General features: G+C 32.7%; 25 protein-coding genes, 2 long non-coding RNA genes, 3 other non-coding genes and 4 pseudogenes across 48 annotated transcripts; 18 read left to right on the top strand and 16 right to left on the bottom strand.

The window, feature by feature from the left end:
• The first annotated feature begins 1,120 nt into the window (after positions 1 to 1,120).
• LOC114393367 lies at positions 1,121 to 7,182 on the top strand (annotated as a pseudogene).
• A 2,024-nt stretch (positions 7,183 to 9,206) lies between these two features.
• On the top strand, positions 9,207 to 11,439 carry LOC114393685 (pentatricopeptide repeat-containing protein At3g06430, chloroplastic-like). The gene is made up of 2 exons (XM_028355079.1): positions 9,207 to 9,598; positions 9,932 to 11,439. Exons 1-2 carry the CDS (start codon positions 9,266 to 9,268, stop codon positions 11,063 to 11,065), a joined length of 1,467 nt encoding a protein of 488 aa, XP_028210880.1. The 5' UTR covers positions 9,207 to 9,265; the 3' UTR covers positions 11,066 to 11,439.
• A 958-nt stretch (positions 11,440 to 12,397) lies between these two features.
• Positions 12,398 to 12,592, bottom strand: LOC114394308. Its single transcript, XR_003662713.1, has one exon. It is a non-coding gene; the product is annotated as a U2 spliceosomal RNA (small nuclear RNA).
• Positions 12,398 to 13,418, bottom strand: LOC114392872. The gene is made up of 2 exons (XR_003662405.1): positions 13,262 to 13,418; positions 12,398 to 12,829 (listed from the first exon to the last, which is right to left on the bottom strand). It is a non-coding gene; the product is annotated as an uncharacterized LOC114392872 (long non-coding RNA).
• Positions 13,419 to 14,041: 623 nt separating this feature from the next.
• Positions 14,042 to 26,025, top strand: LOC114392871 (pleiotropic drug resistance protein 3). 2 transcript variants are annotated; one of them, XM_028354118.1, is made up of 24 exons: positions 14,042 to 14,613; positions 14,995 to 15,118; positions 15,238 to 15,323; positions 15,493 to 15,577; positions 16,624 to 16,783; positions 16,869 to 16,945; positions 17,746 to 17,799; positions 17,910 to 18,000; positions 18,109 to 18,410; positions 18,494 to 18,775; positions 18,874 to 19,187; positions 19,514 to 19,674; positions 19,752 to 19,855; positions 20,214 to 20,364; positions 20,464 to 20,601; positions 20,818 to 20,891; positions 20,982 to 21,314; positions 21,409 to 21,699; positions 22,250 to 22,333; positions 22,464 to 22,597; positions 23,341 to 23,568; positions 24,497 to 24,668; positions 24,940 to 25,194; positions 25,695 to 26,025. In XM_028354118.1, exons 1-24 carry the CDS (start codon positions 14,222 to 14,224, stop codon positions 25,959 to 25,961), a joined length of 4,359 nt encoding a protein of 1,452 aa, XP_028209919.1. In that variant the 5' UTR covers positions 14,042 to 14,221; the 3' UTR covers positions 25,962 to 26,025. The 2 variants fall into 2 exon arrangements, with proteins under 2 accessions (XP_028209919.1, XP_028209920.1); XM_028354119.1 differs by lacking the exons at positions 14,042 to 14,613; positions 14,995 to 15,118; positions 15,238 to 15,323; positions 15,493 to 15,577 and having other exon boundaries at positions 16,653 to 16,787.
• Positions 15,888 to 16,083, bottom strand: LOC114394296. The gene has a single exon (XR_003662702.1). It is a non-coding gene; the product is annotated as a U2 spliceosomal RNA (small nuclear RNA).
• Positions 26,026 to 26,890: 865 nt separating the features above from the next.
• On the bottom strand, positions 26,891 to 36,167 carry LOC114392870 (pleiotropic drug resistance protein 3-like). Of its 2 annotated transcripts, XM_028354117.1 has the most exons (24): positions 35,402 to 36,167; positions 34,944 to 35,067; positions 34,699 to 34,784; positions 34,209 to 34,293; positions 33,805 to 33,964; positions 33,632 to 33,708; positions 33,500 to 33,553; positions 33,301 to 33,391; positions 32,734 to 33,035; positions 32,253 to 32,534; positions 31,850 to 32,163; positions 31,593 to 31,753; positions 31,406 to 31,509; positions 31,167 to 31,320; positions 30,943 to 31,077; positions 30,768 to 30,841; positions 30,348 to 30,680; positions 29,962 to 30,252; positions 29,552 to 29,635; positions 29,187 to 29,320; positions 28,805 to 29,032; positions 28,096 to 28,267; positions 27,748 to 28,002; positions 27,043 to 27,355 (listed from the first exon to the last, which is right to left on the bottom strand). In XM_028354117.1, the coding sequence occupies exons 1-24, from the start codon at positions 35,740 to 35,742 to the stop codon at positions 27,089 to 27,091; spliced, it is 4,308 nt and encodes a 1,435-aa protein (XP_028209918.1). In that variant the 5' UTR covers positions 35,743 to 36,167; the 3' UTR covers positions 27,043 to 27,088. The 2 variants fall into 2 exon arrangements, with proteins under 2 accessions (XP_028209917.1, XP_028209918.1); XM_028354116.1 differs by having other exon boundaries at positions 26,891 to 27,355; positions 31,593 to 32,163.
• A 12,591-nt stretch (positions 36,168 to 48,758) lies between these two features.
• LOC114392084 (S-adenosylmethionine synthase-like) lies at positions 48,759 to 50,932 on the bottom strand. Its single transcript, XM_028353117.1, has 2 exons — positions 50,781 to 50,932; positions 48,759 to 50,197 (listed from the first exon to the last, which is right to left on the bottom strand). Exon 2 carries the CDS (start codon positions 50,179 to 50,181, stop codon positions 49,003 to 49,005), a length of 1,179 nt encoding a protein of 392 aa, XP_028208918.1. The 5' UTR covers positions 50,182 to 50,197; positions 50,781 to 50,932; the 3' UTR covers positions 48,759 to 49,002.
• A 1,467-nt stretch (positions 50,933 to 52,399) lies between these two features.
• Positions 52,400 to 54,526, bottom strand: LOC114392083 (S-adenosylmethionine synthase-like). The gene is made up of 2 exons (XM_028353116.1): positions 54,395 to 54,526; positions 52,400 to 53,795 (listed from the first exon to the last, which is right to left on the bottom strand). The coding sequence occupies exon 2, from the start codon at positions 53,777 to 53,779 to the stop codon at positions 52,601 to 52,603; it is 1,179 nt and encodes a 392-aa protein (XP_028208917.1). The 5' UTR covers positions 53,780 to 53,795; positions 54,395 to 54,526; the 3' UTR covers positions 52,400 to 52,600.
• A 3,348-nt stretch (positions 54,527 to 57,874) lies between these two features.
• LOC114391966 lies at positions 57,875 to 60,546 on the bottom strand (annotated as a pseudogene).
• A 3,128-nt stretch (positions 60,547 to 63,674) lies between these two features.
• On the top strand, positions 63,675 to 71,946 carry LOC114394241 (calmodulin-binding transcription activator 2-like). 2 transcript variants are annotated; one of them, XM_028355913.1, is made up of 12 exons: positions 63,675 to 63,912; positions 64,400 to 64,519; positions 65,093 to 65,208; positions 66,002 to 66,090; positions 66,681 to 66,726; positions 67,034 to 67,310; positions 67,832 to 68,130; positions 68,505 to 68,909; positions 69,014 to 69,702; positions 70,080 to 70,647; positions 71,077 to 71,385; positions 71,580 to 71,946. In XM_028355913.1, exons 1-12 carry the CDS (start codon positions 63,873 to 63,875, stop codon positions 71,619 to 71,621), a joined length of 3,000 nt encoding a protein of 999 aa, XP_028211714.1. In that variant the 5' UTR covers positions 63,675 to 63,872; the 3' UTR covers positions 71,622 to 71,946. The 2 variants fall into 2 exon arrangements, with proteins under 2 accessions (XP_028211714.1, XP_028211715.1); XM_028355914.1 differs by lacking the exons at positions 63,675 to 63,912; positions 64,400 to 64,519 and having other exon boundaries at positions 65,095 to 65,231.
• A 387-nt stretch (positions 71,947 to 72,333) lies between these two features.
• On the bottom strand, positions 72,334 to 84,670 carry LOC114394240 (kinesin-like protein KIN-12C). The gene is made up of 33 exons (XM_028355912.1): positions 84,165 to 84,670; positions 83,944 to 84,099; positions 83,371 to 83,454; positions 83,150 to 83,269; positions 82,908 to 83,021; positions 82,712 to 82,804; positions 82,445 to 82,605; positions 82,286 to 82,360; positions 82,074 to 82,161; positions 81,894 to 81,952; positions 81,730 to 81,793; positions 81,509 to 81,574; positions 81,252 to 81,413; positions 80,623 to 80,858; positions 80,467 to 80,536; positions 80,306 to 80,359; positions 80,161 to 80,219; positions 79,663 to 79,714; positions 79,499 to 79,558; positions 77,246 to 79,031; positions 77,062 to 77,135; positions 75,615 to 76,916; positions 75,414 to 75,521; positions 75,060 to 75,220; positions 74,751 to 74,835; positions 74,569 to 74,643; positions 74,163 to 74,402; positions 73,602 to 73,700; positions 73,440 to 73,514; positions 73,307 to 73,365; positions 73,042 to 73,153; positions 72,849 to 72,956; positions 72,334 to 72,754 (listed from the first exon to the last, which is right to left on the bottom strand). Exons 1-33 carry the CDS (start codon positions 84,522 to 84,524, stop codon positions 72,617 to 72,619), a joined length of 6,555 nt encoding a protein of 2,184 aa, XP_028211713.1. The 5' UTR covers positions 84,525 to 84,670; the 3' UTR covers positions 72,334 to 72,616.
• A 4,964-nt stretch (positions 84,671 to 89,634) lies between these two features.
• Positions 89,635 to 91,554, bottom strand: LOC114393060 (annotated as a pseudogene).
• A 1,057-nt stretch (positions 91,555 to 92,611) lies between these two features.
• On the top strand, positions 92,612 to 92,684 carry TRNAA-UGC. The gene has a single exon. It is a non-coding gene; the product is annotated as a tRNA-Ala (tRNA).
• A 98-nt stretch (positions 92,685 to 92,782) lies between these two features.
• On the top strand, positions 92,783 to 102,798 carry LOC114393977 (importin beta-like SAD2 homolog). The gene is made up of 21 exons (XM_028355507.1): positions 92,783 to 93,030; positions 93,109 to 93,284; positions 93,475 to 93,642; positions 94,007 to 94,117; positions 94,198 to 94,275; positions 95,730 to 95,926; positions 96,017 to 96,077; positions 96,392 to 96,466; positions 96,613 to 96,690; positions 96,810 to 96,872; positions 96,948 to 97,031; positions 97,110 to 97,288; positions 97,943 to 97,982; positions 98,074 to 98,217; positions 98,363 to 98,482; positions 98,574 to 98,801; positions 99,382 to 99,558; positions 100,246 to 100,927; positions 101,357 to 101,562; positions 101,703 to 101,841; positions 102,185 to 102,798. Exons 1-21 carry the CDS (start codon positions 92,862 to 92,864, stop codon positions 102,340 to 102,342), a joined length of 3,333 nt encoding a protein of 1,110 aa, XP_028211308.1. The 5' UTR covers positions 92,783 to 92,861; the 3' UTR covers positions 102,343 to 102,798.
• Positions 102,799 to 104,348: 1,550 nt separating this feature from the next.
• LOC114392860 (YTH domain-containing protein ECT4-like) lies at positions 104,349 to 109,516 on the top strand. 3 transcript variants are annotated; one of them, XM_028354105.1, is made up of 8 exons: positions 104,349 to 104,641; positions 105,597 to 105,660; positions 105,809 to 105,953; positions 106,036 to 106,109; positions 106,183 to 106,641; positions 107,231 to 107,776; positions 107,918 to 108,130; positions 108,564 to 109,516. In XM_028354105.1, the coding sequence occupies exons 2-8, from the start codon at positions 105,613 to 105,615 to the stop codon at positions 109,161 to 109,163; spliced, it is 2,085 nt and encodes a 694-aa protein (XP_028209906.1). In that variant the 5' UTR covers positions 104,349 to 104,641; positions 105,597 to 105,612; the 3' UTR covers positions 109,164 to 109,516. The 3 variants fall into 3 exon arrangements, with proteins under 3 accessions (XP_028209906.1, XP_028209907.1, XP_028209908.1); XM_028354106.1 differs by lacking the exon at positions 104,349 to 104,641 and adding an exon at positions 104,784 to 104,805; XM_028354107.1 differs by lacking the exon at positions 104,349 to 104,641 and adding an exon at positions 104,834 to 105,087.
• A 2,685-nt stretch (positions 109,517 to 112,201) lies between these two features.
• On the top strand, positions 112,202 to 123,611 carry LOC114394136 (probable inactive DNA (cytosine-5)-methyltransferase DRM3). Of its 2 annotated transcripts, none has more exons than XM_028355731.1 (11): positions 112,202 to 112,355; positions 113,644 to 113,756; positions 114,738 to 114,834; positions 114,964 to 115,010; positions 117,142 to 117,246; positions 118,552 to 118,650; positions 119,320 to 119,419; positions 120,020 to 120,135; positions 120,907 to 121,006; positions 121,232 to 121,311; positions 122,021 to 123,611. In XM_028355731.1, the coding sequence occupies exons 2-11, from the start codon at positions 113,649 to 113,651 to the stop codon at positions 123,356 to 123,358; spliced, it is 2,190 nt and encodes a 729-aa protein (XP_028211532.1). In that variant the 5' UTR covers positions 112,202 to 112,355; positions 113,644 to 113,648; the 3' UTR covers positions 123,359 to 123,611. The 2 variants fall into 2 exon arrangements, with proteins under 2 accessions (XP_028211532.1, XP_028211531.1); XM_028355730.1 differs by lacking the exon at positions 112,202 to 112,355 and adding an exon at positions 112,659 to 113,145.
• An 828-nt stretch (positions 123,612 to 124,439) lies between these two features.
• LOC114392756 lies at positions 124,440 to 125,461 on the bottom strand. Its single transcript, XR_003662386.1, has 2 exons — positions 125,070 to 125,461; positions 124,440 to 124,826 (listed from the first exon to the last, which is right to left on the bottom strand). It is a non-coding gene; the product is annotated as an uncharacterized LOC114392756 (long non-coding RNA).
• Positions 125,462 to 128,592: 3,131 nt separating this feature from the next.
• LOC114393870 (hydroxyproline O-galactosyltransferase GALT3) lies at positions 128,593 to 134,083 on the top strand. 9 transcript variants are annotated; one of them, XM_028355337.1, is made up of 9 exons: positions 128,594 to 128,886; positions 129,794 to 129,984; positions 130,070 to 130,883; positions 131,076 to 131,311; positions 131,385 to 131,678; positions 132,397 to 132,525; positions 132,909 to 133,085; positions 133,172 to 133,279; positions 133,711 to 134,083. In XM_028355337.1, exons 2-9 carry the CDS (start codon positions 129,961 to 129,963, stop codon positions 133,915 to 133,917), a joined length of 1,989 nt encoding a protein of 662 aa, XP_028211138.1. In that variant the 5' UTR covers positions 128,594 to 128,886; positions 129,794 to 129,960; the 3' UTR covers positions 133,918 to 134,083. The 9 variants fall into 9 exon arrangements, with proteins under 9 accessions (XP_028211143.1, XP_028211138.1, XP_028211140.1 ...); XM_028355339.1 differs by having other exon boundaries at positions 129,800 to 129,984; positions 133,711 to 134,015; XM_028355344.1 differs by having other exon boundaries at positions 129,794 to 129,969; positions 133,711 to 134,015.
• Positions 134,084 to 137,502: 3,419 nt separating this feature from the next.
• Positions 137,503 to 139,949, top strand: LOC114393416 (probable protein phosphatase 2C 47). The gene is made up of 2 exons (XM_028354768.1): positions 137,503 to 137,848; positions 138,408 to 139,949. The coding sequence occupies exons 1-2, from the start codon at positions 137,705 to 137,707 to the stop codon at positions 139,404 to 139,406; spliced, it is 1,143 nt and encodes a 380-aa protein (XP_028210569.1). The 5' UTR covers positions 137,503 to 137,704; the 3' UTR covers positions 139,407 to 139,949.
• A 1,457-nt stretch (positions 139,950 to 141,406) lies between these two features.
• LOC114392256 (leghemoglobin reductase-like) lies at positions 141,407 to 144,537 on the top strand. Its single transcript, XM_028353307.1, has 2 exons — positions 141,407 to 141,778; positions 142,987 to 144,537. Exons 1-2 carry the CDS (start codon positions 141,527 to 141,529, stop codon positions 144,235 to 144,237), a joined length of 1,503 nt encoding a protein of 500 aa, XP_028209108.1. The 5' UTR covers positions 141,407 to 141,526; the 3' UTR covers positions 144,238 to 144,537.
• A 1,444-nt stretch (positions 144,538 to 145,981) lies between these two features.
• LOC114391856 (craniofacial development protein 1-like) lies at positions 145,982 to 148,442 on the bottom strand. Its single transcript, XM_028352849.1, has 5 exons — positions 148,304 to 148,442; positions 147,646 to 147,726; positions 147,409 to 147,533; positions 147,127 to 147,312; positions 145,982 to 146,833 (listed from the first exon to the last, which is right to left on the bottom strand). Exons 1-5 carry the CDS (start codon positions 148,314 to 148,316, stop codon positions 146,468 to 146,470), a joined length of 771 nt encoding a protein of 256 aa, XP_028208650.1. The 5' UTR covers positions 148,317 to 148,442; the 3' UTR covers positions 145,982 to 146,467.
• A 1,067-nt stretch (positions 148,443 to 149,509) lies between these two features.
• Positions 149,510 to 153,116, top strand: LOC114393677 (30S ribosomal protein S1, chloroplastic). The gene is made up of 7 exons (XM_028355067.1): positions 149,510 to 149,878; positions 150,543 to 150,818; positions 150,937 to 151,017; positions 151,244 to 151,525; positions 151,603 to 151,713; positions 152,361 to 152,447; positions 152,867 to 153,116. The coding sequence occupies exons 1-7, from the start codon at positions 149,582 to 149,584 to the stop codon at positions 152,969 to 152,971; spliced, it is 1,239 nt and encodes a 412-aa protein (XP_028210868.1). The 5' UTR covers positions 149,510 to 149,581; the 3' UTR covers positions 152,972 to 153,116.
• An 841-nt stretch (positions 153,117 to 153,957) lies between these two features.
• Positions 153,958 to 172,525, bottom strand: LOC114393676 (E3 ubiquitin-protein ligase UPL6-like). 2 transcript variants are annotated; one of them, XM_028355066.1, is made up of 26 exons: positions 171,978 to 172,525; positions 170,278 to 170,375; positions 169,992 to 170,119; positions 168,994 to 169,105; positions 168,206 to 168,386; positions 167,112 to 167,294; positions 166,190 to 166,372; positions 164,249 to 164,324; positions 163,170 to 163,288; positions 162,778 to 163,061; positions 160,772 to 160,868; positions 160,339 to 160,482; positions 159,631 to 159,714; positions 159,457 to 159,543; positions 159,137 to 159,277; positions 158,892 to 159,017; positions 158,554 to 158,652; positions 158,304 to 158,371; positions 157,535 to 157,601; positions 156,885 to 157,055; positions 156,558 to 156,647; positions 156,100 to 156,180; positions 155,796 to 155,869; positions 155,638 to 155,709; positions 155,381 to 155,481; positions 153,958 to 154,332 (listed from the first exon to the last, which is right to left on the bottom strand). In XM_028355066.1, the coding sequence occupies exons 1-26, from the start codon at positions 172,134 to 172,136 to the stop codon at positions 154,295 to 154,297; spliced, it is 3,063 nt and encodes a 1,020-aa protein (XP_028210867.1). In that variant the 5' UTR covers positions 172,137 to 172,525; the 3' UTR covers positions 153,958 to 154,294. The 2 variants fall into 2 exon arrangements, with proteins under 2 accessions (XP_028210867.1, XP_028210866.1); XM_028355065.1 differs by having other exon boundaries at positions 155,392 to 155,481.
• Positions 172,526 to 195,434: 22,909 nt separating this feature from the next.
• LOC114392459 (transcription factor MYB108) lies at positions 195,435 to 197,930 on the top strand. The gene is made up of 3 exons (XM_028353605.1): positions 195,435 to 195,785; positions 196,278 to 196,407; positions 196,810 to 197,930. Exons 1-3 carry the CDS (start codon positions 195,626 to 195,628, stop codon positions 197,486 to 197,488), a joined length of 969 nt encoding a protein of 322 aa, XP_028209406.1. The 5' UTR covers positions 195,435 to 195,625; the 3' UTR covers positions 197,489 to 197,930.
• Positions 197,931 to 209,011: 11,081 nt separating this feature from the next.
• On the top strand, positions 209,012 to 214,288 carry LOC114392565 (alkaline/neutral invertase A, mitochondrial-like). The gene is made up of 6 exons (XM_028353750.1): positions 209,012 to 210,104; positions 210,845 to 211,010; positions 211,216 to 211,427; positions 212,272 to 212,765; positions 213,057 to 213,105; positions 213,643 to 214,288. The coding sequence occupies exons 1-6, from the start codon at positions 209,310 to 209,312 to the stop codon at positions 213,967 to 213,969; spliced, it is 2,043 nt and encodes a 680-aa protein (XP_028209551.1). The 5' UTR covers positions 209,012 to 209,309; the 3' UTR covers positions 213,970 to 214,288.
• Positions 214,289 to 217,325: 3,037 nt separating this feature from the next.
• Positions 217,326 to 222,487, bottom strand: LOC114393113 (gibberellin 2-beta-dioxygenase 2-like). The gene is made up of 3 exons (XM_028354375.1): positions 221,902 to 222,487; positions 218,627 to 218,987; positions 217,326 to 217,813 (listed from the first exon to the last, which is right to left on the bottom strand). The coding sequence occupies exons 1-3, from the start codon at positions 222,273 to 222,275 to the stop codon at positions 217,559 to 217,561; spliced, it is 990 nt and encodes a 329-aa protein (XP_028210176.1). The 5' UTR covers positions 222,276 to 222,487; the 3' UTR covers positions 217,326 to 217,558.
• An 11,371-nt stretch (positions 222,488 to 233,858) lies between these two features.
• Positions 233,859 to 237,255, bottom strand: LOC114392341 (transcription initiation factor TFIID subunit 9-like). Its single transcript, XM_028353430.1, has 2 exons — positions 236,850 to 237,255; positions 233,859 to 234,379 (listed from the first exon to the last, which is right to left on the bottom strand). Exons 1-2 carry the CDS (start codon positions 237,111 to 237,113, stop codon positions 234,110 to 234,112), a joined length of 534 nt encoding a protein of 177 aa, XP_028209231.1. The 5' UTR covers positions 237,114 to 237,255; the 3' UTR covers positions 233,859 to 234,109.
• A 1,296-nt stretch (positions 237,256 to 238,551) lies between these two features.
• LOC114392317 (beta-glucosidase-like SFR2, chloroplastic) lies at positions 238,552 to 244,033 on the top strand. The gene is made up of 10 exons (XM_028353395.1): positions 238,552 to 238,910; positions 239,382 to 239,712; positions 240,181 to 240,319; positions 240,505 to 240,671; positions 241,634 to 241,855; positions 242,192 to 242,360; positions 242,439 to 242,672; positions 242,768 to 242,917; positions 243,005 to 243,134; positions 243,512 to 244,033. Exons 1-10 carry the CDS (start codon positions 238,739 to 238,741, stop codon positions 243,709 to 243,711), a joined length of 1,914 nt encoding a protein of 637 aa, XP_028209196.1. The 5' UTR covers positions 238,552 to 238,738; the 3' UTR covers positions 243,712 to 244,033.
• A 1,267-nt stretch (positions 244,034 to 245,300) lies between these two features.
• On the top strand, positions 245,301 to 248,955 carry LOC114392319 (serine carboxypeptidase-like 33). 2 transcript variants are annotated; one of them, XM_028353396.1, is made up of 10 exons: positions 245,302 to 245,637; positions 245,789 to 245,896; positions 246,065 to 246,160; positions 246,244 to 246,336; positions 246,422 to 246,510; positions 246,789 to 247,070; positions 247,171 to 247,328; positions 247,416 to 247,511; positions 248,116 to 248,221; positions 248,618 to 248,955. In XM_028353396.1, exons 1-10 carry the CDS (start codon positions 245,367 to 245,369, stop codon positions 248,765 to 248,767), a joined length of 1,449 nt encoding a protein of 482 aa, XP_028209197.1. In that variant the 5' UTR covers positions 245,302 to 245,366; the 3' UTR covers positions 248,768 to 248,955. The 2 variants fall into 2 exon arrangements, with proteins under 2 accessions (XP_028209198.1, XP_028209197.1); XM_028353397.1 differs by lacking the exon at positions 247,416 to 247,511 and having other exon boundaries at positions 245,301 to 245,637.
• A 1,886-nt stretch (positions 248,956 to 250,841) lies between these two features.
• Positions 250,842 to 252,721, top strand: LOC114393487 (annotated as a pseudogene).
• A 1,665-nt stretch (positions 252,722 to 254,386) lies between these two features.
• LOC114392320 lies at positions 254,387 to 255,194 on the bottom strand. Its single transcript, XM_028353398.1, has one exon. The coding sequence runs from the start codon at positions 255,000 to 255,002 to the stop codon at positions 254,508 to 254,510; it is 495 nt and encodes a 164-aa protein (XP_028209199.1). The 5' UTR covers positions 255,003 to 255,194; the 3' UTR covers positions 254,387 to 254,507.
• A 4,266-nt stretch (positions 255,195 to 259,460) lies between these two features.
• On the top strand, positions 259,461 to 264,330 carry LOC114392481 (ER membrane protein complex subunit 6-like). Of its 2 annotated transcripts, none has more exons than XM_028353629.1 (5): positions 259,461 to 259,571; positions 261,195 to 261,347; positions 261,712 to 261,907; positions 263,081 to 263,100; positions 263,914 to 264,330. In XM_028353629.1, the coding sequence occupies exons 2-5, from the start codon at positions 261,232 to 261,234 to the stop codon at positions 263,942 to 263,944; spliced, it is 363 nt and encodes a 120-aa protein (XP_028209430.1). In that variant the 5' UTR covers positions 259,461 to 259,571; positions 261,195 to 261,231; the 3' UTR covers positions 263,945 to 264,330. The 2 variants fall into 2 exon arrangements, with proteins under 2 accessions (XP_028209430.1, XP_028209432.1); XM_028353631.1 differs by having other exon boundaries at positions 259,463 to 259,571; positions 261,214 to 261,347.
• A 793-nt stretch (positions 264,331 to 265,123) lies between these two features.
• Positions 265,124 to 270,718, bottom strand: LOC114393735 (protein REDUCED WALL ACETYLATION 2-like). Of its 2 annotated transcripts, none has more exons than XM_028355162.1 (16): positions 270,340 to 270,718; positions 270,015 to 270,106; positions 269,411 to 269,551; positions 269,237 to 269,293; positions 269,077 to 269,149; positions 268,630 to 268,788; positions 268,218 to 268,367; positions 267,884 to 268,139; positions 267,683 to 267,804; positions 267,426 to 267,512; positions 267,254 to 267,342; positions 267,087 to 267,149; positions 266,840 to 266,896; positions 266,204 to 266,300; positions 265,975 to 266,133; positions 265,124 to 265,637 (listed from the first exon to the last, which is right to left on the bottom strand). In XM_028355162.1, exons 1-16 carry the CDS (start codon positions 270,370 to 270,372, stop codon positions 265,632 to 265,634), a joined length of 1,641 nt encoding a protein of 546 aa, XP_028210963.1. In that variant the 5' UTR covers positions 270,373 to 270,718; the 3' UTR covers positions 265,124 to 265,631. The 2 variants fall into 2 exon arrangements, with proteins under 2 accessions (XP_028210963.1, XP_028210964.1); XM_028355163.1 differs by having other exon boundaries at positions 269,411 to 269,548.
• Between the last annotated feature and the right edge of the window lie 688 nt (positions 270,719 to 271,406).

Here is a 271,406-nt window from a genome sequence, read left to right as displayed (position 1 = left end):
CCTTTTTCCGATTTCTATCAATTGCTCAGACCCACGTGAAGATATGTAGCTTTCATTTGCCTTTTAAGGCTGGACACAAACAATTATGATTTATGAGTTGAGTTCATCTACTACGTACGAAACTGTAGGATTAATTGCTTGGATAATCATCCGTTAATAGTTGGTGTACATATATAAGCAATATTGCTCTTGCAAAATTTAACAAAATTGAGGTGATTTAATCCAGATTCAATTATGTAGTTTATAATTTATTTTTTAAAAAACTTTTCAGCTCCTGTATGAAAACCTATTATCATAACCCTTTGAATTTAAGGAAGATCTGCTAAGAATGTCTTTACCCCCACAATGTGTAAAATAGTATCAATTAATGTTCTGTTCAAGATATTTTGAAAAAAAAAATACTAGACCGTGAGATATTTATTATCTCTTTTGCGTTTTTTATGATATCTTTCACACTCTGAGCTGAAGAGTTTAATGACGCGTCTCTAATTAACCACAAGTATTTTTAATACGAATTGAATCTATACGTTGTTGATAAAATTGGCTTATATAGTAATTAGTAACTCATAAAATTGGCTAATCTCAATTCTTTTTTTAATTATATTTTTTTTATTCATCATAATCGGAAAAAAATGTTAACAATATTAACATATAAAGCCATAAAATAGTTTATGATCATTAATATTACAATAAGACTTTGAATTTCAGTATTCTAAATGAAAAGTATATAATTAAAAAAAATTTATTAAAAATGACTGGTGAAATAAAAATTAATCATTAATAAAACTAGTGATAATTTGTTATATAAAAAAACAAAAAAACTATTGTGTGATACTATGTCTTTATTTTTATTTTTTTAAGATAATGTGATACTATTTGTATGATCCCACTCGTGCAGTTTTTTCATAACTGCTGGTCCGTGACCCCACACACACATATTATATATATATATAATTTACTTTTAGAAATTTAACTATGTTTCTCAATTTTCAACGATCCAGAAAAGTAGTAAATGGGTTTGGGACAGTGGAGATTCCTTAAGTTTTACCAAACCACGAGGCATGATGACAATGAGGTCACAGTCACACTAAATATAAACACTAACTGATTCATCATGAGTCTTCAGTATGAGCAGTCAGCACAGAAAAGAGACATTTTGATGTCACATAATCTGTTCCTTATTTCTCTCTTGTCTCTTTTTAAGTCCCACATCTTCTCTTTTCTCCCTACTTCCTAAAAACACAAAACAATTCTTATTCTCATCATGTAAATTTTCACGCTTTGTGAAAATGCTCCCTCAAGTTTCAATTTTTCTGTCTGGCCTGCCACCCTTTTGAGTTTTATTATTAGTTGATGTGTTTTTTTTGTTGCAGGTGGGGTTGGAATTGGAATTGGTTATTGGACTTTGTTGCAACAAGTTAGATTTTGATTGATGGAGGCTGAGTTTGGAGCGAAGAATCAGTACTTGTATGGACCTGTGGTGTCAGGAATGAAGAAAGCTGTTGTTGGGAATGGGAAGAGGAGTTTGGAATGGGATTTGAATGATTGGAGATGGGATGGTGATCTTTTCACTGCTCAACCACTCAATTCAGTGCCATCTGATTGTAGGGGTCGCCAGTTTTCCCCACCTCATCCTGAAATTCCTGCAAAAAATGCTAATCCATCTACCACCAATTTGTCTTATTCTGTTTTCATCTCAGGTGAAGGAAAGAGGGAATTGGAGAAAAGGAGGAGGGGTGTTATAGGTGAAGGTGAAGGTGAGGGACTGAATTATGAGGCTGGTTCTCTTAGTTTGAACCTTGCGGGTCAAGGTTACCCTCTCATGGTGGAAGAAGAAGAAAAGAGTGGAAAGAAAACAAAGGTAATTGGGACCACTACAGCTAGTACTACCACTGCCTCTAATCGTGCTGTTTGTCAGGTGCAAGATTGTAGGGCTGATCTTAGTAATGCCAAGGATTACCACCGTCGGCATAAGGTTTGTGATATTCATTCTAAGGCCACTATGGCACTAGTGGGAAATGTTATGCAACGTTTCTGTCAGCAGTGTAGCAGGTAAGTTAGGTTGCAAACTGATAATTTCTCGGGGGTTATATTATACATCTTCATATGTGTGATGTGATCATCAAATTAATATTTTTTGTGGAAGTTCAGAAAAGGGAAGACCCTTTATTTCTTGTAGTTTAGTCCTAAGTGGAAGTTGTTTAAAATATATATATTTTTTATTTTTAAATAAAATAGAATTTCACAGCATTTACCTACCTTTGTACTCAAGTTGGATGCAATCTGTTAATTTTTTTGACAGGTTTCATGTTCTTCAAGAGTTTGATGAAGGCAAGAGAAGTTGTCGAAGGCGTTTGGCAGGCCACAATAGGAGGAGGAGGAAAACTCATCCTGATGTTTCTGTTGTTAATGAAGGCTCTCTGAACGATCAAAGGGGCAGTAACTATCTGTTGATGAGTCTGTTACGGATACTGACCAATTTACATTGTGAGTATTTGTGACATCAGAAGTTTATCTGCTAGGCATTCTTCATGATTTATTTATTTGGCTGATGCACTATGTAACTGTAATGATTATGAATCCAAGCTACTGATGGTTACTGTTTGATAATTCTTTTTAGTTGCAAAATCTTAATAAGGTAGCTGTCATCCGTGTTGATGCTAATTTAGAGAATTTGGACACCTGAAAATGGTATTGTTGTACTTTTATGGTGCAGTTGTATTTAATATGACTTGAAAAAGAAGAAAATTGCTTATGATGTCTCTGGTGTTGGAACATTTTTGCATTTCACCTTCATCCAGGATGACTCCACAGATTATGCCTTGTATAAATTGCAGCAAATGGCTCAGATCATACAAGGAACCAGGATATTCTCTCTCATCTGCTGAAGAACCTGGCAAGTCTGGCTGGTCCAAATAATGGTGGAAGGTTAGCACCCTTACTGGAGGAATCGAAAGACTTGGTAAATGCTGGGACGCCCGGAGCTGCTCAGGATAAACCCAACCTTAACTCAAATGCTCCTGAAGCTTCCAGGCCTTCTTCTTTCATCAAGACAGACAATGTCATCATCACTCAGGACCCTACAATGCCGGTGGCGCAGTATGAAACACCTGCTGATGGCAGGACACAAAAATGTATAGCTTCAGGTGATGGTGGAGTAGGAAATTCAAAACCTCCTTCAAGACCACTGTTCTCAAATGTATGTCAACCAAGGGACAGCCTTCCATCCCAATTAACTACAGCAGAGACTAAAGTAGGAAGGGGAAACTTGAATAACATTGACCTTAATAATGGTTACAATGATATACAGAATACTGTTGAGAATCATAAGAAGCCTTATCCTCCTGTGGCTTCAGTGATGGGGTCTATTGACCGTGCCTCATGGTTGCAGCGTGATTCTCTCAAATCAAGTCCTCCACAGACAAGTAGAAACTCAGATTCAACCTCTATCCAATCACCATCCAGTTCCAGTGGAGAAGCTCAGGTATATTCTTGATGTCATTTAAATCCATTTCCTCTTTTCTGAATAATTTAATTATTCTTCTATTTACCTTTGTATCAAAATATTTAGATTGTTTGAATGATTGTATAGATATCTTTACTGATAAAGATACTATTTTGCCAAGGTGCAGCGGTAAAGTTGTGTCTTGGTGACTTGTTGGTCATGGGTTCGAATCCGGAAACAGCCTCTTTGCATATGCAAGGGTAAGGCTGCGTACAACATCCCTCCCCCATACCTTCGCATAGCGAAGAGCCTCTGGACAATGGGGTACGAAGTTTTACTTAATGATTTGGATAGAAGTATGGTACTTGATAGAACATTATGGCGGAAGTTGATCCATGTAACCGACCCCACCTAGTGGGATAAGGCGTTGTTGTTGTTGTTGTTGTATACTATTTTGCCAAGGTCATTATTTGAAGTCCCTTTTTCAGGTTCTTTGCCTTTTCATTAGTGTGTAGGTCTACTTTTTTGTGGCTGTCTCAGAATGACATGTTATTTGTTTGCTGTTTACAGAGTCGCACAGATCGAATTGTTTTTAAACTCTTTGGCAAGGATCCATCTGATTTTCCCCTTCTTATCCGATCACAGGTACTTTTTTGTGCCATGAAGTTGCTATAGACAATTTTACATCAATGTTTCTTTGTGCTGTGTTTGACTTACAGTTCTTGTGTTTCAGATTCTCAACTGGTTATCCCACAGTCCCACGGAGATGGAGAGCTATATAAGGCCAGGTTGTATAATATTAACGATATACCTCCGTCTTGAAAAATCTGCATGGGAGGAGGTATTGTTTGATATAATGTCACAAATACAGGCTACTGGATGAAATCCATTTAAAAGGGGGAAAGAAATCTAAATGTACTTATTACTATTTTGATATTGCAGCTCTACTGTAATCTAGGATCAAGCTTGAGAAAGCTTCTTGCCGAATCAAATGATTCATTTTGGAGAACAGGATGGGTATATGCAAGGGTGCAGCACTCTGTAGCTTTTCTGTATAACGGTTTGTTCTTCCTCATTCTGTGTGTTGTGTGACCATTCCTCTAATGTAATTGTAATTTTTTTAGTATCATGAAGAACTTATATTGTTCATTAATTTGGTTGCTAGAAACTGTTTTGATTTCGTGTATCTCTCCTGCAGGTCAGGTAGTCTTAGATGTGCCCTTGCATCTCAAAAGCCCACAACATTGTAGGATTTCATGCATTAAACCACTTGCTGTTCCTGCAAGTGCTAGTGCTCAATTTATTGTGAAAGGTTTCAACCTTTTCCAGTCTAGCACAAGGTGAATCTCTTTACGTCTAGTAATACTTAAAATTGTTGATTTGAAAGGTTCTAGTATATCATGCTGCTGGATATACAATTTCATAAGAAGGGATTAGAAAAAGGCAAAAACAATAATGTATTTCTTTTTCCCAGGATGTTAGCACCTTTGAATATAATTGGGTGGAATTTTGAAAGAAAGGTGGCTTCACATGCTAAATACTGTGCATTGGATTTAGTTATTCATTTTCTGTATACGATTTGGATATAGGGAGGATCCGAGTTCTAATTTTTATTTGTTGGGATTGGCCCAGATGTTGATCTCTTGCTTATGATTTCCAGGTTGCTCTGTGCACTTGAAGGGAAGTATCTGGTACATGCTAGCTGTCATGGTTTGATTGGTGGAGCTGATGCACCCATTCAGCATCTAAGCTTCTCTTGTCATATACCAAATGTAACTGGGAGGGGGTTCATTGAGGTGGTATCAAATTATCATACTCCAAAATTTCTCTAAGAATTTGTTTTTTGGGTTTTTCATGTCAACAAAGTGAAACATGCTTTAATTTCATTTTGTAATTTTAGATTGCATGCTGCAAAATTCCTGAAACTAACAGAAGAACACAAATCTCTGTTGCTTGTTTTTGAAATGTCATTGGTGAATAACTCCTTTGTTAATGATTCAATATCGCTGTTGTTAATGCCTCCCCCATTTGGTTACTTATAGCTTTTGTAACCTTTTAGTGAACTTTGGTCCCATATAGTTCAGATTTCCTTATAAACTCTTTAGTCCCATATTGTTCATTACGCCAAACTACAGATTTAAAAATCTAAGAAAATTAAAAGAGTGGCTGAATAGAGGCAAGCTATCCCAAGAAAGAAACCAAAGATAGTTCCTGCATATAAAGCAATACATTTAAAATAACTTTTTCTATTCTGCTATCTTCTGAAGCTATATTTTGATAATTTTTACTGTCAGGTGGAAGATCATGGTCTTAGCAGCTGTTCCTTTCCATTTATAGTTGCAGAGCAAGAGGTTTGTTCAGAGATCTGCAAACTAGAAAATGTGATTGAGGCAGCTGAAACCACTGATGACATCCAGATAAAAAAACAACAAATGGAAGAAATGACTAGAGCTTTGGATTTCTTGCAAGAAATGGGTTGGCTTCTTCATAGAAGTCATGTGAAAGTTAAGCTTGGTCCCATGGCTCCTTTCCGTGATCTCTTCCAATTCAATCGGTTCGCTTGGCTCGTTGACTTCTCCATGGACCATGGCTGGTGTGCTGTGATGAACAAACTCTTGGACATTATATTTGAGGGTGGTGTTGATGCGGGAGAGCATGCCTCCATTGAGCTTGCATTGTTAAACATGGGTCTTCTACACACAGCTGTAAAGAGAAATTGTAGACCTATGGTAGAACTACTGTTAAGATTTGTGCCAGTTAAAACCTCAGATGGTGCAGACAGTGAAGTGAAGCAAGTTGACGAAGCCTCTGACAGATTCTTGTTTAGACCTGATACTGTTGGGCCAGCTGGGTTGACTCCTCTTCATGTTGCAGCAAGTATGAGTGGCTTGGAGGATGTGTTGGATGCATTAACCGATGATCCACGAATGGTAATCCTTTGTTGTCTGTTTGCTTTATGTATTTCAGGCTTTTAGAGCAGTGTCTCCAAGATTGAAATGAGATTGCTATATTTTACTTAGATCACTGTCTCTCCCCCTTCTCAGCGAGTGTGTTCTCTAGCGTGCAGGAAAATTTGCATGGTTTTCATTATATTTACACTGACCCTGATTGAATTACTGATCACAACTTAGAACACTATGTTTTGAACCTTATGTCTGTTGTGTTCAGTTAGGAATTGAGGCATGGAAAAGTTCCCGGGACAGTACAGGTTTGACCCCTAACGACTATGCATGCCTTAGGGGCTATTACTCCTACATTCAACTAGTCCAGAAGAAGACCAACAAAAAAGGTGAAAGACAGCATGTGGTTGATATCACTGGCATTGTTGTAGATAGTTACACGACGCAGAAGCAATCAAATGGACATAGGACATGTAGAGTTTCAAGCTTGCAGACTGAGAAGATTGAAACAACAACAATGCCACGTCAATGTCGGGCATGAGAACAGCAATGGTTTATTGGCCAGTTATGCTCACCATGGTGACCATAGCAGCTGTGTGTGTCTGTGTGGCTTTGCTCTTCAAAAGCTCACCTAGAGTTTACTATGTGTTCCAGCCCTTCAACTGGGAATCATTGGAGTATGGGGCAATGTAATGCTGTATATAAGGTGTTTTAATTTCTGCTGTATAGAGTATAATGGTGAGGTCACCATAATGATATTGATGTATAAATATTTGTACAATATGAGACGAATGGGCTTTCAAATCTTAAATAGTAAATAATTTATAAATATCAAAACTTATGAACTTTTTTCTAGAGACTCACAAAAATATATAGAAGGAAGTGGTAAAATTACTTTGGCTCAAAATTACTCAAAAAATTTAATTTATCTTTTTTCTAATTAATCATTTAAAAAATATATTTACGGTCTATTAATTAAAAAAATATTTATATTTTATATTTATAGATTATTTACACTTTAACAGTAATTTAAGATTTTAGCTATAATACTATTGTAAAATAAACATTATAACAAATAAAAAAAATTATAAAAGAAAAACTAAAAATTGACAAAATATTTCAAAAAAAAATACAATAAATTAAAAGAAAATTTATTTATTGATCCTTTTTTATCCTTTGAAATAAAAGATAAATGCTAGAGTGTTTATAACAATTCACCTACTTGCTTGTTCAATCAATTAAATTAAAATTTTTAAATTTATTTACTATTCCTATATCATTAAATACATTTGACTAATTTCACTATGTAATCAAATCGAAATTTACAATTTGGATATTGAGTTGAGTTTGTTTAATTTTATTGTTAAAATCAAATCAAACTAACTCAATCATACACGAGTTAGTTAGAATTGGATCAATAAAGTCTAAATAAAAATAAATGTAAAAATTATAATATTTTAATAACAATTTATTTTTACCGAGAGCTTTGAGTTACGATACAGATGACATTATCACAATAGTTTGGTACTAATCCAATGCCCAAACATCCATATATAATGGAAAATATATTTATTATAATTTATATTTAAAATAAAAAAATAAATTTTAATTCAATAAAATAATTTATTTATAATGCTTTATAGTTAGAAATTGATATATCTTTAAATACATATTTTATTGGTTTACATAATGTACTTTTAATTCATGTTATATATTACCATTATTAAAGTTAGTATTATAGTAGTAGTCATAAAGAATGTAATTATTACTGTATGATTTTTTTACTTTCAGTGCTTCTCCGGTGTCACACAAAACATACTAAGCAAAAGTAGTAGTCTACAATAACAAGTTAAATAGTTTACCATTCTGTTTTCAAAGATGAAAATGCTTCGCTTTCCAACCCAATGAGAGTCATTGAAATAAGCATTCTTCACGAGTGCTTCCAAATAAGCATCTTCACCACTCCACTTGATTCAGTAGTAGCTTTTTATCTCCCTTTCATTACATTATTATATGTCTAATCATATTTATTTGTCTTCTCTTCCTTCTGAATGTGTACACTCGCATCATTGCTTAGTATTGGAAATTATAAACAATAATAACCAACATAATTGTTGAGGCCTAAGGGATTAAGAGTAATAATAGTAAATCTACTATATGGAGGAGTGTGGTTTGGTTGTTCGAAGAAGGATATGAGTTATTGTAAATTTTTTAATCATAAATCTTTTATTGTATGTCTTTGATTTGTACTAATTAAAAAAATGTGAATAAAAATTAATGAAAATCGAAAGTAGATTTTGTAAAAAGATAAGAAATTAAGAATATAATTTATTAAAAAAATTATACGTAAATGTTATGTTAAATTCGTCAATGATATGATAACTTACATAATTATTAACGTGGATGTCAGGTGGTTATCACTTAACAATAAGTAAAGTTAGATATGTATATAAATCCGTTTATTTCCGTATTACGTGAAGCCCACAATTAAAATGAAATTTATTTTAGCAAGTTCGCGATGACACATTTTAGCCAACGGGTTAAATGGGTTGACTCTCGTTTAAAAAAATTAAAAATCTAAAATATAACTCATTTTTTAAATTGAAATGAAATCTATATTTTAGTGACTCCAAAATCGCATCTTTTATCCCAGTGATTAAATGAGTTGATTCTCGTTTGGAAAAAAATCAAACTTTTAAAATCTAAAATTTAACTTATTTTTTAATAGAAAACCGAAAATTACATAATTCATAAAAATATAAGGAGATAAATATTGCATTTTAACTTAAAAATAATCATCTAAAAAAATCAAATTAAAAAAGGTGACTAAAAATCCTTTTAAAATCCGTTTAATTGTCATTTGGAGGAGAAAATGGTGATTTGAAGTGCAGTCTTGTTCTATAGCTATCTGTGGGTGGCTATGGCTTCCATGTCTTTGTCTTTTTGTTCTTGCATCGTCCCCTCTCGAATTCCCCACGACAAATCCAACAAAACCCACAGCCATCATCAGCCTACTTTCCCTCTCATTCGCTTTGGCATTTCAGCTCCCGCCGTCAAAAAGCGACACTGGAAAAAAGGGGAGTTTCCTGCTACTTCCCAACCATCCTTCCCCAACGACACTAGGAGGAAGACCCCTCTTAAGAACCTCAAGAAGAAATTCGACAAAAAGAACGATGCCAAGGCATGGGTCAACACTGTCACCGAATCCTTATCCGAACGCATCCACAACAAACACTGGCTTCAGGCCCTCCAGGTTCCTCTCTCTCTCACTTCACCCTTTTCACTATATCTATATGAAACCAATTTGAGGTCATTTTGGTTTCTTATCGGTTTTAGTTTGGTATCCCAAGTTTAAAAAGTTTTAATTTTGCCTCTTAAAGTGCTTCCGTTAGACCAAAATGGTCCTTTACGAATAATGTTAATTTTTCAATGTCTCACCTATTGACCAAATTGGTATGGTAAATTGATGGAAATATCAACTTTTGGTTTAATGAACACAATTTAAGGGACCAAAATTAAATGTTTAAAACAAAAAATTCAGATGACGGACTGTGCCTATTGGTAAGAAATCTACTTAAATGTACAGGTATTTGATATGCTTAGAGAGCAAACCTTTTACCAACCCAAAGAAGGGACTTACATGAAACTCATTGTGTTGCTTGGAAAATCTGGTCAACCCCACCGTGCCCATCAGCTTTTTACCACAATGATTGAAGAAGGTTTAGAACCTACTCCTGAACTGTACACAGCGTTGCTCGCTGCGTATTGCAGGAGCAACATGATTGATGAGGCGTTTTCAGTTCTTAATGAGATGAAGAAGCTTCCTCGTTGCCAGCCTGATGTTTTCACTTACAGTACCTTGATCAAAGTTTGTGTCGATGCTTTCAAATTTGATTTGGTTGAGTTGCTGTATGAAGAAATGGCTGAAAGGTCTATCATGCCAAACACAGTCACTCAGAACATTGTTTTGGGTGGTTATGGCAAGGCGGGCATGTTTGATCAGATGGAGAAAGTACTGTCCAGCATGCTGCTGAGCACTACATGCAAGCCTGATGTTTGGACAATGAACACAATCATCAGTGTTTTTGGTAACATGGGTCAGATTGATATGATGGAAAAATGGTATGAAAAATTCCGTTATTTTGGGATAGAACCAGAGACGCGCACTTTTAATATTTTGATCGGTGCCTATGGGAAGAAAAGAATGTATGACAAAATGTCATCTGTTATGGAGTATATGCGTAAGTTGCAATTTCCATGGACGACCTCTACTTACAACAATGTGATTGAGGCATTTGCAGATGCAGGTGATGCGAAGCACATGGAATGTACATTTGATCAGATGCGTGCTGAGGGTATGAAAGCAGATACCAAAACTTTATGCTGCCTTATCAATGGTTATGCAAATGCTGGTCTCTTCCATAAAGTAATTAGCAGTGTTCGCTTGGCTGGAAAGCTCGAGATACCTGAGAATATCACCTTTTATAATGCGGTCTTATCTGCGTGTGCAAAGGCAGAGGATTTGATGGAAATGGAGAGAGTTTTCAAGCGTATGAAAGATAGCCAGTGTCAGCCAGATGACACAACATACACGATCATGATCGAGGCATATAGAAAAGAGGGTATGAATGACAAGATATACTATTTGGAGCAGGAAAAGCAGACGATGATGACTGATGATAAAAAAGTTAGCCAGTTTGAGAATGAAATCTTGATTTGATTTTTGATTTATAGTTCAGACTGCTAATGCATCTGTATTCTATACCTCCATTTTCCGGGAGCGGCTGTTAATTTTTGTTTTGACATGGAGTGACCAGTTGCTGAGTTGTGCTATCAAACTTCATTTTTCACGATGAATGACAGCTAGTCCTGCCTAACTTCTGTATGTTGTTCAAGTTAAATTTATGTTTTAGCATCCATTTGATTCGCAGAAAAGAACTTAACATCTGCAGCTTTTGGTGTACAGATTTAATGAACTGATAGTAGAGTTTATTAGTTTATTTTTGTCAATTTAGAGCTCATGTTATATTGAAGTGCTGCCTTTCATTCCTGCTGCTTACCAGCCTTGTCTGAAGGAGGCTATGTTTGATGACAGGATTAGAAAGTGTTGCTAGTGCTCCAAACTATACATGGGTACATGCTTTTGTAATGTACTTAATTATAAGATATCTAGATTTCAGTATTATTATCGAGAGAGAAACTGAAATTAGTTGCATGGATGACAACCTTTGATCTGTCTAAATCACATTAGCGATCAAGTTTATTTAGGCTAGGGTGTTCATTGAATTTTGAAGGTCAAGAGTAAGAGCGGTGCTGTGGAAATACTGAATTTTCAACTTCAAACTGAGCCAAATTAAGTTGATGTTTGGATGACATAGGTATTCTGTCCGAGTCTCAGTGGATCCTCTTCTAGCACTTCAGCCGCCCACCATTTATTTTTACTGGTGGTTGTTAGGCAAAAAGACCAGTGTTCCTCTTGTCAAATGCAGTACTGGCAACTGATTTTCAACTGGTTACCAAATATCAATTCCTTATATGAATTTATGTGCATCATGTGACAAAAGATGTATTTTATGTTTTAATTTTTTGAAGAACATAGAACCAAGTGAAATACCAATTGACCGAGTTTATTAGAGATCTCTTTTACCGATAAATCTCATGCACCACACAGCACTAAAACCTACGGTAACTAAAGCAAATTATGGGTTATTGTCTCCGATTTGGACGCCCAATTTTTTGGCTGAGTCGTATATGCCACGATGATGCAAAGAACTAATAAAATTCAGTATCTTACTTTGTACTAAAATAGGTTTACCTTTGTATTTGATCTACTTTCATCCTGTTTTAACAATATCTGATGGCTCATGGAAAGGGTTGTGTCCGTGTACCATTACTATACGGTAATTATGACTTTCACTAAAATTGTAGACCTAGAAATGGGTTTTAAGATTACTACCTTCAGAAACATAGTTCTCTATGACTTAATTTTTCATTCAGCTTGGCCATATAAACAGAAAAACAATTAATTCAGTGCACATCTTTAAACTGAGAAGTAGGGTGTGCCAGGCCCGTGCTAAAGTGCAACGCATGGCGACACACGAGAGACCCAATAGCAAGCTACTGTGTTGGCCTCTCCCCTTAAAAAAAGTAATTTAATATCGTGTGGACCAATGGCCCACATATCAGATATTAAACTGATAAGAACAGATACTACACTTGATCTTAGCCAAAAGGCCGAGAAAGGTATGAGTTGTTAAGGCTCCAGAGTTGTGTTTTATAATAAAATATCAGGTCATTGTTTTCTCTTCTCAGCAATGTGAGACTTCATCACTAGTATTTCTGCAACAGCCTTTCTCTTCTATTCAGATTTTGCTCTTGTTCAAACGTTGGATCACGGATTCATGACCCAGTTAACACACGAGTAATCTGAAGCTACCTTCCTCAGCTCTCCAAGTCTTAAAGAAAAAGATTCCATTCAAATTCACTGCAAAGATGCACACATGAAGGATCATGTCAATTTGTTTACCTCAAACCTTCTACAGTAGCAAATTTGACAACAAAATCAAATACATTGATATCAAGCATGCTGTTTTTGGACTTAATACAAATCATTTTCGCCACACCATAATAATCAATGTTACATTTTGTAAATGAAATATTTGTAGAAATAAAAAACCACAAGCTAGCTAACATGAAATTAAATTTTGCACGGACAAATTCTTTTCAACTAATACACCATTTTTAATTAAATTTTGCGCTAACAAATTCTTTTCAGCTAATACAACCACAAGCTATCATTTAAACATTTGTAACTTTTTCACTATGGTAGAACGGGGGATTCTCCCTTTCTTCCTCAACAAGACATGCAACACATCATAAGTGTCAGGAACATAAAAAAACATTAACGGATTCCAACCTCTCATCTACTGTTATGCATTAAGTAGCTACTATGTATGATAGGTAGTCTCAAGGATACTCTTCTAGTTGAATAAAACGGAGATGTATAACGTAACCAAGTGAAAATCCAAATAAAGACCAAGTTTGATTTGACTTCTCTTTTAATGAGAAATCTCGTGCCCCACATAGCACTTTTTTATTTTTTTTCTTGGTCCAGTGCCCCCCACATTAGGTAGCACCTAAGCCTACTGTCACTAATAAAATTTTGGCTAGTATTCTTAGGTATTATGTTACAGCTTAATTATTACCATGAGTCACGAGTTCAATGTCGTTTTGAAATCCATTACGCAACAAATTTACATAATATGTATGTATTCCTTCAAGAACCAAGGGCAAAGGGACCACTATATAATATAAATATTCTACCTTAGACTTCCCTAACAAGACACTGGAATTTTATTATTAAACAGCATGATATTCCATAAAATGGCCCCTATTCACATTGGAGACAATAGAAGGGAGCTTGATAGAGTTTAGAACTCAGATCTTTTGTTGTATATGAACAACAGGCTAGAAGCTTGTTGCTTCACAAAATGAAGTAGAAAAGGAATGAACCATGCCACTTTGATATATCCTTGCGTGCTCTTATTAAATTCTGACCACGTATACCTTCCTGTTTCTTACTAAAATATTTTCAATCATGTCTCAGCATGGACTTTGGTGATTAATTAATGTATCAGTGAAAGCTCAGTTACAATAATAGTATAAAAAAGGTTTGTAGTTGTATTCCTTTTCATTAGATACCTTAACAGCATGTTCAATTCCCCATTCACATGACAAAATGCATTGCATCATCAAAGAGGCCAATATCAAGCTTATAAACACAGCATGGAAGTTTCTATATAATGTTCAGAAGAGGATCAAAATATGATGCATTCCACACATATCTGAGTTTTAATCCCCTTAGTGTTGTGTTGAGATGGCACAGCTGGCAGGTGCGGATGAGATAGAGTCTCTGAGAAATGAGTTAGCAGAGATAGGAAGGAGCATAAGGTCCTCATTTAGAAGTCATGCCTCTAGTTTCCAGAGCGTTTCAAGCATCAATCCTGTGCAACAAGAAGTTGATAACAACGCCGGAGAAGCGTTACAATGGGCTGAAATTCAGAGGCTACCCACCTTTGAGAGAATTACTTCAGCTTTGTTTGATGTTTATGATGGCATGGAAACAGGTGAGAAAGTTGAAGGGAAACAGGTTGTTGATGTCAGCAAGCTTGGAGCTCAAGAACGGCACATGTTCATAGAGAAGCTTATTAAACACATTGAGAATGATAATCTTCGATTGCTGCAGAAATTCAGGAACAGAATTGACAAGTAACAATTTCTCTTAGTTTCACTACTCTTTCTCTTTCCCTTTATAGCTCGTGTTGCTTGGAGATGTTTCACTAAGTTTTATTAAATTATTAATCATGTTAGAAGTCAACCAAATTATTATTTATTTACAATATAAGTCTAGCTCAAATGTGTCATGGAAAAGGATAAAATAAAAAGTTAAATATAACGGCACAGAAAAAACACATTTTCATCTAGTTAAGTATTTGGCGTGTAAGTTTCATGTGTTAATAGATGAATTTTAGTGTCATAATATATGGTGGAATGGTGTTCACTAAACCTCTAAATACCCAGCAGAGTGATAATTTATCTTGTAAATTTGAATATGGTTAATAAACTTTTGTTCATTATTTTGCTCTGTAGAGTTGGTATTAATTTGCCCACAGTGGAACTGAGGTACCAAAACCTGTGTGTGGAAGCTGAGTGTAAGATAGTCCAAGGCAAGCCCATACCTACACTGTGGAATACCCTAAAAGAATGGATCTTTGTAAGTAACTTCCTTTATTTTTTACTCTGAATAACTTTTCTTAAAATTATCAATATTTGGATATACTTCTTTTCTTGTCTTTTTTGTTTATTACTTTGCTTCTCTTATTTTCTCGAAAGGACACCACTAAATTGCCAGTTCTGAAATCTCAAAATTCCAAGATAAGCATCATCAAAAGTGCCAATGGAATTATTAAGCCTGGAAGGTATGCTATACTAAGTTTAATACTGCCAGTTAGTATTTGTTGCCTCATTTGGAATTTGGAATATTTATTGACTGTATTTGATGTTAGCTTATATTCAGTATGGTGTAAAGATTGGAATGTAACAATTCATGTATAATGATTCTTTTGCTGTGCTTTTATTCCGTTGCAGGATGACCTTACTGCTTGGCCCACCGGCAAGTGGTAAAACAACATTATTGTTGGCGTTGGCAGGAAAACTTGGCCATTCTCTCAAGGTTCTCAATCTCACGGTTTTTTCCTAGTAAATTTAAAAATCCTGACTTAAATGCGTGCAGGATGCTACTGTAACTTCTAACATTGTAGCATTATAAATAGATCAACTTACTCTAAATATTAGGTGTTCAAGAGAGGTACCTAAAGAAAGAGAATTGGATTCAATGCACATCTACCTATGACTAGTTTTTATGCTACTAAAATTTCATTTTCAGAACACCCAACAAACTAAGCCACTCACGTCAAAGCCTAGTTACAAACATATACAATGACTACCTAATAGTAATCTAAATTACAAAATTTTGACTAAACGTAGGGTGTGCCAGGCCCAAGCTATAGTGCAACGCATGGACGACACACGAGAGACCCAATAGCAAGCTACTGTGTTGGCCTCTCCCCTTTAAAAAAGTAATTTAATATCGTGTGGACCAATGGCCCACATATCAGATATTAAACTGATAAGAACAGATACTACACTTGATCTTAGCCAAAAGGCCGAGAAAGGTATGAGTGTTACAGCTGCAAAAAGTCTTTTTTATGATAAGCCCTGGAGTGATTGTCATCTCTTCTAGACGATATGGGGCTTTGTCATGGATGGAGTCTTCGGGCACAAATGTTTCAATCTAGATTCAGTATAACACTGATAATTCTAAAAATGAGTGAATTAAAAAGGAAACAACAACTTAGTGATTGAGAGTGGACATTCTTTCTCTGCGGGAAAGAGAGAAACCTTAGTTCCACTTCTCAAAAATTGAGTTAAACATTCAAAATTTCCAATGAGAAAACCGTGGGCATATATATTCAATGCTCATTGCTCATTACTATTAGATATTTTTATTTTGACTTCTTGCCAATATCCAATATTAAACTAAAGATGAAGTCATCCCAAGTTCCCAACAAGGCTACCCCCGTCCCTTGAATTCATAATGAAATTATTTATGCATGAGACAGAATAAACTCAATATTTGTATTTAATTTATTATACATTTCAAAAATTGACTACTGCTTCAAGTTAGAAAGAGTTTTTCCCTTTATTGCTTTTTGATAGGTTCAAGGGGAAATTTCTTACAATGGACACATGCTAGAAGAATTCATTCCTCAGAAGTCCTCAGCATATGTAAGCCAATATGATCTGCATATTCCAGAGATGACTGTGAGGGAAACACTTGATTTCTCAGCACGTTGTCAAGGCGTAGGAAGCCGATCCAGTAGGTACACTTAAAGTTAAAAATTAAATAAATTTCATAAATTGGCTTTAGAGATGAGTGATGAATTTTGCTCCATGTATGAAAGAACTCCTGATGGAAGTCAGTAGAAAGGAGAAAGAGGGAGGAATAGTCCCAGACCCAGATTTAGATGCATATATGAAGGTACTGTCCTGCACATCTTTGCTTTATCCACCTCCAAGTTTTATTCAATTTTATGCTTCAATAAAAAATATCCCAATAATAACGAATAAAGCTTAACTGTTTTCATTTGTTTATTATAAATAAATAAATGCAGCTTATCCTGTTTCTTCACTTGATAAAATATAATAATTGTTAGAAAATATTTGCCAAAGTAATAAATTATTCTGCTATATTATAGCAAAAGAACATTTGTTGGTCACGCAAACATGACAGAAATGATGGACTCCTTAGTAATGTCAGCATTTTCATCTAACTAAACCTTAATACACCAAATTCTATAATAAAAAATTATTAAAATGAGAAACTTATTGTTGGAAATCTACTTTAATTGCAGTCACTCCTAAGTCCTAACCAGCCTTAATTGTGACCTCTTGGGGACTGCCTTAACTGCAGCCTCAAGGGTGGTATTTAACTCAATACTACAAAACTAACTTATAAAGATTGGGCAATGCTCACCTTATAATTTAGTTTTGTAGTGTTGAGTTAAGCCCTAAGTCCACATTTAAAACTTATCTAGCTTTAGTTCTGAGAAAGTTATGATTGTTTTCTTTACCCAATTTCACTCTTTTAAACCTGAATTCCAGTATGATAGGTGTCTATTGTTTTCAGAAAAACTTACAATAGTTATTTTTGTTTATACTGTCAGTAGGATAACTGGGGCATGACTTTGTAATTCAATTTAGTCCTTCAAAAGCCTTTGTGCAAATTTGTTGTCCCGAGTCTTGATGACTATTACTTCAAAAGCAATGTTTTTTGTACAGGCAACATCAATTAACGGACTCAAGAGCAGCCTTCAGACCGACTATATTTTAAAGGTAGTCTACTCATTTTCTCCATGAAGCTACAGTATCACTGGCTTGTAAATCATTTTCTCCACTACATATTTGTTCAATTATTGTTTATTGACTATTACAATGACATGCAGATACTTGGTCTTGATATATGTGCTGACACATTGGTTGGAGATCCTATAAGAAGAGGTATATCTGGTGGTCAAAAGAAAAGGTTAACTACAGGTATTACTGCTATATACTGCAAAATAATAGCTTATCAAACTTATACACCTTTAGAGAATTAGTTGATGTATGAAGTTATCATGCTTCTGATTCTGGAGTATTGTACAGGAGAGATGATTGTTGGACCAACAAAAGCACTCTTTATGGATGAAATATCCAATGGTTTAGACAGCTCCACTACTTTCCAGATTATCTCTTGTCTTCAGCATCTGGTGCATATCACAGATGCCACGGCATTAATTTCACTCCTTCAGCCAGCACCAGAGACCTTTGATCTCTTTGATGATGTTATTTTGATGGCTGAAGGGAAAATTGTGTACCACGGACCGTGTGATTATATACTTGAGTTCTTTGAGGACAGTGGGTTTAAATGCCCACAAAGAAAAGGCACTGCTGACTTTCTTCAAGAAGTATGTTAAGCCCAATTGTGTATCTCCATTTCTAACATGATATTGTATACATTTTGACCATATGAAATGCTTGCAAAATCCAGGTTATCTCTAAGAAAGATCAAGCAAAGTATTGGAATAGCACAGAAAAACCTTACAGTTATGTTTCAATTGACCAGTTCATTGAGAAATTTAAGGATTGCCCTTTTGGTCTAAAGCTGAAGGAGGAGCTCTCGAAGCCATTTGATAAGTCTCAGAGCCACAAGAATGCCCTTGTATTTAAAAAATACTCATTAACAAAATGGGAATTATTTAACGCTTGCATGATGAGGGAAATTCTTCTAATGAAAAAAAACTCTTTTGTTTATGTATTCAAGTCAACACAGGTATTTTGTCTTCCTTTTTTTTTACTTTCATGACTTCATGCCATGATAACTATACAAAACTTCTCAAAGTTTCTAACTTGTATTCTTTATCAATGCAGCTTGTCATTGTTGCATTTGTAGCAATGACTGTTTTCATTCGAACACGAATGACTGTTGATGTGCTCCATGGGAATTATTTTATGGGTTCATTGTTTTATTCACTCATCATACTTCTCGTTGATGGATTTCCAGAACTATCTATGACTGTATCAAGACTTGCAGTGATTTACAAGCAAAAAGAGTTGTGTTTTTTTCCTGCCTGGGCTTATACAATTCCATCTGCTGTTTTAAAGATTCCTCTTTCATTGTTGGAATCTTTCATTTGGACAACACTTTCTTATTATGTCATTGGTTACAGCCCCGAGATTGGCAGGTTAGTCTTCGATGGAATGCTAACTTTGTTCCCAGATTTTTCACTTGTGTCTTGTTAGATATGTGAGTAAATTTACATACATAACACTTGATACTCATTAATCATTAGGTACAAGAAAGTCCTACATTTAAAATTGCCTTTGTCTCTAGAATTTAACACAATTAATATGATTTGTTTACAATGATGCTAAAGGCTTCTTGTTTATTCTTGGTTACAAGAAGACTGACTCCATGGAGAATCTATGGGATATAGTTGATTTGTGTTGTTTCTTTACTATAAAAACTCTGTTTTGGGATTTCTGGCATATTAACCAATTTTTTCTTCAGGTTCTTTCGCCAGTTCCTTCTCTTATTTATCATACATGTGACTTCGGTATCCATGTTTCGATTCATTGCCTCAGTTTGCCAAACTGTGGTTGCTTCTGTGACAGCTGGTACTGTGACCATACTAGTTGTTTTACTATTTGGTGGCTTCATCATTCCAAAACGTAAGAATCCAGAACTGATTTACTTTTAACAGAGAATTGTGTTCAGAAGATAAAGATTAGTTGCTTTTCCATTGCAGCATATATGCCATCTTGGTTGCAGTGGGGATTTTGGGTTTCTCCTTTGACATATGGAGAGATAGGCTTAACTGTGAATGAATTTCTTGCTCCTAGGTGGGAAAAGGTAATCATGTATAACTCTTAATTTTTGTGCTTCAAAGAACATACATTGCATGCAACTAAAAGTGGTGGCATAGCTACTTTATCCCTTTTTGTTTATGATATGAGTTGACCAGTTAGCTTCATTTGGTCAAGAATAATTTAAAGGCTCAAATTAAAACACCTTTCCCCTCTTTTACTTCTGCTAAGTTTTCTGATTTAACTGAGAGTACTCAAATATATGAAGGCATACAAAAAACTGTCAATAAAGTTATATGTTATGTAGTTTTGGCAACTCAATTCAATAATAAAACTCCTCATCTTTATCACTTCTAGAAAATGTGACTCATCTAATCACTTTGGTTTATTTGTTCTTATTGAAGATGTCTGGAAACAGAACATTGGGCCAGCAAGTACTTGAAAGTCGGGGACTAAACTTTGACGGCTACTTTTATTGGATATCAATTGCTGCCTTAATTGGGTTCACAGTGCTGTTTAATGTAGGTTTTACCTTGATGTTGACTTTCTTGAATTGTAAGTTCATCTATCATTGTTTACTTGGGCATGTCAAGTGATGAATAATAATGCCTTTAGACCTATATGTTAACCTTCACTTTGGCATTCTTCCATCAGCTCCTGCAAGATCTCGAACTCTTATATCTTCTGAGAAGCACTCAGAATTACAAGGACAACAAGAAAGTTATGGTAGCGTTGGTGCTGACAAGAAACATGTTGGTTCTATGGTTGGAAGTACTGTACAAACCAGAAAAGGTGAGCAGCTGTCTTATCCAAGTGTGATTTTTTGGTTCAGCTAAACATGTAATCTACCAATGACATTATCTTTTATATTTTGATTTACTATTAATTGTAAATCTTGAATATATATATATATATATATATATATATATATAGACACACATACACATGCACAAGTTCTTCGGTTAAAACAATGCTTATTCTTCTTTTCTTTCTCTCTATTTTTCCCAGGAGGACTGGTTCTACCATTCCAGCCACTAGCAGTAGCATTTCATGATGTCCAGTACTATGTTGATTCCCCTTTGGTAACTTATATGATTTAAAATATTGCTAGTTCTTAAGTATGAAGTTACATCCAAGGACATGGTTGGGTAATTATATGATATTGAATGCAGGAAATGAGAAATAGAGGTTTTACTGAGAAAAGACTTCAGCTTCTTTCTGATATCACAGGTTCACTCAGACCTGGCATCCTAACAGCATTGATGGGAGTCAGTGGAGCAGGGAAAACAACTTTGATGGATGTCCTGTGTGGAAGAAAAACTGGTGGTATTATAGAAGGAGAGATTAGAATCGGCGGCTACCCGAAGGTTCAGGAAACATTTGCTAGAGTATCAGGTTACTGTGAACAAAATGACATACATTCTCCAAATATAACAGTAGAAGAATCTGTGATGTTTTCTGCTTGGCTTCGGCTTCCTTCTCAAATTGATGCAAAAACTAAAGCTGTATGATTCTCTTCCCAATGCCGCATTGCTATTTTCAATTTTTGAGATTGTTCGCTGTGATTCATTTCTTCTTATGGCTTCCATCATTTTTCAGGAATTTGTAAATGAAGTCATTCATACTATTGAGCTTGATGGAATCAAAGATTCTTTAGTAGGCATGCCGAATATTAGTGGTTTATCGACTGAACAAAGAAAACGGCTGACCATAGCCGTTGAGCTTGTTGCTAATCCTTCAATCATATTTATGGATGAACCGACTACAGGTCTAGATGCAAGGGCAGCTGCAGTTGTAATGAGAGCAGTGAAGAATGTTGTTGGAACTGGAAGAACTGTTGCATGCACCATTCACCAGCCAAGTATTGATATATTTGAGGCATTTGATGAGGTAAAATACAATCCCTTAAGATTTTGCATATATAATGAACCAAGAGGTTATGAAAGTCCCTTTGAGCCCATTTATTGAATTTCTCACAGGTCAAATAAAATGTATTTTTTTCCAGGAAAATGTTTGATAGTTACAAAATCATGTTACTATGCAACATCTTAAAAGGACCCTTTGTAGTTCTTTAATATTATCTACATCCTTAATTAGATAAAGAACCTAACATCAATTTGGGAGACATAAATCATAATTTTGTGGCATTTAAAATTTCAGTTCCTTGATGATGTATCTCAATTACCTATAAATGCTCATTTAATAAAGAAAGAATGGGATTTAGTAGAGCCACTTCTAATATCCATGAAGCTATGGCTTTCTATATTCATCTTCAGCATACATTTATTATGCAATAAACACTGAAAATGTGTTATGCTTGAAGAAAAAGTCTATACTTTAGCATTTAGAATGCTTGTCTTATTGTTCAATCTCTTAAGGGATGGTACAATACTAATTCATAATTATACTAATTATGGTTCTTGTCTTGTAATCCTTTAAGCTTATTCTCATGAAAGCTGGAGGTCGCTTAACCTACGCTGGCCCACTTGGGAAGCACTCAAGTAGGGTCATTGAATACTTTGAGGTCAGTTTTCTTATAAGTTTATCATACCCAACTTTTTTTCGTCACAAATGTTAGTTTTGGTACTACTCTTCAGGAAAAAATGAGTGATTGCAAAATCTTGGTTTACATTCTTGCAAATTTTGTTATATAGAGTATACCAGGAGTGCCAAAGATTAAAGACAACTATAATCCATCAACATGGATGCTAGAAGTTACTTCAAGATCTGCAGAAGCTGAACTCGGAATAGACTTCGCCCAAATTTATAGGGAGTCAACCTTATATGAGTAAGTAATCACAGAGAATTTTATTTATGTGCCACTGCTTGAAAAAATTATTTGATTATAGTTTGTTGTTCAAAATAAATCTAGGTAGTAGTATATAGTATATATAACCAGCACGAACAGATTGATGGATTAATATTTTATGAGTTTATACAAAAATTTGAAACATAAATCTTGGTGACTACTAATTTCCTCCAGTTTTTGGTCCTATATAATATCTCTATTAAGCCCAAACTCGGTAAAAATAATGCAAGCAAACGATATTCAGTTATCATGCTAGAATAAAACAATCCAAGAGAATTCTTCTTCACTATGTACTTATTCCCTTGATAAACTTAGGGGCTAGGGTATTCAATTAGGATAATTGCTCCTTCGACTCTTTCAATAAAGGAAATTCAATATCACATAACAATAAAAAATCTCTTAATTGTTTACATTGAAAGTTCATTTATAGACCAACGTATCCAATCACCCTAATGACTTATTCTTGTTTTATGCTAGAATAAGATAACCCAAGATACAATAAAATTTCCGATCAACAAACAATCTTGAATTGAAAACCTAAATGTGAATTTAAAATCCTAAATAAATAAGAAAACTAATAGCTCAATCTACATAACCATGTATATCCAATATCATATAAATCCTGGCAAATGATGATCCTAGGAATTTAAAATTTGCCTTTTAGTGGAGTATTTATAATGTATATGATCTTACATGGTATTTATTTACTCTTGTGAGTGCAGACAGAACAAAGAGTTAGTTGAGCAATTAAGCTCACCACCTCCAAACTCCAGAGATTTATATTTTCCATCTCATTTTCCACAAAATGGTTGGGAACAGTTTAAAGCATGCTTGTGGAAACAACATTTGTCCTATTGGAGAAGTCCTTCATACAACTTGATGCGCATCATTTTTGTGGCTGTCTCATCTCTTCTGTTTGGGATACTGTTCTGGAAGCAAGGAAAGAAAATGTTAGTGATCATAATTTTATTCTACTTATGTCTCCATTAACAAAAAAAACAAACAATTGTTCATAATAATTTTTTCCTAACATGTCAAATGAATTTCAGGTTGTAAAACTAAAGCTGCATTATACTAATCATTTAAGAAAAATAGATTGTTTTGTTCATACTAATTTTTTCCTAACATGTCAAATGAGTTTCACGTTGTAAAACTAAAGCTGCATTATACTAATCATTTAAGAAAAATAGATTGTTACTCTTAACATGATTTGTATTTCCTCTAAAAAAATGATTTGTTTTTATTTATTGAAAAATCTTGTGCTAAAGGGGCTGATTATTTATTTTTTAGTAAATAACAATAAGCACATAGTGGTTTGTTTTTTATTACACTGGACATCATTATTTTTTTAATCCTAAAAAAGTATCCTAATTGTTAATTTTTCACTGATCACCCTTTGATATTTTTAGATATGAGAAATGTTAGTTCGAGACTGTGACACGAGGGATACATAATTTTTAATGAATTTTCTTTGTCCAAAATGTATTTATTCATTCCTTTTAACTTCATAATCGCCACACCTTAAAATGGCTGCTGAGAAGTATTTGTGTGTAAAATAATTCACATTAAAATTCAACAAGTTGAGTAAGATTTAAAATTCAATTAAGTAAACCTAAAAAATTACATGTAATTAAATATTAGAATGGCTGCCAACAAAATTCTTCATGTCACTATTTAAATATCATTTTCTTTTGCTTTTGTTTTTTTTCTTTCATAAATGAATGTTTTTTTCTGTTATTAGATTTACTAACGAAAATTTCATGAAATTAACAGATGAGATTAAAAGTAATGTAAAATAGAAAAGATCACCAATGTAATAAAAGTAAATTACAAAAATGTTGATAGTAATTAACTCTATTTTTTTTTCTTATTTCACAGAAATAGCCAACAAGATGTGTTCAATGTATTTGGTGCAATGTACTCTGCTGCACTATTCTTTGGGATAAATAACTGCTCAACAGTTTTACCATATGTGGCAACAGAGCGCACTGTTCTGTACCGTGAAAGATTTGCTGGAATGTACTCTCCCTGGGCCTATTCTTTTGCACAGGTTTAGTTCTCTGTAAATTATGAATTCACCATTCATTTCCAAATATTTTAATTCATCAAGAAAATGTTGTCCATTTTTTCTCCTAGCTAAATAATACTGCCTCCAGTATACATAACTTGTTTATTTCTTATATATAGAATGGTGGTAGTATTATATTTTCACTGTAATTGGAGCACATTAAGGATTGCATTTACTCAAGGATTCTATTGCTTATGCTTTCAGGTGACTCTTCCAATAATTTTAGGGTAACTTGGATTTATTTCTTTTGTAGGTGCTAATTGAGGTTCCCTATATATTCATTCAAGCTGTTGTATATGTGATAATCACATATCCTATGTTGAGCTATGATTGGTCTGCTTATAAAATATTTTGGTCATTCTTCAGCATGTTCTGCAATATCTTATATTATAACTACCTAGGGATGCTCATTGTCTCATTGACGCCAAATGTTCAATTGGCTGCTATCGTGGCTTCATCTTCCTACACGATGCTTAACTTATTTTCTGGGTACTTTGTACCACGACTAGTAAGTTTCATAAAATGCCATTTGTATTCTGTTATATTTGCATTCATGCAAAATACACATTTTTTTGGTTTAGCTAGCAAATGACTTAGACTAATTGTTAAGAAAATTTAATTTGTATAAATGCCTTCAAATTTAACATTATATAAGTGATACTATATAGTTAATATAACTCATCATCAAATATACATACAGTCAGTGTTGGTCGCTATGGTAATTGTCATAAGACAATGGCGGTAAGGGCCAGAGTTTTGAGTCTGATAGACAAAAATTAATATCAAATATTCAATTTTTGAAATTTTCTTAGGGTGGAGAAGAACAATTGGATTGATTATAGGTCAATAACTGTTTAGCACCTAAGCCTAAGTATCACATCACTACTTTTTTTCTTGTTGATATGGTACCATAAAACCTGTACTAATTATGATCGTTTGCATTTTTTTTTATTCCTTTCTTATATTGCTTGAACCTAACACTGAAGGATGATGGTTTTCTCATTGCAGCGAATTCCCAAGTGGTGGATTTGGATGTATTATTTATGCCCCATGTCTTGGGCACTGAATGGGATGCTTACTTCCCAATACGGAGATGTAAACAAAGAAATTTCAGCCTTTGAAGAAAAGAAAACAATTGCCAAATTTTTGGAGGATTATTATGGGTTTCACCATGATTTTCTTGGTGTAGTTGGTGTTGTTCTCATTGTCATCCCCATTGTAATTGCCATTCTATTTGCTTATTGCATTGGAAACCTCAATTTCCAGAAGAGGTAAAATGATGTAACTTGCAAAGGTATCATTGTGAATCATTCGATGAAATAAAACAATTTCTTGTAAATTTTAGTCTACAAGAGAATCTTGTGCAAACAAGATGCATGCATCACAGTTTACTCCAACCATAAAAAGGAGGAGAAAGAAACGTCTCCATTCACTGGACAACAAGCAGGTTGTTGCCTTCTGCACTTCTCAAGTTGTTTCTTGTACTTTTTTGGAATTTTCTTTTTTACCTTTCGGAAAGAAAAAAAAATACATTCTAGAATGTAATTTTACTTTTTTGGATTCATCATTTAAAAAATAAAAGAAAATGTAAAAAGTAACTAGAAAAAAAATGCAGGAAGCAATAGCCCAATAAACATGACCACACCTGTCAAAAATGGACCAGCCCAACAGTCCATCCAATTGGACCTAAGATAGTATTAAGGCCAGTCCAGTAAACAATTGTTCCAACTTCTCCCATTCTTTTTTTTTAGTTTTTATAATGAACTTCTCCCATTCTTTGATTTGATATAATTTATATAAGACAGCTCCTAGCATGGGAAAGCGTAGATTGTGTACCATACGAAAGTTTTTTTGACCCTTGGATATGATCTGTTACTCGAAGGGGTGGCAGAATACTGTGATCTCACCCGTAGCTAATTTTTTTTAGAAAATAAGTATAGTTTAGAGGGAGATGCGGTGGAGCAGATCTTAGACTTTGAAAAAAAATCCAAAAAAAATTAGAAAGAGAGAAGAAGTGAAGCGGATCTGACCTTGAAAAAAAAATACTCAGATGCATGAAAGAAAGAGAAGAGTGGAAAAAAAAAAAAACTAGAAAGAGGTAGAAGAGCGGCAGCAGCACAGGGAGGTTGTGGGTGTGGTGGTGGTGGTGGTGGGTGTTGCCACCGGCGGCGAGGAAGAGACAGCGAGATGAACAAAAATTGAGAGTCCCGATAAAAAATTTAAAATATATTTTTTTTCTTATGAAATGAGTCTGGTCACAGAACCACTGTTATTTTTCTGTAGAGAGAGAGAGAGAGAGATCTTGCTAATCTATGTAGCCACATATTTCTATATTTCTATACATGAACATTGAAGCCAGCATACTGCAGAAGAACCAAACTGTGTCTTTGTCTGTGTCTATCTTATCTCTTTTGGTAATTCATTTTCTTTATGAAATAGGCAAACAGAGAAGCGTAGACAATTGGGTACACAATGAGCACCACAGCCACAAGGCTTAATCTGTCATGCCGGAAGCCATAGTAATCTCTTAAAAAGGAACCAACTGATTTTCGTTCCCCAAATACGAGTACCTCCTTCTCTATGTCTCCATATTGTGAAGTTAGGAGGCCATTCAAGGACCAAGCAGTAGGACAAATCCAGTAGCACCAAACCCACCATTTAGGAATTTTCTGCATAAAAAAACTTAGTTGTTATGTCAGGCTTTAAAGCATCTTTCTTATCCTTATTTTCCAAATTAGTGTTGTTTCTGTGTGCATCATGCTATAAAGAAAAATTCAAGTAATGATTATCCATGATAGTGGTTTTGATTATGAATTTGATGTTGATAGACTCTATGATCTTTCAACAATGGAATGGATTACATTTTGGGAAAGGATAAAATTCATCTTTAAAAGTAAGCATTTGACTGGGATTGGATTACTAAAAACTTGGGTTTTGCATCAATTTATGCTTTTCTCAACATGTCAATTTTGGATCCAAATTCCCCAAAAAAAATCTTGGATGCAAATATAATATAATTAAGGTACAAATTCAAGCCCTTATGGTGCTATAAAAGACTTACCGGTCCTGGCATGAGAAATCCAGAAAAGAGATTGAATATGGTGTAGACTGCAGTCGACAATACAGAAGCTATATCGAGATTTGAGCTCATCGACATTACCATCATTCCAAGATATACAAAGTATAAAAATGTACAGAATGTGGTGTAGAAGTACCAAAACACTTTCTGAACTGACCAATGGAAACCTATCATTGGATATGTGATAGCCACATATAAAATTGATTGCACCAAGATATATGGTATTTCAATGGCCACCTACATTAACAAAAGAATATCACTGATTTAATAACATTACTGATTTTCCTATCAAAGAAGTATCACTTGAATTTGCTTGAAGTGACTGCAAACCTGTGCAAATGAATAAGCTGTGGAAGAGTACATTCCAGCGAATTTTTCTCGGTACAAGACAGCACGCTCAGTAGCCACATATGGTAGAATTGTTGAACAGTAATTTAGACCCAAGAATATTACAGCAATATACATTGATCCAAGTACGTTGAACAAATCCTGCTGATTGTTTCTTTAACCATAGAAAAGGTATATATCAGCACTTTCATCTGTACAACTTCAACACTACACTAGAATCGTGTTAACACTAATGTTGTCTGCATCATGAAATTCACAGTTTAAGAATGCCTTATGCTGATTGTGCCTAATATGTTTTTGATATAAAATATATGCTGTCTTATGTTTTCAAAATGTATTAATAAGGCATGCTATATTGCTATTCATGGAACTTGGTAGAGTAATTTACTTGTTTCTATCTATGGTTATCACAATGAAGAAGCTGAAATTACTGTTTTATGGATTTCAACTTCTCTCTGTTGAATGAACTTATCAAAACTATAAGAACTTCATATATGTTAACTTTTTTCTGCCTGATTCAGTTTGCTGAAGACAGACAGTGGAACAGTGGACATATTTGGATAAAATGTTGCATCTACATTGTCTTGAGTTAGAGGTTGTGGAGTTTCTTTTAACATACATATTTATTTTTCCAGATAAAATGAAAGAGTCATTTTCTGTGCAAATTATAAGTATAACAAAACAAACTTACATTTTATTCCCTTTCTGCCAGAATACTGCTCCAAACATGATTGCACAAACAATCATGAAAATGAAACGAGTTAAGTTGTACTCAGGACTTCTCCAATAAGACAAGTGTTGCTTCCAAAGGCATGCCATAAACTGTCCCAAACTATTTTGTGGGAAGCGAGTTGAAAAGTGCAAGTCTTTTGTACCTGGCGGTGGTTCACTCAACTCTCTCACCAATTCAAGGGTATCCCTAGAAACAGAAACAGCAATTCAAAACTTGGGATCAGTGTTTTCTGAAATGTGTGATCATTACCATTACAACTAAAACCAGATATGGCATGTAAATCCTGAAAAACAGAAGTTAATAAATTTGTTAAATGAATAACAGTTGATTGAATTCTCACCGGCAAAGGTGTGACTCTTTATATATTTGTGCAAAATCTATTTTAAGTTCTGCTTCTACAGATGCAGAGGTAGCTTCCAACATCCAGGTTGCAGGATTATAATTGTCCTTGATCTTTGGCACCCCAGGTATATTCTGATGGACAGTGAAATTAGATACAAATTTCAACAACATAAGTGAAGAAGTGAGAGATAAAGGTAAATACTCCCCTAAGGGCAGTTTTGAATATTAGTCTTGTGACCAGTTTGATAGCAGTCACTTGCATGTCTAAGACTATTGTAAGAAAAGGACATTTGAAAATAAGACGATCATTGATTTGTCCAGAATATAAAATGCTGTGTACTTTACTGCTGGGTTTGAGCATACCTGAAAATATTCAATCAGTCTACTTGAATGATGGCCTAGCATTCCACTATAAATAATCCGTCCTCCAGATTTCATTAGAATCAACTGCATGAAAAATAACTTCTTTTTAGTTGCTGACCTGTATATTATTTCCCTTTTCTACATGCTAAAGAAGGTAACATCATGCATTTTATTTCTACATTTGCAAAGAAGGGAAGTCAGCTTTTGCTTCTTGCCACTTCCAATTCTAGAAGCAAAAAAATCAAGATATTTACTAAATCACAGAAAGAGATGCATGCATTTATTTATTTTGTAGGGTTTTAGACTTCAGTAAATATACTATCTTATTCTGTACGTAAGATAGAGACTTATTATAAATTTCCAAAGCTGTTATTTCACAAATATTATCAACAGAAGGCACTTTGGACTACCTCATCAAAAGTCTCAAATATGTCGATGCTTGGTTGGTGTATAGTGCAAACCGTCGTCCTGCCAGTGGCAACAACATTCTTCACTGCACGCATAACAACTGCAGCTGCTCGAGCATCCAAACCAGATGTAGGTTCATCCATGAATATTATTGATGGATTGGAAACCAGCTCCACTGCAATGGTTAGTCTTTTACGTTGTTCGGTAGACAAGCCACTTTGGCCAGGGATGCCAACTAAACAATCCTTTATACCATCAAGTTCAATTGTTTCAAGGACTTCTTCAACAAATTTCTGCTCAGTAGATATACACAGAATTTAGAAAGTTACAAAATACATCTGTTATCTGGGAAAGAGAAACCACAGTGCAAGTGATAAGGACGTCATACCCCTTTCGTGACAGAATCAATTTCTGTTGGCAACCGCAACCAAGCTGAGTATGTGACAGATTCTTCAACGGTTATATATGGAGAATGTATGTCATTCTGCTCACAGTAACCTGAAACTCTTTCAAATGTCTTTTGCACTTTGGGGTAGCCTCCGATTCTTATATCTCCTTCAATGATACCTCCAGTTTTTCTTCCTGAAAGAACATCCATCAGAGTTGTCTTTCCTGCTCCACTGACCCCCATCAGTGCAGTGAGAATTCCTGGCCTAAAGGCTCCTGTGATATCACAAAGCAATTGTAGCCTTTTCTCATCGGAACCATGTTTTTTCATCTCCTGTTCAGAATGACAGTTAAAAATCTAAATTGACAACATTTTCAAATGACATCAAATCATGAAAAACAAGATAGGTGTGCTTATTACCGGAGGAATGTCAACAAAATACTGAACATCCTTAAATGCTATTGACAGTGGCTCAAAGGGCAAGACCATTTTCCCTGCATGACCAACCATGTAAAAGATACCAAAAATCCTTATTATTTTTGCTTGAAAGAAAGAACTCTTCTTTGAGATAATTTATCATAGAAGCTTTATTCACCTGTGCTTTGATTTTCCCTTGGTGTGTGGCCAACATCAACAGTAACTGACTTCAGTTCCACACTATTGCTTGTTTCTCGTTCCCTTAGTTGAGAGAGCCTCTCTTTTGAGACTAAAGCTCGAGACATCTTAGGCTCTGAATACATTTCCCATAAATTCAGTGGATTGAACAAAATAATATAACTGTTTGATTTGTTTCCTTGTATTAACTTAGACAGGGCTTACGTTTTATGTATGATAATGCCAAGACAAATCCAAAATCAAATAGTATGGTGAAACCAAGTAGGGCGCCAACTGATATCCAATAGAAGTGGCTGTCAAAGTCTAAACCATGACTCCTAAGAACCTCCCTCCCTTCAGTGACATTTCCCACTTTGATCTGCAAATAAAAAGGAAAGTAATATAGATATATACATAAGACTGACCTATCATGAAGCTGAATAAATAATTGTCTTAGAAGATACCTTTTGCCAGCGAGGAGCAAGAAATTCATTTAGTGTTATTCCTATTTCCCCATATGACATGGGAGAAAGCCAAAATCCCCACCTCAACCACCGTGGTAGTGATGCTGCAGTAAATATAACTCCATGAGACATGAGTAACTTTGTAATTAGTACAACATTTATAACTAGGGACTATAAAATTGCTTACGCCGAGGAAGAATAAAGCCTCCAAACAAGAACATCAGTACTAAGACCAAGGAACCAACAGTTGTAGCTGCAACATCAGTTTTGAAAACCGAAGCAAGGCAACGACACATGGAGGTTGATGACATATGCAAAGTGACAAGCAAAAGAAACTGGCGGAGGAACCTAATCCAATAAAAGAGAGAGAGATAAGAAAAACTTTGCAAAATAAAAGAAAAGAAGGCTATTTTGTGTGTGCATGAAATTAAACAATGTACTTGCCTTGTTATTTCAGGGCTGTAGCCTATAACATAATATGTTACGGATGTCCAAACTATAGAATCAAGAACTGAAAATGGAATCTTTAGAATGGCAGATGGAAGGCAGTAAGCCCAAGCTGGATAGAGATAGAATTCCTTCTGCTTATCAACAACAGGGAGTCTAGTAATAGTCATGATCAACTCTGCAACTCCATTAGTCATGAGGCGGACAAGAGTATAGTACAATGAACCCAATAAATAGTTTGCACCTATCAAGTCCACAGTCCGCTGAGTACGTATGAAGACTGTCATTGTTATGATAGCTGTGATTGTAAGCTGCAAAATGAGAAAAGGAAACAAGTAAGATCAAAGTAACTGGTTGAAGTATTCGGGTGTCACTTAGCTGGGTTGAACTTGATACTAACCTGTGCAGTTTTAAAGACATAGATAAATGAGTTCCGTTTCATGAGAAGAATCTCTCTCTTCATACAAGCTTTAAACAAATCCAATTTTCCCAAGGAGTACTTGCTAAATGATAAAGCATTTTTATGGGATTCAGATTTATCATCTGGCCGTGAGAGCTCATCATTTAACATTCTCCCCCAATAACTTGATTTGAATATTTGAGAGAATTCATCCACTGAAACATATTTGTAAGGAATATCATTGCGGTACCAGTATTGCCTTTGATCCTTCTTAGAGATTACCTGTACATAGTTGAAAATTTTCATTTGTGAGGCTATGCTATGAGGACAAAGTGGATTAAACAAGAAGGAAATTTCTCTTGAGCTTCGGCTCAATGGTAGCTAAGTACTCAACAAAAGTTAAGGTCCAGTTAGCAATGCCTGGCTCCCTATGACACACACAAAAAAAAAGGAGAGAAGAGGGGATCATTTGTTATCTCACCTCTTGAAGAAAGTCTGCCACTCCTTTTCTTTCCGGGCACCAGAAACCACAATCCTTAAAAAATTGGAGTGCTTGACTGCGGGGGCCATGGTATACTATCTTCCCCTCTGCCATTAATATAAGATCATCAAATAACTCATAGGTTTCTGGTGCTGGTTGAAGGAGTGAAAGCACTGCAGTTGCATCAGTGATGTGCACCAATTGCTGGAGACATGTAACTATTTGAAAGGTTGTGGAGCTGTCCAAGCCAGTTGATATTTCATCCATAAAAAGAGCTTTTATAGGACCCACAATCATTTCTCCTGTCATAGGATTTTGAAAGAAAAAAATTAAATGGATACATTGAGGGGAAAATATTATGAAGATGAAGAATAAATAGTTTATTTGCAGCCTAAGCAGAAGTTTCACTAGCCTTCAGTTTATCAGTGATCATTGGTCTAGTAAAGAGGTGAGGCATTTCATATGTTTTCAGCCAGGAGTTCTTATAGTTACAAGGAGAATATTGAGTTCTGAATTTTTCAATTACAACAAAGTGGCATATAAAACATTATTTATCATTCCTCATACCTGTAGTTAGCCTTTTCTTCTGTCCACCTGAAATGCCTCTATCTAGAGCATCACCTACCAGTATGTCAGCACAGATATCCAGTCCAAGAATCTAGGATATCAAAAGTTTGTATTCACGTGTCAAAAAGGATAGAAACATACTAAATGAACCACTCAATAACTATGTACTCTAACTCAGCCCTGCTTGAAGCAGATTTACCTTTAAAACATATTCAGTTTGAAGATTTTCACTTTGTCCTTCAACTGAAATTGCCTGCAAAAATATGGTTATTTTATTTGTAAACTGGTTGTTTGGTAATTATGACATATGAGTTTTACAAACTAAAATTACCTTCATATAGGTATCAATATCTGGGTCAGGAATGATCCCTTCTTCTATTTCTCTCCTGCTGATTTCAGCCACTAGATCTGCAATACAAAGGATATATATGAATGACTGCCGGTACTGTATTAGTTACAATTTCGTGGATAATCAAGGATTGAGTAAGAACTAAGAAACATTACCAGCTCTGCCTCCAACACCCTGGCAGCGTGCCGAAAAGTCAATCGTTTCTCTCACTGTCATCTCTGGAACGTGCAGGTCATACTGGCTTATGTAAGCAGATGTTTTTTGGGGAACAAATTCACCTAGCTTGTAACCATTGTAAGAGATTTCTCCAGAAACCTGAAGATAAGTAGAAATAGTAGAATGTCACAGGGATTGCAGTATAGGGAAATTCAGCTTGCTCAATTACATTAGCTTCTGAAGGACTTTTAGAATTCCTTCATATAAGAAGAAGCATTAATTGTAGTGCTAGGCATAATCCTGATTAGTTTATGTTATGCTCAAACAAGTTTCTATATGATTATGATCAAACTAAATGAATATTGCCAATGATTTCACTATATATTGTGTTTAAAATGCAGACCTTGAGAGATTGCTCTAGTTTTCCAGCAAGTGCCTTTAACAAAGTGGTTTTCCCACACCCTGGTGGACCGAGAAGAAGAGTAAGCCTGCACTCAGAAACATTTTTTATTACTTAGCAATTTGGCCCCTTTTATTGTAAATTTTATCATAATATTTTTTTATGACAATACAATATCCATGCTTAATAGAGTTTTCACAAGTGAATTTTAAGGGACTGAATTTTTAAAGACTGAAAACATGTGCTTGAGACACATTCATGTGCACATGAATACTTATTTTGTCAGTAACTAGCTGAAAATGAGAAATACTAATAACACTCTTTACTATTGTTTAAAATTCATTTGTAACACATTAAATCATGTGGGTCTCACTCCCAGTCTTACTCTAAATGAGTTACAATAAATTTCAACCAATAATAAAAAGTGTGTTGTTAGCATTTCTAAGTTATCTCGTGTTCTAAAATAACATACACACATAACATATTCACCTACCTTGAGGGCTTTATGATGCCACTGACATTATTCAGAATGCTTATCTCTGCTCCTTGAGAAGTACACGATATAGTCTTCATGAAACCCTGTTCAATTGATAAGTTTCGCCCATTTTAGCATGAACGGATGCAAACATTTCTTTCCTTTTTTTTTTTTTTAAGCTTGTGTCTCTTAACATTGCTTTATATAGTATTAGGTGTCATAGGAGAGTGGCCAGCTTAGGTTCAAGGAGGAAGCGTACTTACAGAAAGTGAGCTAGAAAAAGAGTTCCAAAGAGTTGGCAGTGCCTTCCCTTGAACAACCTCACATTCTGCTCTTACATTCAGGTTCTTGTACTTGACCTCCACAGTAGGTAACTTCACATTGACTCTGAAAACAACCAATTTGTCAATTCTTGAAATAAAGTGCCTACATCAACTGGTACCCCATCTATGTCTCTACACAATCAAAGTGGGAAACTGAATAAAAAGAAAACCAATCAATGGGGGAAACACAAAAAGGAAGTCTCTAACATCAAATAGAAACTTGAAAGCAGGTCAAAAGCTATCCTAATTTAGAATTGAATCCATACCAAGAAGACAAATATGTCAATACTCAATACCCCACTCTACCAATTACTCTAACAAAATGTTACCCCTATTTTGTTTGCAACAACAGAAAGAACATCTTTTGCAGGTTGATCAAGGCAAGTTTAAATAAATACCTGTCCATCCTTTCTCTTAGTTTCTGCAGCAGTTGGAGGTTATCATTCTCAATGTGCTTGATGAGCTTGTCAATGAACAAACGCTTTTCCACAGCTCCAAGCTTGGAAACATCAGCCACCCTTTTGCTTCCGCTTCTCAACGTGATGACGGTGCTGCTGCTGCTTGCACCCTCCTCCTGACTGACATCAACAAAAGAAGTCTTAATCCTTTTGAAAGTTGGTAGTTTCTCTATAGCAGCCCACTTGGACTGAAGCTCCTTATCTTCCTCCACAAAGGAATCTGCATCTCTCTCAAAGGTCAACACATGACCTTGAGTTCTTCCTCTTGGAGTTAACTCCATTGGAAGAATTGAACTTAGCTTTGCTTGAAGCAGTAGCTATTATTGCTGGAGCTGTTAAGCCTCAAGCTCCTCACAATCACTGATATGATCTCAGAAGTTGCCAATGATTGTTACAGATTGTGGGGGGATGCATGGAAGGGAGAAAGAAAAGTCTTCACTCAGAAAGAAAAAACTAAAGTGTGTGTTTTTGTTTCTCCTTTTAAACAAGGAAAGCTCTTGTGTGAAGAAGATCCTATAGTAGCCACCTCTTGTGTGGCCCCCTTGACGGGGAAACAATCCAATCTGGTCGTATGATTGTCAAAGGTGCATTCAATTGCATAAAGAGAGAGCTGTTTTGTTACATCTACAAGACCAAAGAAGAGTTGTTGTGCTTGTTTAATTTGGGGTGCCTCTCTCTCTCTCTCTCTCTCTCTCTCTCTCTCTCTCTTTCATTTAGTTATTGTTTTTTAATCTCCTCATTCATCATTGACCAGCACAGAAAGTACTTGTGCAGATTGGTTTTTTCCCATGAAAGCATGTTTTTTAGTTCATATTATAATAACATGTTGTCTTTGAATTGAAGGTAGTAATTGGAAAAGTGATTACTGCAAACGGTTGTTATATCTTTTACGTTAAACTATTGCTCTTGTGATTTTCTCTATTTTAAGTTTTTTTTATAATATTATTGTTATCAAACACTTATCAATTTTATTAATCATTAATTTTTGTTAAAAAATCTAACTGTTCATTTTTAATATTTTATTCATTCATATGACTCAAATTTAAAATTTTATTCAAAAATAAATAAATTTAATATCATCTAACTACTTGTTAATGGTCTATTGACACAAATTTTATTAGTGAATTAATATTTCAGAAAGTATTTATAGTAATTTTATATTTACATATAAAAACTAAAACTTAAAATGGGATCAATTTTACTTTTGTCTAAGCTAAAGTTTTTCAAGCGTAAGTGGTGATAACCCAAATGTGTCTCTCCCAAGAGCACTTTTGTGTTGTGATTTTATTAAAAAATATTAAAAGTTAACTTCAATCTAATCAGCGTTCGTTTAGCTTGGGTCCGCCAAAGAATATAATATATTTATGAAATTACGATGCGTAGCTATAATAAGTGCTTTTCTGGATGAAGACGCCGAAGATGCATATCACTTGGCATTTTTTTACTGACGGTGGAGCCATGCACTTTCCATGAAGACGAGGAAAGAGGAAGGAAATAACCATATAATATAATATTATAACTTTCAATTATTAATAACGTCAAGTTATGTGCCAAGGAAAATGTGATGTTATTTATTTTTTTTAAATTGATAATTTTTATTTTGTTCAACAAAAGATCAAATTTGAATTTAAATCCTCTTTAGTCACACCAAATTTTCTTCAGCAAATTCACGTAAATTCCATTTCCAGCATGAATTTGTTGAATAGCTAATTAATATGATAATGCATGTGGACTTTCAAAGATCAGTGGCGGCTGGATGAATAAAAAAATATATTGAAAATAGCCACTGACTTGTTTTCAAAGTTGTGACTCATCTAGATATGATATGAGATCCAAGAATTTGCTGGACATATAGTACCTGTAATGTGAAAAGCACATGATGATGTATTCTATCCTCTAATGCTGCTTGGTTGGTATTACCTGCACAAATTTCTAAAATCATTTAACAATTAAAAGTTAAATCGGAGGATGATTCTTTTATGTAACAATAAAATTAAAATTTAACTTAAATACCCTAACAGTTTAAAAAATTACACTATTGTCCAATAATAAATTAAACATGTTCAGTAAAATTATTAATTTTTATAATAATTAATTTGAAAGTTATATATGGTGATTTTTAATTAATTGATAGTAAAAAAAACTATATACTCAAAATACATGCAAATTAAACTAATAAAATTATTTTTAATGATATAATTTATATTATTTTCTTGCGTATGCATTTTTCTTTTTCTTTAAATCTCGGGTATCATGTGAGGGAATGATTACAATTAGATATATAGACATTTTCATATAAAAAATTACGATTACAATATACACAAATAAAGTGTTCAATAGTTTAAATTTTTAATTGTTTATGTTATGTACAATTTTTTATGCTTTCATTTAATGAAAAACCGTCATATATAATAAATGTATTAACTCTTAATGTAATTATTTCTCCCGTTGATTGTACGATTTAAATAAATTATTTCACTTCATTTCCGTGCTACATGGAATTATCATATGGGCATCATGACCGCATTGGCCAGTGGCCACCACAATAACTAACTTTGACTTTTTTTTCCAGCGCTTCGTATTATGTAATTATTTTTGCTCGAGCATTCTTTTTATCATTTATTGATAATTTAATTTCAAAATACATTTGATATATTTTTGAAAATTTAATTCTAAAATTGGTTTATAAATCACATCTATAAACACTAGTTCAAATGTTTTACAAATCACTTTCTAAAATTAAATTTATGGAAAAATATTTAATATATTAAAAAATTAAATTAAAATACTTTTTTAAATTAAGATTGAAAATTTTAATAAAATAATTGAAAGTAACGTAAAAAAGATAGCGTGGGTACAAAAAATAATTCCGGGCTTCCTATCAGGATGGATGAGTGTCTTTGTCTTTCAGTCTCCAGCAATGCAGCGGTGCCTGGCCTGTCTTGTTTTGGAACTTTCTTATTTTCTAATCACAACTTGTCACACAGTAATTGAAATTTACAACAAGATTTTACCACGCACAATATGTGCTGAAAACTGTATCTAATACACTAGATTCAACCCCATTCACATCTAAGTATAAAGCAATGTTTGTGCAAACTAACACATCAAAGTAATTAGCTATCTAATGTAGTCTTTAACGTGACTTTCAGCATAAACTTTATAATGATTTTAATATATATTAAGCTTTCAATTGATTATTATATGATTCAAGAATTAAAAATAAAAAAAAATATTCGAATGTATAAAATTATAATGCATGTGATTTTTTTTATGTTTTACATAATAAATATTTTTTAAAATTTTTTTATTCAATACTCTAAGGACACTCATTAGCAAAATTCTTATTATATTTATAAACATTATGTTCGTGTAAGAATTACTCCTGCGTGTAACATTAAACAGAGAAAGAGAGTGCAGTAAGGGGAAAAAAATCAAAGTGAGGATAAGACACCCATTCAAACCAAAGGAGAAAGAAAGAAATTGAGCACCTGCTGGTTGTAGTGGAGTGAGGTTCTCTTACAAGCTGAGCCAGTAAATCTCAAATGGAAGAGGATCGTATGGCTGGTAATAATGTAGGTCTTTAAATGTCATAGCTCGGTTACTATTTATGGCTAATATTTTATTTTTTACTACCTATTTAATGAATCATATTAAATAATAGAACATTTAATACAAAATGGGTTTTAAATGTGCATTTATTATTACGTATTGAAAAAAATATAAAAAATTTAATGATATCATTAATGAGTATTTTAATTCGAACATTCATTTACTATATGTTCATTTATTTGTTACTTTTATTATTACCTATTTCTTTTGTTGGTTCACCACTATACATGAGTAATGTAAATAATTGGAAATAATTGAAGTGTCTCCGATCAACAAATTTTCAACCATTAGATTAAATTGAAGGCTTAGATTTGGTCATGTTTTTAATTAATAAATATTGTTGTTTTAAAAAATATATTAAATATTTCTAATATTCAATCTCTTTCGCGCACGAGACCAAAATTCCTTTCTCATTCCTACAACTACTTCTATCAACACGGTCGATGACAGACGACTGGTGTCAAACATCGACAAACGATGGGTGTCGAACATCAATGGATGACTCCTCTCCTCTCTCGCTTTTTTTCAACATGGTTTAAATCCAACTAGGTCATCACTATCACTTCATATGTTTTTCGACGAGGTAGTTCTTTTCTCTCCCTTTAAATGCAGGATTTAAACTTTAGTAGAAAGAACACAAAGAGATATTAGTTTTAAAAAAATGAAGAAAATTGAGACAACTAATAACAAAGTTAAGAAACAACAAACTTATGAATCGTTAGTTATCACTTTTAACCATGAAATGTGAAAAGCCAAAAAGGCAAAAACACACAATAGAAACTCAAAAAAAGGGCGAAAACAAAAATCGTGTCGAAAAGGACACCTTACCTGAACGAAAACCCATAAAGAATGTGATCTTGCCGAAAAGCACCAAAAAAGGGAGAGAGAATAGCTACCTTGCCAGAAAATGTGTGTGAGAGACCGTGGTGACCTCACCGGATTTAAACCACATCGGAAAAAAGTGAGAGAGGAGAGAAGTCATCCGTCGACGTTTTACACCCATCGTCCGTCATCGGCCATGCTTTGTCCGTCATCGGCCATGCTTTGTCCGTCATCGGCCATGCTGGTAGAAGCAATCACGTGAACGAGGAAGAGATTTTGGTCTCGTGCATGAAAGAGATTGAATATTAGAAAAAATTAATATATTTTTTAAAACAACAATATTTATTAATTGGAAACGTGATCAAATCTAAACCCTCAATTTAATCTAATGGTTGAAAAATTGTTAATTGGAGACTCTTTAATTATTTTTAATTAAATAGAATCTGGATCCGCTACATAAAAAATATTATTTTTTTATTTTTAAATATAAATAAATTTCAATTATTTTTATCTCATTAATGAAATTATCTTTAAAGCATTTGTCATTTAATAGGAGATTTATGTTTGATATGAAGTTTCACTAAAAAAAATAATTTATTAGAGAAAAAGATTGTTTTTTAATTCAAATTGATATAATTTAATAAAGTTGACTAATTTTTTTATTAAACATGAAATTAGTTTTTTTAATTATAGATACGAATAGAATTATTATTATTATTTCACTCTCATAAATAAAAAAATATCCTCCAAAAACTCTCACACCTTTTTTTAACCTTTTTCCCCTTTTCTTTTGTTTTTTTAATTTACTTTTCCCTCAATCCTCTGTTTTTTTTTTTACGATAATCCTCTATCATTATCAAAATGTGAGATTCATCCTAATTTATATTACTATATATTTTATGTATTGCATATATATATATATATATATATATATATATATATATATATATATATATATATATATATATATATATATATATATATATATATATATATATATAATCTGTTGAACCTCAATTCTTATTTATGAGAAGTTTTTATGCATTTTCTCTCTCTCTCTCTTTCGTTTAGGTTGTTTCATCGTTGTACATAGTATGGAGTTTTTGCCGACTTGGCTACTTATTAGTACTTTCTCAAGTCTTAAATATTAAAAAAATTTGATTTACGAATTAATTAATTATATTTAATTATATTAATCTCAATTAAAAACAACTTATTTGTCTTTGTTTGTAAAATATAGTTAATAATTTTTTTATCCCTTATTATAAGATTATATTCGATAAAACTAACTCAAAAGCTAACAGATACTTGAAAACTAAAAATAACATATTAAATTATAAGTATTTGATAAATTTAATTATTGAAGTAGTTAAAAAATATAAAATGACATAAAAATGATAAAATACATTGAGTATAAAAATTTCCATCCAAAAACTCATTGTCTTTCTTCTTGTTTTTCTTTTCTTTTTCTTTTTTTTAATTTACTCTTCCCTCCATCCTCTACTTCACTCGCTATGTCAGTTAAAAAAAACTAGCTTAAATAATAAAATCTAAAAAATAAAATGATAATTGAAAATAGTCGGTGTCTTATTTTTAAAGTTGTTTGCACTGTGTATATTATGTAACCGAAACACAGTTCTGACAGGAATATTTATGGGACAAGCAGCAAACACAATATGGGCTGAGAAAAAACGGGGGTAGGAATAGCAGCCTGATACAGTGTGTAAGAGATTGATTATTGGGACAAGCAGCAAACACAATATGGGCTGAGAAAAAACGGGGGTAGGAATAGCAGCCTGATACAGTGTGTAAGAGATTGATTATTGGGTTGTTCACAACTCGAGCCAATAAAGTTTTCGGGCTTAATATTTTGAGTGCTGCTAGGTGCACCTAGCATTATTGGTGGTGCACCCAGCATTAATCACAAAAAGACAAAAATATTTCTTACCGATCAAGTTGATCCGTAAGTTAATTTTTAAAACTTACGGATCAACTTGATCCATAAGTATTTTACGGATCAACTTGATCCGTAAGTCTTTTACGGATCAAGTTGATCCGTAAGTTGATTTTTAAGACTTACAGATCAAGTTGATCCGTAAGTCTTAAAAATCAATTTACGGATCAACTTGATCTATAAGGGGAGAAATTAGTAAGGACAGTTTTGTTATTTTAAAAGAATGCTGGGTGCACCAGCAATAATGCTGGGTGCACCTAGCAACACTCTAACATTTTCTAGCCTAGCCACACTTCTTGTCAGGCTAGCTCAAAAAGTATTCAAGCCCATTCACATCTAAGTATAAAGCAATGTTTGTGCAAACTAACATATGAAATTAGCAATCTAATATAACAGTTAAGTAACTAACTTAACGTGACTTTGAGCATAAATTTTATAATGATTTAAATATATCTTAAGCTTTCAATTGATTATATTTATAAACATTATGTTCGTGTAAGAATTACTTGTGCACGTAACATTAAACAAAGAAAGAGAGTGCAGGGAGGGGGGAAAAAAGAAGCAAAGGAGAAAGAAAGAAAGTTGGAATAAAAGAGTTGAGCACCTTAGAAGCTGAGCCAGTAAATCTTAAATGAAGGAAGATATATACTATATAGTATGGCTGGTAATGGAGATCTTTAGATGTCTTATTTAGCCAGCTACACCGAAAGCTCCATCTATTTTTATAGTTGCAACAAATCTTTTTTTTTTTTCTCTCTCATATTCCTCCATTTCACATTGTGTGTGAATGCATCTTTTTTCTTTTTCTTTCTTGATCATAGGTTTGGTAGGTCTCACTATTTTTGTGGTTTTGGAAATTGCACGCTCAAAAGTTAGTAAAAGATAGTAAATTAGTAATAATGATGATAAGGTCATGTCAAGGCAAGTCAGTTCAATTCATTTTTCTCTTTTTTTGTTATTTTTATTCAAATTTTAAATAAAGAAAAAATAGCAATATTTATTACAAAAAAGTGAATATTGTTTGATTTGCATTATATATATATATATATATATATATATATATATAAGACTCGCTTATAATGAACTTGGCTTTAAAGTAAATAAATGTGTTTATTATAAATTTTAATATATGCATCAATAATTTTAATGCACTAAAATTTAAATATAATATATTTCTATTTAATTACTTTAGAGATCTATTTTAGTTTAATTAGATATCTTAAATTTGAATCTAAAATATATAACGACGCTAAGCTAAATTCTCAAAGGGATAACTTTTTTGCTCCCAATAATCGTATCCTATTAATTTTGAGCAAAATTATCTCTGCATAAAAAATAACTGTGTTCTATAAAAATAAAAAATAGTTTCACTTGATTCAAAAGAAATAAGCCATCTGATCATATATGTGTTGAGATGTTGAAATAAAATCATAAATATATTGTTCTTGAGTGAAAAAATATATTATATAAAATAATAAAAGTTTCTTTTATCTACACACATAATAAACCTTATAACTAGTTTTATGTTATTTACTTTTAAAATAATTAAAATTATATCATATTATTTTCATTTTATTTCAGTTTTTAATATTTTCTACATGAAAAATAAAAATAAAGTAGAATTTTATAATCATTTTAAAAAACGGGTTACAAAATAAAATATTTTATCAAATCAAATATATTTTAATAATAATTATTTTATATGTTTGCTTCTCATTGACATGTCTTATATTTTATGTCCTTAACCTTTTTCAAGAAATGTATCATAAATCATTTTTTTTTATTGAAAATGAGAAATTAAATGTATCCTTTTAGGGAACAAAATTTTTCAAATTTATATTATTATTTATAAATTATTTAATTTGATAAAATATTTTCATCTTTACAGATAATTAAAAAAATATTTTTCTTTAATTTTAATTTTTAAATGTCTGTAGCAGAAATTATTAAAATATTTTAATTGCTAAACCGTGTGACACGATAAATAAAAATTAACAATTAATATACTTAAAGCTAAAAGCAAGCATGTTCCCAGAAACTCACTTACTGGTCATAAAAAGTTAAAATTTTCCCTTTATGTTGTCTGACATAATCCAATGATCCAAACACATGTTCCAGTATGAATGGAAATTTTGCTTCAAGGCGATATAAAGACGAAGATAGAAATTAGAAAGTAGTGTCCTATTTTCGTTATTTGCTTTTACCACTAAACAAAGTGGACTTTGATGTCAGAAAATGCTTTCGATGGATCATGACATGTTCCTCGTCATGCCCAACAATTTTTTTTTTTTTACAGCATATATCTTCTATTAAAAATATTTTTATTCAAATCATATTTGAATAAATTTCTTTCTCTAAATATTAATTTTTTTATCATATTTTCTTTTAACATAAATACTTTGTCAAATTTAAAATACTAGAGAGAGAAAAATTATGTATTAATAATATAAATTTTTTTACACACACTTATCTAATCATAATTTATTATATATAATAAAATTATTAATTTTTAAAATAACTATTTTAAAATAATTTAAACTGTAATTTATAATTAAATAATTGTGTTAAACAAAAGAGGAAAAAATATATTAGTTATAGAATTAAAATTTTCATTTTAAATCATATATTTTATTTTATTGAGTGAAAACATAAAAGAGAATTATTAGTTATGGTTAACTTTATTTTATGACTTTAATGGTAATGATGGTATGAAATTACATTTTTATTCTATTACAATTCTTGTTATAATTTTAAAGATAATTATTATAAAACTTAATAAATTTATTATATATATAATAATAATTTGTAATGAGATGATGACAACATAAAATAAAATAAGATAAAAGAATAATACACTGACTGCAAAAATGTTTTAGAAGGTTAATATATGACTATTAAACTCACAAAAATAATATATAATCTTTTTTTCCTCTTATTTTATCTTAACATTTTCATTGCTTAAAATAATTTGATATTAATGAAATAAATTATGTGAGTGCATCTTCTTGTATTCCTTCAATAATAGTATCTGATAAAAAAACACGACTAATATTTCAAATTGGGGAGACAAATACTGTATAGAATATCAACGGAGTTAAATTAATCTGTTTAAATTTCTAAAAAGTAAAAACTTGTAATTTCTTAAAATATATTTCCAAAAAAAAGTAGTTAAAACAAACATAAGACTATTTTTCTTTAAAAAAAAAGTATAGACACGAGATAAAAAAAATTGACAGGTGAAAATACAGTAGTGAAAAGTGAGAAAAAAAAGGGTGTTTGATTTTATTTTTAATTTTTAGTTAATCATCTCAAAATTATTAAATTATTTTATATTTTATTTGAGAAAATAAAATATACACTCAAAACAATTTTACATAATGATCCTAATCATATTAATAATAATTTATAATTGAATAATAATATAAAATTATTTTACACTATTAGTTTATGATTATTAATCTCATTTTATTTTTTCAATAATTGCAAAGAAAATGAAAAAAAAACTTATTTTGATATTTTTATTAAAAAATATTAATTAAAATTTTATTTCATTGCTATCTTATTTTTATATACTTTTCTATCACATCTTTATTTGAGTATTATAAATAAATAAAAAAATGATCTTGATGAAAATATTTAATTATATTCCTAATAGAAATGAGTTATTAGGAAAGGAAAGATAAAAAAATAAGTATATTATTTAAGTTTAACACCAATAAAGAAAAATTAACACCGGTAAAGAAAATAATTATATTCCTAAATGTTATTCAAGTATTTAACACCTGTAAAGAAAAAAATAAGTTTAATAAGTTAATGATGTGATAAAAAAAAATTAAGAAATATTTACAGAATATTTAAAATTAAATGTAATTGGTATATTATTTACTCATTAATAAAATGAATAAATAATCCGCAGCAAATGATACGATTATTAAAAAATGACTGTTTTGCTCCATTCATTGATCATTCCCTTGGCACTCATCCATGACAGAAGAATAGAAGCACCACACACGTGTTTTCTTTCAAAATTTGCAATTTCATGTCACATTGGCACTTTCCAAAAGCAATCTGTGCATCACGCCATTACCCCAACTGTTCATGGTGAATTGTTTATCTTCACCCATCCCACATAGCACTTAACTTTCATCATTTAAGTTTTCTTCAAAATTTTCGTCAAATTGTTCATAATCACAGTAATGAAGAACCAAGTATTATTACTTTCTTCTTTTTTTTTTACAGCAATTATTATTATTACTTTCTTCAACTTAATACACGTTCATGACCAAAAAATGCGACACTAAACGTGCGGGTAATAAACTGTTGTAACTTGTAAGCAGCATGTATCGGATGAATTTAATTCAATGCGCTTGTAAAGTTTTTTTTTCCTTTAATTATTGTACAAAATTTTTATATTGGTACTACATTATCATTAACTCATTAAGCTTATCTTCGGCAAAAATAACAAAAAAAAAACTAATTGAAAATTAGAAAGTTAATTGAAAGTTGAAAAACTAGTAGTTGAAAAATCAGTTTATTAAATTAAAAATATTTAGTAAAATTAATTATTGAAATAACTAAAAAATACAAAATGACAGAAAAATAATAAAATCATGATTTATTTTAAAAAATAACAAATAAAATGAATAAATATATTAAGAATAAAAATAAAAAACTATAAGTTAGAAACCAAAATTTTAAAAAACATTAGAAACTATTAATTTTTTTTACCAAACAATCAAATGAGTTTTTTAGTTAATAAAAAAATTTAAAAATTAACTAAAATATCTAACTGAACATAGCCTAACTTATAAATCATTTTGAAAAAAAAAAAAATTTTAATGTTAGTATAAAAAAATGACATTATCCAATATTCATCAATTAAAAATGACCTTAAATATAATTTTTTAGGATAATTATCATAATAGTTAATAATTTCACTGTAATTGGTAATCCATGATTAAATGAAAATGTAAAATATCTTTAAAGTGTTACCTAATATTTTTTTTTTATAAAAAATAACACATAACTTTCTTAAAAAAACACATAACTATATAACTAACTACCAAAAGAACAAATGCTGCTATTTAAACGAAAGAGAATTTTTTTTGTAGTGATGTGTTGTTTTTTTATTAAAAAAATAAATACATAAAAAGTGATTTTATTCCATAGATATTATATTTATATTAAATATCTTTTATGTTTTGATTTCATAAAATTAATTTCTCCTTGTCTGGACATATGAATGAATTGTTGATACTTAATAGTAGTCCAATGTGTGGATTGGGCTACGTGAAATTGCTTACTAGTGGCTTAAGATTATATATCAAAAGTTCAAAATCGTTATGACAAAGGCAACAGCATTATTTCTCGAGAGATCAAACATCTTTTTGTTCTTTTGCTCTTAATCAATCAAAGGATAGGGTTTCTATGGCTCCACCTGTTCTTATAAGATGACCCGTTGATGGTTTCCCCTCAGTGTGCCGAAGAATTTTTTTTGTTCTTTCCTTTTCATTGTTATTCGGATCAGATTTTATTTTTGTTTTTTCATTTTTGGTAAGATTTTAGTTGTCCAATTATCATTTTTGGTCGATAAGAATTTGTTGTTCTCAGACACCATGGGTTTACATGACTATCTTGGGCCGACTTGATGAACGGAAACGTTGGTTGTCGGACTCAGATATATGGATAGTCCAAATGACTCGTTGTAGTTTCTTTTTTCGAAGGGGGAGGGAGCTATTGAGGACAAAGTGTAAGTTGCAATCACAGTCTAAATTCAAAAATTAATGGTGGAGATTTTTTAACTTTTTTTTACACTTAATGTGAGAAAGAGATATAGTATGATAAATAATATGATGTCATATAAAGAAAGATAAAATGAAATTATGAATGCTATGGAATATTTCTAGAACAGTAATTTTTTAAGCAATTATATATATCAAAACTTGTCTAAATTAAATATTATGATCATATAATAAAAGTATATAACAATTTATGTAATTTTTTTTTCTATTTTTGTCGCATTATTTATTTGTACAATAATAGTGTTTTTTGGTTCGAATAATAGTGTTTGATACTATCTAACATACTGTAGTAATTAAAAGGCTCATAAATGATGAATTTATTAGGAAAGTAAATGTTAAAATTTTAATTATAAATAATTATTTTTTGATTTAAGTTTAGAATTAATTTCATATATTTATATATTTTATTGCTCATTTGAAAATATATATTTTATAGTCTTGTTGCTTACCATTTTTTCAATATTCTATTCCTCCCTAGCCAAATCCTAAAGACTAGTATTATGGTTTTGTTTCAATAAGTTTTTCTGTAAACGGAAAAAAAAAAAAGAAAAAGAAAAAGTAAGATATATAGGGGCCATAGCAGCACGATGGTGTACCAATCAATAGATTAACAAATGTTAGAGAAGACTTCCTATTTTTTGGACAAAAAATAAATCATAAAATTAAATGAGAAATAATCAATTATTACTCACTGAACTTTGACACAGCACTTAATCAAGTTGTCCTTGTTCTCGAAATGTGCACATTGTTCAAACTTGTTTTCTCAATACCAATGGTGATGAAGACGGGAAGGTAAACAAAAAGCAACATAACAAGATACTACAATAATTAGCAAGTAAAAGATGCCAGTAGCTTTGTTTCTGGAGGACGTGACATAAAATATGATTTACTTTGTTTTCTTTTTTTGAAAGGTTTTACTTTGTTTAATAGTGTAACTATTATTTACTACTAACTATAAACTTAGAAAACAATATCTTACATGACCAGTAATATTTAACACCTTAGTTTTAGCAGTTTTTATGTATACAACAACACACTTGCCTAGCATTTATCATATGACCAAATTTGCAGCTCGAACTTCATCGAGAGAAGCATTGGAATCCAAACATTAACTTGAACACTCTCTTTTTGATATTGATATTAAGAGACACATTGGTAGGGCATACATACAAACAGAGAGTACATGTTTTTAGTTGATCACGTAAAAAATTACAAAAGAACATACAAATAACAAAATAGGAGGAAGAGGAGAGAAACACACAGAGTAAGAGACGTGGAAAGTTATGGATATTAGACATATTATAAGGGCAACGCTCAAAAAACTTCCAGCATAGAGCAGTGGAATGAATTACTTAGGCCTTCTCCCACTTGAGGGGTTTGACCACTTCCCATGTGAAGTCAGGGTCTTCTCTTCCAAAGTGTCCATAGGCAGCAGTCTTCAAAAACCTGTTATTTCCACCCCTCTTGAGATCAAGGTTGATGGAGATCATACCAGGCCTGAAATCAAAGTTTTCCTTCACAATGTTGAGAATCTCCTTATCATGGATCTTCCCAGTGCCATAGGTGTCAACAAACACAGACAAAGGCTCAGGCACACCAATGGCATAAGACACTTGCACAATGCACCTTCTGGCAAGTCCACTTGCCACAATGCTCTTAGCAGCCTGTCTCACAATGTAAGCACCACTCCTATCAACCTTGGTAGGGTCCTTCCCGGAGAAAGCACCACCACCATGAGCACCCCATCCTCCATAAGTATCGATAATGATCTTGCGGCCGGTGAGACCAGCATCGCCATGAGGGCCACCAATGACAAAACGGCCTGAAGGGTTCAAGTGGAAAATGGTCTTCTCATCAAGGTACTTCTCTGGGATCACAGGCTTGATCACATGCTCTTTGAGGTCAGCAGCAATTTCGTCATTGGTGACAGTCTCGTCGTGTTGGGTGGAGATTAGCACGGTGTGTACACGAATAGGAACCCTGGCACCATTGTCATTGTAATACTCAACGGTCACTTGGGTCTTCCCATCAGGCCTCAGCCAAGGGCAGGTACCGTTCTTGCGAACCTCGGTGAGACGAGCACCGAGTTTTGTTGCAAGAACATGGCTCAATGGCATCAATTCAGGGGTTTCATCAGTGGCATAGCCAAACATGTGACCCTGGTCACCAGCACCAATTTCTTCAGGTTTTTTGGTAAGGTGGCCGTGTACACCCTGAGCAATATCAGGGCTCTGCTGCTCAATGTTGACGAGGACCTTGCAGTTGTCGGCATCCAGTCCCACATCATTTGAGACGAAGCCGATGTTCCTGCAGGTGTCACGCACTATCTTCTCGTAGTCAACGTTGGCCTTGGTCGTGATTTCTCCGAAGACCATGACCAAGTTGGTTTTGGTGCATGTTTCGCAGGCAACTTTGCTGTCTGGGTCCTGCTCGAGGCAAGCGTCGAGGACAGCATCGGAGATTTGGTCGCAGAGCTTGTCAGGGTGTCCCTCGTTCACCGACTCTGAGGTAAATAGGAATGTCTCTGCCATCTTTATACTTTTAAAACTGCAGACACCAAAAATGGAATTAGAACTACAAAAAGGAAGTTCACAAAAGGGAGGAAAATATATGCATAAAATTCAGCAAACGAAAGCTTGCAGAAAATTAAAACACAATTGCCTTTCTTTAACCATACACACAAGCAGCAAATGATAAAATCAGTGTTAGAGCCCCTATTGAGGTGTTTATATTTAGTATCAGACAGACTCTCAATACATAATTTCCTTCACCTAACAATAATAGATGTGAGAAACAAAAATAAACAGATACAAGCATGTAAAACTTCAAAAATTTACGGAAACCCTCTAATCACCGAACCAATTCTCAGCAAAAGGTCAATTTCTTATTAGAAATCCAAACTCCCCCTAAAAGTGCAATACGATTTCAACTAGATCTGAAAGCCTAACACGTATTCCAGAGTAATTAAACAAAAGAAGTAGTGTTCACATTCGTCTAAACCGGTTTAGGGAAACAGAAATCAACCCAGTAGAGGAAAAAGCAAAGCAAAGCAACCCAGAGGTGCAAGATCCGAAATTGAGGCAATCTTAAAGAAAGAGAAGGTTGCAGCAACAGAGGGAAAGAAGAGTACCTTGAAAGGTAGAAGAAGAGCAGAAAGGGGTAGCGTGAACGAGGAGAGGTGTGGTGGTTGAGTGGGGCTTGCCTGGCCTCAAATCAAGCGCTGCGAGTTCTAAGGGGGGCATTGAGTTGCCATTTATAGGGAGAAGGGGGTAGGTGGTGTCATTTAATGACGGAAAAGCCCCTAAGTAACAAGATTAGATTGTGGGTTAGGTTCATCCATTTGGAATTGCATGTGCCTGAGGTGGCATTTGAATCCACGGCTGAGATCGGGGAGTCAGATTGAATCTGAACCGTTGAGGTGAAAATGAGAGATGAATGTAAAAACTAAAATGGGCCATGCTTACCTACTACAGCCTTTGGGGTTGGCCAACTCTGATTTTGACTTGATTGCTTACTTCCATGCCATCTCTATTCTCTCAGTGCCTCCCTCCTGCTACTCCCATTATTCTACTAATAGTATTAAATACTAATTATTTAATAAATGTTAAAATATGTTGTAAATATAAAAATGTTCAGAGATTTAGTCCATACAAAATTATTAGTTTGATTTAAATCGATGTAAAGTGAAGACTAATAAAGTCATTTGATTGAAAATGTAATCATTGATGGTCTTTTAAATTGCAATAATGGATTAAAAAGGAATATCATTGATACTCAAATATTTGTCTAAATTGGAAAAAAAAGCAATTATCTTCAAAGATGGTAAAAAGGAAAATATAATATTTGTAAAAAATATTAATTATCTTCATCATAAAAACTATAAAAAAAGTAATTAAAAAAATTGTTAGGCAAAGAGATAAATAAAACTTAAATGTTATTGTTTTCAGTTTCCACAATCAAAATCACATTATGTTATGTTTTCCGAGTACAACACATACTCGCTTTCTTAGATTGTTGTCCATTTAGTTTTACATTTTTTTTTTATACTAATAGTTTGTGTCAATCCAAATGTCCCTCTTATTGATTATTGATACTTCTTCAATCCCTACTATTAATTAGGCAATAACCTTTTTTGTGAGGGTGGATCCTTCTCATTCTCAACATGATTATAAGTTCACTAAACTATTGGACTTTGTTTATTCCACTTACTCTACTTCATTTGCTTGTTTTCTGACTTCTATTCACAGCTTGTCTTGAGCCATTTTCCTATCAAGAGGTTACTTCAACTCTTTATGGCAACAAGTTATGGCAAATAAACTTTTCCAACACTCTTATATCTCCAACACTTATTATGAACAAACACTCTTTGGCAACAAGTTATGGCAAAGAAAACAGATAAGTTGGAAGCCTAATGTTACCCAACGCACGAGGTTAGTAGTAAGGTTTGAAAGAGAGAAGGTTGAATATTACCAAACACCGTTGTTTAGTTTGATCAGTGTGAACTGCGAAGATCAAACCAGCAGCATGAAAACGACAAACTATTTATTGTTATTATTTGTATGATATTTGCAAAATCTCTTGCAGTTTTACCAACTAATTGTCGCATTTGTGTGCACCTGAACTAACTGATAAACGGATACCACAGAATTCCAACCAAGCTGACACACATATAAAAGTAAAACGTCCTATATGTATGTGTAGACATAGACATTCAAAAGTAAAGGGACTAGAAACAAGGACACGTGCTAATTAAGAATAATTTTGTATCACGTTTAATTGATCATGTAAAAAAATTACATATGAGGATAGAAGAAACAAAATAGAATGGAGAGGAGGAAGAGAAAGTGAGAAGCACACACGAATTAAGTAAAATAAATGAAACAAATTATAGATATGATAAGGGCAAAGCTCAAAAAACTCCCAGCACACAGCGGTGAGGAATGAATGGCCTTAGGCCTCCTCCCACTTGAGTGGCTTGATCACTTCCCATGTGAAGTCAGGGTCCTCTCTTCCAAAGTGTCCATATGCAGCAGTCTTCAAAAACCTGTTATTTCCACCCCTCTTGAGATCAAGGTTGATGGAGATCATACCAGGCCTGAAATCAAAGTTCTCCTTCACAATGTTAAGGATCTCCTTGTCAGGGATCTTTCCAGTGCCATAGGTGTCAACAAACACAGACAAAGGCTCAGGCACACCAATGGCATAAGACACTTGCACAATGCACCTTCTGGCAAGTCCACTTGCCACAATGCTCTTAGCAGCCTGTCTCACAATGTAAGCACCACTCCTATCAACCTTGGTAGGGTCCTTGCCGGAGAAAGCACCACCACCATGAGCACCCCATCCTCCATAAGTATCGATAATGATCTTGCGGCCGGTGAGACCAGCATCGCCATGAGGGCCACCAATGACAAAACGGCCTGAAGGGTTCAAGTGGAAAATGGTCTTCTCATCAAGGTACTTCTCTGGGATCACAGGCTTGATCACATGCTCTTTGAGGTCAGCAGCAATTTCGTCATTGGTGACAGTCTCGTCGTGTTGGGTGGAGATTAGCACGGTGTGGACACGAACCGGAACCCTGGCACCATTGTCATTGTAATACTCAACGGTCACTTGGGTCTTCCCATCAGGCCTCAGCCAAGGGCAGGTACCGTTCTTGCGAACCTCGGTGAGACGAGCACCGAGTTTTGTTGCAAGAACATGGCTCAATGGCATCAATTCAGGGGTTTCATCAGTGGCATAGCCAAACATGTGACCCTGGTCACCAGCACCAATTTCTTCAGGTTTTTTGGTGAGGTGGCCGTGTACACCCTGAGCAATATCAGGGCTCTGCTGCTCAATGTTGACGAGGACCTTGCAGTTGTCGGCATCCAGTCCCACATCGTTTGAGACAAAGCCGATGTTCCTGCAGGTGTCACGCACTATCTTCTCGTAGTCAACATTGGCCTTGGTCGTGATTTCTCCGAAGACCATGACCAAGTTGGTTTTGGTGCATGTTTCGCAGGCAACCTTGCTGTCTGGGTCCTGTTCGAGGCAAGCGTCGAGGACAGCATCAGAGATTTGGTCACAGAGCTTGTCAGGGTGTCCCTCGTTCACTGACTCTGAGGTAAATAGGAATGTCTCTGCCATCTCTATACTTCAAAAACTACACAACACACACAAAATGGAATTAGTGCCAAAGAGGAAATTCACAAACAGAGTAATACACATGCAAAAATTCAGCCAGAGAAAACGGTAAAACAGAAATTAAACCAAAAGTGCCATTTTTTTTAACCACACACACATGCATGTTGGATTTAGGGGAAGGGATGGACTAATTCCCCTGCTCAAAGTTCGAATTCCTGTTAACATAGATGTCCATATACTCAAACAAAATTGGCTATATAAGAAACAAATAAACAAAAACTACATAGAAGCAAGTACAGTTACAAAATTCGCTAAAACCCCATCTCAGTCAGCTCAAGGTCAAAGTTTAATGAGAAATCCAAAATCCCCGGCCCCGGGAAGTGAAATTTTTATTCATAAGCTACATAAAAGAAAGGGCATTAGGATATGATTTTGACTAGAACTGAAAGCCAAATGCGTATTCCACAGCAACTAAAGAAACAAAGTGCAGTTCATATTTGTGTAAAAGCTTTTGGGGAAACAGAGATCCTAGATCAACCCAGTTGAGGAAAAAGCAAAGCAAAGCAACTAAGAAGTGCAAGATCCGAAATTGAACGAGGGAAAAGAATGAGTGAGTACCTTGAGAGGTAGAAGAGAACAGAGAGATATGAACGAGTTGAGAAGTGAGGATTGAGTTGCGATTTTATAGGGAAACCGGGTGGCAGGGGGTGAGTAAATGATGGAAAAGCCGCTAAGTAAGGAGATTGGATTGTGGGTTAGATTCATCCACGGCTTAGATTGGGGAAGTCAGAGTGAATCTCAACCGTTGACTGATTTGAAAATTGAGATGAATGTGGAAAGTGCCACCACGCCTACCAACCAACCCCAGTCTTTGGTCTGGTGTTGGGCAAACCTGATTTTGACTTGTTTGTTGCATACAATTAATTACATGCCATCTTCTGGTTTTGACTCTCATTCTCTCGTTCCAATCCCTGCTTGCCTACCCCTACTCCTACTCACAATATTCTACCATCTGTATTAAATATTTTTAATGGCATAAAAATCCATATATGATTAATCAAATGTTGAATACTTTTGTAAACAAAACAAAAAATTAGTCTGGTTGGTAGGAAAATATTCATGTCTTCTTTGGACGTGAGTAAATGGGAGAACTTCTTCAATATGTATAGATATTTCTATAAGCTTTTTTTCATGCCATGAGGCATTCTAACATGAAACTGTTGTTTAAAAAAAAAAATAAGTATTGGTTTTGGTTTCTCAAATTAAAAGAAAATAATATTTTAGTCTATTGAATTTGAAAATTACATTTTTCATCCTTCAGATTTACTGTTTAGGGATTAATAACGGGTTTGAAAAAAAATATAATTTTAGCTTAGTACTTATGGACTAAAAATGTATTTTTTAAATTTAGATAATTATTTTATTTTTTAGATTTGGGGGACTAAAACTGAATTCATCTCAAATTTTAGGGAGTAAAAGCATAATCAAGCAAAAAGTATTTTAGTTTTTATACAACAAGAATCAATATATTTTTTTAACAAAATAAAATAAAATCACGCACATATGTTTAAGTTTCCCAAATAAATAATGTGATATGAGTGAAACTTAATTTGAATCCCTTAAATAAAATCTTAGATTTGTGTTTAGTGGATGAAAAAAATATAATTAAAAAAAAGATGTCACTAAAAAGAGGTTAGTTAGATTTTATGAAGAAGATTAGTTATAAATAAAATTGATGGGTATTTCATACTCATACGATGAAAAAAAAGAAATTAATATTTCATACAAAATAAAACAAATTATTATCTGCATAAAAATTAATTAAATGAATCAAAACATAAAATTTAATTAATATTTAATTTATAGAATAAATGAATATCACATGTATATTTAATATTTTTTGCAAAAAAATATTAATATTTAAATTATTGAGGTAATAATTGTTCCTAGATTTAATATTTTTAATATATTTATCTTGATTATGATCTTTTACTTATTTTGTTTGCTTTTAGTCATAATAATTTAAAAATAAATAATGTGCTATGATATTATTATTTATTTTTTAAAATAAGTAGTTACATATTAAATGTGACATTAGCATAACAAATAAATTTTACAATAAGATTGAACATGGTATTAATTGACACAAGATTTGTTTCAGTGTTTAACTAGTCCTTAAGGGAGAAAGGAGCGGGAAGATGTTGATGTTGTTGGTTGGAATTTCCGGTTGGTATTTTTGATTAAAATTAATAAATTAATATTTATTGATAAAAAAATGATAATATTGAGTTTGAATTTGAATATGTAACTTTATTAAATATTTAGATTTTTCTCACATTAATTAAACAAAAGTCACCCATTATTTCGATTTCGTGGACCATTCAAATTAAGTGTTAACTGATAAATCGAAGTAGTATATGGGAAGGAAAAAAAAAACTCTGATAAGTTGAAAGTCTAATGTTACCGATTACCGAACGCACGAAGTATGAAGTTTTTTTTTTGATAATACGAAGTATGAAGTTTTGAAACTTGAAAGTGATATGGTTGAATATAATTAAATCCCCACCAACTCTGACCCTGGTCTAGTTGAAGTGCAAAGAATGGTCCGTAGGAGAGTTCTATGATGCCACCACATCCTCCTCAGACCAACACCATGAAAACGACAAATTTTGTTATTAATTTTTCTGAAACATATTTGTAATTTTTTTTTTTTTGCAGATTTACCAACAAATTATCACATTTTGTTAGATGTAGATCAACTAATACCAAATTATCTCAGTTTAATCATAATTAGTAGTTTCAAGTTTTAAATTAAATATAGAATTGTATTAAACACTGACAATTTGCACCAGAAAGAAATCATAAACAGATATAATTTTTTTTGTGACAGAGAGCAAAGAACTGGGAAAATAAAACAAACAAAAAGGACTTAGGCTCTTAGGAACAATCTCCTGCAAACGCGTCTTCACAAGACTTCGTTGCTGGTGAGCATATCCGCGTATCGATAGTGTGACGAATTGTGCATTCTCAGTCCTTAATTTGCATGACTTCGTTGCTATACGCATGATGGTGCTTAATGTCATTATTCACCATTTTCTTCTTTCCAATTTTAGCCATCATATTTTATGGTTTGTAATTAAATAACGTGTGTCTGTCGATTGACCTTCACTTGAAAAATTGTGCAAGATTAACAACGGATGCAACGCAATAGTTAAAAGATTTTGGTCCCTTTCTATTTGGCTTTTCCATTTCCATTGGAGCATGTAACAAGTCCTTCAAACAAGAATTTTCATTCGTTTATTTTTTTTATATGTATAAATAAAGTTTAAATCGCACAAATTTCCTTCCATTGTCAAATATATAATATTTATATATTATTATTATATTACATCGGCATCACCTGGTTGTTGGTCGATTTTGATTTGGAGCATATGAACAACGAAGGGAGTTGGAAAACATCCTAGTCAAATACCCAAATCTTAGTGCCCCCAAGACTTTTTGGTTTAGAATTCTATTTTAATTTTAATTCCACTTGGACAGTGAGAGCTCACAAATGCATGACTTTTCAACTCTCTATGTTGAAATTTGAATGTTTGAATGAAACCAATGCATCTACAACTTTTACAAGGAACTATTGAGCAATCTCATGACTAATTAATTATTTTCATGCATTATGTGTGTTTCCCGTCATCATGAGAAATATTCAAGGTCAGACTGAATGGGACAAGAAGAAGTTGATATTAACTATATGGTTATGGTTCACTTTACATTTTCCTAAAGGCTACACATGTTCTGCCAAAAACTCAAATTTGCATTAACATCCTGATTATATGTTGTTAGGTGAATGATGTTGGTTATTATCTAATGCTTTTAATGTATAGTTCAATTGTCAATTTTTGAATCATCTGAAGATAAACCATTCTTTTCAGTGTTGACTATTTTATTTTATACATAGCTTTCTCCATTTTATAAGCATATATCTACTCTCTCGTGTAAATAATGATTTGTTGTACTTTAAATAAAATGTTTAATAATTAAAGTTAGAGAGTCACTTTTTCTTTTCCATGTTAGAAGTAGAAGACGTGTGCTGCCAGCGTCCATTTAGAATATACATAATATTACATAAATTGAAAACTGCACTCATTTTAATCAATTCTTGGATCAACTTGAGTCTTGGCCAAATCAGACTGCACTCATCAATAACATACCTTAATCAATCTTAGAACAATGCATCAACCACTCCAAGAATTATAACCTCTGCCTCTACCAAGCAACTGTCCTTCACCACATAACCCAAGTTTTGGTTGGTGAAGTTATTGATAGGCATAAATCTGGCTGCACCATTTTCTTGGCTTGAGACACTAAACCAGTAGTTAGCTGCAAAAAGGGATTGAAGTGAATAGTTGCTTTTGTTTGTTTAGAATTGGAGAGAATGTTACCCTCAATGTTAATTATTCATTCAACTATAGTGCTTCTCTCGAGAAATTGCACCTCATAAAAGTGATCAAACTATACCTTTTCCAAAGTGATGATTGGCTTGCTTTTGGTCAAGTATGAGTAATATTATCTGTGCATATATTTTGGAACAAGTAGAAAGGGCTAATGGGTCAGCTAAGGCTAGATACAGAGAAAGATAATTGCCCAATTCAGCACCTTTTCCTTTGGGATATAGTTTTATCTTCCTGCCAAAAGACAACATAATGACAAATTAGGAAATTGTAAAAAATGTTTGCCTCTTGCTGTTAGTTTAAAGCAAAACTTCACGTTGGGTTCAAGCAAGTACAAACATGCTTAAAACAAATTAAAACTCAACAATTAACTATTACATGAGCTCTGTCATCTATAAATCATGGAATTTGAAAGTAAATAAATTAATACTAACATTCAACTCACATAATCATGTCATCTCATTTTCAACCATCATGAAACATAATCAAGAATTAACATCATACATCAACTATCAAGCATCATCATCTTCACGAGTTCATCAATCATCGCCACCTTGAGAAGTAAAAATCCTTTGTGTGCATTAATCTTATTAAAGTTTTCTTCATCTCAGTGTATATCAATTTATATTTTTTGTTTGAATGGATTCTTCTTCTTCACCTAAATTTACTTAAAATTCAGAAGATAAAAAAAATGTAGAAGCACATTGGAGGGCATCCATCATGCTTAGAAACAAAGCAGGGTTAATCATTTTTACCACTTAAAGTTTCCAGCATTGAATGGTTTGGAATTATAACATTCTGAATCCAACTTTAGATTGTCAAACTCGTAGAGGTACTTGTATGTAATGGCTTCCTTCATCATTACCAAGCATTCTCCTTTGCCTGTGCTTCTTTCTTTGCAAACAAAGACTTCTGCTCCAAAAGCACACGTATCATCCACTAGATAACCTTTAGAGGCAAGGTTCAAGTCTCTCAGAGGAATAAATTGATCAATTCCCCATTCAGCCTTCATTTTGTGAAATCTCCTTTCCTTTCTCACAGTATCTATCAAATGCAGTGTACCAAAAAGGGTTAGACACCCTTGCTTTGCAGGTAAAAAACCGAACTATCTTTGCAGCACAAAATAGCATTTTTTCAAACTCAGAGAAAGTAAACAATTTGTGTTTTGTTTGGATAAACTTCATCCTAAATATTTTTTTATCGGCAAATATTAATGTTATTAAAATGTTAATTTTTGTTAGTAGATGTGATTCAACTTATGATATTTCTCATCTTTCCTTTTCTTTTAATCATCTAATCCATTATATTTTTTTTTATATTTATAGGAGATGAAAATAAGAAGGGAAAATAAATTGATCTTTTCTTATAAATTAAAATTAACTTATTTAAAAGTTAGTTGAGATAACTTTTATAAAAACTAGGTTAATTTTGTTTTATAGGAAAAACTTTGTTTTACCTTCTTATTTAATTTCTTCTTTTACGAAATTTTTTTATCCAAATTGAAGCTAAATTTACTCAATAATTTACCGTGGGAAAGTAATTGGTAAGAAAATGTATTCAAAGAAACGGTAAAAAAACAAAAAAGTAGATACCCTGCACAACTAGGTAGTTGTCGTTGTTCTGATCATGCAAAAAGAATCGAAAATTGACATAGATATCCCAACCATGATGAAGTGAATTTGTGTCATCCAACGCCAAGTAGAGTGATATGTGTTCCCTTACATCCTTGCTCTTGTTTCCATTAGGGTACAGAACTATCTTCCTACGTACGAGATGATTGTAATTTGTAAGCACGTACAAAACTTAGTCATTGGACTAAAGTTATCATCCTTAATTTGAACTGTGGTGTAATAAGCTGGATTCATCATTAAGATTATTCTCAACTAGATCATAAAAATGTGTACGTACCATTTATAGCCTCCAGCTTCAAATTTCCCTGATTCGTATCTCTCTATAGAATTCTTCGCAAGGAGTGAAAATGACTGTACTTTCATTACGTAATGAGCTGGTGGGATCATCTACAGTAGATCCTGGAATGGCTGCAATATTATTGGTGAATGACACAAAGTGAAATTTATTATTATTATTGTGCAAGGGGAAGCAAAATGTATTATGCACTTAGAAAGTCAAATCCAAAATTCATTCCTGCCCCAAAAATCTCATTGTTAACTAAGTTTTTCAATTTTGCATTTGCATGTCACAAAGATGCATACATGGAAAATTAATTATGCAGACACACGTGGAAAGTTGGAAACAAACATTTTAAAAGATATTACACGTACGAAAAAGAACGAAAGGAGACAAACCATCTTGACTACCCATTATTAGATAAAGCTATGGCAATGAGATCAGAAATGCCATCAACTATTTCGTATCACCACTTTGAGAAATGAGAATAATGTCAATGTTATTTATATTATTGTGTTTCAATATCCTTTCCTTGAAGAAAGCTGTTACATATAATTAGTTCGAGGAAGTAGGCATATATATTCTCTACTTTTAGCATGACAATAAAACAAAAAGGTTCTCTATGAACATTTTAAGGTTTTAGGCTTTTAGCTACTATATTCGTTTGAAAGGATTGATTTCAAGCATAGGGATATTCTTTGCTTCAAATTGTATATTAAGGAATTATATCTCGAAAAATAACGTGGCTTTTACTACGGTACAATGTGTACCAGGATTGTCTTATTTTTGATCCAGCAAAAAGGACCGAAAAGTGCGCTTTTATTCATTCATTGATTTCATTCTAATGCCAAGTATAATGAACAAAGCTTCTTCACATTGTCGTTCTTGTTTCCACTTGAATGGAGCACCACTTTTTTCTTTCAAAAACATTTTATATAAAAGGGTCTTGCACTTACTAGGTTAGGTTGACATTATATTCCATAAAAATATCATGTTACGATTACATGACTATATGGTTTAATGGTACTCATAAAAAAAATGGTGTAATGGTGCATTAGCTGCAAATAAAGTTTGGCAAAAAGAACTCAATAGATAACTAAAATGATAAGTAAGCTTTTGAACTCAATAATACTTGAGGAACTCTGGAATGTCAATGGTTTCCTTTAATTCCTCTATGAGTAAGCACTTATGAGGAGGATTAAGTTTATTATTTGGATTGAGAAGGATAAGGAGATCCTCAAATTATTGTTTGCGCTGTTATAAGTATTATTGCTAGTTTATAAGAGGATCCTAATGTTGAAGTTTTTTTAATTAAGAAACAATACTAATTTTGAGGGTTTTTTTTATTAAAAAAAGTTAAACAAATGACAATATATTTTTAATTATTCAATCCGATGATCCAACACTATTAAGATTTGGTTGGATTATTTAAATAAAGTGAATTCAATATAACTTAATTAAGTATGATTAAACTGGATTGAAAGTCAAACTAAATTCAACCTAACATGTCTCTCACTTACTTTCAAATGGACTTCCAAATTGTACTGATATTGGAAAAATAACAATAAGGCAATTGCTTCGATCCCCCTTTTTTTGCTTCCTGTACCAACAAAAAGACTCAAACGGACAACAATGCCCCTTCATCCAAACACTCAACACCACCGTGCCTCAGCTCCATGTAACCACCCAACACGACCCCTTCTAACAAACACCACCACCCAACACCGTTGTCAACCACTATGATATAGGGGAAGAAGACACACACAACATCAACACACAAGAAGTGTAAAATGCCATAATTATGGAAACTCCTTTTTGAAATAGTTTAAAAAAATTGAACATGCCAAAAAGGATTTTCCAAAATGTTGTCACGTTTTAAACTTCCTTGACTCCATGCATGGTTCGTGGGTGGCGACATGATGTTGGATGCAAGGGGTGGTTGGGTGGTGGATCTGGTAATGTTTTGGTTAGGTGGTGGTGGCGGCTATGGAAGATGTTGGCTGAGAGGAGGAAAGGACATATTTGTCCATTCATGTTTTCTATGAGGTGCAGGAAGAAATTGTCTAACAATAACACTAGATTATAGTAGCTGAAAGACAATTGCTTTAGATACCCAATATTTTTGTTGGGATACCCATCAACACAATGAAAGGACTAAAATGTCCTTCCCCTTTTTACGGATCGGCAATCCGTATGACTCATACAGATTGACGATCCATATGACTCATAAGGATTGACGATCCGTATGAGTTTTTTCTTTTTTACGGATTGTCAATCCGTAGGTCCACACGGATTGTCAATCTATATTGGGTCTACGGATTGTCAATCCGTACTTGGTCCATAGGATTTTTTAATTTTTTTTTAAATATAATTTATGATTTAATTTAAAATTAATGGTCCAAAGAGGAATCAAATTTATGTCTCTCACATTATTAATAAAAACACTCAAACCAACTGAACTAATAGACACATTATGTTATAAACAAATAGTGTCGCTATATATAACACTAAAATTTCTAATTTATATTTAACGTATATGTAAATTTACATAATAAATTTTGAAATGATTATTTTTTATCTAATAATTAATTTGTTTATATATAAAAATTATAAATAAAAATCATAGGTTTAATAAATATTTACATATGTAAAAAAATATCAAATTTATTTAATTATCAATTGTTATAAAAAACATATAAATACATCATTCAATTAAATATCATATTTATTTAATTTTTAATCATTATAATAAACACCTAAATACATCATTCAGTTAAATATCAAATTTATTTAATTATCAAGTTTTGTAAATAAATTAAATGAATAAAACAAAAAAAATTTTAAAAAAATAAAATTTACTTTTTTAATCATTATAGTTATTCGGATCAACAATATCTACGTGTTTTAAAAAAAATTCATACGAATTGTTATCCGTATGAGACGCTTTCAACCAAATGGGCTTGCAAATTGTCCTTTTGGGCTTGGTAGCTGGTGATTTAGTAGATGAATGATGGAGATTAAAATATGATTAGTGGCCATAAGACTAAAATTAAAAACGTCATACATTTTTCTAATCTGTTTTCGTTGATAACTTTTATATGCCATCTTCGGTTGTTTCATGATTAAAAATTCATATTTCTTTGTGAATTTTTCTATGCAAATTGAATACCATTTGCCAATTTGGACCTGGATCGATATATCTTTTTTTTTATGAAACTAACATTTTATTATAACTTTTTTTTTTGTTAGCGTATGCCTAAAAATGGGTATTTGGGTCGTAATTCACGGACCAATTCATATTAAGTTATATGAGTTTACGTTAAACATTGAGGAATCTAGTTAAAAAGGTTGCGTCAGTGTGTGATAGATACTACCTAGGACTAGGAGGCCACAACACAACGAAGAACCCGCGTACTATCGTGGACATGCTTTGGCTTACATCGTAAGAAACAAGTGCCACGTCGGACATGTGTGAACGCTACGTGTTGGGCTTTGACTTCAACTCTCTCTTTTCTTTAAGTACCTTTCACGCGCCACCGTTGCTCTCCGTCCCTGTCTTGTCCCTCTCTTTTCTTTTCATTATTATTCCTTCATTTCTATTTCCTTCAACACTCTTTCATTTCCCTCTTACTCTGTTTTGGCCTTTTCCTTCATCGCTTTCATCCAATTCAATTCAATTCTCTGCACTGGCTTTTTGAAATTTCCATGTGTGAGCGAGAGATTATTGCTATGTTGTAATCATGGCTGAGACCACAAAATACATTCCCAACTCACAATTAGGTTAGAGATTCCCCTTTTTTCAATTTTCGTCGTTATCATCATCATCCTTGTGCCTTTTTTAATTTACATTTTTCTTAGTAGTTTCTGTTGCAATCATTTCATTCTCTCTGCATGCATGCATGTGTTACTGTCTGTCGATGGGATCACTTTTATTTCAGTATTCCTGGTCAAATGGGATGTCATTTTCTTCTTCCCTTTCGTTTACATGTTTTCAATTGCTTAACTTGGATTGGATCACTGATCACAATTGGGAATTTCGTACTTTGATGTGAGATATAGTTAGCCATGTCACACTTGAATTAAATTCATGCATTGCCTGCGCATTATTGTATACTTATTTAAACTTTGGTACCATTGTTGCCTTCATTGAATATAAGTATAACTTCATGAATCAAACAGAGTAATGTATTTTGTTTAGTTTGATTTTTTTTCCCCATGTCTAGTATAATACCCTTTGAATCTTTGAATGTTTCCTGGTACGTAATAGAGCTTGAAGAGATATTGAATGAAGCAGAACATCGATGGCTTCGACCTGCTGAAATATGTGAGATACTTCGCAATCATAAGAAGTTTAAATTAACACCAGATCCACCTGTTATGCCTCCAGGTATTTCCTATTTTTCCCTGAACTTCATGCCCCTCTTGATTTTCATATTTGCTACAGTCAAGGAAGGGGAGGGAATGCATTTTACCTCATTCGGGGCTTGAATAACCGATTCAGTGGGTGACCAATGGGGTAACAAGCTAACACCAGGGAGATAGAAGGGTGAAGGGAGAAGGGAGGGAGGAGAGGTCACGGTTTCGAATCCCCCAGCTGACAATTCTAACAAATCTAACAAACTAATATTTGTCGATGAACAGAAAAAAAAAAAAAAAAAGCTCACACCACGTGGTCCTTTGATTCCTTTATCAAAGGGCACTTCATTGTTGCTGTCATGATAATCTAAAACATGAAACAATTGTCATGCACTCATGCTTTATAATTTAGAATTTCCTTGTTTTGTTTTTCATTGAGCATTTGAGATGGAGAAACTAACTGATAATGGTGATAATAGAACTCAGTTAGCTAAGTTAGCTTCACCAACGCACCAAAGGAAAGACCTTGATCGTTATATATGTTTTGCCTGCTACGAGGATGGAGTGTTAATTTTGACATCAAATTGTTATTCCTTTTTACCAGCTGGATCACTATTCTTGTTTGATCGAAAAGCACTTCGTTACTTTCGCAAGGATGGTCACCGGTGGAGGAAGAAAAAAGATGGGAAGACTGTAAGAGAAGCTCATGAAAAGTTGAAGGTGTGCTGTTCATTTTATTAGTTGTAAGTTTCACCTTTTAGAATTGTTATTTTAATTGAACCTCTTGCATGTTTCAAATTGTTGAGTTGCAACTTTGGAATAGCCTCATGAAATTAGTCACCTTTAGATTCCTATTGTTTAACATACAATACCATGGCAATGCATTAGGAGACACCTCTGGTTACATAAGTGTGTAGCTTCATGGATGGTCCTGAAATTCATGGCTTGTTTAACTATTTTGTGAATGTGATCATTAATATATGAAGCACAAGAAGCTTGATATCTAAGGAGGATGTCCTTCTTTAAGTGTTCAATTATTAAACCTTAATTTGAATCCATGGATTTATAATTTCATATAATTTACTGTTAATTTAAAATTAATGGAACAACATAAAGTTGTCACACCATTCCTTTTTTTCAGTTCATTATATATTCTTTATTGGGACTATTCTATTGTTGTTTTTTTCCTTAGCTGGACATATGTTAATAGTGGTTGAGGAATCTCCTAGGATTATGCTAAAGCTAACTAGTTTTTTTCCTTCCAATTTCATATCCAATTGGTACTTGCCTTTTTTCTTGACAGGTAATATTTCATTCAAATTCATTTATGATTAATATAAGTAACACAATGGATAATAAGCTAAGAAATTTTTGTAAACAAGCTTGTTTATGTTGAGATAAAATAGCAAACATTAGAAGTGCTTTGACAATGTTTTGGCTTTATTGTATAAAGCTTATATTTTGGCAATTGTATCAAATGAACATATTAAGTAATTGGTATTTTAAAGTGTAGGCTGGTAGTGTGGATGTCTTGCATTGTTACTATGCTCATGGTGAGGATAATGAATACTTCCAACGGAGAAGTTATTGGATGCTTGACGAGTGAGTTTCTGTCATCCTCTTAATTTCAGGTTTTGTAGTTCCTATATTTGATTTTTTTAAGAGGATATTCAGTATGGTGCTATGTTGCTAAATGCTAATGTATTTGGTCAATCTGTAAATTTATATTGAGCAATAATAAATCGAGCTTTAAGTTTGTATTTTGCGTAAAACACTGAAAATAATGTTTTTCTGATGTAGTTTTTTTCTTTTGGTTCTTAAGGGGCCAATATTAATAAATCCAAGATTGGACCTTGCTAAATAGCAATCTAAACAGTCCAGTTGCAGGGTGGATTTATTTTTATAAAAAAAATAAATTAAAATACTGATATATAAAGATTTCTAAATTTCAATAATTAAACAAAAAAAATCCATATTTCATTGATTGATGATGAAAATCCAGCAATATTATAAATATTGAAAACCGATGAATAAGATTGCTGTCTGTGGTGAGCTCTTATTTTAATGGACTTATTTTTTGAAGGTTTGGGTCTGCATGAAATTACAGACTGTTCCACTAGTTCTGGCCCTTTTTAATGTATTAGCATTGATAAGAAAAAAAGTGACAACTTGAACATCGTGTTGGTTTGCAGGCAGTTAGAGCACATTGTCCTTGTGCATTATCGTGAAATTAAAGAGGTATGCATGTGTTCTTCTCTGTTTTTTGAATTTTTTTTTAATATCATATAAAGCTATCTAGATAAGATGCTGCTATATTGTAACCAGAATCCAGTTTATTCTGATTGGTGTTAAGCTCATCTATATTTTTTTTATGTTATCATTCTTCCAAGCTTGTTTATGATGGTGTGCCACTTATGTGGGTTGTGACCAATCAGAAAGACTGACTAATGATTGACCTGTCAATGGATTTTCTGATCTTATTGTGATTATTCAAATTTGCAAGTTTTGTGCATTTAAGTGTTGTTGTATTATGTATGCTTTACAGGGCTGCAAGTCTGGCATCTCACATTTGCCTGTAGTTCCAGTAACCCTGGTTGGTAGTTCTCAAAATACTTCAGTGCTTTCCTCTACCAAAATAAATTCACCAATATCTCTAGTTCAGACATCTTTCACATCAAGTGCAAATAAAGTTTATCAGAATGGACGAGCCTCAGAGCATGAGGATGTCAATTCAAAGAATGGTCCTCAAGCCTCCTCTCATGCTCAGCCTATCAGCAATTATGTACTTCACAGTGCACCTTGGCTTACACATGAAGCTGCAGGTAAGTTGTATGAGACTGTAGACGTAGGATTCATTCAAATTATGATGAATGATTTGAAATTAGGAATAAGCTTGTTATGTTGGTTCTTGTGTGTATTAATTTTCACTGCAAGTAGATCCCTAGTGCCATTATTGTTTTCTCTTATGACAAAGCATCAATAATGCAGATTTTAAAATTTATTGTTTTATATGTTACTGATCTTTCATAATGCTCTTTTACAGAATTACTCATTATTATATTATCGGGATTATTTTCATTTTGATAGTTCAAAGTTAATATGCCTTCACTTTATCTTTTTAAAGTAAATTTCAACTATAAAAATGTTGATTTATTTTAATTTATCTTGGGATGCAACCATTGTTTTATTTTGTTTCGTTATTAGTCAAATGATTTTTGTGGCAAAGATAATGCCTATTGTTTTGGTCCTCATTTACTCTCACACCTCTAACTATTTTATTTGGTCCATGGAGAATAGCAGTTTTCTTTGAATTTTTAACATGTGATTTTTTTTAATGATTTAGGGTTTTCTGAGTTGTTAAGGAACCCCTTGATTTCATCATGGCCATCTTCTTTCCCTAGCTACTCTCCTGGTACTGGCTTGTCTCCCTGGACCTCAATTCAGAACTCTAGCAGAAACACAATTAATATGCATGATGGAAAGCATCATGTTGAAGCCTCTGAAGCAGACTTAACTGTTCGTAAGCTAAGCAATGCTGGGTTAGATTCTGTTCACCGAATGCAAGATGGTGTAATTTTCAGAGATAGGCTCATCACTGACATGTGCGTCCAGCCAGTTATAGATTTGCCTACTGTTAATCAGGTGTAGTAATTGTGATTATCAATAATTTTTAAACTTTGACTGCAACATCTCTACTTTCCTTTATCATTCGTCATTATTTTATAGCCTCAAAAGTTTGGGTAGATTTGTGCTTCTGTGTCTGAAACAGAAAACTTAAACAGTCCAAGTGATCATTAGCTTTGTCAATGCATTTGATATGCAAGTTAACAACATAATGTATTTTATGTTCTTTAGGTCTATGTTGTGCCTGACTTTCATGCATAATAATATGACTAGCTGAAATCCTGTAGGCTTCTGGATGTTACTAATGCAATCTCGTTCCTGTGTGTTTTTTATATAGTTTACTAGCATGCTCATTCACCAATGTGACATTTTTTTTAATTATATTGTGGCAGGTGAAAAACGAGCATGGTCTGGATTCATTTCATGCTCAAGTCCATGATCATAATGATCATCCAGTTGTTGCAACTACTAAAATCCTAGTTGAACAAAAACTTCAAGATGGTGGTTTATACAATGATGAATCAGAACAAGTTGAATATGGAGAAATGAAGAAACTTGATAGTTTTGGAAGGTGGATGGATAAGGAAATTGGTGGAGACTGTGATAATTCCTTGATGGCTTCAGATTCTGGTAATTATTGGAGCACACTTGATGCTCATAGTGAGGATAAGGAGGTATCTAGTTTACGCCACATGCAGTTGGATGTGGATTCATTAGGTCCTTCTCTTTCCCAAGAACAACTATTTAGTATCCATGACTTTTCTCCTGATTGGGCATATACTGGAGTTAGAACAAAGGTGTGTGCCTTTTCATGCACATGCTTGAAATTTTATGCATTTGTATGTTTATGAATTCACAATATAAAATCTGGTTTTGATTTATTTCTTCCTTTTGTGAAAAGGTTTTAATAGTTGGCACATTTCTGGGGAGTAAAAAGCCCTCTAGTGAGACCAAATGGGGATGTATGTTTGGTGAAATTGAGGTTTCAGCTGAAGTTTTGGCGGATAATGTCATAAGGTGTCAGACTCCTTTGCATTCACCTGGACGTGTACCATTCTATATTACCTGCAGTAATAGGTTAGCCTGCAGTGAGGTCAGGGAATTTGAATTTGATGAAAATCCAACCAAATTTTTAGGTCCTGAGGGTATTAAAATCTCACCAGAAGAAGAGGTACGACTTCAAATGCGACTTCTTAAACTAGTAGACTTGGGACCTGACAATAAGTGGTTGAAGTGCTCCGTTTCAGAATGCGAAAAATGTAAACTCAAGGGAACAATGTATTCCGTGAGAGATGATAGTGGAGTATTTGAAGAAACTTTCCAGATTGATGGAATTGGTCATATAAACCATAGAGATATATTATTTCAGAGATTAGTGAGAGACAAGCTTTATGAGTGGTTGATATATAAGGTTCATGAAGGAGGAAAAGGACCACATGTGTTGGATGATGAAGGACAAGGAGTAATACATTTGGCAGCGGCACTTGGTTATGTGTGGGCTATGGCCCCATTAGTTGCAGCTGGTATCAGTCCTAACTTCAGAGACTCTCGTGGAAGAACAGGACTTCACTGGGCATCATATTTTGGGAGGTCAGAAACTCTTCATGTTTTTCTGTGCTTGTATCTGGTATTATCAGGGATTTATCTTCAACAAAAATGCATATTGTAATTCCTGTATCTTCTGTCTTTATTTGGTTGGTGGATAAATAAAATTATACTCTCAGTGTATTCTATGAATTTTTCTTTTCAAAACTTCAACTTTTTTTTCATCTATGCCGGAAATTTGCATGCCCAGTTTCATGTTGTTGGGGATGATTCTCATTGCATATTGTCTTTGAGTCCTTAGACTTGAGTTTTATGTGTTCCCTCTCTCTAATTATTGACTTGCATTTTATGGGCTATATATAGTAATTTTATATAATGAATGTGTATCTATTCTCACTCTGTCTTGTGTTCCTTCTTTCCAGAGAAGAAACTGTTATTGTGCTAGTTCAGTTAGGTGCAACCCCAGGTGCTGTTGAGGATCCGACATCAGCATTTCCTCGAGGACAAACGGCAGCTGATTTAGGTTCAAGTAGAGGACATAAAGGCATTGCTGGGTATTTGGCAGAGGCAGATCTGACAAATCAATTATCTGTATTGACTGTCAAGGAAAATGAAACTGGCAACATTGCCACAACAATAGCAGCTAACAGTGCTCTTCAGTCTGTTGAAGATGACTCATCTAGTATGACAATGGATGAGCAACATTATCTCAAAGAGTCACTTGCTGTGTTTCAAAAATCAGCTCATGCAGCTGCTTCAATCCTAGCAGCCTTTAGAGCAAGGTCATTCTGTCAGAGACAATTAGCCCAAAGTAGCAGTGATATTTCTGAAGTACTTGACGTAGTTGCTGATTCTTTGAGCAAGGTACAGAACAAGGGTCACTTTGAGGATTATTTACATTTTGCAGCTTTAAAGATTCAAAAGAGATATCGGGGATGGAAAGGAAGAAAGGATTTTTTGAAGATACGTGACCGCATTGTAAAAATCCAGGTACATGTGTGCTTACAGTGTATTCCACTACCATCAAATTATGATCATGCCAGACTTCTAGAAGATTTTCATGACAAGTTTAACCATCAGCTTCTGTTCTGTTTCACCCTAAAATAATTTTGTTTTCATTCTTTTGGACTTCAATCTATAAAAATTTTATATGGTGACTGGAGTTTTTCTTAATATGAGCTTATTGTGATTTCATTTGGCATTTACCATTTGAGTAAACCTCCATTCAAGACCCTGAGATTTTCTTAATATGTACTGACGGTGTAAAACATTCAATCACAAACCATTATATATGTTAAGTTTGTTGATTTTTTACAATAAATATCTTAAAAGTAGTTTTACATTACCATTAAACTCTTCATTTTATATCTGCAATGGAGACAATATTACATCTTCATTTAATTGAATTGTTCTATATAGGCTCATATTAGAGGACACCAAGTTCGTAAGCAGTACAAAAAAGTTGTGTGGTCTGTTAGCATTGTGGAAAAAGCAATCCTGCGCTGGAGACGGAAAGGGGCTGGTCTGCGAGGATTCCGGGTTGGGCAGCCAGTTGGTGTTGTGGTTAAAGATGCCGAGAAAAGTGACGAGTATGAATTTCTTAGCATTGGGAGGAGACAAAAATCAGATGATGTAAAGAAAGCTCTAGATAGAGTCAAGTCCATGGTTCGTAACCCAGAGGCAAGGGATCAGTATATGAGGCTCATCATGAAATATGAAAAGTTTAAGGTACTCATTATTTATTTCCTTTTGTTGGGCCATGTTTTTTATGCCATTGTGGTGCACAGATGGCTTTCAAGTTTTGGTTGATACAGTTTTGGTGAATTGATTAAAAAAGAAGATATAATCAGTTCTTGTTTATTGAAAACAAATCTGATTTGCTAATTTTATTTTGCTGCTTGTTTTGGCATACTGTTGAACAGATTGATGATGGAGGAAGCAGTCAATCACAGCATGTCGGTTAGATTCTGAAGGAAGGAAAGAGGAATACCGATGGAGCTTATTGTTTATACTAAAATCTTACGATATACTTTCTATGTAAATACCATCTAACATAGTTTCTAGTTTATATGAGCGTTCAGATACTTTGAAAGGTAGAAGAAAATTCAGAAAAAAAAGAAAAGGAAGGGGATGCCTTTTTATTCCCCTTATATTATATCAGTTGAATAGAAGTCAGTTAAGTTTTTTTTTTTTTTTTTTTGTGAAATAGAAATCAGTTAGTTGATATAATGTAATAATATTGTATAGACTTAAATAAAATGTGGATTTTCGCAGTATATTACTTTTATTTATACTTTGCTTGTATGAAACTGCAATTTGCTTGTTCTACACTAATTTGATTGGTTCTTAACTGATTTAACCCATTTTGCTCTACTAATTTTTTTTGGCTGTTCGGACCATGACTTAGTGTTTGGATATCAATCATCATAAATTATAATGAGCCCCCCGCTCCCACACAAAAAGCGTTCTGGATGGATACAGTTTAACAGACATTTAATGCCCGCAAACACATCCAAACATACTATTAATCGATTTTAAAATTTAATTGGTAAGCACTGAGCTGCGACTCCAAATTCATGTACAGTTGATTGAATTAATGGGTGATATTTTTCCTTTTATCCTTTTCTTTACACGGAAATTGGAATTTAATTCAAAGTGAAGGAAAATTGGAAGGTATTTGTGTCAATCATATGAAAAAAATTGCACACGAGAGAAAAATTAGGTGCACACCATTACAAGCCTTTTCAAGCATAGTTGTTCAAAATTCAAGATGACAACCACGAACGTGTCAACTGAGAATTTGAACAAATACAATAGGGAAGTGGATATCTTCAAATACTGTAATGCATAATTGGCTCCCCGAGGTGAGGGTTAGCACAAATGGACATATGCGTACATTTTTTTCTTTGATGATATTTATGCTCCTCTCTTTTGTGCGTGTGAAGAGTATCTGTACAGTTTAGCCTTGCGAATTATTACCAGCAAATTTGCGGTAACGAGAAGGCTCGTCATTAAAACGAGAAAGGCGTCGTTCGGGTTGAGACAAAGACAACCTTTTATTGTATCCACCGTTACCCAAATTTAATGCACCCTTGTCCTGTAATCAACAAAATGAATGGCACGTAAGATAAATGGTTCGTCATGAAATGGTAACTAGACCCTACCAAAAACAAAAAGATAAGTAGACATGCCTTAGTCTTTGATGACTGTGGAGCAGGTTGGGTATTTCGTGTCCCAACTAGTGTTTTCACCATGTCATCTAATTCTGCAACCTTCCTGATGAGATTGGTCTTGTCCATCTACAAGAAGAGGCAACATACCATGAGAAGAAAATTTTGAATTCTTATGGGGAAACTCGGGTCACAATTATGTGTTGTGCCATACCTTCAACATTTCATTTTGTGCAGAAAGCAATTGATCTCGCTCTTGCAGTTGCTGCATTGCTATCTGAGTGGCAAGTATATCTGCCTCTTTGGTTTTCAGTTCCGATATGCAGCTGAGTCACAAATTTGTGTAGTGAGAAAAATGGAAATGAAAGTTTTGAACGCTCTTGCAGTTTTGAATAATCTAAATAGTTGAAATACGATAAACTATCAAACTCCTAAATCATGAACTATTCCAAATTGAAGACATTCTGAGGTATACTAACCATTCTCTTTCTTCAATGAGATCATTTATCTGCAGTCTTAAATCGAGATTCTCTTTTTCCTAATGAGAAGGAAGTGATAATTAAGATAAGCACGTGATAAATATACTGTACAGCATAATTTAGCAATAATTACCTTCGCAATGAACTCTTCTCTATGATGATGAGCCTCCTCCACTAATTTCACAATTTGGTTTTCGTCTATCAAATTCTATAGCATACCAGAAGCAAAAAAACGCAAGACAATGAGAAATAACGCCCATGAACTCCCACAATTAAAATTGAATCTGAAACTTACTGCATAGTCGGTAATGTCCAATTTGACACCAAGAAGGTCCCGAATGACATCATGAGTCATGCTTTCAGTAGCAGCCAGCCTTGTTTGTAGCATGCATACCTGCTTAAACATAAATTGTTAGACCACTATGCATTGATAATTATTGTTTTAATTCTTCTTACCACTGCTACAATATCTATATGAAGTAGCTCCGTTTTTTCCTACACCTTAATCATTGGCTAAGTCTTTAATGATGAGCCTCCTCTAATTTCAAAATTAGCTTGAGAATTTTTTTTTACTAAACATTGTTAAAACAGAGTGTAAGTCATGTAAAAATTAAGGTGTGGTAGAAACATTTCCTGTTCAAAAAATATCCAACAAATAACAAAAATGGTGGTATTGGTTTAGGTTTAAATGAATTATGAATGACAACCAAACATTCTAGACGTAGATTTTTTAGACCATCATTTTTGTTTTTTGTTTCTTTCTTTTGATGTATCATTTTATCTAAAACCCTTATAGTTATAACAATATGAAAATGATATTGATATGTACTATCCAGGCATCTAATAGGTTAAATACCTCCTTTTGCCGGCTAGCTGCAAGTGCTTCTAGTTCTTCCACACGGAGCCTTGACACTAACAGTTCTTGATCTTTCTCCTGATTCATCTGCTGAACAATATTTGAAATGCATCTGAATGGTGAGCTTGAACCTCTTGTCCTTACTGAACTTTTCTCAATTTTCTCTGATGCTGATACCATTGACGTTGAATTTGACACTTCTGTTTTGACTTCATGGAACATGGACTCCAGGCACTTGTACTAACCAAGAAGGACAAGGGAATTAAAAGAGATGGGAACGTAAGAATAAAAGATGATACAAAGTTTCTGATAAAACTGACACTGCTGTTTTGTTAATCAAACTTGCTTTATTACAATGTGACCAGAAAATTAGCTGATAAAACATGAACTTATATTAAATGTGTACCTTCTGTTGGTACTGCAATGCTTGGGCTTCAGCATGCAACACAATTTCAGATATATACTCTTTGCACTTTTTAATCTACCAAAATATATACAAAATGTCAGACTTCTGGACAAAAATAGTGTGATGCATAATTTGATTTAATTGTCTTGTAATGAAATATCTAGGAAGTGAAGGAAAAATACCTCTTTATCTTGTTCTGCATTTTCCTTTTCAAGAAACCTTATCCGACTTAGTGCCTCGCGAAGTTCCAGTATTTTACTGGGTTGTCTACATCAGGGTTTTCATATGATGGACCGTGGAGAAATTAAATCAGAAACAGAAAAAAAATTTGACCAACTTTTCATGTAAAAATTATTTTACACTAACCTAATCTTTGCATCTCCACATCATTGACTAATCAGGTTTTATGAGAGTGAAATTCTTTCAATTATGTGCCAAAAAATTATTATAGCATGAAAAAATGTTTACACCTACAGTTGATCAAGACTAACCTAGATATATGCTCATCAGTTTGACCACTTGTGCTTTCTGAATAAGCATTCTTGGGAAAATTGTCAACTAACAATAATCTCTCTTTCAAAGCTTGGAGTTCCATTCTCAGTGAATCACTAATTAACCGATGTCTTCCCACCTCCTCATCCATTTCATGTACCTAAGACCAATGCATTCTAGTCAGTAAGAAGCTAATAAGTAAAAGTCCATTTCAATTATGCTCTTGAGACATTCCAAGCAACAAGCATGAAAGATAGTGATATTGAACATTAATAATATTACTGAACTTCTTCACTTTGAATTACTTCCCAAAAATTTATTCTGTATACAAGTGAATCATACATGAAACTAACCTTTTTCTCTAAAACATTTATGGTAGACTCAAGCTCCTCAACAGAATGTTCCAGAATCTTGACTTCCTCTTCCTTTTGCTCAGCAAACAGCTTACTAGACTCTGACTCCTACAAATGATATTTCAGTTCAATCAAAGGTCATTCCACCAATAATAATTATTTTAAGAGTAAAAGGTAACAGAATAATCAGCATATAGATACCTGACGCGCTTCCATGGCAATAGCTTCCTTTTCGTCAGCCAAGGAATAAGCCATCTCAAGCTTACCATTCAAGACGCAAACTTCTTCATGGAGTTGGTCTCTCTCTATTATCACCTGGTTTAGTTCATCCTCAATGCTTTCAAACAAGGCAAGTGATTGATTTTCCTGTGAAGCTGTCAAATTAGAAATTTCTTTTTCCAAACCTCTAATCACCTCTTTATGTTCCTCCAATTTCCCATCAGCTTCAGTTTTGTTGGCATATAGTTCTTTCAGAAGCTCCCTTAACTCCACATTTTGATTAGAAAGCTTCTCAATTGATTCTTTAGCAAGTTGAAGGTCATAATTTGATGTAGTTAAGGCCTTCTCAGTGTCAGCAAGAGAACCTTCAAGTTTTCTGTTTTGAACCAGTATATCATCAAGCTGACTTGCTTTAATCTCTAGCTCATACCGAACTTGGGTTAGAGAAAATATTAACTTCTCAGTCTGATCCTTAATGTCCTTGCTGTTAGAAGCCTGTTCCTGCAATAGCCTAAAGTCAAAAAGTAAGCCCTCTAATAGCTCTTGCTTCCTCTCTAACTCCTTTCTAAGAGCCATATTTTCATATAATACATTGACATTGGGCAAGTCTGGCTGCTCTTGCACCTTTTGGATTAGCACACATTGATCTCTTTTCTCTGCACCTTCTTTACCTGTACTAATTGCTGGCGCTGCAACACTAGAGCAAATTTGTGGCAACTTATGCAATTCCCCTGGTCTGGCTGATTGTAAATCACGGTTCACACTAGTGCAGGCAAATTTACTGACAAGCTCTGTTACACAGCAATTGTACAGAACAAAAGATATAAACCCTTCACCCACCATTTGAGAGCAAATATCTTCTACTGATGACCTCAGGTTGTGCATAAAGTATAGCATCTCCTGCCCAGTCACAAGAATATCAGAATACATTGTCAAGAATTTCTTCTCCACATCAATTTGCATTTGCAAGAAATGCTCTTCTAGCATAGAAACTGAATTTGTCATATCCATCAAACTGAAATGTATGTGGTCCTTCAGTAATCGATTCTCTTCTTCTTTATGAAAAATTGAAAATTTGAGTTTTTGAATCTCTTCTACCAAGCTCGCTCTCTCAATCATCAAGTCTTCACCAGCTTGCTTCCACATAGCAGTCAACTGTTTTGAATCTTCATAAGCTTCCGTCAAGGCATGCAGTGTAAGATCAGCTTCCTGCACTGTTGCATGAGCTTCCATAAATTTGGTCAAGAAGCCATCATCAGGCTTAATTTCCATATAACCCAATATCTGAGTAAAGGCACAAAATTAGAGAATATAAGAGACATGCATTTATTCATTTACAGCATAAACGATGATGATTGTCAAGCAAGAAATAAATGTATACTTGGTGCATCCATTTCAGAGTTGGGCGACTAAATGGAAAGCTGCATACCTCTTTGTCATTCTCACAACCTGCTTTGTCTTTCTGCATCTCCAACTGGAAATATGGAGCCACCTTTTTCAGTTCTGTCATTCATAATTACATGATTTAGACTTTTGCAGTACTTTTCAGATGAATAAATACAAATAGATGTGACATTTCAAAAAGTATATATTTATGGAAATAGAAATTATACCTTTTGGGTAAAAACAGGATCCATCATCCAATTCTTGGAGGAGTGCAGACAAACGAAGATACAATCTTTGAAAACTATCATATGTGACATTTAATTCTTTACTCAGACAGCACACTACTGCTTCATTATGAATTCGCCTTTCCACAAGCTTTCCTGTATTTGATGATTTGCAACTACCATGAGATTGAATTACAGAACATCTTTCGGATTTTAGGTGTACAATTTGTTCAGTTGTTTTTCCAGGGAACTTAAAGTTGCAAGTATATGTGGATTCATGTGACTTGCTTCCAGAAGCAAAGCTGTCAGTTTCAGTTGATAAATCAGAGACTGAAGAACTATCAGCGCTCAAATCATCAGCATCTATGAGATCTTCATCCAGTAGTTGAAAGCTAGACATATTTTCTGCTCTGATAAAATTGTCTATGACATTCAATCTTCTATTCACTTCAACAAGTTGCTCTTTTATCTGATGTAGTGTGTGATGCTGGTTTGCATACTCCTTACATTTGTTTGCATTTGATGTTAAGGAGTCTACTCTATAACCCTTGGAACTTCTATGATAAATCTTTAAATCCCTTATTTCTTTCTTTGTATCCTGAGTTTCCTTGACAATGTCCTGAATCAAGTTCCTGTAAGCAGAATAAAGGCCTGAAACACCAGTTTGGAAAGCTTCTATCTGTGTTTCTGTATCAACAAAAGAGGCTTTTACAGCATTCTCCATCTCCAGTACCTCTAGTTTTGTTAACTCAACTTGAGCCATAAGATCATTCAGTATCAAATTATTTTGAACATCTTGATTCTCAGAAATAGTACAATTTCCAAGTCTGGCTTGCACATCAAGTTCAGGAATGGAAATATCTTGAATATCATCATTCATGTGAGCTACATTATAACAATCAGAGAGCCACTTTGCTACAAGGAATGCAGCATCAGCTTGTTTGGTTACCTTACAAAGTTGATTGTTTTTATGATTTATTTCATTTTCCAGCATCCTTATCATATTGGTCTTCTCATTTAACAACACTTGCAACTCAATCACCTCCTCATTGCCTTCATTGTTGTCTAACTGTTGAAGTGCATTGAAGGCTACTGTTGCTTCCTTTAAGGAACTTATTTTCAGCTCCATGTCCGATACCATCTTCTGTGCATCCTTCAAGCTACTTTGTAGCTGCTGAATTGTTTCCTCCTTCTCAATATACTTTTTGACCGCCATGTCAACATGTTCGCTAATCCAAGCATTGGCCTGAGGAAATGAACAAGAAATGTTTTTCACCTGACCACAGGCATCTTTGAGAGATCTGGAGCCTTCTAGGAGGAAAGTTGTCAGTTCCAAGATTGCCTTTTCCCAGTCCAAACACCGTGACCTAATTTCCTCTTCTTTTTCTGCAACCATATTTCTTAGCTCTGTATTTTCTTGAGCAATGGTGCATAACCTCTCTTCAAACTCTGACTGAAGATGGGCAACCTCTTCCTGTAAATGAAGAATTGTATTGGTTGTCTCCATCTCAACCTCTTGACAGATTGTTTCAGTCTGTCGTTTTTGATATAATTGTAATGCCCATTTCTCTTGATATTGGTCATTAACTAACCTCGCTTCTTCAAGATCCTTGCTCATTTTTTCCAATTTGGCCTCTAACTCTTCGTTGTTATATTCATTATCTTTAGCAAGCATTATTGAGGATCGCAAAGCATTTCCTTCAATTATATTTGCTAAAGCATCATCAGCTTCCCATGTAGAGGACGGAATTTCATCTCCAGAATCACTTCTCATTGATATTGTCTCAACCTGCAAAATTTAACTGATCATGATAAACTTGATTATAAAACAAGGAAGCACACACATGTATTTCGTTTCTCTAAAAAGATGAGCATGAGCAACCATCAATCATTAAATGATTTTTAAATATAGATTTAGAAATGTCCCCCACCACAGTTATTTTGATTAATGAATAATGGTTGACTTCAGACATTTGCTCAACGCGAGATAAATTGCTTGGAAGTTGAACATATGTAATTATATTTGCCTACACTTCCAAGAAACTATTTTATTTGCTTCTCAACTTTCATTTCAAGTGATGAAATTGCTATAGATTTTGGTCATATTAAATATCCACCTATCCAGAAGATGCAACAACAGATAAAAATTACCATGATATGCAGACAAATGCATTTCTGTTAAAATCACCACCATAAGCAAAATGGGCTAAATAGATTATAAGCTAAAAACTCAATTGTATCTTATTCTTTCCTCACCAATGAACATTTATCAGTCTTTAGAATTTCACCAGGATGCTCAAAAGAAGAATTCAGAATCTGCAGGAATGGAAAGAGAATAAACATGATAGAACAGAAGTTCAGAAATGTGTTCGCAGGCATTGTATGTATTTCATAAGAAATTCTCACAGCATTAGACTTACTTGATTGTAGTTCAAATATTTTCCAAGATTTGCTTGTAATATACCAACTTCTCTGCAACGTAAACAGTGAAGAAAGAAAGGAACAACTTTGTTAGTGGTCGGTCTACTGCAAAATAGTTTTTACTTTTAGGTTGCAACTACAGGTGATCCGTAATTATATTATCCAAAGAGAAAATGAAGAAATAAAATCATTCTTTATAAATCTAGACAGTCAAGTGTCATGTTCTCCACAATAAATGCATTGTTCATTTGTTCTACGTCACAAAATTTCAAAGAATAAAAACCTTCAATTAAATACAGCATCAATAAATTGGCATCGAAGTTATAGCTTAGCATAAACCACAAGGGAGCCCAGTCTATTAAACTTAGTTCTACAATATCAAATGATGGATGAACTATTAAGAAATTTGCTGAAAAGAAGAAGCTCCATAGTGAATGGAATATCAAGTTTCCCATGAACAATGATGGTGATCATGATGATTTAAGGCAATTGTCTACCTAAGTAATTTAGAATTCATATTCTGGCACTCTTCTAACTCTTGTGCAGTATCAGTATCCTGAAATATCAAAAGAGTACACCAAGTGAAAACAGAAAATCTCAGAAAGCACACCTAATATGGCATAAGTAACAAAAGAAGTAGACCTGATTTTCATTTTTCATGGAGTATGTAAATTTTTCTTGGAGATGGACAAGGAGCTGCACATGAAGAAAAAAAAAATACCAAATATCCATAATCCAGACAACATGAAAGTTGAGCTTTATCTTTCAATAGAGGGAAGGACAAATTATGGGATCTAGCCAACCTGATCACGCAATTCAGATAGTTCAGTCAGCAATCTTTCCCGCTCTCCATGCTCATAGAAGTTTTGAAATCTGGTAGTAAGCACTGATGCAAAATGAGTCACTGGCATCTAGGAAGAGATTAGGACTTAGGAATATTAAGTGTGTACTCAACTTACAGTTGAAGTTGTTGCAAAAGTCTATCATTCTCCAAAGCAAGTCTGGATGATTCTGAATTTTTATCAATATTCACTTTAAGCAACTGAATCTCCTCCTGTAAAGCCCTGTTTTCCTCCATTAGATACTTCTCAGCTGACAGTTTCCCATCTACCAATAACTCAAGTTGTTTAATTTTCTCCTTATAATGCCTCAGCATACTTGAAGTATGTTGAATTTCCTCTTCCTTTTGTCGAACCTGCAGAGAATGATATTACTTTATGACCATGATATTAACAATATTTTTACCTATCCACATAATTCCTTGAAAAAAATTCTGGATATAGATATCTTGTATAGCAAAATTATTGTGAGCTTTAAAAGATTGGAATTCTGAGAGCTAGTTTCTTGTTAAAACCATACACACCAAACAATTTGTGTGGTCAATTTCAGCCTTTAAATTCTGGATCGTAGTTTCAGCCATTTTTTCTCTCCTCAGGGCACTAACCAAAGCAGTTTTCATGCATTTGTTCTGCCAGATATAACAGCTTTAACATTCTGTGAATCTTATTAAGATTATTATTAAATAACCCTTGACAATTTCACACAACCCATAATACCAGACACTCACCATAACTGCCATAAAACTTACCTCTTTGCTTGGAATAAGTAGTTGGTGATCTGTTGTTACTCTTTCTCCCAAAGATTCATATTCTTCTGACACTTCACTCAACCTACAGCTTTCAGGATTTGGCTCTAAATTTGGAACAGAGCTTGGAAATTTTTTATTGTTCATCAGAAAGGACAGTTGACCCTGTTCAAGTTCAGTACATGCCTCAGCTAGTCAGCCTTATGATGTAGTATAGTTTTGTTGAAAACCTACCGCAATTTCTGAACTTAATCAAATACCTTCAACTGTTGAATCTGCCACTGCAGTGCACTTACATCACCGGAAGCATCTTCATTCACTTTTGCCTATTGGTGTAAGGGAAACAAAATCAATTAATTCATATATTTTCTCAATAAAAAAATATTACACACCATGCATTCTGGTATGTAATTCATTCACAAACCCAAAAAATAATTATAATTTTTTTTAAAGAAAAGCAGGCATTTAAATATGCGAATACATTGTTTTGAATGAGCTTGGCTCGCTGGGCAAACTTCAGTGTGCTTAGTGTTTCGTTAGCACAGCTGCAATGGAAGAAAAACCAATATTAATGATAAAAGAAAACAAAGAAATGGCAAGGAGCATTGTTTATTATTTAATTTCAAGCTACAAGTTCACACATACCAAATGGATGGGCTGACATTTGCAATGATCATTGTCTTTGAATTACCACCTAAAGAATCCTGCATTTAAAGTTTTGGAGAGTACAACCATATTACTACAGAAAATGATGTACTAGATTGTTTGTAAAATTATTGAGAAAATCATCTCAATTTTTAGAACTTTTAGTATGACGAATTTAACCTGAAGAAGAAATGTAAGTCTTGAATCTCTGTACGGAACATGCCTAGGCTTCCCATGGGCTAAGTCCACCAAAGTCATTATGACCAAGCTAACAAAACAATAAAGGTCAGCTATTTGAACTCAACAACTTGTCGTAATAGTGTTCATTAACATTCAACCGAAATATATCAACAGCGAAAAAATTGATAAGCAAGTCCTTGATAGTTAGTTACCCAAGTGTTGACAACGATTTATTTATATTTGCTGCTTCTTTCAAACGTTCACTATCTGCTCCAGAGCTTTTCTGCCTAGATGAAAGTGCAAGTCAACCCAGGTTTAGAAAAATAAATAGCAACAGTATATAAAGATTCTAATCATAAAATTTCAGTTACCTTTCAGAACCAGCCAAATCTACTAAATTTAACCTAGCAAACCTAAAGTGGGTCATAGAATCTTTCTCCCATTGGCTTTCAATAATACAAGTGAAAACACTGTGAGACCGACTGCTTTCACAGTTCATGTGAGTAGCAGCCACCTTTCTATTTGCAGTGCCCTGTGCAATTGTGTAGGAGAATAAGGTCAGGTCAGACATGAACAAGCACAGTATAAAATATGAATGTAGATTTTCTTTCTGAACATATTTGAGCCCAAAACCCAACCTGTAACAAAAGCCTGAGAACATCATAAACTGTGTCCACACTATGTTCGGTAAGGTTTTCAACATATACCCCCTTCTTCAAATCTTCTCTGAGCTACAGAGAGAATATTGAGTTTTAAACAATGTTATACAGAGCATTAACAATAACATGTTAACAACAATTTAAATTAGATTAGATACTAGAAATTGTGGATTACTTGCAGATTAGTTGATGAAGGTTCAAGAAGATCAGTTATTTGCTCATTGTATATCTCCAAAAAGGAACACTTGCAACTGTATTTCAGCTTGTAATACTTCCTTCTCTCTTCTTCCTACATCATAAATATTCCTTAAGAAATCCAACATTTGAAAAGAACAACTAACGAGAAAGTAATCATGTTAAATGAATAACAATAGTCTATTCATTTGAAAAAAAAAACAAGCATTCTAAATACTGCACCGCTTTAATCCTCGTAAACAAATAGTCAAAAACTCTTGGTGTTATCCCACTATCTTCAGTAAGGTATCCTTCTGTTTCCTTAATTTCACCCATCATGGTATATGTTTTGCCACTACCCGTCTGCAGACAATCAGCCGCAAACAACTTCAGCAACAAGCACAGAAATATGTAAAAGCTTGTACTAAAGAATAGGACACTAAATCCTCACAAGTAACACGGACCTGACCATAAGCAAACATACAACTGTTGTAACCAGACAAACAATTCTCCACCATGGGCACTCCAGCAACTCTGAACAGGTTTTCCTACACCAATTCACCACAATAATGAGTAACTAATAAGCTACGAAGCAACAATACATGAGACATATATGGAAACATAGAAGGGTTTTCCCTTAATGAACCAAAAATAGAAATTCCCCTATTTGTGGATAATCTCAAGAAAGGAAAGAGATTAATACCATTCTTATTCTTATTTGTAGACAATAGGAAGTGATTTATAATGGCACTAGTTTATAATTTTTATTTTGTTGTTAATAATGTCTTAGAAGTATGTTCTTAATTAGGATTTACCGAATTGCAATTAATACTATTCATATTTAGAATAATGCATATTGTATCTGTTACACGTATGTTATGAGTTATCCGTGAATCATAGTTAATAAGCATTTGAACTAAACCGTTCCCAATTCAGCTCTCTCGCTTCTAAAAAACTATTTACTTAAAATTTGAAGGTTTGTATAGATAGGAGATTAACAAAAATAGTATTGCATTTGTGACGAAGTGAAGTTTTACCTGTGATAAGGTCTCACATCCTATATGATCAAAGGTGAATCTGGTTTCAGGATGACCGAGCCAGACCAAAGTTTGCGCACTCTCCTGCTTCAAACACCTACCATGCCCTTGCGAAACCTTCTCCGAATTACTCAACGGTCGAATTCTAATCAGCACCTGAAAAACGCAACCTCGGTCACATAAACGACGCAAGAAACGTAAAAGAGAAACAAAAAACGTACCTGCACATTATGATCCGTCCAGAACGACGGGTCGTCTTTGAGGTCGAAATGCGGAACGTGGACGCAGAATTCGGTCTCTTTAACGAACGCACACGAACTTAACCTTCCTCCGCCGAGTGAAAGCCTGGAAGTGTTTCTAGAAGGCGTGCTCTGCGCCGAGTTAGGTTCGGAATGCGGCTTCCCGAACCTAACGGAGAGCCTGGGAGTGGCGTTTCCGAACCGAGAGGGGTCAGGTATGGAGCTGAAGGGGGTTCGGGGAGGTGGGAAGTTGATTTGGTTCGGGGGGCATGGTTCGAATTCGTTCTCGTTTGATTCGGTTTGAGGGTTTCTTCGAGCGGAGGTTCGAGTTTCCTTCGACATTTGGATCTGATTCTGTTTTGGAGAAGCTCCTTCACTTGTTTACTTCTTCTGAATCGGAATGGAATAGGAGGCCCCGCCTCATTTCAAATTCAAGTTCCCAAAATTCCACCCGTGCCCTTCCACCATTTGTTTATGCTAACCTCACCCCCCACCCACATTTTAAATTTCAAACGGCTTGAAGCTCTTCACTTGGGTTATTACTTGTTTACCACTTGCCAGCTTCCAAGAGCCGAAGGTTACGTAATTCTAAGAGCATATTTGGTATAAATTATCTTTGATTCTTTTTATATATAAAAAAAAAAACATATTTACTTTATAAATTTTATTTTCTCACCAACATTCGTCTTGCAGTAAATACTCAGACCTGCACTAATTTGTCGTTGTTCAAAAAGAGTAAAGTTAGTTGTTATTGTATTAAGCTCCTCAAAAAAATTACCATATCAAGTATGCAATCTTATTATTCCTCAGGAATTACTCTTGTGCATTTTATTTCAAAAAGAAAACTACTCTAGATGATTATTTATTGACTAAATAGTTTCTGCATTATTCATTCGCAAATTGTCATGTATGAATTTTCTTTTAAACTTTTTAATTATTGTCTTGATCATATGTGTGGTTTTGGGAAAAAAAAATGAAGTGATTTTGTTGATTGTTTGGTAGAGAGAAAAAGTTAAATAAGTATATAACATGGCAAAAATATTTCTAATAAATAAATATACAAAAATAAGGGTATTTTGGTCAAGGCAGTTAACAGAAATTAAAACTCTCATTTATATATTATTTAATAAACGTTTCAGTATATATAAAATAAAAAGTAGTAATCAATAAATATATTTACTTAAGTTATTTACTAATCAGACATGCAGAAGTAAGCTTCATGAATAATCTTGGTTCAAAAACCAATAATCATAATCGTTTGAACTATTGTTTGTGCAAAGTTTATTTATATATCTTTAGCAGCAAGTTTGTCAAAATTGTTTGAACTATTGTTCAAATATTTGAATTGCATCACGAATAAAGTATTTTTAAGCTATCAATGTTAGACTTTATAATGAGCAATAGTTGTGTTAGACAAATAGATTCGTTCGTAGTAGATAATAGAAATGCACTGATTATTTGTTAAGAAAAAAAAACGTTATTACGTAATAGGCGGGATTTACATTTGAACTATGTTATTACGTGGCATTATTATTTTCACCATAAGAAGTGGCCTACAAAAATCAAAAGCAATTATACAAATAATGAGCGTCAATTTGAACTTATAGCATGATGAGGGAGCCATTCGTGCTTTTGCAAAGGTATGTTTGGATTACTTTGCCATTAACATTTAGCATTATAGTCTCAACAAAAGAAAAAGATAAATGTGAATGGAGGAAAGCAAAAGATAATTATTGTCACTTTATTTTTTCTGCTGGTTATTAATATTACTTTTTTATTTTTATTGATCATGATATTGATACAAAGTAATTATGCTAAAAGTAAAATCAGTTATTAATATTTTTTAAAGGTCTTAAGCGCTCACTCAAGGTGGATTTTCCTCTCCCAACTTTATTTATTTTATATCCAAAAACTAACCAAAATTTGAAACTTGGATCACTTAATCAAGGGATACAAGTCACTGTCACTTGATTCGTTCACAATTCATTTTATTACGATTATTGTTTATCTATACTCCAAAGTCCTGGTTAACTTAATGCATCGACAAAATAAAATGAGTATTTTCCGTAGTTATAGTTGTAATATGTACAACTATATTTTTTTTCAATTAACATGCACAATAATTTATCTCTCAAAACAAAGTATCACCTGTATAAATTTTACAATTATGTCATTGGTAAGAAATATTTTATAATTCTATTGATGATTAGTCTTCTAAAAAGTTAGCCGCCTTTAATGAGCTATTTCTTCCTATTCACATTTTTTCAACCACATGTCTCTATTTTTGACATTGCTTAAAGGATCCAAACCCAATTTTACTAAGAGGATATATATGCATTCTCTTATTGAATTTCTTAATTATATTGGTGGTTGAAGAAAGAGGAGAGAGGTCATGTGTTCAATTTTTTCTCACGAACAAAATAAAAACTAATAAATTAATAACCAATGTTGATCTTAAAAAAATACATTAACAATATCTAACAAATAACTTACTATAAAATTATGACAAATACATAGTGTTATGTAACCCTGAGTTACATTTATAAGTATAAAATTGAGAAAAATAGTTTATATGCAAGAGAATGTAGAAGTTTTTACTTTATTGATTGTATTTGATACAAGATAAATATACATTAAGGTATAATAGTAAATTCATATAATATCTTTTAATGAACTCATTGACTATCTTTCTTGGTCCCCTCACTTGTTATTAAAAAAGAAGGAAAACTTGTTTTTAGTTCTTACATTTTTTTTTTGTGAAAGGTGATAAAGATCTTGTTGTTTCATATTGATGAATTTGGGTTTTAAATTTTAAAACTTAGGTATGGATTTATTTCCTACTAACTTTAAAAGAGCATAATGAATATTCTTTGAGAAGAGAAACTAATTCACAGGTTTTTATTTAATTTGATAATTAAATTTATTGATATAAAAGTATAAGAAGCTTGACTATATTTGATTAAAAGATAAGGATTAAAATGCATTTTTCCTACATTTTGTGCATGTTTGCATTTACTTTGGTGATCTATGTTTTTATATAAAATCACGACAAAATAACTAAAATAACGTGAAAACAAGTATTACTTGCTTCAACTTACGTACGTCAATGACATAGACACATAATACCAAACATGTAGTTTGTTTATTTTGTTTTTATGAACCCAGTAATGTGCAATAGTGATAAGAGGAATTCTAACAATGATTTATTTTTGCACCCTCTTTGTTTTGTTGTTGAAATTTATTAAAAATCATTAATTTGGGTGAGTCATACTTCTAAAACAAAAAAAAAAATCCTTAAATGACAAGTAAAACAAAAAATTTGTGACGTATAGAAAAACAAAAAAAAATTGATTTCCAATTTCAACAAATAATGAAAAAACATTAGAAAAGGTTTTGTTAACACTCTTCATACTGATTAATAATCCCCTATTGTTGGTCCAGTGATAGCTTGCACGAGGTTATATGTTCTAACCCTATTTCCACATTGTACACAAAAAAAAAATAGTAATTAATAGTTAACAATGGCACATATTGATCTTTTCTTTTATATTTTCACTGTCAATTTTTTTTTCAAACAGTCAGAAAATACCCTACAACAAATAATAATAGTCATATTTGATAAGGTCCATGTGGAAAATGACGAAAGTCCAAAAGTACTCCAATAATCTTTGTTGAAAATCCAAACTAATCTGAATATCTATATCAAATATTTTTTTATTTTTGTAATTTTAATTAAATAAAATTGATGGCTGAATCCTTTCAATTACACTATATGTATTTAACTTATTTTGAAGGAAAATGACTTTTTGGCATTTTTGAGAAAATACTTGTATATTTCTTGAGAGTTTCTCTTTCTTAGTTCCTTCTTGAACCAATTTTGAACTTAGATTGAATCCTTGTAGCGTCGATCTTTGAAAGTGTCATCATCTGATTCCTTGACTTATATCAAACGATTTACTCCTAATAATAAGAATCACATCCTTCTTAGGGAAGACTAAGATAGATCACCATAAGTGATCCATCATGCATCAGAATTACCATCCTTTAGATTAATGTAAGGTGCAAATTTTAATTATATATCTTCTCCGTCAAAACATTCATCCTCCCCATCCAATCCCCTGATTCCCTTTAAGCAACCATTTGACCATTGTTCATCATTGCAGGATGTTTCGGCAGCCACATTTCGATCTACAACTCACACACTTATCGACTTTGGTGGGAACGTGTGGAATAGGCATTGCTTCATTCGGTGTTGGATCAAGAGTTTCAAGAGAGATTGTATAATAGACATTGCAGAATGTGTGGGAAAATGCGTGGATAAAATATCTTATCTAAGTGTTGTTTGTGAAAGAGACTTTATATAGCGAAACTAGCTAAGCCACTTTGTGTTGTCCCACACTTCCTTGTCACCACAAAGGGGACTAAGTTGGGTGGGTATATCACCCTGAAGAAGGTATGCAGAGACGGATACAAGGGGGGCAGCCAGAGGCTTTAACCCCCATCCCTCAAATTTCATTCATTATATTTATAACAATATATTTTTAAAACAATATGTATTATTATTATTAATATATAATAATAATTAATAATGATCATACTTTTCCTATCAAAATAATATAATAATATATAATAGTCAGTATATAATAATATATACTGATTAATATATGTTATATCACTCATTATATACTAATCTTTTTAATACCGAAAAAATACCGATCTTTTCAATAATATATATTGTCACTAATTATTACTATAATCTATCCCATATATATATATATATTTACATTTTTGTATGACTTTGATCAATTGTTATTATTTAAGCTAATTATACTTTGTGTATTACTATAAATCTAATTAATCTATCCATCTACTTATCTAATTATTATTAACATTATATTATAAATATATTTATATATATTAGGTTAAGATGTAATTTTTGTTTCTTATTTTTTTAATATGCACTTTTAGTTTTTTTATTTTTTAATTGAGATTTTTTATCTCCGACTTTCAAAAAGCTTGTAATTTTAATCTTTTATTTTTTATTGAGTTCGTCCTTTATTTTTAGAAAGTAATCATTTTTTCCGAATAGTTATTTCAAGAAACTAAAAAAATATTATTTCTATAAAATATATTGAAAAACTTGTTTGAGTTGCCTGTTAGTGAACCGTGCTCTTTAACTTTTATGCAGAGTCTCGAATATTAAAAAGCAACTATTTGCTAAGATTTGATAATTTCCAAACAAGCTATATACAATTCCACGATCTTAGAGTTAAGAAGTACGAGGCATTATTTTGAGCTGCAAGAATGGATGGTTTTTTAATGCCTGCGGATTAGTTATGTATGTTTGTCAATTGTCATAGCATATTCTGCTATAATTAAAATGCATTGTCTAATGTCTAAGTGGTAAGAAATGTACCGTATTTGTCATTTCACTCATTTGTAATGCCCGCTGTGAACAATAAAAATGAAGATAATGAATCTTTTCTGTTTTCGGGAAGCCATTTTGCATCATTGGAGAGTTGTGAACAACCTTGCGACTTCAAACCACACTTTCCCAATTTGTCTTTTGAAGTCTCAAAGAAGCATATCACAAACACAAAGGTAAACAAACTCTCTCTCTCTCTCTCTGCCCTAACAAAAGAGTGGAAACACAACTAAACTTAAACTCTCAAACGAGCCTTAACCTAGTGAGAAAAAATAAGCTACAAAAAGCAAAACCAGTAGGTAGTGTGTCCAAGGAGCATTGTTCTGTCCTTTTGATATTATGCTTCCAGCAGCTGAGATGCAAAACAAAAACAAAGACATTATAGTTAGCATACAAATAAAATTCAGTGTACCATTTTTTTATGCAAGACAAAACTTAACTAAAGTTGCTTTCAACTTAAAAATCAAATTTTCACCCTGTTATGTAATCCAAGGGCGTTAAAGTGTTAAATATAAGAGATATTTTCACGAATAGACCACACGGCATGTAAGTGAACTAACACAACACTCTAAACCTGATTTCTTTACTTGTATGGTTCAACTTTTCTATTTTTCCTAACTAATATATGATTTCACCTCACATTTATATATATAGGAAATCCAACATGAAAAATCACACCTAAAACCAACCAAACACGCACTGAAAGCAACACCATACCATGCAAAACCCAAAGTTGCTTACCACATTCCCTTGTTGAATTAGCGAAACTTGAGCAAAGACATAGCAAACCTTCTGTATCAGTATCAAACCCACAGGTCCCACCAGATTTTCTGCAACTTTCACATCCAGTATCAGGCACACTGAAAGAAAGCTTGATCCCATAAACCCAGTCCAAAGGGCCAACACCCTTCAAATTATCCGTGTTAAACATACTCGTATAGTGCGTGCAGTCCAATATGTTCATGCTCATGAACTTCACGGTGCTATAACTTGTGAAACAACACGGTGGAGAACTATTTGTCAGCAAATGAAAGACCCTGAAGGCGTTGCACGAACCGTAAAGCTCGTCGCACGTGTGACCGGCGAAGTTGAAACAGAGGTACTTGTAGTGGTTGAGAACGGGAGAGTCTATGGAGCAGTTTAGAAGCACGAAAACTGTGTCCTGTGATGGGGGGATTATTGCGGATTGAACATCGGTCATTTGGAAGTCGTGGTGAGGTTGGAGAATGGAGCAAGTGGACATGGAGGGGTCATAGATTACCATGGTTTTTTTGTCGTAGTCTATGGATTGAACCTTGTAAGAACCTGAAGGGGTTTGAAAGAACAAGTCGGTGCTGCAGTTCAGCATGTGTCTGAACTGGGGTGCACCACATCCATCTTCTAGGCCAAAGGGGTAGTTTATGGGAATGCTGCCACATGTGGTTTTGCAAGGGGAGAGTGTCAGAGTGGGAATGACTTGTAATAATAATGTAAGTATGAGGAGTTTGAAGATGGTGAATGGTGATGATAAAAGCTGCATTTGCATGGTTAGAAATTAGAAGCTAGATAATGGTACAAGTCTTTGGAGGAAGGAGAAAAGGGTAGTGACTTTTAGATACTGATTTTACTGAGGAAAAAGGTGTGAAATGTCCGTAATTTACTCGAGTAAGTTTGAATGGCTTTTTGAACGTTGGACACAGGCTGGTGCTGGGATCCACACATGTTGAAAAATTGAACTAAAAAGTTAAGTGGTTTGCTATGTTATTTGTGAATACTAGTCCTCTAGCTAGCTCCATCGGAATGCGTGGCTGTTTCAATTATTATATTGTATGTGTGCACTGCAAAAGCTTGTGCCACTAATGAGAAAATTTGATAGATATTGTGATATAATGGAATTGGCAGGAACAGACCTAGACAATGGACATCGATGATGGTGCTGCTCTGCTCATTTTGACTTTTTTGATCCCGTTTTCAGTTGAACACGAGGGTGAATGCTAAAGATGGCCCAAATGCTAAAAGTGACTTTAATTTGATTCTGTTATTTATATATGATGGATGTTTGTATAAGGCTGTTCATCATCAATGGTACTCTATTGGTTACCGTTGGATTCAATGATGTAGAGTGTGCTTGGATACATGTTAAACAGGAAAGTTACAATTTTCAAAGCAAAAATGCAAAAGCCGTTATGTGTGTGGAGAAATAACAATTTGTTGTTTCTCAGAAAAAAGGTACATCAGAATGCGTGCTGACGGGTTAAAACGGTAAAAGAAACACACCTTATGTTATAGCTTTCATTTGAAAGTCCATTGGCATTGGATTCAACTACTTCAGAAGCACACACATAGTATCATAACCCACAACAAAAATGGAAGGTTAATTACTCTTTTGAAAGGAGCGTCTTGAAATACTGGGAGAGCATGTTCTAATTGTTGACTGTATCTTTGAATTAATTAACTGCAGAAGTTTAGAAAATGATAATGATGTAGAGGCATCTGATTTTTTCAATCTCTCGTGTTTTTTTCTTTCTGTCATGGATCAAAGCGCGTTTGAGAATATAAAGGAATGACCATGGTATGGAAAGAACATGACATGTTGGTGACCAACCTGCTTGTGCACTTCACTGGATGTTGGGCTAACATTATACACGGCTTCAAATTCAATATAGGTTTAGTGCCGCATAAGCTTTCAAAATCAATTTTTCTTCCTTCAATATAAACCTAAAGTCAATTTAAATATGCATCTCATTTATGTTTAATGATTCAGAATTTCAGATTAATTATATTATCTTTTCAACTGTCAACACGGTTGTGCAGCATAAGAATGAAAATTTAAATGAACACATTTCAACTCAAGTCATTAACATATTCAACGATAAGCCGTCAAGACATATCAAGTTAATTTTCTTTTGCAAAAATGCATTACATCAATTTCATACCCGAAATGTAGGAGGATTAAAAACATCCGTTGACTTGGCATTTATATCACTTAATATTTAAAACTTTTGTTTTTAATGCTTATTATCATGGGGATGTAGCTCAAATGGTAGAGCGCTCGCTTTGCATGCGAGAGGCACGGGGTTCGATCCCCCGCATCTCCATTTTCAACCAATAATTATTTTTAATTTTAATTTTGAAAAAAAGTAACATTCTTTTTAGTTTTTAATTTCCTCTTATCTCGAAAAGGCGGAATCTGCCATATAAAAAGCAGACACATTCCCGCCAATATGCAAGAGCGGGTGACGCAAAACTAGGGTTTCTCTTTCTGAATTGCAACCATGCAACCAACAGCAGCATTGACCATGGCGGAGGACCTTACTCAGATCGCTCACTTGCTCGACCAAACACTCAGCCCCGACGCCATCGCCGTCCCAGCCGCCACCGATGCGCTCGATCGCCTCTCCCTTACTCCGCACTTCCCTTTCTATCTCCTCTCCATTTCCACCGGTAATTTAATTTAATTCAACTCCTGCTTTTGGAAAACATAACAAACGTTACAATTCTCGTTTTGTGTTTCGCGAACAGGAGCAGGAAATCAAGGTCAGAAAATCGCTGCTGCTACCTACCTCAAGAACCTCATTCGCCGCACCGTCGATAGCACCGGCGTCAAGCCTTCCAACGTGAGCAAGGAGTTCAAAGACCAGCTGATGCAGGCGTTGCTTCAAGTCGAGTTGTCCGTTCTTAAAATTTTAGTCGAAGTGGTACTCATATAAATTCTGCTTTCTAATTTCTCATGAACTGCGTTTTGTTCTGATTTGCCCATATATATATATATATATATATATATATATATATATACAGTGTGTGTGTGTGTGTGTGCGCGCGCGCGTTTGTGTCTAAGTATGTATGAGTATATATGAATCTGAGTGGTGACTGATTCTGTGGTTGCAGTTTCGCACCATTGCTGTTGCTGATTTTGTTAAGCAGAATTTGTGGCCGGAGCTTGTGCCTAATTTGCAGTCTGCTATTCAGAATAGCCATCTTATCAGCGGTTCAAACACCAAATGGAATACTGTAAATGCACTTCTTGTTCTCCATGCTCTTCTCAGACCTTTCCAGGTACTTGTGCTTGTGAGATTTTGGAATCTGTAATTAGATGCAGTTTGGCTTATTGTGGTTCTATAATATTTTTAGTTCTGTTAATTGTTTTTATGAAACTTTATATGTGCTCAATGTTGAATGGCTTTGGAGAGTTCAAATTGTTAAAACTATCAGTGAAGATGATAATGGTGGGCTTTGGTTGCTTTTTAATAAGTATATGCTTCTGAGTTTTTGAATTTTTTGTTACTCAATGCAGTTTGCCATAATGTTCTCATATAATAGCTTTTATCTGTATTTTATTTTAGAAAACTTTGTATGTGATGAGTGCTGAATGGCTTTGGTTGCTTTGACTTACGTTCAAATTCATTCCTTCATTTTGCAGTATTTTTTGAATCCTAAAGTTGCTAAGGAACCGGTACCGCCACAATTGGAGCTTATATCCAAAGAAATTCTTGTGCCTTTGCTTGCTGTTTTCCATCAATTTGTTGAAAAGGTATTGTGTCTTTCTTATTTGCCTTGCTCAGCTTTTCTTATGAACTTCACTTCTGAGTGATTGTATTATGCTTGGATCAGGCTTTAGCAACCCATGGCATAGCAGAAAAAAAAACTGAGAAAGTCCTCCTTACTATATGCAAATGCCTACATTTTGCAGTAAGTATTGATTTGACGCATGTATAGTTGACATACAAACATCTATATATTTGTTATTTTCTGCCTTGATTTGAAAATATTCAATAATGGTGGAGCTGAAGCCTAGAAGTTAAATGATCTTGTTATCTAAATGGAATTCTTCTGTCATCTTCTGGTTGTATTGTTTGTGATGTCGTTGCATATTTAAAACTAGGGTTACAGAAAGTAACCTAATCTAGAGTAAAAAGGGAAATAAAGACTAAAATTGATACTCAAAATATTTCATTCATTCATTGTCTGATTTCCCTAAAAGAGAGATGCATTTATATATAGGCCTAATTGATGCTAGTCAATGGATACTATTTATCCATGTGTCAACATCTCATTATTTACTATAAAACTAAAATAACTTATAATATCAATATCTAACTATATCCTATATAATCTCTTAACCATTTAATTTTGAGAGCATATTTGGGTCTCCCTAGGCCCATCCTAACAGATGTCTATACTCTTTTGGCGTAGTTTTGTTATTAAATTCTATTAAGTCAACACTGCATTTATAAGTTGGCCTTGGATTCTATGAGCCAAATACATCTAAAAGTTTCAGTTGGCCTTTGATGGTATTAGTTTTTGGCTCATCAGCTTTAACTATCATTTGTGAAGTCATGAAGCTAATTTTTCCCAATGTGTTTTGCACACAGGTAGGGATGTTCATAATTTGGGTATTTACATAACTAGATTATAAGTGGATATTATAACTATAACTACTTTTCAAAATATGGGTATAATTTGATATAACTAGTTATTGTTTTTAAAATATGGATATATAACTAATTATGAATAAACTAGTTATATAATCAATTATATAACAAGTTATCTCTAAAACCAATTATATAACTAGTTATAGATGAACAAAAAGAAGTTGTTTGAAATACCCATTTTTATGAAACTAATTATATTTTTATAACTATAACTAGTTTTTAAATAAAAATAAGTTATTTGAAATACCCATAACTGTAAAATTGGTTATAGTTTTAAACCTACTTTTATATAACTAGTTATAGGTATTTTTTTAGAACTAGTTTTTTTGTGATCTGCAGCCATGCTACACTGATTTTTCTGGAACATTAAGGTTGAAAATTACTTAGTGTTATTAGTCTCCTTGTCTCTTATTTATACTGAAAAATAAAGTGTGTGGGAGAGATAGACTCATTATTCTCATCCTGTTTAAGTTACTATTAAACTTGTTGAATAGAATTTGGTTCTTCACTGTGAAAAGGAAAGCTTTCAGCTAATGTGACCTATTATGTTCTCTGTTACTCTTTGCTATCTAGTCCAAACTTTATGCTTGATTTTTTCCCCTGGTCTATAGTCTCCACATGCTAAATTCTTTTTGGCACTGCTATTATTTATTTGATATCCTTTTTAAATGGTTATATGCTTTTCTTTCTATTTGAAATTTCTACATATAGGTAAAGTCCTACATGCCATCAACTTTAGCTCCTCTACTGCTTTCATTCTGTCGGGACCTAATGAGCATTTTGGGTTCTCTAAGCTTTGATTGTGTGGTCAATCAAGAAGATGAATATTTGACAAGATTGAAGACTGGAAAAAGAAGTCTGCTTATTTTCTCTGCCCTTGTAACCCGGCACAGGAAACATTCTGATAAGTAATATGGTTCATAAAGTTTTTCTTTTTTATTGATTGGATATAAACATTTTTGATATTATATATTGAAACATATGCCCTTTATTTTCAGGTGGATGCCAGAAATTATAAATTGTGTTTTAAACATAGTCAAATTTACCAAAAATACCAGTGTAAGATATGGTCATTAATTTTTGTACTTAATAACTGGTTAGTAGTTGGCCTGAGCAATGGTTATGCTTGCTGTTCTAGTTCTTTGATGCTAAAATTCTGAACTACTCATTAATACTCTAACTTAAAGCCTTAAACTGTTATCTGCTCAGCATCTTATTTATTAACCATCTGTATTTATTTTCCACACTTCTTCCAAAATCCAAATCTTTATTTATCTGTAACTTGATTCTGGACTTGTTGCCTTGATATTTATTATTATATATCCTCATATTTTAGACATTCCAATATTTGAACTGTCATGTTCCTCTTGCAGAAACTTCCTTTCCTTTCAGAGAGGCTTTTGTCCCTAGGTTTTGATGTAATTTCAAATATACTGGAGACTGGGCCGGTAGGTTTCTGATTTTATTTTTTCTTTCTAGTTTCAATTATTTTAAAAATTAAATTCCAATTGTTAGAATGCTGTGAAATTCTTTTTTTAGTGTTCATATTCTTAAAATATTCATCTTTGATAAGGTTCAATTTCAATTTATACAGGGATGGCGATTAGTTTCTCCACATTTTACAACTCTATTGGAATCTGCAATCTTTCCAGCATTAGTCATGAATGACAAGGTCAGAATTTATTTAAAATATAACATGCATATTTGTTTTGCTTAAGAATAATTAGTAAAATTGAGTTGCTTAAAATACACTTTTTCTTGTTAATTTCTTATGGAAATGTTAATGCATAGGACATGTCAGAGTGGGAAGAAGACCCAGATGAGTATATACAGAAGAATCTTCCTTCAGATATAGTATGGAAATTGATCTTTTTGTATTTTGTTTTACCTTAATTTTTAGATATATATCTAACCTGAATTTGTATTTAGGATGAAATTTCAGGATGGAGAGAGGATTTATTCACTGCTAGAAAAAGTGCAGTAAACTTACTTGGTGTTATTTCAATGTCAAAGGTTACTACATGAACAAAAAATTTATTAGCCTATGTCCTAGATATTACCATGGCTCATTTTTTTCACTAATGTCTACAGGGTCCACCAATGGAGACTGCCACTGACAGTTTATCAGCTTCATCCAAGCGTAAAAAAGGTCAAAAGAACAAAAAAAGCAATCAACGCCGCTCTATGGGGGAGTTATTGGTGCTTCCATTTTTGTCCAAGTTTCCCATTCCTTCCGCTTCCAACTTGTCTCAAAAGAAAATCTTGAATGAGTGAGTTTTATTTATGCTTCACATGTTCATGCCTTAAATAAATGCAAATTATGTTTTTAAGATCAATGACCTGATCTATGATGATAAATACTTTGTTCATTTGTTAATATATATGTTTTTAACTGCCTATTGGCAAAGCAATAGTATAGATATGGAATAGTGAACATTTTCTTTTGAATCAGCTTCAACGGAATTTATCTAGCTGAATTTTGTATGTGTTTGATGTCACTTTTTATTGAAAAAATAGTTGCTTTCAAATCCTCTCTAGAGAAGCTGCTAAAAAAATCGATTATTTTCACAAGTCAAGTTAATTCAATCAAACATGCAGCTAATCAATCGTGTTTAGCTATAATGAATTTATACCCATTTGATGCCTTATACATTTTTTGTATGTTTTGTGTTGATAATTCTTAATTCCTTTCTGTTCTTTTTTTTTCCTAAAAGAACTTCCTTCCTGATTGAAGGGGACAAGGATGTTTCTTGTGTAGATATCCTTACTCTATATTTAGCCTATTTCCTTTTTATTTTTTTGCTTCCCTTGACATGTTATAAGCTGTGCCGCATACCTGAACATGCTTAATTTTTAATTAGTATTTCTGTTTTTTTTTTATTAACTTTATCTGCATGTTCTTGTTACATCATAAACCATGGCAGTTACTTTGGTGTTCTTATGGCATATGGTGGCCTGCAAGATGTGAGGACATTTCTCCTTTTGTTCAACAATCCATCAGTGTTTCTATCTTAAATTACTAAAAGGAGTTTATATTCTGCCATTTCTTATACAGTTTTTGAGGGAGCAAGAGCCTGAATTTGTAACAACCCTTGTTCGTACCCGGATTTTGCCACTGTATACAGTAGCTGTGTCCCTACCATACCTAGTTGCTAGTGCAAACTGGGTACTTGGAGAACTTGGCTCCTGTCTACCAGAAGTAAGACAGAGTGTCAACTAAACTATCATAACTCAAGCAATTTCAGATTCAAATTGCTTCTCAATAAGCTTTCATGTAACTTTTCTGAGGAAATACCTTCAACACATTTTTAGTTGATCCCAAGTTGGTTTCTGTGTCTTTTCAGGAGATGAGTACTGAGGTATATTCCCAATTGCTTATGGCATTGGTCATGCCAGATAGGCAGGGTCCTTCTTGCTATCCAGTGCGGGTTTCTGCTGCTGGGGCAATTACCACACTACTTGATGTGAGCTTTTAGTTCCTTGATTTGTTTTGTACCGGTTGTTCTTATTCTCTCTTTCTATGTTTTACTACTCAGCTTTTGTTTTCTTTTTCAGAATGACTACATGCCCCCTGATTTTCTACCCCTTCTCCAAGTAATAGTTGGCAACATTGGAAATGATGAGACTGAGAGTGAGAGCGAGAGTTCCATCTTATTTCAGCTTCTCAGTTCTATTATGGAAGCTGGAGATGAAAAAGTTGCAGTCCATATCCCACATATTGTCTCATCAATAGTGAGTCCAGTCTCAAAATGGTTAACTTCCAATCTGGAGCCTTGGCCTCAAGTATGTTGATCTTTCTTGTTTATTTATTGGTTAATAATCATTTCTATTGGTTTCATCAGACAATTCCAATCACATAATAATAACATTAAATCTGGGTATGCTATTGCTAAATATACATAACTTTATTTCAAAGTTTTATTGAATTTTCTTGATATGACTCCAAATGGTTTTCAAGATTGGAAGTTTTAATGATTTGGTTGGGTGAAATTAAATACTTATTCACCTAGGGGTTTGCTAAATTAAACACTTTTTTTTTATAGTTTATCTATAATTCTATATTGCTCCTTTTTGTCTGCTGTAGAGTGTTTTTGTAGCAAAGTATACAGTCACATATGCATGCGAATAACATTGCATTTTCCTTTATTTCTTTATGCATCCATGTGTCTTGATCTATACCCAATATGATGTTTGCCTCCACGATTACGCTGAGTATAATGTTTTTCATGCCCATGGGGATGTGTCTATCATGCTTTTCTTACAGTTGCTTTTTTTTTTTAAGAGAACATATGCATCTCTTGCTTTGATTGAGTTTTGAGGCAACACAAGTGCTACTTTTGATATGTGTATGTATGTACAATAGGTGGTTGAACGTGCAATTGCTGCTCTGGCAGTTATGGGTCAGACTTGGGAAGACTCCAGGCCTGAAGAATCTGAGTCAGATGAGTCTCGTCAAAATTGGGCTTTGGGTCAAGTGGCAATTGCTAGAGCTTTTGCTGCACTCTTGCAGCAGGCTTGGCTTACCCCTCTGTGCACACTGGTTAGTTTGAGTGCCTTTCTAAATTGAACTTTGATTTTCTTTACTTTTTGTTCCCAGGGGAAAGCAAAAAAGAGAATATGAAGGGTTTAATGAAGTTTTGATTTGTGATGATCTACCTTGTCACATTGTATTTTTTTTGTCTCTTTTGAATTTCCCAAATGTTTAGTGACCACAATAAGAATCTGTCTAACACTTTCTCTAATTTATGTTTCTTAATTGCTATTATACTATTTTGAGCGCATTTGCTTCTTATACTTTAAACTGTTTGTGCTCATTAGTCTCCTCTCCTTGCTTTATGTATTTGCTATCAGATAACGATTGCCTTTCCTCAAGTCTTTTACATCATTTTAAAATAGGGTTAAGTAAGTTTTTAGTCATTGCAAATTGGGCCATGCTTGTTTTTAGTTCCTGGAAAATAAATTGTTTTCTTTTGGCTTCTTTTTTTAATTAATGAAAATGGGTCATGTAATCCTTATTTCCATAAATGAATGACCAAAATAAGATGATTTTTTTTTAAGGACAAGGATTACATTTGATACATTTTCATAAATGAGGCATCAAATGGAGGCGATTTATTTTTGAGACTAAAAATGAATGTTGCATTACTTACTGAAACTCAACATATTTAACCCTACCAAAATATATTGTCATGTTAAAGTTTTATTATGTTTTCTTGAATTTGATAAGGATCAACAAGATCAGCAGGCTCCCCCCTCATCATGCATTGAAGATTTGTCAACTTTGCTACAGTCTGTCTTGCTATCTATTGATGAAAATCACATGATTCAAGAGCTTAAAGTATCAGAACTGCTGTCAGTTTGGTCTGAAATGATTGCAGAGTGGCATGCATGGGAGGAATCAGAGGATTTATCGATTTTTGAGGTGATTAAGGAAATTGTGAATTTAGATTGCAGATATAAGCTGAAAAACTTTGTTGTAAAAGAGATGCCACCCCTTCCAGCTCCACCCGTTCCTGAACGTTCAATTGTAGAGGGCATTGGTGCTTTCATCAGTGAGGCAATTAAGCAATATCCTTCTGCAACATTGAGAGCTTGCTCATGTGTCCATATATTATTACATTGTCCAACCTTCTCACCTGAAACTGAAGGTGTAAAGCAGTCATTGGCTATTGTTTTTAGTCAGACAGCCTTCTCTCGCTTTATAGAAGTTCAAAGCACACCCAATGCACTTTGGAAGCCTCTATTGCTTGCTATATCTTCGTGCTATTTGTGTTATCCTGATATAGTAGAAGGTATTCTGGAAAAGGGCAAACACGGAGGCTTCAAAATTTGGGCATCTGCTTTGTGTCATGTATCCAATAGATCTTTTGAGCCTGGTCTGACGGCAGAGGCTGAGATGAAGTTAATTGGTAAATAGTTTGCTTTCAAGCATTACTAAATTTACATAATATTTTTTTTCCATTTTCCTAAGTAATAGTATGCCCTATATATCGATTGTCTTAATTATTATATGCTCTATTCAGATTTACCTTGTTTTAAGCAATTTAGCACACCATTCTGTTGTTTGTTCTGAAACTTGAAATGTTGATTGTTGAAAAGGGAAAACTTTTCCGATCACGAACAACCTGCTTGGGAATACTTTTAAGAATGTAACCCTACATGGTTCTTCATTCTACTTGTTTTTTTTTTTTTTGCTCATAATTGAACTTTCAACTATATATTATTTGAAGGCTGCTATTCATTCGAGTTTTAAGTTCTAACAGTCATTAGCAAAAACCGTCAAACAGTTGAAACTGTTTTTTCACAACTTTGCTTATTTCTTTCTGGATGAATTTCAGTGATGACATTGGCCCGATTGATTGAGCAACTTCTCAAACAAGGGAACTCAGGCGATGAAATTCAAAACTGCTTTACTTCACTGTTGGAGGTATCCGTTCGATTGAAAGAAGCACATGATGGGAAAGAAGATGAACAAGGATCTGATAATGATGAAAACGAAGATGATGAGGACGAGGACGAGGACAGTGACGATGATTATGATGAGGTTGACCTTTGCAGTGTCTTCTCATTATTTTTTCTGTTCACAGCACATCAATATGTACCTCTTTTTGCCTACAGTGTCCAGTGATCAACGTGTTTTCTTACTTACTCATTTTTCTTTTTTTGGTTTATTTGTTTGAATAGGATTCTGGGAGTGAGGAATACGAAGAAACAGAAGAAGAATTTCTTAATAGGTATGCTAAAGCTGCTGAGGCATTGGAAAATGGTTCAGCTATTATTGAAGAGGGGGATGATGAAGATCAAGAACTGGGGCTGGAATTAGGTAAAGCCTTTTACGTATGTGCATAAAATACGTGCTTATCTGCTTTTTGTTTTGTACATGCATCATCAATATAAAAAAAACCCCTTAAAAATGAGTTTGGTTGTTGCATCGTTATAATTAATCCGGAATTTGGAGGTGGTTTCATCACAGCAGCCAAGAACAATTTATTCTTGAATATCATTTTGAGATATTAATGAAGTTCACAAATCACAATGATTTAGTATACTTACTAGTTACTATCCGTGTCTCCCGATCGTAGTTTAGGGTTGCTTATTCACAATTTAATCATAGATGGAAAATTTTCCGTTTCTAATCCTTCCACTGTTGCATTATCCGAATACAGGTCAATTAATAGACGTTGATGAACAAAATGTATTATTGTCCTTGATAGACAAGTACCACCATGTGCTCACACGAGGGCTAGTTTTGCCATCGGAGCTCGTCATGAATTTTCTGAATGCCTTCCCCGGGTACGGTTCATACTTCCAGCAATACAGATAACCATCGACCATCGTTTGTTTATGTTGTATTGTCAAGGTTGTGTGCAAATGACAAATTTTCATTTATTCAAGAAAAGTCGGGGGTTGAGAGATGTGTGTATAGAGGATACAAATTTTTTTATTTTTTTTTGGGGGGTGGGGCGCGGGGTTTCTGGAAATATCTAGTTGCTATTCGTTGATTTGCATAATTCTTTGAATTGGGGAAGGGAAGCAAGGCGTTATTTACAACGTCGAGGTTTCAAATGAGTTGAGGCAGCGTGTATACGTGGAGCTGCGAAAATATACTGTTGAACAACTTTTCAGATTTGAGTCGTTAGTGGTTTGTGCTGTGGCGTGTATGAAAGGAATTGGATCTTGTAGAGTTTAAAATTAAATTGCAATTATAATCGAGGTACTTAGAGTTTTGAAAAACAATCATGTTTATTTTAATGGAAAAAGGAATATTTTCAAGTGTTTAGATCTTTGTGGTTAAAATTTTAACTGTAGAGAATCTTGATCCATACATGTAAAATCTATCCTTGTTGCACTTTGCAAGTCTATATTCGCTCGGCGTCTGTCTTATTTTTCTGAAACTGGTGGATCGTAGAAAGTTCTTGTTAGACAAAAACTAACAGGAATAATTTCTGTTGCATTCACGAATTTTTTAATTCTTTAACTTACCAATAAAATATTACGACCAGAATTCATTAGATCACAAATTTTATCATTTTACTAACATTATTTTATGATTTTACTCCTTGAGTGTTTTCTTTTTGCACACATTTTGTCATTATATTTTTAGTTTTTGCATATTTTATCATCTAGTTTTTTTTTGTATTTTATATCATGTTGATAACAAAATAAAGTCTTCTGATGGAAACAAGTAAGCATTTAAGGGATGAATAAAATGCATACAAATTAAAAAATAAATGTTGAATTTCTTCGTTATCATGTTTGATTTGGTGTTGAAAAATAAATTTTAGGTCTAAAATTAATTTTAATTTAAAGTAGTTTCAAATCATTTTTGTGTTTGGTCAATTGATTTATAATATGACTATTTTTAGTTTAATGATAAAAACATTTGAATATAAATTATATCATTATAAAATCAATTTGATCAAAGATTAATTTTTTCAACTTTTTTCTAACCAGAGATTTTATTAAAACTAAATTGTGCCAAGAAAAAAGGAGGTCATTTGAATATGTAATAATAAGCAACATGTTATAATAAAAGAGAATTTCTAGAATTTTCTCTTGCTAAACAATTTTTTTTCTTTTAACAAATACTCATTGAGTTTGCATATTTTAATATATGAGATGAAGATGGCTAGTTGCGTTTTGCAAGACAAGCTTTTTTATATTGTTTAAGTTAGACTGCCGCTATGCTAAGCAACTTAACGAACTTATTCATTGACCTAACCCGAATACACCAGGGAAAAAAATATGACAAAATACAATGATTAACCCTATAAGGGGGACACTTAATATTTTGATCCTTTGCCCCCTCCCTTATCTCCAGTGACATCATTGTCGGTGGAACAATACGAAGGACATTATGGGTAACGAATCAATAATTAATGAAAAATGTTTGGATACCAGTACCATATACTATATTTTAACACATTCTTTCAAATACTAAATTCTTCATTATATTCATCAAAATTTATTAAAAAGAATTAAATTGTGTAAATCTCACTTTTAATTAATAGTAAATATAACTCATATTTTTATAATTCACAACAATAAATTTGTGCATGAAAAACTGAGAGCTAAATTCAGCGTTCATGCATTGGGCAGTTTCCACAGGTCACGGACTGCCACCGTAAGCGCGCGTACGGAGCAAGCATACCAAACGGCGACGTTCTCGCATTTGTTAAATTGAAGTGGCATTTTGGTTGTATCCGAATCAAATAAGGGGCATGGAAGTAAATGAAGAAGCCCCCATTAAAGAGGGGTATAATAAAAAAATGAAATTGAAATTGCGAAACACTTTCGTATCTTAAATAGGTGGGAACCTCTATTTCCACGTCTCTTTCATTTTCACAAACACACACACTTTCTTCCTTTCTTTCTTCTGTTTAATTTTATTTTTAATTTTCTTGCACGCACCGAAACCGCCCCTTTTCAAAGGCCAAAGGCTCTCTCTATTCTCTCACTCTTTCTTTCCTCTCTCTGTTTAATGGTTAGGGTTTCGTAGGGCCGTCATCGGAATGTTCCAGAAGGCCCTTCCTTCTCTCTTTGCCCTTTCCAATTCCGTTATACGACGGCGTTTCGTGCCAACCATGCGTTGAATTGTTTTTTTTTTTTTCTTTTTCCTTCAGGTGAATAATACTCCTTTTTCATGCGTTCTTTTTCTTTTTACTCGCGTGTGTCTGTGTCGATTGATTCGTTTAGTTCTCATATTCGGTGATTGAAGTTGTTTTCTTCTCGAACGCGTGCTAGGTCGAGTTGGAGAATAGTTTTCTTGTGAAGTTGTAGGGACGAGGTTTTTTTTTTTTTTGCGGTTTTGTTCTCGTGGTTTTCGTTTTGCGAATACTCGATTCTGGGGTGGGTTTTTTGTTTTTGTTTTGTTTTCTAGGTTTAGAGAAGGGGTTTCTTTGGGGGGCTAAATTGGTTGCTTAATTGGTAAGTTACTGAGCTGGTTCACTATTTGAAGGTCAAACCGCATCGATACAAAAGGGATTTGAAAGATTGGTATATAAATTGATGAGTGATGTTTCTGGGTTTTAGCTTTTGAGATTTAGGTCTTCTCAATCTGTTTGTGTTGGTGAGTTAACCCTTGTAAGCAACTATGGGAGTGTTGTCAGAAATTGAAATTTGATAGTATTTTAGCTCAGTTTGTTGATATTGTAGTTTATATTTGGAGTTGAGGAAGGTTTAATTACTGACACTTTGATGCATTGCATACGATAGATACAGTTGGTGGTTTGATTTTCTGTTCACAACTCAACCCAATAAGATTGTTTTCGATTATGTTTGTGTGAAAGAAGTGCCTGAACAGTAACATTAAAAAGGAGTTGGGGATTAATGAAATTGTTTTTCACAAGGATGTCTGTATCCGTTACTTTTAGTGTTTTCATGACATCGTGGATTTTGTGAGTTTTTTGGTCATGACTTCGTTCTAGTTCATTTGTTCTGTGTTTCATGTTTTGTGCATCACAATTGTTTTTGCTTACTTTAGAGTTTATCTGCTGCTCATTTTCGATTAGTGAAAACCCTGGTTTCTTTTGAATGCCATTTTCTCACTTTAATATTTTTTGGATTGTTTTGTTGCAGTGGCGGCAGTTCTGGTATGGAAATGTATGATGTTTCTGAAACTAGAAATGCAGATGCTTATTTGGTAATTTTATTGAATTTTTGTAACCTCTGGTTTTTAAATATATATGATGTCTACTTTGATGACCTGCCATTATTGTATTATGTGCATTGTGTCTTCTTTTTGAGTTAGTATGACAATAAAGTTTTGTTGCTATCTATTGGATTTTCAGATTGAAGGCACTGATTTAAACTTACATCTGACAAGCCCAAATATTCAACAATTTCAAGCCATGTTTAATGATGGAGCCCCTGAATTTGTTGCTGATCAGAACTTGTATTACCCTGCTGCCACCAATTATGGGTATTACTGTACAGGTAAATCAGAATTATATGCCTTGGCTTGAGTTCATGGTATATTAGGTATGCATCATATTAACTAGTTATTTATTATGGTTAGGATTTGAATCACCCGGAGAATGGGAGGACCACCATAGGATTTTTGGTGTAGATGGTCCTGATATTCAGTACACAGTGAGTCTAGTTCTCCTCTACTTGTGTGTCATATTGGGTTGATAGCTGATTAGAATACTTGTTTCTTTGCCAGGGTGCACAAAACGAAAGTTTTCCATATGTATATTATACACCTAGCTATGGATTTGCACAGTCTCCATACAATCCATACAATCCTTATATTCCTGGTGCAATGATAGGAGTTGATGGTTCATTTGGAGGAGCAGAGCAATATTACTCCCTCCCCAATTATCAAAACACTATTTCTTCACCTGCTTATATTCCTGTTGTTCAACCTGACAATTTCCCTAACAGTTCTGTTGACTCATCGTTTGATACCAGTGCTTCTGTCAGCAGACCTGATGGAAAAGGTTTAAAACATAAGTTCAATTCAGCTTCTGGTTCCTTTACTAGGAACTCTTCAAAATCATTATCAAATCCCACAAGTTCCTTGGCCAGGATATCAGAAGGTCCGAGAGATAATACTGGGGTGAAGAAAGATTTGACAAGTGGCAGGGGTTTTCTTAATATGGCTTCCTCACCTGTCCATCAGGTAGGAATCCAACTCTTTTAAAGCTGTATTTGAATGAGTATGCTGTGCCCACTTCTGCTGTTGACTTGTATCATCATATCTATAAAGTCAACTATGTACTGAGAAAAATATTGATACTTGATAAGACTATAACAAGTTAATAATTTGCATTCCCTAGACGTTACTATTTCTCTGAAATGGACACACTTGGGGAGAATGCCTAGATATGGATTAATTAATGGACTTTGAGCTCTTTTGTACTTTGAATCTCAGTGTGATATTGAGTCAGTTTGGACATTTTAAACAAGTAGCTATAGAAGAAAATAAAATGAATCAAAGATGTAAAATGAATCAAATTTCCCTCCCAAGTTAAAATCAATTTATGTATAACTACTTATTCAGTAGTTCTCTCTCTCTCTCTCTCTCTCTCTCTCTATCTTTAACATAAGTTGAGTTTAACTCATGGTATAAGTTTGTTTCATTTTACCTCCTTAATTCATTTTTTTTCTTTTATAAATTCTTATTGTGTTTGGTGACTTATTTCATCTTTAAAGTGGATTGTCTGTTAAAAACTTCAAAATTTCTTGAATATTTTTGGTTGGTTTTGTAGGCCAGAAGCATTGATGCCTCGACCCATGCTGTAGATATTTCCAATGGAAATGTTTTGTCCCATAGTAATCAATTAAAAATAGCTTCCCCTCTGAGTAGTGGATTTTCTGATTATGGATCTAATGCTAATGGACAGTCTGTGGTTGCTAAACTTCGACCAAAGGTTCATGTAGGTAAAGGACTGAGTGAAGTAAATGGAAGTTCTGATGTTTTAGGTGAGCAAAATCGGGGCCCGAGAATTAGTAATTATAAGTCAAAATTTCCACTGGCTGTCAAAGCCTATGCAAATAAAGGAGATGACAATACACAAGAGAATATCATCATTTCTACTGATCAATATAACAGGGAGGATTTCCCTGTCAATTATGAAAATGCAAAGTTTTTTGTTATAAAATCGTACAGTGAAGATGATGTGCACAAAAGCATTAAATATAATGTGTGGTCATCAACACCTCATGGAAACAAGAAGCTGCAGAGTACTCATGAAGATGCTAAGAGAATAGCTTCTGGAAATTTTGGAAGCTGCCCTATCTTTCTTTTCTTTTCTGTGAGTTTACATTATGATGATGCTTTCAATGAGTTTTGATTCTGCTTTTTTTTTTTTTAATCTTCATACCTAAACTTATGTGCATCTGGAAATTTCCCTTCTATGATCATGCTGACATTGTTTTCCTTTTTTGCAATGTAGGTTAATGCAAGTGGTCAATTTTGTGGGGTTGCAGAGATGATTGGACCTGTTGACTTCAATAAGGACATGGACTTTTGGCAGCAAGATAAATGGAGTGGGAGCTTCCCTGTAAAGTGGCACATCATAAAAGATGTGCCAAATGCAAATTTTAGGCACATTATACTAGAGAACAATGAGAACAAACCTGTCACTAATAGCAGAGACACACAAGAGGTATGTATATTGTTTTTTGGATCTGCAGTTCGTTTACCAATGTAGATTTGACAAGTCTGCCCAACCTATAGGCATTTAACCTTAATGTTTGACTAAGTTTTTACCTGATTAAGTACATTGAACCTGTGCGCTCTATGTAAAACTTTAAATTTATGAAAATATGGTGTGCATTATTGAGGTGGGTTACTGAGTAAGTAGAATTGAATGTGTAGAGGCTTTCTGATTGTCATTCTGTGATACTTCTATGATTTGATTGTCTTGATTGAAGTGTATTCCCAAGTGTTTTTTTTGGAGCAGCTGTTATGTTTAATTTGTGTTAGGCTGTTATTTTGGTTTTGTTACCTTTTGTAGATTTTCAAGGGGGGTTGCATTTTTTATCCCTAACTATTATTTGAAGTAATTTTGACCATCAAACCCCATTCCTCTTGTGCAGATAATGTATAGTAAAGGTTTGGAAATGCTGAAAATATTCAAAAACCATAATTTGAAGACATCTTTGCTTGATGACTTTATGTATTATGAAAATCGTCAGAAGATCATGCAGGAAGAAAAGGCCAAGTTGCTAATTAGAAGTTTTAAAAATCCGTTAGTGTTACCCACATTAGAACCACCTCGTAAGTTGAATTTTGTCATTGACATCCCTCCAGTTGGTGATGAGAAAAATGCAAAGATGGATGACGAGGTTGATAGCCTAAAACAGATTTCAAGTGCTGGACATATTGTTAGTAGTTCTGAGATCACCAGCACTACATCTGTGGATGAAAAGGCTGAGAAAGGTTCAGTTGATAAAGAAGATATTGCTTCTGTCCTTAAGATTGGTTCAGTTACTATTACCCCAAAACAGGTGGAGACTAAACCATCTGGCATTAGTGTTGCTAATAAGGAACCGCTTGATGTTATCACAGTAGGCTCAATGCAAATCAGAGTTAATGGATTTGCCGAGTCATCCGGTTTTTTGAAGATTGGGACTATTCCCCTTGATCCAAGAACACTACAGCTGGACGGAGGTTCTCGTGTTAAAAATGGATCTTAAAATTTGCATATAAATGTCAAGGCACGTTTTGGATCTTTAGGAAAAGATGGATTTAATGCCTGCCTGATTGTGCCACTGTTGGGAAGTTGGGTTTCTATTCAATCTTCTTTTACTGCTTTTTTGTTTGCTACTGATTGATACAAAGGGTCATACTGATGTCATGGATATTTTGAGCGGTGTTGATTCAAAATACTTTTAATGAAAGTGTAACCCTCCTTTTGTATTTCGGTCGTCAGCAATAAATATACAAAGGTTGTTTCTTTGTTGCAGATTTTCAAGAACTTTGTCGAACTTGAAAAAATTTGCTAAACCTTCGAGCCTGTATTTTTTATGTTAATGTTGCTTTAATTGTTGAACCCTGCAGTCATTCTGTCCCCCCTTTTTTTATATGTTTAATCTGATTTAAACGAACGAATGTGATGACTGAATCAACGGAAGTTCTACTTTTAAGAATTATAATCAGACATGTTGATTTTTTTAGGGTGTTTGTTTCATGGACTATTTTGTCGTTCTTGAAAATATAACATCAGAAAAAAATTATCCTACTTTTAGTACGAGATCATAAAAAGTTAATCTTAAACATATTTTAATTCGGGAAAAAATATAAATCTTATGTTTTATCAAATTTAGTTTTGACAAAAAAGACGAGAAAAAATTATTTTCATGGGATTAGAATATTTTCATGATTTTTTCATGTGTTTAATTTTTTTTATCACTCATTTTTTTATCACTTAAATTTCATTCTTCATGATCTCACAATTTGATTTAATTCTTACATTTTAAGATAATTTTTACTTCTTTTTAAACCATTGTAATTGATATATATTTTTAATAAGGACATTTTAGTAACGATATATATTTTTAAGAAAAAATAACTCAATTAAATACATACTTAAATTATTATTAGAAATATAAAAATAATCTCAACCAATTCAAATGTTAACCACATATTTTTAAATAATACTTTGAGAATAATATTGCTATATTAGAAGAAGAAATATTTTTGGGATTAAAAAAATTATTCGAAAAACAAACGCTCTCTTATTTAATAACAAATAATTATATATGTTAAACTTTTTGATTTTGATAATTATTAAAGTTACACTCGTTAATTTTTAATTGGTTGAGATTGAAAAAAAAAATCAAAGATTGTATATCGGTTAAATTCATATAATAATACATGGTCTAATCCAAAAAAATTGACTTAATGGTAACTTCTTTGGACATATAAACAGTGAGATCGACAGATACAAAAATTTTACTTATAAGATAAGAAAATAATCTATAATATAATTATTTATTTTTTAAAACTTATTTTGCTAGTTCAACGTGATATTCTTATTATTTGTATATTTAATTAGGTCATTTTTTAAAAATAATTCAATTAGGTATTTTTTTTCTTTTAAAGTGACCAATTAAATACTTTATTTTTTAAAATGAACTTAATTTGTTCTTCTTTAAAATTAATTTAATTTCTACTTATTAAAACTTTTGAAATAAATAAAAGAATAATAAAATTAAATTGAATTCATTTTATAAAAGACTAATTGAATCTTCTTTTAAAAGGAGATCATATTGAATAATTTTTTTAAAACTTTAAGACCTAATTGATCCATGGTATAAAAACAAACAAAGATAATTCTTTTTTTCTATTTGTTTGTGATTATGTCAAGATGTATTTTTATATATCTGACTTACTATGCATTTAAAAAATAGGGCAAGGTGTGGGAATTAGGGCTGAGCACGGGTCGATTTGGATCCAAAATAGCTCATCCGACCAAAAACGATCACATCATTCTTCGGCCCAAGTCTGACCGTTGAAGCCTTCGGTTAGAACTTCCATGAGTCATGACAGAAGCTCCCTCCACTTCTTAGTAAGAAATAAAAGAGAACATAAATCTGATGCCATGAAAGAGAAATGTCGAAACAAAGAAGAAAAGGAATGATGAGAACGTACAAGGAGAGAAAAAGCCTTAGTTTGGGTTTGGAAAAGCTTTATGAATTAAAAAATATTATTTGAAATTGGAAAGCTAAAAATTGCAACTTTCAATGTACTTGAGTACACCTATTCCTCTGCTATTTGCTTTTCATCGAAAGCGTAGCGTAGTCTTTTAACTTTATGAATTAATTGTTATATAATAATAAAATAATAAGCAAATGAAAAAACATGAAGATTGTTACTCATCAAAACATACGTCGGGTCAGTTCGGGTACCGTGGAAGTCAAAAACTTAATCCGCACCCGCCCGTAAAAACCGTTACTATCCATTTTTATTTTATTTCATCTCAATCCGATCCCAACCATGCACCCTTTTTTTCATATCACGGTCAGTTTTGGATTTTATGCTTACCCCTAGTGGGAATGAAAAAAATTAAAATAATAAAACAATAAAATTAATATCAACATATTCTTTTTTTATTTTATATTTTTTTATTCATTTTAATATATATATATATATATATTTTATGGGACAAGACTTATTTTTTTATGGAGATAATTTTTTTTCTTAAATATCTTTAAAAAAGAAAATAAATTTTTGTTTGAACAATTACTCCCATAACTTCTATCGTGCATCCGCGTTACATACAAACATTGAAATGTACAAGAATGAGATATCCATAAATCCATTATTCTATTTTCATTATTGTATTTTAATATAAATCTTAATCTTATTATTTTTATATAAAAAAAATAGATGATGCTAAATCACCGTATTAAGATTTTTTTTTCCTTTTCAAATTTCATTTTTTATTGATTTTAAAAAATTAAAAATCAAATAAAAAAGAAAAATAGAGCCATGGTCATTAACAATACAAGTTATAGCAGAAAAGTAATGGAGTGAGTTACTTCTATCCTGTAAAAGGTAGTAATTGTTCTCAAAATTTGCGAATGTTCCAAAATATGTTTTGACGAAAAAAAAAAAAAAAACTTAGAAGAACAATACGTGTGACCGAGTCAGTTGAGTTGGTATGGGGTGGGACCCACGAATCCTCTATGACTTATGTTGTGCTGTTGTGTTGTGTATTTAAAGTTGTGTTCAGTTCAATCTACTTTTACTGTCACAGTGAAATCTGAATTACTACTTTTCTGTGTGTGTATTTCTTCTCTTCCTGTCTGGGAGGAGGAATCTCAGTCTAGCTTCACTCGGCCGTGGAGCGAGTGTACACCACGCGCCGCTCCCTCTCCAATCAGGTATTCTCCATTCGCCTCTTCTCTTGCATTTCCTTTAACGGGTTCGCTAAATTTTTAGCTCCTGCATGAACCTTAACCGGTTCGGTTCGGTTCGGTCCGGTCCGGTTCAGCAACCACGCTTGCCCTTGGGTTTGGCCTTGACATTTAGTTGCATTCTGAAATCAATTCTGTTCGCGTATAAGAAATTGGTGAAATTACAGAACCGTTTTTTCTCGACATGTTTTCTTTTATTATTATTTGATTGAGAAAAACAGAGAGAGAGAGAGAGAGAGAGAGAGAGAGAGAGAGAGAGAGAGAGAGAGAGAGAGAGAAAAGAGTTTTTCAATATAAGAACAAAAATAGGGCTAAGTATGTTTTAGTTGGTTAACTAGGATTTACTTGCTAGCACCTTGAATTTGCCTGGATAATCCTTGGAGCTTTTGTAATCCATACACTAGTACCTTGATAGTACTCTGATGATACGTTTGTTACCTCAGACTAATTAATTAAAATTTATAAAACAATCGCCATGCCATGCCTCTGATATTACATAACAGTAAATACTTAATTATAATTGCTCCCGCTCCCTCTTTATACTTTGACATCTGTAATTACTATGCCTTTCACGTGTTATAAATTTCACCATGAAAAACACGATCGGTTTATAGCAAGGTTTCAAATGGCGGTCGCAAATGCAGTCACCGTTGTGACCTCTGCCATTGTGGGCGGGCTGGCATTGCGGCTGCTGCGATGCTTATGCTGCTGTTGCGGTGTGAATTTGTATAATTCATCATGACTCGTTTTAGGCATTGTACATCTCTTGCTCTCGCTCCCAGTTCCACATCTTCCTCATTACTTATTCATTATGATTTCACTATATATCTAAGAAATAGGAATAATGAAAAATTAATCGTGTGAGGACTATAAAGCACGTTGCCGCCTGATGCAGTCCAATGCGGCCGTTTCACCTGTTGTGCTTTGAGTTGCAGCTTTGAGTTGTGGATTTTCCTGTGATTTACAAAAATAATGCAATTGAAGTATGAATGTGTGATGCATTTGAAACCATGGTTTATAGAATCAGTATGCTGGGGCTATGCTGTTAGTGCATGTTGAAAATGTTTTATTTCGTTCAATGTTTGATTTTATATTAATTTATCTTCACGTTTAAATCATGCAAGGTTTTGTGGGACTGGTCTTCTAGATTTCCTATTAATGTTCCTACTTCAGTATAATTATGCAAGTCATTCCACTAGAAATTTGAAATAGCCATTGTATTAATGCAATCACAAACTGTTGTTTAAATATACAGGTAAAATGGCAGGGAATTCAAATAGAAGAGAAGGAAAACCTGTTATGGTTCCAAAAACTGAGGATTTGGGTTATGAGTTACCACCTTATACTTCATTTTCAGGGGATGTTGGGGTATGCTGCTCATCTCTCAATATATATACAATACACATACTGAGTTTTAGATGCTGTCAATCATATCTTGGGATGAATGTTCTCTCATTATGCCCACAGTTCTTTACCATTCTCTGCTATAGCTGCTACACTAAACCTTATAGCTTCCTGATTTTAAGCTTGATACATTTGAACAATTATATGAACTTTGGGAAATATTATACAATGCCTTCTTCAACTGATTTTTTCTTTTCTTTTCAAGAAACTATTCCCTGCAAAAGCTTAAACTATTTGGTACAAGCCTAAGATGAATTTTGAATAATATTTCTTAACAAGTTTTCTCACGGGATAGTCCTTCTAGTTTGACTTGTGAGTCCATTACTTCCTTGTGCTAAAGTTTTGTTTATTTGTAAGATGTACTGATGTAGGGGGTTGGCCTATGTATAGTTTTGATTCATAACTCCGAGAGATTCCAGTGTTATTTACTTGTGTGCAAAATGTAAATTCATTATGAATTAACTAAAGCTAATGCTATATATGTTTGCGCTATGGTTTCCAATCTCTGCTACCGAGCATGTTATGAGTTTCTATTTTCTTACAGATCTTATTCTTAGGTAATCTTATGAGAAAACCAAAACTGTGGTAACCAAATTTCGATTGAAATAAAATCTTTAAGAAAGATTCATTCAATGAACCATGTATATACATCTTAGCCCTTTGTGTGAAAGGGATAATCTAATTTTTGCATGTGAGATTATCAATGATTCAAAAGTCTTTACTGATTGTGTTTGTTCTCTTTAAGCCTATCATGGCAGTTTTATGAATTCTCTCCATTTACAACTCTGTACATACATTGTAACATGGCAAGACATTATTTCTACTTGTTCACTATGCGTAAATTATAATATAATAACAATATAATATATATAGAAATAGTTATCTTCATTAAATTTTCATTTTTATTTGTTTGCTTATGTTCAACTCTTCCTTCATGATTACCAGGACAATGTTGCAAGTTCTTCTGGAGGCAAACTACGAGCATTCTTTATCGGAATGGGATTCCTACCATGCCTTGTCGATAAAGTGATAGAGGAGAATGGTACATTACTTGGGAGTCGGCTACTTATGTCATGCACTAAATGCATGGCACATTTGATGAATTTCTGAGATATTTCACTTTTCCATTTGAAGTATTATGGTTCTGATTGGTTTTCTTTGAAATTTACAGGTGAAGAGAATTCTGATACTTTATTAGAGGCTCTCTTGAGATATTCTGTAAGTAGACCAAAATATATGTTATAGTTTTTTTTTCATTGTCGGTACTCTTGGGATAGGGATTTTGGGAAGTTTTTATTTATTTACTAAAAGCTGACTTAAAAAAATAATGATAGAAGCTGAACCATGTTCTGTATGTTCATTGAGATGAGAAATGTTAATTTGTACAGAGAGAAGATATGCATATACATGAAGGATTCAAATTATCATTTTATAAGCATAGTCCTTGAATTACTTATTGTTTGTACAAAGTAGAATAATGGTAAAACAAAAAAACCTAATTAGTTTTTTATTTGGAAGGGACTTTTGCTCTGTAAAAATTTCCTCACAGAAGACTCAAAAACCTCGTGCACTGAGCCATCTTTTTTGAAGTTGAAAGTATTATTCTTTATGTCATTTTATCAGGTGTGAGACTGTGAGGTGTCTAGTGCAACAGTATACTAGCCATTTAAGTAAATAATAAATATCCATTTGCTATCCCATATAAGTTTTAATTGGACTACTTGTGTGATCTTGACTGGGCATGAGCACTTTAATTTGTGGTATTTATTGCTTTTGGTATCTAGTAAAGCTACTTAGGTTGCTTGCTGCCTGTTCTGCTGTTGGAGGAAGATGACCCTCAAATGTTAGCGCAGTACAGTGATAAAATCTCCATCGAAATTCTTATCTTGTGCTTTTTTGGTGTTGGTAAAGCCACCTAAATTGTGGTCACCCTAGTGGGTGTTGAAAGTCCCACATGGCGAGTAGCCGTGGGCAAAATGGGACATGTTGAAGTCTCACATCAACTAAAGATAGTGCCGAGATAAACTACATGAGTGGAGAGCAGTCCTAACCTTACAAACCGGTTTTATAGGGTTGAGTTAGGCCCAAACCCACTTTCCCACATTTGGCAACAATTATAAATGGGGAAATATATTATTTTCACAAAAGCTCTCTTAGGAAGCTCTTGGTTAAAAGTTCTTTTGAACACAGCATAAACTAATCCACACATGCACTAATGGTAGGTTTTCTTTTTTAATTTAATTTTTATGATGCCATGGTCCTGATGGTAAATGTTTTGTTAGTAATTAAATGCCCATTTTGGTCCTCCAATGATATCGGTTATCGAAAGAATCATGAAGTTTCAAATTCTGATTCATATTGAATTGAATACAGAGATACAGCCTGCAAGGAACATTACGGAATGGCAAAGTAAGAAAAAAAATATGGTGGCTAGGTGTAAGTGGAATTTATATCAATGGCCCATTGAATCTGTGAGACTATGTGTACTTAAATACTACTAAATAATTATAGGTTGACAACTCTGCACCTATATGAATGTTTACTGTGACAAGTCTGCAATCTCTGTTGCTAAATGTCCTGTTCTTGATGACAGAACCAGGGACATGGAAGTAGATAAACACTTAGTTGAAAAGAAAGATAGAAATTGGACAGATCTGCACACACTATGAATACATTTTCATCAACGGGCTGTCCAATAAGAACTTTAATGAATCAGTCGACAAGCTGTGTCTGAATGAATTTTCAAGCTAGTTTAAGTGGGAGGGAGTGTTAAAAGAGTCAAAAGGGGTTTTGAGTTTGAAGTTGTACCTAATAGGATTAGGAGTTTGGATAGGATAAATGTAGATATTTGTAAATAGTGAATATATCTTTAGAGAACCAAAATGAACATTTACTCTAATATAATGTGTTCTTGGCTCCCCTCTTCACTATATTTTAACTTGAAATTTGAATTTTCAACTACTTGAATTTATTACACACTCTTAAATATATATATAGGGTACAAGGAGTGGGAGACAGCTGTTTACAACCACACAATACAGCTGTCTCTTCAATACAGATTTATACATAATATTTTAACATTTTATATTGATGAATAGAGGACAGATTAGCTTGTTTGTCAATTTGCAGAACTAGATAGCAAAAAACTTCATAATCTATATATATTTTACGTGGAATTGGAACAGGGATAAATTACTGCTTCATTCTATGAGTTTTTGAATGATTAGAAACTTGTAATGATATGCGGCTGCTCTGTTTGCTCCCTTCATATGTTAATGCTGCTGCCAATATGCTTTCTAAACTTAGAATTTAATATTCTGATCAGTGACTATTATTTCGAATTGATTAGGCTCATAAATCCAATTGTGACTCATTTGATTCTTTGGGTGTTTCTCACAATACAAGCAGGGGTAGAAGTGCCCCAAATTTCTATCCTGATGGTCACTCAAAAGAGGTAACTTGGTGCCTTCTATCACCCCTCCTTCTCAATTGTAAACCTTTTAAACTAGAATTTTAGTTCAATTTACTTACTGTATAGGTTAAACTTTAAAGGTATAATGAGAATTTGACCTTTTTTCAGTTGATTAATTTATGTTAGTGTTGAGTGTTAACTATCCTTTCCTTTCCTACTGCTAGAAAATTAAGGTTTTATCTTGCTATATGATTTACTCTAAGTAATGCTAGTGGTCTTTTTTGCTCCTGGAGTTAGAATTTGGGATGGGAACTCAATGCAAATATTTTTGTTTGCATTATGTGAATTATTTTGTTAGAGAACTATTAGATATTTCAAGTGATTGACTGATGAGATTACAACGCTCTTGATTCTTTATTTGTTTGTAGTTTTAGTTTATATCTGGCTTTTTTTCCATGCTTCTTCTACATTTATTCACCATCTCTTTAAATTATTTTGTCAATAGCACTGATTGCTAATTTATGAATTTACAAAGTGACGTGCTAAGCAAAGGATCCTCAAAGAATTGTGTGGGATAATTCCAAATTGTGCAATTTGCTTCTTTATATTGTGCTGCTGCCAACTACTCTTATGAATGTGGGTTTGGGCCTGATTCATGCCCAAAAGCTAGCTCATAGGACGAGGGTTACCCCCTACTTATATACTCTATATTGGCCTTTCTCTAGTCAATATGTGACTTGGGTTTTTCTCAATACATTTTGGGGTTAAGTTAGGCTTAAACCCACATTCTAAGATGGTATCAAAGTCTATCCTAGATCCATTAAAAGGGTCATCCACCATGTTATCCTCACACACCAAGCCCAAAAGTATTGGGCGTGAGGGGATATATTGGAAAAAACCCAAGTTCAACATCAGCTAGAGATGGTGCCAAGATTGAGTATATAAGTGGGGGCACCTCTCACCCTGTGAGCTAGCTTTTGGGGTTGAGTAAGGTCCAAACCAACACTCTAAGAACTGCCAAGCTATATTTTACTTCTGCAAATGTTTGCATGTGCAGGATTAACTTTCAAAATGTGTTCACTTTTTAAAGAATTAATTCTGTAAATGGTTTATGTAATATGTTTAACTGCCTTTCCTGTAACAATGTTTTATTGTGTAATGTTGTGGGTCTTAGATGACCACATCTCATCTTTATTTATAATGGAAAAATCAGAATCAGTATTGATTACATATCAATTAATGATTATTAGGTAATTACGTATCAATCAGAATCATAAGTTTCTATGTAATTATAAATACAAGATAAATGTAATCTAAACATTTTCAATTTGCTTTGTAATCATTTAGGCTCTTCAAAAATCAAATTCACAGTCTTCTGATTCTCTGGATAGCTTATTTGATGATAAGGATCCTCCAGAGATTTCCAATGTCAATCAAGCGAAGGAGGTATTTGCTTCTTATTCCTCAGAAAACATCAATTGATTTATTACAAAATTTAATCAGAGCACATCATGGTAGGAATGAGTTAAGTATTTGAATCGAGCCAGCTGGTGTCATGTGATTCATGTAGCCAACTTCACCTAGTGGGCTAATGCTTTTGTTGCCATTGTTGCTTTATTGTTCACTATAATCATATGCTACCAGCTAGTTATTCTGATTTATTAATGTCACATATTTGTGCTAGATGTACTCTGTGACTGTATGTTGGTTTACTCTTTTTGTTCAGGTGTACTCTCATGTCATCCCAAATTCCAAATAGATATTTTCTTTTGAATATTTGCTTTTCAGATTTTCTTGCATCTCATTGTCAACCTTTAAAACTACTTGCATAATTTTAAAAAAGGTGTGCCACCTGTTTGTTGCATGTACCATGTGCATCATCTAAACTTGTGGTCACTGGTATGTCACATGCACTACTGGCAGGTGATGCATTTGCTTTTTCTGTCTAGGGTGACAATTAAATACGCATCATGATGTATTTCAGCTTGCCCTTGTTGACTTTGACAATTGATTATCTTTATTGAGATTTTCTTTCTGGTTTCAACATGTCCCTTAATATAGCATATGTTTTGTTTAATTCAATTTCATTCTTGTTTGACAAAATCTCTCTTGCAGGAGCCTGATGAACTTAGTGGAGTCATTGATGATAAAAGAGGTTCCTTACTAATGATGAATTTCTCGGTGGAGGAAGTTGAGCTTGCAATCCACAAGCTTGGTAAGAGAATAATTTACCTGAACTGTTGCTTTGTGCAATTGTGTATACTTTATTAGTCTATTTGGTCCATATTTGCCATAATTATTTTCATTCTGTTCTTGTTGTAATTGACATAGAAACATATGTTGTATAGGTCTTTTTGAGTTGCCAAGGAAGTAGTTCAGGACTTCAACAGATATATGTTTGCTTGAATTATTAATTCATGGCTGCATGCTTGAACATGCTAGTAATACCAGAACAAATTACATGAACAAAAAGCTGATGCTAAGCATGTATTGAATTGAAGAGTTTAGACTTTAGATTTGTGTGGGGAATATTCTATATAATTTGTGCTTTGATGATTAACTTTTAGGTGGCCTGATCAACGTTGGTCTCTTGTCAGAAATGAATACCATACTAAGTTACTATGAATAATTTGATCAAGTTTTTGAATATGTCTGGTTGTAAACTTATTGTATGTGTGTTTTCAGTGATTGTCTGAGGTCTAATCCAATTAAGTTCTTGGCATAGTATGTTATTTATGCAGATAGGAGTTGATGTCTATGTTTATGGATTACTGGCAACATTAAGGATTTTTTGATTTATTTTGTTTCGTTATAGGTGATGAAGCATCAATTCCTGAGCTGGTGGATTTCATCTTTGCTTGGCAGATTGCTAAAAAATTGAAAAAGGAACCAGATGATATCACCTTCACCTATTATGGCAGAGGAAATGAGGTTTTGATATTTGAATTTTGACCCATTTAATGACCTTACTTTAGGAGATAAATACTGTGTTTCTGCTAGTCAGGTTTTTAAGTTAACCCTCAACTTTATTATCCATTAGACAAAATAATATGGTCCATGCTGCTACATGTTGTATACTTTATTCATGAGAGAAAAAAGACAATGCAGATAAATGAGCAAGACATTATAAAGGGAACACAACTATAGCCTTTAGTTGTTTTTCTTAAGACTTGGATACGATTCTAATGTTGTATAGTTTTACCTCGGGTGGAAAATGCATATTCTTTCGCAAATAGACTTTTCCTGTCATGTGAACAATGCGTTGGTATAGTTTGAAATGAGTAGAAGCTTGACCGGTTGATCCTTTTGGATTTTCAGAGAATTTTGGGTGGTGACAATTTGAGTAGTTTTTGAGCTCTGTATGTTGTAGTTTGGTATATTTTCTTAACGCAGAATGCTTGTGAAATAAAGGAAAAGATTTTACAGTTTACACACATTTATTGTAGGGCAGGTTGTTTTCAGGGATTCTCTTATGTTTAACTATTGACTTTTTTAAATAAGTAAAAAAGGATATTAAGATAGGAAAGAAAGGTACACAAAAAGAGGATAAAAATATTAGGTTTAATTTACTTGATCTTAGTTTTATCCTCTCTCTTCGTAGTCTATTTCCTGTCAAGAAACCTTCCCTCTTATTATGTTAATTTATGTATCTTATTATCTCTATATTATGCATCAAATTTTTTGTTATTTGTGGGATCACAGGTCACCAATGAAAAACTCTTTGGAATTATGGCAAAAACACTTCAATTGTTTGAAATGGGTTTCTCTGAGAATGAAGTATCATCAGCAATTGATAAATTAGGTAAGTCTTTGTGAAAGCTGATCTTTTTTGAACTATGCAACTGTGAGATTAGGTTTACAGTCTTGCATTTAAAAAGTATTAATCTTTAGAATTAGGAGATGATATCAACGGAATAGAATAATATTGCCTTTATAAATCTGGAAAATGATATCTATTCCTTTCCATTCACTTCCTTTATAAATTATCAGGACTTGAGTTTTAGCTTACCAATTGGCTGTTTTTCAGGTTCAGAGGCTCCAATTTCAGAGCTTGCAAACTTTATTTTTGCAGAACAAAATGGGATCGATTATGTGATGGAATATAAGGTTAGACTTTTTACTTGTTATATTTCAAATTTTATGTCCTATCGTTTTTGGTAATTCAGCTTCTTGTGTTTATATATAATAATATACTTGATTTCACAATAATAATGAGCATTGCTTCGTAGCTTCTTACATTTTTTTTAATTTACACTTTATGCATGTAAATGAGGTTGTGCCAAGTGGCAAGTGACAAGTATATGCACTGTCTGTATGTTGAAATTAGCCCCTATGGGAGTTTAGGAACTTGTAAAACTGAAGCAAAATAGTGTAATATTAACTGGTAAAGCAAAAGATGCAGTGAAGAGGATAACTATTGAGAAGCTTTGCTTACATTTTCTATAATGCATGGCCAAAATTAATCATTTTCCATACTCCCGTTCTTTTACAACTAGTCAACCACGTGGAACAGAGTTAGCGGGTGATAACTAGAATAAGAATTGTACCAGAAAAACAAAAATACAGAAAATAATATTCATAATTTAACTATATAATGTCAAAACTTCTCATAAATGAATTTGCTTTTCTTTGTATATTATATTGTTTAAATCTTGTATGACATGCACGGAATCAACAATAGTGCTAAGAAACCTATTAAATAAAGTTAAGGTTGTGTTTGGCTTGTTCTGGATAAAATCTTATTGTTCCAAGTCATTTTTTAGTACTAATAATCGGTCAGGTGTTTACTGAGTGATGAAATTTCTTGTTTGTCTAGTTTCCCACCACTTCTACTTATTCTGTGGGGATCAAAGAAGAACCAGAAATGGATTTATATGGTACGGCCGAAGTGAAAGTTGAGGATTTTAGCAATGAACCTCCACAATCAAGCCAGGTCAACTTAGAGGAAACTTATAATGAAGATATGGTGAAGGAAGAAGAGGGTATTGATGCATTTCCCAGCTATGTTTCTGACCAATATTTGGATGTTGTGGAGAATGGTAGAGGTAAAAGGCCCAAGTATGAACATGATGATGATTCAATCACTTGTCTTGAACCTTCTTGGGTGGAAGAAAGGGTTGATGTTGTTGTTGCCGAAATGTCAAGACGTCCCAAACCAAATCCATCCAGGTGTCTTAGTAGTGTGGCAGCAAAGCCACCATTTTTCTTATTTGGGAATGTTTCAAACATATCCTACGACTCATGGACAAAGATGTCTAAGTTTTTATATGGTATTGAACCTGAATTTGCGAATGCTCAGTCCTTTTCTGCTTTAGATAGAATAGAAGGTTACATACACAATCTTCCAGTTGAAAACAGATTCCACATCCTCCCAAAGCCACCTATGACTATTGAAGATGCAATGCCGCTGACAAAGAAATGGTGGCCACCTTGGGATTCAAGGAAGCAGTTGAGCAGCATCTATTGTGAAACTAATGGAATAGCTCAAACATGCGATCGACTAGGAAATATTCTTGCAGATTCTGGTGGAGTGCTCACATCTGAACTGCAGAAAGACATTCTTCGTTATTGCCGCGGATTGAATCTTGTGTGGATTGGAAAATTCAAACTTGGTCCTGTAGAGCCTGAACAGTTGGAGCTCATTTTAGGATACCCTTTGAATCACACTCGTGCTTCTGAGGGCAATGTGGCCGAAAGACTTAAATCACTAAAATACTGCTTCCAGACAGACACATTGGGGTATCATCTTTCTGTGTTAAGGCCCATCTTCCCTCATGGATTAACAATGTTATCACTCTTTAGTGGCCTTGGTGGGGCAGAAATTGCCCTACACCGCCTTGGTATTAAAATAAAAGTTGTTGTCTCAGTTGAGACCTCCGAGACAAAAAGAAAGATTCTTGAGAGGTGGTGGCGTCAATCCGGACAAACTGGGACTTTGGTTCAGTTGGAGGATATTCAGAAGCTGACTAGTAAAAAACTTGAGGGTCTAATCAGTAAATTTGGTGGTTTTGACCTTGTCATTTACCAAAACCCATGCTCTAACTTGAGTTCTAGGCTTCTAGCTGGTGTAGGTCTCCCAGCTCTTGAATTTTCAGTGTTTTGTGAATGTGTTCGTGTCTTGCAACGTATAAGAGGTATGTATCAAAGGAAGTGAGTGAAGTGACTCGTATCTTGTTGTACAAAATAATGTCATTCGATGCCTTTGGTGGTGGCATTTCCCCGTTTTGAATGTTTCATTTTCCTGCTGTATGTGACTTCTTCATATAAATTTTTCAGTGCAGGGAATTTGTATGTAGGGTTGTGTTTCTTTCTTAATCGTCCATAAGAATTGTTCATATATACTGTGTTTGTGATTATGCATTGGCAGGCATTCTGAATTATTTCTGGAATAATACACCAAATGAGAGTACATGAAATGGTATAATTTTAGACTTAAATATTTTTTTTTGTCCTTTGCAATTTAGTGTTTTTTTTGTTTTTTATTCTTGTAAAATTATTTTTTTATTTTTAATTATTATAAATTATGTTTGTTTTTTTTCCATCTTTATAGTGTTTTAGATAACATTTTTTTATTGTTTAAAGCACTTTTTAAAAATAACAAACAAAACATAATTTAAAAAGACCAAGAAAAAAAAAACTTTAAATTGTAAGAACTAAAATATATTTAAATCTTAATTATATTTATAAAATTATAAGAATGTTATTTTAGTCTGTGAAATAAGTAAACATGGGTGATTTTGGTCCTTTGTTTTGTCATGAAACTAATGTCTCAAGTAGGTGATCGAACCAAGAGTGGATTCAGAAACATTGTATTAAAAATATGAGTTTGGAATCCATTGCGTTCCGTTTTATGGCTTTTGCATTGCATTGCAGGTGAATTCTAATATGAAGTACTAATATTCCCCTCTCACCAGTGAACCATTGATTATTACCATTGGATATTTATAAAATATTCAATGGCTGAGATTAAAGAAGAGTAACTCAATTAAAAGGTTTTTAATTTAATAGATTTTGAATTTTATATAAAATATTTTTTTATTTTATTTCTTCAACTCCTCCTTCCTACCACCACTCTTCTGCTACAAAACCTAAATCTGAAGTAGTCAATTTGATCCCAAATTTAAAATTTGTTTCATCATTTTCGCAAGAAACTCAAGAGGATCCGACAAAGAGCTACTCCCTTTATGAGATATTTTGACAAAGGCTCCTAACTCCTACCATAGTACTGTAAATCATATAGAATAAAAAAGCTACCATTAATGGCAACACAGCTTTATCATACAGAAATATAAACATCAAGCTTGCACTGCATCTCTTCAATTTCCAGATATAAAGCAAAAATTTGAACACTACAAGTGGTGTTTTAATTCTAGAAATTGTCAAATAAGTAACAATTACAAAAACCAAATTGGAAAATAAAGCCAACAATTAAAATTGTAAAATATTACAACTTTGTTCAGAGCCCACAAACAAGATTCATGGGAAAACACTGAGCACTGTAGTGGTTGTTCTCATGCGGGATTGTGGGTGTGGTGGGGGTTGCGGACAAGGTTGAGGCGTGGAGGGAGGAGACCACCCATTCACCGCCTCCTTCATTCCCAAAACAGATTCATCATCCCCTACTAAACCCAGAAAACTCACATCACTGACCATTCAAGCAAATAAAATTTCAATCGAATAATTTTTGCCAAGACACAAGCAAACCAAAATTCATCATCTTTTCAATTGTTATTATGTTACCCTTAATCAGAAAAAATATTTAATAACAAATAAAGAAAGGAAAAGGTTTGAATTGAGGATGTCAAAAGAAGAACAAAAACCCCTTAAAAACTCTTGGAATCGTTATCACACAACAAAATCCTCACTTATGTTCAATGAAACTAGGAACAATGGCATTCGAGAAAAAAAGTATTGGGGTCTATAGCAACCAGCACCCAGAACACTGCGGCGTCTGCGAACATCATTCTCTTCCCCAGCAACAGCACTGCTGCCGTCGTTGGTTCCCCTCCGCGCTGCCGGAAGCCAAATACATCGTCACGATGCCCTACAAGTTCGGGTCGGTCGTCGGAGGCTTCATGGGAGGATGTGGAGGAAATGTTGAGGTTTCATGATCCAAGGATTCATCAAAGTAAATGTTGATTATGTTTCATGCTTTGCTTTCATGTGAGGCTATATTTGGAATCTGATTTTCAATCATGTTGGAGATGAATATGTAGAAGAGTGTGTTTCCCATTAGAAATAATCAAAGATGCTTTGTATTGTGACTGAAAAACAAATGCAAGTTCAAGACTTAATGAAATAAAAAAAAAAGGCTACTATTTAAAAAAGATAAATAATTCATGAATTTAATTAAAAAAATTCAAGTATACAAAGGTAAGAATATTAGTATGTAAAGATAAAAATATTCACATGATGTTGTTACAACTTAACTAATAGGTTTATATTTAAATCTGAAGTATGCATCTATGTTAGATATTTAATCAGGATGGTCTTTGATGAGAACTACATGTGGCATCAATTAAAATATAATGATAACTAATTTTATAGTTACAATTTTGGTAAGGAGAGATATTGTAATGAAAGAGATAATTATAGTTTTGGTGTAATAATTAGTATTAATAATGTTAGACCATACAAAAAAGTTTTAATAATCTCAATGAAACTTAAATATGGTTGGTTGACAAAGTTACTAAGTTAAAAAATTAGTTGGTAGTTGATTTTTTTTAATATTAATGTTTAATAAAATTATCTGTTGAAATATTTAAAAATGTAAAATTACATAAATGAATATATTTATGTAATGTTTTTTATATAATTTTAATTTGTTTTTCTTGGTAAAAAAATATATTGTAGTATTTTTAATTTTAGTATTAAACATTTTGAAAATTTTAAAATTTTTATATATAAAATATTATAAAAAAACTACATAAATTTATGATATATTAATATTAATATCATGTATACAAAGTATAAAAATGAGAAACTCTATCATATGTAAAAAAAATTAAAATAATAAATTTTTACCTTAAATAGAATAAATTATAAAGGAAATCTAATAAATTTTGTAAGGACAAGAGTGAAATAAATATAAAAAGCTAAAAGTTAATGTTTTAAAAATGTTAATTCCAATGACATCTAAAAAATGTTAGAAACTATTAAATAAATGTTTATAAGACACTCAAACAAAATTTTCAACTAATAAAGTAAATTATGAATTAACTAGAATGTTTTGTCAAACATACTCATAAAAATTTGTAAATTGAATGCAAAAATTGTTATGAATTTTAAATGAAAATAATTGATATCATTTTAAAAAAAAGTAAATTATACATGCATCCCAAAGTTTTTTTTTACAAATTATACATGATATTATTGTTTTTTTCTATTCCGACACTAATTTTCTTTATGTTTGAAAGTATTGCACCAACACTTTCTTATATGTTACACTCACAACTCCTTAATGTTTTAAAATATTATAATGACCCTTTTTATATATTATACTACCATTCCCTTAATGTTTGCAAATATTACAGTGACACTCATTTATATACTACATAACACTCCCTACAAGAAAAATAATTTAAAAAGTAGAAGATATTATGTAATTTCACGAAACCTATGAAATGACAAGTATAATTTACTCTTAAAAAATAAATAGTTTAGATAAAAGTAAACTTTTGATTGTGAGGTATTTGAAATCTTAAGATATGATTTCTTTAGGATCTCATTAAATTTCATTTAGAAGAGAAAACTTATAAAGATTGTGTTATTTTTTATATTAAAGAAAGACATGATTAATTGAGACCTTTCAAACAAATATTAATTAATCAAATGGTATTCTGATAACAAATTGACGACGATATAAAATGTAGAGATTGCTCTTCATACTATCATAATAGCTTGCAAGAAATGTTGTCTTTAAGGTAAAAAATTTAAATAAAGCATTCAATAGATGAAAAATAAACTCCAATCATATTACTTAAGATAAATATTTCTTTAGAGGTTATGGTCAAATTGATAATTAGTTAAGAGACTAACTTTTTCAATAAATATTTATTCATATAGGTAGGTTTAAACATTATACTCCTAACTACATGTTTAGGATATATGTTAATTTATCAAATATACCACACTGATTTGTATATTATTTATGTTTATGTGTAGATGAGGAGTAAAATAAAAAGGACAAATATAAATTGAATACATATAAAATAACGGCAATTTCTACGGTGGACCCATAGAACAAATTGTCCACCCCTGAACTAGTAAAATGACTGCTACAGTACATGATTTTATATCGTTGGATGAAAAATGAACGGTAAGATCTAAATATGTTAATGTATATGTTTGTTTTTTTGTTTGGTGGCTACTGTGTATAAATTTCTTATAATATTTAACTAAAACATATTTCTCAGTGAATGGTCATTTTTAACCCCTGATCTACGAAGGCTGGTGTGCTTGTGGTTGTGACAAAGGGCAGCTGAAAGTCATCTTCATCTTCTCAAACATAAAATTGAAACTAAAAACCAGTCATTCAGCCATCAAATCTCAAAATAACAAGTGCGTCGTCTTCATTTTGGATTTATGCTTTCTCTTGGTACCAAATTATTTTGAGTGTTTTTTTTAATCTTGTTTATGTAGAATCTTTCGTATTGTAACGAGGTTTTATACAGAAAAATACAGATCTCAAGGGGTGGGTAGAGTTGCCAGGAAGGACTATAATTTCATTTGATATACGACAACGTTTTGGGGCTAGTACAATGCTGACATTCGAGATCTGAAGGGAAAGCTTTCATGATGATAGAACATGTAGGGGGTTGTTGGGTTAGGGTGAAACGCAACCTTAGATCCAACATGCGCCGAGGTTGCTTTAGGGTTCGGATTTGAGTCAGATGTTATTTCACGATGCTTTCATTTTGTCCCATCGTATACTTATTTCACAAATAATTAACTTTTTAAAATATTTTTTAACACTGTTCATTGATACTATTTAGTATTTACTTGTTTACCTGTGGACCCCATCTCCCTGCCCACCATAGAATCGTCCTAGATTGTAAGAATAAAAAGAAACACATATATAGTAATTATTTCAATGAAAACGGGGTAAAATACAAAAGATGTGATTTTTTTTATACTGATTGAAAAATTAAATCTAGGTTAAAAATGTAAACATTTTATTGTATTTTTTTCTTAATCTAAATTCTTTTTTCCAAAAAAATACATTAAATCTTTTAAAACATTTAAAAAGAAATAGACAACGCCTACTTCTTATTTCATCCTTTTGGAGGGAAATGTATATCTTTATCTCTTAAATTATTTTCCCACCGCAATAACAATTAAAAAAAAAAAAAAAACCTCCGGCATCTCTCCCTTTAAAATATTTTGACCCTTAGGAGTGAAAGCAGGTTGGTTTGGTTGACATTACAAAAACTAAAATTTGGATCCGACAGACACAGAAACAGCGCCGCACTGTCCCAATCCCAAACAGCGCACGCCGTCGTGTGTAGTTGCGATGTTGCTGTTAGCTCAGTCAGGTTCCAAAACTGAAATCTCAACTCAACCAACGAAAGCTACCTTTCTTTTTCTTTATTAAATCAGTAAATAATAGTATATTAGATAATGAGAATGCTATGCTATGGAGGAATCTAAGTGTGACTTTGAAGCATGTCGCAGCCCTCGATGGTCAGTGAGTCTTTGCTCTGTCTTTGTTTTGTTTTGTCAGTGATTAGTAGGTTACATATATAATCAATTATATGTGCGGATCTTGCACTTTTGTGGGGGAAAAACCTAAAGTATAAAGGAACAAATGGGGGCTTTATAACAAAATTACTCGTGCCCGAAAATTTGAATTAGGTCTGTAGTATATACTGGAAGACTAAGCAGAAAATTCAGCTCTTCTCAAGTGTTGTTTGACTTTTTGCTTAGGAAGTAGGAACTCAGATACTGGTAGCCTTTACTTACATTTAACTTTTTTTGCAACATGTAAGTTACTCAACTAAGTAGAATACAATTAAAGACTGAGAAAACCATCCTATTAGTCCACGATGAAATTATAGTCACGCTCACTTTAGTCCTTTAAATTATGAAAAATAATTTCTTGTCCTTGAAATTAGCAACTGTCAGTCATTTAGTCCATAATGTTAACGATCTGTCTATTTGATCTCCATGTTTGACTTCTATAGTCATTTTGGTCCTTCACTTTCCTACACATCAGTCAATTTGGTTCCTTACGTAGGGACCAAATTGATTGATTATGTAATGTTACGGACTGGTGATTGGTTGGTGGAACCAATTTTCGGGGCTAAATTGATTGGCAATTGTGAAAGTCAGGGACTAAGTTTTTTTTTTTTTTTTAATAATATCAAGGACTAAATTGACTGGAGCTTATAATTTCAGGGACTAATACTCATTAAAGTTTTTTTTTTTTTGACAAAAAAATGAAAGTTGGTTGTCAAAGCATGCAGTTAAAATTCAACAATATGAACTCCATTCACTTCTTGCATTTTCTCTTTATTCTGTAAAGTGAACACTGCATTGCAGATCATGTACAAGTATCCGTGCTTGTAATTCATTTTCAGTGTTTCAATAGGTTAAGGTTACTCTAGTGTTCATCTGCTCATATTGTATGGGAGTCCCCTATGTGTGGTGAGAAAAACCTGGATGTGCTCAATCCCCCATTATCTAATGCACAAAAGGCAGAAGAGGAGGGCTAATGATAGTTCGGCACAATATTGGATCTTCTCCACAGATTAGATCATGACAATTGTACGCTATCATTTTGTAGGTGAAAGTTATACATTTTGTAGGTGGTGTGACTCTTGCTATACATTTTGTAGTGAAAGTTATATGATTTATGTGCATGCAGAAACGGCTACATTTTGTTCAAGGTTTACTGAAAATGAAGAAATGGTATGGAGGCTTGTTGATAATGGCTTTGGGTATGATGTTGTTGTTCCTCTACAATGTCAAAGGAATTCAGCCGCAGAAGCAATCCGCAAAACAGTCGGCATATAATTTCTTCCATAATCATACACCTGGTGATTCTATTAATGGAAGCAGCAATCTTCCAGTAAACTCTTCCGAGGTGGAACTAAAAAGGGTAACAACACCAGCAAAAAGGCCACATTTGGTACATGTTGCAGGGCTAGATGATCTGTATGACATGAAAAATCTATCGAAAGAAGAGACGAATTCTGTGCTAATTTGGGATTCCTTACGTTCCTTGCTGTCAAGGTCAGATGCTTTGGCTGAAACAGCTCAAGGAGTTAAAGAGGCTTCTGTAGCATGGAAAGAATTGCTGTCCATTGTTGAAAAGGACAAAGCTTCTAAGATTAATAAGATGGATGGCCCAGAAAATCAAAACTGCCCATTCTCGGTGACCTCGCCTGGTAAGGCTGTACCAGATAGTGGAATCACTCTTGATCTCCCTTGTGGTCTGGTTGTAGATTCTTCTATTACACTGATTGGAATCCCTAACAACAGAAGCTTCCAGATTGACCTTGCTGGGCTAGAGCAAGAAGGGGAGCCAAATCCTCCAATTATCTTGCATTATAATGTGAGTCTTCCTGGAGAAAACATGACAGAGGAACCATATATTGTTCAAAATACATGGACTAGTGATTTAGGGTGGGGAAAAGAGGAAAGGTGTCCTGCTCGTGGTTCTGCCAACATTCAAGAAGGTATCTTTAGTAAATTTTCATTTATAATCACAAGTTTTTCATTATTAAAAGTGATGATCGGTTATAGAGCTTTAATTAATAACAAAAAGCTCTTTTATTTTGTGTTATTATGCTCCCTTTATTATTCTTGAGTTAGGTTGTTTAAGAGGGGGGCTTGCTGTAACTTTTAATTCATCTAACTGAATGCTGTAGTTGATGGACTTGTTCTCTGCAACATACAAGCTGTCAGAAGTAACAACAAAGGGAATGCAAATGTTGACCAACCTGCTAGTGATATACCTTCTAATATTTCCTCAGAAAGTGTACATAGAACCGCTAATTTTCCCTTTGCTGAGGGTAATCCTTTCACTTCCACATTGTGGGTTGGTTCAGAGGGATTTCATATGACTGTGAATGGAAGGCATGAAACGTCTTTTGCATATAGGGAGGTATGGTATGGGAAGAGAAATACTGCTAAAAACAAAAGTTTTTAATAGGAATAATCATTTTAATGTTGTTCAGGTTTTGTGGATGCAGAAACTTGAACCATGGTTAGTCAGCAGTATTAAAGTAGCAGGCAGTTTAAGTCTCTTATCAATCCTGGCTAAGGGTTTGCCTGTTACTGAAGATAATGATATAGTTGTTGATATTGAGAATCTGAAGGCTCCTTCTATCGCCAGAAAAAGGCTTGCTTTGTTGATTGGAGTATTTTCTACCGGAAACAATTTTGAACGTCGCATGGCCCTGAGGAGGTCTTGGATGCAATATGAGGCCGTACATTCTGGAGAAGTTGCTGTCCGATTTTTCATTGGGCTTGTAAGCGATGCATTTCAGACTTGTTTAAGTGAAACTATACATTAGTATAATTCTTGTTCTAGTTTATGCACAAGTTTTTCCTAGAAGAATTTTGTTAAAGCTTTAATTCTGCCTTCCTGGTTATTTATGCACCTCTCTTTGGTTGAGAGAAACATAGATGAAATTGACTGGTTTATAAATGAAATTGATGAAGTGTAGTTTCTCAATTTACTTACCATCATTATTATATGTATAATCGGTCAATGGTTCTCTAAGTCAAGCTCTAAGCATTTTGTAAGTCATTAAATTGTTTTGTAAAATAGTCTAGTACAACTGAGGAGTGAGGACCTCTTCAAATTTTCTTCTCCCTCTAAGGTAGTTAGGTTGACTGGTGGAGGGGACATGACTGAAGTGCTAGTGCCATATTAATTAAGAAATATACTCAAAAAGTTACATAATGTGGAATGACAATATGAAGTGGTAGGGATATTAACTGGAATTTTTTTAATGCTGAAGTCAGATTCATTTTTAAAATGAATCGTATTATTTATTGTAGCACAAGAAAAAGGTGATAGGTGAAGACTGAAATCAAAGCTGCTGAACTCTAACACCCTAACCCATCAAATTCTGTATTGTGGACTCCACCAAGCATTCTGCATTATAGCAGTTTTTTTTTAAAAAATATTTTCTTCTCTTAACAAAAAATTGTTGGGTGACATCTTATTTTATTTGATTGCAGCACAAGAACAATAGGGTTAATTTTGAGTTATGGACTGAAGCTCAAGCATATGGAGATATTCAGTTAATGCCTTTTGTAGATTATTATAGTTTGATTTCTTTGAAGACAATTGCAATTTGCATTATGGGGGTAAGTTGATTAAGATTGTTATGCTTAAATTGTTGTGAAGGATGTGATACAAAAAAAAATAATCCAGTAATTCCTGTTTATATTAATACTACTCCGAAGAGATCATGTAACATACTCAATGTATTCTAATTTCTAAAGACCCAATAACGATATTCTGAGCTATTCTCTTGACATTCTAACAGCCTTTTTTTTTCTGTTGATAACGTCATTTTTATCTGTTGATCAAATCACTAAGTTGGCTGCAACTATTTTCAAGACCATAATGATACAACAATTTTGATTATCTAATCAAATATATCATTTAAAAATTGTGGTGGCTCTGGATTCTCTCCTTTTTATTATCTATGAGTTACTTAATAAGCTCATATTTATCAAAATTGCAGACAAAAATCATCCCTTCTAAATACATCATGAAAACAGATGATGATGCCTTTGTTAGGATTGATGAAGTGCTTTCCAGCCTTAAAGGAAAGCCATCGGAAGGCCTCTTGTACGGTCTCATATCTTCTAAATCATCTCCTCAGAGGGACGAAGGCAGCAAGTGGTACATCAGTGAGGAGGTACTCATACCTAATAAACTACTTTGGCATTCCCCCCTCTCAAATTTTATTTTATTTAATTTATTTATTAATTAATATCATTTTAGGAATGGCCCCATGATACATACCCACCATGGGCACATGGTCCTGGCTATGTTATCTCACGAGACATAGCAAAATTTATTGTCCATGCCCACCAAGAAAGAAAACTCAAGGTAAGAATTTCTTCTTTCCCATCATGGGATGGGGGATAAAAAATTATGTGCTTATTTTAGAATCTTTTGGATAATTCAAGGATATGCTTCTTAAGTTTTTTTTTTTACTAGAAGTTGTTAAGTGGTTGCACATCCTAATACTTGATTATTGGGATCCGGAATAAAACCCCACAAATGTGTCAACAATTTCCTAGGGTCTCCTGTAAAATCAAGTGGAACTTAAATAGGCATAATAAACAAGTATTATCTTTAACTAGATTCAGGTGTATTTGTAGAAGAACTTAATTGCTACCATTGCATTATTCCTATCATATTTTTACCCTGTTATATATGTCCTTATTGAATAAAAAAAGAATTGTTTAATTTTTTTTTTTCAATCTCTTTTAATGTAAGATCACCTTTATTTGATTTTTATTTTATTTTATTCTTAGCTCTTTAAATTAGAAGATGTTGCCATGGGCATATGGATTGAACAGTTCAAGAATGATGGTAAAGAAGTACATTATGAAAATGATGAGAGGTTTTACAACGCTGGATGTGAATCAAATTATGTAATTGCCCATTATCAAAGTCCGAGGATGGTGCTATGCCTTTGGGAGAAATTACAGAAAGAACACCAGCCAGTGTGCTGTGAGTAAGTCATCTATGTTTTTGAGTTGTAACTGTTGATTCTGAGGTTTGAGCAATTTTAAATGTTAAGGTTATATGTAAGTTACCACTAATCATCTTACACGTATTTTGTATCCTATGGTTCATTGATTTATTCATTAATTATAATCATTTCAGTAGAAAGAATTAGTTAAACGCTTGAAATTTTGTTGCTTGAAAATACCAGAAATATATTTTCTGCTAACTTGTGGCATTCTAGTGCTGAACAATAGTAAGATTAAAACATTGTGTCGTACTAACTAGTAGGCTAATTGATGCTTTTAGTCCCTCAAATTATTACGAATGTTTCATTTAGTCTCCCATTTTAAAAAAAAGCTGTTATTTAGTCTTATATTTTTTTTTTCATTTCCCATGCAGTCTGTTAATTTATCTCCCCCAAGTGTTGTTTTTTGTTTACTTTCTGGTACCTCTAAATACCACTACTTTTCCATTTGCCATTTGGTCCTTCTAAATGACACAAGTTTGTCATTTGGTACCATATTTTTTTAGAGCTGCATAAGTACTTAACGTACAAATTAAACAAATGGAAGCCTAACAGAGGGACTACTTTGGAAACAAAAACAAAGGACTAAATAATTTTTAAAAATGGAGGACCAAATAAGAAAATCATAATTTAAATTAAGGAACCAAAAAATGATTTAGCCTAACTTTTGTAACCCAAAGTACCAATCTATCCTATTCAGAATGCCAGCAGCAACACATTGTTCATTTGTAAATTTAAACAATAGCCAAATGCTGAAGTGGAGTTGCTGAATTCCTGAGACAGTCTATTTGATGTCTCATCCCAATTATTCACAACTAAACATTTATTTATACTTCGGCCATCTATGAGGTTTTTTCGGTTAGTTAGTTGGTTAGTGTACACAACTGTACTTACAAGTTATAGTACTACTGTGGCATGTATAAATACTAGTATATTATGCTCCAAAACCTTAAAGCTGTAATATTTAGTGTAAGTATACTAGAATACACTTTGCCCCAAAATAAGGTTTTATCTCTATATCCTGCACTCTTTACATTGTAATTATATCAGATTGAGTTTTACAAGGTGAGGCTTAGTTGGCAAATTGAGCTGTGTAAGCAGACTAGACTTTATATGCAAGGTAGGAGTTCAAAATAACTCAATGTTGTTGTTATTTTACATGTATGATGTATCATGCATTTAAAAAGTGTAGGCATGTGTTCGCTTAGGTTCTTGTTTTTTACTCTGGACCAGATTATCTATTCATTCACCTTAAATTTGTATTTTTAAAAAAAAAAATAGGGATCTCAAAAGAACACAAGAGGATGCTTAGAAAGTAACTCCACAATCCACATTACCTGTGGCCTCTTATTAAAGAATGTATAAATGATTATAAAAATGAAAAGTTGGCACAGGTTTTGGGTTTTAACAATTGGTAATTAGTGGGTACAGTCAGTAGCAAAATGGAACTCATCGTACGCAACCAGTCTATGACTAAGCGTACCACTAACGGAAAGATATTTTATGAATAATAGTATAATATTAGAGAGGATTGAAATGGAAGCTATGCATAGATTAGTGCTTCCCATAGCTTCTTTTCTAATAGTAATGGTAATAAAAGTCAAAAGAAGACTTTAGTTTTTGAGCAACCATGCATTGAATTTGAACATAGTGTGGGAAAACGGGGAGCAATTCGTTGTTCTTGCTAGTCAATCCGTTAATGCCTTATTTTGTACATTTGGAAGACAAGCTATGATCGATAAGTCCAACATTTTTTGCCCTTTCCCCCCATTAATTTGTGGTATTACTCAATGAGTACTCATGGTTAATAATTGAATTTACCTTCAAAAATGAGAAAACTATAATAACTAATTTAATAGACATATATATTAAAAAATTTACATTGCTAATTAATTAGAAATTATTTTTAATATAACTTTAAAGATAATTATTATGAAAACTAACAAACTTGTTAAAAATGTTGGTTTATAATTAGATATCAATGTAAAGTGTATGTACTTGCCCATTATTTAAATTATAAAACTTGAATTTACTATTGAAAAGTTTGACAAAAATCCGGCAACTCAATGATAAGTTATAAATATTTGTCTGTACATGTGATGAGCCTTTCTTTGCGTTAATTGCACAAAACTGTCAAAACAAATTGAAGTATACACTTTTTTTTTTATAGGAAATTGAAGTATACACTTCAGCTCTGGATTTTTAGGATCATAAATAGAATTGACATTTGGATAGGGGATACAATGATAAAGATATGATGGTAGATGGGTCGAAGATTATTACAGTTTTATACAGAAATGTTTAACCCCCTTAACTCCTCTAAATATTAAAGTGTCTTTTGCTCCATAGATTATTAAAGCAAAAGAAAAATGAAACTTGGTTCTTTCTTTTATTTCGAATGCATCTATACAAGTCACTCATCACTATCTTATATCACTTTAGTCTTCACTAAATGATAAAATTATGGTATCAAACATTAGGACACATGCAAGGTGGAATTCCAACAATGCTCAACCATTATTACGTTACTCATAATTCTATAGTTAGTTTAATTCTTAAGAGTTTATCATACATGTATTGTTAATATAAAAGTTTTTACATAAATAATTAATTAAAATTATTGACAAAAATATATTTTTTAAAATATTTATTATAAAAGTAAATCAATTAACTATATATATAATAATCTGTGATCGAATAATATATTATTTTGATGCATTAATAATTTTTCTTTTTTCTTTCACTTGTTCTTTTGAATGAACCTTAATTCATTCAATAACTAATCAAGAAATAACTAATAATAGCACAAAGTATCAATGAATTTGACAAAGAAAAGCACTATAAATATAATAAGTGTTAGTATTTTTAATACTAAATACATTTGTTAATGTTAGATGAAGTTCATATTGAATAGTGAAATGATGTAAATCTTTCATCTTGTTTAACGACTTTTATGTTCTATTTAAAGCACATCCCGTAAATTTTAGCATCATACAATAATAAGAAACATGTTACAAAGATTTTTGTTTTTGAGGGAGGTTACAAAGATTATAATCACAACTTCCTTCGTGTTAATAATCATTGGAATATTTTACATGCATCCATAATAGGCACTATTTTTGGTTTTTGTTCTCTTGACGTGGTTGTTAGTTATTCACTACCACTTATTAGTCAACGCCTCAACGCAAAGGAACAATTACTTATACGCAACCTCAACCTTGAACAGTAAATGGATTGGCACGAGCTTAGCCGCAAAGTTAAAACTTACTAAAAATTGCATCAATTAATTAATCAAAATCTGTGGGTTACTAATCTAACGTAACGTTAATCGTAAGCAAACGTAGGGGTAACTCTGTCATTTCGAACATTCACGAACGAGAACTACGTGAGAAGAGGCGTGACGATTCCACGTTCTTTTCCTCGCGTCACAAATATACCCTTTCATTCGAAGTGTCTCGAAAGAGAGAAAATAATACACGATACGACACCGCGTTTAAGGGGCATTGTTGAGTTTTCATTCCACGCGCACCGACGTGCTTATAAGCGCGTCGAATTAAGCACCCTTTAAGTATGTGCGCAGAATTAACAGCAGACACACAGAAAGAGAAAGAAAGAAAAAGAGAAAAAGAAAAAGGAGAAAGACCTAATTTTGTCACTGTAATTCTTCTTCTTCAAAGAAAACCCCAATTTCGAACGCTTCAAATTCAATTCAGGAAACCCTAGTGATTAATTTCGTTGCGAAACGGCGATTCAAGATTATCGTGAGCCAGAAGATGGTAGCGGAAGCGGAAATTATCTGTCAGCAGAACATTCCGATGTTGGACGTGAAGTATCATATTTGCGTGGCTCAAGAACACAACGTGAAGGTTGAGGTTTCACCCAAATCACCTTCACCTCCTGTTCCGATCTTTGGCCAAGTATGGTTTTCCTCTTAACACCTCGCTTTGAATCCGTTTTTTTTCTTCCTTTTGGGTTTGCGTTCAACCGGGGTTGGTACTTGTTTGATTTGGTTGAACGAATTAGTTTTCAATCCTTTTAGGTTAGTTTTTTTGTCAAATCTGAATCGGGTCTGTGGATTTGGTTATGTTTCATTGATTGATAAATGTGGGGAAGATCCAATACTCCCCTAGTGGTTGCTGAGTTTATGAATCTGAATTTTGGAAGTAGAATTTGGAATTGGGTGTTTTATTTATTCATTAATTACCTTTAACCTAGGCTGCTTACCATGTATTGTATATTATCACCTCTCCTCCAACGCACAACAAAGTGGAGGGTGGAATTTTGATGAAATTTATTCATCAGATGAAATTAGTTAAAATAGCGTGCTATGATCTTAGTAATTTCGTGCTGGTAGGCTTTATGATCTTAGTTTGATGATGATCAGGTTCATGTTTTTTCTGTTTGTTTTTTCTTTAACACTTCAGAGTTGATCGATTTGTTCTTGTTGTGCTGACTTTTTTGTTAAATATGTATCAGGCAGTGAGTTGCTCTGAGATCATTAAAGATTCCATTTTGGAGGCCCCTGCGATGAATTTTTTCCCAAATGTGCGTTCTGGTAGCTATGCCGAGATTGGACCGCGCGTTTCTATGGATGATGAACACATTTGTATTGATGATCTGGGAGCTCATCTTGGATTTGTGTTCAAGTGTCCGATACCGAGTGCATTTTATGCAGTTTTTGATGGCCATGGGGGGCCTGATGCAGCAGCCTTTGTTAAGAGGAATGCTATGAGGTTGTTTTTTGAAGATGCAGACATGCTGCAGTCGTATGATGCTGATGCGTTTTTTCTACAGAAATTGGAGGATTCCCATCGGAGAGCTTTTCTACGGGCAGATCTTGCCTTGGCTGATGAACAAACTGTTGGTAGTTCTTGTGGGACTACTGCATTGACTGCCCTTGTGCTTGGAAGGCATTTGCTTGTTGCTAATGCTGGTGACTGCCGAGCAGTTCTTTGCCGGAGAGGTGTGGCTGTTGAGATGTCTAATGATCACAGGCCAAGTTATCTACCAGAGAAGAGGAGGGTGGAGGAGTTAGGTGGGTTCATTGATGATGGATATCTCAATGGTTATCTTTCAGTAACTCGAGCCCTTGGGGATTGGGACTTGAAATTTCCACTTGGTGCTGCATCCCCTCTTATTGCTGAGCCAGATGTTCGGCTGGTTACATTGACTGAGGGTGATGAGTTCTTGATCATTGGGTGTGATGGGATTTGGGATGTAATGTCTAGCCAAGTTGCAGTTAGTCTTGTTCGCCGAGGATTAAGAAGGCATGATGACCCACAGCAATGTGCCGGAGAGCTAGTCAAGGAAGCATTGCGCCTAAATACATCAGATAATCTCACTGTAATTGTTGTATGCTTGTCGCCCATTGAAAGCATTGTTGAATCATGTCCACCCCAAAGGAGAAGATTCAAAGCTTGCAGTTTGTCTGAAGAGGCCCGTAATAGATTGAAGAGCTTGATTGAGGGAAATTGATTGTAAATGCAATTCTTGTGATTGACAAATGTTCCTTTCTTAAAAAATTAATCTGTTTTTTAGGCTGTTTCAGAGAGAGCTAAAAAGCAGCCAGCAGTTTTGTAGGGATAGAAGGGATATTTGGTTAGGGGGTAGAAGGTGTTTGGATTTATTTAATTGGGAGGTGTTTTTTCTGGGTTATGTTTGGTACATGTAGAGACAATTGCTAGCTAATTTTGGCGGATTAGATTCGGTCCCCACCATGGCCGTTCCCATTTTACATTGTTGCTGCTTCTGTAAATAAAAATGAGGGGTTGTCTGAGACATAGGATAGCCGAATGCATGGTTGAGTTTCTTGTTTGTTGTTCTTGGATCCTCCATGTTATATGGATGGATATGCTTGGCCCATCATATCAACTGGTAGGGCTATGGCCTATGTCATGGGACAACATCATCCTTTGGCATCACACAAACTAAATCGCTTATCTTATGTGATGAATTTTTCTCCGTTATCCTTTATTTATTAATAAAAAGGAGTGTTAATAGAAATGTTATTTTCAGTTATTTTTGTCTTTTGGAAGGAGAGGGAGGGATGGAGCCTGTCAGTTGCCCTTGTCCAACCAAATACTCAGGCTATATGGTAAGGTGTATAAGGCCGTTATTTCGTTATCTAAATCCTTTCAAACGTATGACTAGGGATATTTGCTATGTGGCATCCATGCTTCCAGAAGTAAGAAGCTTCCAATCTACAACTCCATGGATCCAATGCCTTATCTTTCACATCCTAAATATATGGCAGCTGTTTCTGCCCAAAGAAGATTTGTAAAAATATGTAAATTTCCACCGTTTGTAACCATTAAACTTCAATTTCAAAACAGACCGTTGTACTAACTCTTTATCTGGAGTTCACTACACAAAAAACTTAGTAAGCATTGTATTTAACGCGCTAGAATATTTACATTTCTATTGAATGTATCAGCCTTGAATTTTACTTGATTAAAGAATGCTATAAAGAAAGAGTCGTGTATGTTATAACTGATCTTTTATCGTAGTAGCCTTTAATGAATATAGACTGAAGCAATGCTCCGCGAATTGTGGTTTTTCTCTTGCTACATCTATTTGATTAAGTATATGGTCCTCCAATGACCATATAGATACAAGATTACAACTACCAATAACTCCTTGAACATGCTTACACTTCGATTCTTGATTTATGTATAGAAAAGATTTTGTCTGAGGAATTCAAGTCTTTTCTACTCATTCCGATATATTATTTGTTTAAATGATAAAATCAAGTGATTGGTATTTAGTAAGATAATAGGTTTAATTCTGTAAATATATATATATATATATATATATATATATATATATATATAATAGGTTTAATTTGCCAATCTCCAAATCCAACTTACCATGATATTTTTTTGTCTGAATTTTCCACAACTTGAATTTAAATGGAAAAGGAGAGGTGAACATGCATAATTTACAATTTTGAAAATTAGTCTTGTCCAATAATTTTATAATATAATTTTTTAAAAGTAATATTGTTTATCTTATGATAAAAATATCAAAATATTTTATCTAAATAATACTATAAAAAGTTTTAAATAAAATTTGAATTATTTTTTTAAAGAAAAAACAGAAAACAAAAGAGTATTACTAAAAGTAAAGAAATACAAATTAATAGAATAAGGATGTCTTAAAAAATAAATGTCCGTGCCTAATTTGATTCTTCGTCCAAATAGCACAGCCATGCCACCAAGTAGAATAAATAATAATAATAATAATAATAATAAAAAGCAATTTAATACTAAAAGGCAACGTTATCACAAACAAGATCAGCGGTCCAAAGTAAAGGTTGAATTTGCAGGTGAGAAAACCAAAAGCTAAAAAGAATAATTCGCCGAAAAAAATAAATGAAAATGGAGGACTAGAATGTGCATCAGCAATGATCTAAGGGCTGAGATGGAATCGAGATATTAATTATTTGTTGTTATTATTACCATGATGGTTATATAATAAAGAAAAAGAGCATGCTTTGTGTTAGGGCGTGAGAAAAACAAAAGAGTAGTGGCCTTTAGGTGGTGAAGAACAAGAGCTCAAATCAAATCGAATCGAAAAAAGAAAGAAAGATCATATTCATGGCGATGGCAAGCCTGGCTCGACGGAAGGGTTACGCCGTCGTTTTGTCGTCGAGGTCGTCGTTTTGTCTGACAAGCTGGAGGGGATTCGCGTCCGGATCTGACGAAAACGACGTCGTCGTCATCGGCGGCGGTCCCGGCGGCTACGTGGCCGCCATCAAAGCCGCGCAGCTCGGTCTGAAAACCACTTGCATCGAAAAGCGTGGCACTCTCGGCGGTACCTGCCTCAACGTCGGATGCATCCCTTCCAAGGTTCATTTTCTTTTTCAAACCGCTTTTCTGTTTGTGTGTGGCATTCGGAATTCATTTTCTAGTTCGTTTAAATCTTGTGTTGTTTCTGGTTCTTATCTTTTTTTAATTTCTAGTTAGATGTGTTTATGGTGTTGCCAATTTTTTTGGAGTGTGAGAACAAGTTGTTTTGTTATGATAAGGTAGTAATTATGATGGAGTGAAGTTGATGAAGTCTGTATGAGCATGGGTTTCATTTCGATTTGTGTTTTTATCAGCACTTTTATGTGTCGGAATTGAGTGCAAGTATAGGCGAATTTTATGTTTCTCTTCTCCTGCACTATTTTTGGTGTGAATGAGTTGTTTGGTTGAAATTAAGGTCTCAAATGGAATATTGGCTGGAAGAGGGGCATCGTTTAGCTTGCCTCTGCCTGCTAATTTTTGTACAGTAAGGCACTGTTTGGATTAAATTCTCCATGAATACTTATAGGGAAAAAGAAAATAAAACGGTAAAATGAATTACGTTTTTCCTGCATGTTAAAATCAACTTATGCACTAAATTTTTATAGAAGCTCTCACGTCTAACTTCTCCATAAGCTGGGATGAATAAGTTGATAACTTGTAGAAATAACTCAATTAATCTAAGAGTATGTTTGGATAAACTTCTCCAAGTACTTGTAAGAAAAAAAAGAAGAAGAAAGAAGCAAAAATCAAATAAGCTAAAATTAGCTTATGTATAAACTACTTTATAGAAGCCTTTTCATATTAGCTTCTCCTAAAGCTTATTTCTAGCTTATGGGGAAGCTTATTTCATTTTGTCTTATTTTCTTCTCCTATAAGTGTTTATGGAGAAGTTTATCCAAATAGGGCATCAATTACATTTCGTTCATTGTTGTTTATTTAATTTTCCATACAAAGTCTATTTATATCCTGCCGCAGATTATATTCGAACTTCTTGTCTTAAAATTTTCTGTATTAACTGCCATGATCTCCATCATTGTGTATTTTTAAGCAAATATGCTATCATACTTAAAAGTAAATGTTCTCTTCAAATAATTGATGTTTGACTCAATTCAATGGCATCATTTGATCTATGCCGTGGATCTCACCTAGTGGGAAAAGGTTATGGTTTTGCTGACATTGTAATTCCATATATAGTTTTAAAAGAATAATGGATATAATATTCTAGAGACCCATGTACTCATTTGCGGTACCTTCATATTTTGGTACAGGCACTTCTGCATTCTTCCCACATGTATCATGAGGCTAAACATGCATTTGCCAACCATGGGGTCAAGTTTTCATCTGTTGAGGTTGATTTGCCAGCCATGATGGCCCAAAAAGATAAAGCAGTTTCTAATCTTACCAAGGGTATTGAAGGTCTATTCAAGAAAAACAAGGTAAACTATGTCAAAGGTTATGGCAAATTTGTTTCACCATCTGAAGTCTCTGTGGACACCACTGAAGGTGGAAATACTGTTGTGAAAGGCAAGCATATTATAATTGCCACTGGCTCGGATGTGAAATCATTGCCTGGCGTCACTATTGATGAAAAGAAAGTCGTATCATCAACGGGGGCTCTTGCTTTGACTGAAATCCCCAAGAGACTCGTAGTCATTGGGGCAGGCTACATTGGGCTGGAAATGGGCTCCGTATGGGGCCGTCTTGGCACCGAGATAACAGTTGTTGAATTTGCATCGGAGATTGTTCCAACCATGGATGCAGAGGTCCGAAAGCAGTTTCAGCGTTCTCTTGAGAAGCAAGGCCTGAAATTCAAGCTGAAGACAAAGGTAGTTGGAGTTGATACTTCTGGGGATGGTGTGAAGCTAACTCTTGAACCGGCTGCTGGTGGTGATCAAACTACACTTGAAGCAGATGTTGTCCTTGTATCTGCTGGTAGGACTCCATTCACTGCTGGACTTGGATTGGACAAGATAGGTGTTGAAACTGACAAGATTGGACGGATTTTGGTAAACGAACGATTTGCCACAAATGTCTCTGGTGTTTATGCAATTGGAGATGTAATTCCAGGCCCAATGTTGGCACACAAGGCAGAAGAAGACGGTGTTGCTTGTGTTGAGTACATAGCTGGTAAGGTGGGCCATGTGGATTATGACAAAGTCCCCGGTGTTGTCTATACAATGCCCGAGGTTGCATCTGTTGGGAAGACAGAGGAGCAGGTGAAGGAACTTGGAGTTGAATACCGTGTTGGCAAGTTCCCGTTCATGGCTAATAGCAGAGCTAAGGCAATTGACAATGCTGAAGGACTGGTGAAGATATTGGCTGAAAAGGAGACAGACAAGATATTGGGAGTGCACATTATGGCACCCAATGCAGGAGAGCTTATTCATGAAGCAGCAATAGCACTACAGTATGATGCATCTAGTGAGGACATTGCACGTGTGTGCCATGCACATCCAACAATGAGCGAGGCTGTGAAAGAAGCCGCAATGGCCACTTATGACAAGCCCATTCACATTTAAAAGGAGCCGGTTGCTACTTCTTGTTTTCATTTTTGTCCAAGAATTTTACAATGACTTGGAGATGATACATCCTGTGTTAAATTTAGATTCAGGTTTTTAAATGCAAATTAGCCCCTTGTTTACTTGTTTGCATAATAAGAGGAATGATTGTGTTGTTCTTATCCTTGTTGAATAATATATATATCTCCCCTTCTCTCTGGGACAATATTGTAATTCTGACAGGGTGAAGACAACTTAATGGGAGTGTGGGACGGTTCTGATTAACACATTGTTGGGTATTTATAAATTATTTTTTATCTACCCATTTTTTCTCATTGCAGTAATTCTTGCACGAGCAGAGGACATTTTTACTGGCACAAACAATTAAAAACTTAGTTATATTAAAGTAATAAAAAGGCAATGAAGCATGTTATCTTGGTTCACGATTAGTTTTATCCGTGAAGTATTTTACTCGTCTGCACTGGAGTAAATTTCAATGCAAAGGAACCATCAACATTGGACAAGATAGATAGATAAAGAGTGATAGAATTGCTTTAAATAATCTGCAATAGCATTAGAAGAGGATTGGCATGTTATTACGATATCTTCAGGTTGAAACTAGACCAAAATTATGCTCCGGTATAACTTGAGAGGAAAAACAAATTCCGTGTAGATGAACTACAACCTCGTCCAGAGCCTAACATAAATGCCCATTTAATTTTTCGACAAGGGTAGCACGAGGACAAAAATTTGAATGCATTAAACAATATCAAGTGGCTCTGAGCATAGTGCATAAACTGTCACACATGAATTCTTCATGCCTGGGGGCTGATATCTGCTCAATGCTGAAAAGGTTAAATTAGTGACCTGGGGACATAAGAATATCTCCGATAACAGATCTTACAAGGAGATTTTAGTCTCAAAATTTAATCTCGTTGAGATCCGTTAAGATCCATGTGGAGATCTGAAATCCGTCAAGTTTTGCATTCATTTAAAAAAAAATTAATTTTTTACTTTTTTTACAAAATTGATTTACATCCCATTCTTATAAGATTTATAAAAAATAATTTAAGATCTCAAAATGAGATATAAAAAATAAAAGAAATCTTGAGTGATATAACATTGCAGTATCCAAAAAAAAATAATTAAGATTTCAAAATAAGATGTTTTCTTAGAGATGAGCCAATGACTCCTACCACTATTATGCCTTCTTATCTCTACCTACCTACAGAGTGACGTGGATTGATAGGTTTTTCATGAGTGCTATTGTGCATGGCATCGTTCGAGTCAATAGTATTTGTAGTTTAGTCGTGTCCTTCGGTACAGACCGTTGTAATTTCTTAAATAAAAATAAAGGAAGACATATGTAGTCTTGTAAACAAAAAATATTAAGTGAAATTAATTATATTATGTTGCAGTTACCTTTTATTTCAGAGCCAAGTGGTAACTGTTGGGCAATGAAGCTTTCGGCACGATAGTTATAAGCAGAAATACAAAACTTTTCTGCATAATGGTTTACAGATTGTCAAGGTATAGACTTAATTAAAAAAATATTTTATATTTTTATTATGATTACAAAACCAATTTAACAAGCCGCACAGAAATACAAAAGATCAAAGTTTAAGCTCTGCAGAAGATGATTTTAAAGACTTCTAGTCGTGACAATTTTTAAAGAATTAACTTCACAATCATACCTTTGAAAATACTATCATCGAAGACAATAAAATAAAATAACTATTTAGCTACCGAAAAAAAAAACAGCATATAAAACTCACGGTAGTTGTTTTCTTATAGGATTCGCATATGCACACGATCTCTTCTGTCTTGAAACTAAGTTCGAATTGCTTTGCAAGAAAATCGTGTCCCAATATTTACTTTAGAGGAATTCAAACAACCAAATAATGGACAGACACAAAATGAGTTCTTTGAAACTACCTTCAGCGAGTAGTGAATGCTTCTTTGAGGCTCTCAAGGAACGGAATAAACTATAATAATGTCAGTCTAAAATTGACAGCTGTTTCTCTCTAGCCCCCTATTTTTACCTCCCACGTTAAGTACCATGTCATTGAAAAGCATTTCAAATCTCAAACCTCAAAATGCATCATTCATACCCCATTAATGTGATCAAAGGTCTTTTACCTATCCAGAGACCAAGACCTTCCCAGGAACTATAGCACCTGCACCATCAACTCACTACAAAACCATACATAATTCCCCGAAGGTAGTAATAACTCAGAGTCTTCAACTACCTTCAGTCATCCTCTTGCATATTATCTGGTCGCTTCCTGGATTGCAAAGCCAGTCGTGCATCTCTCTCTCGCTCAAACTCACGGTAATCTGCTCGCTGTAAGAAAGAAACCTTGTCCAGATACTGGTTAGAGCTCTTCTTATAAGCATCAAGCTCTTCTTCCAGCCTCTTTTCTTCCTTAAATTCACCCCAGTCCTTTTTGGTCTTATCCAGTACACTGAGCTTCTGTTTCTTCTTGATTTGTTCAAGGACAGCATCCACTGCAGAAAGTGGAGGAGCTTTGGCTCTTTCCATTGCCTCCTTTGAGTCAGAATCTACAAGCTTTTTAACTTCAATATCTTGACCAGCAAAGTCCCGAACCTCAGTAATCTGATAAAGGAATGATTGGTGCATGTTATACTTAAAATTGTGTTTGGCTTAACAATAGGCACCCCTATGTCAAAAGCATTCTTTGATATAATTTGGGCATGTCTGGTTGTATATTGAATTTGAAAATAATAAATAAAATAAAATTTCAAAGCACAAATTATATATATATATATATATATATATATATATATATATATCCTCTTTCATTTGGCTAATAGCTCAAAATTTTCCCATTTCAGCCAGAGATTAGCACATGACCCAAAAATAGGTGCAATGGATAGCAATATGCTTACCACAAGTTTCCCCCTGCTTGAGGCAGCTATGGCAGCATCATCTTTCACTGCTGCAAGAGCAGCAGCAGCAAGCTTCTTGACTTCATCACTAGTACTGCTCTGCAGCACGCCAGGTCCATTCTTGGAAGCACCTTGCCCAAGGGATTCAGTTGCCGTTGGTGCCAAACCCAAATAAGACATCCAGTTCTATGTTCAAAGTAATCAGGTTGAAAGAAATAAAACTCCATAACTGTTTACTTTTTTTACAAAGGCTTGAAGAAGAGAGCAACAGCAGGGACTTACAGAAGATGACTTTTTTGCAGTTTTCTTGGAAGTGGAATTAGGCTTGCTTGTAAATTTGTTGAGGGTCTTATTAGATACTCCTTTATTCATTTGTTCCCACATGGCATCAACTTGAGCTTTTATTTCTAGCAAGACAAGGATCATGTGATGTGAGCAAGTTTATTCCCAACAAACAGACACAATCATTACCAAAGAAAAACCAAAATTTCAACATGTGTATTGAAACCAAAACCTCACCAGCATCATCCTGTTTTACTTCTAGACTTGACCCTATAACAGGTTCTTTGACAGACTCAGCAGAACTCGCATTGAAGGTATCTGAAACATAAAAACTAAATTATGATTCAAAGCAGCAACTCCATTTTATACCCACACAAGAAAAAACTGGACAATCTACAACGATAAAACCACTTCAAAAACACATGACCACAGACTTTCCTAGCAATATTAGCTGAATTATGTATTCAACCATGAAGAAAAAAAGAAGCCTTATTTACCATTACCTTTCCCCCATGTATAAGTTAACATGCAAACTAGTTTGGACCTAAATCCAGATTACCTTTTACAAAATGAAGGGGGAGTCTCCAACAATAGGAAATGCAAAAAACTAACAAAAGAATCTTCACAGCAAGAAGAAAAAAAAACAGCAACCAGCAAGAAATCAAACGTTAAAATAAATCAAGAGGAAAATGTAGTGAAATAGGGTTTCAACAGTAACCACTAGCACAAAAATCTAGTAAAAGAGAGTGTGGAAACAAAAATATAATTTTTTTAGATATGCATAATGAAGTGCGTAAATGAGATTTGAGGCAAATCGAATTATAGATGGACATTGAGATTGAAAAGTGAAAAAGAGAATGAAGAATGAATGGAATCTAAAAGAAAAAGGTTTTACCGGCTGAGCTCATCTCTACCGCTGGCGGAGTAACACAACACAACGAAACCCCTTTGGCTTTGCCCTCCCCTCCCTCTCTACTCTGTGTAATCGTGTATTCCTGCCATTCCTCCTTCCATTTTATTTTCCAAAATCGCCCCTCTTAACTTCTCTATTCTTCTCGAGTTTTTGGGCTGTTTTAAAATAAATGTTTTTTTAATAGGATTTATTTCTCAAAATAATTAACAAAAATAGTTTTTTTTAAGCAGAGTTTCTTTAGATAAACATAGAAAACATAAAACTGCTTATTTAATTCTTTTAAAAATTTGTCTTCTTACTTTAGTACTTTTCAAGCATTTTTACTTTTTTATTTATTTATTTAGTATATTTTAAGTGAATATATTTTGTATAACACCATCAGTATTATATATTTTGTATAATGAAAAAAATGATTATGCATAAGAAAAGTCTAATTTTTTTTACATGTTTATCTAATTACAATTCATCATATGATAAGTTTTTTAATTATTAAAATAATTATTTTAAAATAATTTAAATAATCATTTATATTATAACGATAATATAAAACTATTTTATTATTAGAACAAACAATTTTATATTATCATTTAATCACATAATTTTTAGAATAAATATCATTAAATCAACAAATTTATCATACCTAATGAATTATAATTAAATAATAATATAACATCATTTTATCAATATATAATCTATTTTTTTTTAACTTGTTTATTATATCTTACATTATTATATTATCATAATTGTATTTAAACTATCATAAGATCACAATCGTGTGTAAGATAAAATTCAATCATTTTTAAAAGTACATAAACTAAATCTACCATTAGCAAAAGATACATGAATTAAGAACGAGTATTTTCTGTTAAAAAGAAAAGAAAAAATATTTTCTTTGCCTTGGGAGGTGTGATTAACATTGACAAAAACATAATTTTATAAATAGAAAATCAAACATAATTATCCTACTAGATACTTGCAATGAAATTTTGCAGTAGTACATTAACTTTTGGATTAAAAACACATTTTTAAAATTAAATATGTCCCATAAATTGGTCTATAATAATACTGAAAATTTGAATAATATTAGTATATTAGTGCAGTACTTGAATTTTTCTAATAATAATTAGTAGTTTATAAATTTGTAAGAATAGTACGGTTAAAGTTGCAGCACGTTATCCATTTTGGAAAGAAAGTGAAAGAGGTGTGAGTGGGTGATAATAAGAGTGAGACCTTATCTGAGGCAATGGCATCATCACAGACATGGGGTCTCTGCCTCTGCAATTCAGCGGGCTCAAGTGCTCCCCACTCTCATCTTCTTCTCTCTTCTCCAAACCTTCTCTTTGGACCCAACAATCCCAAAAGCGCGTTTCAATTACCATTGCGAACTCAATAGCAATAGCCAATGCGCAGAACAAAGAGAGAGCGAGGCTTAAGAAACTCTTCGAAGAAGCCTACGAGAGATGCCGCAATGCTCCAATGGAAGGTGTTTCCTTCACCATCGAAGACTTCACTGCTGCTCTTGACAAGTACGACTTCGATTCTGAAGTTGGCGGCAAGGTCTTTCCCTCACCTTTTGCATTCAACTAAACTTCTCTCTAACACTTCTAACTGAGCAAAATTTTAAAGATCAATAGAACTAAACTTCTCTAATAAGGCTCTCTCTCTATAAAAGCTTATTTAGAACCACTTTTAGGAGACAAAATAAATAAATAAACGAGTTTCTCCATAAGCTAATCGCTTATCCATAAGTTGAAAATCATCTTTTAGAGAAGTTATACCAGAGAATTTCTACAAATTAACTTATGCATAAGCTAATTTTAACTCATTTTAGCTTATGAAGAAGTTAATTGCATTTTTTTCTTTTTATTTTCTTCTCCTGTAAGGATTTCTGAACAAGTTTATCCAAACAGGCTTATATAAATTGATTTTTTAATTTACCGGAGGCTCAATTCATTATATCTTCTAAAGATCTATTTGGATAAACTTCTGCATAACCTAAGTAAGAAGGTAAAATGAATTAAACTTCTATGAGCTGAAATCAAATCATGCATAATTGAATTTAGTTTATAAAAGTTCAATTCGTTATATCTTGTTATTTTCTTCTGCTTTACTTATGGAAAAGTCTATTCAATCAGGACCTTATTCTCTTGTCTCATTAGTGTTTATGGACAAGTTTATCTAAAACTGGGCCTAGTTAATGATGGGTGCATTTTTCACTCAGATTAAAGGCACTGTGTTCTACACAGATAACAATGGAGCAGTTGTTGATATCACTGCAAAGTCTTCGGCATATTTGCCACTGCAAGAGGCGTGCATCCACAGGGTTAAGCATGTTGAAGAAGCAGGCTTAGTTCCTGGGTTCAAAGAGGAGTTTTTGATCATTGGTGAGAACTCAATAGATGATAGCTTGGTCTTGAGTTTAAGGTCTCTTCAGTTTGACCTTGCATGGGAACGTTGTAGACAGCTTCAAGCTGAAGATGTCACAGTCAAGGGTAAGGTGGGTTTCCTTTCCTCGTACTATGAGACTGTGTTGTTGGATTCAGTTACTCCTATTACCACTCTGCAATAAGGTTAATTTGATCTTAAGATTATTGGTTTATTTATTGTGTTAACAGATTGTGGGGGTGAACAAAGGTGGAGTGGTGGCTGAGTTGGAAGGGCTTAGAGGGTTTGTTCCATTGTCTCAAATATCAACGGTTAGCTCTTGACTTGAGCAGCTATATTGACATTTATGGACTCGCATCAAGTTTAAACTTTCTGTATGTCAAAGAGTTTCAAATTATGGGGTGGGGAACTAAATCTGTGTTTTACCAATCAATAGCTGCAAATTATTAGTGTGACATTTACCAGCATACCATGTAACAGTTCTAAAATATCTTCTTTTATTCTCATTGAAATTGAGTCATGCAATTTTCTTCTCAGAACTCAAATGTAGAAGAGCTTCTTGATAAGGAGCTTCCTCTTAAGTTTGTGGAGGTGGATGAGGAACAATCTAGACTTGTCCTCAGCAACCGCAAGGCCGTAGCTGGCAACCAGGCACAGCTAGGAATTGGATCAGTGGTCACTGGCTCTGTTCAAAGCCTGAAGCCATATGGTGCTTTCATTGACATTGGTGGAATTAATGGCCTCCTTCACGTTAGTCAGATCAGTCATGACCGTGTAACTGATATTTCAACTGTGCTTCAACCTGGTGACATATTAAAGGTTAACCTATATTAATGTTATGTGGATGTTTGCCTAGACTCTTGGACATAAAAATCTCAAGTTTCTTATTTGTTTAGGTGATGATCTTAAGCCATGACCGAGAGAGAGGTCGAGTAAGTCTTTCCACTAAGAAGTTAGAGCCCACACCTGGAGACATGATTCGCAATCCAAAGCTTGTCTTTGAGAAGGTATGTTACAAAGAAAGCTTCTTGAACCTTTTACTCATTACATACGTAAATTAAAATAAATGTGCAATATCAAATGCTTCATTAGACTTAATTTATTTCCACTTCCTGTTTTTTAGCTATCTAATGCCATAGTTTCATATCATATAGGAAGCTAAAAAAAGAGGCCTCCTTATTTGTTTTATTTGTTGGAGAGTTTATGTTGACTAATGATCTGGCTAAAATAATATAAGTGGGAAATAACCTTCACATATGAGTTAGCCTTTGGAGTGAGTTAAGTCTAAACACAAATTCTAAAATGGTATCAAAGTCTATCCTAGTAATTGTTGTTGGGAGATGTTTTTGGGTGTTGGACCACTCATTGATGTTCAGTCCTACAAACTTCACATTCGATATGCCTAGTCCTTAGCGTGAAGGGGGTATTGGATATCCTACATTGACTCATGATATGATCATATATATATATATAAAAGTGGAAGACAACTTTTATCCCTTGAATTAGTTTTTGGGTTTAAGTCCAAATTCTAAGACTTTCCTTTTAGTCGTGTTACATCACTTACATGTTTTAAATCTAATTCAACCCATTTCTGTTAGCATTGGAATTTTTGAAGGAGAATTTACTCACATAATCCTTAACTTTTTTGTTATAGGCGGAGGAGATGGCTCAGACATTCAGACAGAGAATAGCCCAAGCAGAAGCTATGGCTCGTGCAGACATGCTAAGGTTCCAGCCTGAGGTATTTATTGGTTTATTATTTGTCCAAAATTCTGAATCCAATAAAAGTTTAAGAAACTGCAAGGATTAAGTGAGACTATAGGAGATAAAATGAACACAACAAAGTCAGGTTCTTGCTGCTGCTAAGATATTATTGGAGCTTCCGAAATGACAAGAATATAATTATTTAAACTGACCTTATTAGACAAGGAATTTCATAGTGCATTTGCATAAAAAAGACTTTGGTATATCTGACTCATTTAATTACCTGACTTGAGATAAGAATACATTTCTGCTTCCAGCGGTTAGCAATTTATTTTGGACCTATATCATCCATACTTTGATCACCTATAACAGCCATACATACATGGTAGAGTTTTGATATTTATTTACTCATTTGATGGACCTAATTTGTGACCCGTATTGTTTTCTGATTGGCAGAGTGGATTGACTATCAGCGGTGATGGGATCCTGGGACCATTTACTTCAGACTTGCCTGAAGAGGGACTGGATTTGAGTGAGGTACCACCAGCTGAAGAATCATGATTCAGAATTGCGTGCTCTTTTCTTTCTGTTTGCTTACATTTTTATAATATTGTTTGTAACTAACTATCAATTGTTGCCGAACGATGTCTTGATGCCAATGTATTATTGTGAGTTAAATAAATAGAACTAATTCATATTATCACTACATCTTCGAATCCTGATTAGTCCTTAAATAAGAAATAAATCTTATTAAAAGAAAAAATATTCATCTTGTGTGTTCATAGGTAACGGAAATTTATCATTGCCTTCGCGGAAATATTTAGAAGAGTTATGCATCTACACGAGCAAACCTTCAAAACACCCCTACGTCACTACGTGGATGTAAGTCAGAGGCGAAGGAGTCTAACATTTATCCCGTCCCTTGCCCCCGAAACGTTTCAAGGAAAAAAGCATTAGGTTATTTTGAATCCAATAAAAATAAACAGAGACTCATCTAGTCATCTTTTCTTCCATATCTTTTTCTACCACATTTTTTTTTTTGCTCTTTTTTTTCTCCATCATATTCGGCACATCTGTAATTTTTTTTTTCATTTTTCTTTCTTTTTCCATCATATCAACACATCCACTAAATCACTTTTTTATTTTTTATATTAGAAATCATATCAAGTGTTTTTTTTTTAAGTAAAAATTGTATGTGGTCAGATCAAGATGATCAAGTGTGGAGTTGTTAAACTTAATGTCCAACTGAAATCAATCAAATTAATACAAATTCAATCAGATTAAACCCATAAATCCAATCCTAGTTTTTTTCTTGAGTCATGTCGGATTGACATAACTTAGGACTAAGATTTTAAAGAGAAAGAAAAGGGATTATTTTTAATTTTAAATTAAGAGAACTGTCTAATTTTTATAAAGACAAACAAAAAAATTAAAACAGTATGTTACTTTACCATTTTATTTCTTTATTTTTATAAAATTATCAAAAGAATATGTTAGAAACGAGAAATTTGTCCTTTCCCTTCAAAACCCAATTTCCAAACTCACCCTGAATGCAAATTACAACCTCCCTGTTGAGTTTTGTTATAATAATCATCCAAAATAATCAGGAAAAACCCTGCCAAAGAGTGAACTTTACAAAATAATTCACAATTTAGATATGTACATTTAGAAAAGAGACAAATTGAGAATGAAGATTGAATAAGAATATATATACATACACTCGCACACAGGATATTTTTATTCAATTCTATCCATCAGATTATTTGTCGTTTCCCATTCCACTGACAATGGTCATTTGTGAGTCATTTTCTACCGCCTTCAAATCTACAGATATCGTAAATTCCACTGCCTCCTTTTAACTTAAATCAAAGCCAGCATCAGCATTTATGGCATACAGTAATTTGGTTTCCAATTGCTCCTTGCTGCAACATGTTTGTCAGGGAAAACAGTTCAAAAGAACGAGCAAAAACTACTACAACAAATAATATGAAGCAAGACAACCAAAAGAGACGGGATGATAAGACAAGTTAAAATAACATCCAAAAGTGATAGTTTCAAATTCAAAACAACAAATTAAGATGCATACATTTGACTAATTAAAGAATGATGGTTCAAAAACTGTTTGCTTTTACGATCATAATCAAAGACTTGAGATCGGGATCGTTCAAGGGGAAATAGTAATACTGAAAATCATAAAGCAAAGACTTTTATTCTTTTTCTTGAAGAAAAACATGGAATGGACAAAGTATGAACTAAAATTGACCTGAAATATAAAGATATGTAGTATCACCAGCCATTGCTCATAGTAATAATATTTTCCTAGTTAATTTCTTAAACGATCAACACAAGAGTAATTAAGCAATTAGCACATTTAACAAATTATATTCTCTCACAGATGACCACCCAAGGTGCACTATTAAGGTTGCTTCAATTAAAAGTAAGAAAATTTTGTTGCCGTAATCCAATATTCCTATAGCATAGGTTGTCCTATTAAGGTTGCTTTCAATTAAAAGCAAGAAAATTTTGTTACGATAATCCAATATTCCTATGGCATAAGTGCATAACTACCATCATTTGTTTTTTATTTTTATCTTTTTATCTCGGTACATATTTTTCCAAACCAAAAACATAACAATGTTGCATTATATAAAAAGTAACATACAAAAGCCCCCATCATTCCTATCAAAATTCAAATCTATCAAGTAAAAACACACTGCCTCTAGTACTAATGACACATTTAAAAAGTTTCAACCTATGCACTGTTCTTTCTCAGAATAATTTTAGTTTCAAAAATAACCCAGCCGACTAATGCTTGTTTTTTCATATACTCTTCACACCAGACTGAACAGGATTTCTTAATTTTCATGTCATCCTTATCAGTTCAGATATCTCCAATTATGGCCATTCTCAAGTTCTACAACGATAACTACAAAAACAATTCCATGCCAGTGCAGCAAAGGTTAACCTAACCTAGGCCAAACCTTGTATAAGGCGGAAGCTTTAGTAGATTCATACAAGTAGCCGATGTTGGTAATCGGTCAAGTGATTCTTCAACGGCATTACCGGAAGCCCTATGAGAAGAAACATCAGACAATTCCAATCTGTTATTCTTGTCTTCCAGGTATACATAATCATAGAAGGAAAAGAAAACCACTTGAGTAATAGTATGTAAAATTAATGCTAGCATTAAATATATATCAGAACATAATTTCTGTAGCAGCATTCACCTTTGTATGCAAAACATAGGTTCAAGATATCGGAAACCAAGCAAAGGCCCACGAGAGCAACCTGTCACAAACCTGTAGACATGATAAATTTATTATCCATATTGAGATCTGTCATATCATAAAAGGGTTACGGATTCCTGTATCTATGTATATCTTACTTCAAAAATTTCTTCCTGTTTTCCAATGAAAAGCCTTTGAGAACTTCCCAAAACATCTCCATAACAAAATGCTCCTATCAGAAGAAATCACAAATTAGAATTCAATAGTGTCAATAAGAATAAAGCTTTTTTAAGCCCAATAGGGTGTGCATCAGAAAATTAATGATTTGAGATTTGAGATGTAACACAAAGTATTTAAACTGATTGGCAAAAGATAAAAATTTATGCTACATGATCCACAAATCCTCATGTGGATCGTGTTGTTCCCAACTAACTAAATGCAGATAAATGCCAAAGGTCTTACATTATGATAGCCTCCTGCATAGTTGGTATGCAGCCGCAGATCATCAATATCCAAGCTGTCAAGTGAACCTGATATCAGAAGCTGTAGAAAACAATGTCAAGCAAGTTGGATACAGAATCACATATCACATAAAGACATAATTGCAGGTGTTAACATTCTTTTTAGGAGAAAACTACTTCAAGATCATACCCAAAAAAATTTGAAAAAAATATATGCAGAAGTATAAGATAGGAGTTGGTTATTGTTCTAATAACTAAGGATCACTAGGAACGAAATTTACAACTTAAGATAAATTCAGTTATGTGCCTTTCTAGGTTTTGCAAAGATTATTACATTTCGTCTGGTTGTTGAATACATCCTTAAGACCACCACACGAGCAAATATCAAAACCAACAATACAAAATGAGAATAGCATCACTTTCAAGACCGAAAAGTGGATAAGATTATCAGAAAAAAACCTGAAGTTCATGTTCATTAAACATGTCAATCCAATCCTTCTGCATAAGTTGCTGAAATCCCCTCAAGAAATGTGAACTTTGTTGGCGTATCTGAAAACATAATTATTTTATTCTGTAATTGAAACATGGGTTGATTTGCATTGGAAAAAACCCAAGTGTCACTTTGGCTAGAGATAGAGCCATAATAGAGTATATAAGTGGGAGGAAACCCTCACCCTATGAGCTAGCTTTTGGGAGTTGAGTTAGGCACAAATCCACATACTAAGAATTTGTAGTAGAAGATGCCATCCAATTTTATTTTATTTTATTTAAAAAAAGCAACTTTACCTGAAAATTCAAGCGGTGATTGGCTACAAGGTGGATAAAAGTAATGACATTCTCATTAGTGACACGTAGGTTCCTTCCTCCGGGAAGCAGTTCCTCCTCTGTTTGTTCTCCATATTCATTATTTACTATAACAAAGTATAGTTCCAACTCCGAAATGTCACCCTTATAATGCTGTTAGCCAAAACATATTGGTAAGGAAAAAACTGAGTCAATAAGAAAACAGCAGATGTCCCACTGAAATATATCATCTTTACAAACTACACATCACCCCCAGCCCAAACCCAAAAGTCCATACAAGAATACTATTTAACTAACACAGTACATATTTCAAATGACTACAAAACCATTTAAATGTTGTACAGACAAAAAATGCTAACTAGGAAAAAAACGAAAACAAGAGAAATAAAAAAAATGAAAAACAAATAAACTAACAAGTTCATATTAGATTTTGACAAGCCTAAATTACAGAAACTAGAAACCAGTATTCAGAGAAGGAACTATATGAGTAAATAAAGTCAGAATATTTAAGGAGACATTTAAGTTGCATATTTTGTTGTTCTTACTCAGACATATATATTGAAAGAATAAGAGTTGCCTAAAGACTGAGGCAGATGCAAGTAGATTAAAGCCAGAGATAGAAGTGACATTACCTTAAGAAAAATGAGATGACGATATAATTCTGGGTCCAAGGAAGGCAAGTCATTCAAATAGTTGTGCCTGGTATAAGAGAAACTAAAGGTTTAAGAAAGCAAGAAATACAGAATCCTATTATAGCATTCCAGTCCCTACTTAACACATACTACCTTTGTTCCTTTTTAAGTGTCTTTTAAGGTTGTCAAACATGAATTAAGAAGTATAATTAATGTTATCATTTTTATTAATGTTATTTGATTTCCTATCATACCTTTTATCTATCTTATTTCTGTCATTTATTCTCTTTAATCAGTAGCAAATTCAGAGACAACTCATTTGCTAATAACACCACCTTGGCAAATTTTTTTATATATATATTTTGACCTAAAATACCTATTTAATCCATGAGAAATATTTCAATAAAGGGGGAAAAGGAACAATAACTTGCTTACTAGAGTCTATATCGTACAAATAATTTAATATGATATAATCTGAATGAAAAATTGAAGTTGAACTTTTTGCAAGTTTGTTTGGATTTTTGAGACATAAGATACAGTGATACACCTCTATTAACTGGAGGTGCACAAGATTAATTGAATTCTAGAAATACTATTTATCCAACTCAAGCTCTAAATGTTATGAAGTCACATTTGTGAATCTCATTAGCAAAAGGCAGTTGTAAAAGAAAGATAGTGCATGAAAATCCAAGATTTGAGCATTATTAAACTAATTCAATTTAAATGGACCAACTACCTAAAGTAGAGCAAGAGACTCCTTGAGTCTTACTTTTGTTTCAATTTGCTCAAGAAAAATGTAGCAAATGGTATATCAACCAGAATCCCTTCAAACATAGCCTGCACATGCAAGTAGTAACTGTGAAGCAAAATTCCAATTAAGTGCAAGCAGTATAGGAATAGGATGCAGACTACCTCAAACCACGTGACAAAAAAGATAGAATAGCATAGTCATTCAATGCAAAGGCCCACTTTATAGGAAAATAGAAATTAAAAAGGGAATGGAGGAGGAGAGGGGATACCTTTGCGAGAAGAGTACCAAGGAAGTGGAAAAATTGGAAATGTTGTTCATGTATCATTCCAGATCCAGGATTAGGATAAAGCAGGTGATCCGCTGTTTCCTAGACACATTAACATTCAGTATACCGAGAATCAGTAAATCGTAAGGAACAAATATAAGGATACCAAGAGCAGGATTATAAAATGAAATAACTTCTGATCAGTCCAGCTATCCAGTTGCATCCATATTCACACTAACTAATATTTCAACAACCTGGATTCTTTCATGTGGTAAAATTATATACAGTGTAGAAAATAACCTTCATGTAAAATATTAACAATAGCACAATATTACTATGACCTTAAATAATCCATATTGCACATCAAAGGCAGCACGTGTGATGTTCTCCATGAAATCTTTGAATATTCCACCACCATCAATTCCAGCCTCTTCAACTCCAAATTCATTGACAAAAGTCACACGAATCTGCAAAGCAGCAAAAGGTAATCACTCTCAAATAGAAGGAGGACTTACACTTCCCTTAAAGACTAGAAAAGAGGGAATGAATAATAAATATGAAAATATGCCTAAGAAAAGGATTTTACCGATCCTCGAAGACTATCTTCTGTCAACTGACTCATTTGATTGTAAGCATCTTCCAAAATATGATCTCGTTGTATCCTGAATCGATTTCTAGAAAATACAGCTTGAGGTCCATGCCTTTGCCTAACAGCAGCTAGTTGAGACTGATGAAACAATAAACAGATTATAGTCACTGTAAAGTGTAAACTAATATATTAATGGACCAGTGACATGTTATGATATGCAGAAACTCCAGAACCTTGCTAGCAGTTGCAGCTATCTATTGTAAATAGATAATACAAAGGTAACCAGAAACAAAATCAAAGTCAAAAAAGATTCTTACAGAGAATATTTTAACCCTGCTTGTAAATGGTATCAAGAAAGGGGCCTGTTTCAAAATTTCATTTGCTCGTGTGTTTTCTATTACAGCCTGTGGAAAAAGGATTATAAGGATTATACAAAATAACAATTTAAGTTTCCATCCAATAACCTTAAAAATCAATGGAAGAGAGAATACCTGAGAGCTAAATAAGTCATTCACCCCATCAGCATGGAAGTTACTGGGGGATGTAAACTGCCGCCTATTGTTCCAATCTTGCAGCTATGCAAAGAACTTCAGAATTAGAAATATAATAAACATAATTCATGATATGGTTATTGGTGGCAAATCATATGCATGCCTCTTAAAAGAACAGATAAGGAGGATTTTTAATACAGAGAGTAGAAAAGTAAAGGTTTGTTTGGTTTGAGAAAACTTTTTGCATTTCCATTTCTTAACTTGTTTTCATTTTGCTTTCGTATTTTCAAATATTTCATTGTATGTGAAAACAAGAAATGAAAACAAAATATTTTTTCAAAACAGAATAAATTGGAAAACCCTGAAGAAAATTGGAAAACCTCTATCTTTTTCTTTATTTGATAGAGAGAAAAAATGTTATTAGTGAGAAATGTGTAAAAGTAGAACTACAGAGATGATAAATATCCCCCAAAACAGAATAAGAAAGAAACAAAAAAGGAAAGAGGATGAAATAACAAAGACAAGTCTGTCTCTGTTTGCAATTTAGACATGAAAAAATCCCCCCAAACACTCATGAGCATAGCACAGAAAAGCCATATAGAGATGCCCTGACAGTTATAAAAAAATTTAGAATATCATTTTTTTGTTTCCAAGTGAAATGTAAGAGGGAACATGAAGTAAGATGCACAACATATAAACTGTTTCTACCTGGGAGAGAAGCTCAGAGACTACAATGCAAACCCTCTGTTGAATGGTCTGAACAGACTGCCCCTTACTAGCTGAACTAACTGGAACAGATTTTACCGAATTAGCAGATGTGATATGATTCACCCACAGTAGCTGCCACAGAACCTGTGGAAACAGAACTATCCAGAATTAATTGTAATTGCAAAGCTCACATTTGTATTCAGAGTTTCTGCAGAAACCATGTTTGCAATATATTCTAGGTCAATGCCACCAATTTAATGAAAAATGTAACATACTCTAGTTCTATGGACTCGGGGCCATACAACCTTGCAAAGATTCAACACAATATTTAAGTTTTACTCAACTACTTGATTCATTAATGAAATATTTTGTCCTACACAACCACAAACGGTAAAGAATTTTCCTACAAAAATAAATCATAAAAAACATTTACCTGTCTCAATATAATGATGAGGCTTCTAATGTCCTTCAGTGATAGCGGTTTCTCTTGCTCATAAAATTCTTCATTATCGACAATCATAAGCATGTGCCTGATAAAAGAAAAATAGGTTATGGTATACTTAAATGATCTAGATCACAGAGAATATAGTTGAATAATAATATTTGGTGAGTGCACACACACATACATATACATACAATAAAGGGCAGTAAATACAAAATTTATGAATCTGAACATTCATGTAACCTCCTAGACCTTAAATGCTAGTTTTTACAATTCAGAGAAAGTGAGAGATGTAGTACAAATGTTGTATTGGTGGGGTGAACAGATACTGCAGAAGGTAAAACAGTGAGGGTAGATGCAGTATCAGGGACTTCAGAGGTTAACAAAGCTGGTTCAGGGAAAAGAGAAGGATAGGGAAAAACTCTTTCATTAAAGGTAACATCTTTAGAGATGAATAACCTGCCACCAGCAGCAAGGCACTTGTAGCCTTTGTGTGAAGGAGAATAGCCCAAAAATACATTCTTGAAATCTGAACTGTAACTTATTTTTGTCATAAGGCCTCAACAAAGGGTAGGAACGTAATTTCCCTCCAATCTATGATAACAATACAAAGCTCCATGTCCAAACATATAGCAAATCTGGCATTGCACATCAGCAAAGCGACCACCACCGCGGCCTCCACCACCACAGTTAGGATTCCGGCCAGAACCCCAACCACCGCAACCATTGAAAAAACGATTTCCAGCGTAATCATTGGATGAGCAGTCCTCCGACGCAGACTGAGTGGTCAGATTGACTTGACCCTGAGAATTAGGGTTCACAGATTGCACAGAATTGGAAACAACATCACCTTCATGAGACAAACTTCCAGAACAGCCTTGAGAAAGAGTAACAGAGCCTAAGCTTTGAGTTAGGTTGATAGAACCTAAAGCACATTTGCAAAAAACAATCAATATGCACCTCTTGCACAAGCAACAAAGTTTCAACTTCATCAACAGAGAACGGATCAAATCTGCTGGTGATGAGAGAAATCGACAATTCATATTCATCAAGGAGTCTATCAAGAATCAGATTAAGATGCTCAGAATAGGATACTGGTTCACCAATGGAAGTGAGCACATTGACTAGAGTTTGCACAAGGAGAAGATAATCAGAAATGGAGCGATTACCAAGAGAGAGATTCGGAAGCTCATCGCAAACATAACGAATCTTCACGCGAGTGAGAGACTGAAAATGTGACTGGATGCCATCCCATAACTTCCACGACGATCGACAACCAACATGCGAGGAGGAATTTCAGCAGAAATAGTGAATTGCAACCACGCAAGAAGAAGCTAATACTGTTCGTACCAAACACAATACTCACTGGTGACTTTATCTGAATTGCAATCTTCAACCGAAGCATATTTAGGAGGAATTTGAGGATTAATGATGTAGCCTTCAAGATGATGACTGTGAATGACAGTTTCCACCTGTTGGAATCCAAAGAAGATAGTTTTTTGCATGCAACTTCTGCGAAATTGATTGCGTGAACATTTTGGAAGAGCTTGCCGATGACAATGGTGGCGGTGGGGAGGAAGGAGTCAATGCAGAAGCCATGAAAAAAAAAAGCTTGGTTTCGACCAAAGCTCTTTACCATTTTATAATTCAGAGAAAGTGAGAGAGAAAAGAGAGATTGAGAAACAGATTGTTATTCAACCTCAGTGAAAACAGTTTACAGGAAGAGTTTATATAAGTTGACAGTAAGAACTGTCAACTATCCTAACTAACAACTAACTACAGTTAACAAACTAACAACACCTAACTGTATTAAGTAAAAATACTTGAGGTACAGTATACACTTATAACAGTCATAAAAACCCATTCCCAAGAAAGATATTCAGAATAAAAAATTAAATTAAAAAAAAAAAAACTCCAGCTATGGTTTGCAGACAGAAAACATTCCATGCCTCCATACAAATATGCATTAAAAAGGACAATGGTACAAAAAGTCTTACTTGTAGACAGGACAGAATACAGCAAGAGGTAACAGCCAACCAGGTGCATCATTTGAGAGGTGTGATGACCATTTTTGGTTCTCATGACACTGCTTCATAAAATTCCAAAGTGTTGGAACAAGTTCAGTTCTGTAAGCAAGCACAGTCATAATCCGTTCAAGTGGCAGCTTGTTGAAGGTAACATTCAAAAACCCACAAACCCCATCAACAGCTGTAACATCTCTATCATTGGGTCCATAATCTGAGCCATTGACAGATGAAATCTCTTTAAATAGTATATTTGTCTGCACATGTCAAAAAGTAAAAATCTTGATCAAATTTCAAAACAAATGTCAATGAAAATTTCCAATCAAATGATTCTAGATACAAATATCATTTGAAAAATGGCATACCAGTTGCAGAAGGAAGCGAGGATTTATGGCATTATAAATTTGCTGCTCCAATTTACTATCTAAAGCTATTTCCATGACTTCATCGTCTTCAATCATATCATCCTTAGCAATCACAGAGCCTGACATTACCACTCAAGAACTTGTTACACTTGAGAATGGATTGGACCTATCTCTACCGGAAAAGTTAACCAAAGAGGGGAGAATTGCAAATTCACTATAAGGTGTACTTAGCTCATATACCTAGCTGATGTGGGATCCTAACACACAACCCTCACCCATGAATATTTGGAGCACTAAGTTTGTCAAACTGAATATTTACAGGTAGCCCAACAAGAAGGTTGGGATAGGCTATAAAATACTAGAATTTGAGAACAAAGTTGACATAACCATAAAAGCTAGCTCAAGGGAGAGAAATGCCCAAGTCCTTATAAGGAATACTTTGACCACATACTGAGCTAATGTGGTCACTCTTGAAAAATAAAAAAAGATAAATTTCGAAACCACTGAAATATATTTCATAATTTGATTTGATGAAAGTAACTAAGCAGACTACTGTGTTATGAGCAGGTATATTCAGAAACAATAGCTCACCTAGTTTTCAAAGGTGGATAATTCTAGAATTATTTAAGTCTTTAAGGTTCTTAGTGAACAACGGGTATGTTCTTCCAGATTGACCATTGGAGCAGATTCTCATCATACACTTATTTTATCAAGAACAAGAATAAGGAGACTATTATGGCATTGCACAATTTTAGCAGTTCTCCAATGTATTTTGTTGGAATTGAGCTTTTTTGGTTTCTATTTGGTGCTCTACTCCCACGGTTATCTCAAATCTCAATAGGGCTTTTATATAGCTGATATGAAAAGAGACTGGACTCTTGCATTTCTGGGCAACATAGGCTTGCTGTTTTCTTTGAAAATGTTGCTAGTAGGATTACTCACCCTCCCCCAGATGTATTTCTGTGTTTTTCTTTTTAATAATGTATTATTTTATCAAAAATGAAAAATACAATAGTATTCTTCAATGAAAGAAGTAAAATCTTTAATTCAAAAATTGAACATATGATAGGAAAGCATACTTTCTCTACTATTGGAAGTTTTCAGAGATGGGAGTGCCTCCAGCAAAAACGTAGTGACAGCAACAAGGTCTACGGCCTGAAAGGGAGCAAACATTAATCAACAGCAAAATTGAGTTGAGTTGTTAAGCACAAGTTTCAAACTCAATTACATGACTGCATCAAATAATTTAAATGGCCACCCCAGCAAACAAAAGTTTCACTTTCAATGTCAAATCTAAAGAAAAGGATTTATGTAAAATGATTTAGAGATGGTGTCAGAATACCAGTCAGGGACTCAAAATTCATAAGAAGTACATTAATTAGCATATTTTGTACTCGTTAGAATATCACTCAACTTTAGTTATTAAGTTATGATTACAACTAATACTAACACTGCAGTCTGCAGTTAGACGTTGATTAGCTCATGTACTAAATGCACTCATATTACATATTAGATACTCTGCAGCCTGCAGTTAGACGTTGATTAGTTCATGTACTAAATGCACTCATATTACATATTAGATGGGCTAAGGGTAATCGATGCACATGCAATTCCTCTAAAACACTCACTATTTCTATAAGATATAAAAGAATGGATCAAACTTCCATTTGTTCAATATGTAGAACCTTAAGGCCCTTACATACCAAACCAGTAAATCCCCGCCCCCCCCCTCCCAAGCCTCTCTAAAAGGACTGCTCTGCTTTGCCCAGAGTTCTACTAGAATATTAACATGAAGACACGAAATAAAGGACAAGCACAAGTTCTATTTTATACTTTAATTACTGTAACTTAATGCACAAACAACAATGAGCTAGCATGAGAAATACTCTTTTCAGAACTGCTGAGAAAAACTGAAGTACCCCATCAGCTAGAGATAAGGCCACAATAGAATATATAAGTGGGAGACAACCCTCGCCCTATGAGCTAGCTTTTGAGGTTGAGTTAGGCTCAAACCCACATTCTAAAAATGGTATCAAAGCCTATCCTAGATTCATTAAAGGAGTCACCCACTATGTCATCCGCGCACCAAGCCCATTAGTATTGGGCGTGAGGGGGTATGTTGAGAAAAACTTAAGTCTCAAATCGGATACAGATAAGGTCACAATAGAATATATAAGTGGGAGGCAACCCTCACCCTATGAGCTAGTTTTTGGGGTTTAGTTAGGTCCAAATCCACATTCTAAGAATAACTAAATGGTTATTTTTCAAAAGATACTTATAAATTGAAATTTTGTTTAGAAAAGCACTGTTTTTGAATAATATTCCAATTTTGTGTAACAAGTATTCTATCCTATATATATATATGGACAGTTGCCTACATTTATAAATGGAAGAAAAGAAAATCATGTTATCAGACAGGGATATGAAAAAGACAGCTTTTGCAATAATTATGAATCTGGAAGTTGTGCATAAGGCAATACAAGATGTGGGCTCCTACAGGATATAAACAGTGACTGACCTTTGATAAATTGTAATAATTCTGAGTTGGCTATTGTATTTTTTAGTACCTCTGGTACTCATTTAATATACTAGTATTTTTGCTGATAAAAAAAAAAATTGTAAAAATTTTGTTCATTTTATTCACAACCAAAATCATTGAGCTGAAGGTTAATGGCTCATTATTGCATGAGACAAGTGAAGGGATACCTCCATCATCTAATAAAAAGTAAAACAATTCAACTCTTTCTTGTCTACTTTTTAATAGAAGGAGTGTAATTATTGTAATATGAACCTAAAAAAATAAAAGATATGTAGTCCACTCCTTGTAACTCTCTTCTCCCCCATAATAAAACCACATTTTTATATAATAAAGAACCGAAAGAAAACTGTAAAAATCAAGACTCCTACTGCATCAAATGTATATTCATCATGAGATCAATCTCTTCACTATCTAGGTCATAAAGTGAGATAAATGAGTGAAGTTATAGCAGATGACATACTGCAGTGAATAAGCTCCTTACCATATCAAATGAACAGTTAGGATGAGACAAAGCAATTCCAGCAGTTTCTAATACATTTCCAAGCATACACGCATGGCTCGGAAATTCATTTGATATATCCTTAGGTAGCAACTTGATCAGATTTTGCCCAAACTTTGCCATTTGATGAATGTAACATTGATTCAGGTTGTTTGCTGCAAAAATCTGAGTACCAAAGCAAATATGTTCAAAAATTTTACAAGACTTGCAAAAATTTATATATATAAGATCTGGAATGCTGGCAAACACACAAAGGATCCTCCACCATTAAGACTGAAGATGTCAAGAAATTACTGTTACAAAAACCAATAAAAGGAGTAAAAATAATCAATCACTCTTAATCAGTTCAAGCCCCTCCCCCATGTAAATTCCAATTAAACTGCAAGTTATTAAGTCCAGAAGCCTTTAAAAAAAAAGTTATCAAGTCCAGAATATGACCCTTAGCACACCGAATGATGGAGTAAATAATCAAGCTCACATAGTCCAGTTGCTTATGGGTAAAGCTTTGCATGTTGGTTTTTTGTTTTCATTCAGTTGGAATTTACTGGGTCTGGGTGATAACAGTTGATTGACCATAGAAATGTTATGCAATTGCAACCAGAGATTAGAAAAATTGATTTAAGCATCAGACTATTCAATTTGTCTATTTCAACAGAGGCACACAGAATTTCAAACACAGTACATGAAGACTTTCTTTCAATAGCTTGTCATGTATTACATAATCCAAGTTTATATGTTAATTTTCAAGTTTCAGAAATATATAGAGACAAGACCTATCCTGCTTTTAGGATCCCTTTAACATTTATGAAAAAGATTGACATCCTTGATGACTAATACATCTCTTAAGCTTCCACTTATCACAAAGAAAAGGAACCCCATCAAATAGAATAAGTGGAAAACATACCTGTTGTAAATTTGGGAAGAGATGCCACAAGAAAGGAATTGTGATGATCTGTGATGCAGAGCTATATCTTGGATTAATATGTGAACAGATACATGGCTTCTGACCAACATGAGATATTACAGCAATAAGCACACGCTCCAATGATGATCCCTTGCCAATGGAAAAACAATTTTCTGCATTATCCTACAGGGGATCACCAGGGTAGTTTAAGCTTTGGCTGGTGAATGATATAATACATAAAAGGAACATGATCTGAAATAACAAAACTACGCAGTATAATATAAACAATAGGACAGAATGGAGTAAACAACTTATATTGCATATTCAATCCATTGGCATAGTTTCTTTTTCTGGTTAGGTAGGACACCCCATTAAGATCTAGTAAGGGAAGAGAGAAATTGGTTGGGGGAGCATCAACCCCCACCTCAAACACTACAGCTCCTAGGTAACAACAGGAAGTGCTGCTTGGCTACAAAGCCATTGAGCTAGTATTTCTTTACTAAATTGATTATCACACATAAAAGAATAATATTGACTCAAAAGTTAATCACTGACTTTTGGTATAGTTTGAATATGACTTCCTTCAAACTCAAGAATGGATTTTGGTAATAATTAGTAAATGTTAGATAAGGTACATGTTAGGAATTCTACAAAAAAAAGAAATATAGATATAAAGGAATAAGAACAGAAAAATTGTAACAGATAGTAATATATGCACAGAAATATGAACAGCTTTGCTGCATATTTTAGCCATTTGGCTGGGTGTTTTCCTTGCTTTTGTTTCTTTAGAATATCCCACACTCCCCCAGTTTTATTTGCTTTCTAATAATGTTTTCTTCAATAAAACACATTACAGTAAATGCAATAAAACTCAGAAGCAGACATTCTGAAGAAATTTATCTCAAGATAAATGTATTTTTGTCACATCAGGCATTTAGAAAACAAGGATTTTTTTTTACCCACAAAAAAAAAGGAAGAAGCAACTAGCAAGAGTTAAACTAAAATCATTATTTTCCCTTGCTCACTCCTCCATATTTCTCAAACACATTTAAATCTATCAAATTATGAAAAAACTTGTTTCTGAAAAATATTACCTTTCCAGTAAGAACTATCTCTCTGAGTAGGCCAACTCCATTGTTTTGAATGAGATATTGTACTAGGTTACAGCTCCATGGCAATTTGGGATCAATTAACAATACTAAAACCTCCAATAAAGGAATAGCTGACACATTCAATTCCTCAGGAGTCAATAAAAGCTGATCTTTTAACTGATTTCTGTCAAGTTAAAAATTAAATAAGCAAGCTAGCAAAGAAACCCTAAAAATACAAAGCAGCAAAAATACAAGGACACTTTTGGATTATTAAAAATAAAGAGCAACATCAAGACCAAAGGCAGGATACACCCATGAAGATTACAAGTTTCTAGGTTAACTTATGAAATACTTGCATATCATCCAATCCAATGGCCAACATATATGCACAGGAGGGATGAAGCACTATTTATCTAGTGACCATCATATATGACATTTTTTGTCACTTGTATTTCTCATCATTACCGACAAACAGAAATAGAATGCTAAGATGCCCCCACATTGGCTAGGAACATGACCAAACACTCCTTATCAGTCTAGGTCAATTCATGTCAATTTAGTATATTAAAAAAAGACAAATAGCATGTGATTTAGTAAATAAAAAAACATATAAAACAAAATACAATAGAACCAATGCAACATGAATAAAACAAAACCCTTAGCAGCATAACCAATAATATCTTAAAAGGACGTCAATTTTAGTGTCCAACATGAAAAAGACCAGTAAAAACAGGCTAGAGAATTTTAAAGAGCCAGAGGAAAAGGAATTAAAATATGGCCATGAAACCAACCTATTCTGATGCAGAGCACAAATACAAGCTTGTACAAATAGCTTCACTCGGTAGTTCACCAAAGCCCGTGTGGATGAATAATCCACCCCCGCAAAAAGTTTGACAACATCCCCTGTTGCAAATATTTTAGCTCTACAAGTTTTATGGCAAACACTTGAGGGGAAAAATACAAGAAAAGCAAGAATCTACAATATTTCAAATTACTTTTCTTCAAACAAGCACCAGACATGACAATATTAGCATGGTTTTGTCAAACACTTCAATACCTATGTCTTTAAGAGATCATAAAGAGGTATCTAGAAACTAGAATACAATCTTTGCCAAATAACACAACCATAAGGATTGCAAAAGATGCTTATAAAATTAAAAAGAGGATTGAAAATGACACTTATAAAGTTAAAAAAATTAAATTTAAGAAGTCTAGGGGATCAAAACTTCAATCATAGTCTGCTCACTATATTGTTTCAAATAAAACAGCTGATTTCCGTATAAAAGAATTTAGAGAAGGAAGATTACAAATAATAAATAGAAAAGCTACAGAGAAAACTAAATTCTTTAACATCTTCAGCAGAAGTCATTGATAATAGAAATATTTAAAAACTTGTGACTGTCAGAATTTTCAATGGCAGAATGTACAATTCATGGGGCCAATAACAAATACAGTATGAATAGGATTTCAATTCTGTGAAATCCACAGCCTTCATTTTTTTCTTTTATGATTATGATAAAATGAATACATTATAGAAGGAAAATGCCAACTCAATGATCATCCATATTGTCACTTCGAAAGAAAATATAAAAACTAACTAGAGGCGAAACAAGCACCATATAGTCAGTTGATTGCACTAGAAATCTCTTTTCTGGTGGGTGAAAAGATTAAATGTAAAACAAATATAGGTTCCAGTTTGCAATTTTTTTCCCCAAATGCATTAAAATACAAGTACAGTAGAAAAAGAACTGTAAAATCCATAGGAAATGGAAGGCTGATTAAGAATTACCATTATCCTGAACAGACCACCAAAGCAACCGGCATATTTGCACAAGAACTAAGAAGTCCTCAATATTTTCTGCCTTAAAGAAATAGAGGAACTGGCAGAGGAAATTAGAATCTGGACCAAAAGAATTCCTGAATGCACACAAGATGACATTTTAATCTGATTAGTAATGGTGCAGTTTTCAAGTAAGATCATACCAAAATAAGCTGCATCACTAATTACTACTAAAGCTTAATAAAAGAAAATGAGCAGTGTTCAACAATTATAATTTGTAATGATTAAATTTCACCTGTCCACATTCTGGCAATACTTCCCATAGATTTTATAGAACTGCTCTCGCAACTTGGATTGTTCAGTTCTGACAGCTTTTCTCCCTCTGAAGCATTTCTGTAGCTAGAATCAGTCAACAATTTGCATGACACATGAAAGATGTTGACTCCCACCAACATAATGAGCCTTCCCAGCAGTAGGCATTCATTGTATTAAATTTCCACACAGTATATAGAACATGTCAAACTACAATCTAGGCAGCTAAACTTTAGGAACTGCATGACACTGCAATCTTGTTTTCATTTTTCATGAAGTAGTGAATATACTTATAAATTTAAGGCTTAAATACTTTTTTCTTCACTGCAATTTAGCACTTTTTTCGTTTTCATCTTTATAAAAAAAATTCTTTATCCTTTCAAAATGTGTTTGTTTTGTTTTTCGTCCTTAAAGTACTATAGATAGCGCTTTGAACAGTAAACAAGTATTTTGAATAGTAAAAAAAGTGTTATCTGAAGCGCTTTAAGAATGAAAAAAATGAAACAAACACTTTTTGCAAGGACTAAAACGGAAAAAAAATTGAAAGGACAAAAACGAAAAAAAAAATTGAAAGGACAAAATCGAAAAATAAAAATGCTAAATTGCAAGGAAGAAAAATATATTTAAACCTAAATTTAAAATAAAAGAATCATGAAACCATACAAATTGAGGAGCATCAACCATTGCCAAAATTAAAACAAGCAATGCAACTTTCATTAAGATTTAATGCACAACCGTGATGCATGGCATAATACAGCAAAAAAAATTATTACAGAGTGAAAGTGGGAATCAGGATATAAGAACATTTGTATAATTTGCCCATAAAAATGTTTTCTCTTGTGTTTGGTGTTCTGATTTCTCTTGGAACTTTATCTTCCTCAAAAACTTGAGTGACAGAGAAACTAGTGAAGCAAAGTCTTTTTTTCTTGGCTAAAATACAATTTTGGATCCTATAAAAAAATAGAGACATTTCATCTTCCTATTTTTTAAAATCAAGGAATTTGGTTCAACCGTCAATTTCAGGACGTTGACCATTAATAAGAAAACAACTGCTAAATTGTTGGCGTGACACTATAATATTCGGTTTTTTAATTATAATATTTTGATTAGTAGAGCATTTAATTTAATAAGAATTTAATTAAAAACTATTAATTTATCATAAAAAAAAAACTCTTTAAATCACCTAAGAATTTGAGTAGTATATACCCATATGGGCATCTATATTATATATACACATTTGGGTTTCTAAACTTCTATTTTTTCCGACCAACAAGTCATTAGTTCAAGTGGTATCCAATCCCCTTAAGCAAGATCTCATGTTCGAGCCTTCTGGATGGGAAAAACGTGATTAGGAGGAAAGAACCCTACTGAAGGTGGTCAACGGATTCAAAGACGGAGATTAATCATCAGCAAAGGCGGTGGATACTCCTTACCAACATGGTTAAAATATATATACATATTCCAACATGATGGAATTTGAAACAGTGGAGCAATACTTGACAAAAACAACCTAAATTGCCGGAGGCAGCTAAACACATCAACAATTTCACACCATCAAGCATTACAATTAGAAGAATCCAACTAGTTTCACTTGCTACAAAATTTGACAAATGTATAATAGAAACACTGATGCACAACGAAATTGCAAGATTAAAACATAAAATCAAGCAAATGCACTTAAACCTGAATTTTGAGTACAGCAGAGTTCTGCTGGCGCAACCATAAGCGCCGGTTGCGCTCAACTCGTGTTTGTTCTAACAGGTTTTTCCGGTCCCTTTCCTTTGAACTTCGACCTCCCAAATCGACACGCTTCCGTGTAAAAGGATCGCCGCTGAAGAACATTCTTTAAACGCTTTTTTTCTTCTGCACGGCCAATTTATGCCCTAGTTTCCATCACAACCAAGATCGCAGCACGCAAAGCGCGTTTAATTTGCAATGAGAGCTCGCTTCGATGGGAAGAAAGGGATTTAGCCGAAAAAGTTGCCCTAGAATTGGAGAAAACTGGGAACCCAGTTCTTTGGTGCAAGACTTGAGGAAAGTCTCAACAGTAATAATAATAATGAAAATTCTTAATACGATAAACCAATTTGATCACAGCAAAATAATAATAATTGATAATAATAGCAGTAATTGAATGGAAAATCAGTGTTTGCAAATAGAAGAACGTGAAATTTTCGCAAGCTTTCTCGTGCTTTCCCTCACTTTCCCGGGAGCGCTGGGTCTGGAAAATAATCGGTGTTTGCAAATAGAAAATAGTCTATATACTGTTTTTTTTTTCTGAGAAAAAATGTAAATTATATTAAACCCAAAATCATACAATAATAAACGGGGCATACTCCGCAATTAAAGAAAATCAAAAGTCTCCCTAATACAAGATGACATATATCAAGATCCTAAAACAAATGCAACAGGTGCGCTTGTCTATACATAAGAAACTTAATCTTGCTAATAACCTCTATGACAGAAAATTGATAATCTTCAAAAATCAGCTTGTTCCTAGACAGCCAAATGCAGTAGACTGTAATTGCTATAGCGAGACAACGTAATTTTCCTTGAACACCTGATGTGGATTTGCCCCTAATTAAAGAGTCAGCCGCTGTAAAGAAGTGAAACGTCTGCGGAAAGGAGTCCAATCACGAATGTGAGCCCAAACTTGGAGAGATTTCCTGCAAGAAAAGAACAAATGAGCATTTGACTCAGGCTCATCTGAACATAAAGGGCAGAGGGAACCCTTGTTCAAAAAAGCAACTTTGTCAAGAGTAAGCAGCCGATTCCTTTTAGCAAGCCACAAAATGAAAGACATCTTAGGGGGGATTGCTGGGTTCCATATAACAGAACATCAACTAACAGTAGGCTTGACACCTCTAATGTATTCATAGACTTTGTCAACAAGCAATTGTTCATTGGTGCTCCAACATTGAATCCTCTTTTTGGCCTCTTCCGTACTTAACTTTTTAGAGATAATAAAGTCCCTTATTTGAATGATTTTCTTTATCAAAACTGAATCTGATGAAGAAGAATTGTAATTCCACACATCGCTCCCTCTGAAATAGTAATGGTGAACCCACCGAACCCATAGAGAATCTTTCTTACAATGAAAGTCCCACAGGATACGGGAAAGAAGCGCAAGGTTCCAGTCCTTGAGATTAAAAAGGCCTAAACCCCCTTCTTTTTTCGGAGAACAAACTACTGACCAAGCAACCAAGGGCTTGTGTTTGCCAATATCCGCTTTGCCCCACAGAAAATTACGGCACGAAGCGTTGATCTGGTCCAGAACAGATTGCGGCAAAGGAAAAATCCTCATCCAGAAATTCACAATTCCTTGAATAACCGCTCTGATCAACTCTAACTTACCTGCATAAGATAAAGACTTTTTGCTCCATCCCTGAATCAGGCCAGTAATCTTGGAAAACAAGGGAGCATAATGGCATACATTTAATCTAGATGATAAAAGGGGAACACCTAAGTATCTGAAAGGGAAGTCACACAAGCTAAATCTAGTAAGCTGTTGAATATGAGAAAGCTCATGAGGCCTAATACCGACTGAGTATATGGTAGATTTATCAGAGCTGATGGGAAGCCCCGAAACCCTACAGAAGTTCTGAAACTTGGCAAACATAGTTGACACAGAAGGGATATCTCCTCTAGATAGAAGCATAATATCATCTGCAAAAGTCAAATGAGATAGTTGAATACTTGCACAGTTGGGATGAAATTTAAAATTGACATCTTCCTTGAGGCTGCTCATATCTCTGGAAAAGTACTTCAAACAGAGCACAAACAGATAAGGGGAGAGAGGATCCCCTTGTCTAAGACCCCGCTGCCCTTTGAAGTGACCATAAATGGATCCATTGACTGCCACACTAAAGGAAGTGGAAGAAACACATTCCATGATCCAAGTATAGAACTGGGCTGGAAAGCCAATGGACTTAAGCATCCAATCCAAGAATTCTCAGGAAATGGAATCATAAGCTTTATGCAAGTCAATTTTCAGGAGGCATCTCGGAGAGGATCTTTTCCGGGCATATTTGCGCAAACTCTTTTGAACTAGGAAGATGTTGTCCATCATCTTTCTGTTCTTAATGAAAGCAGTTTGAATTTCCCCAATAATAGTCTCAAGCACTGGGGCTATGCGGTTAGCCAGAATTTTAGATACAATCTTGTATAACAAATTACAGCAAGATATGGGTCTAAAATGGTTAACCTGGGAGGCTTTATCATGCTTAGGAATAAGCGCAATAATAGCATGGTTGAGCTGCTTTAGAATTTTTCCAGTTGTAAAGAATTCATTAACCGCTGCAAAGATATCATCACCAATGATATTCCAAGCCTTCTTGAAGAATAAAACATTGAAACCATCTGGCCCATGAGCTTTATTATTATCCATCACAAAAATAACGTTCCAAACCTCTTGCTTAGAAGTAGGACAAAGTAAGGCCGCAAAGCAATCGATGGAAACCTTAGGACCCCTATTGCAGATCGAAATGGAAGGAGTTTGGGTTAGCTCATGAGCACTAAACAAATTCCTAAAGTGATTCACAAAAGCAAGGGCAATTTCATCTTGGGAGGAAGTGTTATGCCCATCCTCTAGCCTTATGGCAGCAATAAACCGACTGTGTCTGTTGCGCTTGATTAAAGCATGAAAGAATTTGGAGCATTTATCAGCCTGCAGGAGATATTTGTTTTTGATGAGCTGAGCAAATTTCATAGACTCCGTTTTTCTAAGTATAATGGTCTGCCCTCTAGTGCGGTTTGCCAGAGCAAGAAGGGAAGGATCCTGAGGATTTTGCTTTAGAGAATTAAGCACACTGTTATATTCAGCCTCAGCTAGCTCTACTCGGTTGGAGATGTTGCTGAACTCCTGCTTAAAAAGATTCTTCAAGGGAGCTTTAAGAGCTTTCAATTTCTTACAGACCTTGAACATGCTACCGCCATGAATATTTTGCTTCCAGCCATCTGCAACAATTCTTAAGAAATTTGGATGATCCACAATAGCATTGTTGAATTTAAATGGAGAATTACCTCTAGGCACTACCAACTCAGTGGTGACAACTAGAGGAGTATGGTCTGAGATAGAAATAAACTCCATAACTTCACAAGCAGAATTTTCAAAGGAATTGAACCAGGCCTGGTTACATAAAGCTTTGTCTGATTTGCTCCACACCCTGCCATTAGTCCACGTATACAAGGGGCCATGAGTGTTGATGCTCCCCAACCCCAGGTCAGAATAGCAATCAACAAAATCTTGCAACTCATAAGCATTGGGCTCAGCTCCATTGAAACGGTCGGTGGGAGACAAAATGGAGTTGAAGTCACCAATGAGGAGCCAGGGACAATTCATATTAGCATTGATACTATTCAGATTCATCCAAAGAGATCTTCTTGCCATAATGGAGTGAAGACCATAGATGAAAGAAACCTGAAGACGCTTGGCAGTGGTTTTACAATCAATAGCACAATGAATCAATTGGGCATTTGACTCCAAAACAGAAAGATGAATCTTATCCTGCTTCCAGAGGATAAGAATTCTGCCAACAGTATGAGAAGCGAAGTTATGGGTGAAGTGACAGTCACTAAACTTTTTTATCATGATTTCCTCAACTGAAGCCTTATTCAACTTTGTTTCCAACACAGCCATGACGTTAATTTCCTTGCAGCGAAGGAAGTTCTGCATCGCATGATGCTTCAGAGGCAAATTAAAGCCTCTGATGTTTCAAGAGGCAATGATCATGGATTCGGACGGGAGGAAGCCTCCTCGACCCTAGTTACAGCTTTATGATTTCTTCCTCTTTGGACATCAGCTTGCATATCCTCAATACGGGTTGTCTTTATGAGTGACACTTTTTTACCTTTTTTCTGGTGTTTTGTTTTCACCTGAACAAACCCCTCTTCTATAAGATCATCCAACTCAGTGTTCCCTGTTTCTTTGAGGTCAGAAGAATTCTGAAGGACAGGAACATGATTTGCAACCAGAACATGTTTTCTGTGAGGAGGGACAGACATATTAGTCTGGACATTCTTTGGATTATCAGAGGGGCCTGCTGTATTGGTATGTGGGGGCATTGCTGAATCACCCACTTGTGGCTGATCCAAGGTGGGGCAGGCTGTGATGAGAACAAGCTTATTTGCAGTGAAAGTTTTACAATTAGTGAGGCGGTGCCCAATTATCTTGCAGTGAGTGCAAAAAGAAAGTCTATTTTCATACTCAATCTTTTGCACAAAAGTCTTCCCTGTAGGAAGTCTAAATCGCACTTCATCGATGAGCTCCAAAGAAGCATCAACCTCAACTAAAGCTCTAGCAAAAGAAATAGACCCCTTAGAAGCAGTAAGATGGTTAGATCGAATGGGCGAACCAATATTGGACAGGATTTTCCCTAAGGCTTGAGGGTTCCAAAGCTCCAGAGGTAGATTTCTGAGTTTAACCCAGACAGGGATCTTGCTGAGCTCTTCATTGCCAAAGTCAAAGAATGTTGGCATAACCTTCAGCAGTAGGGGTCTTTGAAATATGAAGTAAGGGCCTGCAGAGAGGACTTGGTTCAGATCGTCCTCAGACTCAAATTTAAACACCAGCCAACCACTTTCATGAGCTGAGTATGAAAACTTGACTCCCCATTTTTTACAACAATCCAGCAGAGCTTTCTTTCCTGGGAATCGACCAGCCACATAGCCAATAAGGCTATGTTCCCAAGCCTCTTCCAGGGGTTGCAAATCCGTTTCTTCCAACAGCACTTCATCATCAGAGGGTGGAGGGGAGAACTTTATTCCAAAACCTTTAGAAGGACTTCTGTTATCTTTGAATTGATTAACCCAAGGAGTGGGAGCCTTATTGTCATCTAACTGCGGTGATGACTTAGAACCACAGGAGTGAGATGAATCATCATCAGTGGTTGAATCATTGTCCCCTAAGGTGCAAGAAACCTCTGGGGAAGATTCAGATTCAGCACTGCATTGCGACAAATTATCAAACACTTGGTGTGCGACATCATCAGTTTTTGCAGAACTTGTCCCTGTCTTTTTTACGAGCACCTTGCCTACAAGATTATCCTGTGAAGCAGTATAAGCATTCTGATTTGCTTGGACAACATCCAAGCAACCAGCCAGACCAGAAGTAACAGATGTTTGGGATTTACCTGAACCTGAGGTAGTACCCTTCACCATAATTTGCTTTGCAGCTGAGTGCGATTGACGACCCTTGTTCTTCCCATCAAGAGCAGTTCAAACTGGCAACTATTTCATAGCCCAAGATGAGAAAAAGTGATAGGGCACGCGATTGGAAAACACAAGAAAAAACTTTAGAGACCGATGCAGTTATCAAGTGTGATTCAAGTTATATCTATCGGGGTGCACTTTATAATATGTATACTTATGACATTAACCATTTTTATTTTAATTATCTTAAAATTTATATTTATCATGATTTTATAATTGATTGAATGAAAACTTTTATGCTGATGATAATACGTGCAATTTAAACTTTTTATTTACCATCCCAGATGATGGTACTATATTTTTGGGAGAAGGATATTCACTTCCATCAACTTTGAGCAATTTGTAGAGCATTATAAATCTTGGATCTAACTCCTTTAAAATTGAATAGGTATGCTTTAAATATTTACTCGGCTGCTAGATTAAAAAATGGGTAAAATTATTGTGAGATAATTATTTCCAATTAAAATTAGTCCAGCTTTTTTAAAAGTTTATCTTCTTCTAAGAGGAGTTAAACCAGAACACTTTTAATAAAAAGTTTTTGAAAAACTAGTAATTTATTTTCATAAAATAAAACTTGGATCTTTACATGTAAAATGTACAAACTTATTAAGTTTATAGATGTGCAAGTATTTGTCAAACATTGTTATGCGTTTATAATTTGATATTTATAGACATGCATTCTTAATCTGATTCTCGTATATATAACATAATCAAATTAATAATGCATAAGGAAGTTAGTGGTGAACTAGCCATTGGAATATAATACTCTTAGATACAACGTCATAATAACATAAATCAAATGATCACTAATAAGAGTTAAACTATATCATTTGGCATATGACTAGTTTAGTAAGTTTTTACATATATGAACCAAATTAAGAGTTGGCACTCTCTATCATGTATAAGGATTAAAAATTATATGTTTAACCTTAAAATTTTAATACTTTAGAAATTAGAATGTATTGAAATATAAACAAGTTTATAAATTAGTTTATGGATACCAAATTTTTGGAAAAAATAATAATAGTATTTTTGAAGAAAAAAATGAAAGAGATGTGTAAAAATAAGAAGAAAAAAAATGCAAACAACCATTTCCAACATCTAACAAGCACAAAAACTTGTTTGAATCTTGTGTTTAATAGTAATCCTTGAACTTTCTTTACATGCTTTTTTTTTTTAGATGAATTTTCTTTGCATGATAATGATACAGTAAATTTTATGACATTGATTGGTTGCATTTTACTTCCTACGCCTACTTTTTTGCTTTCTGCATCTCCCCAAAAGATCTTAATGGACACAAATACCCCTGCCTCTCACAAGCAAGTCCCACCTCCACAGTAATGCAGTGGTATTTGTGTCCGTTCAAGTCATTTAGGGGTGCAGAAAGTAAAAGCCTGATTGGCTTGCGGGTAAGAGCACGGGCTAAAAGAAATACTTATACGAGCTACACGGGTCTTGAAGCCCAGTTGGATTCAAATTATATTTATGGGTTCTATTAGTAAAAAATTATTGAAAATAATAAATTTATTAATGTTTTTACTAAATAAAGAATAAGACTCATATTTTAGTAATTTTTCTTAAATTTTAGTTAATAATAAATAATGTTTTTGAAGTAGCATGATGATCATATTTCTCTTGTGTGAAAAAAAAACTCATGTGGATTGTATACAGTATACATCAAATTAAACAGGTACAAAAAGGAAACTCTTGAAAAACTTAATTCGACGAAATTGTATATTTTAATTTTACAATTCATTCTAATCGTGTACCTGTTGAATGTTAACCCAATAGAACAAAAACCAAAAATAGATCCTTCTTGATTCTTATCCTAAAACATGTGATTTGTACCTATACAAATGGATAGGTTGACCAACAAACTGATCAGACTCCCTAGAAGTTGACAGAAAAAGTAATGCCATTGAATAAATTTACTAGGCCAACTATTTCATGTAAAAGGGTATTAGGTGTTACTGCAAAATAGAAGAGGAAAAATCATTATGAGTGCTTATAATTCAATTAGCAACACAATATTAACCGGAAAATTATAATTTATAGCTACAAATGCTTACCCAGCTGACTCACTAAACATGTAATTAAGAATGTATTTTTAGTTGACCAATTTAGATTTGACCAAGTGTCCCCCACCCTTTCCGGCCAGGCAAATTTCTGCTTTTGACTTATCTTAACCTCACTTGTGTTGTTTAGAAAAGATCACGTTATGGCAAAGTTGAATGTGAAAAATGGCAGGTTTAATTAAGATACCTAGTTGCAATATCTGGTCATTAATAAATGAAATCACTGCATATAACTCCTCCACAATGATCCAAATGAAAGTTCCATCTAAAAAAAATATACCTCCGTTAGTAACATTTAATTTATAATATTATCACAACAAAACATACCTATTCCTAATTTGACTGAAATCATCATTTGGGACATTATTATATTTTTAATCTGAGAACCTTCCACTGTTGGCACTAATCAAGCGCGCGAATGGTGTGCTTTGGCTTGATGCTCTTTGCTACATTCAATGTAGAAACTCTAATACTGCTTCATTAATAATATACTTGCCCTCTTGGTGTTAAAATAAAATAAACAACACCCAAGACGAGCATTGCACTATGTTTTTAAGAAAAAAATTAAGGCTCTTTTAAGACTTTAAAACTTTGTATGGACATCGATTACTTGTATTAAAAAAACAATTAAAATAGCTTCGCATATCACAATAATTCTACGATATGCCTTGAATTCTAAAGGTTTTTCATTAACTAAGATAAAATTGGAAGCGTAAATTTTTAAAGAAAAATTAGTTACATGCGTGGATTTTTTGCTATATATGACTTATGCCTAATAGGGGAGCGGTGACCATAAGCAATTTGACTCTAATTATTGAATAATGCTGTTGATTTTTAACCAAACCACGTATTTGTTCTAAAAGAACAAATCATGATAGCAAGTTTTATGATTATATGATTCAAATTTATAGGTCAAGAGTTATATATATATATTCAACTTGCTCGATCAATTTATAAAATATAAAACTTCTTATTTACACTTAAAACTCTAACAATGACTATATATAGTTTGGTTATGCGTGTATTTGTTATTTCAGGTGAATCTCTCATTCTAGACAAGTGAAATACAAGTTTTTTCTGCTCAACAAAAATTTTAAGGAAATGTGTGGATTTAATTAAGCCCGATACTGCACACGTACCACTAAATTAATCATGAATTGGTGTTTGGTTACTTATTGAAATTCAATTCACTTGCAGATTTAACAAGATCATTGAAAATATTGCACTTAAGTTCTCATACAAGCAATAACAAGAGATGTACCAATTAAGAAGAAAGAGCAATTAATGAGAAGAGTAACATCATGCAAAATGACAAAAACGCATGCAGCCAAAAATTAAAATTTAAATCTGGGAAAAGTTTATTATGAAAAAGGAAAGAAATATAAGTTTGAGCCTAGAGCTAGTCATGAAAAAGAGAAAAACTGAAAAGGAGACCAATCATATGTGACATATAGGGTGAAAAGATTAGCATTATCAGAAAGTAATAAACCAGATAATTGAATAAATGCAGAAGAAGTAGAGAATATTGTCACAAGACATGTTGTTTTTACAACGTGGAATTAAGTTGATAAGTGCCATTGAATCTGGACTGGCTATCTTTCTTCTCAAATCTTATTCGTATATATTTTCTCCACAAATTTGAAGACTACTCATACGTCCCTTTCTCAAGCTAGCTTTCTCTTGTCACAACTTGTGTTGCTCCATAGCCAGCTCGTCATAATCTTCATTTTTTCCCTCTTTATCTTTATCGTCTATCTTCATCTTTTCCATTTGTTTATTGTCCCCCTCAAATAAATAAATAAATATATATATATATATATATATATATATATATATATATATATATATATAAATACATTAACATTGCTTAAATAATGAGAAAGTAAAATATTATGCCTTACTTATCAGCTAGCAGTGATCATATCGGAGGATAAGGTTGTCTTACTTTAATTTGATGTAAAAACATACTTGGTAACTCATAATTCTCCGAAAACAAAAGCACTAGGGTATCATAAAATAAAGGGAAAAATAAACGGAGGATACAAATTTGAACCGATGCTTTGTACAACCTTCTATAAAAGTTATCTAATAATAAAAAAAAAACAGATTTAATCTATCCTATTAACAAGAAAAATTAATAAATTAACAATTAACATTTATAGAATTTTCTTTTACCAAATATTAATTTAGAGTTATAATAAATTAATATTTCTTTCTTTATCTCTTTTTTATCTTCTTTTTTTCTTTTCTATCACGTCGTTTAATACATGTACTACTCTCTTCTTACCCATCAAATCCACCGAATATGAGATGGAAGTTGACAATTTTTTTATTAATGTATTTGCTCTAATAAGAAAAGAACAATATGCATTTTTAATTTCTTTTCTATCTGTTCATATATAGAAACGTTTGAACAAACAAAAAAGAACGGAACCGTTCTATAGAATCATCTCATAATGGCATTTGAGCATCTATTATCGTGAGTGGGAATGTACGCTTTGATGACTAAGCTATGTATTGGATCCAAGTAATTAAAATGACACGACATATGATAGTTACTACTGATTCTGGTCAACTTTCCACCTGAGAACGTAACCACGGACGGTTATCTAAATAATCTTCACTATGATATTCTCAATCTTTGATCCTAACCTTCGAATCTCTCAAACAACAATACACATGTACACCCTATTCTAACACCAGCCTTTGTGGCACCAATCACAACTCAACATCACCCCATGCACGAGATACGAATAGTTTCACCCAAAGATCGTCTTGCAAATCTTTACGGAAAAAAAAAAAAAAACAAATCCAATCAACATAATTACACATATCTTTTATCTCAATAGAAAGGTCACCACCTAACCCAAAAGTGGGTTTTAGTAACTACACTAAAATGATCGAACACAAGTTTAATGGTCCCCCACATAGACCCTAGTTAAACTATAGACATGTGTCGTGGCATGGCATTGTTACTGTGCACGTGGCGTGTCTCTTCGTGCCCCGAATCTGATTTTAATTTCCTCCACGGCCACAATTCAAGACATCACCACACCATAACCCATGGTGTGAACTCTAACTTGTAAAGGTAACTAGATAATGGCAACCCCTCTAATTTTGAGGCGTTTGCACAATCAAATACGTTGGAAATAAGAGAATATATAGATATATACATGCAAGTTGATGATGATATATATTAAATTAACCAAGACAAAGCTTATAAGTTATATATTATTATGATTATGGTGGTGGACATTTTCATCAATTTGTATAGTGAGTGCAATGAAACATACAACACGCTCTGGCAGACCTCACGAGAGGGGCTGCTTGTGAATCGTGAACGAAGCACTGCTTAATTATTAATTTTTATGTATAATTGCTGCGAATGTAGAGTTTGAAACCAACATAGTTACGTATGTTGTTACAAAACAGGCAAAGACTAGGGAACACAGATTCACGCTTGGGATTATAATATTGCTTTGTTAACCTTAATAATTTAGTTCCGAAGCCCTAGTGTGTGTCGAAAGGACACGACAATGGTGCTCGTCCTTTTCTTTTGTGTCTTGCTTTGGCGGCTTCTTTTACCACGTTTTATTAAGGCACGTTTGGATTTGTAGAAGTTTATAGCATACTTCGCTCAATGTACATGCCTGTTTTCTCAACCAAAAGAGCACTCACGCTTTAATTAAAATTGACTATTCAAGAAGCCAACAAATTGCAAATGAACTTTGAGGGGCACTTGGATAAATTAGCCTTTAATTAAAGATAGTTCACGAAATAATATAAAAGAAATGGGATAAAAGACACGCAATAGAAGGGAGAGGGAGCGGGGAACGCTTCTTGTTTTCAATAGAATACATAGAAAGAACATGTTTCACACTGAACATAATGGCTAAGGAGGCATGGTACTTGGACATAAGCATTTCATTTAAACAGCTTTTATCACATCATAATTTAATTTGAGGAAGTTGTAATTTTCTCCTCTCAATGATAAGAGTATTTAGATTACACTGATATTCTCTTAGGTTCAAATACTGTTTAGTTCACTTCACTTAATTTCATATAATTTTGCTCAAATTAGATAACACTTAGATTGATGATAAAGCTTTCCGTTAGAATATATATATATATATATATATATATATATATATATATATATATATATATATATATATATATATATATATATATATATATATATATATATATATAATATTACTCGAATTTAAAACTGTTTATTAAAATGAAATAATTATGCATAATTTTGATCCACATACACACTCATTAGTAAAATAATTATCATATTTTTTATTATCATATCGTTAGTGTGCATGTAAAGTATATTTACAAATTTTTCATATAATTAATTTCTGCATAATTGAGTTAGTTATTTTTTTATGGAATCAATCTTTTTTTTTTTAATTATATTTTTTAATTCACAAAATTTGAAATCACAATCTTATTTAAAGTATCCAAATTCAATTCCACTCAAAATAATAATAACCTATTGGTAGTGTAACAAAAGACAACCGTATAATTATAATATGTTTTTATTATATGGTATAAAAGTTTTATCAATATTATATCAAACTGAAATTTACATTAACTGACAGGAACTTGGGGTGCTTTAATTAATGGTCCTATTTGTGACTTACTACTGGTTAAAGACAAAGTTGGCCGAAATGTAGTTGGTGAACAATAATAATGAATTCCTTAATCTAAGCCTAGATTGCATTTGAAACTAATCAATATAGAGTGCATTTGCCATACATTAATATCTAGTTATTGTTTAAGACAAGACGTCACATAAGACATCCTTTGCAAATAATTGCAATATTCATCAAGTAACTGGTAAGCTATGTCAATACAATGGATTGTTCAATTTTCTTTTCTTTTCTCTTCTGTCTTTTTTTTGCTTTTATTTGAGTTTCCATGCACGCTTTCTACTGTTCTACACCTTTTATACCTAACATATTACATAAGTATACTTCTTAAGAGGGGAGAAAATAGACGCTTTGCTGCAAATTGAAAGAGGTCAAATATTGGGGAGAAGGGGAAAAAAAGGTAACAATCAACAAACACAAGTAGGCAATTTGGGTCAAAGACGTTTCAGATGATAATGCAGAGGCCAAATTAAGATAATTAATTCTACATCAACTACGAAGATAGTCCCTTTTAATTTCAAAATATTACACAAAGCCATAGAGAATATAGTGTTTGCAATTTGATGGAGAACGCCGTCCATAACAGAAATGTCAACGCCATAAATCCTGAAAACCCGGCAAATCTTTTGACCAAATAACAGGAAACTATGGATATTGTCAGTGTCACTCTCATTGAACCCAAAATATTCATAGTGGCATGGTTCCCAACAAAGTGACCTATTGTCATATACTCTATTTTCACTAACTAATTATTAGTTTAACTATATCTTTTTCATTTGAAAGAGTTGGGGTTGGCTTAGGTGTCCTTTTAAAGTAAAATCACTGGTCACTAATGCTGTTATATGAGGAAATTTTATCACTTAGTTTGACAAGCTCTTATTTCTTGTAAAAATATCTTTGCACCGATGCCATTTATACCTAACAAAGAATATAGGTTTGAACTTGCAACTAGTGCTTAAATTTGCTAATTAAGTACAACAATCATAGTATATATTTTTAAAGTATACCATCAATTGGATCAGATCCTTTAAGTAAGTGATTAGAAATTTAAATATTGACTCTGTCTATGCAGAAAATCTAATCTAATTAGAAAGAGGTACACTCAATTATGAATGCCAAGAGATATTTCAAAAGAGATTAATCTCCAAGTGACAATATTCCTTAAAATCATATATGCACCAACAACAAAAAAAGTATGTATACCACTAATTATAGTAAACACATATTAAAACAGTTCATACTTTTGAAGAAAAAGTATAAAGAAAATTTATATGAAAAACTCAGAAGACCAAAAACTATTCTTGTATAAAAGTATTTGAGAAGACGCCTTTTGTAAATAATTATGATTTTTTTAATACTTATATAAAAAATTGAAAAAAAATACTATTTAATATTGAACCAAACACAATGGCTCATTGCATAAGATTTAATTAATTTATATTTTCATGCTAACTCCAATCTAAGAAATATTATTACATGGTCTTGTCTTAGACTACTATAATTAAAACTCAATTATATATTATATGAAGATTGATTTATACCATAATAATTTTGAACCATATTATAGTTTCTCCCCCTCTCTCCACCCTGCCAATCTTTAGCACTCTGTTCCTTCTCGTTCCTTATGTCCCTTCAGCGGTTTGATGAACTTTCAATGAAAATGAAAAAACAGTGACCTAAATTCCAAACTCTTTTTCTGTGTGTGTTATTATATATCGAACATAAAACCAACTGGAAGATAATCATAAGGAAAAACGAAACACAAATAGAAAATTACAATAGTACTAATTAATAATGCTGAAAATTAAACCTCCAGTTGAGTTGGTGGTGGGTATTAGTGGGGCTTGACAACATGGTATCCTCAAAAAGTGTTGCATATGAATTATGATGGAGGCTAATCAATATTGGCACGTGTCATAGATCAATGGGAACACGTCATCCAACTTAACTAATCTGACTCTAGTTTCCTTGTGGGGTGTAGTAACTGATCCTTCCAGAATACCTACAATTACAAAGCTTGTCTCTTTAGCCGAAACCCCTTTTCACACTATACCCAACACTAGCGGCTGTAGTGCCAACACCATAATAAAATAAATTTATAATATGGAATTATTATATAATAGTGTGAATATATTCCAATATGTTATTATTCTTCCTTTTCATTGTTCTTGATTCCTAGAGTATTTATAAATAAAATATTAATTAACTTATTTCTTTCAGAAGTAATTGTTTCACTTACTTCTAACAAAAATTTAAACATAAAACCAATCATTCCAAATAGGTTTCTATTTATTATGGTAATAACAATATTTTTTTTATCAACAAATATTATTTTTTTAATAATTTTGTTTAAAATATCAATTAGAAAGATTTAATCCCACAATCTTTTTCTTGTTTCTTCTTCCTTCAATCTTTTTTAACCTCAAGTCAAGTCGATCTTAATAGAATGTGCAAAAATAGTACATTACCCTCGCCTTTTGTTTGTGATATAGCAATCAATATGCAGTTGATAAAGTTTGCAGTTACTATAAGACAAATTCTAAACTGTTTAGATCAATAATTGGGATAGTTTCATAGGTTATAAGGGGTTCATACAATTTTCTCCATCAAAATCAATAATGGGGTAGCCGTGGACGCCATTTGAAATTATCTTTCCTTCCAATAATTAACGTGTAATATTCTGTTATATATAAATTGTGAAAAATTAACCCATCAAACTATAGTATTATATGGTGCCGAAAATTCCCCTAAAAGGTTCTTGGATCAATAAATCAAGATTGGGTGACGAGGATGGAAATGTACAGAAATTGAAATGCTACCTTTCTAAAACAGACATTCTTGAAGAACAGGGTTAGCTGTAGCAGAATAAGAACTTAAGAAGCGTTCCATCAACTTTATGGTTCATTTCTCTTTTTGAGACCAACCAACGAAACGTATACAAAGCCTCTACCTAACTAACTAGCACGTCCAATCTAATCGATAGGCATAGGCTTAATCATGCTCTCTTGAAAATGAATAAAGCCTTAATCAACGAAACTGGAATGTAGCTTGAATCTTCTAAATATCCAGACTATAATATGACTTTCTTGATTATAACCAGATTATAGTATGCTTGTTTCGTTTTTCTTTTTCACTGTCCGAGTAAAATGTCTGGAAAGTTTAAATCAAAAGTTGATATATATAAAAGAGAAACAAAATCATATCTAAACAATGTGGACTCTTGTCTTTTGGAATACTTTTAAAATAAAAAAATAAAAGGCATGGATTCGTGAGCATTTTGTGTCTCGTAGGCTTGATGCAATACAAATTCATCGGTTCTTTTTTACCATTTTACGTGTTGTTTCTCCTCAAAATTTTTAATCTACACCCATTTCATTTATTTTATCCAAAATACACCACTTCAACGTGTCTTGTGGGAAGTCGGTTTTGGCCACCCCAAACTTTTTTGCTTGACCCTTTTTTTATTTTAAATTAAAATATTATAAAATATAAATATTATATTATATAAAATTATTTTTAATTGATTTTAAAATTATTTATTTATTAAATTAATTTTGTTATTAAGAAAATGATACTATTAAATATAATTATTTTTTTATATTATTTAATTTATTTAAGATAATTTTTGGGTGAATATTTGTTTTAAAATCTGAATTTTGCATAATAATATATTTATTTTAGTAAAAAATTTAATATAATTATTTTACTGAATATAATTAGTTTGTTTATGTTATTAAATTTAGTTAAAAATAATAATACTTTTTGTTTAACAATTTATTTATAAAAAAACATTGTATTGCATTATCAATAAAATACTTAAACAATCACATTTAACTAAGGAAAATTTAAGATCAAGATATGTTAGGACAATTATTTATGTTATGGCCATGTTGCCGGAAACGTGCTAAAAGTGTAAGCACAATTCAACTATTGAAAACGATTATGCACAATAGAAATTTTGGCTATTTTTGACAAATTAGTAATCGAAATAAAAGAAAACATGCATCATGTACAACATATTTCACATCATCATTAATTTTGTCATATCTTTGAAATTTGATGTTTATTATATAAAACAGATATATCAATTATTTTTTTATGGTATTTTTTAAATTTATTTTAACACTACTAACTAATTTTATTATTTTTTAATTAATGAACATAACAAAAAACATCAATAGAACATAAATTTAACTAAAAAATTACATACAACATAACTAAAAAATTATACTCTAATTTTATTCAATCTTTATATTTATCTTTATATTTCTATTTCTATTTAAAAAAATTTAAAAATAATATTAAAAAATTAATTTAATAAATAAGTAATTTTAAAACTAATTAAAAATAATTTTATATAATATAATATTTATATTTTATAATATTTTAATTTAAAAATAAAAAAAAGATCAAGTAATGACGTCGGGGTCACTAAACCCGACTTCTCACGAGGCACGTTAAAGTGGTGTATTTTGGACAAAATAAATGAAATGGGTGTAGATTGAGAATTTTGAGCAGAAAACATGTAGAATGGTAAAAAAAAAAACCCAAATTCATCAAACTACCCCTTGTTCATGCAATATTTATTCGGTTATCAAGGACTATCATCAGAAAAGTGGATTAACACGGATAAGATTTTCTTGCTGACAATGTCTACCATCATAATTAACAATTTCACTAGAGTGGGAATTTGAAGTTCCTTACTTGACTACTAGTTCAGTTATGCTTCCACTTGAGCTGGAGGGAAGTTTGTTAGGATTTTCATTCTCATGTTTTAGCCTAGTTAGCCTTTAAAATAAAGGGCAAAATATTTTTTAATACCTCATTTTATCTTGATTTTTGTTTTTACTTTTACTTTCTCATAATTTTTTTAATGTTTTTAGTTTTAGTCTCTCATAAATTATTTTGTTTTGTTTTTAGTCTCTAATGTTAATTTCAACTATTGATTCTCGAACATAATAAAACTCAACGAGATAATAATGGATTTTAAAATCATAAATTTATCTCTTTGAAACTCAAACGAAAGACAAAAAAAGTTAAAATTGACTTAAAATAATAAAATGAGTACTTTATGTTGTTTAAATTAAAATTGAATATTAAAATTTGATAAACTATAAAATACAGAAATAAAAAATAAAACCAATTAATGTATAATATAAAAATTATTTTAGTTTTTTAAATATTTAAAACATAAAATTGACAACCACTCCAAACAAACCTTAAACTAATTTAGATTTTAAAATTCAAATCATTATATCTACAGGTCATTAATCCAAAAATATAGATATATATTATAGTTATTCATCCAAACTACATACATAACACCATCAATATTGAATAGCTTGGGCGGTTCTCTGACCTGTGTGGTGCTTCCAAATTTGTGTACTTTTGTAGATGCTCCACACATTTTAGTTATATATTTCGCCCTTTCTTTTGGAGGTTCTGGTCATGCTGCTTTGTAGGATGCAACCTGTATTTAGCTCCATTTATTTGATATTACTCTTTAAAATGTGTAACATTTTTTGCACCGTCCTAGCTAATTATAGCTTCATGTTAATTAATTATAAACCTTCCCGACCAGAAACTAGAGACTCGAAAAGAAATAATTTGATTGGGAAAAACATGTTTTCATACCACAAGTGACAAAGAAGCCAACTTCCTTGTCGACACTATCAAGCACAGAAGTTTTAGGTTAACATGCAACGTGATTCTCATGTGAAAAAAAAAATAATGTTTAATCTTTCTTGTGCTGCATCATAATAGCATATATTATAATAATCATAAAAATTAATAATCTAAAACAATAAGCATGTTGATCCAAGTTTTAGATTCCACTCGCTAATCATACCTTGGTTTAATTTTTAATCTTATCCAAAGGAATTGCTTTCCTTTTTTCCTTAAAAAAAATCTTGGACGAATCGTGGTGTTTAATATCATTCGTTTTCCGAAACACATTTTTTAAAGTTCCATTAAGAAAATCATAAGGTAGCCCACTAAAGATCAATATATAGCAAAATTTTGATGTGGTAATATTTTAAGAGATGTGTCATACTCTTCTAATGTGTAATCCTTGTCGACATTCGATCGTTGGGACCCGACTTCTCTCTCTCCCCTTTATTTTTCGGAATACATTAAGATGAAGAGAAAGGCAAACTTATATTATATTTGATAGATTTGTTTTAAGTGATAGCATGATGTTAAGTGTTAGGCTTTTATATTTGTAATTTTTAGTAACTTTTTGTATAATACAAAATTAATTAATCAAACTGTTAAATCAATTGATCCTATCTTTCTAATTTTATATGTTGAATTTTCATACAAATTGAACATATGTTAGTATGTTATTCAATTATGGACATTTAGAATTATATGTTAAATAACATCTTATTTGTCAATTCATTTATTTTGCATACTTACTTTTGCTAGTTTTAGCATATATTGTGCTTTCTAATCTTTTCATATTAATAAAAAAAAATTAGCTTATAAAAAATATAATATTTGTCAAAACAATAGTAATTTGGTTTCTAATTTACATGAAATCTAATAAATGTGATTTACTTCATAAGAATTTCAATTTAATAGTTGATTAGAATAATCTTATATCATGTAATATATATATATATATATATATATATATATATATATATATATATATATATATATATATATATATATATATATATATATATATAGAAATGCAAAAGAAGATATTGTTGATAATTTCTACAGTCTACACTATGTATGAGCGTAAAAGTTTGACATCTAATATCAATGAATCATGTCACTTGTTTTAATTAATAGTTTTGTTTTAAAGGCATCACTTGTTTTAATAGTGTTTGTGCGTGTGTGTATATACTTTCCATTGACCTTCATATACAAATTTTTTACATGACAAATATAAAAACCTATCAATTTAATTGTTGCATTGAAAGTTATGTAGTAGATTAAGTTTATAATTTTCTCACAACTTAAACAAATATAAATACGTAAATTATTAAATTATATAATACTATTATGATGAGGAAAACATATGATAGGAGCATTTGAAAAAATATATTTATAATTTAATTATTTGAACTTATATTTTGGTTTAGAGGTCGAGTTTTTAGTTAAGAGCTTCTCTCAAACCCGACTCTCGATAACGATATTGTGTGATCACCATTAGTTTAGGCTGTAGATAAATCATTATTTGAACTTATTAATTCATGACATAAACATGTATGTATAAGTATGTAAAAGAATTTGTGATAATAGTTTATAAGTATATAAATTGTTTTCAACTTATTTCAACAAATTCTTGAGAATAACTTATGAAAACATCTTACATCTTATATGCAAATAATTTAATTAACTTCATTTTCTCTTCAATGTATACAGCAAGCACTTAATTAAGTTTTTTTAATCAGTTTAAATATATATATATATATATATATATATATATATATATATATATATATATATATATATATATATATATATATTCTTGTGCAAAAAAATGTGTGTATATATTATATACATTAAAATAATAAAACAAAACATTTGTTAAGTTTTGAATAAACTATACAAATATCCTTTGACATTTTGTTAAAAATTTCTGGATAATTCTCTCTTTTTACTCGTAATTTCATTCATGACTAAAAAAATAGACGGACACTCTTATAAAATATACCATTCACCGTTAATTTTTTTTTAAAAAATATTACATTGTATACCGTTACAAAAATAGAAAGGTTGTATACAATCTCGAAGTGTCAGGATGATGCTAAAAATTCTTGGTTCAAATGATGTGATATTTGAGTTTGTTAATCAAGATTCAAAATTCGATTTTTAATTTTGGATATAAAATTATAATTAGAAGTATTATTTTATCTCAAATAGATCAAGCCAGTGAAAGAGATATTAATTGGATGTGAAATAAGATATATATTAGTTGGAGGTATTAAATCTAAAAGCTAGGTCAATAAATTTATTTTTTATGAAGTTATTAAAATGAGAATTTACAAAGTTTAATATACTTCATTTTTTTTAGATCTAGGATAGATCTACGGTATGCGCCCACAGCCCATAGACATGGGACTAATCCCTGATGATGTGATTTTACAAAATTTAATAGTACTTCTTTTTATGTATATGCATATGTGAACAAAACACTTGATTTTTTTTATCATGATTTCTGCTAAATTTTATTTTAATGCAATTATATATCTCAAAATTCGTTATCAAATCTTGTTTACTTTTTTTTATATATATACCATGATATTAGTTTAAAATATTTATTAATTTTACTAATATTTAATCTCGACAAGAGAATTTAACTAATTATTTTTAAAGAGATTTTTTTTATTTCAATTACGTGTTTTTTTTTCACTCATAATATTTAAACATGAGACTTTATTTAAGGGAATATAATAAAAAAAATTAAATCTTATTTACTTTTGAGACTATATGTGTTAATCTTGTGATTTCATTTCCCCCACTTAAACATTATAAGGGTGAAATTGTGAATCAATAGCAATCTATCTCTAGTCTACAGTGCAAGAAAAAGTTAATGAATTCTGCTATAAAACCAAAAGCTCCTATATTAAAATGGATTTTGGAAAATGGTCCTAAAAACTCCATCAAAATTCAACGGATAGTAAATGAAATTTTTATTGCAGCCGTCCTAGATGAGGCACATGGTAAAAACCTTGGCCTTAATTAGCATCATTACAGAATTGTTTAATTACAAATTATATAGTCCACTTTCACTACAAAACGCGGAGATCCAGACCGCGTTGTGCTGCACATGCAATGCCTGAGATTAGTGCCTTAGCAACTCGGTAATATCGGTTTTAATTTTAAATTTATTAAGCCAATCCATCCTTCAGTTCATAAAGGATTTGTACGTACGTAATCAAACGCCAATTGGAAAGTGTGTGTGTGTGTTATATCGATGATTATATGGTGAATTAACTTGTAATTTTTTTTTTTGACAAAAATTTGTAATTTTTTATATCAGTAGTTATGTTGTAAATTAATAAAATACTCCTCTTATATAAATGAAAACCAAAATAATTAATGAAAACACTTTTTTTTAAAATTAATTTTTAAGAGGAGAGATGAAGTACGAAAGGAAATATTTAAGCTGAAATAACACATATTTCATTACTCGCCTATAAAGATGAGTGGGAGTGAACCAGAAATCTATTAAATATGAGATTCTACTTAACTACTTTATCGGGCCAAATTTTTAGGTTAGAATATTTTTTTTATTTTACTGTATTAAGTATTCAGAAATACAAAAAACTGACGTTTAAAATTAATAAAAAAGTATTTATTATATAAAAATACAAAAGGTATTTAAAGCGTATTTAATATTTTTAGACTAAGCAGCATGTGCGCATGAAAATACAATACATATATAACTCCATTATTTATTGCGGAGTTTTTTATTTAAAGTCCATAAATTCATGATGTGAAAGCAAAATAAATATTTTAAAATGATATTAAATGATTTTTTTATGGTTTTTATAAGTAATTTTTTTTCAGTATTTTTAATGACTGCCATTTTAAATTTTTAGTCCTGTGCTAGCTCAGAGGCACACAGTAAATAATTTCATTTATTATTAACCAAGTTATTATCCTTTTAAGGATTTTTATATTATACGCAGGGTCGATTTAAGAATAAAGTAACTAAAACTTAAAATTTATGTCCATCAATAAAAATATTTAATTTAATTTTTATAAAGAAAAATATCATATATGTTGACAAAAAAGTTACATATATTAACACAAAAAACCCTAACTTATAACTCTTTCATTTAAAGTAAAAAAATTCTATTATAATTTCTTTTAGCTTCTCTCTTAAAAAACATCCTTAAAAATATTTATCATATAATTTTTTTTTAATAGCTCACCCATTTCAAATTATCTTTTATTTGAAGTAATACACACACGTATATAGTAAGTTTTTTTAAAGGACGTATATAGTAAGTTAGTAACACATGTAATGTATTGAGTACAGAAGTAAAAATGTAATAAAATATTATTCTTTAATTGAATACCCCTAAGAGCCTTATCGAAAAATAATACCCCTAAGAGTTAATGTATGTTTGTTTTTTTTACTATAAGAGTTATATAATGTATGCTCAGTAAAACTTAAATCCAGGGGGAAATTAAAAATAACCATTATTTATTTTTCAAATTTTTGTTCTCCTGAAACTAGGAGTTAGTAGGTGATTATTTTTAAAAATAAGTTCAGTCACATATACACACTCAAGCTAGTTGTAAATTAGTTAAGCAATAGGTGAGCTAGATTATGGTTGGTAAAATATTTATTTAGATCTTATATATAAAGCGAACATCAAGATGAGACGGTTTTTAAAAATAATCTAATAAAGAATATTATAATTTTATTTAAAATGTATCCTTTGATATTTTTAAAATACAAAAAATGATTTTTAAACTATCATAATTTATTTCACTTAATATATAATTTATTTTCTAATTATTAATTATATTTAACAAAATTTACTAATGTCACATTGGTTGATGACATGACTTAATTTCATTTTTTTTATCTATGACGATTGTGATATAAAAAACCTAAAATTATAATTAAATCATGTCATTACATGGGTCAGGTAACACATCTTCATTCAATGAGGCATCAACAAAATTTGTTAAACATTTAAGGTAAGATTAACAAAGACCAAAATCACATGACTAAGATATCTTATAATATTATTTTTTATTGAAAAATATTAACTATTAATTTATTAATAAAATTTTATTAGCAAGAGAAATACAAATTTATGATCTCTTTCCAATCTCTTATTCTTTCATGAATCACCCAATCATCCTTATAAGTATGATGTTGTACTAGGAGTAATTAAGAATATGTTAAAGCACGCGAATCTTACCAACAGCCGTAACATAGAAACAGTTAAACTTGTGTTAATAATATGTACACAAGAAAAATGTCCAGGTGAGTCGTGAGTCGCGACTTCGCGGTCAGCGACAACAGCCGATTAAGTTAAAAAACGCTTAAAATTGAAACTCTTTTGGCATTGGCATTGGCACGCACGCGCACACAACAAAGGGGGGCGAGAAAGTCAAACTGTCATACTTACAAACTAGTACTAGTACAATTTAATTATGCTTCCAAATAATACACATTTAAGGGTAGGGTTACTTACTTAATTTAAGTCCTTAATTCTTTAGAATTCTCTCTCTTCCCAAACATTTTCAAAACCCCCTCCTTGCATATTTATAAGAAGCCCCTCCCCTTCTTTCTTTATCTCCCTTGTAACAATCCAACTCTCTTTCTCCCTATCCCAACAATCTCACTCATACCTCTTCAATCTAACAAACTTAATTTCTTTTGTTTTGAGTTTCTTAGAGAATGGATGAAAAAGGAGCAAGAAGTAGCAACACCCTTTTAAGTTGTGAGGACGAGATGGACCTTCGAAGAGGCCCTTGGACCGTCGATGAAGACCTCACTCTTATCAATTACATTGCCACTCATGGCGAAGGTCGCTGGAACACGCTCGCCCTCTCTGCTGGTAACTTATTACTTTCCCTATGTTTTTATTTATTATTATGGAATATTTTATTCACCACAAAAACACTACTTTATTTTTTCCAAAATTCTGCTTTCTATCTTATGTGATTGTGGTGTGAAGCCTCCACTTTTCCTTGCCTCCAATGACTTTTAGAAAGCCAAAGTTTTGTTGACTATAGTGACTTATGTCTAGGTTCATATGTTTGTTGTGTGGATAAATTTTAAGATGTATCATATGGCATAAAATTCATGAATATTGGTTGGTGATAATTGCTTGGCCGCGCACCCACTTGTGAAAAAAGGGAAAAGGAAATGAATTGATACCCCCTCTCCTCAAATCATTAATGTTTCAGAAAAGAAAGTGCCATATAAAGGAGTGGGAAAATGCTCTTTCGTTTTCTCTCGTTTGCAGTGTTATGATATACCCAGTGCTTGCTTTACCAATCTGAGTGAATAACTAATAACCTTTCTTTTGTTAATTATATATTTATAGGGCTGAAACGAACGGGGAAGAGTTGCAGATTGAGGTGGCTGAATTATCTGCGTCCTGATGTTCGACGTGGAAACATCACACTTGAAGAACAACTTTTGATTCTGGAGCTTCATTCTCGCTGGGGAAACCGGTAATTAATTCACCCAAATATATATGCATGCATTCTAAAATACCCATTCTTTTATTCTTATTATTTTGTTTTTTTTTCTATATATGCAGCAATTGCATACAAATTATTAAACTTTCAAATCAAGAATCTTGATCCTAAAAAAAAAAATCAAGAATCTTATTGTAATAAATCATTTTATAATATTCATATAGTAAAACATTTTTTTACTTAACTATGGGGTACAAAATAATTGTTACTACCCAAAAAGGAAACAATATACAGTCTATTAATAAAAAATTGTTGTAATAATAAAAACCATACCTAATATGATTTTTGCTTGATTAAAATCATTTGTTAATTTTGGATTTTGATTAGATCATTTTTAACTAAATTAGCAATCTTTTATTGATTGGATTGGATCAGTTGGTCGAAAATTGCTCAATATTTGCCTGGTAGAACCGACAACGAGATAAAGAACTATTGGAGAACCCGTGTCCAAAAGCATGCCAAGCAACTCAAATGTGACGTGAATAGCAAGCAATTCAAGGACACCATGCGTTACCTTTGGATGCCAAGGCTCGTGGAACGCATTCAAGCAGCGGCGACGGCCCCCGTAACCACCACCGTAACTGCGGCCGCCACCAACAATGCATTCACCTACGGAAACAACCTTAATAACAACAAATTCGAGGTTCTGAATCACAAGGGCAGAATGGGGTTAACCGATCCTTCAGTTGCGAACAATGACTTTGTGGGTTCACATGTCACGCAAAGTTACACTACTCCTGAGAATAGTAGCACGGGTGCGTCATCATCAGACTCGTTTGGGACTCAAGTCTCAACAATTTCTGATTTGACTGAATATTACAGTGTCCCTGAAAATACTAATTCTGCGGATTATTATCAACCCTCTCAAATTAGTAATTACTCGGATAATTGCATCACAAGCCCATCTGGGTTCTTGTTCCCTCAAGGACTAGATCTTCAATCCATGGATCCAAACACACCGTGGAACATGCAAAGTGGGGACTCCTCTGACAATTTTTGGGACGTTGAAAGCATGTTATTCTTAGAGCAGCAACTCATGAATGACAACATGTGAAACATTGGGAATAGGAAAATAAGACTTAGATACGGTTCTTCTAATATTTTTTAGTGTTGTGTTTTAATTAAAGTTAAAGTTAACACAAGTTATTGAAGTGAAACTTTAATTTTAATTAAATAATAATCCTGAAAACAAGAGTTGTATTTAAGTTTTATTCTTTTATGTATTAGTATGAATTATGAATTAGATTGACAGAAGGGGCTGTTTGTGAAATATAGAGGTGAAAGTAGAAAGTAGCAACATCGAATAAAGTATTCATGTGTAGCACACACCTAGAAATATAGGATATCTATGATCGACAAATATCTGAAACTGTGGATTATATAAGCATAAAGAGAAGGAATTGTTTTTTTTTTTTCAGCCTGTAGTTTTTTTTTTCTTTTTAATTTATTGTAATGGAGGCGGTGAAAAGAATTGTAACTAACTTATCCTTTTTTTTATAGAAGATTTCATTCTTTGAAATTATTAAATATGTTCTGTTTTATTTTTGTTTATTTTGATTCGATTCTGATTTTCATTTTCATTTTCATTCCCTCGATTATTTATTTAGTGATTTTGTAGCTAGCTACATAGAGAGTGCACTATAGATGCAGAATCGTACATAATTAAATAATAATTTAAAGATAAGCACACTTGGCTCCACACTCACGCCTTTTTTCATTTTCTTCCCTACAACTGTTATTATATTACATTATGAGTAATCCCACTCTTGAAACCTTGTCCACGGGACCTGAACCAGGGCCCTATCTTCCAAAGTTTCTAGATTGTTAAAGAAAAGGTAACAAGTATTTACTAATTTTTTAGACGTGGTACTCTATTATTGGTGGGCTAGCTCCAATGTTCAAGTTGGCCATTAGGTACAAATTTTTTCTAAAGTTCTAAAATATGCCTCCTAAGTACGACTCCAAGAACCCAAAATTGTCTCACGCTTTGTTGGGTTTCGTACGGACAATATATTTTTTTACTTGCCTCCAATCGTATTTACTTTCAGTCTAATCCATAATCAAAAGCGCTTCATCGGTAATATCATAGTTTCACCACCAAACTTTATTCTAATGTAATAAATAGTTCTCTTGTATATTTGCGGAATGGGGGGCCTCCACTCCACGTGCCAAGGAAGAAAAGAAAAAAAAAAAAAGAAAAACAAAGAAATCGTGATGAACTTTGAATAGGAAGTGTCCTACTTATTTACTTCTATAATATACATTGAAAATATATAATAGTTTAATTTCTTTTTGGACTTGTTAATACATTTTTTTTACAAATATATAAAAAAATCCTATGCATTAAGTGAAATCCGCTACATAAAAAAAAAGTGAGATTGGCAATTCACACGACAGTATTTGAATCATTAATATTTACCATGAAATCTATCTTCATTTCACGAGACAATATACACTCCTGGCTGTTATGCATATTGCAAGGCCGAGTTTATAATATGGGAATTATAATAATAATAAAAATGAAAAGATGTATTGTGTGGTGTGAGTATTGAAAGTTATTAAAAAGGAAGGTGAAGAGATAGTTTGATTTTAGAAAGAGGAAGGAGGGGAGTATGGCGATGGCGGCGCGGAATCTATGTAGGGCGCGTGCCTATAACTATAAGGAAGCGGTCCTTCACACACAGCACAGTGGTGTGCGTGTTTACAAGTTCCCACGTGTTCTGCTTTTTAAATTAAAAATCCTTTTCTAAAAAAAATAAATATTCTTGGAACCAAGCACTCACAGCCGCAACCCTTGAAGTTGAAACAGCTACCTTAGACATAAGTCATCTATGACCTGTAAATCATAATATCTACGACTGAACTCGACTACCACTGTTTCTATTTCTCACTTCTTCTCTCAATTCACAGTTATTCACTTTATAAAAATATATGTCCCATATTCATAGGCATGGCAGTATTTGTTGTTTAAGTTTTAATTAGTTTAATCAGAGTTTATAGATATGTTCAGATAGTCATATAGATTCATAGATATATGAATCATATGATAGATTAAGTATTACTATTCTATTTTATTTTCTGGTTAAGGTATTAGATTAATATGACTTTTATATATTAGTTTAAAATTACAGTTTTTTTTATAAAACAATTCTCTTTAAGTTAACTAATAATATTTACAATATTGTTGGATTAAATTTTCAGTATAGTGTTTTGTCATTTTTAAAAAAAAGATATAATTCTGACATCTTAATTTAAAAAATTAAACATATATATTACATGAATAAACTATTAATCGACATTGGCTTTATTATCACAACTGATTAAATTCATATATAAATTTTAAAAAGTAAAATATATAATAACAGAAATATTATTATTAATATATAATTATGGTGAATAAGTTGTTGGTTGGCGTGAACCTAGGTCTTAAGATTTCAGTTTTGTGGAAGAAAAAAAAACACACGATTGAAAAAATAAATCTCACTAAATGTAGTCTTCTAAATATTTCAATCAAGATTAACTTTAAAAAAAATGATGGATACTCCATGTTATTGTGATCCCTAAAATATATATTTATGGTGTAATATGTAATGTTTGATGTTACTTCAATTAAATTCACAAGTAACACTAATAATTATAAGATCGAGCGGGTAGTTGAAAATTAAAATTTAAGGGATAAAAAACGGAGAGAAAGATTATTGGTTGGAAACCTTATTAATATTCTAACAAATACAAGATCAAAATTTGCCCATGAAATTTTACACTGAGTATTTAGCAGAATTGCTCTGTTTACGCATCGATTCAAACAAAGTTCAATTAGTTTATAGTTCAATGTATCAGTCAAATGTAAAACCAATCTATTTAAGCTTGCTTACATCAATTGTCTAAAGTCTAAACCGTGCAATTTGGTTATTAAAATAACATTATACACAAAATTACTTATGCGACCAAAAAAAATTAAACAAAATTACTTATACGTGCGAGTCTTCTTAAAAGGTTTAAATTTTTACAAATTTATTAAAATATTTTTTGAAGAAAATAATTAGCGTGACTTTTTCGCAAAAACGGGTCGACTGTATAATTTCTAGTTTGGATCTATTATTTTAAAAAAATGAATTCTTGTTAAACCATAAAAATTTCACTCTAAATAAAAAAATAAACTTAATTAACTCAATTCTGTCACAACTTAAAATTTATTTATATAAAATGTTGAAAATAAGTTCAAGTTATGAGAATTATTTTACTTTTAAAAATTATTTTTATAATTTTTCTAATTTCCAAAAAAAAAACTAAAAAAAAGTACTTACCTTACGTTCTACTATAAAAAAATAAAACAAAAATTGAATTTTTGATAATCATATGCCAGTAATATAACCTTTATTTGATTATAAAACAAAATTCTTTATAATTTTTTATTATATTATTGATACAGAATATTTACTAATTTTGTTTAGTATTAGTTTATACTAAAAATATTAACTAATCACTTCTAATAAAAAAAATTTAGAGCAATTTTTTTTATAAAACTCGAATATATATTTATTTGAGAGACGTATTAGTGTACAAGTTGAGTACTGGAATAAGAAAAGTAGAAAGTGTTGTATAACTGGACTCCACAAAGAAAGAAAGAAAAAGTGTGCGGACCAAAGACTTTTTATTCCTGAGAGCCACGTCTGATTTTCAAACTGAAACCAAATCAATCTTCGCCTGGTGGGACCATCGGAAGCGACTTCCAACTTTCAAGTCAAGGCCCGGTGGGACCCACGCTATACCCACGTGGTAATTCACCCTGCCATTAGATTCCAAGACACACATTTCATTTTCATCCACAATAACACTGTTTGAAAACTTCATTTAAATTCTCATTTGTTTTATAAAATACTTTTTTAAAAAATTGTAATTATCATTTTTTTAAAAAAATAGATAGACAACACAGTTGATAAATAACTTTATTTCTTAAATATATATTAACAAAATTTAATTATCTAATTATATGTGTGGAATTTTAGAATAAATAAAATTCATTTTTTGGAGAATTATTAGTCTTATAAATTTTGACTATTGAAATTCTCTTTTTTTTTTGTTATAATTAGGGTTAGCATCACATTATTTGGTTTTACTATTACACTATTTGTATTATTTATTTTGATTACCAGTTAAATATTTATCTTTGAAAAAGACAAAAATTTAAAATTATATTAAAAATATAAAAATAATTATCTAAAAATATTTTTTTTTATCAAACATTTTTAATTGATAACGTTGTGCAAACAAATTTTGACTAGAAAGTAACTCTGCAACTTTCAACTCAAGTATATATAAATATGCATATATTAGAAGAATTAAATTCTTTTCGAAGCTTCTTCTTATTGGTAAAATCTAAAACTAAGACCTTATTTAGGGAAAATTAAACTTCTTGATCCCTCAAAAAAGTAAGTAACTTAATGTTATCCTCTTTACCTAGATATATAACATCAATCTGTTATCCTGAATACTTTTATTTATTAGTATGAACATTCATATGATCTTCCACTGACCCCGTTCAATGTCATTTGATTTTGTTGAATAGTAATGGGTTCCCGAAACACATCGTTCTTCTTTGTTATGTTCTGTTTCGGGCCCCGAGAGACCAAGAAAATTAAGAAGGTGGAACCTCAAGCTGCTCTTCAAAGTGGACTTGACCTTAATGAGCAGAATATTTGAAGGAGTTGGATTTTCATACATTATCAGGAAATTTTTTATCTTACTATTATTTTGTTTTAATAATACGTTATTTGATAAATTTAATTAATTCCATTTATGTAAAATCTAAACTGACTAAATAATGTAATAGCTTGAAATTGAAATATATCTCTTCTTTTAGACTTTTACTGTTAAAATAAATCATTTTATTTTTTAAATGTTCATAGCAAACAACATATAACATGTAAAAGATTTTTCTCAATGGACGCTGGGAGCATCCATCAAAATATAGAAAAACGTAGTGTTGGTCGTGCTATTAATTTATTCGAATAAGGATGTTTGTACTTAAAAACAAAATACATTATTCTTATACCATGCATATATTTATGATAGAATTAGAAAATGATATGTTTCAACACTTTATTCTTTAATTTTTTTCCTAAGTAAATAAAGTGTATAAATAATAGAAATTTTTCAGTGAGCTAATGTGATTTTAGTATGGCTATTTTAGATATGGCTCTTGCCTGATCGTATTGCCTTGGACTTGGTCATGCATGTTCGTGGCTCTTGGTCTTGTAGAACACTGTCTCTGACAACATGCAAGAACATTGAATGTACGAAATATTTAATGTGAATTCCTATGTGTACGTAATGTAACAATCCTCTTTATGATAGTTATACTTGTACTACTAACACGAGATGGTGACTCTTTTTTTTTTTATATATATATATACCACAAGTATCTTCTGTAAAAAAACAATCATGTTTAACTCAAATAAAATCATTATAAATAATATTTTTTTGACATATATTTAACATAATTGTATATACAAAATTTAAATCTGAGACTCCTAATTAAATTGAAATAACCATGTGTCAGTTGGTCAGTTAACATATCATCCCTTACACTCCTATTCTATACTTGCATTACTTTTTTTTTTTCTTTTCCAAATACGTTCTCTACTTTAATTATAACTAGTTGTTAATCTGATATTTTCTTTTACTTGGGTGTTGGAACTTCTACAATTGACCACCACCACCTTCGCTCACTGCATCAACAAAGCAATGCCATTGATGTCCAATAATACGTCTTTCGACCTTAGTTAGAAGAGAACATCACCATTTTTCTATTTCATTAACATAGTTTGTCCACGGTATATCCTTTTCATTGATCATTCATTGCGTGAAGCATTGTGATGAAAGCGGGGTGGAAAAATACATGATTGCAAGGTTTTTTTTTATTTTTATTATTATTATAAAAAGTTCAATCCTTCACAGCCACAAGTTGCTTGTTTACAAAGAGTTAACGGTGGCCTTGTTTGCGCTCAAAATATACAGAAGTTATTTTCAATCCGTAACTAAAAAAGTTAATGCTTTTCTGTACTAAAAAAAAAAGTTCATGTTTGCTTTGTCCTTCCGCTTAAAGTAAAAACATGTTTTGCGTTTATTTCATTCTTATATCTAAGATAAATGCAACCTTTTTTTGGTTGTTAATTAAGATTCGAGACTAGGATTTGAGTAGGTGGCTTAAATCACATAAATTGAAGTTTTTAATCATGATCATACTCTACTAATTGTAATCTAACCACTCATTTAACTGCGTATGAAGATGGAATTCCTTTTTAGCACCAAATTTTCGCAGGGTCACGAAAAAGAAAAGAAATTCAAAATAACAAGTCATTTGTTAATGAAGTATGAGTATAAGTGATGCTCAAACTCAATACAAGTAACATCATTGTAATCAAATCTAATGATAATCAAATCAAATGATTTGTTTACTGTCTTAAACAAAAGCAAGACGCCCCCACCAACAAAATATCATTTCATAACTACTGTTATTACAGTGGCTTATCGTACGATCGATTTCCTTAACCCATGCCCTGCTCACATAAGTAGTGGTGCTTAATTAAACAAAAGAAAATAATCTGCAATATTTATTAATGTAAAAATACAATGGCCAGTAATAAAGCCATGATCGTAAGCGTGTTAAGTTGGGTATAGCAGCCTCTAAAAAAATAAAAAAAAGTTGGGTATAGCAGCATGGGACACTTTTTTTTTTAGTTTCTTAAGCTTTGGATAAGACCAAAGATAAACTGCTAACGTCATGAAACAATTCTTAATCGCTATTCAATTTCGTTAATGTCGTTGTTATTGATTAAGTGTTGGTTTGTTTCGTACTGGTATTCTTCCTAATCCATGATAATTGAAATATGAGAAAGGTTACACACACATTGTTTAAACACAATTTTTGTTATTAGCTAAATTTTATAAGTCTTTTTTTTTTATTTAATGAGTTTCACCATAATTTTATTGTTTTTAATAAATCTTAATTAATAAAGAAATGTGTTAAAACAACGTGTTAAATAATATGTTATTAGCACTCATTATTGAATCATTAAAATTGAATTATAATCAAGGGAAGTCTTATATTGAGTATTTTAATTATATTTCTAGTTAATATAGGACATAACACTTAACACTCTTCAAGCTTATAATTTGTGAGTACAGTTTTACTGGTTGAATATTGCGAATTTCCCAATATTAAAATTGAATAAACTCTGATATTATATTGAAATTATATTAGACCTATCTCTCTCTCAAAAGTTAGTTTATGAGAGGAAAATAGATTAATCAAGTCTTATAAAGATGTATTCATATTCCTAACTATTAATGTAAGATATTTTAACACGAATAATTTTAATTTGCTTAAAATATATTGGTTATGGATAAGTTGATGTTTAATAATTAGTGGGGTTTTTTTTAAAGCTAATTTCTATAATGGATTCGTATACACACAAAACAGAGCCACACACATCGTTTGGTTGGTTATATGACTTTTACATAGGTGAGCCCATGAATGTGAGGCGTTTTGATTATTAGGTTTTATCATCAAGCAATTTTTTCCAGCTATAATGAATGTCTTGGTGATTCATGATGATCAATTATATGTGTCTGAGCTCAAGATCCACTGCGGTCTCTTTATAATATATATTTTATTTTATTATTTCTTTTAATTCGACAAAGTGTACAGAATGCACTACAATTCGCCCACTAAAGATTAAAAGAACTTGAAATAATTGGTGGAGCAAGAATGCATCAACATTCTTATTTGAATTTGGTCGAACAATAATATATTTACAGTTTTGTTTCAATTTTTAATTCCGGTCCAATGATTATAGATTAATTGCCTACTAAATTAATAATTAGAGATTGGTGCTTTGACTAGAAACAAGACAAGGAAAAAAATATCGCGTAATAAAATTAACACATAAAACACGGTGAGGTAGTGTACAATTATATAATATGACTATGTTTGAAGAAAAAATAAATAAAAATCACTGCTTACGCCAGAGATTATTAAGTCATGTGGACGCTTTGTTATTGTATACCTTTGGTCGCAAGCGTTTGTCATGTGTTTAAAGATTGAACTCGTGAGTTATTGTTTTAATATTAACGTGTCATTATTTTTTAAAAGATTTTATTTTTGTGAAAAACTAAAATATAGTCATAGAACAATAATTTGATAAATAATTTATATTTTAAAATTAATTTGTTGGAAAAATATTTAAATAATTCATAATAATGCCCACTAATAATTGAATCCGATCCTATAAAACTAGAAAATAAACTACATATAATATAACTGAGTATTTTTAATTATAAATTGAAAGTTCACTTCAAATGAAACAATGTAATTATAATTAATAATTCTTACACCAAAAAAATGTAATTAATAGAAACTCCCATAACTAAACCTTCAGAAGAAATAAGACAGCCACGACGGCCTACCACAAGGCCCAAAGCCCAGTTATATATAACAATTCAGGAAAGGTCAAATAATCATTTTTGGGCTGAAAGGTATTCTTCTCTTCTAACAAATTTCCCCTTTTATTCCTGGTTGGTTCTCAACGTTGGTTTTGAGTCCTGCTAGGTGCACCCAGCATTATTGCTGTTGCACCCAGCATTAACCACGAAAAGACAGAAATATCACTTACGGATCAAGTTGATCCGTAAGTTAATTTTTAAGACTTACGGATCAACTTAATCCGTAAGTCTTTTACGGATCAAGTTGATCCGTAAGTTGATTTTTAAGACTTACAGATTGATCCGTAAGGGGAGAAATTAACAGGGGCAGTTTTGCCATTTTTAAAGAATGTTGGGTGCGCCAACAATAATACCGGGTGCACCTAGCAACGCTCGTTGGTTTTTGTCAATGAAAATTGGAGTTACTGTTTACACTTTCTGTCTTTTTTTTTTTTGCTAACAACACCATCACTTTTTTTTTCCTCTTCTAATTGTTAATTTAAAGTTATCTATTTAAAGATAGATATTTTTTCTCTCCAGAATTTTAATTTATGATGCATTAATATTTATTCCAAAAATTTAATTTGGAAAGTGATTTGTAAATCAATTTTTAGATTAAATTTAAACACTGTTTAACATAATTCGGAATTAAATTTTCGAAAAACAATTATGCAGTCTTGTGAAATTAAAGTTTGTGTTGGTGTGTGTGTTTGTGTGTGGAGTGGGCTTTTAATACTTTTGCCATAATAAACGTTTAGAAGTGATTTGTAAATCACTTTCTGGTTTAGATAAGGATAATTTCGAAATTGTAATTAATGAAAAAGAGTGGAGGAACTATTTTTTTCAGAATTGTAACTATTGGACCCGTTGAGGCACAATTTTGTTTAGTTTCTACAGCCCAGATGATTGGGCTAAAAAATGGGTAATTTCGAAGGGGGCACTGCTACTCACACCCTGCAAAATTGCTGGTACATTTTCACAAAATTCCCATTTTACCCTTTCTAAAAGGATATTGATCAACTAATTCATATAAGTCCAATCTGAAAGTTTTTTTTCTCAAAAATATGTGTTAGGAATTAATTTAAAATTAATGACCCAAGCAAAAATCAAACCTATAACTTTTAAGTTATTAGCACCATGCTCTAACCAACTAAGATAGTAGGTCAATTATATTATAAAATAAATAATGTTGCTATATATAACACTAAAAACTTTCTAATGTATATTTAATGTGCATGTAAATTTAAATAATAAATTTTGTGACAATTAATTTTGATATAACTCATACGAATTATTTAATCCGTATGAGTTAATATATTTTTTTAAAAATTTCTTTTCAAAAATATGTTTTTTTTAATTTATTAATATATTAAATTTTTTAATAGTAAATATTTTTTTTATAAAAAAGTATAGGGATTAAATAATTTGTATGAGTTATATCAAAATTAATTATTATAAAATTTATTATTTAAATTTACATGCACATTAAATATACATTAAAAAATATGGTGTTATGTATAACAATATTATTTATTTATTTTTAATTGGATCATTAATTTTAAATTAATTGATAACACATATTTTTGAAAAAAAAATTGAAAAAAACTTTCAAATTAGACTTACACGGATTAGCTGATCTGTGACCTCATACGAATTAGTTGATGAGTATCCTTTATGAAAGAATAAAATGTAAAATTTATGAAATTATTAGGTGTATCAACAATGTAACTCGGTGAGCATAAAAATGCCCTTTCGAAGGCCATAACGGCCCGAATAATCCGTTGCAAGTTGGAGTAGATTTGATTTTTGTCTTTGCTTTTAATAGTGGCAACTTTAACGTGCGCAAACATTTTTGTCCATAAAAACACGCGACCATGACCGAAGTTGAAGTTGTAACCAGTGTCGGTCGCAAGCGTTGTGTTACGTGCGACAAATATAGCTCACACGTGGGAAGGAAGAATGTTAAATATCGTGATATTAGTTACGAGCATGGTAGCCAATAAAAAACGAACACGTATTAGTTACGCGGCGTGCACCGTAGGAAGTGGTAGTTAGCAACATGTGCTTTTATTGCAAAAAAGAGAAAATTAAAATTGGGCGCTTTTGTTATGGCTGTAGGGTCGTGGGGCCCCAACTTGTCGCCTGATCCATTTAAATATCTCCAGTAATTTGAATACTCGAACAGACGGTTTTACCCTCCTTCTTTCGAACATGCCTATCCTCACCACGTCATCACTTTCTTTGATTACCCATTTTGTCCCTTTCCCTAATGTCCCAGGATTAGGGACGTTACTTACTTGACCTTCTTAAATTGGTTTCAAAAGGAAAAAGGAATCCAACCATAGAAATCAGCAATGAATATTGAATACGATGACAAGGATGCGGAAAAGACCTCCTTACCAAAATAAATACGGCTCAAGCACACAACAAAAGTATCCAAATGAAGTGAAAATATTGAAAACCCTAAATAAGGAATAACCTTGAAAACAGAAGCCACGCATCCAACAATATCTGCTCTACTAATGACGATTAAAATTAAATTTTTTTAATTGAAGATTAAAAAAAAAAAAATAATAATTTTTAGAAATAAAAATTTAATTTTTATCATTTTATTTTGTAAGCCTTCAACAGGCTGCCCCTTCACAATGAGAGTGTTATGTTTTGTATGAAATGAAAGTGTTATAGCTTCAGCATATTTTAATTAAATTCATAAATACTTTTTTTAAGATATGAAAGTGTTATGTTTTTCTCTTTAAAATAAGAAGAAGAAAGTGTTATATTCTTTTAAATATTTCATCTAGTAATAACAAGACTAATTAAGTTAGTACGTGTCATTGCCTAGAATGGTATCCAAAAAATTCCAATCATGCTTTGCTCTATCTGTTGTTTTGTTTTTTTAATAACTGTTGATGGAACTTGTTCATTGAATCTACCAAGGCTATTAGTGTAAAATATAATAGTAACCCAAAACAAAACGCGAGCACGTGTGAGGGACAGTAATGTAATTACACTTTTCATCAATTTCAGAACCTGCGAACTTTCCTTTCTCAAAGCTTATAAAAGGCGTTTTGAGCTTCATTCTTCATTTCTCTTCAAATCTCATATACTTTTCGCTCTCTCATTCAAACCATTCGATCTCATCATCGCCATCATCTCCTCAAACTGTAAGTATACCTACAAATCACTGTAAATCTCCATTACCACTCTCTTAGTTATTAACTTAGAATCTTCCCTTTCTAGTTCTAAATTATAATCATTCTTTTTTTATATTTCCCCCCCCCCATATGGTTATATATATTATTGGGATCTATACATATTAGAAGAGTCAGAGATAAATTAATAGTCCAAGGTAGTTTCATTTTCTGGGGTGTGGTTATTTGATCATAGAAATGACTAGTGGTAGTTGTATTGGAATCTCTACCATGAAGCCTTGTTGTAGAATCCTATGTAACTATAAAAGTCCATCTATTTTTGGGTTTTCTCCAACCAAGTTCAGTCATTCAGCAATCATGGGCATGTTGTCCAGATCAGGTTATCACAACTCAACCCATTGCCATAGGTACAATACCTGTAATAATACTCAGATTGTAGGGTACATAAATGTGATCCATCCGAATTGGAGAGATTTTAGTGTTTCCGGTTCGAATTGGGGTCTTGCTAAGAATTTTAGCACTAGTGTTTGTGTCAATATTGGTAGTTTTAGGCCTAGGGTCGTGTCCTTGACACCGCATGTAGCGTCGGATTTTAGGAATCACTCTACATCGGTTGATTCTCATTCTAATGACACGAGCTTTGAGAAGATTTACATTCAAAGTGGCTTGAATGTCAAGCCATTGATAATTGAAAGAATTGAGACTGATCAAAGTAAATTGGAGGAAGTTGCTGAAGAAAGATGTAATGAGTCAAACGTAAATATAGATAATTTGAAGGATTTGAGTGAGAATAAGGTTCAGAGGGAGGTGTCTGAGATTGAAAAGGAAGCTTGGAAGTTGCTTCAGGATGCTGTCGTCACTTACTGTGGGAATCCGGTTGGGACTGTTGCAGCTAATGATCCTGCGGACAAACAGCCGCTGAATTATGATCAAGTCTTTATCCGTGATTTTGTTCCATCAGCTCTTGCCTTCTTGCTTAATGGTGAAGGGGAAATTGTCAAGAATTTTTTACTTCACACATTGCAATTACAGGTATGTTATGACCTCAACAGCTTAATTAGATTGTTACTGCATACCCTTATTTGGTGTTCTTATACAGAATAGTTTCTTCTGTAGTATCTGTAAAATTTTGATCTAGCTTTTAACAATAAATGCTTAGAGACCTGCTTCTGTCAGCACTGCTATTTATGTAGTGTATAGTTTGTTGAGGTGATGTCCATTGACTTTATTGCTGCATAATAAATGACAGATGTTCTTGCCTATCCATCAATTGTATAGTTCAAAGGATTTTAGAGATAGGTTGTTTCTTTTATGTGAATGAAAGATAGATATGACATCATGCGTCTGGTTATCTTTGTTGCTTTTCTTATTTTGAATTGTCCTATGTTAAATGTTACTGAAGAAATGTCTAAGCGCATGTTTGGATTCCCATTATAAAAGCCCCTAAGCCAGAGTTTGGGCAAAAACTTGTCTCTTGTAAGACTTTGCTCAAACCTTGGGTTGGAGATTCCCAACTTGAAGCCAAACGTGCTCTAAATGCTTCTCATCCACTGAGCCTAAAACATTTTTTCCTAACTTAAAGACAAAGAATCCTGGTAGATGCCTCACTAGCTAAGTTTTGCCAATTTGTATCTCAAACAAAACAAGTAACCAATTTAGTGGGAGGGAAGGAATATTATTTAAGGTGTTGTCTACAAACAATGTTGATGAACCTGTTATGGGATGTACTTGTTCCTCATTTAATATTTTAATTCAATGTTTTTGTTTGCCAGAGTTGGGAGAAGACTGTTGACTGCTACAGTCCAGGGCAAGGGTTGATGCCAGCAAGCTTCAAGGTTAGAACTGTGCCTCTTGACGGTAGCAATGAAGCATTTGAGGAAGTTTTGGATCCTGATTTTGGGGAATCAGCTATTGGTCGTGTTGCGCCTGTTGATTCAGGTAAGTTATTTATTGTTGTGGAAGCTAAAGACATTTGTCAATTAAATTAAATGTTACCTACACTGTCATTAATATGTGATCCTCTTTTCCTGATATATTCTTACGATAATTTTGATTTTTCAAATTTTTTTCTTTGCATAACTTAATTTCACAATCTAAATTTAGGCCAAAATTTTAAAGTTATTGCTAAATGCTTTGGTAACAGGATTGTGGTGGATTATATTGTTGAGAGCTTATGGGAAATTAACGGGTGACTATGCTTTGCAAGAGAGAGTGGATGTCCAAACAGGCATAAGACTTATCCTTAAGTTGTGTCTGACTGATGGATTTGACATGTTTCCTTCTCTTTTAGTCACTGACGGTTCCTGCATGATTGATAGAAGGATGGGCATTCACGGTCACCCTCTTGAGATCCAGGTAAGGTGATTGCTAATTTTTTATATTACTGTTTATATGAGGAATAGGGAATTATCAGTTACTTTTTCTTCCTAACATATGGTACTGACTACTGAAAGAAGGAATTCTTCCATTTATAATATGCTTTCCTTTTCTGTAATTGGAGCAGCATGTTCTTTCAGTTGCATAATTTGAGCAAGAACTAGTGATGTCACCATGATTCAAGAAAACGTTATTCTTTACCATAGAACAAACTCTGGCTGACAATTTTAAACTGAATAAATTTCCCTTTACTCACTTTTGGACAATGACTGATGTAACATTTCATATTAAAAATTAAAACTGATTCACCATTTTATAATTTTTCACAAGTGTGCATTGTTGAATAGTTACTACTTACATCTTTATACTACTAATTGGATTGCAGTTGGTTGTGGTTTGTGGCATAGTTGACTGTCTTTAACAACCCTTTCCTCATGTCACACCAGTGCAGTTTTTCCTATGCATTAACAATCATTTTTGTCTTGTGCTAGATCATTAATAAGTCAAAGGGTGATTTTGAAATTGTTGGTTAGTCATATTCATTCAATATTAAGGTCAAAGATTCTGAATTGACTATAGTTGTCTGCCTACTGCACTAGCATGAAGCTATTAATAATGCCATGTAATATTGTCTGGAAGAGACTTAGAAATTGGAATGATAACTAAAGATACTGGTCTCCTAAAATGGGTTTAACATTTTATCATCATTGATCAGATTCTATCCCATTTCCCTTTTGTTACATGTTGGTTCCTGGCTATCCGAGTGTATGCCTCTTTACTTACAAAATTTCTCCTTGGATGGATTTGAATTGCACATTTGCAGGCATTATTTTACTCGGCTTTACGCTGCTCTCGTGAGATGCTAATAGTCAATGATGCAACCAAGAGTCTGGTGGCTGCTGTTAGTAATCGCCTGAGTGCACTCTGCTTTCACATGAGAGAGTATTATTGGGTTGATATGAAGAAGATTAATGAAATTTACCGGTACAAGACAGAAGAGTATTCTACTGATGCTGTAAACAAGTTTAACATCTATCCAGAGCAAATTCCTTCATGGCTAGTAGACTGGATTTCCGAGGAAGGTGGCTACTTCATTGGCAATTTGCAACCTGCTCATATGGACTTCAGGTTTTTCTCACTCGGAAACCTTTGGGCCATTGTTTCATCTTTAGGCACAACAAGACAGAATCAGGGCATTTTGAATTTAATTGAGGCCAAATGGGATGATATTGTTGGTCAAATGCCTCTCAAGATTTGTTATCCAGCGCTAGAGGGTGAGGAATGGCGTATAACCACTGGCTGTGACCCGAAGAACACGTACGGCTCTTCTAAATTTCTTTTTCTTTTTTACATGATTGTTATTTTCGCAAGAGTAATGCTACAACCACAACCCTCTTGATACAAAAGTTCACAATGGTGTCATGCACGTCATTGAAATAAACAGTCAAATGATTCAATATCTTGCCCGAGAGATAGTTGTGTTTCTTGTATCATAAAGGTTTTGGCTGTTCCATTACTTTTTTCTTGGAGTATCTGTTTGCTATCTTATCTCCTCCCTTGTCTCCTGTTGCAAGTTACAATGATAAATTTCTGTTGAACTGCTTGCAGCCCTTGGTCATATCATAATGGAGGATCTTGGCCGACACTTCTCTGGCAGGTGAGTTTGGTATATGTTTGGATCATGTCATCTTTATGATTATTTTATTACTATTTTTAGTAAAATCAAGTGCCTTTCTTTTATATTTCTTGTTTAGACTGATAAAGCACTTGAAAGCCTATCATATATCTCCCTTTTTCTAAAGAGGAAACGAACTTCATGCCTTTATTATACTATGAATTTTATTAGGATGCACCAATAGCGTAGTTTTTTTTCACTCATTCAATCATTGACATATCCGATAAAATTGTTGACTTTTGTAATAATTACAAAAAAGTCATATTTTGGACTATTTCTAACTAGTTCACAACGCAAAAAATTTTACACTCAAGTTGTAGCAAAATTAAACTCTTATTATATTTCAGATTTGTATTTTATCTTTTTCAAATATAAGCTTATTTGGTCAAAATCCAGAAGCAATTACTTCCTATACATTTGCTCTACATTATGTTGTTTGAAGAAGCCTTTTGGATTTTCTATGAATAAAGGGCCTTGTTTTAATGAGCTGACACTTGGTATGGTATCATTAAACTTCAGTTCACATTAGCCTGCATCAAGATGGGAAGGCCTGATTTGGCACAAAAAGCAGTCGATTCAGCAGAGAAAAGGCTTTCAGCGGATAGATGGCCCGAATATTACGATACCCCAAATGGAAGGTTTATCGGGAAGCAATCGCGGATGGTGCAGACATGGACCATTGCTGGTTTCTTGACCTCAAAGATGCTTCTAGAGAACCCAGAAAGGGCATCCTTGTTGTTTTGGGAGGAGGATTTTGAACTTCTTCAGAACTGTGTCTGCATGCTAAGCAAAAGTGGCAGAAGGAAGTGTTCCCGTTTTGCTGCAAGGTCTCAGTTTATTGTTTAATAGGGTGGAACAGAGTCATTGTTTGAACTCTCTAGCGTAGGTGAACTAATTCATTACAATAATAATTGATTGATGCCACTTTTTCAGAATTAATCTGTCAACTATTCCTGTCGTGTGGTGACAACGGCTAACTGTGCAACATAGTTCTCTTGCATCATTTATTTATGCGGAGTAACTCGTTGCTGTGCAGTGGTATCAGATTTTTTAAGAGATTTATAATAATTTACGGATCTTGTTTAATTAATTGAATGAGACCTTCTTGTAATATCAGATTTGAACAGTAGTCACATTAATTCTCTATTTATTTAATTTTTAGTTAGCTGTATAATTTTTTTTATTTAAATTTATGTGTACGTGTACCGGCATGCCCTTGGGCAATCAATTAGTAGTGCTATGTTAATGAATCACATAAGTACCTATGTTTCTATTTAATTTAAGGATTAACATATCTTGTGAAAGTATTCCTAATGAACTACTAGTAAATGATGATATTTTTAAAAAACTAAATCCGGCTGAGTGATTATTTTTAGGAATTAAATCGAGGCTTTATTTTTTATATAATTTTTTTTCATGTCATCTTTTGCAAAGAGCTTTTGTTTTTTACACAATTTGCAAAGAGCTATGACCCATAAATATTTTACACAATTTTATTAGTTATGTGAAAATGTTTGGATACCATTAAAATCCCCTACTCTTGAAAGTGGAATCAAATTGTATATAGATAGCTGCTTGTTGATGTAATTTTCAACTTCAAAATTGATCTGACGATTAATGGACATGAATCAAAAAATAAAAAGTAAACATGTCTAATTTTTCTGACAAATTAATTATAGGTACAAGATTAAAGATTCGTATATCTATATTAATAAGGAAATGTATCAAGTGAGAATGCATCGATTATAAAAAAAAATACAAACAGCTTAAAAAACAATTTAAAATAATTTTTCAACATTTTTATTGACAAAACTTAACTTTAGGTGTGAGTTTTACAAAACATATCTGTACTTAAGAAATAAGCTTAATATCACATCTGATCAATATGTTTTGTGGTTGTTACATTAAATTTTAAAAATTTTATTTTAATCCTTTATGTTTTTCAAATATATTATTTAATTTTTTTTAATTTTCTATTAAAATATTAATATTTAATTAACTTTAAAAAATTTAAATAATTAATTTAACATAATATCTACTGCTTTTAACATAGTAACAACCAGCATTGAGCAACTCCTTTTTAATTTAGAATCAAACTATGCCCCTGTCTCCCTCCCATCCCCCACCAAAGAGAAGATCTGAGAACAAAAAAAGACATCATTCTCTGTCTCCAGATCTGTCGTAGTCATTCTATTTACCGTCGGAGCATGAAGATTTGGGAAATTACACCGAAGCAAGACCCAACGTTTCAGATCTGAAGCTTGACGTCATCGCTGAGGAGCACGATGATGTTGTTTGGTGGATGGAGGTTGCGGATGTGAGTGGCACCGACGCTGACTTCCCTCCGGACACCTCGTTCATTTGCAGCTTTTCGAGACGGTTGGTGCGCACTGCATCCACCGTGTCCTGCTGCTAGATCAGCCGCTGCAGCCGATCGACTTTGGAGTCGACAACGGCGATTTTGTAGTAGAGGGCGCGAATGGGGAATTGGTGTGGAAGTTGAATTGGAAAATGGTTTCATGTGAGTGAGAAAAGAATGAAATTGAATGGTATTGGCATGTAGATGTTGTGAAATGTGACGGATGATGAGTTTGATAGTCACACATTGGACATGGTTTGTGTATTGTGTGATTGTAATATGAATCGGTAATTGGTTTCTGAGAATGGGTTCAATATTAAGGATTTTTGGGAATGAGTTGGATTTTTTTTATAAATTAAAATTATTATAATGACGGTTAAAATGTCACAATGTTTAAATTTTTTTTTTATACTGAGACTTTTATCCGTGAAAATTTTATTATATATAGTGACAGTTTTTAGTTATTATATTAAATTAATTATTTTAAAATTTAAAAATTTAAGTGAATATTAATGTTTCTAATGAAAAATTAAAAAACCTAAGGGATATTAGTTCTAAAAAATATAACAAATGAGAGGATATGATTTTTTTTAACTGGAAAATGAGAGGAAATGAATGATACAAACTAAAACTTAATCAAAAGTCATAAAAAAAAACTTTTCGAGACAGTAATATTACCGTAGTCCACGTAACTATTTAGTATACGAATTCCAATTTTATGTTTTGTTTAAAATGCACTCGTGTGAGATGTGTGTGGAATACTTGTAGTCAAATAATATCAGTTATGACTTATGAGAGTTCATTGTGTACAGGATGTGATGTGTGTTTGTTTTCCTTCGTCGAAAGTTTAATGTTTTCTAGTAAGAGAAATTCTATTATAATATTTTTTCAACACTTTTTGTTATTGGTGGAATATGAGTATCTCTAAACATGGGTCTCTTTTTCCATTTAGTGGATCCTAGCCTATTAAGAAATTAGTGCAACCTAGATTAACTTCCCAGTGTGTTTGGTACCATGTTTATGATGTAGGCATTGAGGGTTTTTTTTTTTTTTTTTTTAAAAAAAAGGTCAAAATCAGGATAGAAGCAGGAGTTTATGAGGAGTGTGAATTTTTTTTACACGATTATTTAAATAGTTAATTTTTAAGAAATAATTATTTAATAAATAATAGTATAAAATATTTATTATTAGTTTATGGATAAAATTAGAGGTATAATTTACTAGTAGAAATTTTTTAAACAAATATCAATTCAAAAACTTATTTCTATATATATTTTTTTAGTTTCTTCACATATACATAAAGGATTCTAAGAAATGGAGGGGAGGGGGCCAAGACCCCTGCTTGTCCTCCGTTTTCTGATCAAAATCGTGTTAATATAAAAGGGAGCTTAAAATATTAGAGCTACTCCACCGGAGTTTCTTAAGTTAGTTCTTAAAATTAAGCAATTTAAAAATATTATTGGAACAAGTTAGTGCATTCAAATAGAAATTGTTTATATAAGTAACTAAAACCAATTAGCCAAGGTTGTTTAACTGTTAAAAAATCTTAAGTTAAAATGAAAGTTCTTATGCAAATAAAGAGATAAAATGTGACCCAGTAAGTTAAGAATTCAAGTAAAAATTAGTGAGTATTCTTAAATCTAATGTGAGAAATTAAAAGAGACGAACTAAAAAAGAGCTAAGAAATTAAATTGATTTTATTATTTTTTTTGCATTGGAGATATTCTTAGTATTAAGCAAGACAAAACCGACGAGATCAAATAAGGATCAGTATTGATATGACAAGAAAACACAGCTTAACTAATAAAAAGGCAAAATAGGAAGAATATGTTAATAAAAAATGTTGATAATAATACTCCAATAATTAGATTAAGTAACAAAACAAAAATAGCAAATAGAATGACAAAACTTAGAGAGAGAGAGAGAGAGAGAGTCAAGTTAAGTTGTTCTACGAGCCTATGCAAAAAAACGTTGACACATTTAGGCAAGCATAGCACCTTGAAACGGAAGTAGACGAAAACATGAAAGCAAAATAGAGGACATATTGGTATTGGTAGAAAGTAGAGTTTTGCGTGGTCATGAGTGGTTTAGTTTATTTGTGAAAAGTTGAATGCGTGTGTCTCCAAGCCTGAGAGAGTAAGTTGCTTTCTTGTATTCGGCCCAAGTGAATGGTCGGAAGAGAGAGGGCCTCTGAGGTGTGACCATAACTGAGGGAGCAACAATGGTAGCATGGAGGGGTGGAGCCCCAAAATATGCCACTGACATTCTACACTTGTATGAGTTCGTCATAGCCCTGTGTCTCACGCTTACAAATCTTCCATTTGTCATAACCTTAACACAACACAACACAACACCATATCAATCACTTCCACTTTTGTTCCAACTCTTGTACCAAACTTGAACGGTAACTTGTCATCATGCTTTTATTGTTCAACCAAACATCACACCAATAAATTACAGATCCAAACCCTAATAAATGATTTCACATAATTATAATTACTCAAGTATTGTCCATTTGCGAAATTTTATACTTTTTACTATAATAAACTCTTTTATTTTTTAATCAATTCTTCCCAAAATATTTTAAAGCAGCAGATATAGTACATTTATTTGATTGATTCAGTACTGAAAGGACCTTGACCGAAATTCAGCCTAAAAGCTGCAGTGAAAATAAAAATATTGATTCCCATGTCATTTCACTTCACTTCAGCTCCCATCAAGTTGGGCATTCTTTAAGATTTTTTTCCTCTTTCCGTGCCAGCATACAGAACGGGCCCTCCCACCGACCCTCTTTATTCTGCTTAGCAAAACGAATCAAGGCAAGGCAGTGTGTTCGTGTTTGTGTTGTGTGGGGTTAAAGAAATTAACATTAAGCATTACATTTTATTAAGATAATTATTTTTTAATAAAATGAGAGTGTAAAAATGTGAATTCTATCTTCTTTTTTTTATTTTTTATTTTCTTTCACCTTAAACGATCATACTCCCAAACAGGGGCAGTTGAAAATTAAATGATCATACTCCCAATTAATCTTCGATTAAAAATTATTACAGTTAAGACAGAGAGACATAAAGATTCAAAATTACTTAATAATGTATGCACAAAAATGTTGATACATAAGAAAACATAAGATAGCATTCGTACCTCTAGTACATCACCCACGTTCACATAGAATGCTGAGGGGTCAGGGGTGACTGGGATCCAGACCCCATCTTGAAGGGAAATTTGGAGGCCACCCACTTCGTTGGATCTGAGAATGGTTATGATCTGAGGATCAGAATGCTCTCCAAAGCCAACCTTGGTAAATTTTTGTGACATGTCTTTGTTGTTGTCCTTGTTAATTATAGGTGGGTAGTGATTGAGCCTTAGAACTGAGTCACTGTCAACATCCCTTATGAACCTGCTGAATATCCAAGTGTCCGGGACCCCCAACCCCTCTGCTATTAGCTCCAATATCTCACATGCGAGCTCCCTCACTGCTTCTGTGTATGCACTCAATGTAGAGCTGCCATGTGCAACAAGAGCAATCACACACTAGTTAGTACTTAGTTTTTACATTACACTACTTTTTCTTTTCAAACCAAAACCATTGCTCAGACAAGTGGCTGGCATGGCAATTATGACACACTTTACTGCTCCTACCATAGCTATAGAGCTAGTTAACTAGCCGTGAAAGTGAAGTGCTGCAGCAGAATGACTTTAATTTGACCTCAATCTGGATCTGATTCACTCACTGACTACTACTCTCTGCATATGTTCTTTTACTGCTTTCATCTCCATTTATAACATCTTTTTCAAAAATTTATTTTTCTTTTTCTATAACATTTTTTTCTAATTTTTAAATATATTTAATTATTTTTTCATTACTTACTTTTATTTAATTATTTTTTCATTAAACATTAATAAGAAACAAATAAATAAAGAATAATTTTAAAATAATAATATAAATAATTGATACATTTAGTGTGATAAGTATTATTTTTCTTTTTAAGGAACGTAAATTAATTAAAAAAATTTATAATTAGAAACAAAAGGAATAACATTTTAGCAATTTCTTTTCTCTACTTGCATGTTAATTTGATTCCAACTTTTCTAGTTAGAATTTGATTGAAACTTTTTATCTATAAATATTCATTGTTAATTTTTTTAGTAGAAAAAATTAAATTTATGATTTTTTTAATTACCAAATCAATTTTATATGTTCCGAAGGATTATGATATTATGCATTTTGATTTTATTATTATTTTATATAAATTAACATATTTGGTACTCTCTAGTATACCAAGTACCTGGATTTTTCTTGCTATGTAAAGATAAAGATATAGAGGAAGATAATTATACGCAACTTTATATTTACATATGCAAAAAAACTGTTTTAAGATTTGAATTAATCATCAGGCTGTCACTAACACACAATTTTACCTCTAATAATTAATCAAATTTAAAAAACGGATACTTATGATTGATCTAAACAGTGTATGCGTGGGGGATTTAGCAGCAACAATAATGTAATAGTATTTATCTTCTGTGAAGCGAAAACATTTCTCTGATTCTAACGGTACTTTCTCTGTGACTCCTTATCAGCTGTGTTGATTTTGTTTTAAATTTATTTTGAAAATGAATTTAATTGGACGCAGGAGTTGTGACTGATGAGTGTTGACATGACCAGAACTTTCAAGAGAAAAGGTCAAGTGTCTCTGACATATACCGTCCCACCTCCTAGGACTACCTCTCCCTCCCCCGTAGTCCCATGTGCAACGCCAATATTTACGTCCAAATATATATATATTTGGTCTCACCTTTACAAAATCATTATTCTCACTCTAATTTTAACTAATTGAACCAACTTCAAGGTATATTCATTTATAAAAAAAAATAGTGAAAAAAGAGAAAAATTAAATATTAAAATAAAGTATGACTTATATTTTGATTTAATTTTTTATCTAATTTTCTTTTTCAATCTACAGAAGGATCCTAAATATTTTTTAGGATAAAAGTGTGATGGGCTGTTAATTTGATCTCTGAAAATTTTTGTACAAAAAACTGTTATTTTCTTATTTTTCTAATAAAAATTAATAATACACACTTATAACGAACATGTTTTGAGGCTGTAAATACAGAAATACCATTACAAAAATTTAATAGCTTCAGTATGATGATAGTCGAGATTAAATAAGTCTAGAAAGGCATTTAAAAGCTGAACATATTTTCATTATGATAACTGTGAAACAGAAAACATATAAAAATCAGTTTTCGTATGTAGCTTGCAATTAAAAAAATAGTGATGATTTTTTAACAAGACAAATATCCATTCAACATACGTCCTTTTTCTTCATGTTCCAAAAAGTAATGCATCGTATTATGTTCCAAAATTAATTTTTAGAATTCTCAAACAAATGAAGTATATAAGTTGTACAGTAAACAAATAAAAGAAAAAAGAGAACATAAACAAATTTTCATCAGTCTTACTATTCATAACAAATTTTCAAGATTTTCATTATGGAAAAACAAATAGAGCAAGAAACTCAACTTGTAGCATAATGCAGATTGATCACTTGCAATATGCCATTCCTTAAAGAATATATAGTTAAACTCAGTTTCATTACTTATGCAATGGAGGGAAAACGTTTTAACTTTGAAACGTTGATACTCTCTTCGTTGTTTCCTAGCCGGTCGGTCAGATACAAGCTAGTTTATACTTTATACTTATTGAACTGAGCTACTCACCGTGTGTGTATTATATATATATATATATATATATATATATATATATATATTGTAGAAAATGTACAAGAATTATTAGTTATTTTAAAAATGAAAATAATAGTTAGAGTATAAATCATATTTATATAATAATTTATTAAGATTGGCCTAATGAGAATTTTTTATAATTTCTATGAAGATCTGGATTAAAAAATCACTATTGTCACTTAATGCAAAAAAATAAATTACTAATATATACATATATTTTTATATTATTAATTAATTCCCATATATAATACTCTATTAACATAATTAGAGATCCAACTCTGACATATACTTAAAAAAACTCAAACTACTTGTCACAATTGTGTCACACCTTAAAAGTATCTTAAATATTATTTATGTAGCGCTCACAGCAACTATTAAAATGAAAATTATTGGTACTAGATTATATGTGACATGCGGACGAAAAATTATTACATGATGAACTACTTTGTCTCAATCAATTTTCACATGATGACAAATATTTAAGTTTTTATTTTATTTTTCATAAATTAAAAATATGAGTGAAAATTAATATGTGAGAAAATAGTAATAATAAAGTATCCGTGGGACAGTTAATAGGAAAGCAACCATGCAGTTAATGTTATGCAGACAGAGACAGATAGAACATACTAGTTTGCTAATAATAATAAGTTCTGGATCGATGATCATACCTGACGTTTAATGGGTCAGTGGATATAGTTTTGGATATCTGAGAAATGGAGTGAGTGGTGGCACTGAGGAGAAGGTACTCCACCTCACCCATGTCCCCATTCAACCCTATGTTCTTGCACCCATATGCAGGTGCTGCCACTTTCTTCTCTGCCACCGGTTTTGTAAAGAAACTAAACCCTGCTTCTTCAGTTTTTGATATCACTTCGTGGCTTATACCGTGGTTTATCACCTTGAAGAAACCGTACTCTTCGCACGCTTTCACTATGAGCTTTGTCACTTGTGACCTTTCTGCTGTTAGGTCCACAACGGGAATAAGCTCGTTGCTGGGTAGAATCCCTTCGCTCCTTATTGAGTTTGGGGAAGCCAACACCATGTTTAGTTTGTATATATTAATGTTCCTCTCTCTGGAAACAAATAAGCAAAAAGAGTGAAAGGGAAATGAAATAAAAACTACAAGTATAGAAGTTGGAGCTGAATATGTTAATATTGAAGGATTTGGTGAATATGGTGGGTTGTACGAGGAAAGAAAAGTATAGTAAGAAAGGGGAGTTTGGGAAAATTATAAGATATGCAATAGACGACGAAGAGAAGGGAAGGTGGTGAATTGTAGCTTGCGATCGTGGGGTATTTATGCAGCAAGAATCGTAGAGAATCCATAGGAGGAAGAAAAAAATATATTTAATATATGTACCACTGTTCAATTATATTAGTAAAAAATTATGTTAATACTTATAAAAAAAGAATTTTGTTGCAAATAATAATCATACTCTCTGGTAAAACACAATTGTGATAAAAAAATGTTATGAATGTAATAATTTTTATAATTTTAAATAACTTTTTAAAAAAGACACATTTATAGCAATTTTTAATTATGATAATGCAAATTTTTTCATATTAATAACGTATAGAAAATAACTATATATTTGATTTAAATATTATTATATAATGCCAATCAATAAATATTATTGAATTTTATAATTGTTTTAGATTCATATTAAGCTTATAGGATATTTATATAACCTTTTGTTTTTATACTTAGAAATGATTTCAAATTAATATTATAAAAGAACTTATATCAAAGTTAAACTTTAACTAAATAAGTAAAAAAAAATCTTTAACTAAATTTGGACTACGGTGAATTTTACACTTGAAAACGAAGTACTACAACTTGCAAAATTCCCATTTCCCACACTGGAACGTTGACTTTTTTCCCACTTTCTTGACTGGCTCTAGCTTTTTTTCACTTTAGTTAGTATTTACCGGTCTAAATCGTCCTTTTCATTTACCTTTTTTATTGTCTTTTTGACTTACTACACTTTCTCTCGTCCTTCCTTTTCTATCTCACTTTCACGTGCCAAATGTTTTTGGTTGTTATTTTTTTAGAATAATTTATATTTTGATTCTTTAATTTTACTTTTTTTTTCTCTATATTTTTGTCCTTTCATGTTTCATAAATAAACATTTGGCTAATAATAGATCCCACTAGGACCCAAATCTAGATTACTTAATAGATAAGAATTGAATTTAACAAAATTAATAAATAATACTTCTAGAATTACTCAGCTGTTTCTTCCATTCATATACTAATTTGTTTACTTTTGTTGTGCCTTTGAAAAGTTGAAACTATGGCGGTTTTAGCCTTTCCAATATTTCCATCTACACTTGCTTTAAATAGGTGGCTTTCCCGTTCCCACAGAATCAATATATTATAGGACCACGCTTCGCTGTTTATGGTCACCCTAATTATATATACCAAGGGCAGCTAACAATACTACACGTCCCTATCAAATCCTAGTGCTATTGAGTAGTGAGTACTCACATGTCTTTAAAGGGTCATCAGGGTGCCTTTTTTTTTCAACTTGACATATTATTACACCTATATGCATGTATATATCCCTCATCTTGAAAAACTTCAATGGTTTGTTTATACTTCGTTTTCTTCGTTACCCTATTTGTACCCAAATCCGTAAAGCATCTGCATCCGCTTGCAGATGCAATCTTTACATTTATGATTTTCTTCCTCAGTTCCTCTTTGAATATTTCAATCATGGAATTGCCAATTGAGTGTAATATGATCAGGTGATAGTGAAACATGAAATTTAAAGGCCCCATCTCGGCATCTCCAAGCCATGCTAAAATTCATTTATTTGAGTCAAACTTTATAAAAATAAACTTTTGAAAGAAATTATTTTCTCAAAAAATAATCTTTTCCAAACATAATACCACTTTATTAATGTGAGTATATTTACATTTCGTACGATTAGTGAAATAATTACATTTAACGATGGAAGAAAAACAGTAGTCTTTTTGCCATTCATCTTCTTTGACTTATAACATTGTTGGACTACTGCATAATAATTATTTAATATATATAAAGTATACTGATGTGATAGTGATACTATAGAAGAGGAGTAAGTGACTGCACGTTGCTGTGAGATTTGAAAATGATAAATATACACGGTTTCGCGCAACTAAACATATTTTAAACTTGGCAACGACCCTCTAGCTCACAAAAATTTATTATAAGCACAACCTAAAAAAAATTATAAACACGTTAGAATATCCTTTTGACATATATAGCTATTTTATTCTTTGAATACACACGAAACATTAATTTAAATTTAGAAAATAATTTAATTTAGTTGCCAAATCTTAAAAACAACATTAATATGATTCATAAATCAAATCCTCCATAAACATAGTATCATAACTTGTACTGAAGAAAACCCGCTAAGGTTGGCCAAATAATACAAAATTCAAGTAATTTTGTATGAAGTTTTAGATTTAAATGTCATTATCATTATAGTGCACAGAAAAAAATTGTACTGAGAAATAGGACCTAGACATATTTTTTAGATCGATTACGTTCTCAGTTCTTTTATACAAATATAACTTCATTTATTTTTAATTTTTGAAAAAATAATTCGCTGAACTTGGTTCTAGTAATGCCTTAGATTTTTTTACATTATTGTTACCATCACTTATCCTTTGTTCATTTTAGTATAAATAGACAGGAAAGAAATAGCCAGGGAAAACGGAAATAAAATAGAACTATATTAAATTTTCTTTGTTTATTTGAAAGAAAAAAAAATTATTCGTGTGGGACCTACTAAAACACACCTTATCCTAAATTATTATGAATTGAGAGGAAAAATATACCTCCATCCTTTTTTTATTTTAATCCCTTAAAAATAAATAAATACTTTTTTAACATATTATTTTTATGTTATGTGTTAGAGTTTTTGTATAATTTTTTTGGGTTAGAAACAAATGTCACCTTTTTTTCCAAAAATAAATTAATATTGTAATTCATTTGACAATACTTAAATCTAGGGATGGGGTAGATCCAGAAACCTATTAAATAAGACTAGTTTTTTTTTCTTCCTTTGTAGTAATTGTTTAATGCCTAACTTTAATAAGTATTATTTTTAAAAATATATATTTACTATTTTTACACATAAAATTAAAATTAAATTTTATTTTAAAGGATAATAACATTAACCATTATCATAAAAACAACAAACATATAATTATTTTTGCAAAATTTTATTATAATTATCACCTTAACCATTTAGTAATAACAAACACAAATAATATTACATAATTTTATACTAATTAACCTTGATTATTATTATAAAAATAACATAAATAATTAATTTTACACAATTTTATATTAACTAACTTAAAAATATATATCTAGCTACTTGAGAAGTCTCAAAGGAGGGAAGATCAAGCCCATGCGGGTCGCTTTCTCCATTTGTCCTTGCTTAAGCCCATTAACAATGTAGTCAACCGTTTTTGAAAATCTTTTACTAGTATGTGTAAAAGAAAGTGTAGGTCTAACTAATAGGTTCATGATATGAGGTGCCTAGAGACCCTGGTAAATAAATAGTGTAAATATGTTCTCTTTATGATTACATCATTCAACTACTCTCATCATGAGTTTGTCTCATTAAAAACCTTGGAATTTGAGCTCTTGTTATCATGAATGAAGACTTGACTTCTTCGTTCAAAGGATTTGTGGAACACATGACATTTCGATATATTTGATAACGTCTTCAACAAAAAAATAAGTAAAATTAATTAATGTTCTAAATTTGTATAAAGTTGGTCTTTTTATGTTTTTTCTTACATCAAGGACAAAATATAGGAGTAAAAATTAATTTTTAATTAATAAATGTCTTTAAATAATTTATTTAATATTATCTTTTACACTCATCTAAATAAATGGAGAAAATCTTCTCTATTTTTAAAAAATATTTATCTATCTAAGCAACACATTTCTTTATTTTTATTCTATTTCTACATTCTTATCTGTTTTTGTCTATTTCACTTCTTATCCAAACAAAGCATCAATGACAATATGACATGATTAGATACATGCAAGTCACTTCTTTTGTTTTTTTATTTTTTTTTTGAATGAAAAGGGGGAAAATCCAAAACAAGACAAAAGTATGCAAATCATTACTAAATAATGATAAAAATTATTTTCAAAGTTTTAAAAATATACAAAAATCAAAACTATTTTTATTATATAACCAAAATCAAATCAAGTCTTATTAATATAAATTAAAATACATATTTTGTGTAAGTACCAATAAATTATTGGTTTGATGATACTAAATTTGATCATTTTAAATGATATTTTCTTATAGAAATTAACCATCAATAAAAGTGAATAGATATTCCATACTAATAACATAATAACCAAAAAATAAACTTCATGTTATTTTTATAATTAAATTAAATATTATTTTTAAAGAGTAACATTATTGTCATATATGAAGCGTTTACTCAAATTTTTTTTATATTTTCATTTTTAAAAAGTATTTAAACGCAGCTGCGGTGCAAAGTTAGGTTTATGGAAGAGGACAATAATTGACCAACTGTTGGATTTAAAAAAAAAAAACTAATTCTTATAATAATTAGGAGGTCTCCAACCAATACTAAACAGACCTTTCAGCTAGCAAATTTTAATTTATTTTGTTGGTTGACTGTTTAAGAGGTAGGTTTGCTTTTTCCAATGCACAAAGTAGATTATCCAATACTTGGAAGCCAAATGCTATTTGAATACTTATAGAAAAAAATTAACATAAACCAGTATTAGAGAGAAAGTTCCTTGTTGCTTCCACTAGTTCACGTACATGTTAACGGGTCTAAAGTAACTTGGAACTAGGTAGATTCACTGTTTATTTATATTTTTATGGATGATTGTGAGGTTGTAGTTCTAATATTAAACTTTCAATTCAACGCCCCAGGTTCTTATTTCATAAAGAAATGGTATTATTAATTATTAGAATTGACTTGAGTAGGTCTTTGTTCACAAGTACATTGCTGGTCACTTAGGGTCCTCCTTCTAGGCTATGGTTTGGTAAACAGGGGTCCAGACAGAGTCCTCTTTGCCCATCAATTATTAATACACGAGACGGAATTATTCTATCACACAGATAATTGCCCATCAAAAGCGATAGTACACTTTGTATCATATCACACAAATTATTGACCACCAAAAGCGATAGTACACTCTTTCTATAGGATGTGTTCAATTAGAATCAACTATCCAACTTACTAAGATCATTTATTAATTTTTATAATAAAAATCTTTATAAAAAATTATTTTGTTAACCTAAAATATTAAATGACTAAGGATATGACATAATCTTAACCATTGATTTAGGTTAAATCTTAGCCTTATATATTTTTTAAGTTTAATTTTCATGTACATTAAAAAATTATCTCAAGTATAGCTTTTATAATAGTTAATGTAAAATTCCATAAATTTATCATAATAAATTATAATTAAATAATTATATAAAAAATATTTACGGAGACATTTGTTTTAATGATCATATTATATTAAGGAGAATCGCATTCCTAGGAGTATAGTGTGAAGGAATAGTATTCCCATGAATATTTTAATTGACATTGTAACTTCAGAAAAGTTAAAATTTTATTTGATTAAAAAATTGAAAAAAAATGTGGAAAAAGAAGTATGAAATGACGAAGAAGGGAAAAGGTAATTAATGTCTGAAGTACTAATAACTTGTATTCTCATACAAATGTAAGATACCCACCTTTTAACATGGCAAAAGGAGATATGAAAAAGAAAACATGGAAAAAGGAGATATGAAATAGTACCAATAATGAAGGGAAGAGATAGTTAATGTATGGAATACTAGTAACTAGTATTCCTATAGAAATATAAATTATCCACCTTTTAACATGGAAACGAGAAGCAAGTGATGAAATGTGGAAGTTTTTTATTTCTAAGAATCAACAATTCCTATGAGTATTTTTCCAGAACTTGCATCAAACGCGAGATCTTCCTAATTAAGCTAAGTTTCTTATAAATCTTTTACTACTATACTTTAAAACAGACACATTCTATATTATCAATACATTCTAATTACCCTTTCAAAAAAATAAATAAAAATACATTATAATTAAATTCAACCTTTCCAGCTCCGTCTTCGTTCCCAAGCCACCACCCATTGAAACCCAAGAAAACCATTGCCCCGAGCCATGCCATCTTTGAAGAATCATAATGTAAAAACCATAATTGCTATAAAAAACAATATATAATCTAAAAAGTAAAGGATTAACATGTAACAGAGGTCCATCTCTTCAGTGTTTCCAAAATATGTCCATAAATGCATGTGGTCCATAAAAATATCACCTTGGTTTGAAGAGGATGGTCATGGGGCCGCACACGAATTGAAGAAGACAATACATCTTCTGTTCTTGTTATTCAACTTTCTGATTTCCGGCCTTTTCGATTTTAGAAACTTAAAAAATGAGGTAAAATGTAAAAATAAAAATAAAAACAATTAAAATTTAACCTAAATCAGTGCTAAACATTATTTTATCATTAACTATTTAACCCTAAAAGAATATAGTTTGTGAATTGATTAAGATGACTTAAAAGGGAAAGATGTTTACTTAGTGAACTACTTTTAGAGCCTGTACAATGTACATGATATAATTTTATATTGCTATTTTTTTAATATATAAATAACATTTAAGATTTATAATATATATATATATATATAATACTTTTGATAATTTCTTTTAAAAAATAAAATTCAATTTAAAAATGAAAATGATGAATAGAAAGAAATAAAATGTTAAAAAAATCTCTAAATTAAATTGCTCTCATTAAAGAATATATAACTAGAGAAAACAATGAATAAAATTTGAGTAAAATGTTATAATATTCATTTTCATACCGACATAGATAACTTTATTTATCATTCTCGTTCCATTGGATATCATATATCCATGCTTATATCTATTACCTACATTTAAGAGTAAGATTAATAAAAAAGTTAACTAAAAAAAGTGTTACAACTAAATATTCATAAATCATTTAAACAAAATATAAGGAGCTTAATCATTATTAACTGTAAATGTCACGATTGTTAGAATTGATGAAATCTAATCTAACAATAAACTTTTGAGGATAACTATTTCTTGAACTTGCGCGTTGTGTGACTATACTCTATTAGACCTGTCAAAAAAATACTTCGACATTTACAAGGTTGTTATGTTTTATCCCCTTATTCCCTTATATCATTTATATTCACCAACAAAGAGGGATGAAATTGTAACCAAGTTATTTTGTTTTATTTTTTTATAATAACTTGAAAATTGTTTTTAAAAGGTTTTTTTATATAAAAAAAAAATCACTTGCCTGTTCTCCAAGAATGCATAGGTACATTTTATCACAAGCTTTATGTTAACAGACACCACGAAATATGGCAGAATACATTGGCTTGGCAACCCTAGGTTGTTCTAATCATGTATTCTAACAATTGGACGAGTCGTTAATTATTTGTGCAAATACAAGAATTCATGAAACTTCAAATTTAGGATGCAAATGGTTCTTTACAAGTTGTGGCAGAGATTGAAATTTGCTTTACGTGTTACATATAAATAAGAAACTGTATTAGACTGTGTGCATCTCTCCCTTTGGAGACCCCAAACCGGTTTTCCAAACATGCAATATGTTAAAGTTGGGAAAGTGTTTTTTTCTTTCAAATTTCAATGCATAATAACAATTAACAAATCTAATGCACAAAATGGAGAATGAAGAATATGTTATGCTGTTACTATGAGAGTAAAAATACAAGAGTGTTGATAAATGAGATTGCAACATGTAGCAATTATGTATTGGCAAAATACTAAGTTACTTCTTATCGGTTTCTGTCTCGGTCTAATATCGTATTAGAAATTTAAATATAGATACTAGAATATTTAATTAAACTCATATTTAGTAGTAGTATTTGATAAGTATACATTTCAAAAAAAAAAGAAGAAAAACTTATTCCAAACCAATCGAGTGAAATAAATTAAAATCTGGGATTGAAAAATGAATGATAAATTGAATTCTGGTTAGTTAAGTGAGGTCCATCATCAACAGAATGAGAATCCTCCACTTCTGCTTGCCTCTTCTCTGCTCCGTCCAGTTACTGCCATTATCCAGCTGTAGTGAACTGTTCTGTTCTGTTCTTGTCATCACTGGTCGCCCATTCTTTCTAACTACCTTGCACACTGGACGCTAGTAACTGCGGGTCCTATCTTATTATTTCCCACGTTTCATCATTTTCAACTTAGACATTTATTAATTAATTTTAAAGAATCAATAAAAAAGTTAAAGTATTGTTAATCAATATCTTTAAGACATATAGTTAAGAAATTAAAAAAAAATATTTGTTACAAAAATTATAAAAGAATATAAAAAATCATAAATAATATAATTTTAATAATTTTATCTTTTTAATTCTCGAAGACACTGTTTAGTCTGTGCCAAAAAGTTACTATATCACTTTTAATTGCCAGTTTGCTTGTAAGATAAAGAAAAAAGAGAAGTTGCCAAATTCTTTGGACCTAATAATTTGAGGTATCACTCCTCATTTGGCAATTACCATGATTGGAAGATGATTTTTGGTGCGTTTTTCCTTTTTTTTTTGAAAAAAGTCAAACATTTTTTTAAAATAAAATAATAATTTTGGGTTAGGGAAACCATAATGAATGAAAAAATTACACTTTTTAACAAGTATAAAAATATTTTTATATAACTTATTTATTTATTTTTATTTATCCAAATAATCGGAGAGAAATTTTTCTATTTTTTCCTTTTTATAAGTAAACATTTAAGCTTTATTACTATTATTTTGCCACTTTATATTTATAATTTTTTGAACCTATTACTTAAAATTTCTCATTCTCTTTTATCCAATTTTTTTTTTATCATTCTCGTTATATGTTTGTTATTTTATAGTCGTGTGTTTTTTTATTTGAAAGTTAACTTTTTATCTTTCCTCCAAATGTGATTTTGTTTTAAACAGCGAAATATTTATTGAACCACAGAATTTGAGCACAAGAGGTGCCGAATTCAGCAACAGATTACGTCAAACTAAAGCACCAAGTGGCTTATGATAATCTCCCAGCCACCGATCTGATTTATCCTATACCCCCAATATATCAGATACCGCCCCCATCAACCATACTGAATTATTACAGATAAAACCCAACCAGGTCCAAATGTGTGATACATCAAAATTAAAATATTATGATTTTAATATTTATATCTCTATCTTAATAATAATAATAATAATAATAATTTTTTAAATAAATTATCCTTTGACACAGGTCTTGGTTCTACCACCAGAAAGAATAATTTAAATATATTCGCATTAATGCTAATGATTAGCTCAGATGATCTATGTTAGCTCTCTTTAGCATTTTTATTGCAAACTAATGATGGATCAACTGATGAGATCAAAAGAGATTGCGAGCAATTATGTATTTAGTTTAACTTATTTTGAAAAATGTCATTTTCAGTTGTGTTAAGAAAACTTGAAATAATAACGTTATTAAATATTAAAAAGAAAATGTTTGCAAATAGGTACCAAGTTGGGGCATTTGTAACCAAAACCACGGACCGGGGGCAGAAGTATCTTTTTGTTTGTGAAGTGTTTAGGATCCAACTAGACAGGGAATATAATTATAGATTTATAATACTATGATACGAAAATTTTTCATAAACTAAACCACGAATTAAACGTGTCACATTATAAACACCTGAATGCTCATCTCCAAAGTATTTTTGTAACAAAATTCGTGCAGAAACTGTTAATGAATATGGAATTGATTAACTCCGTTAAATATTTGAATGAAAAGTTTTATTGTTTATAATAATATTATTGGATTTGAGGAAAAATGTCTCTAACAAAAATTATTTTTATGTCTATATCCAAAAAACTGTTTATATTGCTTACGGTTCTTGGAACTTAAATTAATTATAATCAAATATGAGACTGTTTTGATTTGATTGACTTTAAGTTTTAATCTCGTTACTTTCTTTTAGAAAGTATTAAATAAATATAAAATTTATAATAAATATAATAAAAATTAAAAATATCAAATATCTCATCTATAAGTTATTACATAGTTATACTTTGTCTAGATAAATTTTTCCATAAATATTTATTGGAAAAAGTTAATTGAACTTTTTACGTGAGTTAAAATCAACTTATGTATTTTGTGTTTGAAAAAGTTATATGAAAATAAATTTTATAAAAATTAAGTATATAAGTTTATTTTAATTTATGATAAAAGTTTTTATTTCACCTTCTTATTTTCTTTTACTATACATGTTTCTGAAAGAATTTATCCAATCATAGCCTTTATAGTAACATGTTCTTTAAATATAGACTATCAAAAACAAATTTATATGACATAATAATTTCATGCATATACCTTTGGTGAAATAGTTACTTAAAGAATATCTTTACTTAAATATATATTTAAAAAATATATAAGAAATAGAAATAAACGCAAGTGAGATCATAATTTTATAAATAAAAATATAAATGTATGTATAAGTTCAATTTGGATCAGATTGAGTAGGTTTTAATGTTAAAATTGAAATATAATCTAATCAATTTTTTTATTGAATTAAATTGGTTTATGAACAACTCAAATTCATGTTGTGCCAATTATTGTGTGGCAGTACCTATCAGATTTAACATAATCGATAAATAATTGAATTTCTTAATCACACTGATAGAGGTTCGATCCTGTGTGAGATATTTTTTTAAGGAAAAAAAATTGTTGTGTAGCAGTTGAAACTTGAAACTTGAGAACATGAACAAATAATAAGAGTAATTTTTTCCTATTTTATGTTTTGGTCTAATATGAAAGAATCAGTATGAATGCCTTTGTAAAGCTTTATACAAATAGTATTTAGAATTGCTAAGAGGAGGTACATGTGAACATATCATACAAGAAGTCCACGCAGCCCAACTCAAGTGGAGATGTTAAGAATAAGTATCACTGCTGATATTTTAACACAGAGCCTATTATAGTATTACGTCCTAGAAAGCCTACTCCAAAGTCCATATTTCATTCTTTATAAAAAAGAAGTCCATATCCCATATTTCATAAGAATAAGTTTTAGTTTTTAAATTGAGAACCAAATAATTAATTTATAATTTTTTAAAAAAGAAATTCTAATTCCAGATTTTTTGGGGGTTTGAAAACTCTGGTTAGATTTGTATATGCAGGGAAAAACAACACGAGGGACAGGAACATGAAATTTCAATAGCTTAGGAAAACTTAGGGTCAAAGCAAAAGCATCTCACATTTCAACCTAGTATGTATTGTAATGCTTCTGATTGTCTATTTCTTGATGACTCAATATTTTGATTGATCAAACTCTTTCACAGTTAGAATTCTTGGTAAGTAACATTTTCAAGACCTTGACAATATGTTTCGACTACTTTCAAGATTTAATGATTGTCTCTATAAATTAACATGAAACTTTTTAACTGTACTTATATGCACAGCTCAAGTTTTCTTTAGACAAACAACAGAATCCAGTAAAAAACTTCCAACTCGTTAGAAATACTCAAAATAAAATTGAATTTCTTTCAGAACTTGCAAGGCTCGAAAGTCGAAACCAACCACAGATGATATATAAATCCGTTGAAGATCCTGCTCAAAAGGACTTTGAAACGAAGCACATATTCTGACCTTGCGGCGTTTGGAAACCATTTCATTTCAATGCCAGAACCTAGTGGATTTTAGTATTTTACACAATAAAACAAGCATGCTACATTTTATATAGATTTTAGTAGTTAACGCTGTTGTACAACAATTACACAAGAGCTAGACAGAAACATTTGTGACAGATGGGACTTCAAATTAATCCTTTTGGCGTTTGGGCAGGGGAAATGACACTCTCTGATGGGGATTCGGCTGCGTGTCTACCTTCTGTTCCTGAGAGGGATTGGGAATGGTAGCTTCTTCATCCTCTGTTTCTTCTAAAGGTTGGGCAGGCCTTTTGTTAGGAATTGCAAACTGGTAGTTTGGACTGATTAATGTGTCCTGATCAGGTGGAAGTGGGATACCAGGTCCTGCTATAGTCTTTGGCAATGGTATCTTGTTGCGGTTTTGAGCCAACTCCAGAAGCACCTGGCAAGTGATTACATTAAACATATTATCTTTCAAGGGGACATATTATTGCTTCAAGGAAAATAGTAGATGGTATTGGGTCACCAAAGAGACAGGGATCCTTTCACACAAGCAAATATTTCCAGATTATAGCTCATGATATGGTATCTAACAAAATGAATCTCAGCAAAACATTTCTACTTTCTAAATAATTTAGAATGTATGTGATCTCGTCCCACCAAATGGCTGTCTCACCCATAACTTCCAAAACAACTGTCAATTAATAATTAGCACAGATTAATTTCTGCAAGCCAGTAATGAAACTGCAATACAGAAAGGTGGGGGCCTAGAAAGCTAGAGCCCACAAAAGAGAAGAGACAAGAATAATTTACATGAAATTTATTACTTAATCCGATTTGATAATTTAAAAAGCAAATTTATTAAAACTATATAGCACAGGTTCTTGTACCATGGTTGTCAAATTCAACTTATATAATTGTACATATTTACAATTCTAGGCAAGGAAAATGAGTTAACTCGCTTGAAAACTTGTTCTTGCACAAACTTGGGCAGACTGAAGTAGATTCATTCATGGTTTCATGCAAACTTGGTCAGTCAGAGTGCCCTATTTAGCAATCAAGTTTACTGGAGTACAGTGTTCTTATCTTACTGCCAGTGCAGGTTTTGATTTGAAGACAATCAATGAGATCTGTAGATGGTTTTTATGGTCTGGTTCTGATATAAGCTCAAAGGAAATGTTGGTTGAAAATTTGCCGGGATTCATCAGTGGAGTGGAATAAAGCTGCTATATTGAAACATGTCTGGGTTCTGGCTGCAAAAGCCCTTCAGTCAAGGTATGTATTCTACATACAATGCTTCTCAAAAATAGATTTTGTTGGTGTATTAAACCAGCAAATAATGGTAGCAGGATTTGTCGTAAACTTTTACATGTGAGAGAGTTGGCTCTAAGATACATTATACATGACATTGGCAATGGAGCTAATACATCTCTTTGGTATAACTCTTGGCTATCTATAGGTTCTATAGTTGAGAAACATGTATGGTGAGAGGTCATAGGCCGGTCTAGTGTTCCTGAAAATGCAAGAAATTAGGGAGTGTACCAGAGCCATGAGGCCCTTGAGGCTTGAACAGTGATCAATGCCTGATCACTCAGTTTTCCATAAAAAAAAGCCAGGAGGTAAATAAGACATAAATGAACTAATAGTATCAATTCTTCACCTCAGTTGCTTCTGTTGCTAACATGGGTAGTGTGACTTTTGTGTCTTAATCCCTTCTCTTACTTAGATCATGGATTTTTGATTCTGGTGCATCAGTTACAATGTCTAATAACAAATCCCTTTTCTCCCATTTGTAACAAGCTCGGTGCACGTAATTCTATATATGCTCCAGCTTTGAGGGAAAGTGTTAAATATAGCTCATGCAACACTTGTAAATATTGGAGGGTGTACTCAATTAGGATCTTAAAAGAAATTTATTATGTAAAAAAAGATTTTTAAATAATAAAAATAAATCTTGTGATATTCAATCAAGACTATTAAGATTTTTTTTAAAAATTCAATAAAGTCCATTGATATATAATTAAGATTTTTTACAATTTAAAAAAATCTTATGATATTCAAAAGTATATAAATTTTGATGGATTCTTTTTTAGGATGAATTTTAATGGATTTCATGAAACTTTTTAGTAAAAAATACACATTAAATAATCTGACCCAAACCTTTGAGGAGACTTTTTCTTTTCCTACAAATTGACATGTTTTTCTTTTTCCATCATACATAATTCCTTGTCTTTTTATTGAATGCGATAGGCATTCATAATTTTTTTTTTACTTTTTCAACGAATGGTCAACATGTCCTGATATCTTGACTACATATTTATAAATGAACTTGAAAAATATATAGTTTTAATGAATACAAGAAGTTGACTCATGTATAAATGAATAAATATATAAATCAGGTTTGAAACAATAATTAGACATGTTTTTTATTTGGTGAGATTGTTATTGTGAGAATGACTTATCTATACTAATGACAAATATCATAATATATAATTTTTATACTATTAAAATGATTGATTGAAGAAAAATAAACCTATTATATTTATATTATATTTATAAATATGTTAGGGGAAATTAATTTGTTATGTAATAGGTTTAGGGTTCTTCGTAAAATATAAGTTTTATTTAAAATATTAATAGGCAAAATTCATGAATCTTTATCAATAATTTTAAATATTTTTTAAAAATTCACATAATTCTTTAAAATCTTAAAAATCCATAACATTCTTTTAAATCATATTTTGTAAATCCATTAAAATTTGAACTACAAAATTCTAAGTATGAAAGTCTTTAAAATCTTAAAAGTCATTATATTCTTACATATCACTGAATTTTTTATGCCAAAATAATTTTTTAAAAGGAAGATGAATAAATCATAAATGATGAATTATGAATGAATGAAATAATATTACCTCACGAGGGGGTGGTTGCGAGAAGCTGAAGTTGACCTTGGACTGAATCGCAAGCTTAACGTCGTCACAGTCAATTGCAGGTTTTCCAGCATGCTCTGAATAGACTTGTGCGTCGGTTAAGACATCGACGACGTAGCGATACCAAAGCTCAAGAAACTTGTGAATGACGCGAGGTTCGTAGTCCTCCACGCCCATTGATTTCAGCAAAGACTTCACAATCTTTGCGTCCCTTGGCATTGCCGACTCTTCCTCTTTGTCACCCATGCCTCTCTCTACTGCACCGGTTCAAAAACAAGAAGCAGTTGAAACCCAACGGTGCCCGGAGTCGCCGTGAACGGTGTCGGACGGAGTTAATTCCCAAACCCGACGCTGTCTGATTCAGAGTTTCTGATTGTAAGAAGAAGGAAAGGGCACAAAAACTCTTCCTTTTGCCATTGGGCCTTATCATACCCCACAGTTCTAATTGACCCAAGGGAATCCACCGGTTGTTCTAGGCTTTTACTCCCTGCATCTTCTTTTTTGCTCCCTGCACCCACAATAATAATTAAAGGACAAATTTACCCTTCAGTCAGCACCACCTTCCCTCCCCTGCACAACCCTGGCCATCACCACCACTATGCCATCCTCCACCGTCGCCGGCGTCTTAAAAAGCCTCATTCCTCCTTTTGTTTAAACAATTTGTGTAAAAGCTTAATTTGAAATCTCATGACTGTCATGAAACAATAAAAAACCCTAACATGTTATTGTAATACGCAACTAACATAAAACACAACATGAAAAGAAAAAGACACGTTCTTTGAGGCCTCTTTTTCCTCCTTTTGTTTTTCAAATTTCCTCTTCGTCACCCCTTGTAGATCTAGGTTACCAACATGTACATACAATGCAACTTTTGCACACATCTGATCTTGATAATTTCCTCGACAATTTCATATTTTTATTTTCTACTTTGAGCATTATGAAAAAAGACACATAGAATTGAGTTAATCAAATCTTTCGGGGATTATATTCATAGGTCCTTTTTGTTTTTCGCATTAGTGTTTTTTGTTAGAGTTTACAACCTTGCTTGTAATGTTTGGATGATGGTGGTGGGGCAAGAGATGTCCGTGGTGTAATAGACAATAGACTTTCTTAAACCTACAAACATAATTTATGAGCGTGCTCTAAATTAAGGAACATATTTGATTTTTTGTTTTAAATTTTCCATGTTGCTTTCTTTTTACGAGTTATGACACTTTACTTAATTATGTTTAAAGATAATTTATCACTTTTCTCGGAAAGAAACACTTACAAAGAAACTGAGTTTCTGTTTCTAAATCTCTTTATTTAAATTCTACTATTACGAAAGATTAACATATAAGTTTATTTTAACATTACTCGAATTGTTTACACATATGATTGATGTACAATTTATCATAGTTAAAATCATCTAATGGAGATTTGATTCAGAATTCGGGAAACTTGAATATTCTTAGACATTTTCAAGGTACAAAGTACATATGGTTAAAATGTTTTGAGAAGAATCAGTAAATTTTCCTTGAAATTTGATTTATTATAATCGAGTGGAAAGTTAGTTACATATTCAAAGATCAAAGTAGTGAACTAAAAAGAACAGTAACATAGTACTAGTGAGCCAGTAACGTTATCCTAATAAAAAATATACTATCTAGCTAGAGAAACTCCATTTAAGTGCTACGCGCCACGTGGATAGAAGTCTCACTCTCAGTTCACTGAGTTCAGAAAATGCCGGTGAAGGAAGCGTTCACGTTCACGTGTTGTTAAGTTGAGTTAGTTTTGGTTTAGGATTTGGTTGGGTGAAGTGACGTGTGCACTTGAACTGTTCTTTCTTCTGTTTCTATGGCTTCCAAAGTTAGTTAGCAACACGCATTTCGATGACGGTGGTCGGACTCTTCCTCACTGCCACGAAGCTCGCCGGAGCTCTATTCACTCTCACCGTCGCCGCCAACGCCTTCTCCTACTCCCGCTTTCGCAAGAAGAACCTTCGCGGTTTCCGCTCTCCCATCGATGAATCCCAAGACACTCTCGCACACTTTAACGTCGCTGGTAATTTGCAATTAAACACTATCTCTTCTACAAGTAATGTGTTTTCCCATTCAAAAACCTTTGTTCTCAATTTCGTTATATCTATTATGCGTAAATAACAGTAACGACCTAGCGTGTATAACATTTCAGGTTTATGTCCTTTTTTTTTTGTTTTTTTATCGGCAAATGTTGTATTAATTATGAATTTAATTAAATTGCCCTAAATAATGTCATCGAATCATTGTAAATAAAATTCATATTTAGATAATTTTGGGAACTGCCAAGTAACGCAATTGCAGCTGTGACAGCCATAATTTCCTGCAATATCAAGGATTGCAATGAAATTGTTACTGTAAGTTTGTAACTGCAATTTAAAATCTCAGGAGAGTGTATATTTTTAAGGTGTAATAAAATTGAACACTTTAATTGTTTGTTTGAAAGCATGTGGTTGAGGATACGGTTTTTATTTTTTATTTATTTTATTTGTTGCAGAAGGGGAAGATGGGTTTTTCTTTGGTTTGGCGACAGCGCCAGCACATGTTGAGGACAGGCTTGATGATGCTTGGATCCAGTTTGCTGAGAAAAAGAGTGGTGAAGGTGGTGGTGACTCTGAGGGGAAGCAGAGAGTGGATGCTGTGATTGGTTCTGCTTCTGGCGATGGTGGTTCCCAGCCGGCCATAACATCTCCGAGGAGCAGGAAGCCTCTCAAGGTGGCGATGGAGGCCATGATCAGGGGAATTGAGAAGTATATGGAAGTGGAAGGGAAAGAAAGAGAAGAAGAAGCCCGTCCTAATGTAACTGCTTGGCATAATGTTCCATGCCCGTAAGCCCTGGGATAATTTTATTTTCATGTTAATTGCAGCAAGAGATGGATCTTTTAGACTTCCAGGGTTTGTTAGGTTTGGAGGAAATGGAAGGGAGTGTTATTTTTTTCATTTCATGCATATATTCTTTAATTAATTTTTAGAATGAAAGGAATAAAATCATAGGTTATTATGAAAGGAAACCTTCCAATAATTTTTATAATAACAAATAATACATGTATTACACTGTCATCCTATTACAAACTGCTTTATGTATGATAAGTTTATTGACTATTATAATTACTTAAAGAGTTATATTAATAGTGAATTATGATTAGTTGTGTAAAAAGTTACACCGATGCCTATTAAACTTCTTTTGTAAACATTATGTAACTCTTAATTCAAAATTGTAAGTTTTACCCTCCCCTCTTCCAAAAAAAGTGTAGTTTTATGGCTAATTAGAATTTTAAAAAATGCCTGATTTTCAGGGAGGAGAGGTTAAGGTTTTGGTCTGATCCTGAAACAGAAATAAAGTTGGCCAAGGATACTGGTGTTACAGTTTTTCGCATGGGAATAGATTGGACAAGAATCATGCCAGTGGAGCCAGTAAGCAGCCTTAATCAATCTGTAAGTCGGATGCTGACCTTCCATATGATGATGAATTACGGTGCCATTCATGGTTAAGTTTATGTCAGTCAATAGCTTCTCTAATGGAGCTTATGCATATGTTTTTCAATTTTCTGTTTTATGTTGAAGTTGAACCTTATCAACCAATTTGAACTATGAGTAACTCACCTGTTGTTCTTGCTTAGGTTAACTATGCTGCATTGGAACGGTATAAGTGGATTATCAATAGGGTTCGATCGTATGGAATGAAAGTGATGCTCACTCTTTTTCATCACTCGCTTCCACCCTGGGCTGGTGAGTATGGAGGTTGGAAGCTGGAAAAGACAGTGGATTATTTCATGGACTTTACCAGGTTAGTTTTTCATTTAGTGTCTGTTGTCTGTATGCTATGGCCTATTATTACTCTACTTGCTGTGGATGACTCACAAGTTTCAAGTGAGATTAGCTGTTACCCTGTGCTAGCCTATGGTTGTAACTTGTAAATGAATGAAGTGGAATTATGGTGCTGGATTAATTACTGCAAAATTACATTTTCATGTGTTTGAGTCTTTGTTCATTTGTAGACTGTTATATTAACCTGTCACGGCATACCCGTTTCCTTTAAGATAATTTTTTTTACTATATGCTGATAAACAAATACTTCATTCAATGATTTAAACAGAATAGTATTGTTTAAAACAGAATTGAATTGAATAGGTTGGGTTCATTGAATATCACAGTACGATAGCAACAATTTGGTAGTGCAGATTAAGCAATGAGAAGTTTCTAATCAGCCAAGATGGTGAAGCAAGATGCCAGACTTAGTGGAATAGAGAGTGCTGAATCAAATATACCACCAGGTGGACTATGTAAAACTTTAGGTTCATTCTTAACAAATTCATGGAACTACATGTTCATGTACCAAAAAATAAATGTGATTTTCTTTTTTCTAATCAAAACAGCAATGAAACCATGCTAAGTACTAAGCAAATCATTTGAAAGTTAAATGGAAAGCTCATAGTTCAGTGATGAAATGTCTTCCTCTGTGAATTCTCCATCTTGACTCTATTATAGTATTATAGTTTGAGTTTTCTATGTCACATCTAACCATTCTTCTGTCTCTTCACCAATGACTACTAATTCCATGCATGTCTTTTTTAACATGTTTGGGACAGTTTAGAGATTGAAATTCCTGCTTCTATATACGATTTTTTCTTTTGATGAATATCAATTTTCTTGTTGTTTAGCTCACATTATTGTCTAATCCTATTGAGTTACTCATCTTGTGATAGTATATTCATGAAGCTCTTAATCATATCCTCCCTTTCCATACAGGCTTGTTGTAGACAGTGTCTCAGATTTGGTAGACTACTGGGTAACATTTAATGAGCCCCATGTCTTCTGTATGCTTACTTATTGTGCTGGAGCTTGGCCTGGTGGTCATCCTGATATGCTTGAGGCTGCTACTTCTGCACTTCCAACTGGTGTTTTCCAGCAGGCCATGCACTGGATGTCTATTGCACACTCAAAGGCATACGACTACATCCATGGACTAAGGTATTTCTTTCTCAAAGAAGCTTCAGATTTGTTGCAAGTTTATATTGGGCATATAGATAATGAGAGACCTGATTATGGAACTTAAAAATTATTTTTACATTCAACAATGTTTTTATGATATTTATCCTCTTTTCCTTGCTTATTTGTATTGGCTTTTATTTCTTAGCTTCTTTCTATGTCCATTCTCTGTTACCATATCTTTCAAGTGCAATAATTTGTTTTATGCTTTCTTTTCCCTTCACATTTATAAGGCTAAACATTTGCAGTTGATAACTTACGCTCTTTTCTAATTTTATATTTGTAATTATCTGAACTTATCTTTTTGGCAATTGGCAGTAACCCATTAAATTCAATAGTCGGTGTAGCACACCATGTGTCATTTATGCGACCCTATGGTTTGTTTGATATTGCTGCTGTTTCACTGGCTAATTCATTGACTCTCTTCCCATACATTGATGAAATATCTGAGAAGCTGGACTATATAGGCATAAACTACTATGGGCAGGTTTGCTTTATTAACCTTGAAAGTGCACTGTGCATGATATCTGGCATACTCACATGACAATTCTGACATTTATTTCAGGAAGTGGTTTCAGGTGCAGGCCTGAAGCTGGTGGAAAATGATGAGTACAGTGAATCTGGTCGTGGGGTATACCCTGATGGCTTATACCGCATGCTGCTTCAATACCATGAAAGATACAAACATCTAAATATTCCCTTCATCATTACTGAAAATGGGGTTTCAGATGAGACAGATTTGATTCGCCGGCCATATCTCTTGGAGCATTTGCTTGCTATTTATGCTGCCATGATCATGGTTTTGATTATGAATTAAATTTTTATTTGCTTAAAATTAAGTTTTTCTTTCATAAACACCAATTTCATGTTAGGTTTCATGCAATTTTTGTACAGGGTGTGCGTGTACTTGGTTACCTGTTCTGGACTATTTCTGATAACTGGGAGTGGGCTGATGGATATGGTCCCAAGTTTGGACTTGTTGCGGTTGACCGGGCAAATAATCTTGCACGGACCCCTCGCCCCTCTTACCATCTATTTTCTAAGGTTCGAATTTTCTGTCTATATTTGCTTTTCCATGTCATTTGCTCTGTCTAATTTTTTATGACACTTTCCATGAACTCTTGATTGCAGATTGTGAATACAGGCAAAGTTACACATGAAGATCGTGAAAGAGCATGGGATGAACTTCAAAGAGTTGCAAAAGAGAAGAAAACAAGACCATTTTATCGGGCTGTGGATAAACACCGTTTAATGTATGCAGGTAATTATTTACTCAAAATTTCAACTACCAATCCGTGTCTCTATTGATTAGTGGGACTGTGTGTTTCTTCTGGATTTTATGTTTTTTCCCACCCTTCTTATTTTAACATATATTTTTTGAATGCACTGATTGTTTTTACTGTACAACTTTATATCAATTTATTCATTTAAATTTATGATAGTTATATCAGCACCATGCGAAACTGAAGACAAACATTTTTGGATCCTGTTTTAACTTTTAACTGCGGACAAATAGTTATATCAAGTTTAAGTTGACTATTTAATACTACTGCATTATATTCATTCTTCAATGACTTTAGTTCTATATGGGAGTTATATGAATAAGTGTCTAACAAGTCTTCTTGGCTCTCATCACAGGTGGACTTGACAAACCTGAACAGCGACCTTATATAGAACGAGATTGGCGGTTTGGTCATTATCAGATGGATGGACTCCAGGATCCCTTGAGCCGCTTCTCAAGATCCATTTTTCGACCATTCTCCCTCTTCTCCCTTAAAAGGAAACCAAAATCTCAAAAGAAGAATGCCAAATTGATTCTCCAGCCTCTTGAAACTTAGCAATTGATTTGTCTTGTCCCAGATTCTATATTTTTGAGTGATGAGCACTTTCCATTTCAATATTCAACCCCAGACACATCTGTCTAACTTTCATTATATGTGTAATATTGTACTGGGTGTATTATGGTGCATTCTTGTTGTAAAGCTTATTTGTCTCATTTTTACCAAGAAGTCAACGTATTAATATAATCACTGGACGGTAATATGTGATGCCTGTCCCTGTTAGCGGAATGTCATGTATTGTATACCCTGGACATACACAAAGAATGTAAATCGCTGATCACCACTTTATGTAAGCAAGAGCCTTCCCTTTTTTCTTTCTTTTTTTCTCCCTAAGGAACCTTGATCTCCTATTTTCTATGGAGTGAGATATTTTGCATCTAAGTTTTCCCAATTCATACTGGTCATGGCATATCAGTATCAGTATATTATACAAATCTCGTCTCCTTATTGAAGAGAAAGATCAAGATCAGGGAATTTCCCGCTTCTTGGAAATGGACGAGAATTGCATTGTCTCACAGTCGGAGCCGCATTAGTTATCACCTTTGTATAACATGTATTCCAGTTTTGCTGCATTATTCAGATAATATATAATACATAAATATATGAAAGATTTTCCAGATTTAAGTTGTCTGTTCATCCGTGATGTCTATATTCATGCCTGTAATGTCCAATGATGCTTGTCCTGATTGTACATAAGGGAAAGGAAATTCTAGTTTTTTTTTTTGTATGAAATTCTAGTTATTCATGACAATAAATTTAATTTATAATAATAGAAAGTGTATTAAAAAATAGTCTGAGAGTGAATTATTAATATTTTTCTAATTTAATTTATAAAAGTAAACGTTAAATAAATTCAAGTATTGCTAATTGTATAAATTGAAAGAATAATTATTTAAAAATATATAATTTATCAAGAATTTAAAATAAAAAATAGTTAAAGTTTGCATTTAAGTATTTTTAAAATATATAAATAAACTTACAAGCTCATTGTATTTTAAGTAATTTTATTAATAAGTGTCCTAAAAACACTGATTAAGAATAAATAAATAAGTAAATATATTAAATATTTTTATTGCTAAAATTATTGAATAATTTTTATTTTTAAATAATAAACACTTCTTTCATTAGATTTACGTTTTTTGACTAATATCTTAAAGATAATTGTTAGCCCTTACCTATATTATATTGCATAATAATTACGTAAGTATATAATTGTTAACCCTTAGTAAATATTTCACCTTTGGAAGAGAATTCTGATGAATTTAGCAAAAAAACAAGTGAGTCAGTCCAAAAGATTCAGTGAATTTTCGAGTAGAGTATTGATGTGACATAGTGTAGTCGGTCAAGATTTGGGACTACCACGATGTAGTGACAGGAAGGGTTAGTGAGTAGTGACAAAAAAACTTAGCTACATTCATAAGAAATTAGTGGCAATAAACTTGGCCATATTGATAAAAATAATTAATAGTGACATGCATCATGGTGCCCATTGAAGTCAAACAACTTATGGTGGGCTTTTGTGGGCAAGGCCGGTTCCATGTGTACCATATATTTGTCTTTTCCAACAACCCCAAGTGATCTCACAGTCACTGATGTTATATGAGTAATCAACCCAATGGTTTTGGCCAAAGAGGTCGATTTTAGTAGCAGTTATGAATATGAAAATGAATGTTATTCTGTGCCTCCAGTTCCTATGTTTCTTTCTTTTAAGTACTTTGTTCATTAAAGCATCTGCAATAAATGTGGAAACATATGAATCTGATAGAATAATTGATCTTCCTGGCCAACCTTCAAGCCCATCAGTCTCACACTTTTCAGGTTACATCACTGTCAATGAAAACCATGGAAGGGCCCTTTTCTACTGGTTCTTTGAAGCTCAATCTGAACCATCCAAGAAGCCTCTCCTTCTCTGGCTCAATGGAGGTATGTGATTGTTTGCTATCAAGCTTGTCACACGTCAACCACCATTCTCATATTATTACATAGTTTTCCACTTTACAACTAAGGTTATAGCTAGATTAGAGATCTTATTATATTGATATCATTTCATTTGATTAATTTGTTTGCTTGGAAGGACCCGGATGCTCCTCTATTGGGTATGGTGGAGTTGTTGAGATTGGACCTCTTATAGTCAACAAAAATGGGGAAGGACTACATTTCAACACACACTCCTGGAATCAAGGTTTGTACATAGTACATTTGTATATTATTTCCATCTTTGGACTTTGTAGTATGTTCCTTTTTTGACAATCAATTGTTATATACAGTTCATGTTATTACTGTGCTAATAAGTATTAAGAAGGGGAGAGATTGAGGATTTATTTTGCTTGAAAATTTGAAAACCTTGCAGAAGCAAATTTGTTATTTGTGGAGTCACCTGTGGGAGTTGGATTTTCTTATACTAATACATCTTCTGATCTCACCAAATTAGAGGATAATTTTGTGGGTGAGTTTCCTTTACAGAAGATAAATTTTTCTGATTTTGTTGAATGATTAAAGTGGCCATATTTGACAAACTACTTGAATCAGCTGAGGATGCCTACATTTTCTTGGTGAATTGGCTACAAAGATTCCCACAGTTCAAATCCCGGGACTTTTTTATATCAGGAGAAAGCTATGGTGGTTAGTATTTAACTTCACTATGATATATCTCTGTCACATAGTATATTACTGGCATAACCACATTTTCATTGTCCTTATTTTCCAGGTCACTATATCCCTCAGCTTGCAGAGTTAATCTTTGATCGAAACAAAGATGGGAGCAAATACCCCTTTATTAATCTTAAAGGTTTTATTGTAAGTAAACACTCTCTAATTAGGAAGGGAAAAAAAGAGGATAAAATTTAGATGTAGTTCTTCACATGTTTTTGGCTTTATTCTCTAATAAAAAATCAAAGTTTTATCTTAGAAAAATGTTGACCTTTAACACAAATCTTTATATCGTCGGTTTTCGAGGTGAAACTTCACTTATGATTAGAGAATAACACACATTTTGTCCAAAACTAAAAATTATAGGAGAACATGCACCCCAGATGATTTCATTGCCTTCTAAATGGATATATTCAAATCTTCAGGTAGGGAACCCAGAAACTGATGATTACTATGACTATAAAGGCCTTCTTGAATATGCATGGAGCCATGCGGTTATATCAGACCAGCAATACGACAAAGCAAAACAAGTATGTGATTTTAAACAATTTGATTGGTCAAATGAATGCAACAAGGCCATGAACGAAGTCTTCCAAGATTACTCAGAAATTGACATATACAACATTTATGCCCCGTCATGTCTTCTAAACAGCACATCCTCAATAGCTGATGATAGCAACGGTAACGGCCCTGAATCATTTACTAAGGTAGATAACTACTGTCACAAATTTTTAGATTCTAAATTATAATCACTAATTAATTTGCATTTTAAGTGGTTTAAGTTGATGGAAAATTTGCTTCTTGCAGGAGAGAAATGATTATAGACTAAAGAGGATGAGAATTTTTGGGGGCTATGACCCTTGTTATTCCAATTATGTAGAAGAATACTTCAATAGAAAAGATGTTCAGTCATCTTTTCATGCAGATACTAAAAGAGACACTAACGTAGCATGGAAGGTTTGCAAGTAAGCACTAGAATTTGCTCCTTCAATGCTCTTTCTTAATTTTTACTAATGAACATTGAACATTAATTTTCGTGTTTCATTTCTTAGTAATTCCATATTGAGGACTTACAACTTCTCTGTTTTCTCGGTCCTACCTGTCTACACTAAACTCATCAAAGGTGGCCTTAAGATATGGATTTATAGGTATTTTTGGATATGCTCTCTCTTTCTCTTTTAACTAATAATTATAAAAATAACTTCTCAAATGGATAATAGTCAATGCACAAAGAAGTTATTAGATTATTATATACTATCGTGTTTATGGTTCTGTCTAATTTCTATGTAATATGTATTGAAGTTTTTTAATTTATATATAAAGTCAAATTTTTTGGTTAAAGTGTAGTCCCCAACAAATTCCATTATATCATATAAAAATTAATTGACATCATAATAATTCCCACCATCTAATAATTTTCATAACTGATACATATGGTTGTTTAGCTTTAAGATATAAAGAATGTGCATTAAATGACATGAGGGAATACAGCTTGCTTTCGGCGAAAGTGTCACGTACTCATGTGCCCTGTATGTAGGGATTATGCCCTTTACCGTGATTTCCTTTTTCGAATCATCATTCTTATATCATGACTCGCATTAATTAGGCTCTGTTTCCATTAGTTGGCCATAAAGAGTTTTTACTCGCATCTAAAAAGAATAGTACAGTACATCACAAACTTAAAGATAGAATTTCTGGTTATTTCAATTTCGTGTTTTATTTATTTTTTAATTAATTTTGTTCTTGGTACAGTGGAGACGCAGATGGAAGAGTGCCGGTGATAGGAACACGATATTGCGTTGAGGCTCTGGGATTACCTTTAAAGTCTAGGTGGCGAACTTGGTACCATGATAATCAGGTTCATGCCGTTAATCTTCCTGATTTAAGAACCGTTTTTTAATAATTATAACATAATTTACTTTTGAAAGTTATAATCTTATTTTGTAAGTACGTTAATATATTTAATATCTCAGGGTATAATAATCTTTTATGTACTTTCTATTGAAAGAAAATTATATTTGTGAATTGTTGTTGATCAAGTCATTACATGCATACAAACATACACGTGTACTAGAACCAGTGAAATTCATCGTACCAAATTGAACATAGTTTGAGAGGTAACCTTATGTATTATTCCTCATGACTCAAGAGTGAGATGTGGATACTTGGAATAGAATTCACTGTTTTTTCTTTACCCTATTTACATTGGTCTAAGTAAGTAGCATTACTCACGTATTCCTTGCACTCTAACCAGGTTGGAGGAAGGATAGTTGAATATGAAGGGTTGACATATGTGACAGTGAGAGGAGCAGGTCACTTGGTGCCACTGAACAAGCCTAGTGAAGCTCTCTCTCTAATTCATTCTTTCTTAACTGGGCAACATCTTCCTACTACTCATGGATAATCATCGTAATATATGTACAATTGTGCCAGTATTTTGGGTTGGCAATTTTTCTCTCAAGAATGAAAACCCGTGTATGATCAATATAAATAAATGAATAACAATGACATGTAGACATCCCTTAACTACAAACATTCATTTGACTCTTCTCATTAAATTATATCATTTATTATACCTGCATTTTTCTTTTCTCTCCAAGTATCAAATAGCATGTGATACTGTGATGTGAGGAACTGAGGATGTTCATACATCATTCTTTATTCTTTACCATGGATTTTGATCCTTTAGAATTAGTAGTGGAACAGCAAGAATCTAATCCGTTGAATTTGTTTTATTACATAATAAATTAATATTTTAAAACTAAATTTTATTAATTTCAATTAATAGCCTGATTAGAGAGATCGTGTTATGAAAAGGGAGATGTTGTATATGATATGCATTTGACATCCAACACACTTACTGTTTTTGCAGTAGATACAGCCTATTGCAAAAGTAAATACATCACTTTGCACTAGTATAGAATACGACCTTTGTGCGTGAAGTTTTGATGAATACCAAACAATAAAGAGCCAAGTAAAAATGAAGGATGTGACCACCGAATAAGAAAAGGTTTTGATGAAGGCCAAGTAATTAAAAAACTATTGCATCTGTCTTTTATAATAAGTTTAAAAAGTTTTCAAAACCATTGTTGGATAATTACACTTGAAAGCTATCTCTATAAGGCAAATAAATGAATATCATAATAATAAATAACATGTTTCACAATGCAAAATTGCACCTTCGGAGATTTAAAATAGGCCAAGTTCAATGGATTGGCCTAATTAATTAACTCAATGAATGGGCTTGACATTCAAAATTTAAGCCCAAACCTTTTTTGGTCCAGCCCAATTCAAAATTTTAATGATCTAGATTAAGTTGAGTTAACCTTGTTAGTCCAATTTTTTTTATTTATTTAATTTATAATTAACAAAACTGCGCATGATAAATCTAATATTATGGTACTATCATGTTGTATATATTTAGGTAACAAAACTTTGTATGTAAAAATGAAGAAAAGAGAAAAGACTGTACAAAATCTTCTAGATATTTTTTACAAAATTTACAAACTAACATTTGACTAAACACCTTTAGAATAAGTATTTCTCTAATTTGAAAGAGCATTTTGATGAAGTTAACAAAAAAAATACAAGTGAGTCAATCAAAAGATGCAGTGAATTCTCGGCTTCGAATAATAAGTTTGCCTTTACACTCTTTTATAAAGATAAGCTCAAAAGCATTATATGATATATTCTAGTTGATCATAATAAGGGACCACCACCACTATGCCTGACACCGGAAGAGCTAGAGTGAGAAATGACAATAAACTTAGCCATATTGATAAAAAGAACAGTGACATGCATCATCATGGTGCCATTGAGGTCAAACAACTTAATGAATTGATGGGCTCGTGTGGGCAAGGCTTCCAAGTGTACATTATTGGCCATTTCCAACAATTCCAATTGATCTCAATTCTCGCAGTCACCATTGTTAGAACTATAAGAGTAACTAATCAAATAGTGTTTTGACCAAAGAGGTCGATTTATTTTAGTAGCAGTTATGAACACGAACATGAATGTTATTTTGTGTCTCCAGTTCCTATGTTTCTTTCTTTTAAGTACTTTGTTCATTAAAGCATCTGCAATAAATGTGGAAACATATGAATCTGATAGAATAATTGATCTTCCTGGCCAACCTTCAAGCCCCTCAGTATCACACTTTTCAGGTTACATCACTGTCAATGAAAACCATGGGAGGACCCTTTTCTACTGGTTATTTGAAGCTCAATCTGAACCATCCAAGAAGCCTCTCCTTCTCTGGCTCAATGGAGGTCTCTGATTTTTTTGTTATCAAGCTTGTCACATGTCAACCTCCATCTTCATATTATTACTTAATTTTTAATTTTTCCTTTAAGGTTATAGTTAGATATCTTATTGTATTGATGCCATTTCATTTGATTGGTTTGTTTGGAAGGACCCGGATGCTCCTCCATTGGGTCTGGTGCAGTTGTTGAGATTGGACCTCTTATAGTCAACAAAAAATGGGGAAGGACTACATTTCAACACCTACTCCTGGAATCAAGGTTTATGCATATCTATATTATTTCCATCTTCGAATTTTGTGCCTTTCACTATCTCGTTGGTATACAAACAATTATTACTGTGCTAATAAGTACTGCTATAATAAAATAAAATAAAAGAGAGGAAAGAATGCTGATTTATTTTGCTTACTTGGAAATTTGAAACCCCTTGCCGAAGCAAATTTGTTATTTGTGGAGTCCCCTGTTGGAGTTGGATTTTTTTATACTAACACATCTTCTGATTTCACCATATTAGAGGATAATTTTGTGGGTGAGTTTCCTTTACAGAAGATAAATTTGTCTGATCTTGTTGATTATTTTAAGTTGCCATATTTGTTGACAAGCTACTTCAATCAGCTGAGGATACCTACAATTTCTTGGTGAATTGGCTACAAAGATTCCCACAGTTCAAATCTCGGGAATTTTTTATATCAGGAGAAAGCTATGGTGGTTAGTGTTTAACTTCATAATGATATTTCTCTGTCACTTACATTACTAGCATAACCACATTTTTAATGTCCATATTTTCCAGGTCACTATATCCCTCAGCTTGCAGAGTTAATCTTTGATCGAAACAAAGATAGAAACAAATACCCCTCTATTAATCTTAAAGGTTTTATTGTAAGTAAATCCTCCCAAACCAAGGAGAAAAAGGAAGAAAAAAAGAAGATAATTCAGATGCAAGTGTTTTTAGCATTATTCTCCAATCAAAAATCAGAGTTTTACACTTTTACTTCAGTAACCTATGCAGACCTTTAATATAAACCTTTATTACTTGGATTAGTGAAACTCCACTTATGAATTGTGAATAGAGAACAACACCAATATCAATATCACATAAGGAAATATATCTATGTTTTGGGAAAAAGAAAAAAAAATACAGGAAAGTGCACCCCCAGATGATTTCATTGCTCTCTAAGTGGATATATTCACATATTCAGGTAGGGAACCCAGAAACTGGTGATTACTATGACTATAAAGGGGTGCTGGAATATGCATGGAGTCACGCAGTTATATCAGACCAGCAATACGACAAAGCAAAACAATTATGTGATTTTAAACAATTTGATTGGCCTAATGAATGCAACAAGGCCATGAACGAAGTCTTCCTAGATTACTCCGAAATTGACATATTCAACATTTATGCCCCGGCATGTCGTCTAAACAGCACATCCTCAATAGCTGATCATAGCAACAGTAACAATCCTGAATCATCAACTAAGGTATATAATTAATTAATGTCACACATTATAGTGATGATCATACTGATTTTCATATCAAGTGGTTTAAGTTGAGAGAAAATTTGCTTCTTGCAGGAGAGAAATGATTATAGACTGAGGATGAGAATTTTTGGGGGCTATGACCCTTGTTATTCCAATTATGCAGAAGAATATTTCAGTAGAAAAGATGTTCAGTCATTTTTCATGTAGATATCAGAAGAGGCACTAACGTTAACGTAACATGGAAGGTTTGCAAGTAAGCACTAGAATTAGCTCCTTCATTAATTTTCTTAATTTTTAGCAATGAATATTGAATGTTAATTAATTTCTGTGTTTCTTTGCTTAGTAATTCCATATTCGAAGCTTACAACATCTCTGTTTTTGGGTCCTACCTATCTACACCAAACTCATCAAGGGTGGGCTTAAGATATGGATTTACAGGTATTCTTAGTTGTATTCTCTCTCTAATGATAAAATAACTCCTAAAAATGAAAAGAAAAAGGAACACTACATTTATTCCTCTGTGATTATATGCTTCATAAGTTATGCATATGGTTGTTCAGCTTTAGATATAAACACGTTGCATTGAATGACATGAGGGAATTATTTGCTTTCGGCTAAAGGGTCACGCACTCATATGCTCTGTTACAAAAGTTGAATATAAAAAAAATTGATAGTGCTAATTAAAAATATATTTAAGATTTATATTTCTCACTTTTTTTTATTATATATACATGTCTAAAAAATGCACCACGCAATTAGAGCTTCAATTGGGTTTTGTAACAAAATAATTTTATTTGACTCGAATAAAATTATTTTTAATAAAATATATTTGTAATCTAAAAAGAAAAATTTAGGTGTAATAATATTTTATGTAAGGTTTTTTAAAAGAAAATGATATTTGTGAGTGAAGTGTTGATCAAGAGCCAATAAATGCATACAAACATACACGTGTAAAATCAGTATAATTCATCATACCAAAGTTCACATATATGCATGAACATAGTTTGACAATGACAAGTACCCTTATGCCTCGAGAATGAGGTGGATAGTTTAGAATTGACTGTGTCTGTGTTTATCTTTAGGACCATGTATTTTAGCGTTAGTCATCTATTCCAAAATAAATATATTCCCTATACTGTATATTGATTTTGTGGAATTTGATAGAATGGGTGAAAATGAAACAATGCAGGTTTGAGGAAGAATAGTGGAATATGAAGGGTTGACATATGTGACAGTGAGAGGAGCAGGTCACATGGTGCCACTTAAGAAGCCCAGTGAAGCTCTCTCCCTCATTCAGCATCTTCCTACTACTCGTGGATAGTCAGCGCTAGCTATGCACTTGTGCCAGCATTTTTTGTTGCCAATTTTTCTCACGAGAATCATAATCATGCGTATCAATATTAATAAATGAAAAACACAATGCCAAAAATTAAATGTATCCATGCAATCAACTCGCACTTAATTACTTAAAACTTGAACAACATATAAATAAAAATAACCTACAAACTTAATACCTTAAAGTCGTCTAAGTTAACTCGATCGTGTAATTGCCTCATGATTTATTAACGAAGATCTTTCCATTGTTTTACCCCCTTCCTATTCCTAATATATATTTTCCCTCATCATGTAAAACTTTGCTCCTCTAATAAAGTTCTAACATTGACCTTTCAAAAGTATGGTTCGCCGGAGGGTCAATTGTTTCAATTTGCAAAAGATGAAGGCGTTCTAAAGAATTTGGGTTCCTCTTTTTTGGTGCGGCCTGCTAAGGCCCAAGTGAGGATCTTCAATAGGAAGGCTTGGGATAAATCACTATATGGCACAAATAACAACGAAGAAAATTTGAAATATTTAGGCAGCAGCATTAATTCAAATTTCCAATTTAAGAAAAAGTGAGATGCATTTTTTGGCCCTCCTTTTAAAAGTGTTCCTATCTGAACATGGGCTTGACAGATAATAGTAGTAGATTGAACCACAAATTATATGTACCCTGTCATTTGACTTAATTAGCGTCTCCATCATAAAATTAAATGTTCCTTTCAAACAGAAACACGACTCTAAATTACCCCTTTCCCTCGTCTCACGTATGCCATGCATTGATGCAAAGGAAAGGCACACGCCTCTGCGAAGAGGATTACGTGAAGAATTTGGAAAGAGAGTACAATAAGCACCTCTTGGCATATTCTAAACGAAACAAATAATATTACATAGCATATTCTCTTTCTTCCGCTTCATATTTTAAAGACATTCACTATTTTTTTTTAATGAACTACAGCGAATAAATCATTAAAAAAATATAAAAGTGCATTAATTGTATGAGCATAATCAGATCCCGATGAACAACATCATATATACAAAATTGCAAATAAAATTTTACTTTATACTTGTATTTATTTTTTTGCACTAATTACATGATCATCCTCCACCACTTCTCTTCCTTTGCTTCTTCCTTATTGGCTTCTTTCCCTGCTTCAAACAATGACAATGGAAAAGACATAGACAAACCAACCAAAGACTTGAAAGTGATGACAGGAGCTTCTGGATTGTCCTTAACAAAAATCTCGTTCAAAGTGAACCAAAGCAAGAAGTCCCTAGCCTTCACCCCAGTGAGATTCTTAATCTTGTTTGGCTCCACATAAGCAGTGACCACTGTATCATAGCAAACAAGTATTTTATCAAACCATTGCTCTCTCTTCTTCTCGAGCTTCAGCCAAACAAAGCCTATTTCCTTGACATAACCACATTCCTCAATGTCTTGAATGGTTAATAACCCATCAGGTAGACCTATTTCTGCCAGCAACAAAGAGAACTTCTCCCTGCAAACTTTGTCCCCATAGTAAACCTCAGCTTTGGACTTCAACTCATCTGTTAAGAGAGACATCGGTTGTCCTAATTTGTGCATTATGAATTGCTGTTTATATGTTTATATATAGAAGCTTGGCTTGTATAATAAATTGGCCTATATATATATGGTGGTGCATGTGTATGGTGTTTATTAGATGAGCTTGGACATTAAGAGAGTGGATAAATTTTGAGGCCTTCACCGCTTTCGCCGAATTGAGGTTTTATAATATACTTTTGTTATATATATACCTGAAATATGCGACCGAATTGAACATACGAGGGTATATTAGGTATCACCAATACTTCATGATGGGACCAAACAGTTTATTCTTCTTTCTTTCTTCCCAGACGGTCTGAGATAAGTCTAGTAAGGATTAATAATTCTAAATTCCACCATCCTCTTGATAATTACTGAATTATTTTTGTTATATTAATATTAAGATATTGAATAAGTTTATTTTATATTAATAGGTTTTTATTAAGTAATAAAAAATTATCAAATTAATATCATAGGAGCACATAATGAAAGGTAAATACAACGAATTTTACATGAAAAATGCTCGGTAAAGGAATAAATTGTAGTGTATAATTCTAGATGCCATTAAAATGATTAGATAATTAAAAAAATTATATGAAAGAGACACTACCAAAAAAAACCTTAATAATGACGGAAATAGTCTGTGTATGAAAGAGACCGATTTTATTGTCTAGAGGTGAAAAAAATTTGGCCTTTCAGAGACAAAATTGATCCGTAACAACATTCTCCATCTCTGAATACGTCTCTGCACACATAAACATTTTTTTAAAAAAAATGTTAGAGACAAAATCATTTCTTCTAGAAGTAAAAATAATAAATCTGTGCAAATATTATTATTCTTAATACACCTAATATTAAAGATAGTTAAAATGAAATTCACCAATTTTTGTTTCAAATTCCAAATTCTCTAATAAAAAAGGCTTCAAGATCAAGTACACATGAATAACATCCATTCACTCTGGCAGAGTTTACGAATCACATTGAAGAGCTCACAAATAAGCTAGGAAGGGAAGGAACAAAAAGTGAGGGTCTTATAGTTTCTCCATCGGAAGGTGTTGAGAGTAAAGTGTTAGGTAATGTGCTTGTTGTTGACCAAGATTCACTTTTTATGCAAGGATGCCAAGGGAAATACTGAGGATATTAGATGGATCAGGTAATGAAAATGTCCCTGGTGACTTCTACCTTAGATGAGCAAATGATCGTATAGTTAGATCTTTCTTAACAGATGCGGCATAAGTTAATGGGTAGGTCTTACTTTTTAGGTAAAAATTTCAATTTTAGTTTCCTTTTAAATTTATTTACGAATTTAGTCCTTTAGTTATGTCAAATTTTATAAATCTGATATTCAAACCCATATTTAAACGTTGACGGTCACAAAGAAATGTTGATCGTCATGTGTCACGTTCCAATTGGACATGAAAAGGTGTGTCCAAGAGTCAATTCTAACATTTTTCTATCCATTGTCCAATCAAAACAGTCAACATTTTTTTGTGTCAGTCAATGTTCAACTTTGGGCTTGTGGACCACATTTATAGGGATTTGACATAATTGGGGAACTAAATTCGTGAATAAATTTAAAGGGGACTAAAATCGAAATTGGAGACAAGTAGGAAAACCAAAATACAATTTTGCCTACTTTTTATTTAATGAAGTCTACTTATAATTTTATTTTTTTAATAAATTTTAATTAGTAAAAATATAATGTACAAATAAGAGTATACTAAAAAGTTTTATATTAATACTCCTATGTTTTAATAGTTTATCTGCTCTGACACTATATATATCTTCAAAATATTGTGCCTGTCATGGGCAACATTTAACAATAAGTACTATATATATCTCTCATATTAATGATTGATTGAGGTAACATACTAGTAAGACACACAACTCAAACTCATATACAGAGGGAAAAAAATTTAAGGAAGAGAGAGAAGGATTTTTCTCGATGCATAATGAAAAACCATATATATAGAGTTGGAGGGAGACAAGTTAACGTTATAAATAAATATAATAGGAACGTTAATAATAAAAACCTAATTAAACAAATTAATTATAAACGGTGAACCAATTAATGGTAATTGAAAATTGAAAATGGGGTAAGTTTTAAAAAAAGTTGATGTAACATGTGCTAAATTAATTTGTATTTAAAGGTAAAATTTGTCAAAAATTAAAAAATTTAGAGTAAAAAGTGCAATTAACACAAAAAATTATTATGGCTTATTTCAATCCTTCTTTTGAAGAAAGAGCTGAATGCAAGAGATTAACCAGGTTTTTCTGGTGATGACTGATGAACCAATTAATGAAACCTTCTTCTGTAGATTGTAATTTAGGAATCCTGTTGTTGGATTTTGAACTGCCTGATGCCGCACTTCCTATATAACCTCTGAGGATCATTATTTTTATTCGTTGGGCTTAAAAAGTAGATGTTACACTGTTGTAGTGTTGTTCTCTGATGTACTAGTACTAGTCAACTACAGGTCCATATATTTAACTTTTAATGAACCTTCCTAATCTTACCAATTAGAAAATTAGCCCTTCTATTTTTTTTGTTGCTATCCTCTATCAATTTTCACCCATATACATATATCAACATATATTAAGCACACGGGTCACCCAATTATATTTGTGCATGTGCCGCAGCTTGTAGCTGGCCTTCTAGGAGTAGAGGCAGGCCAAGATGCAGTTGTTCGAGCAATGTTATATGAACGGGTGAATCCATATAAAGTGACTGTGGAAGAGTTCACCAATCGCATTTCAAACCTCAGAAACAAGCTAGGCAACCAACGAACAAAAGATGAGGGTCTTGTACGTAGTTCCTCAATCGGAAGGTTATGAGGGAAAAGTTTCAGGAAATTAATGTGCTTGCTGCTGATAAAGATTCACTTTCATATTCAAGAAATGTACAAGAAATATTGAGGATACTAAATGGAGGTAATGAACGTGTCCCGGGTAGCTTCTTCTCTAAAGGAGCAAATGGCCGTCTAGCCAAATCTTACTTAGGAGCAACCTAAATTATGTACATCTTCAAACCATCTTATATCTGTTTTACAGGCAACATGCTATAATTAAATAAGCAATATATATGTTGCATTGAATTCATTATCAGAAAATTAATTACCTTATTTTATATATATATATATATATATATAGTATAGGCACTAATCACAGGTTTTTTAATTTGTTGCTTCAAAACCGCCATTGCAAATTAATTCTAAACAATATATTTCTATATAATATAATTAATAAAATATCCTTTATGTACCAAAAAATAATATCTGCTATAATTTTTAATTTATTTTCATTTATAAAATTTGCGTAAATTTAAAAATATTCGTACAATGTATAAAAAATAATGTAAAGTAATTATTATTTATTTTGAGATAAAGAAAGTGTCTCTCTTATTTCATTGCTGGTGATAAAATAAGGTTATTTCAAGGTAAACACATTTTAAATCCTCTTTTAATTAATTTGTGTGATGAATATACGTTGTGTTGTGTAGTAGTATTGTTTGGTAAGGACAGAGAACCTTTCCTATAAAATTCACCCCATCGAATATATCTCTAATTGAAAATAAAAAGAGGAAAATACAATTCTAAATTATGTATTCTAAGTTATAATAAATGAATAAATTATTTTTAAATGATTTCTCATTCAATAATGTAAAATTTACACGATCGCTGTATCTATTTGCAGTTTTGTGTTTTTTAGGAAAATCTATTTGCCGTAACGGATTAACAAATTTGGAATTGTGTTGTTAACATTAATTGAAAAAAATATATAATATCGGGAATAAGAATGTATCCTTTTATTTATTATTTTCAAGTAAACATGAATCAATATTTTTTTAATGATATTTTTAAGGAGAATCACAGTTTTATTATTTAGGTTTAATTATTTATTTTAACGTATAGTTTTATGATTTATTTTTTTAGTTCATATAGATTGAAAATAATTTTTATAATTTACATCTTAATTTTCTTTTAATTCTTAATTTGAAAGTGATTGTTAATTCTTATCATTTGTATTTTAATTCTCTTAGTTTGAAAATTATTTTTTTAATTTTTATATTTTATATTTTAATTCCTTCTTAGTTATTTTCATCAAAATATAAATAATATTATTAATTACAAACATATTAATAAATAATTTATAATTAATTTATTACAATATAATTTATAATAAAAAATAATTGATAATTTATTACTAATTATTTTTATATATTTTTTTAATAAGGAATAAAAGGTAATTAAAATACAAATTATAATAAAACTAAAAAGATTATTCTTAAATCATATAAACTAAAAGAAAATTAAAATATACATGATAACGATAAAAAAATATTTTTAAATTATAAGAAATAAAAAAATTAAAAGATAAAAAAACACTTTTAAAACTATAATAATTAAAAACATATGAATTGTAGGATCAACCAAATAATTTAATCTATTATTTATTATGCTTTGACCGCTTATATATACGCACGAATCACAAATCGTAACATTGGCATGAACGATAACACTGAACTAGCTCTCACGTTTGTGCTTGCACTTGCACCTCTCCAACGATAACAACGACGAGCACAAGATCCAGGTAAGCTCTTCTCTCAGATCTCATCCGAATCCTTCATCTCTCCAACTTGAATCTCATTTTTCATTCCTTCGTCGATCGATTTTCACCTGGTTTGATAGGGATTGCGTGTTCTTTTTTCTTCCTTGATTTGTAGTTTTCTAATCCACTCTGAATGTGTGTGTGAACTGTGAAGTGTAAGACTGTTCAGTTTGTAGTCATCGACTCGATTCGATAAACTGAATCGGTTGTTTAAGAGATTGAGCTATATTTCGCGTAATCTTGTGTTGAATTAAATTAATAATTTCTAGCTAAGTACTAGCTCTAAACAAAATTTGCATCTCATGTACAAGCTTCAACATCGATGTTAGGGCAAACAGCAAAAAGTGTACATAGCAGAATGTTAGATCTGAATTCTCACCGTTTAGCATTGAACTTCATGTTATTAATCACGGTTTGGTGTTTGAAAGAGCAACCGTGTTTAATCTAGAGTAAAAAGATATTTGATCTTTGGACATGCACTTTGCTTGCAATTTAGTTCCTATTTCAAATTATGTATATTGTTCAGTCCGTGAATCATTCAAGTTTGTTCCGTTGGTCCCTACCAGATAGATAAAATGGAGAATTTAAAATAAGTTTGAAACGATTGAATTATAACTTAATTTAAATCAAGGACTAAATACTTAATTTAAATCAAGGACTTAATTTATATATATATGGTGTTCTCTGCTTTTACCATTTTATTCGGTTAATTTTTACATAGTTTAGAAGATTGGGAAAAAAAGTTTCTTAAGAGGGTGGGTAATCACAAAGTTGTTGGTCTTTATGGTACTCTTATTGAAATATGGAAATGTGTAGGAAAGGATATCATTTGGCTCGTTAAACTATTTAATAGAATTTTGAAATCTAAGAAAATGCCAAATGAGTGGAGGATGAACACTTTAGTTCCTATATATAAAGAACAAAGAAGATATTCATATTGTTTGAACTACAGAAGAATAAAACTTATAAGCCACACTAAGAAGTTGTAGGAAAAAATGATTGAACATAGATTAAGAGAATATTAGATAATCATTTAGATTTATGCTAGAACAGTTTACAACAAAAACTATTTACCTTTTACAGGAGTTGATGGAAAGGTACTGAAAGGTAGTGCTGAAGTAAAGAAAGACATATGAGTTTTATTAACTTGAAATAAACTATATGATTGAGTGCCAAAAAAAGTGTTGTTGAAAGTTTAGGAAAAGAAAGATGTTTGCATGACTTATATCCAGGCAATACAAAATATGTATGATTCGCTAACTAGTGTGATTTATGTAATTGATTTCACTTGGTAGGATTAGGCTATTGTTGTAGTTTTTTTAGAAGTTTCACTTGAACACCACTTAGCTGAACTTTTACTTGTGCATGTATGTGTATCTGTGAACAATGCTACCTGTTAGTTATTAATGACTCTACTTAAGTAATAGGTTGGAATTCATGACTTTATGGTCCAATCACACTAGCTCATGCCCCCTTTGAAATTACTTATTGTTAAAAACAGCACAATAGTTATTGATATTTCATATTTATTTAAAAACTCAGCAACACGATTTATTTATATTTTACCCATAACTATCCAATAGTTATTGATATTTCGTTTAACAGTTACATATTATTCGAGTAGACAAGGCAGGCACATAGTATGGCTGGACCTTTTGAGTTGGGTTCATCAAAGAAGAAACCAGGGGATGGAGTGAATGATTTACTCACTTTTAATGCTGAAAATATGCAAAGCAACATGAAAATTATTTATTACAGGTTTGTTTTGGCAGCAGATTTGTTTAATGCTTTATTGAATGAATTCATTTAGTTAGGGGCCTTATACTTGGTTTGAAACGGGGAGGGGGGTTGTTCCTTTCTTTCTCTCCCAGTTTATGGGGTTCCACACACCAGCTAACAGAGAGAAAGGAAAGAAGGGTATCCAAAATTTGTGAGGTACTAATTTGAATACAAATGGTTTGGCATGGTATGTTTCTATGTGCAAATGGTCATCGGTATGCATGAGATGTACATACAGAGAACTCTTAGAAAAAGAGGAGTGGAGGGAGTTTTTATTTTTTTAAGTAATCTGCTTAACTGTATTTAAGGTTCACCTTCAAAATATTTCCTATCTCTGTTGCAGCCGAACATTTTTGTCTATAATTGGTGGAGTTGTTGCTGGAATTTTGGGGTTCACAAGCTTGAAAGGATTTGTATTTTACTTCCTTCTCATGATGGTTACTTCACTTGGGCTTGTAGCCAAAGCCAGATTTTCAATCCACTCCTACTTTGACTCCTCGAATCGAGTTCTACTTGATGGCTTCCTAGGTGGTCTAATGGTAGGTTTTCTTTTTGTTTATATGCGCTCTGGTTTGTGTATGGCGGACATCTTTTGTTTGATAAAACAAGAAAGTTTGTTAGATAACAAAGGTAGAGAAGTACATAAAAACAGAGGACAAAAATAGATATTAAAGTTCAAAAACAGTGCTTGAACCTTTAGTGTTGTAGTTTTGGATGTGAAATCGAAGGAGGGAAGCAAGATAAAATATGCTAGGCATCCTCCATAAAGAGAATATACCCCACCCTTTGGCCTATGATCCTCCCAGGATCCATAAAGATTACCATGCCCATTCAACATTCCAGCCATACTAACTTGTCAGCGTTGACCAAAAAAGAAAGGTGCATCCCGAAAGACACATGCTAACTTGTTTTCTATGATCATCTCCAATTCAGCCACTACACTAACACGGTGATTTTATTTTTTTGAGCCAATTCTAAATTTTAGCTTAAACTGTCACATATGAGGGTACCGTTACCATCTTCAATGCTAAAAAAAAGGGAAGATCCTGTGATCTTCTCTAGACATGTTTTTATTCTATGATCTCTATCTTAGCAAACTCATACCATAAAGTCTACAGTTGTTGGATTTTGCTATTACTCATCAAATAAAGAAATGTTATTTATTTTGTTTTAAATTCATTTCTTGATTAGCTATCGAGTATGTGTCTACTTCATCAGTCAGTTATTATAAAATCGATATTTACATTTTTATTAAAAAAAATAACTTGCTTATAATATCGATTGTATATCTTAAAATATGCCAAGTTGCCAACTTCTGCACATATTTGTAGTTGCTTCCTAAGAACTGTGTTTGGGACTCGATATTTTGATCAACATTGATGAACTATTTGTTAAACGTCAAACAAAATGCTAAAAAGATAAAGTGGGAGGTTTGCCCAATACAAAATATACTTGAATACCTATTAAAATAAGCCCTTCTTTGTAATCGCGTAGAGAATGTAAAGTGAAGAAGATTTGTGTAATTTTTTAAACCAGAGATCTTGTTATTATGTTTTGTAGACCCTATGTTATTGGGTCAGCATTACAATATATTTTTCCTTTTTCTTGGTTAAGCTACATTTTTATTTAGATTGTAATTTTTGTATTTCTGTCGTTTGTGCTGCTTGTGTTCATGTATTCAGTTCCCTAACTTTGTTCTTTAACTTCTGCAGTCATTCGTGCTGTTCTGGACGTATCCTTCTCTTTTATAATACTTGGTAAAGTTTCATCTCTGTTTCAATTTATATCTGTCCCAAATAAATTGCTTATATATATGACTATTATTTAAGATAATTAGGTTTTCCTAAACTTTCAACGGAACTTCACTCGTGAATGTGATAAGTTTTTGGGTGACTGAAATTTTAAGTAGTGATCCTAAATTTAAGTTAAATAAAATGGTGGAAAATTTGTGATGCTCTTGAGAAGCCATTGTCAAGGAAAAAATTCCTCCAAAATTACCTTATTAGAGCATGGACAATAGTTGTTTATATAAGTTGCTTATCATAATTTTGTGGGTCTTATAATTTCATTTAATTTTCGCATTTTAAACAAAAATTTCCTCCCATACTAAGATTGTTAAAGTGAGTGCTTAAATTAATTTTATGGTTCCTACAATGCTTGAAAATATATTATTTATGATATAATGTTGTTAAGCAACTGTGCTTATATAAGCAATTTCACGTCATATGTTTCTGTAGAAAAAAAATACTTAAGCATAAGTTGCTCAAAATTAAGCATCTCATTGGAGATGTTCTTCTAATAATTAAACATTTTTTTTTGACAAAAGTTTCTTTATTAAAATAAGAGTTAAAATATAATTGTAAATATATTTATAAATATTTAGGTGAGATGGTAACAAATGAGTATAACTGAGGGAGGGGAAATTAAAATTCTTAATTTTTTTAAAGTATCATATTTTGAGATAAATTAAAAAATAAAACGGAGTGTATCTAGACTCGTAGCTGAATTCTTGCCTATCATTTTGTGCTTCTTTGACAAAATAAAGATTTGCATTCGACATTGTACATATATTTTGACGGAGGATCGTGCACAAAATGTCTCTAAAGAAGGCAATTGTTGGCTTCTGACTTCTGTTGCTGCTTTAAGAAGGCAATTGTTCTTTATCTTGATTCTTGACATAATGCATGTACTTCATCAAGTTATTGGATAGCTCTCATTATGTTGCCAGTTTTTAAACTTTGTAAGCTCTACTTGCTAATGCTATAAGACCGGTCCTGAAATTTTATGGACCAAACTGAAGCAATTATATTACTTAGTTCTAAATTTTACGGTCACAATGTTTCCAGTTTTTTTTTTTACCAAAAAAAATAGTTTGTTTCATCTGAATTCTGTCAAAAAAATAATGTATAATCTGAATAATGGAATGTGAAAGTAATGTCATCTCTCTTTTTGTGGCTGTCAAGTTGATCTCCAGGAGAATATTCTTGAAGCTTTTTTCTCCAGAGCTTATTATTGAAGATCTTTGTTTTGTAAGATAGAGTGAATTGCTCTTCTAAAAAAAAATATATATGATAGATTGCAATTTACCAAACTTATTTCCAGTGCTTGATACAACTTCAGTGAGAATAAAATCTCTCGCAGTATTATATGATTGAGCTCCTGATTGCATGGGTATGCAATCTGAATTGTGTTACCCAAGAAATATCGCATACCAATACCAGTAACCGTCTATCAAGCTTCTACGTCTTGTATATGATAATTTATACATATATTAAAAATAATCGGCTCCTTTTATACTTAAAGAAAATCGTTATAATAGTTAATTGAGTAATTTGTTATACACATGCACATCTTCACGAGTTTAACTTTCTATAGTTATAATTTAAAGTTTCTTTTTCTTCACTTAAAATGAGTCTAATCTAATTAATTTTATGTGTAGAGACAATGTTATTTAAAGTAGATATTCATATTGGTTTAAAATGAACTTCACTTCAATTATAACTAAATATGTATATTTTAACATTATTTTGGAAACTAAATTTGTACTTTCAGTAAAAAAAAATGTAACTATTGAACACTGAATGACTAGGCTTCAAATAATATTTGGTTAAAAAAGGTTTCAAATAATATACTCTTTTTAATGTCGAGAACCATACATAATTTGCTACCTCATATTGGTCTTAGCCAGCAGTAATAAGTTGTCCCAGACTCCCAACATAAGGAAATAATATAAGCTTGGATTTGCCACCATCTAGTCGAGGTTTTAAAAGTTAATAGAAGTAGGTATAATCCCAAAGCCTAGAAGCATGCTTGACCCTATTGAGCTCCCGAAACAACTTTCGGTAATCAAAAGGCAGTTTTTAGTGACAAACTAGCAAAAATTTTAGTTCCTCCTCATAACCTAGTTTCATCGACTATTTGACATAAATAGTAGATGGTGATATAGGGGCGTGATTGATCATTTTACAATACTAACAAAAAAAATGATGTTGCATAATATAGAGGAAAAAATGCGATGCCATGCGCCCACCCTCTTATATCTATACAACTTTCAACCCCCTAAAACTGCAGCTATTAGCCTATTAGAATGATTAATTTTTGCTTCTTTTTTTTTGGTACAAGTTCTTACTTCTTTAACTTACAAAAAAGAGATGAATGCATCTTTCGGTAAAGAGTTGGCCTGACAAACCAATTGTAGCAGCTGCCGAAAATTCTTCCGAGTCCACAGGAAGCTTGCAACAATATATATACATATTCAAATGTTTAAACCTGCGAATTTATGAGTATCTAGATTTAGATAAATGTATAGCACATCAAATGCAAATGTAAAACAATAAAATTTAAAATGTTCTACACAAGTGGGCTGCATCTGGCTTTATAGTCGTGGCATGGCATATTACTAGATATTATACACTCAGAATTGTCCCATACAACACCAGAAGCGTCACAATTGTCTCAAAAATTGTTACCACCAAATTATGTTCTTACCGCCAGAAGTGTTGTGTATGGAAAGCAAGTATGAGCTTAACAAATTGACTGCAAATTACTTAGATGCAAGGACAATTTAAGTCAGTAGACCAGATCAAGTTATTGCAATAACCCTTACCAACATCTGAGGTACCCTAAGGAAGCCGAGGGACAAAGAATATAAAACAACTGAGATTGTTGTTGCTGTAATTAAATTGTGTACAAGACGTTTGTCGTCTTTGCTGGGTACAAATGCCATTTTCAGTGTATTTGTCAGGTCAAAGAGCCTATAGGAAATCTGCCAAGAATGTTAAAATCAGAATCAATCAACATAAAAAAATTCAATCCAACTTGTGCTTTTAACTTACTGCAACATATATGGAAGTAGTAAGCATGAAGTTCAACATTGGGTAGTCTGGGATCAGGGAAAGCAACAATTTGGGTTGCCCGTCTGGAATACCTGACCTAAAATCAGCCAACATAATAGAAAGGAACAATTAATATATTTGATAAATAACAAAAATAATTACACATGTAAACAAGTTGCATCAAGCATGAAAGAAAGTAATTGGACATGAATGTATGTTAAGCATTTTACCATTTTGACATACAGTAAGATTGTAAGAATAAAAATTTAGAACTGAAAAGCTAGGAATTTTAGTAAAATCTTTCACCCCTCAAGGACGAGGTAATCATCAACAGTTTAAATCATCATTGCCCCCATTTCTAGTGCAAAGCATACTCATTGTTAAGTTAGATGATCAACATTGAGTGTAACCAAACAAACATATAAATGAATCCAGGCATCTATTCTACCATGCCAAACATGTGAAATACTAAATGCCCAAACATCTTGTATCCAGGCATCTCATGCCTAGGAATCTAGTATGCTTGGGCAACTAACTGCATGTGCACCAAACAACCCCTCAACTCATTAGGACAAACATGTGATATCGGGTAAAGCATCAATAAATGCTAAAAGCAGGACATCAGCTTCGGAGTACCTTAACCAGATATGGATCTGGGAGATGTAAGTCTCCAGTGTAATCTTCCCAAGCCATCTAGAAGAAAGTAGAAACATTGTAAAATTAGTTAATGAATTACCAGCCTTAAAACAAAGTGAAGAAAGTTCAATTTGACAGCATTTAGCAATAAATTAGCTCATTAAATAAGAAGGCATGTCCATGTGTGAAAGAGAAGGGAACAAAAGAGAGATGAATAAAAGATTCTACTTCTACAAAGACAACTTACGCAAAAAGGGTCAGTGTATAGCTACGAAAACTTTGGGTAACATTCCGCAAGCATATGTAAACCCTGTCAAATAAAAATGTGTCATGTTAATAACTAAAAAGTCTTGAATATCTCTCTCATCAGGCCCCTCCTCCCAAAAAAAAAAGATTAAGGAAACATGGACATACGTTATGGGAATCCATGAGGTATAAGGATGGTATTTATTGTATGTGACCTTGTCCAGCTTGTATATATGCTCAAACCATAAATAACCCACCTAGAAATTAACTCAAATGATCAGGGTCATAAAATAAAACAAAGCAAGGTATACTAATATGATGACATTAAAAAGTATAATACCAATGAACATATCAGAACAACAGTTGCCTTGATTGATATTCTGCGCTTGATTTCTGCTTCCTCCAATTTTTCCATCCATCGTTCAACCTTATAATACCATGTGACAGACAATAAGGTACTCAACTCAGGAAAATGAAAGCAAAGAAAAGAGGAGACAGAAATCAGAGATATTTTCCTGCTTCAGAATCATCACTCGATCAAAGAGAGGATGGATCTAAATGTTGACATATTTCAAAAACATAAAATGAGAAACTTACAGTTGGATGATAATAAGCATAAATCATTCCAATTATCCATATGTAGCGGTCAAGCCCTGAACGAAAATGCCATTCATGCAAGCGAGAAAGATGTGATTTGGCAGGATTCGGGTCAGTATAACCTGCAAGTTTAAAGAACCCTTCCAGTTAGCATGAGCTGCTGTGATTTCAGTGAAGTCAAATATCATAAATGTTACTAACCGAGAAAGAAAGTAAATGGACTCCAAAGCCATTCAAAGACTCCAGGTATCTCCCATACTAAGATAACAACCAAGAAGCAACCAATGATTTTTACAGCAATGACTGACCCAATCTCATTGTACTTGTGGAGAATACCAAGTGCCCCATAAACCATAAGAGTGAAAAGAGTGTGCATGGGGCAGATGTAGTATAACATGTAACTGTTGTTAAGTACAATACAACTGAACACCACAAAGAAATTAAGCCGCCACATCATCTGCTCAACCAATATGTTGCAGTTAGTACAGACCAAATATTAAAAAGTCAGCTTTTATAGTTCAAGGAAATTGCATACCTGAGCAAATCTTGCTAGACTAAAATCTTTACGAACATAATAATATGAGAAGTTCCCAAATCCAGTCATCCATACATATGCAGCAATGAACAAACGGATTGCATTGTAGATTTCAGATGCAGCAAAGTAATGATACATCAAAAACAAAACCTGTTACAGATGTCAAATTATTAAAATATGGAATATTAAAATTTGAAGAATTTATAACATTAAATGTAAGTACAGAAAGAGATGAATAATCAGATCTGATGAAAAAATCTAGAACAAACTGAATTGCACTCCCTTAATATTAATTGTATTAATTTCAGGGGGTCTGAACTTGCATAATTCAGAATTTGCACAGAAAGTTTTTCCATCATAAATGATAAGAGAATAAAATACTTCAGTAATATCAACAAAAAAAGTGACCAACCTGCATCCAGCCTTTCCATTCTTCAGTCTGGTGTCTATTCAAGTAAAGGATGGATTTCCCAGACAATGGTGACTTGTCATGATGTATCTTAAAGGAAGTCATTGCTGAAACTATGATGAGGAGAAAATAGAGAAATAGGAAAAGATCCCTATTGTAACTCTGCAAAAACAGATGATTGTTGACAAAATATTATATCACTTATTCATAGGTGACTTGTCATGACGTATGTTAAAGGAAGCAATGGCTTCAGAAACAAAAAGAAATATGAAGCGCCACAAAAGATGTAGTTATGTTGAAACAACAAGAAGGTAACAGCTTGGTTAAAGCTAAAAGCCAATGCCAATATGCAGAAATATTTGGTTGCCGAGCTGACTTTCCAATCACAAAATCATGAAATAGTGCTCAGAAGAAATGAAAAACAATAACTATCGTGATGAAGTCATGAACCTTTTTGGATGAGGCAAAGAAATCTGTGCGGTCGCACAAATAAAAGTAAGCCAAGATGAGACCAAATTCAGACCTATCACAGAGAAAGAGCAGAGGAAATGAAAAAGAATTAGTTTGATCCACATAAAAATAATTTTCTCATTTCATATGATTTACTTACATCGCTCTAAGTGTTAAACGGTTCTCAAGAAGGAAATACTCATCCATCAAAAGGAATCTGAAGAAATCATGAAAAAGCCAAGCACGTAAGTCTTAAGTTTACGCAAAGACAGAAATAACAAATTACAGAACCATAATTTGAGCAAGCAAAACCAGAGCAGGATGAATTACAAACCGGATAATTGATGGCGAGGCAGTTAAGCTCCGTGCCTTTGGAGATCCTGACTGTAAAGCTCCTCCCTCCAATAAAGCTGCTCTGTCTTCGTCTTTGACAACATCACTTCCTATTTCAACTAAGTTGATGTCCGATTGCCTACTAAACAAGAACAACTTCCGTAAGAAATCATGGCAACAACTTCTTAATGAACTTTCATTCTTACACATTGGGATAATAATAAAATAACATTTCTGGAAGAACCACCAAACTATAACTCTCTCTCCCAAAAGACTTAACTCTAGCACTTAATTAGCTCATTCATAATCGGATTATGAAACTCCATTCTAAAATATTAATATTGTGGGGAAAAAAAAGAAAACAAAAGTTTCATAACGGTAGCGATCATAATTCATAACTATAAAAGCCAACTATGGCGAAATATACATATATGTTTATTCAATTATGGCCAACTAATTAACTCAACACCTCAGCAAATAACACAGCAATCATTTCAATCTCTCAAAATTCGCAGACGCTACATTCCCGTAAATTGCAAACATTCTACCAGTAATCGCAACTAAAAGCTAACACCGCGAAAGAGTAATCAGTCAATCGAACTTACGCTCTGGACGGGACATAGTTGTTCCGGTACTCCAACATCTCCGAATATATCCATGCCACGACGACCGGAATGATCCCGAGCAGGAACGAGACCTGCAAGCATCACAAACCGAAAAATCAGTTACTCGCACGAAGCAAAATCACAAACGCGTCAAATTCCAAAGCGGAAACGATTAACTGGCGGCAAAAAAATTAGCACAAACACAAACACAAACACATCACATCAAATTACACGCTGAAATAAACAGAAGCGAGTAACTAGCGGCGAACAAACACGAATCGATGCAAGATCTGAGGGAGTTCGAAGATCGAAGTGAAATACGTACCTGACCGGGAGTGACAGGACTGAGGAGAAGCATTTCGGAAAATCGAAAAAGGAAGAAGAATCACAGCGCAGTTCCGAATTCCGATTCACCGGAAATCACAGGAACTGGAGAGGCATTCGAAGAAGAGAGCGATTCGACGATGATCCAGCACCGGATCTGGTGGAGAAGAATGGTGATTCCTAATTTTGAGGAAATGAAAGTGAGAATGAAGAGAATTTTGAGGAAGCAAAATGCTGCATATGGTTGTGTTCGTAAATACAAGAAGAGTGCGGTGAGTGACGGTAGGAGATACGAGTAGAACTCACTGCGCGTCTATGTTGAAGAAGATGAAAATAATAAAGTGTCTCAGCAGAGAGAAACAAATGTCATAAAATTCTCATTAATTATTTCTTTTTTCGAGGAACTCTTTAATTATTTTCATTAATTCTTTCTTTTCATTTTTTATGAAATACTCACAGGATTGTGCACTTGTGCTGTTAGAAAAAGTAGTACGTGTAGGTGACGACCGACAAAATTCAATTTATTTTTTAATTTGAATTCAAGTCGTATTTGTATTTGGAAATGGATGGAGTTCCAAATTCCAATATCTCCCCCTAATATTATAGAGTTGATGACTTTACATGACAATTTATAGAGTATGGAGGTTATTTTAGTCATTTCAGTGAAGCTCGATAGTGCCACTGCACCTGTCCAATTGTGAAGACTGAAGAGAATTCAAGTTCAAGGGAAATGGAAGGTGTCCCATTCCCATATGTGCTTCACCGACACGAGTATTCCTAACCTAACCTTTTGCTGTCCAATTCACCTCGCGTCCAACTACTCATCGCAATCCCCACAAATGATTTTAAAAGTGTTGTACGTGTTTCATTGAATTTAAACTAAAAAATATTCAATTTAACATACTTTAAGTTTTTTTTTTTAATTTAATTCTACCGTAGAACTACACAGGTGAACAAGTCTAATTTTAACAGACTTCTGAGTTCTTACCCTAATTGGCTAATTATGGAACTCCATATCTCTCTGTTTGATTCTCTTTCTGCTTTGACCCTGCCTGCCACTTAGATTTG

The sequence above is a fragment of the Glycine soja genome, chromosome 17, assembly GCF_004193775.1.
Source record: "Glycine soja cultivar W05 chromosome 17, ASM419377v2, whole genome shotgun sequence".
Classification (NCBI taxonomy): Eukaryota; Viridiplantae; Streptophyta; class Magnoliopsida; order Fabales; family Fabaceae; genus Glycine; species Glycine soja.
The sequence above is the reverse complement of the archived record's forward strand: the minus strand, read 5'-3'. Positions and strand labels throughout refer to the sequence as shown.

What these genes read in the sequence shown, in the direction of transcription:
- LOC114393685 (XM_028355079.1), top strand. Translation starts at nt 9,266, where the DNA reads ATGGCTTCCATGTCTTTGTCTTTTTGTTCTTGCATCGTCCCCTCTCGA. An exon ending in ACTGGCTTCAGGCCCTCCAG is followed by an intron (nt 9,599 to 9,931) that starts GTTCCTCTCTCT and finishes TTAAATGTACAG; the next exon opens with GTATTTGATATGCTTAGAGA.
- LOC114392871 (XM_028354118.1), top strand. Translation starts at nt 14,222, where the DNA reads ATGGCACAGCTGGCAGGTGCGGATGAGATAGAGTCTCTGAGAAATGAG. An exon ending in TTCAGGAACAGAATTGACAA is followed by an intron (nt 14,614 to 14,994) that starts GTAACAATTTCT and finishes TTTGCTCTGTAG; the next exon opens with AGTTGGTATTAATTTGCCCA. An exon ending in TATTTGAGGCATTTGATGAG is followed by an intron (nt 21,700 to 22,249) that starts GTAAAATACAAT and finishes TAATCCTTTAAG; the next exon opens with CTTATTCTCATGAAAGCTGG.
- LOC114392870 (XM_028354116.1), bottom strand. Translation starts at nt 35,742, where the DNA reads ATGGAGTTAACTCCAAGAGGAAGAACTCAAGGTCATGTGTTGACCTTT. An exon ending in ATATTGATACCTATATGAAG is followed by an intron (nt 33,554 to 33,631) that starts GTAATTTTAGTT and finishes ATATTTTTGCAG; the next exon opens with GCAATTTCAGTTGAAGGACA. An exon ending in TATTTGAGACTTTTGATGAG is followed by an intron (nt 29,636 to 29,961) that starts GTAGTCCAAAGT and finishes TTTTTCATGCAG; the next exon opens with TTGATTCTAATGAAATCTGG.
- LOC114392084 (XM_028353117.1), bottom strand. Translation starts at nt 50,181, where the DNA reads ATGGCAGAGACATTCCTATTTACCTCAGAGTCGGTGAACGAGGGACAC.
- LOC114392083 (XM_028353116.1), bottom strand. Translation starts at nt 53,779, where the DNA reads ATGGCAGAGACATTCCTATTTACCTCAGAGTCAGTGAACGAGGGACAC.
- LOC114394241 (XM_028355913.1), top strand. Translation starts at nt 63,873, where the DNA reads ATGGCTGAGACCACAAAATACATTCCCAACTCACAATTAG. An exon ending in CATTCCCAACTCACAATTAG is followed by an intron (nt 63,913 to 64,399) that starts GTTAGAGATTCC and finishes GGTACGTAATAG; the next exon opens with AGCTTGAAGAGATATTGAAT. An exon ending in ATACTGGAGTTAGAACAAAG is followed by an intron (nt 68,910 to 69,013) that starts GTGTGTGCCTTT and finishes TTTTGTGAAAAG; the next exon opens with GTTTTAATAGTTGGCACATT.
- LOC114394240 (XM_028355912.1), bottom strand. Translation starts at nt 84,524, where the DNA reads ATGTCGAAGGAAACTCGAACCTCCGCTCGAAGAAACCCTCAAACCGAA. An exon ending in CCAAGCTCATTCAAAACAAT is followed by an intron (nt 81,575 to 81,729) that starts GTATTCGCATAT and finishes TTACACCAATAG; the next exon opens with GCAAAAGTGAATGAAGATGC. An exon ending in AGACTGATAAATGTTCATTG is followed by an intron (nt 79,032 to 79,498) that starts GTGAGGAAAGAA and finishes TAAATTTTGCAG; the next exon opens with GTTGAGACAATATCAATGAG.
- LOC114393977 (XM_028355507.1), top strand. Translation starts at nt 92,862, where the DNA reads ATGCAACCAACAGCAGCATTGACCATGGCGGAGGACCTTACTCAGATC. An exon ending in CATTAGTCATGAATGACAAG is followed by an intron (nt 96,691 to 96,809) that starts GTCAGAATTTAT and finishes GTTAATGCATAG; the next exon opens with GACATGTCAGAGTGGGAAGA. An exon ending in CATATGGTGGCCTGCAAGAT is followed by an intron (nt 97,983 to 98,073) that starts GTGAGGACATTT and finishes TTTCTTATACAG; the next exon opens with TTTTTGAGGGAGCAAGAGCC.
- LOC114392860 (XM_028354105.1), top strand. Translation starts at nt 105,613, where the DNA reads ATGGAAATGTATGATGTTTCTGAAACTAGAAATGCAGATGCTTATTTG. An exon ending in TTATGGGTATTACTGTACAG is followed by an intron (nt 105,954 to 106,035) that starts GTAAATCAGAAT and finishes TATTATGGTTAG; the next exon opens with GATTTGAATCACCCGGAGAA. An exon ending in CTTCCTCACCTGTCCATCAG is followed by an intron (nt 106,642 to 107,230) that starts GTAGGAATCCAA and finishes TTGGTTTTGTAG; the next exon opens with GCCAGAAGCATTGATGCCTC.
- LOC114394136 (XM_028355730.1), top strand. An exon ending in AGGCTCTCTTGAGATATTCT is followed by an intron (nt 115,011 to 117,141) that starts GTAAGTAGACCA and finishes CGAATTGATTAG; the next exon opens with GCTCATAAATCCAATTGTGA. An exon ending in ATTATGGCAGAGGAAATGAG is followed by an intron (nt 120,136 to 120,906) that starts GTTTTGATATTT and finishes GTGGGATCACAG; the next exon opens with GTCACCAATGAAAAACTCTT.
- LOC114393870 (XM_028355337.1), top strand. Translation starts at nt 129,961, where the DNA reads ATGACAATTGTACGCTATCATTTT. An exon ending in CAATTGTACGCTATCATTTT is followed by an intron (nt 129,985 to 130,069) that starts GTAGGTGAAAGT and finishes ATGTGCATGCAG; the next exon opens with AAACGGCTACATTTTGTTCA. An exon ending in TTGCAATTTGCATTATGGGG is followed by an intron (nt 132,526 to 132,908) that starts GTAAGTTGATTA and finishes TCAAAATTGCAG; the next exon opens with ACAAAAATCATCCCTTCTAA.
- LOC114393416 (XM_028354768.1), top strand. Translation starts at nt 137,705, where the DNA reads ATGGTAGCGGAAGCGGAAATTATCTGTCAGCAGAACATTCCGATGTTG. An exon ending in CTGTTCCGATCTTTGGCCAA is followed by an intron (nt 137,849 to 138,407) that starts GTATGGTTTTCC and finishes AATATGTATCAG; the next exon opens with GCAGTGAGTTGCTCTGAGAT.
- LOC114392256 (XM_028353307.1), top strand. Translation starts at nt 141,527, where the DNA reads ATGGCGATGGCAAGCCTGGCTCGACGGAAGGGTTACGCCGTCGTTTTG. An exon ending in TCGGATGCATCCCTTCCAAG is followed by an intron (nt 141,779 to 142,986) that starts GTTCATTTTCTT and finishes ATTTTGGTACAG; the next exon opens with GCACTTCTGCATTCTTCCCA.
- LOC114391856 (XM_028352849.1), bottom strand. An exon ending in AGTAAAACAGGATGATGCTG is followed by an intron (nt 147,534 to 147,645) that starts GTGAGGTTTTGG and finishes TTGTCTTGCTAG; the next exon opens with AAATAAAAGCTCAAGTTGAT. An exon ending in CAAGCAGGGGGAAACTTGTG is followed by an intron (nt 146,834 to 147,126) that starts GTAAGCATATTG and finishes TTCCTTTATCAG; the next exon opens with ATTACTGAGGTTCGGGACTT.
- LOC114393677 (XM_028355067.1), top strand. Translation starts at nt 149,582, where the DNA reads ATGGGGTCTCTGCCTCTGCAATTCAGCGGGCTCAAGTGCTCCCCACTC. An exon ending in CAAAGCTTGTCTTTGAGAAG is followed by an intron (nt 151,714 to 152,360) that starts GTATGTTACAAA and finishes TTTTTGTTATAG; the next exon opens with GCGGAGGAGATGGCTCAGAC. An exon ending in TGCTAAGGTTCCAGCCTGAG is followed by an intron (nt 152,448 to 152,866) that starts GTATTTATTGGT and finishes TCTGATTGGCAG; the next exon opens with AGTGGATTGACTATCAGCGG.
- LOC114393676 (XM_028355065.1), bottom strand. Translation starts at nt 172,136, where the DNA reads ATGTTCTTCAGCGGCGATCCTTTTACACGGAAGCGTGTCGATTTGGGA. An exon ending in TATTGCCAGAATGTGGACAG is followed by an intron (nt 170,120 to 170,277) that starts GTGAAATTTAAT and finishes GTGTGCATTCAG; the next exon opens with GAATTCTTTTGGTCCAGATT. An exon ending in AGATAGTTCTTACTGGAAAG is followed by an intron (nt 167,295 to 168,205) that starts GTAATATTTTTC and finishes GATCCCCTGTAG; the next exon opens with GATAATGCAGAAAATTGTTT.
- LOC114392459 (XM_028353605.1), top strand. Translation starts at nt 195,626, where the DNA reads ATGGATGAAAAAGGAGCAAGAAGTAGCAACACCCTTTTAAGTTGTGAG. An exon ending in CACGCTCGCCCTCTCTGCTG is followed by an intron (nt 195,786 to 196,277) that starts GTAACTTATTAC and finishes ATATATTTATAG; the next exon opens with GGCTGAAACGAACGGGGAAG. An exon ending in CATTCTCGCTGGGGAAACCG is followed by an intron (nt 196,408 to 196,809) that starts GTAATTAATTCA and finishes GGATTGGATCAG; the next exon opens with TTGGTCGAAAATTGCTCAAT.
- LOC114392565 (XM_028353750.1), top strand. Translation starts at nt 209,310, where the DNA reads ATGACTAGTGGTAGTTGTATTGGAATCTCTACCATGAAGCCTTGTTGT. An exon ending in TTCACACATTGCAATTACAG is followed by an intron (nt 210,105 to 210,844) that starts GTATGTTATGAC and finishes TTTGTTTGCCAG; the next exon opens with AGTTGGGAGAAGACTGTTGA. An exon ending in GTCACCCTCTTGAGATCCAG is followed by an intron (nt 211,428 to 212,271) that starts GTAAGGTGATTG and finishes GCACATTTGCAG; the next exon opens with GCATTATTTTACTCGGCTTT.
- LOC114393113 (XM_028354375.1), bottom strand. Translation starts at nt 222,275, where the DNA reads ATGGTGTTGGCTTCCCCAAACTCAATAAGGAGCGAAGGGATTCTACCC. An exon ending in ACTGACCCATTAAACGTCAG is followed by an intron (nt 218,988 to 221,901) that starts GTATGATCATCG and finishes TGCACATGGCAG; the next exon opens with CTCTACATTGAGTGCATACA. An exon ending in ACGTGGGTGATGTACTAGAG is followed by an intron (nt 217,814 to 218,626) that starts GTACGAATGCTA and finishes TGTTGTGTTAAG; the next exon opens with GTTATGACAAATGGAAGATT.
- LOC114392341 (XM_028353430.1), bottom strand. Translation starts at nt 237,113, where the DNA reads ATGGGTGACAAAGAGGAAGAGTCGGCAATGCCAAGGGACGCAAAGATT. An exon ending in CGCAACCACCCCCTCGTGAG is followed by an intron (nt 234,380 to 236,849) that starts GTAATATTATTT and finishes ATCACTTGCCAG; the next exon opens with GTGCTTCTGGAGTTGGCTCA.
- LOC114392317 (XM_028353395.1), top strand. Translation starts at nt 238,739, where the DNA reads ATGACGGTGGTCGGACTCTTCCTCACTGCCACGAAGCTCGCCGGAGCT. An exon ending in TAAGCAGCCTTAATCAATCT is followed by an intron (nt 240,320 to 240,504) that starts GTAAGTCGGATG and finishes GTTCTTGCTTAG; the next exon opens with GTTAACTATGCTGCATTGGA. An exon ending in GACTACATCCATGGACTAAG is followed by an intron (nt 241,856 to 242,191) that starts GTATTTCTTTCT and finishes GGCAATTGGCAG; the next exon opens with TAACCCATTAAATTCAATAG.
- LOC114392319 (XM_028353396.1), top strand. Translation starts at nt 245,367, where the DNA reads ATGAATATGAAAATGAATGTTATTCTGTGCCTCCAGTTCCTATGTTTC. An exon ending in CCTTCTCTGGCTCAATGGAG is followed by an intron (nt 245,638 to 245,788) that starts GTATGTGATTGT and finishes TTTGCTTGGAAG; the next exon opens with GACCCGGATGCTCCTCTATT. An exon ending in CTTAAGATATGGATTTATAG is followed by an intron (nt 247,512 to 248,115) that starts GTATTTTTGGAT and finishes TTCTTGGTACAG; the next exon opens with TGGAGACGCAGATGGAAGAG.
- LOC114392320 (XM_028353398.1), bottom strand. Translation starts at nt 255,002, where the DNA reads ATGCACAAATTAGGACAACCGATGTCTCTCTTAACAGATGAGTTGAAG.
- LOC114392481 (XM_028353629.1), top strand. Translation starts at nt 261,232, where the DNA reads ATGGCTGGACCTTTTGAGTTGGGTTCATCAAAGAAGAAACCAGGGGAT. An exon ending in GCTTCCTAGGTGGTCTAATG is followed by an intron (nt 261,908 to 263,080) that starts GTAGGTTTTCTT and finishes TAACTTCTGCAG; the next exon opens with TCATTCGTGCTGTTCTGGAC. An exon ending in TCATTCGTGCTGTTCTGGAC is followed by an intron (nt 263,101 to 263,913) that starts GTATCCTTCTCT and finishes GACAAAATAAAG; the next exon opens with ATTTGCATTCGACATTGTAC.
- LOC114393735 (XM_028355162.1), bottom strand. Translation starts at nt 270,372, where the DNA reads ATGCTTCTCCTCAGTCCTGTCACTCCCGGTCAG. An exon ending in ACCTCATGGATTCCCATAAC is followed by an intron (nt 267,150 to 267,253) that starts GTATGTCCATGT and finishes TTTATTTGACAG; the next exon opens with GGTTTACATATGCTTGCGGA. An exon ending in TATACACTGACCCTTTTTGC is followed by an intron (nt 266,897 to 267,086) that starts GTAAGTTGTCTT and finishes ACTTTCTTCTAG; the next exon opens with ATGGCTTGGGAAGATTACAC.